General features: G+C 40.3%; 20 protein-coding genes and 1 pseudogene across 35 annotated transcripts in view; 9 read left to right on the forward strand and 12 right to left on the reverse strand.

Annotated features, from left to right (window-relative positions):
- LOC148082375 (leukotriene B4 receptor 1-like) overlaps positions 1-5,250 on the reverse strand; it is a 7,773-nt gene extending 2,523 nt beyond the window's left edge. The window contains exons 1-2 of the mRNA XM_087789540.1: positions 5,065-5,250; positions 625-1,179 (exon numbers count right to left, since the gene is read on the reverse strand). Coding sequence (XP_087645666.1) covers positions 625-1,170 — 546 coding nt within the window. The 5' untranslated portion in view covers positions 1,171-1,179; positions 5,065-5,250. The remainder of the gene's footprint in view (positions 1-624; positions 1,180-5,064) is intronic.
- A 1,059-nt stretch (positions 5,251-6,309) lies between these two features.
- LOC148082376 (uncharacterized) lies at positions 6,310-10,839 on the reverse strand. Of its 2 annotated transcripts, XM_087789542.1 has the most exons (8): positions 10,755-10,839; positions 10,568-10,679; positions 9,523-9,644; positions 9,098-9,340; positions 8,655-8,891; positions 8,073-8,297; positions 7,953-8,004; positions 6,310-7,887 (listed from the first exon to the last, which is right to left on the reverse strand). In XM_087789542.1, the coding sequence occupies exons 2-8, from the start codon at positions 10,608-10,610 to the stop codon at positions 6,899-6,901; spliced, it is 1,911 nt and encodes a 636-aa protein (XP_087645668.1). In that variant the 5' UTR covers positions 10,611-10,679; positions 10,755-10,839; the 3' UTR covers positions 6,310-6,898. The 2 variants fall into 2 exon arrangements, with proteins under 2 accessions (XP_087645668.1, XP_087645667.1); XM_087789541.1 differs by having other exon boundaries at positions 10,568-10,808.
- A 96-nt stretch (positions 10,840-10,935) lies between these two features.
- On the reverse strand, positions 10,936-22,032 carry LOC148082377 (leukotriene B4 receptor 1-like). Its single transcript, XM_087790205.1, has 3 exons — positions 21,966-22,032; positions 16,066-16,620; positions 10,936-11,139 (listed from the first exon to the last, which is right to left on the reverse strand). Exons 2-3 carry the CDS (start codon positions 16,609-16,611, stop codon positions 10,936-10,938), a joined length of 750 nt encoding a protein of 249 aa, XP_087646331.1. The 5' UTR covers positions 16,612-16,620; positions 21,966-22,032.
- Positions 22,033-22,641: 609 nt separating this feature from the next.
- Positions 22,642-27,580, reverse strand: LOC148082378 (uncharacterized). Its single transcript, XM_087789543.1, has 7 exons — positions 27,325-27,580; positions 25,738-25,847; positions 25,448-25,543; positions 25,005-25,241; positions 24,383-24,607; positions 24,264-24,315; positions 22,642-24,198 (listed from the first exon to the last, which is right to left on the reverse strand). Exons 1-7 carry the CDS (start codon positions 27,503-27,505, stop codon positions 23,219-23,221), a joined length of 1,881 nt encoding a protein of 626 aa, XP_087645669.1. The 5' UTR covers positions 27,506-27,580; the 3' UTR covers positions 22,642-23,218.
- A 651-nt stretch (positions 27,581-28,231) lies between these two features.
- myadma (myeloid associated differentiation marker a) lies at positions 28,232-30,468 on the reverse strand. The gene is made up of 2 exons (XM_087789544.1): positions 30,327-30,468; positions 28,232-29,347 (listed from the first exon to the last, which is right to left on the reverse strand). Exon 2 carries the CDS (start codon positions 29,254-29,256, stop codon positions 28,408-28,410), a length of 849 nt encoding a protein of 282 aa, XP_087645670.1. The 5' UTR covers positions 29,257-29,347; positions 30,327-30,468; the 3' UTR covers positions 28,232-28,407.
- A 1,344-nt stretch (positions 30,469-31,812) lies between these two features.
- Positions 31,813-52,153, forward strand: arhgef11 (Rho guanine nucleotide exchange factor 11). Of its 6 annotated transcripts, XM_087789545.1 has the most exons (42): positions 31,814-33,252; positions 34,464-34,478; positions 35,540-35,631; positions 36,288-36,392; positions 36,529-36,578; positions 36,743-36,800; positions 37,178-37,374; positions 37,469-37,540; positions 37,679-37,786; positions 37,993-38,041; positions 38,301-38,338; positions 38,459-38,551; positions 38,801-38,869; positions 39,107-39,211; positions 39,409-39,507; positions 39,632-39,674; positions 39,791-39,887; positions 40,304-40,426; positions 41,162-41,185; positions 41,313-41,439; positions 41,531-41,624; positions 41,772-41,801; positions 41,937-42,066; positions 42,149-42,355; positions 42,486-42,533; positions 42,677-42,825; positions 42,987-43,127; positions 43,498-43,574; positions 44,189-44,314; positions 44,403-44,520; positions 44,591-44,739; positions 45,591-45,666; positions 45,736-45,918; positions 45,991-46,072; positions 46,204-46,284; positions 46,389-46,444; positions 46,981-47,124; positions 47,623-47,850; positions 48,030-48,134; positions 48,243-48,532; positions 49,554-49,686; positions 49,757-52,153. In XM_087789545.1, exons 1-42 carry the CDS (start codon positions 33,218-33,220, stop codon positions 49,804-49,806), a joined length of 4,296 nt encoding a protein of 1,431 aa, XP_087645671.1. In that variant the 5' UTR covers positions 31,814-33,217; the 3' UTR covers positions 49,807-52,153. The 6 variants fall into 6 exon arrangements, with proteins under 6 accessions (XP_087645675.1, XP_087645674.1, XP_087645671.1 ...); XM_087789549.1 differs by lacking the exon at positions 42,486-42,533 and having other exon boundaries at positions 31,813-33,252; XM_087789548.1 differs by lacking the exon at positions 41,772-41,801 and having other exon boundaries at positions 31,813-33,252.
- An 815-nt stretch (positions 52,154-52,968) lies between these two features.
- On the forward strand, positions 52,969-60,075 carry vangl2 (VANGL planar cell polarity protein 2). The gene is made up of 8 exons (XM_087788180.1): positions 52,969-53,257; positions 55,768-56,009; positions 56,784-56,907; positions 56,984-57,591; positions 58,952-59,088; positions 59,241-59,376; positions 59,443-59,692; positions 59,760-60,075. Exons 2-8 carry the CDS (start codon positions 55,939-55,941, stop codon positions 60,015-60,017), a joined length of 1,584 nt encoding a protein of 527 aa, XP_087644306.1. The 5' UTR covers positions 52,969-53,257; positions 55,768-55,938; the 3' UTR covers positions 60,018-60,075.
- Positions 60,076-61,174: 1,099 nt separating this feature from the next.
- Positions 61,175-63,351, forward strand: LOC148082382 (CD48 antigen). Of its 4 annotated transcripts, XM_087789555.1 has the most exons (6): positions 61,175-61,275; positions 61,789-61,992; positions 62,159-62,269; positions 62,537-62,812; positions 62,920-63,033; positions 63,120-63,351. In XM_087789555.1, exons 1-6 carry the CDS (start codon positions 61,245-61,247, stop codon positions 63,290-63,292), a joined length of 909 nt encoding a protein of 302 aa, XP_087645681.1. In that variant the 5' UTR covers positions 61,175-61,244; the 3' UTR covers positions 63,293-63,351. The 4 variants fall into 4 exon arrangements, with proteins under 4 accessions (XP_087645681.1, XP_087645680.1, XP_087645684.1 ...); XM_087789554.1 differs by lacking the exon at positions 61,175-61,275 and having other exon boundaries at positions 61,400-61,992; XM_087789558.1 differs by lacking the exon at positions 61,175-61,275 and having other exon boundaries at positions 61,400-61,992; positions 63,116-63,261.
- A 982-nt stretch (positions 63,352-64,333) lies between these two features.
- Positions 64,334-70,165, reverse strand: LOC148082383 (SLAM family member 5). 2 transcript variants are annotated; one of them, XM_087789553.1, is made up of 7 exons: positions 69,988-70,162; positions 68,003-68,302; positions 66,714-66,992; positions 65,375-65,479; positions 65,213-65,271; positions 65,063-65,137; positions 64,334-64,526 (listed from the first exon to the last, which is right to left on the reverse strand). In XM_087789553.1, exons 1-7 carry the CDS (start codon positions 70,040-70,042, stop codon positions 64,446-64,448), a joined length of 954 nt encoding a protein of 317 aa, XP_087645679.1. In that variant the 5' UTR covers positions 70,043-70,162; the 3' UTR covers positions 64,334-64,445. The 2 variants fall into 2 exon arrangements, with proteins under 2 accessions (XP_087645679.1, XP_087645678.1); XM_087789552.1 differs by having other exon boundaries at positions 64,334-65,137; positions 69,988-70,165.
- Positions 70,166-70,611: 446 nt separating this feature from the next.
- Positions 70,612-87,205, reverse strand: kcnj10a (potassium inwardly rectifying channel subfamily J member 10a). Of its 3 annotated transcripts, none has more exons than XM_087789561.1 (6): positions 86,287-87,205; positions 78,708-79,091; positions 77,645-77,856; positions 77,354-77,485; positions 77,069-77,246; positions 70,612-73,365 (listed from the first exon to the last, which is right to left on the reverse strand). In XM_087789561.1, exons 2-6 carry the CDS (start codon positions 79,081-79,083, stop codon positions 72,968-72,970), a joined length of 1,296 nt encoding a protein of 431 aa, XP_087645687.1. In that variant the 5' UTR covers positions 79,084-79,091; positions 86,287-87,205; the 3' UTR covers positions 70,612-72,967. The 3 variants fall into 3 exon arrangements, with proteins under 3 accessions (XP_087645687.1, XP_087645686.1, XP_087645685.1); XM_087789560.1 differs by lacking the exon at positions 86,287-87,205 and adding an exon at positions 83,910-84,434; XM_087789559.1 differs by lacking the exon at positions 86,287-87,205 and having other exon boundaries at positions 78,708-79,632.
- An 11,059-nt stretch (positions 87,206-98,264) lies between these two features.
- On the forward strand, positions 98,265-100,547 carry pnp5a (purine nucleoside phosphorylase 5a). Its single transcript, XM_087789563.1, has 6 exons — positions 98,265-98,445; positions 99,070-99,239; positions 99,314-99,417; positions 99,503-99,678; positions 99,747-99,937; positions 100,009-100,547. Exons 1-6 carry the CDS (start codon positions 98,423-98,425, stop codon positions 100,215-100,217), a joined length of 873 nt encoding a protein of 290 aa, XP_087645689.1. The 5' UTR covers positions 98,265-98,422; the 3' UTR covers positions 100,218-100,547.
- A 1,455-nt stretch (positions 100,548-102,002) lies between these two features.
- On the reverse strand, positions 102,003-126,438 carry capn1 (calpain 1). Its single transcript, XM_087789562.1, is given in 22 exon segments — positions 102,003-103,895; positions 103,958-104,016; positions 104,838-104,954; positions 106,068-106,146; positions 106,263-106,331; positions 106,412-106,476; positions 106,544-106,601; positions 106,674-106,750; positions 106,753-106,856; positions 107,514-107,725; positions 107,830-107,841; positions 107,911-108,071; positions 108,857-109,017; positions 109,248-109,322; positions 109,512-109,597; positions 111,377-111,460; positions 112,349-112,517; positions 114,125-114,258; positions 117,524-117,642; positions 119,671-119,740; positions 122,189-122,770; positions 126,280-126,438. Coding segments are annotated over 21 exon segments (2,193 nt in total). The 5' UTR covers positions 122,444-122,770; positions 126,280-126,438; the 3' UTR covers positions 102,003-103,868.
- Positions 109,307-109,475, reverse strand: LOC148082387 (U2 spliceosomal RNA; annotated as a pseudogene).
- A 454-nt stretch (positions 126,439-126,892) lies between the features above and the next one.
- On the forward strand, positions 126,893-132,876 carry sf3b2 (splicing factor 3b, subunit 2). 2 transcript variants are annotated; one of them, XM_087789564.1, is made up of 22 exons: positions 126,893-127,083; positions 127,432-127,478; positions 127,556-127,588; positions 127,867-128,052; positions 128,322-128,366; positions 128,451-128,526; positions 128,643-128,737; positions 128,814-128,922; positions 129,007-129,098; positions 129,204-129,425; positions 129,509-129,631; positions 129,719-129,799; positions 129,867-130,094; positions 130,402-130,551; positions 130,653-130,742; positions 131,216-131,323; positions 131,392-131,499; positions 131,719-131,861; positions 131,968-132,069; positions 132,166-132,265; positions 132,350-132,541; positions 132,635-132,876. In XM_087789564.1, the coding sequence occupies exons 1-22, from the start codon at positions 126,957-126,959 to the stop codon at positions 132,704-132,706; spliced, it is 2,529 nt and encodes an 842-aa protein (XP_087645690.1). In that variant the 5' UTR covers positions 126,893-126,956; the 3' UTR covers positions 132,707-132,876. The 2 variants fall into 2 exon arrangements, with proteins under 2 accessions (XP_087645690.1, XP_087645691.1); XM_087789565.1 differs by having other exon boundaries at positions 129,010-129,098.
- A 4,146-nt stretch (positions 132,877-137,022) lies between these two features.
- pacs1b (phosphofurin acidic cluster sorting protein 1b) lies at positions 137,023-178,961 on the forward strand. Of its 2 annotated transcripts, XM_087789567.1 has the most exons (24): positions 137,023-137,514; positions 160,995-161,082; positions 162,074-162,163; positions 162,581-162,706; positions 164,620-164,764; positions 165,287-165,378; positions 166,399-166,476; positions 167,708-167,767; positions 169,025-169,185; positions 169,862-169,955; positions 170,947-171,030; positions 171,103-171,224; positions 171,368-171,503; positions 171,870-171,974; positions 172,049-172,155; positions 173,386-173,540; positions 173,753-173,863; positions 174,011-174,113; positions 174,175-174,217; positions 174,287-174,329; positions 174,389-174,530; positions 175,448-175,686; positions 175,749-175,868; positions 175,946-178,961. In XM_087789567.1, exons 1-24 carry the CDS (start codon positions 137,360-137,362, stop codon positions 176,062-176,064), a joined length of 2,718 nt encoding a protein of 905 aa, XP_087645693.1. In that variant the 5' UTR covers positions 137,023-137,359; the 3' UTR covers positions 176,065-178,961. The 2 variants fall into 2 exon arrangements, with proteins under 2 accessions (XP_087645693.1, XP_087645692.1); XM_087789566.1 differs by having other exon boundaries at positions 174,175-174,329.
- A 783-nt stretch (positions 178,962-179,744) lies between these two features.
- klc2 (kinesin light chain 2) lies at positions 179,745-191,061 on the forward strand. Its single transcript, XM_087789568.1, has 14 exons — positions 179,745-179,805; positions 182,035-182,280; positions 182,345-182,681; positions 183,506-183,722; positions 183,788-183,977; positions 184,046-184,219; positions 184,317-184,416; positions 185,600-185,649; positions 185,722-185,789; positions 188,345-188,453; positions 188,570-188,707; positions 188,961-189,085; positions 189,173-189,230; positions 189,312-191,061. Exons 2-14 carry the CDS (start codon positions 182,053-182,055, stop codon positions 189,393-189,395), a joined length of 1,878 nt encoding a protein of 625 aa, XP_087645694.1. The 5' UTR covers positions 179,745-179,805; positions 182,035-182,052; the 3' UTR covers positions 189,396-191,061.
- A 28-nt stretch (positions 191,062-191,089) lies between these two features.
- On the forward strand, positions 191,090-200,407 carry prkd4 (protein kinase D4). The gene is made up of 18 exons (XM_087789569.1): positions 191,090-191,196; positions 191,275-191,432; positions 192,604-192,742; positions 194,446-194,577; positions 194,636-194,790; positions 194,852-195,029; positions 196,180-196,263; positions 196,349-196,505; positions 196,589-196,712; positions 196,798-196,875; positions 197,940-198,245; positions 198,316-198,388; positions 198,484-198,590; positions 198,655-198,816; positions 198,957-199,055; positions 199,130-199,397; positions 200,056-200,141; positions 200,210-200,407. The coding sequence occupies exons 2-18, from the start codon at positions 191,280-191,282 to the stop codon at positions 200,354-200,356; spliced, it is 2,448 nt and encodes an 815-aa protein (XP_087645695.1). The 5' UTR covers positions 191,090-191,196; positions 191,275-191,279; the 3' UTR covers positions 200,357-200,407.
- A 431-nt stretch (positions 200,408-200,838) lies between these two features.
- Positions 200,839-221,421, reverse strand: actn3b (actinin alpha 3b). Its single transcript, XM_087789570.1, has 20 exons — positions 221,047-221,421; positions 209,664-209,778; positions 209,341-209,460; positions 209,110-209,196; positions 208,499-208,586; positions 208,254-208,332; positions 208,045-208,126; positions 207,406-207,491; positions 207,236-207,328; positions 206,917-207,147; positions 206,659-206,806; positions 206,446-206,596; positions 206,054-206,162; positions 205,791-205,931; positions 205,531-205,713; positions 205,322-205,456; positions 204,932-205,258; positions 204,805-204,870; positions 204,576-204,734; positions 200,839-201,281 (listed from the first exon to the last, which is right to left on the reverse strand). Exons 1-20 carry the CDS (start codon positions 221,182-221,184, stop codon positions 201,123-201,125), a joined length of 2,697 nt encoding a protein of 898 aa, XP_087645696.1. The 5' UTR covers positions 221,185-221,421; the 3' UTR covers positions 200,839-201,122.
- Positions 221,422-227,341: 5,920 nt separating this feature from the next.
- On the reverse strand, positions 227,342-233,600 carry rbm14b (RNA binding motif protein 14b). Of its 2 annotated transcripts, none has more exons than XM_087789572.1 (4): positions 233,518-233,600; positions 231,651-232,003; positions 230,449-231,490; positions 227,342-230,048 (listed from the first exon to the last, which is right to left on the reverse strand). In XM_087789572.1, exons 2-4 carry the CDS (start codon positions 231,997-231,999, stop codon positions 229,736-229,738), a joined length of 1,704 nt encoding a protein of 567 aa, XP_087645698.1. In that variant the 5' UTR covers positions 232,000-232,003; positions 233,518-233,600; the 3' UTR covers positions 227,342-229,735. The 2 variants fall into 2 exon arrangements, with proteins under 2 accessions (XP_087645698.1, XP_087645697.1); XM_087789571.1 differs by having other exon boundaries at positions 230,449-231,511.
- Positions 233,601-235,811: 2,211 nt separating this feature from the next.
- Positions 235,812-240,963, reverse strand: ccs (copper chaperone for superoxide dismutase). Its single transcript, XM_087788181.1, has 8 exons — positions 240,844-240,963; positions 240,601-240,673; positions 239,788-239,925; positions 239,538-239,712; positions 237,547-237,607; positions 237,174-237,251; positions 237,011-237,114; positions 235,812-236,229 (listed from the first exon to the last, which is right to left on the reverse strand). Exons 1-8 carry the CDS (start codon positions 240,865-240,867, stop codon positions 236,070-236,072), a joined length of 813 nt encoding a protein of 270 aa, XP_087644307.1. The 5' UTR covers positions 240,868-240,963; the 3' UTR covers positions 235,812-236,069.
- A 6,380-nt stretch (positions 240,964-247,343) lies between these two features.
- On the forward strand, positions 247,344-267,532 carry gal3st3 (galactose-3-O-sulfotransferase 3). Its single transcript, XM_087789573.1, has 3 exons — positions 247,344-247,560; positions 263,756-263,857; positions 263,933-267,532. The coding sequence occupies exons 2-3, from the start codon at positions 263,775-263,777 to the stop codon at positions 265,245-265,247; spliced, it is 1,398 nt and encodes a 465-aa protein (XP_087645699.1). The 5' UTR covers positions 247,344-247,560; positions 263,756-263,774; the 3' UTR covers positions 265,248-267,532.
- The last annotated feature ends 17,853 nt before the right edge of the window (positions 267,533-285,385 follow it).

The raw sequence follows: 285,385 nt of genomic DNA on the forward strand, positions 1-285,385 counted from the left end.
ACATTGAATAGTATTGAATAGTAGATTAAAAAAAATCCAATTTTCTAAATTGTTTGTGGATCATAATAAATGAAAATTCATGTGGTTTTCCTATATATTAATAAATGGTTTTAAGGGTTTATAAAATGTTGAATGATGATAGTATTGAAAGGATTGTATGTCGCTATGTTTTATTATTAGATGTTGAATTATAGCAAACAATGATTTGTTTTCTCTCTATAATTATTTGGCAGCTATTTAGTACACAGCAAGTTTATGATGTGAACCCCAGTAGAAATGCAATTTGCCGCCTTAGCCATAGTCACATGGCACTTCAGACGAATTCCATTCCAGACTCCACTGATTCACTCTGTTATGAGTTAAAGTTTGTGCATTTATGCAAAATTGTCTGAACAGTGTAATCAATCATATACTTGTTCTCTTATCATCTGTTTAATAACGGTCACTATGCACTGCCTGACCCTTTTTTCCCATCATTGCCTTTGTCGTTTGGTGCTTCGGGAATATTCTTTAAATCAGACATCATCTGATATGAAAGTTAAAGACCTGGATGACTTTTTCGAAGACTTTCAACAGCCACACACCTGCAGACACAATACACTTTGGAGCCGAAGAGCCACTTACTTCACTGTTAAAATCATGGAAGGAATCGCACACTTTGCTTGGACCTCTGACCCTCATTTCTCTGAATATCATTGCCGGAACAGAAGCAATCATGACCAGCACCCACACCACCGCCAGCAGCCGCATCACGCTCCTCTGGCCGGTGATGGAGCTGACTCGCTGGGGCCACAGCACCGCCACCAGCCTGTGGAGGCTCATCAGCATGATGAGATAGATGGAGGCGTACATGTTGAGCAGACACAAGTAGAAGAGGATTTTGCACATCACGTTGCCAAACACCCAAGTCTTCATGACCAGGTAGATGATGAAGAACGGGGTAAGAGCCATCAGGGACCCATCAGCAATAGCCAGGTTGAGGATAAGAAGCGTGGTGATTGACTGTCTTCGTGCTCGTGCCAAGATACTCCAGATGATGAAGGCATTCCCAGGAACGCCCAGTAAGAAGACCAGACTGAGGATGAGGGCGCCCATTGCTGTTGCCACTGTGTTACCCACAATTGAGCCATTGCTAATATTGGCAGGTGCTGCTGTATAACTACTCGCCATTTGGAACACCTGGAGAGGAGAAAATAGAACATTTGTAAGGATTCATTTTATCACCGAGAATGAATTAATCACTTGACATTCCATCGTTAATTATGAACAAGGTTACATGAAAATTAAAACATTTGTAGTTCTATAAAAGCCTTTTACGTTTATGTGTCTGGTCCATTTTAAGGGCTCTCGAAAATGTAAAAAAAAATCAACCCCAATATTTATTGGTCTAAAAACAAACAAAAGTATTACATCAAGTGTATACATCTTTAACCAAGAACACAGACAATTTCTCCATCTTCACACAGTTCCATTTAGAATTTGAACCTAACGGTTGAACATAGTTGTGTCATTTATTTTTTTTCATTAAATAAAATTTCATTTTTCCAATTGATCTCATTGATACTGTACTAGGTATTTTTCTTATAAAAGCAGAATTAATAATATAAGTACACCCCACAGTTTTTGACTAGCACCTTGTCGTGCTTCAGTGGTTTCACCTTAAACCTTGAATTATGACTGGATGCAGGAGCTACGGTCTCAAAAAAAAAGATACCTGATCAGTAGAGCTTCAGCAACTTACTTTTGAAAGTATTCTTTCCATTTATTTCTTCTCCTTTTTTCGTTTGAATGTTGAATACAACTACTATGTTTGCCCAACATTTTCAATTAAACATTACGATTGGAAGTGCTATAGTGAAGCAAGTAAGTAAGTAAGTAATAGTTATTTGTAGAGTGCCTTTCTAGACCAGGGTCACAGAGCGCTTTAACATTTTAAAATCAATACACCGTTATAATACATGCTTTAAAAGATCAAGACACATAAGAAAAACACAGGTGTTCAATCCAAATCAGGGAAAAGCCTGAACAAATAAAAATGTCTTCAGATGTTTCTTGAAGGAGTCAGTAGATCCATCAAACACAGAGGGAGAGGAAGATCGTTCCAAAGCTTAGGAGCAACAGTCTGGAAGGATTTCTCTCCTCTGGTCCTGAACCGTGTGCGAGGAAACATCAGTAGATTCTGATCCACAGACCTCAGAGCCCGAGCTGGGGTGTAAGGCTGGATCAGATCAGTGATTTAAGGAGGAGCCTGACCATGAATAGATATGAAAGTAAGAACCAGAATTTTAAAGTTGATCCTGAAAGAAACTGGAAGCCAGTGAATAGTTTTAAGGATCGGAGAAATGTGAGTTCTTCTACTTGAGCCGGTCAGAAATCTTGCTGCAGAGTTTTGTATTAACTGCAGGCGAGACAGCTTCTACTTGTTTATACATGAAAACAAACTGTTACAATAGTCTAAACGAGAAGAAACAAACGCATGGATTACAAGCTCCAGATCGGGTTGTGACATCATTTTCCTAAATTAGAGATTTCTCTCAGTTGAAGGAAACAGTTTTTGGTCAGTTTTCTGCAGTGTTGAACTAGAGACATGTCTTTGTCAAATACAACACCCAGGTTTCTCAGGCTCAGTTTGACAGACTGACCTAAGTCACCCAAGTACTGACTCAATCCTGGAACCTTATCATATATTTTATATAGTATATTGACAAGACAAGTGAAGAAGAAAACCTAAATAGATAATGGAATACTGATTTTGCTGTAGGGCCTCACGTTTGACATGTTATATATTCATTTTTCAATTTTAGTATTATCTTGATCTTTAAAGTATATACTTTTTTGAGTATTGTTTTGATTGTTTAAGCGCTTTGTGACCCTGGTCTGGAAAAGCGCTATATAAATAAATATTACTTACTTACTTACTTACTTACATATGACAAGGATTGCATAGATGTAGTTTCACAAGTGAGAGATTAATGATTTAACTGATCTAACTTGACACTCTCTAAATGCCGCCTGTTTTATCTAGTAGATCGGCATTTGTATAGAAATAGAGTTGTCCATTCAGCAAGTTCCAACGGCTTTTTAATTCTTGAGCAACAAGATTAGACTTGAATTAGATGTCAGTGACCAAATCTATCTATGATTTCGGTTTAAAACTTTTTAGGCGACAAAGATATTTAAGTATAAAACCAAATATTTTGCAAAATAGTTTTGTTGATGAGTCTATCAGCAGTTATAGTTGTTGTCAATATGTATGGTTTATTTCTAATAGATACAGGCAACCATCACTTAAAAAGTATGACGACATCCAGGAATTATTCTGTTTTTGTTTTTTACTTTAATTTGCCCTCAGGAGGATCAGTTTCCTTTGCACTTACGTAGCTAATATTTAACCTCTGTGAGTAAGATCTCTGTGCCCCTCTCTGCTCTAGCAATGTAGCATATTTCTGAAAAATTGACAGCAAGTCAAAACTTGCTTAACATTTCTCTGCTATTAGTATACAACTACGCCCTTGACACAGGGTGAACTGATATTGTGTCAATACTTTTAATGTACAATCACTCCTGCAGACAAATATGAGACTTGACTGGCTCACAAATTGATTGATCATCGGGAAATTAAAATAAAAGTGAACCAATTTAAACATGTTCATTTTTTGGTTTGCATTTTGAAGATCATTTTGCCACGGAGGTGGATGAAATACCAGAAGGTGTGGTGAAGATCAACTAGTGGAGAATCCGTCTTTTTGGAAGGACTACAACATTTTTCTGTCAAACAATATTTCCAGTGGGTGGAGTGATTCATCTCAATCAGCAAATCAACAATTATATGTAAAAACCTCCTCCTAGTTTAAAATGTTTGTACACAATATCCTCTGAAAATCAAATGTGGGTTTTAAAGGTTCTTGTCATGTCATAGTCGACATGATCATTTTACAAAGGTTTATTTTATTCTTCTCAAATTAAAAAAACCCACAAATTACATGACTTTATCATGGCATCTTAGTTATTACCAAACATATGTGTTCCTCTTTCATTTTGGGTTTGAGATTTAACCACAATTAAGGCTGGAAAAAAGAAATTTTCTTTTCTTTCCAATACAATTAACTATATTCTTTTTTAAAATTACATAAATAATAATTCATATATAATATATATAATATATTAAATAATATATCTTTGGGGCGCACGGTGGCACTGTCTGGTTCTCCCCATGTTGCATGGGTTTGCTTCGGGCCCACAGTCCAAAAACATCCAGAGGTTGATGGAAGCTGTATGAGAGTGTGTGTGAATGGTTGTCTGTCTTTGTGTGCCGTGCGACAGGGTGGCGTTCTGTCCAGGGTGTCCCCTGCCTCTCGCCCTATGATACTGGGATAGGCTCCAGTCTCCCCGCGACCCCAAAAGGGAGAAATCAGTAGACAATGAATGAGTGGATGAATTTAAGTGGAATAAGAGGGTGTAAACAGTAAATCTACTAATCAAGGTGCATTTAGGTTACCTAGGTTAAATCTGAGGACAGCCACCTGCGTGTTTACATAGTTAGGATAGGTTGGAACACAACTAACAAACACTGACTTGATTCCCTCTATTGTCGAATATACAGTTAGTTCTTATGATCAAGAAAAGGTTAATAACGCATTATCGCTTTATTTAATCACATATTGTTTTTTGTTTTTCTGAAGATCTTAATGCTAACTTGAATTTCAAATATCATGATGGTTTTAATTTCATACAAAACTTGCTCCATTAGTTTATCACAGAGGGAACTAAGAACCGAACAGATTACTGCTTCGCACAGTTAAATATTTCACAGAAATCAGTTCAGGCCACAAAACATTATTGTAAACTGGCGTAACCAAGGTGTGTTTGTGTGTTCTGTGACTCACGCACATGCTCTAAAACACACCTTCTAGTAAAGAAAAGAACATGAAACGCATAAATAGAGACATGAAAATGTTAAGGGAAAAAAAACGTTCTAATGTAGCACAACAACAGCAACTAGAGCTTTAGCAGTTTACCTGTACAGTCACTGACAGCTGCTTCAAGAACATGAAGTAGACTCACCTGGTGGAATGTGGATCCCAAGACGAAGAGCAGAAAGAGTAACGTGTTAAATCATCTTAATCTTCTTGTTTTTACCACTTCTTACACCCACGTCTTGTCATGGTCTCCCACCCTCTCACTCTGCTCTGGTCTTTCAAAGTCATTTGTCAAGCTTGCTGGAACATGACTTGAAGAACGACATGAGACAAGTGAAGGTGTGTCTCTCGTCCTATCCTGCCTCTGCTCTGGCATGCACTCAACTTCGCAGCGTGAGTTCATTACATTTCTTACAGACTTTTCCTTATGACAATCACTCACATAAAAAATATTCAAATAAAAGTCATTCAATGCAGGACAAAAGTCGGTTGGCCAACAAGTGGAGATACCTGCTGAGTTTTCTTCTACGTTGTATTGCAAGTGACAACATTGATAATAACAAAACCTTGTTTTTAGATCAAATGTAAGCATGGTACTGCTTTAAAGGTCTTAAAAGAAAAAATCAATATTAATCACTCACGGATATATTTTTCCTCAATCTCATTTTAACTACTTCAGGGTAACATTCAATGTATCATTAAAAGGGATGAACCTTGAACAGCCTATGGGAGGAGTTTCCATTACCGGTTAGTCAGCTGGATCAGGGAACGACAGCTTTCATGACGACACATAGGATTCTTTATGCATTGTTTTTTCTTTTCAATGTACTCTCATTCAACCAACTCAGGACAACCGAGGTCTTACCCCCTAGAAATGTTGGACAAAATAAGCAAATCTTGTTCAGTTGCAATTTTCAAAATAAAACAATGTACACATTACACATACAATAACGTTCCCTCGATCACTTTCTCCAACCAGGGAACGACTCCACTGCCACCTTGGATGTGGCACTAACTGGAAAAACTATTATCTTAGGTGTAGAATAATAACAGCACTGACATACTAGGATTTATTCATTTTTGTTTTGTTTTTTTCGGGTTTCAGTAGAGGTTACTATACTATACATTGTTCACTATTTTTGTAAAGTATGTCATGTGTGTTTTGATAATTACATTTTTCGCAACTTTTTTTTGTATAACTTCTCTTGTGGAAGTACATTTTTATCATCAGCTATTGAACAGTTTCCATTAAGATTTTTAATTGGGAAGTTAAAATATTCAACAAAGTAAAAATGTATATAAAACGTCTATGTCTATTCAATATTTATAAATGGGCTCAATAAACCCGACTTATATCAAATACTTGAAAATAAATCACGCATCACAAATATAGAGGTATGATCGTTTTGAATCAAAATAAAAAGAGTTTATTCAAAATATTCCAAATCGAACGCTGCGCTCACAGACACCATCACAATACAAGTTCTGGAATTAAGCAAATGGAAGATACAGTTTCAAGAGACTTGATATCCTGGAAACAAGCAGCAGCTTATGAGAGCTGATGGTGGGTCTGATCCTCTGCACCGATACACATTCCAACCTCCAAGAAGGTACAAAAGACGGCGAGAGAAAACAGGAAACACAAACACATGATTTAGAAAATCCTCAAAATTACCTTTTTAAGACTCTCTTTTGTTTTCTAATTGTATTCCATCGATGTATTGAGTACTCTGCGGTCAAGTCCATACATTTTTAGAATAAACGGATGAACAAATCATCATCATAGGTCATACACCTATCGATCAGTTGTAGTACTGATAGAACTACTGATTGCAGCCACAGATAGAACGATTCTTGAGGGACTTATTAACCAATTTATCTTTCCCTATAATTTCCCTCTCAGCTTTTGAGATATATTTATTTTTAATTTACATCGAGGAAACTCAATTCCTAAATAGGTCAGGAACCTTGTTGATACCTCAAGGCCCCTTTAAGCTACGCCCTTTGTTCAGACAAGCATCAAGAACCACCTGTGCTGCCTCCGTTGGTGATTCTGCATCTTGACAGGCCTTATACCCCTCAAAGCCTCCTCTCACTGCACCCTCGACAAGCAGCATTGCTACACCTATGGCACCTCCAGCGCCTCTTGTTAATAAAGCCATCAATGACCGTGATGTCACTGCCCCTAAAAAAGCTCCCAGCAAAGCTCCTGTTGCTATACCTCCTAGCAAGGTCAGAAACTTTTTAGAAACATTTTTTTGGGCCATTTTTCTTATATCTTCCTGCGGTAGATTTTTTCCTGAGTGTGTCAAGAGACTGACCTCAGTCTGTATCTCTTTCTCCACCTGTTCAAACATTGCGTTGCTGTGATGAGCTCCGCCGTTCTTGTCCACCATGTCGACAACTGTGTTAAGTATTTCCGACACTTGAAAGCTGTTGCTCCTGTACTGTTTTTTTGGCTTGGTGGCCCAGTATTTACTGTCTACCACATGACAACGGTTGTCGCACCTCTTCACCAGCGCAGACAACTGTCTGCTGGGACCAACAAACTCCTCAATGCTCACGCCTTCTGGAAGCTGGTTGCCATGAGTAAATACGATTACCGTATATTTTAAGACCTCTTCAGTGAAGTACTGCAGTATTTTATCAACGACATCCATTTCTTGCACAGTGAACTTCTCAACTTTAAGCACAATGAAAATGGCGTGAGGTCCTGGAGAGCACTCTGTGATCATCCTCATTATCTCTGGTTTCATATCTTCCTCTGACTTTTCGGTATCAAAGAAACCCGGAGTGTCCACTAAAGTTACTCTCTTATCTTGGACTAAGCGAGTCTCGGCGTGGCATCTCTTGGTTTCCGAGAGTGGCGTGTGGTCTGTGTTGAAAAGTTCTTCTCCAAATATGGTGTTAGCAAGGCTGCTTTTCCCAACTCCAGTCTTTCCAAGCAAAGCGATTCTCAGAGGAGGTTCTAAAAAGACATTGTTTTAACTTCACTTGCAAAATAAAAGGCAACAACAATTGAGCTTTACACACTGTGCGTTGGTCGTGGTTTTGGATTTGAAGACTCATTTTCCTGAAAAGCATCCTGGATGGACAGAGAAACAATCAACGTTAAAGTATGAGCTTACTTGGAAGTATGATTCTTGGAATTACCCTGCTGGACTTCCCGTCCTCTGAATGGGTGAGAAAACGAACCAAAAACGGTGTCTCATAAGTATTGGGCCATTCATAACTATGCACCGTTTCTAACAGAACCGTGGATGCCACTTCTTCAGGGAAACGCAGAGCTGCACCAACACCGAGTAGAGGAAGAGCAACAGACTGAAATCCTCTGCTTTGACACACATCCAAAATATTATTCATTGCCAATTTCAGAACCTGGAATTGATAAAAAATGCAAAGATTCAGGAAAAATCACACTTTTACATTAGGTTATAAAAGACAAAAAAAAATCTAATACAAGCTAATAATAACTTTATAAACCTCATACACTGCTTATACATACATGAGTAGTTTATTAATGATAAATATTCCTTCATTCAATAATTTCCTATGCGTCTTAACCCCTTATGGGGGTTGCGGTTGCTATACCAGTTTCTTCAGGCGAGAGGCAGGGGACACCCTGGACAGGATACCAGTCTGTCATTAGGCATACAAATACTCATACCTACGGACAATTTCCCCTAGTTTCAAATCAACCTGGACTATGGGAGTTCACGGAGTAAAAGATCTTACTTCCACTGCTGCTCCTTGTTCGTCGTTGTCCCATGGTACTAGATGGACGAACAGCACTGCCCTAGATGGAAGGGCAGCTAAACCTTCAACCAAAACGGGGTCACCTGGATATGTTTGCTCTTTTGCTTCTTTGTGAAACTTTCTGGACAGTTCAGAGCCTTCCAAGTCGAAAAGTTTGTTCCCAATACGAGTGGAGTTGGGATCGTGGCCAACCATCGGGCACACTACAACATCCAACTATTAACAATACAGACAAAGGAGCAAGATTATGAAAAGTTTGTTTATTTTTAAATATGACATACTTAACATTCCAACACAAATAAATGTCGTTTCATCAAGCTTTCATACGTTTCTTTGATAAACATATAAAAACAACAATATTCTGACAAACATTGGGTTAATTAAGATAAAGAATTAATTAACAAGACTTAAAAATGACTCACCTGCTGATTCTCAATGGTATCATGAACACTTTCCACATGGAAACTCATATCTGCTCTGGCAGTGGCTCCTCTTGCCTCATGGAGAATTTCATCAATTTCTTCGATTTCTTCGCTTTCTTCACTACTAATGTCTGAGTTTAACTCTTCAATTAGCTTCTCAACCTCTTTTGAGCTTTGTGTCTCATTGTTGGAGGGTTGGTGAGCTCCCTCTGCTGGCAATGAGGAGGGAATGGAACCACCAGGCTGTTAAAAAGAGAAATCTTGATAACAATAAGAAACGAACTTAAGATGATATAAACTGTAAATATATAATATAAGTTGACACTATTCAATTCATGCTATGTATACAGTAAACAACACAGATCTTTGATTAAAACAGATCTGAAAATGTACCAAACACAGATATAATATATAAACCACTGTACCTCCACATGTAAAGCATACTCTTCTATCGGAGATGCACTCTCCTCTTCAAGGCTCTCTCGGACTGTCAACTCCAAACCCATCTTCACCACATGTCGGGACTTTTGAAGAACAGCTTCCTGATCTGGGATGAGGGAAAAAATAAGACCATTCAATTTTATCATGGCGAACAGTGAGTAAGTAAGTAACTTGTATATATAGTGCTTTTCCAGACCAGGGTCACAAAGCGCTTAAACAATCAAAACAATACTCACTAAAATATATACTTTAAAGTTCAAGATAATACTGAGAACAACACAGGAGTTCCAGAATATCAAGGACAATGAGTCCCAGTCTGTCTTGTCTGTTTATTTTTGGACGAACCTGTTTCTAAAAAATGTAACAAATGCATGATTCATTGGTGGCATTTGAGTGTTTATTTTTAGTCATTATGTTTCTCATGCTGGTGTTTTCATTTTGGTTGAAATATATTTTTAATATATTATTATTAATTATAACCAGAAGGCAGTTTTTCTAAAGATTTAGTTACACACAAAAAGCTTTTTTTGCCCAGATTATTTTTCCTGAATTTAACGAGGATCTTTCCCCCACATTTACCTTTTTGCCTTGCACATCAGCAATTTAAATAATAGTCCATTTATGTCGTAAACGTTGCAGTTAGACATGAGCATAAAGAATCGACGTTATCTCGACTTTGTGTAAATGTTTAACCAAATGGCCAATTAAACTATCAGCGACCATTTATGTCATAATAAGTAACTAAGTATTAACTAAGTAACTACTTAGGCTATGTCGTATTTTTCAATATAACAGTACATACAATAATGCGATTCAATACAAAGAACGTATTTTCGTATTATCTTCACTCATTGCCAATTATTTCGTTTCGAAAACCTAAGAAATAAGATATATTCCAATATATATATTTTTACTTGTTTCGTTTCGCTTCCCAGGAAAACGAAACTAAACGAAGGGCGTATCTAACAAGCAACTGGCTTAGAGAAAACAAACTTCTTTAAAAAGTATCAACATTGACAAAGCACCTACCTTCTCGCTGTTTGAAAGATAATCTGTAGACATTGTCTTTCATTTTCTTCAGATTCCCACATTCTCCTCCACCGGACTTTCGTCGGACTAGGAAATAGTTCACTATTTCCCTCTTCTCGTCGGAAGCGAAACAGAAATCGTCACTCTTTAAAAATACGTGATGTTTCATTTCGTTACTCATTGTTACCTTTTCAAATTTGACAGCCTCATTTGCTCAAATCTGATGTTATTGTGACAACTGTCTCAAAGTGGAAAACAGTCCTGGATCCTCCCACCTGTGCACGCGTCATCGGACCGCCCCGAACTGACGACGATTCAATTCAATATTATTATTATTATTATTATTATTATTAAATACATCGATGAATTTATTCAATATTCTGATTGAAAATATACATATTATTTCTCATATATATCCTATATCCTATTATGAGGATCAGCTTCTCGCTACGAATGCGACGTTGGAACTTGGTCTGTCTGATCTTTCGCAGGATGCAGATGTAGCTGATAACAATGACGCTATAGGGGATTAAAAATCCCAAAACAAGCTCCAGCATGTACTGAATGACTACCTGTGCAGAGGAGAACATTCGTGTCAACATAACAGTTGTATAACCAATCAAAAATCAATGATTCAATGAAAGATTCAGGACATTTTGAGAATCATTCAAGTAAGACAGGAATACAAAATGTTGCAGATAACCACAGAAATACGTTTTAAGTAGCCTAGGCACGAGGTAAAACAACTTTTCTTTGCCTACAGTCTCTTGTGCTAGCAAATGTAATGTTACTGCCACCTGCTGTCCCAACGATCTCATTGCTATTAAAAAAAAAAATTAAACTTCCTCGTAGCTTGTACCAGTTCATCAGGATACAGACGAAGTTAATGTAGGTCAATAAAAGCGCAGTAAAAGCGTAATGTTTGTGGAAATGAGTGGCTTGGCTGATAATATATTTTATTTATTCACTTCTTTTCTTCATATTTTCTATCAATCAAATATATTAGTGTACGTATTTCCTTATTTGTATTGTCATACATTGAATAGTAGATTAAAAAAAATCCAATTTTCTAAATTGTTTGTGGATCATAAATGAAAATTCATGTGGTTTTCCTATATATTAATAAATGGTTTTAAGGGTTTATAAAATGTTGAATGATGATAGTATTGAAAGGATTGTATGTCGCTATGTTTTATTATTAGATGTTGAATAATAGCAAACAATGATTTGTTTTCTCTATAATTATTTGGCAGCTATTTAGTACACAGCAAGTTTATGATGTGAACCCCAGTAGAAATGCAATTTGCCGCCTTAGCCATAGTCACATGGCACTGAGGTTGGAATCCTGAAGACAGGCTGACAGAGGCTCCAAGTGCTCGGCAGAAAGCCTTCCAAACTTGGGAGATGAATTGGGGGCCACGGTCGGAGACGAGGTCAGTGGGAATCCCGTGGAGGCGGACGACATGCTGCACAAGCAGCCGGGCAGTCTCTGTGGCAGTGGGGAGCTTGGGGAGGGCAATGAAGTGAACTGCCTTTGAAAATCTGTCCACCACCGTGAGTATCACAGTGTGGCCCCTAGAGGGAGGAAGACCGGTCACAAAGTCCAGGCCGATGTGAGACCAGGGCTGACCAGGAACGGGAAGGGGACGTAGCAGACCAGCAGGAGCTTGATGGGAGGACTTGGCCCGAGCACAAACCGTGCAGGCGAGCACGAATGCCCGAGTGTCAGCGTCCATCGCTGGCCACCAAAAGTACCTCTTCAGGAGGGACAGGGTGCGGACCACGCCAGGGTGACAGGCAAAGCGCGATGTGTGGACCCACACCAAAACTTGGGAGCGAACCGCACTGGGGACGAAGAGACGGTTAGGAGGACCGTTACCCGGATCCGGTTCGGTGACTTGGGCCTCCCGGATGAGAGACTCGATCCCCCAGGTGACGGCAGCGATCCTGAGGCAAGAAGGGGATAGGATAGTGTCAGGGGAAGCCGGTGCGTCCACAGGGTTGAACTGACGAGAGAGGGCGTCAGGCTTGACGTCACGGGAACCCGGACGGTAAGTGAGGGTGAAATTGAAACGCCAAAAAAACAGGGACCATCGGGCTTGGCGGGAATTAAGGCGCTTCGCTGCCTGGATGTAGGACAAGTTCTTGTGGTTAGTCCAAACCACGAACGGTTGTTCAGCCCCCTCAAGCCAGTGGCGCCATTCCTCCAACGCCAATTTTACAGCCAACAACTCTTTGTTACCCACATCATAGTTGCGCTCAGCAGGTGCCAGCCGCCGAGAGAAAAACGCGCAGGGGTGAATCTTCTCGTCAGAGGCAGAGCGCTGGGACAGGACCGCCCCCACCCCGTGTCAGACGCATCGACCTCCACGATGAATTGCCTGGAGGGGTCAGGTTGGATGAGAATGGGGGCAGACGAGAAAAGTCTTTTTAGCTCTGAGAAGGCAGTCTCCGCCTCGGGTGACCAGGCAAATGGGAGGGCAGGAGAGGTGAGACGAGTGAGAGGGGCTGCAACCCTGCTGTAGTTCCGGATGAACCTCCAGTAGAAGTTTGCAAACCCCAGAAACTGCTGCAGTTTCTTGCGGGAATTGGGGATGGGCCAGTCTGTCACCGCACTGACCTTCTCGGGGCAGGTTCTCACTTGTCCGCTCGCTATGATGAACCCAAGGAAGAATACAGAGGTGACACTGAACTCGCACTTCTCGGCCTTTACATATAGTTTGTTCTCCAACAGCCGCTGAAGAACTTGTCGGCAGTGCTCCTCCTCGTTCCGAGAAAAAATAAGTATGTCGTCCAGATAGACAAAAACAGAGCGGTTGAGAAAGTCCTGGAGGACATCATTTACGAGGTTCTGGAACACTGCAGGGGCATTAGTGAGACCGAAGGGCATGACCAGGTATTCAAAATGGCCGAGGGGGGTGTTAAAAGCAGTCTTCCACTCATCCCCTTCACGGATGCGCACCAGGTGGTAGGCATTGCGTAGGTCCAATTTCGAGAAGACTGTAGCGCCCTGCAGTGGCTCAATGCGGAACTGATGAGGGGCAGGGCATACTTGTTCTTGATCGTTATGTTGTTGAGACCCCTGAAGTCGATACAAGGACGAAGAGACTTGTCCTTTTTGGAGACGAAAAAGACGCCAGCACCAACAGGGGAGGAGGAGGGTCTTATGAGGCCAGCCGAAAGAGAATCTTTGATATACTTCTCCATGGCCTCCCTCTCAGGCCGGGACAAGTTATACAGGCGACTACTGGGCAAGGGGGCGCCAGGGAGGAGATCAATGGGACAGTCATAGGGGCGATGAGGGGGCAGGGTGAGCGCACGACACTTGCTAAACACCTCCCCTAGGTCATGATAGGCTGGGGGAACCAAGGAGAGGTCGGGGGGTACTTGGGGCGAGGGAACACCTCCCTCTGCTGGAGGCAGTGCAGATTGAAGGCATGTAGAATGACAGAAGGTGCTCCAACTCACCACCTTGCCAGACGACCAGTCGAAATGGGGGTTGTGCCGCTTGAGCCAGGGGTAACCCAGGACCAGAGGGGTACGAGGAGAATGGATGACGTGAAACTGAAGTTTCTCATGGTGATTACCAGAAACAATTAATTCAAGGGGCTTGGTACGATGAGTAATAAGGGCCAGGGGGCGAGGGTAATTGTTCAAAAGTAATGCCAACCTAAGAAGCGAACTTGGCATCAATGAAGTTCTCGTCCGCTCCTGAGTCCACCAGGGCGGGTACCGGCAAGGGACGTCCGAGGAACAGAAGAGTGGCATCCAGGAGAGAGCGTGAACCGAGAGGAACGGGGACGGAAGGAGGGTGGCTCAGCAGGGCCCCCCGAGTCTCACTGCTGGGCCTTGTCTTTTGGCAGTGACGAACAGGTGGAGATGAGATGTCCGGGTTGTGCACAGTACAAACACACCCCGGTCTTTAAACGATGGGACCGCTCAGCTTCGGTGAGACGAGTGCGCCCCAGCTGCATGGGTTCCTCTTCGGGCACAGCACATCTCACGGGGGCAGAGGGGGTAGCTCTCGGGAAGTGTGAGGAATAGGAAGTAGAGAGTGCTGGGGGTACGGAACTCCCTGTCTTCTCCCTACGCCGCTCACGTAGGCAGTTATCCAGCCCGATGGAAACGGAGATAATTTCGTCCAGAGTCTCAGCCACCTCCCTCGTAGCCAGCTCATCCTTGATGGACTCACTGAGACTGGAAAGAAAAAGCCCACGTAGAGACTTATCGTTCCAGCCCGATCTTGCTGCATAGGTCCTGAACTCTACGGAGAACTCACCTACACTGCGGGAGCCCTGGCGTAAGGAAATAAGGCGTTTGGCGGCGTCCCCTCCCTCCACGGGGTGATCAAAAACCTTCCTCATTTCCGCAACAAAAAGATCAAAATTATCCCTGACTGGAGAATCACTGTCCCATACTGCTGAGGCCCATGCTAAGGCATTACCCTTAAGTGACCCCATAATTTAAGCTATTTTAGCCTTCTCAGTGGGGTAGGTGAGGGGTTGTTGACTGAAAACTAGGGAACACTGAATCAAAAAGGACCTGCACGTACCCATGTCCCCAGCATAGCGTTCGGGCGCAGGAATGAGAGGTTCTCGGGCTCGTGGCAGGTGTGTTGGGGAAGTGGGAGCAGGCGGAGGAGTCGTAGGCAGTGGGGGTTCCGGTGTGTGGGGAACCAATGCGTCCAGTTGTGCGGCCATCAGAGTGACTCGGGTGGCGATGTTTTTGAAGGCTTCCATAGCGTCCCGGAGGGCTTGGCTGTGCTCGGCAATCTCAGTGCCTTGGGCGGCGAGAGCTCCGTGGACTTTGGCCCTGTCCGCTGGGTCCATCTTGGCCAGATCGTTCTGTTATGTTCTTCGAGGCTGAACCCAAGAGCAGACAGAGGCGATGTTCCAGAGAGTACAAAAAGGGGTTTATTGAATGAAGGGGAAGCAGGTAGTTGAAGGGGAAGCCGGAGGGAGAGCGAGATCGGCGAGCTGGAGTGAGGGATCCGAGTTACTGCAGGCAGAGGAACAAAAGTTAGATGAGGTCCACAAAAACAACAAGAGACTTGAGTACGAGAGCGAGGTTGCAAATACACTGAGCCAGTCACGTATATTTACCACGGTAGAGTGAAGTACGATCTGGCGCCGACCACGGGGAATCCAAGTGTAGATGAAGGGGGTTGATTGGGGATCAGGAACAGGTGAGTGTGATTGATGATGAGGACCAGGTGTGAGGTGAGACGACAGGAGGAGTGGCAGACCAGGGGGAGGGGAACACAGCAGGCTGCTGTGACCACAACAACTTGTTCTCTTATCATCTGTTCAATAACGGTCACTATGCACTGCCTGAGCCTTTCTTCCCATCATTGCCTTTGTCGTTTGGTGCTTCGGGAATATTCTTTAAATCAGACATCATCTGATATGAAAGTTAAAGACCTGGATGACTTTTTCGAAGACTTTCAACAGCCACACACCTGCAGACACAATACACTTTGGAGCCGAAGAGCCACTTACTTCACTGTTAAAATCATGGAAGGAATCGCACACTTTGCTTGGACCTTTGACCCTCATTTCTCTGAATATCATTGCCGGAACAGAAGCAATCATGACCAGCACCCACACCACCGCCAGCAGCCGCATCACGCTCCTCTGGCCGGTGATGGAGCTGACTCGCTGGGGCCACAGCACCGCCACCAGCCTGTGGAGGCTCATCAGCATGATGAGATAGATGGAGGCGTACATGTTGAGCAGACACAAGTAGAAGAGGATTTTGCACATCACGTTGCCAAACACCCAAGTCTTCATGACCAGGTAGATGATGAAGAACGGGGTAAGAGCCATCAGGGACCCATCAGCAATAGCCAGGTTGAGGATAAGAAGCGCGGTGATTGACTGTCTTCGTGCTCGTGCCAAGATACTCCAGATGATGAAGGCATTCCCAGGAACGCCCAGTAAGAAGACCAGACTGAGGATGAGGGCGCCCATTGCTGTTGCCACTGTGTTACCCACAATTGAGCCATTGCTAATATTGGCAGGTGCTGCTGTATAACTACTCGCCATTTGGAACACCTGGAGAGGAGAAAATAGAACATTTGTAAGGATTCATTTTATCACCGAGAATGAATTAATCACTTGACATTCCATCGTTAATTATGAACAAGGTTACATGAAAATTAAAACATTTGTAGTTCTATAAAAGCCTTTTACGTGTATGTGTCTGGTCCATTTTAAGGGCTCTCGAAAATGTAAAAACAAATCAACCCCAATATTTATTGGTCTAAAAACAAACAAAAGTATTACATCAAGTGTATACATCTTTTACCAAGAACACAGACAATTTCTCCATCTTCACACAGTTCCATTTAGAATTTGAACCTAACAGTTGAACATAGTTGTGCCATTTATTTTTTTTCATTAAATAAAATTTCATTTTTCCAATTGATCTCATTGATACTGTACTAGGTATTTTTCTTATAAAAGCAGAATTAATAATATAAGTACACCCCACAGTTTTTGACTAGCACCTTGTCGTGCTTCAGTGGTTTCACCTTAAACCTTGAATTATGTCTGGATGCAGGAGCTACGGTCTCAAAAGAAAAAGATACCTGATCAGTAGAGCTTCAGCAACTTACTTTTGAAAGTATTCTTTCCATTTATTTCTTCTCCTTTTTTCGTTTGAATGTTGAATACAACTACTATGTTTGCCCAACATTTTCAATTAAACATTACGATTGGAAGTGCTATAGTGAAGCAAGTAAGTAAGTAAGTAATAGTTATTTGTAGAGTGCCTTTCTAGACCAGGGTCACAGAGCGCTTTAACATTTAAAAATCAATACACCGTTATAATACATGCTTTAAAAGATCAAGACACATAAGAAAAACACAGGTGTTCAATCCAAATCAGGGAAAAGCCTGAACAAATAAAAATGTCTTCAGATGTTTCTTGAAGGAGTCAGTAGATCCATCAAACACAGAGGGAGAGGAAGATCGTTCCAAAGCTTAGGAGCAACAGTCTGGAAGGATTTCTCTCCTCTGGTCCTGAACCGTGTGCGAGGAAACATCAGTAGATTCTGATCCACAGACCTCAGAGCCCGAGCTGGGGTGTAAGGCTGGGAAGCACCCGCCGCACTTTCTCCAACTGAAAACTCAGCGAGAAGGGCGGCCGCTGGGCGACGAGGTTGGAGGGCTTCGCACCAACTCGTAGAACCTGAGGTTATGATAGATAACTCAGGGGTTCTACGTCATTGGTGCTCCGCCCTCCAACGGCTTCGCTATGGGTTTACCCAAAAGGCGAAGCCTGACGGGATAAATGTACCCCCAGCTGGACGCCGCTCCTGGAGCAGCATCACTAGGGCCCCGCCGGCCCAGGGTCCAAACCCACTTGAGCCGTGGGCCCTGAGGGGGGCACAACAGCGCTCAAAACAGTATGAGCTACTGATCCCGCCGTTACGTCGAGGAGATAGGCCTTAGCGAAGGTAGACGTGGACGCCCAAGAGGCAGCAGAGCAGATATCCCCCTGCTGCCACACCCCGCAAAAGAGCCACTGAGGCTGCCACGCCACGGGTGGAATGTGCCCTCAGACCGCTAGGAGCGGATCCACCCGCTGCTCGGTAGGCCCGGATAATGGCCGATCTCACCCAATGAGAGAACCTCTGGGGGGAGACCGCCTCTCCCCGCCGGCATCTACCGTGGCAGACAAAAAGGGCATCAGAGCGCCTAAACTCGGCCACCCGCCGCAAGTAACAGGCCAACGCCCTCACTGGACACAACAGGTGGAGACGTTCCTGACCCGGGTCCGAGTGAGGCGGCGGGTGAAAGGCCCGCAGCGTGAAGGTCGTCGCCCGGAACAAGGAACTCAGAATCTTCGGGCGGAACGCTGGGTAAGGACGCAAAGACACCGAAGACTCCTCGACGCCAAAGGAAAGACACTCAGGGCTAATGGAGAGGGCACAAAGCTCACTTGCTCTCTTCGTGGTTGTTAGTGCCAGAAGGAGCGATACCTTGAAAGACAAGATATCCAGTGGGACTTGGTCAAGAGGCTCGAAGGTCGGGCCTGTGAGAGAGTCCAGTACCAACTGGAGATCCCACTGAGGGCTGGAAGGCCTTGCAGGAGGTCGAAGCCTGCAGGCACCCTGCAGGAAACGCGCCACCAAGGGGTGGGCGCGAACCGAAGCACCCTCAAAACCGACATGCCTCGTCGCTATGGCTGATGCGAACACTCTCAGTGTCGCCACAGTCCGCCCGTTATCCAGCAAATGTTGCAGGAAAGACAGGATAGCGGAGACCAAACAAGAGCTGGGGTCCAAGGACCTGTCTGAACACCAGCGGGAGAATATCCCCCACTTTGAGGCATAAAGCCTACGTGTTGATGGGGCCCGGGCGTTCTCCGCTGTCAGAGTCCCCCCCGCCTGACACAGGGCAGCGGGGCCCCAAGGGATGGCCCACCTGGCCCCGACCGCCATGCGCACCAGCTCTGGGAACCAGAGCGCCCCCGGGGAGTCTGGTGCCACTAGAATTAACCTCAGCCCCCCCCCGCCTCGTCCTCCGAATCAAGGGGAGAAGGAGCCGCGGAGGAGGGAAGGCGAACAGCAGACCGACCGGCCACCTCGAATGGGCTAAAGCGTCCACGCCTAGTGGGGGGCAATCCGAAGCCCTGAGGGAGAACCAAAGAGGGCATTTGAAGTTCTCCTTGCTGGCGAAGAGGTCTACAACCGGGTGACCGAATCGAGACCAGATCTCGCTTGCCACTGCCTCGGACAGACCCCATTCGTCCTGGACGGCCCCCCTCGACAGTCTGTCCGCTACTGCATTCAGCTCGCCCGGGACGTGCTGGGCTCTGAGCGAAAGCAGGTGACAGTCCGCCCACAGCCAAATCTTCCTTGCCACACACAGAAGGGCTGGGGATCTGACTCCACCTTGGCGATTTACGTACGCCACGGCGGTGGAGCTGTCTGAAAATACTAGGACGTTGGACCGTGACAGTTGGGGAGAGAGGTGAAGCAGGACATTGTGAATCGCCTTCAGCTCTAGCCAGTTTATGTGTCTGAGCACCGGACTGCTCCAGACCCCACTGGCGTAGGCCTGACCCGAGGTGCCTCCCCAACCTGTCAGGGAAGCGTCTGTAAACACTTGAGTGTAACGAAGGACGCAACCCAATGGAACTCTCCGCCTGAGGTTGGCGTGAGAGTTCCAAAACTGGATGTCCTGCAAAACCCGAGCGGGAAGGCGCACTTTCCGACCTCTTTCCCGCTTGAGGTCTAGCTTGAGACGACCAAACCATCTCTGAAGCTCCCTCATGTGCAGCAAGCCCAGCCGAACAACCGTGTGGGCTGCCGCCATGAGCCCCAGGAGGGACATAACAGTGCCTGCTGTTGTCACGTGACACCGAGCTTCCAGCAACTGTGTTGTCAGTCGGAGAATGGGCTGGATACGCACGTCCGGGAGGCGCGCGCGTTATTGCAGTCTCGGTATGACCCGGACGAAGGGGTTTAAAACCTCCTTCGGACTGTGTTATGAGAGGAAAATCACGCCGTCTATGACCGGCGGAGCATGTTAGCTTAGCATTAGCGGCGAAAGTTTCTAATGACGCCTGTGAATACGTCACACTCACAGGCGGAAACACATGCACGCTACCAACATCTCTCTCAGAACGAACCACATAAACATCATACGTTCTTTTGTTTTTATTTACATAGAGCCCTTTGAAAGAGTAGGGGGGAGGAGGGCTCCCCCGAGACGAAGCCTCGACGCCCCTGCGTCCTCGCCGCTGTGGGTCCCTCCTCCGCTGGCTCCGCTGCGGCTGCTGGCTCCGCTGCGGCTGCTGGCTCCGCTGCTGGCTCCCCGGCTCCTGCTGCGGAACCCGGCGACGCTCGCTCGTCGCCCGCCGCGGCTGTTGCCGTTGCTGCTGGTGCTGCTGGGGCGGCTGGCTCTGGTGACACTTCTTCTTCGTCCTCACGCCCATGCAGGTTGATGGCGGAGCTGCGCCGACTCCTGCTGCGCTGCCTCCTGCCGGGCCACGACGTTCCGGAGCTCCGGACCGAACAGGGAGTCCTCCGTTATTGGTCCGTCCAGGAGGAGCCTCCGGTCTCTCTCCGGCAGCGCTGTGGCCAGGTCTAGCCACAGGTGCCGGTGGCCCAGCTGTCCAGCGTCGCGTAGTCCCCCTCCCAGGATCGCGTACGCCTGCGACATCCGGAGGAGCGCAGCCACCGAGTCCTTGACTTCCTCCAACTCCGAAGGTCCAAGGTCGTCTCGGTCCACGGTGAGCCTGTCGAGCGCACCGCACAGGAGAGCCATGTTGTTCGCGAGGGAGACCACCTGCGTCCCCCCCTTGTAGGATCGGTTGAACAACATTGCCGTCAACCTGTCTTCAGCTCTGGGCAGAGCTACAGGGCGGCCTGGCCACAGTCGAGCCCCCGGGTCGAGGGCGGCACGTACCGTATCCGAGGGCTCCGGGACACCGCGCCGCCAGTCCACCCCGTCCACACGGCAATAGGGTCCGTAGGATCCTACGGGAGGCCCTGAAGCCATGGGAGAGGCAGACCCTCGCCGCGCGTAGCCCCAGATCTCGTCCAGCTTAGGACAAATAACCCCCGGAACAGCAGGCCTGCGCGCTTCGTTCCGCCCGACCTTCACTCCGCATGTAAACGGTGGTGGCGCGAGTGGAGGTACGGGGGGGAGCTCGACCTCCATGCGGTTCGCCGCGGCGGTGAATATGTGCGGCAGGACGTCAAGCGGGTAGCGAGGAACCGGCCCGGCTCCCCCGACCGCTTCGACGTCCCCCGTCTCGGAACCGAACAGGGTGCTCGGATCCGCCTCATAACACCGCCGGTCGTCCTCCTCGTCGTAGTCGGCCCACGACCTGGCTGGAGGACGCGGCGTACGCCGACGGGCCTCGTACGTCCCCGTCTCTTCCGGACCTCCTCGGGAAGCATACGGCAGGCCCCACAATCCGCAAACGCGTGATCTGGGCCTAGACAGACGAAGCAGAGAGCGTGTGTGTCCCCCCTCCCCAGGGGGGTGTCACACGTTAAGCACAAAGACACATCTACTTCCACGTTCATGCTCACGTCCGCCATGCTGTATCCAGGAGCTTTCTCGCTGAGTTGAAAATGGAGAAAGTGCGGCGGGTGCTTCCCGCCTTTATAGGAAGGTACTGCCCCCTGCTGGGTGGCGAGTTCATTAAGCTTTCTCAGAGACGAGGCGGTGCCTCGGGGTAAACCCATAGCGAAGCCGTTGGAGGGCGGAGCACCAATGACGTAGAACAAAACCTTGTTTTTAGATCAAATGTAAGCATGGTACTGCTTTAAAGGTCTTAAAAGAAAAAATCAATATTAATCACTCACGGATATATTTTTCCTCAATCTCATCTTAACTACTTCAGGGTAACATTCAATGTATCATTAAAAGGGATGTACCTTGAACAGCCTATGGGAGGAGTTTCCATTTCCGGTTAGTCAGCTGGATCAGGGAACGACAGCTTTCATGACGACTCATAGGATTCTTTATGCATTGGTTTTTCTTTTCAATGTACTCTCATTCAACCAACTCAGGACAACCGAGGTCTTACCCCCTAGAAATGTTGGACAAAATAAGCAAATCTTGTTCAGTTGCAATTTTCAAAATAAAACAATGTACACATTACACATACAATAACGTTCCCTCGATCACTTTCTCCAACCAGGGAACGACTCCACTGCCACCTTGGATGTGGCACTAACTGGAAAAACTATTATCTTAGGTGTAGAATAATAACAGCACTGACATACTAGGATTTATTCATTTTTGTTTTGTTTTTTTCGGGTTTCACTAGAGGTTACTATACTATACATTGTTCACTATTTTTGTAAAGTATGTCATGTGTGTTTTGATAATTACATTTTTCGCAACTTTTTTTGTATAACTTCTCTTGTGGATGTACATTTTTATCATCAGCTATTGAACAGTTTCCATTAAGATTTTTAATTGGGAAGTTAAAATATTCAACAAAGTAAAAATTTATATAAAACGTCTATGTCTATTCAATATTTATAAATGGGCTCAATAAACCCGACTTATATCAAATACTTGAAAATAAATCACGCATCACAAATATAGAGGTATGATCGTTTTGAATCAAAATAAAAAGAGTTTATTCAAAATATTCCAAATAGAAGGCTGCGCTCACAGACACCATCACAATACAAGTTCTGGAATTAAGCAAATGGAAGATACAGTTTCAAGAGACTTGATATCCTGGAAACAAGCTGCAGCTTATGAGAGCTGATGGTGGGTCTGATCCTCTGCACCGATACACATTCCAACCTCCAAGAAGGTACAAAAGACGGCGAGAGAAAACAGGAAACACAAACACATGATTTAGAAAATCCTCAAAATTACCTTTTTAAGACTCTCTTTTGTTTTCTAATTGTATTCCATCGATGTATTGAGTACTCTGCGGTCAAGTCCATACATTTTTAGAATAAACGGATGAACAAATCATCATCATAGGTCATACACCTATCGATCAGTTGTAGTACCAGTTGCAGCCACAGATAGAACGATTCTTGAGGGACTTATTAACCAATTTATCTTTCCCTATAATTTCCCTCTCAGCTTTTGAGATATATTTATTTTTAATTTACATCGAGGAAACTAAATTCCTAAATAGGTCAGGAACCTTGTTGATACCTCAAGGCCCCAATAAGCTACGCCCTTTGTTCACATAAGCATCAAGAACCACCTGTGCTGCCTCCGTTGGTGATTCTGCATCTTGACAGGCCTTATACCCCTCAAAGCCTCCTCTCACTGCACCCTTGACAAGCAGCATAGCTACACCTCCAGTGCCTATTGTTAATAAAGCCATCAATGACTGTGATGTCACTGCCTCTAAAAAAGCTCCCAGCAAAGCTCCTGTTGCTATACCTGCTAGCAAGGTCAGAAACTTTTTAGAAACTTTTTTTTGGGCCATTTTTCTTATATCTTCCTGCGGTAGATTTTTTCCTGAGTGTGTCAAGAGACTGACCTCAGTCTGTATCTCTTTCTCCACCTGTTCAAACATTGCGTTGCTGTGATGAGCTCCGCTGTTCTTGTCCACCATGTCGACAACTGTGTTAAGTATTTCCGACACTTGAAAGCTGTTGCTCCTGTACTTGTTTTTTGGCTTGGTGGCCCAGTATTTACTGTCTACCACATGACAACGGTTGTCGCACCTCTTCACCAGCGCAGACAACTGTCTGCTGGGACCAACAAACTCCTCAATGCTCACGCCTTCTGGAAGCTGGTTGCCATGAGTAAATACGATCACCGTATATTTGAAGACCTCTTCAGTGAAGTACTGCAGTATTTTATCAACGACATCCATTTCTTGCACAGTGAACTTCTCAACTTTAAGCACAATGAAAATGGCGTGAGGTCCTGGAGAGCACTCTGTGATCATCCTCATTATCTCTGGTTTTATATCTTTCTCTGACTTTTCGGTATCAAAGAAACCCGGAGTGTCCACTAAAGTTACTCTCTTATTTTGGACTAAGCGAGTCTCGGCGTGGCATCTCTTGGTTTCCGAGAGTGGCGTGTGGTCTGTGTTGAAAAGTTCTTCTCCAAATATGGTGTTAGCAAGGCTGCTTTTCCCAACTCCAGTCTTTCCAAGCAAAGCGATTCTCAGAGGAGGTTCTAAAAAGACATTGTTTTAACTTCACTTGCAAAATAAAAGGCAACAACAATTGAGCTTTACACACTGTGCGTTGGTCGTGGTTTTGGATTTGAAGACTCATTTTGCTGAAAAGCATCCTGGATGGACAGAGAAACAATCAACGTTAAATATGAGCTTACTTGGAAGTATGATTCTTGGAATTACCCTGCTGGACTTCCCACCCTTCAGGTGGGTGACAAAACGAACCAAAAACGGTGTCTCATAAGTATTGGGCCATTCATAACTATACACCGTTTCTAATAGAACCGTGGATGCCACTTCTTTGGGGAAACGCAGAGCTGCACCAACACCGAGTAGAGGAAGAGCAACAGACTGAAATCCTCTCCTTTTACACACGTCCAAAATATTATTCATCGCCAATTTCAGAACCTGGAATTGATAAAAAAAATGCAAAGATTCAGGAAAAATCACACTTTTACATTAGGTTATAAAAGACAAAAAAATCTAATACAAGCTAATAATAACTTTATAAACCTCATACACTGCTTATACATACATGAGTAATTTATTAATGATAAATATTCCTTCATTCGTTCATTCATTCATTCATTAATTTCCTATGCCTCTTAACCCCTTATGGGGGTTGCGGTTGCTATACCAGTTTCTTCAGGCGAGAGGCAGGGGACACCCTGGACAGGATACCAGTCTGTCATTAGGCACACAAAGACCCAAAACCATTCACACACACACACTCATACCTACGGACAATTTCCCCTAGTTTCAAATCAACCTGGACTATGGGAGTTCACGGAGTAAAAGATCTTACTTCCACTGCTGTTCCTTGTTCGTCGTTGTCCCATGGTACTAGATGGACGAACAGCACTGCCCTAGATGGAAGGGCAGCTAAACCTTCAACCAAAACGGGGTCACCTGGATATGTTTGCTCTTTTGCTTCTTTGTGAAACTTTCTGGACAGTTCAGAGCCTTCCAAGTCGAAAAGTTTGTTCCCAATACGAGTGGAGTTGGGATCGTGGCCAACCATCGGGCACACTACAACATCCAACTATTAACAATACAGACAAAGGAGCAAAATTATGAAAAGGTTTTTTTTTTTTAAATATGACATACTTAACATTCCAACACAAATAAATGTAGTTTCATCAAGCTTTCATACGTTCCTTTGATAAACATATAAAAACAACAATATTCTGACAAACATTGGGTTAATTAAGATAAAGAATGAATTAACAAGACTTAAAAATGACTCACCTGCTGATTCTCAATGGTATCATGAACACTTTCCACATGGAAATTTACATCGGCTCTGGCAGTGGCTGGCAATGAGGAGGGAATGGAACCACCAGGCTGTTAAAAAGAGAAATCTTGATAACAATAAGAAACGAACTTAAGATGATATATACTGTAAATATACAATATAAGTTGACACTATTCAATTCATGCTATGTATACAGAAAACAACCCAGATCTTTGATTAAAACAGATCTGAAAATGTGTGGTTTGTCTTACCAAACACAGATATAATATATAAACCACTGTACCTCAACATGTAAAGCATACTCTGCACTCTCCTCTTCAAGGCTCTCTCGGACTGTCAACTCCAAACCCATCTTCACCACATGTCGGGACTTTTGAAGAACAGCTTCCTGATCTGGGATGAGGGAAAAAATAAGACCATTCAATTTTATCATGGCGAACAGTCAGTAAGTAAGTAACTTGTATTTCTATAGTGCTTTTCCAGACCAGGGTCACAAAGCGCTTAAACAATCAAAAAAATACTCACTAAAATATATACTTTAAAGTTCAAGATAATACTGAGAACAACACAGGAGTTCCAGAATATCAAGGACAATGAGTCCCAGTCTGTCTTGTCTGTTTATTTTTGGACGAACCTGTTTCGATAAAATGTAACAAATGCATGATTCATTCTAGGCATTTGAATGTTTATTTTTATGTTTCTCATGCTGGTGTTTTCATTTTGGTTGAAATATATATTTTTAATATATAATTATTACTTATAACCAGAAGGCAGTTTTTCTAAAAATTTAGTTACACACAAAAAGCCTTTTTTGCCCAGATTATTTTTCCTGAATTTAACGAGGATCTTTCCTCCACATTTACCTTTTTGCCTTGCACATCAGCAATTTAAATAATTGTCCATTTATGTCGTAAACGTTGCAGTTAGACATGAGCATAAATCATCGAAGTTATCTCGACTTTGTGTAAATGTTTAACCAAATGGCCAATTAAACTATCAGCGACCATTTATGTCCTAATACTTAGGATAAGTAACTACTTAGGCCATATGTGTCAAAGAGAAGGTCCGGGGGCCAAAAAGTGGCCCGCCATGTGATTTTATGTGGCCCGCCTGCCTTACCTTGACCAACGAGCAAAAAAAATAAAATAAACAAATCACTTGGTGTGAACTGAGACTTTCTTTCTTGTTGGGACATATCTCAAGACTCACCAATCTGATTTTCCTCCGATTGATTTATTTTTTCTCTGCTTGAGATGACAAGTGTGATGACACATGTGCATCAACATTCAGTTGCAACTTATTAGTCTTGAGCTGTAAGTATTGACTTATTTTTATGTGTAGCCATGTATTTAGTACCACATGCAAGGCTGTGTGCAGCCATTTTTATTTTATTGTAAAATGCTACATCACACATGTTGTTAGCAGCTCACAATTGTTGGTTTTACAGTAGTTATGCCCCCTCTCAAGTAACACATTCAAAGTCATTTAACATTAAGGAGTAGTTACATTTAGTTACATTTGTAAGCTACATCTGGCCCTTTGAGGGCAGCCATTATGATGATGTGGCCCCTGGTGAAAACCAGTTTGACACCCCTGACTTAGGCTATGTCGTATTTTTCAATATAACAGTACATACAATAATGCGATTCCATACAAAGAACGTATTTTCGCATTATCTTCACACATTGCAAATTATTTAGTTTCGAAAACATAAGAAATAAGATATATCCCAAAAATGGATTTTACTTGTTTCGTTTAGCTTCCTACGAAAACGAAACTAAACGAAGGGCGTATCTAACAAACAACTGGCTTAGAGAAAACAAACTTCTTTAAAAAAAACATAAAATATAGACATTGACAAAGCACCTACCTTCTCGTTGTTTGAAAGTTAATCTGTAGACATTGTCTTTCATTTTCTTCAGATTCCCACATTCTCCTCCACCGGACTTTCGTCGGACTAGGAAATAGTTCACTATTTCCCTCTTCTCGTCGAAATCGAAACAGAAATCGCTACTCTCTAAAAATACGTGATGTTTCATTTCGTTACTCATTGTTACCTTTTCAAATTTGACAGCGTCACTTGCTCAAATCTGATGTTATTGTGACAACTGTCTCAAAATGGAAAACAGTCCTGGATCCTCCCACCTCTGCCCGCGTCATCGGACCACCCCCTACTGACGACGGTTCAATTCAATATTATTATTATTAATGTTAAATACATCGATGAATATATTCAATATTCTGATTGAAAATATACATATTATTTTATTTTCACTGAGAACGAACGAAACAAGAGAAAAACATTATAAAGCACATGTTTAAATATATTTGCTTTTAAATCGTTAAAGTTAAATGAAATAAATAATAAAATAAAATGCTGTTAATTAACCATTGCTATTGCTATAAAGTTTCTATTTTAATATTTATAAAAGAAAGTCCAATTGTAGTTTTAAAACAAACATACTTAAACAAAACCAACTGGAGGTTTAACATTTGATCTGTTCTTCTCCTGTACAGATCGCCCTAAAAGATCAACAAATCAATATATAAATATCTTTATTTTTGTGTTCTTTTGAAAAGCTGTGAGTATCACAGTAATTGTTATGAAAAGAGTAACAATAAGCCTGTGTCTAAACAAAAATAAACCGAAAAATGCACCTAACAAAGACACTTTCTACACAAATGCATTAAAAGACACACAGAACAAAAAGTAAGTAAGTAAAGGTTATGCATATTCAGTGTTACTGACTAATGCCAAAAAAACATTCACATTTAGATCTTTTTTTTTGTTATACAGGATTATTTATTTACATAAACCTCTGTATGTGTACAGATAGTCACACGAACTATAAAAAAGCAAAAATGTGGTGAATTGAAAAGAAGAGTGGAGATGTTTAACATTAAGATCATTTTTGTCTTTTGTCCAATTGAGTGAATCCACATGACGAGGCTTTCAAGAGCTAACAAACACAAGTCTGGCGGTGTAGGCCAGGTCAGCCAGGTAGAGCAGGAGGTTGAGAGCTGTGAGCACAGATGCTGTGATGAGGTTTGAAGTCGCTTGGCCTTTCCCGTGGTTCTTGTCAAACTGGAAGATGGGCCAGAGTATTGTAGCCGTCAGGTACATGATCACAGCGAGGAGTCCGTATCCTGACAGGAACTTGGAGAAGGGGATCGGGAGGAGGCTGGTCCACTCCCCCACACACAGCACAACCACCGCCATGGAGAGAATGAAGCAGATGCAGTACACGGACATGCACCACTTCAGTGCCGGGTGCTGGTTATAGGACACGGGATCGCTGACCAGGATGAAGATCACACAGGCCACAAACGTTTGACACACCTTCAACAGTCCTGGAGCTGTAGCCATGTAGCCGGCCAGCTCTCCTGGTCTGGCTTTGGTCAGGCTCACCTCACCCATGTACGCCACGGTGGCCAAGCAGGAGAAGACGGTGGAGACGATGCGATAATCCCGCATCTCTCCACGGTTTCTCAAGTCCTTGAGGAAGAACAAGGGGAAGATGACGGAGGCGGAGAGGCAGAGGAGGGTAGCGTAGGAAGCGACGGTAATGGGGAAGTTGGACCAGGACACGGGGGCTCTGGATTGGAGGCCAAACTGCTCCACCAGCAGGACGAGAAGAGTGCAGGCGAAACTGAAGGCCCAGCAGAAGATGCACCAATCGGCCATCCCGCCGCTCGGGAGAATTGGCCCATGTGCTGCGACACTGAAGGCCACACAGGTGAAGATGAGGGCGGCGACACGCACCCAGAGCACCCGGGAGGTGGGAAACACCAGCAGAGGCATCGTCGATGTCGACCCGTGACAGGACTGAATGACCTTTTAAGAGTGTCGAAAAGAACCCTAAACCCAGTGGAAGATCTGATGGTCACATACTCTGAAAAACACAAAAGGAAACGTCAGTGTCGACTGTATAAAGGGAGATATTGTATATGTAAAGACGGTGAGGATTTAAACTAACTTTATGAACTTACTTAGATTTTACTTTTTTCACAGTGTGTCCATGTTTCTTAAACATGTTCTTATCATTGTCTTTAAACAGGTAGTGCGATATGAACAAGTTGTTCAATCCTGTTCAATTCAAGGTAAGAAATGCTTCCCTCTAGTGTGCGAACAGCAGCTCTTGACAAACGTCATTACTAAAGATTAGAACATACAGTCCGTTACATCCGCCAAGGGGGTTGTGTTTTTTGTCTGAAATAAACTGTCACGAAATTGAGTTCAAATTTGGATTTTGTTCAGTAGTTTCATTTTGAAAATGAAGTGAAAAATGTTTAAGGAAAACACTTTTATGAGTGTTTTCTGATGGTGAGCTGGTGAATGTCCTCTACAGATAAGTCTTGTTAAATGTGTTGATCTTGTATCATCATTTGCATTGTGTTACTGGCTTCAATAATAAATCACTTTTTTTCTTTTTTTTAATCATTGACTTTAATTATGTATTGGCCATTAACTCCACCAACAGACTTCCTGTTCTGTGCAGAAGTCTCAGAGGAAACCACAGTGACTGTACAGGAAAGGGTGTTTGAGAATAGCACCCTGCTTATGAAGCAAACTTAGTCTAGAAACTTAGATAAACCACATTTTTTGTTACTTTATACCAGCAAAACTGAGAAAATATAATCTAAATGATTTACTGTACTACTTGTAAAACTCCCACGTGATTCCAAAAACAACTTCGGGTCGGAAATGTGACTTTAAACTATAAAACCAATAGTCATTTCAATAGTGATAAAGGTGGACTGACGCCCGTTAAGAATAGCGGACATACCGCACCCATGGCTGCGTGTCAAATACAGAACCACACCAAACACTGAAGATACTGTCCGAATGAAAACAAGTTCCATGTAGCTTACCTTTTTAATCGTTTGGTGGGTTTTAGTTAGGGATTTTTTTTAAAGTTCCAGGCGCAAAGCACACAAAGGTCCAGCCTCTCATCCAGCAGCACATCAGGAGCAGCCCATTTTTGGTAACGTGCAGAAGTAAGTAACTCTGCGTCACTGTAATACCAGCCACTCCCCCGCCTGTCAGTGGGACTGGATGCTTTTCTTTGAAAAAATCTCGAAGCTTGACTGAGAAATCAGACTCTTTTTTTCTTTTTTTTTTCTTTACCTTCTGTTATGACAACACCCGACCACTATGAGGGGCTTTAATACAATTTTTCCTTTTTATTTAATAAATATTTGGGTGATGGACAAATATATATTTGTATTTTATGACGGTCTAGATGGGATTTTTTGATGGTATTTATTTGTTTTATCTTGTATGGCAATAGATATGTGCCACCAGATTATGTTGCATTCAACATTTCGAATGTTGACGTCTAAATTTAAAATTATCTCTTTCTTGAAGCAAATTAATTTCTTTATTTTAATTATTTTCTGGGTTCTTGTTTGCGTGGGTTTTCTCCGGGCACTATGGTTTTCTATTAAAGTCCAAAAACCAAACTATGTGATTTAGAACTTTATAATAACTCTAGGTGTGAGTAAGTGTGAGTTAGTGAGAAAAAACAAGAGGTCATATATGTGTATGTTTGGATAGCCCATTCTTCTAAATGATTTCATAATGATTATGGCTAATAAGAAAATATTGATTAAATAATTTATTTATAGTGATGACAGTAGTGAATAAAAATAATAAAATAAATATACTCTTGATAAATAAGATGAATCAAATAAATAATTATAAAATAAGATACAGTATTTAGCAAATGCCTTTACCAAATAAATAAAGAAGGTACAAATCTCTAAAATAACCACCTAAAAATGTTATTTCTGGAAGAGGATTTAAATTGATACATTAAATAATTGTAGTAGTTGGGGGTTACACATTAGAATTTAATGGCAGGTTTTAGCATTTCGAGACCAAGAATGAATTATTGTTCCACCATTTTATGTCTGGGGCCCCGTAAAAAAAAGGGCCAATAAGGCAGTGTCTAATCTATCTTATTTGTTGTTGTGCCGATGCTTATAACAACACCACCATTTAGTGTCTTTTATTTAAAACGCTAGGGAATTTCTGAAACTCGGTTTCATTTGCAGATTTTGAATGTGTGTAATTGCTTATTTACAAACGCAAATATAATTTCAGAACTCTCAGGTTTGGAAAATGTATTTTTATTTTGCAAATCAAATTATATATTTTAAAATGCAACTGTATGTGTGAAGACAAAAATACAAATATGAAATTTTAGATTAGGGTTATTTTAGATGGATGGATGGATAGATATATAGATAGATACAATTTTATTCACACAGATCACCAACTGTGCATTTACAAATCTTAATTGCTGAGGTGCTTCTTGTTCCCCTGGCATGACTGTGGAGGCTGGGATGTCCCTGCAGTAACAGTATCGCTGCAGATGCGGGCGCCGGTGTGCTGTGTTTTGTTTGTGTGGATCTCAGGGGACATGATGGTGGATCCACAGCAGGATAACAACACTGCAGAGAGAACATTAAGGACGGCGACCGAGTGAGGAGCCATATATGAAGTGACAGAGACATATATTTTTGATGTACTTTCCACTGTGACGGACCATGAAACGCCCTGGACGGAACATTTGTCTTGGACTTAGGAGCTAAGGTGGAGTTCTGCTTGGACTTGGGCGAAAACTGGACCGTGCTACTCACTAGAGCTGGATACTTTAAATTTTTCTCGAAAGCACGATATTGACGGATTTTCTTTTTTTTTTTTTACTTTTTTTTCTCTACGGAACCTTTAATCGGCTCAGAGCCGATCACAGTGTGCTGGCCGGCGGCTTGAATCCTAACGCCATGCCGCGGCTCGACCTCGGCCCTAAGCTAATGTCAGCGAGCTAGCGCTAGCGAGACGGCTTTTCGGATGGCCCTGGTCCCTTAATATGACACAAAGGTTTAGGGCCACGAATCGAACATAGAGAGAACATTCGGATTTACTTGAAAGCACCTTTCGTTTGTATCAACCCAATGACATAACGTGTTTTAATTGTCGGCTGACCTGCCAACTAGCTAGCTAATTCGTTAGCCACCGTTGCACACCCAGTGGTAGTCTTAGGGGTTTTGTTTACACTGACAACTATGTAAGTTTGTATGGATGCGAGCAGTAGTGTAGACACGGATAGCAAACCTGCTCCCAGGTTACTTAAAGAGTTGGTTTATTCCATTAAAAGCTAATTGGTATTTGCAACCACTTTCACACGAACACTGCTGTTATCAATCCAGTTTGAGCCTTTTTTTTTTCTTTAGTGTTTCAACGAATCTATGCACGAATACGAAGCGAGCCTTTTGTTTAAAGTAGTACCTATATAGTGTTCTGGGATTATGGTACGTTCTTGCACAAATCTTACGCACGGGTTTAAAGTAGATGTAAATGCACAATCCACACACCAGTGTAGTTGTTGATCTCCCGCAGCAGAGCTAGACATATCAGCCGTTCATTTATCATTTATGATCGTCGCGAAAACAGACACTGAACATCGCCCTGGATCCTCGCATGTCCACACCAACCACTGGAACAGTCGTGTGTTGAGCTCTAACATTATTGCAGCACTTTACCAGCCATTTACTGTTGTCTTAACTGGATCAATGGTGTGAAGGATGGAGCTTTCTTTATGATCCCAACCCAGCCCACTACCTGATGCTCACTGGTCTCTAGCATTGTGTGGACTTCCTAAGATGAAAAGCGAGAAGATGGGGAGACCCGCCGCCCAGTGACAAGAGTTTATTCTACACCAGAGGAAGCAGAGGAGAGTCAAGTCTTGGCTGCAGACATGAGTCTTCGCCAACCGACCTCCACGCTTGACAGGTATGTACCTTCTGCTCCACCGAGAGTTTCGGTTGCTTTTTGCCTAAACACAATGTAGCCCTCCCAGATGGAATGATCATATGTTTCATCTGACTGAGGTCAGGTCTTGAAAAACTAGTCAAACAGGCTGTTTACAGTCACAGAGAGGTGAGAAGTGAAAAAGGCTCCTGCCCCAGCCTTCTCTTTAACATCCATACTCCACATAAAGAAAGAGAAACAGTTGAATGAAATGCTCTCGCAACGGTTTGTTGTCACTATAAATTCCATTCTACCGAAACCCTTCAAACCCATCTAATCTCATGTTATTAACCAGCGGTGTCGTCCTCCGTTACTGACCATCTGTGTGACTCTTCTGTCTTCATAATACCCTTTCCCATCTACATCTGTGTTTGTGTTCATGCTGTGTCCTGTACTTTCTGTGTCATGGCATCAGGGCAGTCATTAAGAAAAAGGTTCACCTGCTCAGGTAGGACAACTGGCCGGTCAGGCCTTGTATCAATAGCTGAAGCGAAAACAATGATTGTTATTATTCTTCCATTGTAGTGCATATTTCCATGATGTGTAACACTTAATAACTTGAAGGACCTGAATTTCTTTTTGAAGTCAAAGAGAAGTTGTCACATCAGTATTGTCTGCTTGATTTAATGCATTCAAATATTGCCAGTGTGGCAAATGTTGGATACAATTAGTGTAGATGGAGGTAATAAGGACATTTCTTTTTGGCTGCTTTTTTTTCCTTGTGACTTGTTGTGATGTAGTTCAAACATTAGCGTGTACAATGTGAAAAAATGTTTTAAATTGAAAAAATTCTATTGTGTTTTCAAAGTCATAGAAAATTAGCAAAATAAAGTTAAATTATTAATCAATTACAGAGTGTTATTTATAAATAATTGTGATTTCACATTGTAGTGTTTATTTATTTACGATTACTATTCAGAAATAAATACCAATTTTATATATAGTGCAGCAATTGTATAGATCAGCCCGTGGACTGAACTTTATAATTGTTGTTTATTTTTTTTTGAAGAGATATTTATACACTAAGATTGTAAAGAAGAATGTAAAGTGTTGTCATTGTTACATAAACAATATTTGAAACTTAAATATGATATGATCTTTGAAAATATTATTTTGCTGAAGGCAGCTTATTATATTAATTTTCTAACTTGGTTTCACAATAATTGCTTTTTTTCTGTCTACCTTGCTTTCAGCCCTTTTGCCGCTTGGTGAGTTTTCCTGTCTGTCTTGTCTTTTCCAAATATATACTGCAAGGCTCGACCTTAAAATCTCCTTTTTTGAATTTCTAGAGAAGAATATATAACCATACAGTAAAAGATTGAACACAATGGACTGGTATTTTAAGTTTGACAATAATGCACTGTGTCTATTACTAACAATACTAATAACAGTGTTTAATCCACTTTTCTTATAAATGTATATCAGAAATACCTGCTCACTCAAGATCTTTGAACTTTGATAAAATATTAACATGTTTGGTCACAGCTATAATTTGGCTTGTTTCTTATGTTTACCACATATGTTCAACAATTTTAATTACATTTTAAATCAAGGGTTTTTCATGTTAAACAAAATAGACTATTCCATGTAACATATTTTCAGAAGTACTGGATCACACTCATATTTTGGACCCAATATTGACTATCTTCCTTGTCTACACAGTTGACGGTAAACCTTTATTTGCAACATTTTAATAGCACTTACATTTAATGTGTTGCAATAATTGGAGGCATAATAAATACATCTGCCGTGATAATTTCAAAGACACACCATGGAGTCGTTCACTCCAAATGTGTTGGCTTCCATAAATACATATGTGTCACTGTGTCTCTAACAACAATGCACTGATTTGTACATCAAAACTCCAAACCAGAGTCATTGCCCTGAAATAGGAAGAATCTTAAGAGATTGTTTGGTAAATTTTCCCTTATAATGTTCCAGAGCACAGACAAGCATTTAGCCAATAATTCTATTTTTGGATGTTTCTGCTGATTTCTTTACAATTGTTTCCCACAAATTGCATGTGTTTTTATTGATGTGATGTGTTTCCACTGCTGGCATGCCAGCATGATTTTCAACAGTTGTGTTAGCCGGTAACACAAGTTGACTATTATTGGATTGCCTGTTGGATCTGATTCAAGACTCTACATATGTGTGAAACAATTTTAAATTTGCTTCCTCCGCCATGTTTGAAATTATGATTTAGTCTTGTTTTAAAATACTGTTGGTATTCTGTTGACTTTTCCCCTATACTTTCTGTACAAATCAGGCTGAGCAGTCTAACCATAGGAGACTCCGATCGTAAACTGTCTGCCCCACAACAGAAGGAACTTCTGACAGACATAAGTTCTGAGAGCTCAGGTAATTATTTTCTTTTGTATTATTCTCCGGGTGTTCTCTGCGACCATAGGACAGAAGTACAAATTTTACACACACACTTGTTTCATGAAAAAAATACACAATACACCTTGGTGTAAGAGAAATTACAATTTTTTTCCAAATTAACCACAAATTTCATAAAATACATTCAGATTGAAAGTAGTTAACCCCAGTGGTGAACGACCTTCATCACTGCATATGTATATATTGAAGCCAACACATTTGTTTTCAGGCCTTTGGGTCACCTTGACCCTGAGATAACGCTTAAGGGTTAAGAGTAAGGCCCTACTGTGTAAGATATATGACTTAATATTTAGTAAATTCCTTATTTAATTTAATTTAATTTTTTTTTTTTTTTAATGAAAAATTGCTCTATTTGCTGTGGCTAATTGGAAAAAAAAAACAACTTTCAATAAAGAAAATAACTTCAATAAAGTTCTACCTAACCTAATCTAAATTAATATTGTTATGAACACCTTAACACTACAACAAAGACACATATTAACAAATCTGATTATTTGTCTACATATTCAAGTTCCCTCTGGTTGCCTTCTGTTCCTTTTTCTCTCCCAGTGATTTTCTTCAATCAGTGTTGATTAGTAGAGATAAAAAATATGTATTATTTGTTTCATTTTCAGGTACTGGCCTTGTGCAGAGATGTGTGGTCGTACAGAAGGACCAGCTTGGTTTTGGGTTCACAGTATGTGGAGAGCGAGTGAAGTTAGTGCAGAATGTGCGACCCGGTAAGTGACAAACCATTGTCGATTCAGTAACAGATAAGAAGAACATTATATTATCAAAATTGCAAATATGACATGAGTCCTGCTCATGACAATAGTTCCAAATGTCTGTGATTTCATGATGGGATCTTTCTTCCAGGGGGCGCAGCAGTAAAAGCTGGGGTGCAAGAAGGGGATCGCATCATCAAGGTGGGTTTTATAACCAAAAGCAACTCTTCAGTCAGTCAGCGTTCTGGCCAATGGAATATGTTATGTGTGTGTAGTTTATTCTTTACCAAATAATGGTTATTTTACTAATTGGTACATATAGTCTCATAATTCCAGTCATTCTAATGATGTTCTTGTGTTCTCAGGTGAATGGTTCTCTCGTGTCTTCCATGTCCCACCAGGAGGTTGTGAAGCTGATCAAATGTAAGTCCAACCTTTAAAAGCGAACCTTTATCTGAATGTTGTTAATTTTTTTAATACGTTCTATATATATATGTTAATGTTTGCTTCTTTTAGCTAAAATAGTTTATTTTTTTCAAACCTGCATTTGAATGCTTTTGTAGCTGATTTAACTGTGAAACTGTTTCATCTACAAATATAAATCACTTACTTGCTAAATCTTTAATTATCAAGTGGGATTTTGGCGACTTCCTGTTTCGATTTCTGATCCATTTCAGTTTTTACACTTCTCCGCCAAAAGTAAAGTGATGGTTCCTTGTTGTAAAAAGTGAGCTATAAAAATATGCAAGGTGCTGAGAGTGCTAGACACTTGATTTAAAAAAATGTTTCTTTTCTCACAGCTGGACCGTATGTTGCCTTGACACTGCAAGGCCCCCCACCCTCCTCTTCATCCTTGCCCCTGGAGCCCCTCCTAACTGACCTCTCACCTAATCAAAAGACTTTGGGTGGAGAGACTCCATCCCCACCCCCTCCCCCGTCTCTTTCTGGACTCACTAGCACCCCCTCCCAAAGAATCACTGGACCCAAACCACTACAGGTGAACCTCATCTTTCACTGAACAGACATATTAGGGTCACCCCTAAACATTGTTTGGTGGAACCTTCTTATTTTCTATTTCAAATGTCTTTCAGGACCCAGAGGTACAAAAACACGCCACTCAGATACTCAGGAAAATGCTGGAGCAAGAAGAATCTGAATTGCAGGTTAGTAAAAACATATTTTTATTAAATGCTTGATTCATTTATTTAATAGAAGTCATATCCTCCTTTTTTCTGTGTTTCTATTTCTGCCTTATTGCAATGTGTGTCATGGATGACTTACGATCTGGGTTCTATTTAAAGGACTTGATGGAAGAGCAGTTGAGAAACCCGTCAACTTCTCTGGAGGAGCGGATTGAAAGTGCCAAAAGAAGAGCTCACCAAGTCAGGGTTAAAATCCAGCAGGATGTGGTAAGAAAATCCCAACAATTGTATGTTTTTTTTATTTGGTAAGATATTAAAATTCACTTTGGTCCAAACTAAAAACCTAACACAAACACAAGAGTTATTACATGTGAACAAGGAATAGACAGATTATTAATTACTTGCTTGTAATGATAATAAAGATTTTTTTAAAGGTTGCTAATGTGATCATTTACATCTGGTTTTCCCCCCAGGAAGGAACAAGGTGTGAATCTATCACGAATTATGTCAACGCAGGAGAAGGTATGTATCCTTTCAGATTAACTATAAACCTAATCTGGAATACTGACGATTAACATGTCCTTGCTAACACTCTCTATGGGTTGTTCATTTATGAACTGTAAGAACTAGCAGCAGACACAAATCATGCATCATTGATCCTGTTCTTGCCATTTGATTAAAATTTGATTGGTTAATATATGGTCAATTAAGTAAAATTTAGTACACTCGAATCAACAGACTCTAGTACTTATATTTACTTCATTTAATTTCCCCCTCACAGGTCGATTATCAATGGACTCGAGTGAAGGAGACATTGAAGTGAGTTTCATTATCAATCTTTTATTGTCTGATGCATGTTCGTGAGAGTGCCACTCATCCTGCCCAACTCGCACCTTCCTGCACACCCTCCCTCCCCTCCTGCACCCTCCTCCTTCCCAGGCCTTTGAGAGCCCCCACTCTTCCCCTTCGCCCTCCTTCCAGTCTCCCAATTTCCAACGGCAGAGCTCAGGCAAACACACCGTCTCTGATTCGGTGAGATGGACGGCACGTGTATATATTTGTGTATCTAGTTTATCATTTTGATAGATTGTAATCCTCAAGCATGTTTTTTTTAAACGTTGCACCGCATCTTCTCTTTTAACTCGAACTTTCAAGCTGCATCACTCTAAGATGACTTTAATTACATGTTTTATTGTGGATGTTATTATGTATGCTCACACAAATGACAACATCTGTCTTTTGGCTAATGATTAATTTATCCATCTGTGTTTCTGTTCAAAGGTTGGGAGACCTCAGATCATTGGTCCAGAGGAAGAGGATGAAGATGATGATTGTTATGCCTTTAATGAGGTGAGTGATTGAATATATTTGAACGGACAAAAGTTACTTCAGCAAGGTCTGACTGAAGGACCTTTACTTGACTGCTTGTCTTCTTTAGCTTGTTTATGATGAATGTTCTCAAAGAAACACTCGCTTTTTATGAGAAATTGTTTACCAATGATGGATATTAATGGTTTGATCATGCTTTCTAGTTAAGTTAATTATTATCTAAAGTCTTGCATCACTTTGTTTTCTCTTTTTTTTCAGATGGATGGTCCGTTCCAAGACATTGAGCTGCTGAAGCTACGCCCGGCACACATGACAGTCTTCATGAGATATGTGTTCACGCAGCTTCTGGACCCTAATCCTCTGGTAATGCTCCTTAAAATAAAAACTGATGTTAGATTAGGGGTTTGATCCGTTTCAAAGGAAATGCTTGATATTATGTGTTTTTGTTTCCCAATGTAATCCTTTTAAACTTTAAATATTTGAGTAGTATTTTCAGACTGTGTTTAAGATGTTTGCACTTTTCATTTAACCCCTCCCACCCCCTCTCTTTCATTATCAAGCTGTTCTACCTGTCAGTGGAAGCGTACCTCGGTGCAAGTCCTAAAGATGCCCGTTCACTAGCACCTCAGATCTGCTCACATTTTCTGGACCCAGACGCCGTATGTACTGACTTTTACCACAGCCTTAATGCAGCAATTATATAATAATTGTTTTCTCATTCTTGCATTTAATCCATTTATAATGCATAAAAATATAATACAATACATTTGTTTTTCCCTTCAGCCTCTGAAAATCAAGGTCAGAGAGGAGTACCTGACAGATATTGGTATGTCCAGATTCATCCCCACATTTAAGATCCGTCTGTGTGTTAAATTTGTAAACAAAGGTCTCATTGCCCTAAAATATCTGACAAATTGATCTTGTAAAATCTTGTGTGTGCAGAAGGTCGACTGCATGCACAGGAAGACATCAGAGGTCCCTTATCAGAGCTGCAGCAGCAGGTGCTGCCAGATATCCACGACCAAATACAGGACTACAGGTTGTGCACACGTTTCATTCATTGCATGTTTTAATTCTATACCTCAGTCATGGACCAACAAAAATGAATTCTACAAACATTTTTTTTTTATTTCAGGATTTTTTTTTCACGTTGACCTCCTTCGGTTATTTTTCAGATTTTAAATCCTTAATTTAAGCTCATCACGAGGTCTGACCAAACGTTGCTCAGCCCATCCTTAATTAAACCACATATTTATAGTATAAAACAATATTTAATTTAAATAGAAATTTGGAAAATTTCGGTGATATGGGTGACGTTTATTTATCATACTGGGTCTCAAAAATATTTCCTGTCAGACGATTTCAACAGTTACTGACTGTATGTGAATCATGTAAAAAAAACAAAACATGTGTTTTTGGGTAATCGATGTTTCAAAGACCAACCTCTTACAACAGGAGCAAGCAGATGATGGGCCTCGGCTCCCTGTTCGGAGAAGGTGACCTGCAGCATTTAGACGGCGACCCACTCAAGGAGAAGCAAGTGGTGGACAAACAGGTCACAGCCCTGTGGGAAATTCTGTGAGTGTTTCAAAAATTCTGTGTTCAAGACACTTCTATATTAGATGACTGATTTGTGGCACCCCATCACTCTTTGTAAACAAAAATCAAATCCGTCCTATTTATTCATCGTATGAATCTGAACATCTTTGCATTGTAAATGCAGTCAATTATGAACTCTATAATAAAGTGTTTGATGCCGCCTTCTGGAAAAAAAAACAACATAAACTGGATTGTTGTTTTTTTTAAGTTAAAGTATTGTCTCACATCGCATACTCTGATACACACTAGTGTATTTCCTTTGGGATGGATTTCAGTTTATCAAGGATTTGATTATTACATGAAAAGTTACATTGAATGCATTAAATTATTGAATTGAAATATAACATTTTGTCTGTTACCTTTGTAACGGAAATCTTCAACCTACGTATACTTACATAACACAAGCCCGGTACCATTTTTCTCCTCTGGGGTCACGAGTCAGGCTTAACAGACTTGAGTTGATGCTATCATAAAAGGAGATAACAAAGCAACAGAAGACGTCTGATAACAAAGGTCGTTAGGACAGTAGCCCATCCTGGAAAGCACATGACATTTATTTGATTCAGTCCATGCACATTGGCTGTTTTTGTCACATGACTGCTGCGCTGAATTCTCATGCTGGAATATTCTGCTGAAGTGATTTGTGTTACACTCGTCACATTTTATATCCTTGTCGACGAGACTTAATTATGTGCTTTTTCTTTCCCAATCTAGATCCAAGCACGAAGAGGATAGAAGGTAAATAATGACTTTTGCTAGCTTTTCTTTTTTACTTTTTTAACTTAGAAGGATATATTTGTTTGTTTTTTGACACACTTTGTTCCTTTTCTATGTTGCTCTTTGCCTTGTTGGACCTCACAATCAGTTCTCGTCTGGCGTCGGTTGTGCATCTCTATCTTCGTCACTCGGGTATCAAACTAAGAGACTCTAAGGTTTTTCCGGGTCTCAGCACAGAGAAGGAAAAGTGGCTCGCTTTCCTGAAGACAAAAAAGGTCAGCTAAGCTCTGAATTGAATAGTAGTCTACCTATAGTTAATCAACCATTTTCCTTCAAGCTATTGCTAAGTCACTTCTCTGTTCACAGCTGAGTGGCACAAAAAAAGAGAAGGACGGCGAAGAGAAAAAGAGGAATCCTATTCTGAAATACATCGGGAAACCCCGGTCCACAACTCAGTCCAGTAAATACAAGCGCACATGCTGACACCATCGCATTGTCATGTCAATTGTTGTCCATCTGTTGTTAAAGTTGCTGATGATTTGATTTGTATCATGATTTGATTTCATCCCCTTTCTTTTTATTCATGTTTGATTTATTTGTTTTTTAGCATTCCATATCCCGTTGTCCCCCACTGAAGGTATATTTATTTTTGTTGGTTAGAATTGTGTTGCAACACCCCAACTACATCCCATTTTCTGCAGTTTGATTTTACTAACACCAAACATTCGCTTCAACGTGTGTTAAGCTTCTTTTTAATCTTCCTCATGTGCAGTGCGTTCTGGAAATGTAAGGAACATCATCCAGCATTTTGAGAACAACACAGATACTGAAGAAGGTGGTGAGACTGTTGACCCCCAGAGGCTGTCCACGAGCAGCAGCTTAGGAGAAGACAGCATGGACAGGTGAGGGTTCAACTTATCCTACTTTTGTTTAACGAATGTTGGTTTAAAATTAAGCATTTAAAATTTAACTTTCGCTTTTCAGCCCTACTGTCCTGGTACGATTGGCACGCAGTGAGTCTCTGAAAGCTCAAGGCGAAGGCCGACGTCGGGGCATGGGGTCGGGGAACGAGTCGGTCCCACGGTCTCGCAGTGACGTCGACATGGAGGACAGCGGAGAAGAGAGGGAGGGTCCTAGCCTCAGGCCGCTGCAGCACAGTGGCTCGTCGTCTGCATCCAGCAGCTCTGCTCGGTACAAGATGGATTCCTTAAAAAATGTCCCTGAACTATTAATATCATTTGGTAGATTCTTGACATCCATGACAAAACTGGCCTCATACATGATAGATTTTACAACTCTCTCTCCACTGTCTTAAACGTAGGTCTCTAGAGAACCCTACACCCCCATACACACCTCGGTCTCGACGAAGGTGAGTCATCACATTATCCCCAAAAGTTACTGAGTGGTTATCCTGGCTTTTCTAACCACTAAACACGAGAATGTAGAATTTTAGTCCATTTAGAAAATGTGCCATCGCTCCATTTCACAAATGTACTCCAAAACTGTGTACAGGAGTATGGAGTCGCCTCTGGCTCTGCTGCCCGACACCGTCGCTCTGGAAGAGGATTTAGGTGATGGTCACAACTGGCAGCAGACGGTTCCTCCTCAGTTGCTCGCCACGCTCAGCCCAAAAGAGGTGGACAGACAAGCAGTCATTTACGGTAATGTGGAAGCATACATTTTGATATAGATGCATTTAAGAACAACCCGTTTTTTGTAGTCGGTCGGTTGATTATTAATTAAATCGCGGCTTTACAATTAAATATACAGAATGCCTTTCATGTTGTCATTGAGACTGACCTGTTGCCCTTCCTTGCCTCAGAGTTATTCACCACTGAGGCTTCTCACCTCCGCACGCTACGGGTCCTGGACCAGGTCTTCTTCCAGAAGATGCGCTCGGTGTTAAACTCAGACGAGTTGGCCTGCATCTTTCCTAACCTCCCCCAGGTCTATGAACTCCATGGTAAGTTTCTTGTTTCATACCTGTGTTCAGTCTGAGCCGTTCTGAGTGAGGATAGTAAAGCTAAGCCTGTGACATTCATGATATAAATGTAAGCGTTTCGTAACAACGTTAGGTTTCTTGTCATGGTGCTTCATTTGAACATTTGTGATTTTGCTTCTTCGTTTGTTTGTTATCGTAGTAAATTTAGTGTTGGGTCAACATGTACCCAAGACGCTACGTCACTATGTAAACATTAATTATTGTTGAACCAGGTCTCATTTTACAGTGTCAATGTTTGCTCTAGGGGTTAATTTTGAACTTGATACATGTTTGTTAACATCTAGGTGAATGTTTTTTTAACAAATGCAATATGAACTCTGTTTTTACGCAGAAAGTCTGTGTGAAGCGATGAAGAAGAGGAGAGAATCTCTCATTGTTCAGGACATTGGGGATGTTATGTTGGCAAGAGTAAGTGTATTGAGCTCTAAGCATGCACATCCACCTACTAGTCACGTCTCACTTAGCTTTAGTGATATTGCACTGATGCAAACACGGTAAACTGAAGACAAGCTCCACCAAAATCCACATCAGTCGTACCTTCTTTACACTGAAATAGAGACAGATTAAACAAGTTGTATGCTACCACATGCAACCACTCCATTGCAATGCTGTCTCACACAAAATGCGAATAATCATCCCTTGCTAAGACAATGCTTGGCTGCCTTCCCACTTTCACTCTTAACTGTAGAATGTGCACATACAGCTGGTCATAAAATACGTACATGCAAATTAAATTATATTCTTGGAGGTTTCTGTCATACATTTTTGTTTGCACTATAATCATTTCAAAAAGTAACTGTCACTGAATACATGTGTGTTTGGTTTTAGCCACATATTAATATCTGTCTGAAAGTTTGTCAGCATGTGAGGCAGCAGCTCAACTCCAGCTGATGGGTCAAAATGTTTCATCTCACCTAGACAGACGCACAGATCCCTTTACCAGCTAAATAAATCTGAAGATGTTTCTTGCAGACGGATCATAATCACTATGGGAGCTTCATTCTCATGCTTTGTCTTTTCAGTTCGAAGGTGCATCAGGAGAGGAGTTCCAGGAACAGGTGTCACAGCTCTGCAGCCAGCAGTCGCAAGCTTTAGAGCTCATCAAGAACAAAAAAAGAAAAGACACTCGGTTCGCTCACATCATTCAGGTACTACTCGACCCGTAGAAATAATACACCTTTAACTGTGTGATTAATATGAACTTGTCTCAGATGATAATAATTTATGTTCACTCAGGAATGCGAGGCAAGCCCTCACTGTCGGAGGCTGCAGCTCAAAGACTTGTTGGTGTCAGAGATGCAGAGACTTACAAAGTATCCTCTGCTGCTCTACAATATCATTAAACACACGGAGGGTAAGAAATGTGCACAGATGTTCAACAATGATGACTACAAAGTGCTTAACCACTTGACTCCTTTCTGCAGCTGGATCAGCCGATCTACCAAAACTCCAGCGAGCCCAGACTTGTTGTCGAGGCATCCTGCAGGCTGTCAACGAGGTCGTCAGGGAAACGGAACACAGACAACGCCTCAGCCAATACCAGCGCAGACTGGATGCTGCTCCTCAGTTCAAGGTAGCTGAAATTGTTGTGTGTGTGTGTTTATGACAAAATAGATTTTAACTTAATTATGAGAAAATATACATTTGTGTATTTATTGATAAATATCAAATTCAGATCGATTCATTCGCGCAGTGTCACACGTAAATCATGTTGTTATGTTAAGAATATAAATTAAAGCATTATACTAGAGATCAGAACTAGCTAAACACGAATGTGACATTCAATCCCATATATATTTTAAAAAGAAACTGACTGCGTCAATCAGACCAACGTCATGTCTGGTCTCTAGAGGGAGGTGAGAGACGCATCGTCATTCTTAGAAACTTTAATGAACACAGTCTTAATTTAAAACTGCATCTACAAAATTATAAAACAAAGGGCTTTAGATAATAAACAATGACGACGACAACAGCAATGAAGAGCATGGTAGTAATACAAAACGTAAAGAAGAACGTCAATGACAACAACATTATCAACAACTACAATAACATAGTACAATGACATCATGATGGATTACAACATCAGCACCAACTAAAAAGTAAATCATTCTGAAACCATATCGAGTAAGATCTGTTCATCTGAATTAATATAATATTTTCGGTAGTTGATTGTGTATGTTTCGTTTTATCAATTAAATTCTAATCTATTACTGATGTCGACTAAGGTGAGATAGGATGTGATTTTATAAAAATCAACCAAGAATCTTTTAGCCCAGAAGTCACCAACACATTTCTTTGCTAATCTGGAAAAAGTAGTCCCCTCATAATACTCCAGTATACAGTATACAGTATACTACTGATTTCCCAATTTAATTTATGTGCTTTTGAGACTTTTCCCTTGAAATAAAATTGTGTTTCTTCCAGAATTTGGATTTGAGCGCAAAGAAAATGATCCACGAAGGACCCCTCATCTGGAAAGTCAGCAAAGATAAGCAGATAGGTCAGTAGCTCCTGGTGGAGTGTGGTCGACTGCTGATGTTCCGCTCACGTTTCTTTTTCCTTTGATCAGAGATCCAAGCGCTGCTGCTCTCCGACTGCCTTGTGCTGCTGCAAAGAGGCCTAGACGAGCGCCTGCAGCTCCGGTATCCATCCCGCTGGCTCGGTGGTGGAGGAGGAGTGAGCGGAGACAGCAAGATCTCTTTTAGCCCTTTGGTGAAACTGGAGTCATTACTAGTTCGTTCAGTAGCGACAGGTAAGGTTGATACCTGCACAGGTTAAAAGCCCGTATTTGTACAGCATCTCATTTTGTGTCTTGTTTGGACAGATAACAAGGCTCTCTACGTCATCAGCACTAATGAGAGCCAAATTTATGAGCTGGTGGCTGGAACATCATCTGAAAAAAACACGTGAGCGTCACAGTTTTATCTACATGTAGTAGAATTATATGAGAATTTAACTTTCCTCATTTTGTGTGTGTGTGTGTTTTGGATTCCACTTGTTATAACTGCAGGTTTATTTTTACTTTTCTCTCACGCAGATGGAAAGATTTACTTGAAAAAACAATCGCATCAGCGGGTGGTTCGTCACGTATGACCAATCACAGTGCCATGCCAATATCGTGAGTTAATCCACACTCTTACTAGTCCGTTCAACCTTTTACTTTTTGAAACCATTCACTTTATCTCATTAAGCATTGGTCTTATGTCATGATTTCTTTTTCAGTTCCCCCAGTCTTGGCAGCGTACCCTGTGCCTCAACTGACAACAGCGTGTATGAAGGTAAAACTTCATACCATCTATTTTCTTTTCATTTGTATGTGGCTTCACAGATGTTAACGAAGAGATGTGAATGCAGAAAACACTATGGTATAGTGTACTGTATGTGTGGTTCAAAAACAATATAAAAGTAGTGCTGCTATTCTCCTCTGCTCTACTCTCAGAAATCATCCAACAATAGTTATGTTCCTCTCTTTTCCCCTAACTTAGTGTTAAACTCATGGCTCAGGGGCCAAATCTAGAACGCTTAGTCATCAGATTGTTGGCTAAAAATCAAAGCAGATGTTCATTTTGCAGTGGTGACCTATGAAGATGCCAGAGTTTAAGATAAGATGGGGGAAAGGAGCACAAACACGGAAATAACTGTAATGGATTGAGCCTCAAAGACTCAAAGAACAATATGGAAATCAGACGCCTGCTTTCTGTTCTGTAAATATACATTCAGTTCAACCTGTGACTTGGACTGCTTAAAGGCGTTGGGCCCTTGTGTGATTGAGTGTGACAGCCCTGACTTAAATAATCCTGGTGTTCCCCTTCAGACCCCTCTCTGACAGAGCAGTCAGATTCCATAACCACTCATTCATCAGACGACATCTCTGCCGACACGTCGACGGATCAACAAGGATCTTTCATTGATGTTGAACGACAAACTACTGGTGTCGCAGAAGCAGCTTTACAAGACGGTAATATTTTTCTAATAACACGACTTCAATAAAAACATGTAACATGATCCATCCATGACTTGTATAAATTGTTAAATGTTTTCAGCCTTAGGTGTCAATTAAAAAAAGTAATAATTAAAAAAACAACATATAAGACTTAACACAGATTTGTCCCAAATATAAATTATGCCAATGATCCATATCATATAAGCAGTTTTTCTGCAAAAATTATGTCATATTTGAATTAATGTAACAATGCACAGCTGTACATTTCTCCAGCAAAGTCCTTTTTAACTTTGATGTGTGTCTCATTGATTCATATTATATTTGTATTATATTCTTACGGCAATTTAAGGTGAAAATCTGAAAACATTTCGGAAGCTACAGTTTTAAAAAGCATATTTTAATGTAAACGTGTTTCAACTCATTTGGAGATATACTACCCCCTCGTGGCAGATCGATGTGCTACATTTAGTGCCGCACCACTCTGACATGATTGTTCACTTTATGCCGTCACAGTTGAAACGTTGCGGCAGCTGATCCTGCGAGATTTCGACGAGGATGGTTGGAGCCATGACTCGGACGACACTCCCACCAACGACACATCCAATGAGAGAAGCTCGCTGACGGGAAAGAAGCGTCCGGCCTCTGCCGACACCGTCCTCAGCTCCAGCACCTCCGAGTGGGAGTCTGAGGAGATCACTGCCTCAGACACGGACAATAACGGTGTTCATGTTGTACGAAAAGGTAGAAAACAAATCACTTAAAGATTTATTTTTTTTCAGGGTTATTTAAAAATAATCTGCACTGCATGTTTTCTCTGAATACTTGGCGCACTCTGCTGCATGGTCCACTTGCTGCAGTTTCTACTCTCCTTACTCTCATGTGAACTCACTCTCCTCTTCATCACACTGTCCTCTGCATAGCTATGGTTGCGGGTTCTTCTTCTTCCTCTGTCAATGATGGCATCACTGATGATGTCAACGACCTCTTGCAACAATCATCCAAATCCGGCGAGGCCAGAGTTCAGGGTAATGTCATCCACTGATGCACTCTTTTTTTTGGTTTTTCAAGCGCAAATGAGGTTTTTAAAAAGTGATTTTATTCATAACCGACGGCGTCTTCATCATGTGCTGCAGGCAACATGTTCTACTTAGTCATGCCGGCAGAGCAGGGCGAGACCGCCACTGATGACCTCGACGACCCCGCCACACCCACGGCCAACAGCTTCCCTCAGAGTTTGGAGGAAATGACATCATCGTACGCGGAGGATGAAGCACCACAGATCCACCAGTCTGAGACCATGCATCTGGACCTGGAGGAGGAAATGGATGATTTGCAAACCGGGCAGCAGAGTCATGTGATCAAAAACGTAGATGAGGTTTTTCACACCATCGAGGGCCTGATGAGCAAGTTACGAAAACTGAAGGTGGGTTATACTTCATGCTAGACACTGCAGGTCTTATAGAGCCAACCTATTTCTTTTTTATTTATGTATTTATTTTCAGGAAAAGTTGTTCTAAAGCAGGTAGTACTTCAACTCCTTCAATTCAAATGATTATTAATTTTATTGAGATGATTCCATCAAAGAATTTGCTGACGTCCCATAGAAATGTAATCATCATTATCTCAGTCTGCTCCGTTTATGTTCTCCTCGCCCTGATCCTCTTTTGTGATTGGTTAAAGCAAGCTTGAGTCCTGCAGAGATATAACCGTAATGGACAATTAAAACTAATTTCATAATTAATCAGCTGTAAACAATTACATTCACACTTGTGTCCCTGAAGGCAGCACAGTGTTGCATTTTAACTCATTTTGTTTTCATATTGTAATGTGAAGATTAGTTTCATTTTCTCCAGCATTAATCACAGTACAACTTTGAAGCGTTCATACGATGCTCTTCACACGAGCACTGACTGACTTCTTAACAGACAAACATGTACCACGGCAGGTATTTTTAGTAACATATCATTGATTTTCACCCAAACAGGATCTGTCTGAGCTACATAAAGGAGAAGTAGTTCACATGTCATCAAGACTTCATTTCAATAAAGGCCATATATAACCTGGTCACATGGACCATATAATAATGTGACACGATATTTTAAAAGCAATAACCGCACGTCAGCCAATCGTAAACAGGAAGTGAAACACATTAATAGAAGTTTACAAAATAATCACATTAACAAGGTTTTCCTTTTTCTTCATATCAATGTTTCATGTCCCTTTAAACCAGGTGTGCAAAGTGCAGGATGTGATGTCATTGTTTTCCATACTTGCCTATATTATAGTTGCAATGTGTATCTGTTGTACAAAAATATTTCTGAAATTATTACTTAATCATTATTTAAACGGCACCATCACCTTGAGACAAACAGATTCAGCTTTTCACCATCAGCTGCCAGGACAGTATTCAGATTGTAACCACTTGTGTTGTTGTTGTTGGACAGGAAATAGAAAAAGCTCATCACAAACTCTTACAAACCCTCCGAGAGCCGTCTCTAAGCCAGGAGTCTCTAGAAGGACCGAGTCACTCTGCGTCGGTCTCCAGGACGCCCTCTCTGGACAGAGGATCCGTAGACGGTGAGTGGAAACATAAGCCAAACCTCGTACAGAAAACCAAACCTGACTTTATACGTGTTCATCCCTCCAGGTAAAGAGACGAGTCCCGCTGAGCCCAAGATACAGTCGACAGGATTCTAGCTTGAGTGCAGTGAGTGGAGCTCACACAGAACTCTCTGGTGGGATCGACGCTCCGACTCCGACCTCTAGATTTCGCCTCCCCGCCCTCTGCATGCACCAGCCATGAGTTGAAAAACCTGGCGCCGCCGTTTACATTTCTGTTGTCTCAGTCGTGGCAGGATCAGAACGCGAGCAGAAGATGAAGGATATAGAGGAAAGCACCTTGGAGAAGGACCAGGAGCAGCGGTGGGAAAATAATGCAAGTGTGAAGAGAATCATGAGTCGTACGTGACGGACTGAAGCAGAGTTCATTCGAGAGGGACACATCACCCTAGCACTTTACCCATAATGCTTCTCTGCGTCATGCGAGTCCTGGCGGAGGCGTGCAGGGCACCAGCCAGGAACACTTGGGCTTCCCCCGTTGACCCCCACTGTTTGACCTGCAACAGCAGAAAGGACTTGTTGATATCAGGTTTTGTGCGAGCGAAGTCAGTAGAGCTGTGAGAAGAGAGTTACTGCGACAACATCTACTGCACTGTTTCCCCGCGGATGGTTTTCAGTGCCTCTCAGAGATCAAACTACCAACTCAGCGAACTAACACCAGACATATTCAAAATGGATTCTGCAGGAAACACACTAAAAACTTGAATTGTCAGTCACTCAACCCAAAACTGCTGCTGTCATCAACAAGCCCTGGACTGAACAGCAAGTGTGAACCAGCAACTTTCTTTTAGCCTCCAGCCAACACTAGGGCAGGTGCTCACACCCCAAAACACCAAGTCAGCGTTTTTTTTTTTACCTTTTCCAAGTATCAGCCCAGAGGAACACTTTTATTTCAGCCTCCGATTTAGAAACTCAGTCTAACAAATGTTTTGAACTTCATTTATATCAGGCTTAACCAATGAAAGCGTTTGCTACATTTACACAAACATGCTTCGACACGAGTGTTCAATTTCCTTTTATTGCATAACATATCTGGCTCCATTGTTTCTAAAATGGACTTTAAATAAGTAAATGAAGATTGAATTGATTTCTGTTTAACAGAGGGTTAGCTGGTCGTCACTATGATCCTCAATAGATCATTAAAGATTCAGCCAATCAGACGTGGCTTGACCCGTTTCGTTAATCATTTTAAAACAAATCACATTAAAACCATGTGGAAAAATATATAGTTCTCCAAAACATGAGGATATGTTCTTGTGTTGAGCCGATATCGCCTCTGTCTGTGAAAATGTAGCAAATCACCTGTTACAGTGTTTTTAGTGTCTGATGAGCATCGATATTTACTGTGAAATGCAGCACAGTAACAGCAAAGTACAAAATTCATCAGACTTTAAATGATGATGTTCAATTGAACATCATAATGAGTGAATACTACGAACATAAACTGCATCTTTGTACTCTAAGAGAAGCTGCAGGTTGAAGATGAACCAAGTGGACAGACCTCTGGCTACATTTGTTATTTATGCTGATGCTGCTCTACTGAATATCAAGAACAAGTTCATGGCAATTTTTTTTTTTTCATTTCTTAAGTTTGACATGTCATCCAGCGACCATTGTATAGAAAGAAAAAAGGTTTTGAGGAATGTAACAATTATTTAAGTTTCCTTAGCCTCCACGCGGGATGGAATCAACCAGTAGCCGTCAAACTGACACGTCATTCGTTTGCTGACTGTTTAGACGGAGCCAAGAGAGTGTTTGATGCATTTCTTGGCTCTATATGTTTAGTTTTTATAAAAAATTCCAAGGTACTAAAATGAAGAAAAGTTCTATGAAGGGATCGCTGAGCGAGACAAGAGCTCATTATCAGACCATGAATCTTTTTTTGTAGGTTAAATAAAAACCAGATCACGAATGCATCACTTGGTCTGAGCTGTCCAAGACTTAAATTAGTATCTTTCTTCCATCTTAAATTTCTACCTCTTCACTTGAGTTTCCTTGCACTCTTGTTTCACACTTTTGTCTCGTACATTCACATCAGCATTGAGGCTCCTAACTGAAGCTAAATCTGATTCCTTTTTTCTTGTTGAATTATTTGAGTTGCACACGATGAGCCTCTCTGCACAGTGCAAACTACTGTACACACACAACATTAACTTTTGTCTCGTCGTCTCTGTGTCTTTTAAAAGCAAACCTTGTTCACTGATGTAATATAGAAAGAGGTCAGATCCACTTGTTTTATATGTTTTTTTCTGTAAAGCCTTAGTCCTGGTATTTGATTTTATTTTTGTAGATATTACCGGAAAAAAAAGGATGTATAAATTATTTTCTTCTCCCTCGTTTTGACAAATGGTGAGATGGTTTAGCTGCACAGAAGGAAAAAGTTTGTTGGTGTTTGTCAGATTAAAAAATAAACTGGAAAAAGAAACGCTGTCTTTTCTGTGTTTTGCTTTGTATGTTGAATTAAAACTGTGGCTGTGTGAGAAGAGATGGTAATGGTTGTTTCTTTCTCTCATTAATTATTAAAAGACAATTTAACGTTTATTGCTTACTAAGTGAGCGGTCAGCTGTTTTTCCTCTGCGTCTATTCTTCAACTTTATGTCAGTCTTTAGGTTTCTTGTAGACCTTTGATTCAAATTGGGGGTTTTTTTCTGATTTGTTAACGTAAGAATGCATTGTACTGTGTTAAACAGTAATCTGGTCCTTTTAAAATGAAATAAACTAAGTTATTCAATTAAGCTTTTTTTTAAAGATCCCATAAGCTGTGACCAAAGCATCCGCTGGAGTCCATCATACATAACATGACGGCAGCATTAAGCTGAAACCACATTAAAGCATATCCACAAATAAATCTCAAACTATGACATAAGCTTCTGTTGTTTCATGCTGCCTTACATCCATAAATCGCCCTCAGGCATGAGACGATGGATGTTTTTCCTCCAAAATGACAAGATCAGAAAATGGCCCCCGTTGCTCAAATTTAAGGAGCTTTTGGATCTTTACCTTGCATTCACTGTAAAGTTTGGACGGGCCACTAAATTGTATTCTGAGGGCTACAAAAAGCCCACTGGCTGCAGGTTGGAGAGAGTAAGAGAAAGAGCAGTTTTATTATTTTTATTTGAGTATTTTTGTCCGGATCTCTCCAGTTAAACGAGTACTTGCATGCATCACCAGAGGCAGCAACAGAGGGCAGCTTTGAAACGCAAACCTGATCTGCTGTCAGAAATCATTGGGGGAGAAGTTGTTCGCCGAGAGAGCGTGGATGAAGCCGCGCAGCAGGAGACCAGACGCGGATCCCAGTCCTGCGTCCCTTCCCAGTCTCCCCGTCCCGTGTTGGAGGAAACTACAAGGAGAATACATTTAAGGGGAACTGGCTTTTGTTTTATGTGTCTGGGAATGACATCAGAGGTGGAGGCTCGCTGACGCTCGGTGTAGTCATCGCAGGACTTGTGCGGGACTCACGTCTCTCAATCGGTTCTTTGTGCGGGTCCGGACCGTTAGTGGTGCCACTCTTTCCTGCCGTGGAAACAGGTAAGAAACATGTCTGCAGTCGTGGATCAAAGCAAACTTTTGTTTTGGAAAAATATGAGTTAACCAGACAGACTATCTAAAATATATTCACATTATTGTTGTCATTTTGAATTGCGTTTCTTCATCATGGGTGTTTTTTATTGTGTTTCTTCTTCATGTTTTCTCCTCATTCATGTCAAACCCTTGTCGAGCATCATGTCTCTTTTCTTGATGTTCAAACATCACCAGCTCCATCACTCAGGGGCACAGATTCTCAAGTTACAAACAAAGTGTGCGTGTTAAGTCCAAAAAAAAGTGTCTGTTTCAGTATCAGGATCCCAGACTTGTTTTCGTCCCAGAGTCCTCTGATCCTTAAGGTACAACTGAGGGATTCCCAGTTAATTCAAGAAACAGCAAGTCCTGGATCTGCCCCGGGGCTTCCTCTTAGTTTAACATGAACACCTCTCTGGAGAAACAAGATGTATGAGGCTGCTACACGAGCAGTTCTACTCTGAGTCTCTCCCAGATGGCCAAGCTTCTCATGATAATGCAGAGCTAAGGGTGAACATGTTTGAGCTGAAAGATGTCATTCTCTCTTGTGTTGTGGTTTAGTGGTTCAGATGAGATCGAGAAGGACAGCCGAGCCACCAAAGCACGTTTAAAATCTGTGACCTCATGCATCCTGGGATGTGTTGTGTTGAGAGACACATGACAACAATAGCTCAGGAGCAGATCGATGGCAGCTGGATTGTTCAGAGTGAGAGCAGCTGGTGCGAGAGATCAATAATATTGACAGATATTGGGTGAGGAGAGCTGTTGCTGTTGGACACAATGGAAGTGAAACACAATTTAATTCACGGCTGATGATGAAATGTTTTTATAATCATGTTTGTCCCGAAGAGTCAGTTTCTGTTTCAGGATGCGAGAGCTGCACAATAACTCCGTAAACTGTAAATCAACAGTGTAAATATTTAAGATTTAGGGGTCAACGTTGCCATGTTTCTTAAGATTTTTTTTCAAAGAAACAACTGAAACCCTTTTTTTTCAGTGAAAGAAGCTAAACTAGTCTTCTTTATTGTTATGACATAATTGTTTTCACCAAAAGACGTAACTAAATAATATTATTAAATATCCGTTACATTGTCGTGACAGAACCTGTTGGAAGGAAGGATATTTGAAAGAAAATGTCTATTGTTAACATACATTCAATTTTAAATGAAAGTTATAAGAGAAATATGGACCAAATATGTATAATAAAGGCATTTTATTTTAAAGTCTCTCAAAAGAAAAACAAGAAAATATTAAGTTCTATAAACAAAAATGATGAATTAAACTAGTGTTGAATAAAAAAAGTAGATCGATACGAAGTTGTGAGTCTGATCTCACGAGGGCAACATAAATTCAGCTTCTGGTCCATCTACCTGTCGTAGCTGCTTCACTTCCAACCAAACGTTTGCTGCAGATCTTAACACAGTTCTCGGAGAAAGGCCCAGAGACGTCTATTTTTATCACCACGTGAGACGCCGCTGTGTGCAGATTTAATTTGCGAGGCCTCTGGAGGACATGCATTCGACATTAACACATTTGCAACTTCCTGCCGTCTCAATGTATTCGATCGGTGCTCGTGTACAAGGCCGTCCATTCACCACCGTCGTTTTACAAACCGCTTATCAAACCCTGAATGAAAACATGTCATTTTACCATGACATTGTAATCTTTACTGCAGGAACAATGTGGACATTATTACTAACTCCTCAAATTCTTTATTTTCTGCTGCTTATTCACTATCTGGAGTTCCAAGTCTGGTCTGTCCCAGCTGCATAGGGCAGGAGGCAGCAGACACACTGGACAGTCCTTCCCTAAAAGAATATAGCAGAGTGTGTTTGATGTGTGTTTTGAGTCCATGTGAGGATCACGGTGAAGTCATTACAGGAAAATGAAGAGCGCGAGGTGATGTTTGTGATTCAAAGTTCTGAGGAAAATCATCCGAACATGAGAGATGAATTACTCCTGAGGTGCGTGTTTGGGTGAGACGTTAAAGAAAAGGGGCGCAGGGTTGATGTTCGGGTTACCGTAGTAACGGGCACCCCCCCTTATCTTTTCTTATTCCCAGCCACCCATTCATTCCTATTGTCGTCGCTAAGCTCCGTTGCCCTTGGAGACCACAGGGGACAGTTGGGGAATGTGGCGGGTTTGTGTCAAACATTGACCCAAGTGAGACCTCGTTGCAGAGAATCCTCCTCCTGACAGTAAACTTCATGGGTAGAGTTTGAGCTCTTTGGTTTGAGGACGTCTGCGACTTGAAGTGTTTCTGTTTGGCCCCGGAAACAAAGGTGGGTCACAGACACTGGAGGCTCAAGAACCGGAGGAATGAGCTGGCGTCCGTCCCGTGTAATGGAGCTCATGCACATTCTCACACATCCTGCCCAGACAACGCTCCATTCACATGCTTCAGACCCACAGTACTTCTGATATTTACATGAAAACATGGATATTTGTCTTCAACTCTCTCCCATCCATTCCACCTCCAGACCACCAAGATAGATTCCCTCAGGAGCAAAGTGGACTTTCTGCGCCTCCCTCTGGCCCTCTCTTCTAAATCGGTCGGCCTCCACAAGACTCAGCTGGGTGTGGTCTGGGAAAAGGGGGGCAGCTTCGGGACAGGGGGGGCTCCGAGACCCCGCCCACTGCCAGCCTCCGACATGGACAACGAGTCTTTGTACTCGGCGTACTCGTACAAGTCATCCCAGTCCAGGACGTCCAGAAAACACAGGTAGAATCCAGAAAAACATCATTCAGTTTTGGACCTTATTGAGCTAAAATATGAATTAAAAATGAAGGGATGAAAACTATGTATAATTCACTCCCTTCAATAGTAATTGTTATTAATTCTTTAATTAATTAAATGTTTTCTAAATCATTTAAAAATATGTTTGTGTTTCTGTATACACTTGTGTCTATCTCTGTTTTATTAAAATCATTGCGTTTTTCTAATAATAATGTAATAATGGTAACAATATTTAGATGGTTTTTGGCGCGGTTTATCTTTGTCTGATATTTCTTTATCCTAAACTAAATCAAAGCTTTTGAAAGAATATGACAAAATGATGAAAATTCATTTCAGAAAATTAAAAATGTCCAGAAAAAGGTCAATATTCAGAGGAAAAACCCAGTGTATTTTATGAAAAATATCATTTAAAATAACTTTAAAAGTTACTAATAATAAAATCATCAAGAAGATTCAAATATAAAGAAATTGTAATGTATTATAGTAAATATGAATTTGTAGAAATTCAATGATAAATATATATATATATTTTTTATATTTATATTTTGACATTATGCTAATAGAAACAATAGATTGGTTCTAGTGGGACACAAGTCGTGGGGACAAAATAACCAGTCGATTTTTTTCACATACTTCTCGTTTGCTCTTCTCTCGTGGTCACTGGTTTACTCCGGGTACTCCGAGGCATCATTAAGAGCGTTGAGTGCTTCAGCTGTGATCTCAGCTGTGACACTCAGTCTTCACCTTCCATGTCTCCAGGGAGCGGCGGGACAGGCAGCGCTCCAAGAGTCGAGACGGCAGCCTCCCAGGAGACAAGTCCGTCACTCTCCAGGCTCCGGGACAACCCATGCTGGATGCGGAGTCGACCAGAGAAGAAGACCGGGTCAGCATCATTCCAAACATAAGATATGTTCTGACGTAAAACCTTCATCCTGTTGATCTTTCCCTTCTTGTCTCAGGACGACAACTGGGCCGAGACCGCCACCGTGGTGACCGGCACCTCCGTGGACAGTGTCTCCAACGAAGACCTGACGCGACTCTCCAAGGAAGTGGACGAGTCTTCTCCCTTCGACTGGCGACGGTTCCTGGGCCCGGTTCTGAGTGCGGTTCTGGGCCTGTTCGCCTTCGTCACTCCGGTGGCGTTCCTGGCCCTTCCTCAGCTCCTGTGGCGCGACACGCTCGACCCCTGTGGCACCCCGTGCGAGGGTCTCTACATTTCCTTGGCCTTCAAGCTCCTGATCCTCCTCATCTCCACCTGGGCGCTGTTCCTGCGTCCTCCCCGGGCCAGCCTGCCCAGCTTCTTCATCTTCCGCTGCCTGCTGCTGGCTCTGGTCTTCCTCTTCGTGGCGTCCTACTGGCTCTTCTACGGCGTGCGGGTGCTGGAGCCCAAGGAGACCGACTACCGGGGGATCGTGGGGTACGCCGCTTCTTTGGTGGATGCCCTGCTTTTCATTCAGTACCTGGCGTTGGTTCTGCTGGAGGTCCGGCACCTGCAGCCGGCCTTCTGTCTGAAGGTGGTGAGGAGCACCGATGGATGGAGCCACTTCTACAACGTGGGACACCTCAGGTTTGTGCGCCTCGTCTTTGGGTCTCAGGCCAAACAAGATTTAATCGAGAACAACGATCATCCACAAACTCAGCATTCTCTCACAAGTTTGTGTCGAAAGGCCTGGTTCGTATTTAGCCAACATTGAAGTTTAGTTTTTGATTATAATGAATGAATGAGTCTCTGAAGTCTGAAGACTTTGGTTCCTTTAACTGACATCACCTGTTGACCAAACACTGTGTCTATGAAAGATGGAATTAACTTAAATTAAATTTAAATTCATTCAAGAGATGTTGAAGACAGTGAAATATTCTCTTTTTTAACTGCACAATTTCTGATTTTATATTTCTAGTATAAGGCAAAGATGAAAAAGAATGGTTTTCTGTTAAATTTTTAAAAGCTTTTTTATTTTTAAAGTATTTTTTGGATTTAAAGGGCAACTAGTGTGAAGATTAGGAATCTAAATTACTATTTTACTTACTTAAACAATGAAAAGAAATCAGATCTCAGTTTGAAGACGCTCAGTTTCTATCTGTCTGTTAATGATGTCACTCCTAACTCAATTGTATTATCCTCAGAGGTCAGAGGTGGTTCACTCTTCAGTCCAGTTCCTGGCATGGAGATCTTAATTCTCTCACATGCAGGGAATTATAATAATGTTAATGTGGTTAAGTTAACTTCATAAACATACTTTAGTTCAAAACTTTCCCATCAAACTCCAACTCTCCTGACTCATTCTCATGTTTCAAACGTAGTCTTTCTCTCCAAGATGCAGTAAGTCTCTTATCATGATGACGTTATTACTTTATTAAGTTCTACACCGTCTGAAATCTCAGCGAACGAGAGGTTACAAGTCCATTATGATGTAATAATGGCCTCACTCCTCCTCCAATCAGCTGTAATCGCGCCCGCTTTGTTTATACAATGAGTCCCTTGGAGGTGGAGAATTCGTTGATTGATGACGCATGGTGACGAACCTCCATGCTTGACCAATCACAGAAGAGTGGGTGTGGTTATGGTAAACTCAGATTTAATCTCTAATGAAAAGATAGTTTTGTACAAACAAACACATACGGATGTTACAATAGAGTCCAACATCTATTTAAGACACACTTAAATCAACACATTAGTCGCCCTGTAGAGAAGCCAAACTTAATTAAAATAATACAATTAGCAAACATTTTAGTAAAATATTCAGTCAAAGATGAACAGATTTGTCTAAAATTTAAATTTAGTTTGAAATAAAGTTTCGTTCTTTGTCTCATTATCAACATTTCCTGAAAGTTTCATGTAAGCTTTAACTCTTAAGTCTGAGCAAGTCGATGCAAAATATCATCTCTGGATAGTATTTTTTAAATTGGACTGATTTTGTTTTTTCTAGTATTCAGCGAGCAGCTGTTTGGGTTCTGGACCAGTACTACTGTGACTTCCCCATCCATAACCCCGCCCTGCTGAACCTGCCCAAGTCCATCCTCTCCAAAAAGCTGTCGGCCTTCAAGGTTTACAACCTGGGTGAAGGTGAGAGGATCTTTTTTTTACTCTTTTAATCTGAGTACACACTTATTACGGAAACATTATATATACAAATGTATTTCTTTTCATCTTTAATAAAGGAAAGACGCAACATTCCATGTTGTGTAGACTTTGACATCTGATGGTTTTCTTGACAGAGAACGGCACCAACAACTCCACCAGTCAGTCCAGGGCGATGATCGCAGCCTCGGCTCGGAAGAGAGACTCGTCCCACAACGAGTTCTACTACGAGGAGGCGGAGGTGGAGCGACGGGTCCGCAAACGTAGAGCCCGGTAAACCAGAAGTCCACCCCGAACCCAAAGGCGCCGCTGCCTCGCTCACCTGGTGTTTCCCCGCAGACTGGTGGTCGCCGTCGAGGAAGCCTTCACCCACATCCGGCGCCACCAGGAGGCGGAGGAGGCCTCCTCGTCCACCCCGAAACACCCTCGCGAGGTGATGGACCCCAGGGAGGCGGCCCAGGCCATCTTCGCGCCCATGGCCCGAGCCATGCAGAAGTACCTGAGGGCCACGCGGCAGCAGTCGTACCACAGCATGGAGAGCATCATCAACCACCTGCAGTTCTGCGTCACTCACAACATGACCCCCAAGGTAGACCCTGTCATCTGCTCAGGAGCTTGTTTTTGACTCTTTCATCTCCAACATCCTCTCTCCACAGGCGTTCCTGGAGCGTTACCTGACCACGGGTCCCACCCTGCAGTACGTGGAGACCAGCAGGGGGCGCCAGTGGACGCTGGTGAGCGACGAACCCGTGACGTCGTCCCTGCGTCAGCGACAAGTCTTCTCTCTGAGGCGCCCCGACTTCTCCCTGGTCGTCACGGTGACGCCCCTCCCCTTCCTGCATCTCGGCGAGGAGTTTGTTGACCCCAAAAGTCACAAGTTCGTCATGAAACTGCAGTCGGAGACGTCGGTGTAGAGGGAAGTGAAAGAGGCGTTCTCCCTGTCGTGGCCTTAAAATAAAAATGTATCGATGACTCCTTCTCTCGTCATCCTCTTCCATGTCCCTTTTCTGACGAATCCATTATTCCGTTTGTTCAAGTGTCTTTTTTATACTTTCGTGTTTCAAATTTCAGTTTTGCAATGACATATTCTCTGTTCCATGTTAAGTGTAATCTAAGATCTTTCAGTGACGTTTAGATGATTTATATTTTGGTCATTCTGGTGGATTCATTCTTAGACTTGCTGCTCCATTAAATAGAGAAAATTAAAATTGAAACCAACAGCAGGAGCTTCGACTCATTTGGCAAATTAGGAATAATCCAACTTCTCTGTTTTCACTTCTACTTCACTGTAATCTGGTCTTTAAAATACACACATGTCGCATGTCAAGTCTGGATCACTTCACTGAATTTGAATCAGGACATGACGCATCATGACAACTGTTCATAGTTAAATATCAACCCATGTTGTTTATGTTAGAAAAATACAGTTTTTATGTTGTTTTTCCTGCATTCACTAATTGAATGATTTTGTTTATATAAAACTTTTGTCTGTTTACTTCATTTTTTTAAATTTTTTGACCACACAAATGACAATTGTGTTCATTGTGAATAACCTAGATGTTGTTGGAGTGTAATTGAAAGCAAGAAAACCCCATAAATCTGGATGAAACAGCAGAATGTGATGAAGTGAAGCTGCTACGTTAGCATGTCAGTTAGCATGTAAGCTAATGCTACTGTAAACAAAGCACTTGCAAAACAAAAGAGAAGAAACTTTGCCACATGAATAACACTTTCTTTTTTGGAGACGAAATGTAGAATGTCCGTATTTTAGACAGTATTTGGGGTTTATATATCATAATTTGAGAATATAATTTGATAAACTCTTTAAATATTTTTATTACTTTTGTAAGACATCGCCTCGGCCTCCGGGCTCAGATGATGACATCATAGCAAATTGAATCTAATTTACGAAGACTTTTACATTTTAAACTCTTCATTAAAACAATTTTTGTGTGTGAAGAATTTTACAATGAATGTTTTTTCTGGTTAATGTAGAATAAATCAAATGTTTTCTAAAATGTAAGAAAGGTTCTTCATTTTAATTAAAAGAAGTTGACTTACAATGGTGGGTGTGACAACCCACAAAGTACTAGGAAGAGGAAGCCGGGTTGACGTCGAAGCGGCACCACGACAGCGTTACAATGAGATTCTTCTTGATATTCTTCTTCGAGGGTAGGTCTTAAATCATACTAACTATTTTCAAGGATTCATTGTAGTTTATTGTTGTTTCAAGCTTGTTTTGATCACTGTTGGTAAGAATACTCTTCTGTATTCGTTTTTCGATAGTATTGTTAATACTTGCAATAATAGTTAACATTATTAGTCACATGTTGGTTGTGAGTTGAAAGTTATGGCATTAGATTTGTCCTCAACAGCATCATTTTCTATGTGATATTTCCTTTTTTAACTTTTTTACTTAAACAATAAAGTCAATTTTAAGTTGTGGAGTAAAACAATTTTCAAAATGTTGATGATTAAACTTCTTAATGTTAAACATCCTTCTTTTTTTTTCTCTTAAAATAATTCTATTAAACAGTCACTTTCTGATGAGTACAACAGATCAATTTAAGAGACACATTAGTTCACCTCTAAGCCTTTGAATTTGGCAGAACACAGAATATAGAAAAATGAATGTTAGTGAATATCAAAACTATTCTGTGTTGGTTAATAACTATAATGTCACAGTGGTTCAGTGTCAGGTGGAAGTCGGCGGCTACATTGGAGGTTCGGTCACGCTCCCGGCATCTGTGGATCCATCATGGCGCCTCTTCTCAACCAAGTGGTCCATCTACACCAACGACACGCTGATCACCAAATGTCGCAACGGGACCACCAACTCCGATCGTTTCTACCTCTTCAGAGGCAGACTCCGGCTGGACTGCACCACAGGTGAAGTATAGTGGCACCGTCCACTCGGATTCAAACCCACAACTGAACTCTCTAGCTGTGAGGCCGCGCCACACTGTCTGAAAACAGACCAGTGGAAGGGCAGCCTCGGGTCACATGCTTGCCTGACGTTCCAACACCTTAATGATGGACGTACGTTTTCTTACAGGTGATTTGAAAATCTTCAATTTGTCCACAAATGATGCTCTGCTATACACAGTGGAGCTGACCAATACAGAGAGGCTGAGTGTAGACCACAAGATCAAGCTTAACCTCAAACGTATGTATACAAAACATAGCAAAACAGAACAGAATTAAACTGTATGTGTTTGTTTATTTAAATAGAAATATATCGAAGTTCGTCTTAATCTTTTATTACAGTTTCTGATCAGTTATGGTTTATTATTTATTTAAATACCCTCTTTTAATCTTAAAATCTTATGAATCTATTATAAATCTTATTTAATCTAAATAAATTGTTGATAAGTTGTTGTTTAATATATTTTTTAGTTCATTTCTGAAAAGCATTACGGCTTCCTTTCAACAGAGCGTCTGAGGAAACCGACCACGAAGACTCTGTTCAGCGTCCCCACAGATGGAGGCTTTTGGACTGGACTCAGTTGTGAATCCCAGGATGCAGGAGTGGACCTCCTGTGGAACGTGAACCCGGAACACCGCATTTCATTCCCCCAACAGCATCCTGACAGAAACCAAAGTGTCATTTTCACGTTTTTGAACGACACCCAGAACGGCGTTGAGTTCACCTGCACCTCCAGCCGGGATGGACAGCGCACCGATGACGTCGTCGTTTGGAGATGTCCTGGTAAGATGACGTGCCTTATAGTGTCGTGGTGTTGCACTTGTGTGGTTCATGACATACCCGACACAACCTTGACAACTGCAGCTTGATGCTGACTTGTCCATTTTCAGTCGCAGGCAACAGCACAACACAGATACAAGAGGGCAGAGGTCGATTTGGGCTCATTTTAGCGGCTGCATTTTTCGCCGGACCCACGCTTCTTTTTTTCATAAAATATTTCATCGGTGAGTTTTATTCATTTTTGCAGATACATTCGATTTGTCAGTGAAAAATCTGCGCTGGTTGATTCATGAATACTTTCTACAGAAAGACATCAGACTTCACGGCGATGACGAGATGTCATGGAGTACTCAGAGCTACCTGTTACAGCTGAAAATATTCATTAATGTGACAATTTCATTTCATCTTTTTCAATTAGTTTTTAACTCACTGTGTTTCTTTGACGATCACTGGAGACTTACTCTTTTCCATTTTTTGTTTTAACATTATTCACTCGAAACTGGAAATGTTACTTTTAGATATTTTCACTGGAGCATCATAAATATCTTTTCTTTTTTCTTTCTTTTTTTTAAACTAATTTTCATGATCAAACAAAACAACTCACATACAGAAACAGTACAAAAAAACAAGCAAAAAAACAACAACAATCAACATAAATAGTAGTAAGAAAAAAATAAATAAATAAAACAAAATATGGAATGGGTTAGATTTATATTTCCTTCAAAGAATCAACTCAGTCAAACAGAATTCAAATTAGTCATTCAGTCTTTCTTTTTCGTACAAATGTAAATACTCGTCCACTTTCCCCACTTCTTATAAAATTGTTCCTCCTGTTTTTATCCTGTCGGTAAGTAATTCCATTTTGTAAATTCCCAAAATAATATTTCTACATTCTTTTATTGTGGGTTTTTCCTCCTCGTACCACTTCTTGGTAATGGTTTTCTTGGATGCCACCAATACGATTTTAAGAAGATACATGTCCTCTTTCAAAACAGCATTGGGCCATAATGACAAAAGATACACGTTATTAAAAGTACATGGAAAATTACAGCCAAGCATTTCAACAATTTCTGAGTTTACCTTCTCCCAGAATGCAGTCACCTTTGCCCAGGCTCTCTCCAGGTTGTAGTTGTTTGCTGGGCTTTGCATACATTTCTCTATTCATTTTCAGTCATGTTTGTAACCATTTCACTCTCTCATTTTGCTTTAATGTTCAGTGTCTTTATCCCTTTCTGTTCCATCAGTACGAGTTTGATATTGTCTGTATCTATTTATATCTTCACTGACCCTGATCATGGCCCCCAGTACTCACTCTTCTATTAAATCAGCTTATTGGCTGCTTCTTCCTTAAAGAATATATATTCTTTAAAGAAGAAGCAGAAAGAATATATATTCTTTAAGGAATATGATAAAAATATTTTCTATCTTCTATCTTTAAGTTTATTATTAACTCATTCATTAAATTAACATGTGATTTAAAACTTGAAAGTTTCAATAGACGTCTCACGATAAAAGCTTATGAAACATGATATCGAGCATTTATTTGACAAAGATTTTTTTGAGAGAAAAACAAAAAGATCCCGAGATACTTAAACGCAGTGAGTTAGTCTGTTTTTTTTCTTCATCCAACTTTTCTTCAAGGGCCAGCAGTCTGATAGGGTGATGTGGAGTCAACCATTATCCGACTTTTCTGGATCTCGTCGTACACTGTTTGAGGCTGCAATACAATTCTAATCAATAATTGTAACAATAAGAATCATCTACAGTCAACATTTCATTTGTAATGTCAAGGTTTAGACACTCGTTATACACGTAGAGACATTGATATTAATGTGTTTTACGTTAAAGAGCAACTAATGTGTTGATTTAAGTGTCTCTTAAATAGCTCTTGGAGCTCTATTGTCATCAATCCTGGAAGTCTCCACCTCCAAGGGACTTGTTGTATAAACAAAGCGGGGCATGACTACAATTGACTGGAGGAGTGAAGCCATTATTACATCATAATGGACTTTCTCTGCTCTCGTAACCTCTCGTTTGCTGAGATTTCAGACGGGGGAGAACTTTATAAAGTAATAAGTTCAAAACATGGTCATGATGAGAGACTTACTGCATCTTGGAGAGAAAGACTTCAACATTTGAAACATGAGAGTGATTTAGGATTAAGTTGGTTTTACACATGAGTTGCTCTATAAAAGTGATCTTTGTAAAGTCTGTTTTTAGTACCAAAAAGTGCCACTGTAGGGCGCCACTCACCACAGTCTGAACTGAGTTATTTATATTATTAATGCTTTCATAAAACACCATTCCGTCCTCTTCCGCTGGTTTTACCTACACGTCGAACAAGAACATGGTCACAGACTGAAGATTGAAAGAATTGACAAGCATTTCTTGCTTTCTACTCACATCCGGAGTTCTGACGTCATCGATGACCGCATATATCGTCTGCTCGTCCTGGTCACCTTCTAGGATCAGAATTGAACAAACTAATGGAGCTTTGTAAAGTTCAGCAGAAGTGTAAGTCAAGAACCAGAAGTTGAGGAAGATATAGAAAGAGAGGATGATCACCTGCGCTCTTTCTTTTACAACAGTAGACGCTGACGCTTAGCACCACCATGAGGATGATCAGTGAACTACAAGCCGCGATCACAGGCGTCAGAATGTTGACTGGATCTGTAATGATGACATAGATATGTTTAGATTATTATTTAAATGTAATATATATTTAATCAATAGTATTAAAGCATGACACAAGTAACAACAGTCTCGCTCCTTTTCTCGTGGTGGTGTTGGTTGAAGTTTGCATGTGTTACGGATAATTTGATGTATATCATCGTTTTTGTTTTGTTGGTATTTACTTTGGTAGTTTTAGTGTATAAAGCATTGAAAAATAATTCTTCATTTCTTGGTTAACAACAAACCAATCCTATCAATAGTTATATTCTAGAAATCTTCCATTGAAATAAAATTATAAATACGTTATAAATTAAAATGAAATACATTTATAACAGAATAAGATTGTATGTCATAATACATTTAAACCACAATACAATGTGTGTCATCAAGCTGCGGTTCATGAAAGTATAAGACTATCAGAATTCTGTAAACGTAATTTTTTCTATTTAAATTATATATCATTGATATAGATTTTAAAGCAGAGAACGCCATCTAGTGGCTTTTTAATATCACTGTTTTACGATACAACTGCTGCTGTATCATGAACCCTCTTCAACCCATTTGTATTTATTTGTAATTACATTATAATAACTTGTTTTTGTCAACATTATTTATTTATTTATTCAAAGAGTAGATTTAATGTAATTCAAAAGTAAAGTGTTTTTTTTACAATTGAACTTAACTGCTATAGTGGTTAATTTGAGTGTCATTATTTCTTTGATTCATTTTTAAATACCTACATTCAGTTTTGTCTCATCAGTTAACTGCTGGTTCAAATTAAAAACGTCGTCTCAAGGAGATTTCAAGCAGTAAACCTCTAATAAAAGTGCTAAACTTAGTGACATTTGCGATAAGGTTGGACGACCTAAGAGCCAGATGATACTGGTCGAGTGTTACCGTCTGCTACAGAGTTACGTGCTGCACCGACCACACTACGATGGATCAGGTGTCTGCTGACAAAATATAATCCTGGAGGTGAGAGATTGAGACCCGCGACCTCAGTCAACATTAAACATTAATCCAATATACTTTTCAAGTTGCATCGTTTTCCTTTGGTTTTATTCAAGAGAGGGTTTTTTTTAACAACTTATGACTGTTATAATTTCTCACTTGGTGACACAAATTAAGACTTTTTGGAATTATAATGTTAGTTATTATGTTGGTTATTAACTTATGTTGGTCTTTTTGACTTCTCACGCTGTTGCAGGTACATTTGTTTACACGTGCACACCTGTTCCGGGCCGACTTGATGTGGTGTCTTTGGTGCACCTGACAGATTCAGACGCTGACTTCTCACTGACAGGATTGAAAGCGGTGCAGGTGAACATCACGTCTCCGTTCTCCGGCCGGATCACTCGCTGCAGTCGCCTGCCCGCCTGAGTGACGCCCCCGACGGTCCAGTTGAAGGAGGCGCTGGAGTGCGAGCTGCAGTCCAGCTGAACGGTGCAGGAGCTGTTCACCGCATGCCAGGTGATGTTGTTGCTCAGCAGGAGCTCCTCACTTATGGTCTCTGGTGCAGAGAAGCAGGTGAAAGGTCAACATGTTGATATGATGTGACCCTCACAAGATGTCAACAAACAACAAAAATGTTTATACATCATTAAAGATATTCTCCAGTTGAGAACCTTTTTATAGTTCTAAAATATATGAACATAAACATAAAGCTAGTATGGCCATCCAAAAGACATTTACTTTTAAACATAATGTCCTGATTGAAACCTTTTGATTATTAATTCTTTGGCAGAAAAAATTCTACCAAAAATTGATTATTTTCATCGTAGTATTCGAGAGATAATGAGGAGAATATTTTGATCACATTTCTCCTAAATCGATTTTTTAATCTGAAGGTTGTATAGTAAATCGTAAAAAGGAAAAGCTGTCGAAGAAAACTACTTCTTCTTTTCAAAGAAGTTATTTGTAAACATGTGGACAGGAACACAACAGTTATTCAGGAGTTCCTGCTAAAAACCTGATTCATCATTAGTTGGTTTCAATCAACACAATTGTTTTTGACATTTAACTCCAAATCCTCTCAACATATTTAAATGATGACATTATATTTGCAATTCACTCTTTTTGGGTGTGGTATGAACTTGAATGTGTCTATGTCCCGGAAGGGTTGAGAAGTTTGACTTTATAATGTGTGTGTGATGTAATGTTCCTTCAACATTGCTTAAAGATGTAGAGTTATGAAGATATGTCACGGGTGGTGAGCTTCATATATTTCTCGTGTATTCATTTTTCATTTATGGATGTTGGTTCATTCTTTATAATAAAGCTGTTTTTTTTACCTTACCTTTACTGCTGTGTTTTTATAAATCATGTGAAATAAAGGCATTTGGCAGTGGTATGTGTGTCCTAAGTGCTTTTTCTAATTAACAAATTGTATGATAAGAGATTATAAGTCATAGTTTTTGACATTATCTGTTTGAGTTTGAAACAATAAACCTCAAACCAGACTTTGTCTATGATTTCCATCTTGAACTACAACGTGTTTAAAAATAAAAAGACAAATCTTACCGTGAACCACCAGGTGGACTTCAATAGTGGGCCATTGTTTGATGCCACCATATGAGATAAAAGTGAAAACACCTCTATCCTGAAGTCCTGCATTTTTTACAGTCAAACTCAGGTTTTGGTTGAGTTCAATTCGATCTTTGAATTGAAGTGGAACACTCCATGTCTTTTCCATGTTAATAACTTTAGTATAGTTCCATTTCCATCCGGCCTCCGAAACTTGCTTATGGTGGCAGGACTGCAACAGGACGGTGTCTCCAGCCTTCGTCTGGACATCTGGACATCTTTTGGCAAACGCCACATCTGACAGAAGAACACATGATACGTCTATCAATGTCAGCGAGAGTTCAAACCAATCATACGTTGGTATATTTTGAAAACGTGTAATAAGTGATGAGTGTGCAGAAAAACCGTCAGCCAGTTTCGCCACTTCAGTTTAGCAGTGTCAAGCCCATAACTGCTGACTCGGACAGAAGAAAGAGCGACTCAGGAAACACAGAGTTGTTTCTGCTTTTTTGAAACGATGGAAGATGGAGAGTGAAATGCTTGTTTTGGTTGTATGTTTGACTTGTGGACACGTGAAGCGTATTCATTTAATCATAATGGAATAAAAACGCTTGATACAAACATGGAGAATCAGGTCTTTTTGACACACTTGTACAGCTAGTTGCTGGAGGTTTCTGCTGCTGCTTACATGACTGTAAGAGGAGCAACAATGGGCTTTCTGCATTGACTGACATGCCATGAAAGTCATAACTGGTGCCAACAAGCAAGTTATGAATGAGTAACAACCACAGCGAAACCAGCATACAATGGACCTGAAACAACTTGGTGGGAAATTGGTGAGGAAGTGTCCCAGGTCTGGGTAGTTTTGCGTACCTTAATATTTTTGTACTAAAATAACTTGTGATGACACATCTAAAATAACTAGTTGAATAACTCATATATAGCGTGAATTGATTTGTTTTCTTTGATTTTTATTTTCACTGTAAAAGTTTGTGGGGATGGTGTGAACATGCTCAGATCGCGCTGGTTGTGGTGGGAGGGGGGGGGGGGGGGATTACGGTGTAAAAACTAAATTAAAGTTATGTTATTAATGAAGCCGTCATAACGCATCATATTTCATTGTCCAGAATCTGATTCATTCCCTCATCGGTATATATCCTTCATTCAGACAATGAAAGTCTGGAAACAGAATATTCGTTCACAGAGCGATGCATAGTGTTCCAGTAAATAATGTCTAACCCTTTACATTAAAAGAAAAGGTTGATTTAAAAAAAAAGAGCCACATTGAATAGTATGAAACAGAAAATGAGTCAGTGGTTTAAAGTGAAGGAAAACTTAATTTGAAATTAAATTACGGCAAAGAAAGAAATTATTATTTGTCTGTTATACAGGACTTACAATTCCTAACTACTCCTAAACATGATGGCGATTAGTCAAGAGTCAGACTAGGTTGATGAGTACATGGATTGGATCTTATTACAGGACTTTGTGTTACACCTTTTATGCTTAAAAATATAAAGGGTAAAACATTATTTTCAAGGAGTCTCGCCAGCCTCTCCTGGTTGTCACTTTTTACACCAAGTGCTAACTTTACTTGACTTCTATTTTCCTGACCAGAACCAGGACGCTCACATATTGACCAGATAGAACGTCTCATCGTTGCTGCAGGAAATGATTAGACATATTCCAACACAAGCTAGTTTATAAATAAATCAACCACAACAAGCTAAATATTCTCTTCCTTTTCTTTCTGCATCAACTTGAATAATATCAACTGGTTTAAATAAATAAACTGAAACTGAAATCTAGTAAATACCCAGAAGATTCTCCTGATAAAATCCAACAAATGACTGTAAATGATTTGAACTACTGCCTTCTCCTGTTTTGAAAAACGCATCTCTACGTCATACTGCTCTCTTTACCCTGGTTTAATACATCCACTTCATGTAAGCAGAAATAACGCAGATGGAAGGTCAACATACCATAGAAGCTACTCCAAAACACCAGGAGCAAGAACGGTTGCCGAGACGGAAACATTGTCGTCTGCAAAAGAGCTTCATCTGTTTCCTCCTCAGAGATGCGTGAACTGAAAAGGCAACTGGGTGAAAGTAAAGGAAGTTATTGGTCAACTGTTAATGGACTATATTTACATTAATAACAAAAAAAAACAATGTAGCTTTATTATATTGTCAAGTTACAAATAAGACTAAGATTGTTTAATAGATTTTTTTTCTATTTTTTCTTTTCTTTTACTTTAGGCTGTGTTTTTTTTCCAAACAGCCTCTGTTATATCTGTTTTTCAGCCACAGAATGTAAAAAAAAACTTTCAAATGTCGCACTGTACAAACATTTTCTTTTTGTTCACACGTAGACAGGCTTCTGAGGAAATAGAAGTCAAATTCTCAGCATTGGTGTGGGTTCTCTGCAAACAACTGCGGTAACAGGAACCTGAAGCTCACCACAATCAGTTGATATCATACAAAACAAAGCTGACTTTTAAAGGTTGAAGTCCTAAATAAAAACCTTTGATGAGCCGTGAACATATTGGAACAGTCAAGTAATTATGATTTTTGGTCATGGATGATAAAATAAATACAGTCCATCACTAGTTGTAAATGTTTGTTTTTATTAAAAGAGGCACCTGGCAATGTTAGCAAATACAAACAGATTCCAGTAGCACAGTGTTTAAACATCACAATCAGTGTACAAGTTATGAATCAGCATTGAAAAGGCACTAAATTCAATACATTCTACTGGCAAAGCATCATGTTCAATTACCAAAAAAAAAAGTTAAAAATGATATAAGCCCTTGATCCTCGTCCCATTTGGCTTTTAAATACACTTTAAAAAGTCTTAAAGAGGAGAAGACAAAAAGAGGTTGAGGATGACTTTTGCTTCTTAAAGAGGCACTTTCCTGCACAATTGAACGTATTTGAATGATGACCGGACCACTGAAGTACATTGCTCAACAACTTCAAGTTCCTTTTTCTCTTAGTTTTATAATGACTTGATTCTATTTGACCCACCACACCTGGTCTGCTGCCAGTGGTCAACGGCTGCGTGAAGGTCTGAAAGGAATCAACGCATATCCATACACACACACACATACACACACACACACACACACACAAACACACACACACATGCATATACTAGGTAAGTTGTTACCTCACAAATGCACTCAGTTTTCCCACACCAACATTCAACAGAGTGACAGTTCAACCTGGCGTGATGTAGAGCAGCATTTAAAAAGATTTCCTAAAGTCAGAAACGTTAGAAAAGCAGGACAGGATAATGTATTAACATGCAAAGTCAACTCTGTGAAGTCTGCAGAATCTCACACCTGTTACCATAAAACGTGACTTTTATGCAGCATAAGATTTTTGTCTGGTTGACTTTCTTGCAAAGATCTATCATCGATTCTGATTCTGTTTTATTTCATCTCTACACTGAACCAAACGAAGATGTGTTTGGGATTAAAGCACTTGTATTAATTCATATTTTTATTAAGTGTAATCTTTTGTATAATTATTCATGAAAAAGCTTTAAAAAAAATCATTTTCAATGTTCCACAAAATTCGGCTTATGTAAGATTGACCATATTTACATTAAAAAAAACGTAAAAACACATTTGTTAACATGCTTGTCGTCCCTTTGACTGGCTGACCGTCACACTAATCATCCTCCCACTCAGTAAGATGGTCAAATAAACCAGTGAACAATGTGGTTATTAAACTGAAGCTACAAAAGGTTGTTTTTTTATAATATTTGCAATAAATTACAGGCTTTTTTATCGCAGATAAGTTGTGTCACAAATGCCCTGGATTTCTTTTCTGTCATTGGAAGAAAAAAAATGTTCATGAAAGTACTTAAATCTGCCAGTTAAATATAGAAAAAACATTAAAAAGAAATCTGCTTCAATAAAATGTTAATAAAATGTCTACACAAGATCTGTCTAACACAAACTTTATTTTAGGAAATACAAAACCACTTATGATTTTGCATATTTGAACAAATCATTTGTATGTAAGCTGCCACGACTTCACTAATGATTTTCTAATTATTATGTTTTATACATATATTTTATGTTTCTCTTTGAGTCACTTCCAGGTCGGGAGCCTTGGAACTTGTGACCTTTCTGTGTGGAGTTTGTATGTTCCCCCTGTGTTGCGTGGGTTTACTCCGGGCACTCTAGTTTCCTCCCACAGTCCAAAAACATACAAAGGTTGATTGGCAATTGGGAAAATTGTTCATTGGTATGAGTGTGTGTGAATGGTTGTGTGTCTTTGTGTGCACTGCGACAGACTGGCATCCTGTCCAGGGTGTCCACTGCATCTCACTTGCATGTGTTTCAAAATATCTTTTAGGACTTTGTAAATTTAATCTAGAAAATGTTTTAAATGTTATCTTAGAGTTAGTCAGTTTTGTACTTCACAGTTACTGCATATGTTGTGTCTGAAACATTTTTCATAGTATTTACCAAATAATTGTACAATGTTGTGTTTCTGTAACGTCAGTAAACAAAACTAAGGTCATCACTTAAGAGTAGAAGACAAGAATACAAGAACACAGTGCATTAATGACAGTTAGTTCAGTCGTAACCTCTGTGAGGCTCCGTTTAAAGGCGAGTTAAAGTGCTTTAGTAAACAAACTAAAATTGAAAAGACAACTTTTTCATCAAACCAACCATGGTGCTGTTAGGAAGGATTTGGTAGATCAAATAAAATACATTCTCTTCACGTAAAATGGAATATGTTGAATATTGATAAAGAAAAGTTTACAACTCATATTGGACATCATTTTGAAAGGAAGTGAGGGTTAGAATCGTGTGCTCGGGGTCAAAGTGCTGTAAAGGTTGTGCTTGTGACGGGTTCCATCGAGCTTATAGTCCATAGAGGGATTCTATACTCGACGACGGTTGTGGGATGAGAATGTTCCGATTCCTTGAAGCAGCTCGTCTGGTCACACGTTACTTATCCGCACACTCAACGGGCTCGCATCCCTCAGCCTCCCCCTGTCCCGGCCCCTCTCCTCGCCCCGGTAGCTCTCCTCCAGACGCACCTTCTCAGGGTCTGACACTTTGCTGCCATGGTTTCGCAACATGGGCGGAGTCGGAGGGAGGCCTTGCTTGAAGGAAGGCAGGCTTTTGGTTTTCGCCACTTTGTCGAAGAAAGCGAAGTCGGCTACGTATTTTCCGGTCGGGGAAAGAGAGACGACGGGAGGAAACTCGTAGCCCCAGAGGATCTCCTCGGGGAGGTATGATGTCCGGACTTGGCAGGTGGCAGAGGTTGGTTCCACGGTGGCACTCAGGATGACCAGCAGCTCAAAGTCGGCCAGATCAGGGTCGGTCCAGCCACCGCCTGCAGAGGAGAGGACAACCGACACACAACACACTTTAATAAATCATCTTCAACAAAATCTTTTTTTTCTTCTTCCGCTCACACATCTCACGACTGCGAGCACTTGTACAACATGTGACGTGTCATTCATGGACGCACAAGTCCTACAACGCCGACATGTCCACTCCAACAAGCCCACACCTGCGTCAACAGGCCTCGCTCTCATCTGTCCAAACAGTCCTCTTGTTCACCCGGATCCAGAAGCACCGAGACCAAAACACTCTTTCGCAACCCCTCGACAACTCAATACGTGGTTGGGATGTTTCAGGGGGTCGGCACACTTTGAAAAAGGTCCGTGGAGAGGACGGAGAGGAAATCACACCAGAGCACAGAGAACAAAAGCTCATGAAGGGATCTTGGCTGGATCATTCTACGACGCCGGAGCCTTTGATGTCCGGCCCACCTCATGACCCTTAAAGTGTATTAATTGATAGATAGATAAACTCTATTGATCCCTCTGGAGGTCTCCTTCGGGAAATTGTTTCAGTTAGTAGTAATGTTATTATTAAATTCATTTCAATTCTTTATACTCCCCTGACTTTACATTCTTGATATAGACACGTCCTGTAGTTTTATATTCCGCCCCATAGCATGTGCACCAGTTAGTAGGGATGTGTATTGGCAAGAATCTGGCGATACGATACATATCATGAACGATACAAGATATTGCTGTATATTTAGATACAGTAGGAACGAGGATATATATTTTGTAATATAGTCAGAGGACTTGACTCTAGTTTGGCAGAATTTACAGACACATGACTCTTGAAAACGTCGTTACTTCTTTTGTTTGAAATAAAAATATATATTCAAATATCAACTTTAAAGCTGCTCAAGTTCTCTATATTTTTTCGTCCTCAGTCATCGCAGGAATTTATTTTTCCTTTAGCTCCAGAGGACTTAATGACTACTGCCATCTAGCAGTGGGAAGTTTAACTGCAACAAAAAAATTAACAAGTGTACTTTTTTTTTCTTTTTTTTTTTTAACAACCAACAAACTTTTCTGTGTATAGCAAACTATAAAATAACCTTTATTAAAAATATAAACTGTGATCTGAAAGGGGGGAAAATCAATACACTGCTTTCAAATATTGATACAGTATTGTGGATCGTATCATAAATTCTCACCAGTCTGTCGCTATTTCTGGCTGAACCATATAAACCTTTTCTTTAGGTGACATCACTGACAGCAGATGACATCACTTATAACCTTCCATGAGCCAGGGTCTGAAGCAGTTTAGATTGATTATGATTTATTTGATATTAGTAAGTCAGAGTCCACAAAGCATGATAGGTATAAAACTGATATAAATGTGTGTTTTAGTTTTTTCAACTGTAACTTTAAGTCAAGTGAATGGTGTACCTGCTAGCTTAGAGCATTTTGTTGATAACAGGTGTAGCTGCAGTCATTTTAGCGTTAGAATTTAAATTCCAAACACTATGATTGGGGAAAAAAAGCTTTATTTATCTAATGAGACGTATCGTGCCCATCACAGGGGGGTGAAGATAATAAATATACTATAATTAGGCAGTTACAGCATAGATGCAAATACTGCACATAAAGAAAATTATCTTGTCTTTTTTAGATGCTATGTATGTCAAGGTGGCGCCTATTTGGTAGAATGAGCCACAACTATTGAAATGAACTGACATGCTGTGAACTGTAGGCTCCAGCATCCTGTTAGAAAACTACTGAACTAATGAAATTGTTTTCAAAATGTTTCACTGTCTTTAGGTAAAGCAGAGCTCAGTCAGTGGACAGAAACACTGTATGTATGGTGTTCACACACTGGTCTGCTCACTGGTCTGGACATCCATGACGTCTTTTCTTTCAAATGTGTCTGGAGGTTCCTGCTGTTACACCATGTTAAGAAAGGTCACGCTTTGCTGATCTGGAAACTCAATGTGTCAAAAAATGTGTGAAACCAAACCTACAAGTTGCTCTGAGAAAATTGCTTTCTAACGTTCTCCATGATTTGCATTTTGTTCAGAAAGAAATGAAAAACTGAAAAAGTTTTTCAAAGTAGTTTTGTTTGGTTTTCATTGTCATATTGTATCATTATTTCTTAACAATACAACAAAAAAACATAGCAAGAGTGAATGTTTTGCCGACTTAAATAGCAACTTACATATAAACTGTGCATATTTATCAGGGAAAATTGTACTCCAACTAAAATATGACGCTAAAACCTTTGGTCTGTTAACTAAAGTCTATGACAAAACCTGTTCCATTATGGGCTTTATGGGAGATATTGTATCCAACCATCATGCTTACATCTAAAGACTCTGCCAGTCACAAGTAAAAATCTGGAATATTCATGACTAAATGCAACACCGGCAATAACTAACGTGTGTGTTGTTGCCATGACCAACTAGTGCCACAAATTGTTGTTTTTGTCATCATGTTAGCGCAAAAAAAAGTGGCAAACATTGTGGCCGTGGACGGCGTTGTGTTGGTGTAAAATGACTTGGATCACTTGGAAACAGGATCTGTGTAGTCTTCCTCTCAGCACCTCAGACTGTACAGCATTGTGCTCTAATGAGGGGAGTCTCTGGTGACCTCTCTCACTTGCATTCCAGCCAGACAAACCAGCTCCTCCAGTGCTGGAGCGCTGCAACCCTGGACAGTCAGAGGTCGCCGCACGCAGCACATGACTGTGGATGCCGGCACACCTACAGACACATCGAACCTACATAGAGAGCGCAGAGGCTCTTTGGATTTATTCTTCGGCTTCATCAACATTTTGGATTGACTGTAGACTGTGCATTATACATGTTTAAAAATAAATAGTAAAAGTCAACTCAACAGATCATGTCAGATCAATTCATTTCATTTTTTATATATTACTTTTTAATGGCCTCAATATGGAAGATGATGGATAAATCTTACCAAAGACAACTTGGCAAAGCCGCAGGGCAAACGTTTAAGGGGAGGAAAATAGAGGACCAAGCAGAGAACCTTGGGGGACACCGTGATACTGTGGACTTTATGAGGGGGTCACTCTAGGAAGTGTGTATAATACAAGCATTCAGTGCGTTAATTTAAAGATGGACTTAATGTCAAAACATATCAGAATAAGGACGACACAGTTTGTTGAGTCACTTCCGGTTTAAACAGTCACACGTCGTAGACAATGTCAGAGCCTCAAATCTTTTTACTTTTACGTCATATTTTAAAGAAATGAACCCTGCAAGCCAATTCCGCTTTTTTTCTTTTCCGTCTTATTAGCTTCAGCCATTTTCTCTGTCTTTGTCTTTTGCAGGAAAACAAAGGAAGTTGGAAGAACATGTCATGCTTTGTTCAGGCTTATTGAAGACAGAACAGCTCGGATGCTGAAAATGTTGTACGCGTCACATTTTTTACTCACAGTTTTCCAAATATAATATGCAAACAACCATTAAAAAAAGGATTTGTACTTGTATCAACTGGGATATGAATCTGCAGGTTGAGTTTCTTCACATTTTGACTTCTTTATAACATGTGCAAGAAACTTTTTTTTGTTGTGTCTTATTGGTAACACACAGTGGGGTTGTGTTTTGGATTAGTTTATATTCTCTTGACATGATTTATTTGTTTTATAAATCTCAACTTTGGGATGAAAACAACTATATCTGCTTTCACTCATTGAAAGGTAGAGGTTGAGTAGTTGAGTTGACATGCTACCTTTGGCGGCCCAGGCTCTCAGCGGGCTGGTGTCGTCGATGACATGGTAGAAGGTCAGGGGGATGATCAGGAAGGGGCTGTCGGTGGACGTGTCCACCTGAAAAGGGACGTTCCGCTGGTCCAGACGCACCGTCTCACCCTCTTTGGTGAGCGATGTCTGGAGCAACTTTCCAGTCACCTGCGGATCAACACGATGAACCAAGTGAAATTTGAAGTGCTTCACCATTTTAGCTGCTTCTTTTTTAACCAGTTTACATTTTAAAATAAAGTGCTTATTTAACAAACCTGGCAACCCAGCAGCAGACTTTTGCGCATGTTGGCCACTCGGATCATTAGACATGGTTGCCCTTCATGATTTGACACGACAGCATGTTGACTGAATTTAACCGTCTCCCCTCTCTTTTTCGGACGAGCGACCTGTTGAACAGATTCTTATTGTTCTCCGTAAACATCCACATGATGACACTAAGCTAGCTTACGACTTAGCTAGCAAACCAGATCCGGTCGGGTGAGAAATGGGTTTTAACTCTGGAAGAACTAACTGACGAAAGCAGGATTTTGAGGCGTTGAACTCACCTTAGCCAGGAAAGTGCCAGTGATGAAGATCTCCATCACCATGGTGATGACCAGCTGAAAGATGAGCAGGATGATGGCCAACGGACATTCTTCAGTGATGCAGCGGAAACCGTAACCGATGGTGGTCTGGGACTCCAGAGAGAAGAGGAAGGCTCCCGTCAGTGTCTTCACCTCCATCACGCAGGGGGTGTGGTTGGACGGAGGGTCAAATTCTGTCGCAAAAAGAGGGGAAAAGAGAAAATTAACTTTCCTCTGTTCTGTGAAATAGTGAAGCAGAAAGAAAGGTCAGTTGGTTTCGTGAGACTGTTGTTACTGGAAGTAAAGTCAGTAAGACATGAGGTTAAAACGTAAAAAAAAAAAAAAGAATATGGACAGATGTAATACAAAAATGTAAAATGTAAAAGTGTGAAAATGTAATATATATTTTTTCATTGTCATAAGGGGTTATTTGTTCAAAACATATAATGTAATTAATCAAAAAATGTTAACGTTAGGAATGCATGCACACAAAAAGTCATATCTTATATGTGTAGTGGCTGTTTTAATGCCTGTTATTGTCTGTTTTATATTAAAACGGCTGAGTTCCTATCAGCACAACAAATCTAGCACCTAGTATAGATAAGGAAACGAGGGCTGAACTTTGAGAGATTGTCTAAGAATCAAATAGACTGAAGCAGGGGCCACATTTCGAACAGTGCTTGTTGTAAGGAGCCATCAGGCCAAAATAAAGAGTATAAATAAATGAATACATTTTATTGTATTTTAATATAAATGAAAAAATCTCATAAATATGTTTTTTTATATTTACTTTCTTTTTGCGGGGTGCGGTAAATATCACTTAAAAACGGCCAAAGTGGAGATCAAAAGTCCAAAAACATATATTTATACTTGGAGACTAGTTATGAATTTAAATAGTTATAAAAATAAATGAATACAAGATAAAACTGTTGGTTTAATTATCTTTGACCTCATAAGAGCCTTATAAATAAACTAATGGAGCCCCCAGGCTGCACTTCTAAAGAATGAAAAAACTAGTGGAGTCCAATGTTATATTGAGTCTTACCAAGTAGGTCGCCGTGCACTAACGCCACCAAGTACCAAAGCACTCCGAACACAAACCAAGTCCCAGCGAACGTGGCGGCGAAGAGAAAGAACTTGTATCTCCACTGCATGTCCAGAAACGTGGTCCACAGGTCGCGGAGGTACAGCGCCCCTCTGCCGCTGACGTGCTCCAGCCGCACGTTGCTGCGGCCATCTTTGGACAGCACTCGCCGTCTCAGCCGCAGGGTCGTGGCCCCCGCGGCCCCCGGCGCCGCACCTGTGCCCGCCGCGCCCAGAGAGGATCCCAGCAGGGGCTTGGTGACGTCCGTCTGAGTCTGGGAGTGGCAGACCTTCTGAGGCGAGGGGCCCTCAGAGGAGGTAGGGGAGGCTGAGGTCATCTCGGACACTGCCGGACACAGGAAATAAAAGCAGGTACGCATGAGAGGAGACGTCCCAAACGCAGCAGGTGAGTGCATCCAAAAAGCTCTTTTCAGACTCCAACTCCACATGAATGAGGTTAATGACAGAGCAAGACTTTTGGAAGGAGGCGATTCAAAGAGAAGATTGGGACTGAGATGGACCGTGTTGCTGCTGTCCATGGTGGTCCACTTCAGCTCTGCTCTCTTTTCACTGGACGCAGCTGGGCCTGTCAGAATAAAAGCCTCCTTTACGCACGAGGGCTCTGCTTTCTATGTTAAAGAAATGATGGAAATACCACGTGTTTTTACATATGGACGTCACTGGATCAAGAGAGTTCAGTTACAGTCGAGTGTAAAGCTACCAGGATGAGAATCAACTGGAAAATCAAGACCATGATTCCCGCTTGGAATATTGCGAAATGGCCACTTGTGTTGACTGGATTTTCGAGAAAGTTGAGTTTTATTCATCAAGATACAGTTTTAAGTACAACTAATGTGAAAACCCAACTCTCCGGACTCACTCACATGTTTCAAGTCTTTCATTATGACCATGTTTCGAACTTATTACTCCCCCGTCTGAAATCTCAGCGAACGAGAGGTTACAAGAGCCTAGTCTATTATAACATAATAATGGATTCACTCCTCCTCCAGCCAGCTGTAATCACACCCTGCTTTGTTTATACGAGTCCCCTGGAGGTGGAGACATCCTGGATTGATAACACGCGGTAACAAACCTCCATGCTTGATCAATCACAGCAGAGTGGGTGTGGTTATGGTAAACAAGATTTCAGTTCCACAAAAAGTGTATTCAGTGGCTTAAGCATATTTTCTAATGTAGATATTTAATTTAAAAAGAGTTTTGTACAAACAGACACATACTGATGATACAATAGAGTCCAACATCTATTTAAGACACACTTAAATCAATACAATAAAGGATGTGGGAAATCTGTCTTGGTGCAAAAACAGGCTTATTGAGGGTATTTAAATATGTTTGTGCGCTTCTATTTGAAGGTGCTGCGTAGTTCGGGTCAGTGTAACTAGTGAGAGGAAAATGAATAAGAATAGCAAAACAATTGAGGTAGCTGGTAATGATGGAAAGAAATATTCTATTTAACTTGAAGATATCATAGATCCACAATTCCTCATCCTGTCTATACTTGGCTGTCAACTGTAGTCAGAGATAGAATCAGAAACTTCGATTTTATTGTATTTATTGTAAACACAACATAGAGAACTCAAACTCACAAACATTATAGTATGACTTTACATTATACAAATATATTTTCTAAAGATTATTTGTATATTTCTGTAAATTAATTGGTCAGATTGTTGACATTATTCATTCCATTTTCCTTATTTTTTGTTACATTCAGTATCAGTCAATGGGGAACCAATTTCTTTTCGCCACTGAAAAACTGAAGTGGTATTTCTTGATAACTACAGGTGAAATCTACGGCTTTATAGAGATACGTATGTCTTTATTAATAGTTTTTATTGTCTTTGAATGCTTGTCTTCCCTTGACTGGTGGTCACCTCTGTATCCGTCCTCACATCACTGTACCGACTGGATTCTCTCTCCAGTTACCACACAGTCCCTTTCACCTCTCGCACTGTTGTCTTAATGGCTCATTTGTCTCAATCTGTACTTTCTATCCGGAGCAAAAACTGACCCCGAAAAACAAACAAAAGACCCTGAACTTTGATACGTTCCATCCCTCCTCGCCCTTCCTGACCCTTCTCTCTCCGCTCTCCCTGCCGCAGCTCACGCTGAGTCTATGAATGGAGATCTGTGTTGATGTCTGTGCTTTGAATACTAAGATGAGGAGAGAGATGGGGGGTATGGGGGGGCGGCGGGGGGCTGTGATTGGTCCAGTTCATCTGTAGTTGAACTCTGCAACAGTCCCACCTACTTTGAGAAGCTCACATCCTCTCGCAGCAGCCAAAGTTAATAACCCTCGCAAGCTAATGTTTACTCTTCTAATTCATATCAGTTGCTGTTCGTGGACATCGTTGTCAATAAAGTTTTGATATTGTACTGTCGCTGTTTCATCCGTTCTCTGTAACAAAAGGTATTTCATTTGCGCTACAAATCATGTGGATCTAAACATCTGCTTCGGCAGTTATGGCCACTCTTAGGCTCTATCTGAAAATATACGATAAAATAATATTCTTATGTGACAACACAATGGCCTCAACAACATGTGATGTCAAATATGTGATGTTGTCGAATGAATTAAACAGTTAAAACAGAGGTTTTGAACATAATGGATGATAATATCAATATATTTGGTTGCATCATTTTCCCTCTGTATTTGTTTGCTATTGTATTTGTTTTGACCAGTATATAAATGAAAACCAACGACCAAAAGTTGGATGAAAAGGTGGTAAAAAGGAAATAAAAAAGGCATATGAAAGTTGAAGGCGACTCATATTATCTCTGTCTGCATGTTGTATTGCACTACAATACAAATGTACATCCAGGACAGTAACAACATTATCGTTTGTAAATCCAAACACTTCTGATTCTTTCGGCCACTATCAAAGCATTTGTGTGACATTTTGGACAACCGGAGAGAATGTCAGCAACTCTTCCTCTGTTTCAATCTGCATCGCTCCTTCTCTCTGTCCTGTCTGCACAAGAATCCTTTGTTTTCGGGGAGATGAAAGAGACAAAAGGCACCATTGAAAAATAAGACTGGGTGAACGAGTGAATGAAAGCAGGAGCAAGTTAGACGGGCAGAGGAGAGCCGGTCCAAGTGTGTGTTGGTGTGTGATCGTGTGTGAGTACGCTCGACACTGCGAGGGCGGGAGAAGAGAGGGAATAATTGGTTTTACGGAAGAACAGAGAGAGAATCGAGCATCTGCTGACAAAAGAGGAGTAAATGGATGGCGAGGGGAAAAGGTAGAGAAAAAAAAAACATGGCTGACAAAAGAGATTCATTAGTATTCCAGAGGAAAATAATCCTTCCAGATCCTCTGTGCGAGTCCACACCAGCGAACAACTGCCGTCAGTCCTGCCCTGAAAGGACTGAATGCTGCACAACCGCGACAAACGTCCACAGACGGACAGTTGGCGCTTGAAAGAACTGCCTAAACATTTACACAAGTCGAGCCAAGACGAGCCTGCCAGCTCAAGACAACTGAACGCACTTGTTGGAGTGACCACACAAGAGCCGCCTCACCAAAGAGTCAATAAAACACAGTCAATACACATTCTGACGTCATATTCTGGACATTTTACCGCTTCTTTATTATGTAATTTAACCTTAAATCTATGTACGAGCTTCAACCCGACCACTTAAAAATGTCAGTCACGTTGAAAGAAATGTTGAGGAGCTTAACAGTTTTTTTTCATATTGTATATCAAGTCTATTTACTACTGCTGAACTTTTCGTTTTTATTTGTGCAAGTAACAAAATGTTGTTTTAGCATTTCTTGTAAACAAAAAAAATATCCTTGTGATTTTATACACTGAAAAATAAATAGATTGTGTGGATTATGGTATAATCAATCACATTCTATACAATAAATATTGACATAAACATTGCTGTTATTTCTTAAAATAAAATAAAAATAACTATATAAAGACGTTTTTTAGCTTGTGGCTCAGAAGTTGTGGGTTCAATCCCATTTTTGAAGTGAATTGTGTTGTTGTGTCAATGAAGAATTCATACAAATTGTTAATTTAAGTGAGCAAGACTCTTGATTGCTCCTGCTGGTGAGCTGGTGCGCTGCGTCGCGGCCTACTCCCATCAGAGTGGGACTGTGTGTTGGGGGACTTTGAGTGCTGAACAAGCAGAGGAAACACTATGTAAGTAAGAACAGTTTTACCATATTTATACAAACAAATGACAAAAAAATAACCATATGAAAGCAAGACCTGATTATTTCCACTTCTATTTTAAAATCTCTATAACACGATATCTTCTGTTGCTGCTTCAATCAGATTCAAATGGGATCAATCCAAGAGAAACCAAGAAAGAAAGTCAGAAGTTACTTTGCAAACATTACCTCCTTGGCAGGGGTGATAACAGTGGCAGCAGGGAGATGTGCAGGATATGTGCAGCTCTGAAATATTAACATGAAATGACTGTTTTCGTCCCACAGATGAAGCAAGATCAACGTCCGTCCCCACATATTCGTGGAAATAGTGTCAACTGGAGCCAACATCCTCACACAGACCCGTGTAATTTCACCCCATTCACCGTTTCGGACTAATTGATTTCACTGCCAAAAGCCACGGTTGCCACGGCAACTACTCTAAAGTTCCAAAGTGGCAGAACGCAGGAGCAGTTCCACTTCTCCAGTGAACGTCTCACTTCCTCTGCCCAGAGTTACGACACCGAACCAAACCAAACAAGCACAGCAGATGTGGCCACGAGGTGGTTTTAGACTGTTGGTCTTTTATTTAGCCGGTCGTAAAGAGCGTCGCACTGAACCACTTTCTATGATGTCATAGCGGATCACAACAAATACTGTTGACTTTGTCCTGATGCAAAACTCAAATTGAATAATTCAAACAGTTACACGGAACCAAGCGTCTGTTGTTCTGGCATGTAAGCAAAACCACAAACAATATCATGATTGAGAAAATCACACACATTAAAAAGATAATGAATGACACAGATTATTACTTTTATAAATACTTCAACTTCTATGTGAATAAACTTCTAAAACAAGTGTGGAGAAAGAAAATACACTTATTTAATCAACATTTTTAACAAGTCGTTCTCGTTTCCACCTGTTTAAAGGCATCCCTGACATCGCTGACTTGCTCTGGTCGAGTAAAAAGAGTGTCTTACCTCTCAGGGCTCTCAGCAGACGATGGGGTCTAGAGGACGAGAGCCGGACAAGTAGCACCAGAAACGATTCACTCTCAATCAAACCTCTTCTCCTGACGCTAGACGCACATGACAACCATTTCTTTCTGTCACATCAGGGAGTTCGTCTACGTCCATGTCATCTCCCCATAAAAACAACAAGAGACAAGTGGAGCAGCAGTAAAAGTCTCTCGCTGGTACTGGTGGTACCGGTTCCAGCTCACAGTAGCACGGCCATTATGTAATCAGATGAGCATCTGAACCCATCGGGGACAGAACTTTCTTCTCCGAACCCTCCTGTCAGCCTCTCTATTTAAACCGGGAGTTGTTTCCCGACATTTTTAATTCATTAATTCAGCTCTCCTCCCAGCTTCTCCTCCCACCCTGCGCCCCGTGTCTCTCCCCAACTGTACGCTATAAAAGGGCCCCATTGTTGCCGGGCCTCCTCCACCGCTGCAGCCTTTGTCAACTTTCTCGAGTAAACGTTTGATTCCTCCACGATAAAACACTGGAAGTTGTTTTGCTGAAAACGGTGTCATTTACTGACAACAAAAAAAAAAAGAAGAATAACAGTGTTTGGGGTTTTTTTCACTGGCTGGCGTGGAATCTCTGTGAAGCCGATCCACGTCCGCCTGCACTTTGCTGCTGAGAGGGCGAGGACACGTGCTCCTGCTGTCAATAGACTCTTCATTCAGCAACTTACTGCAGCAGCTGTCACTGGTGAGAACCTTCACAGCCAGGCCTCAGAGTCAAGGTTCGTTCAGACCTGACTGGGATGCTGCTGGGACAACAGCCATAGAAAATGGACCAGATAGATGATGATAGCATGAGGTTGAGTTAATACTTTCTATCTAAAGAACGAGCCGAGCAATGTAAACATAAAATAAAGAAGGGAAATTAAAATGTGTTTATAGTTGAAGAGGGACTCTTTTGGATGCAAAAATGACTAGGTTTAGGAAAATTGAACATATGATTTTCGTGTCCTTTCCATTGTTCATCAGAAAAAGCTTCAACTTGCTTTAACTTTATAATTTTTTATAAAATAAAGCTGAAATGTGTGAACTTCATGAAACTATTTTTAAATCAAATCTGACTTAAAATATGCGTAAGTAAAATAAAGATTTAAAGATCGACTGATGTGTTGATTTAAGTGTGTCTTAAATAGATGTTGGACTCTATTGTATCATCAGTATGTGTCTGTTTGTACAAAACTCTCTTTTCATTGAAATATTTACATTAGAAAATGATATTAAATAAAGTCCCGCCCACTGAATAGAGATTAAATCTGAGTTTACTATAACCACACCCACTCTTCTGTGATTGGTCAAGTATCGAGGTTCGTCACCATGTGCCATCAATCAAGGAATTCTCCACCTCCAAGGGACTCATTGTATAAACAAAGCGGGCGTGATTACAGCTGGCTGGAGGAGGAGTGAGGCCATTATTACATCATAATGGATCCGCTCTCGTAACCTCTCGTTCGCTCAGATTTCAGACGGTGGAGAACTTAATAAAGTAATAACGTCATCATGATGAGAGACTTACGGCATCTTGGAGAGAAAGACTTCAACGTTTGAAACACGTGAAGTAATAGCAAAATGTGTTTAAGCCCCGCCCACTTAAAAGTCACTGCACGTCATCAATCCAGGAAGTCTCCACCTCCAAGGGACTTGTTGTATGAACAGATAGAGGCGGGATTACAACTTGCACAAAGAACCTTAATTACGTCAAAATGGACTCCGCTCATGTAACCTCTCGTTCGCTGAGATTTCAGACGGAGGAGAACTTTATAAAGTAATAAGTTCAAAACATGGTCATGATGAGAGACTTACTGCATGAAAGACTTCAACATTTGAAACATGTGAGTGATTCAAGAGAGTTGGGTTTTCACATTAGTTGTTCTGTAAAAACTACATTTCAAGAATCAATTACACAAAAGTACTAATCAGTCACAGAAATGTGAGTCAATTTAATTTCCAACTCTCATATGAGAAACCTCTTATTTGCTTATTACCTCTGCCAAGGAGGTTATGTGATGGTCAGGTTGTCGGCCAAAAATATAAAAAAAATATATATTATAAAGAATGATGAATAAATCTTGAAATGTGTTCAAGGGAACCGGTGGTTACATTTTGGTGGATTTCTGTATTTACATCTGGGTTTTAACATTTTTGAATTAATCAACTTTTAAAGAGGAAAAAGAGGTTAATGGGTAACAGTCTGAGGCACGACCGTGTCAAGCAACTTATATATTTCTAAATTCTTTTTTGCTGTGAGTGAACGTAAATCTTAAATCATTAAGACATAAATTACATTTTACTGGCAAAACAGTGTCTCCTATGAATCCGTGTTAGCAAACCTTTAATTCCACAGCAGTAAACTGGGGGCTCCTGTCAGCACACGAACAAGACTCTTCTTTCAGCCGGGCTGGAGTGTCCCCTGGTTGGTTTAGGAACATGAATCTGCGGCAGAGACACGTCAAACAAAGCGTCCAGGGCCGCACCATGTTTTAGCCGACTGGTTTCACATGCGCATCAATCTGCCGGGCCCCTCGAGCTGCCAGCATGTGTTGTTTCCTCTTAACGCTCCGTCCTTTCCTGCCGAGTTTAGGCTCTTCTCTATTCACAGTAATGGGGCCCTGAATCCATAGGGGCCCGGCTTGTGCGAACGTGTTTACTTCCTCGTGGAGGATTTGGTCCCTCGGGGGTCGGGGTCAACCCGAGTTGTCACCTGAACTCATGAGGCTGTTGATGAGTCAGGTGAGCAGGATCAACAAATCATTGAAGAGGCTGCAGGATGAAGCAACAGACGCAGACGCAGCTGCAGCAAAACACAAACTTGCTCAAGAACTTGGAGATTCATGGAGAGCTCGACCTTCTCCTCAGAACCTCCAGATAACGTTACCTTCCATCGTCTATGGTGAACGTCCACATTGAAGTTCCTCTGACTGTTGCCGGGCAACCATGGATGTGTTTCTGGAGTTTGCAGCAACAGCCTGTTGTCGTCGTCTTCTTCTGTGAAACTATATTATGACAGAATGTGACCTTCAGGAAACACTTGATGTTATGGAAAACTGTGTCAAAGCTCAACCGTCACGGCCAGAAAGTCATGGGAGGTCATTGGATGAGCAGGAACGTCAACAAGAGGTCACAAGGTCACAAAGCCACCCTCAAGTCTTGTTAGCTACCCCTGTTTGTTCTTTTCTTTGTAATCACTTTTATGGATCAAATTCTACTTCTACTACTACTTCTACTACTTCTACTTCTACTACTACTACTTCTACTACTACTACTTCTACTACTACTACTTCTACTACTACTACTTCTACTACTACTTATTCTGCTTCTACTTCTACTACCACTACTTATTCTGCTACTACTTCTACTACTACTTATTCTGCTATTATTTCTACTACTACTACTTATACTACTACTTATACTAGTAATAATTCTACTACTACTACTTATAATACTACTTATTCTGCTACTACTTATACTACTATGACTAATACTTATACTACTACTTATTCTGCTATTACTTGTACTACTACTACTTGTACTACTACTTATACTAGAACTAATTCTACTACTACTACTTATAATACTACTTATTCTGCTACTACTTCTACTACTACTACTACTGCTACGACTACTACTTATACTACTACTTATTCTGCTATTATTCTACTACTACGACTACTTATACTACTACTTATACTAGAACTAATTCTACTACTACTACTTATAATACTACTTATTCTGCTATTATTCTACTAGTACGACTACTTATACTACTACTTATACTAGAACTAATTCTACTACTACTACTTATAATACTACTTATTCTGCTACTACTTCTACAACTAATTATTCTGCTACTACTACTACTATTTATATATCTACTACTTCTACTTATAATACTACTTAAAATGCTACTACTTCTACTACTTCACCTTGTACTACTATTTTCACTACTACTTCAAATTTGTTCTCCTTTTCCTCTCTTTCTTCTGCTTCTCTTTATTCTTCTTTTTCTTCAACTCCTTCTTTTTCTTCTTATTATTTCTTCTCAACTTTTAACAGTTTATTTCAAGGTTTTCACACCAGTATTTAACCTTAATGCCATCATTTTAACTTTTTCCACTCATTTTTACTTTGTAAACTAATAAAATACTTTGCATTTTACTTAAGCATTTCAGTTTACAAGACTAACATATTCAGCTTTCATGGTGCATTTTCTTCTGGATATGCAATTCTTGCAGTTACAACTTGCAACACTTTTGTTTAGTTTTGCTGCAGATGACAAATTTTCTCTTTCATTATATTTGATACAAATAATTTGAAAGTCTTTATAATACAACCTGATGTATTATAGTGAATTTAGCCGTGTAATAAGAGTGTAACCAGTAATGTTCTTCCAAATAGACATGTTTTCAAGATAATTGTTAGAATTGTAAAATATCTTTGAGCATTAAGTGTTCCAGGACTCACAATAGACAAAGTGGCAGTGAAGTGGCGTTATTGGCTAATAGAGGTATATAAAGTACATTATCATACAATAAAAATGTAGTAATACACATTTAGATTCAATTAACTTGTTTATTAATTTTAATGTTTTATGTATGGATCAAACTAAACATTCATACAATCGGTGATGCTAGAAAAGGAAATTGTCTCCGGGTCAAAGTTGTACCGGTAGTTCCCCTTCCCTTCCTTTATTCCACCAACTGTTTGGACTCACTCACTGTTAGTCAATCACATATCGCACATGTTGCCTTTATTCTCGCACCCGTTACCGGCCTCCTTCCTTCCAGACGTCTCCTTTCAGGCCTACATTTGGCTGTATATGAATCAAATGCCCAGGACTGATGCCACATGATCGCTCCGGAGCCAAAACTACTAGTGTGGGCAATATTTAGAGTTGAAGTCATGTGATTGTTGTTTGTGTTGCTTTCAAGGGTTTTTATTATTTGGTTTTTCTTTTTTAAATAATTGAATCTTGGGATGAGACTTGATCCATTTACACCACAACTCTTTGCTCACACCGAAGCCAAACTATAGTGACTTCAGGCAGATTTGGGGGCCAACAATACATCTAAAGTTTGAATGAAGTTGATCATTAAAAGTTGTGTATTTAAAAGGCAAAACTAATTAAATAACAGAAACATACTTACCTATTAAACCTCCAAGGACAGGTCTACTAAAGCAGGGGTTCCAAAATCTCACCGAGCCAAGGCCCCTGAAACACCAGCCCATGTCCGTGGAGCCCCTCTCAAAACTCAGGAAATACTGCTAAATATGTAAAGAAACTTTAGGAAAGTACTTCATACCTTTTAATCACATTTCAATATATATTTCTGTTAAGCATTTCAGGCCATTTTCTGTATGTCTGTAAAGTTATACTTGATTTTGCACAACCAGGTGGACACACACGTCATCACAACTGGTGTGGTGTGTAGTTAGCAGGTACAATATGTAAGTTTAGAATCAGAAGATGAAGGAAGTTTGTCTGTTGTATATTCATGGAAAATAGTTACAAATATTTGATTTTTTATTATATTCCTTTATATTAAATTCTTAACCAAAAAATGTATTTTCAGGAATCGACATGAACACAATGAGAATAATCGGTGGTGTCATTTACTTTTACATTTGTGTCTGTAAGCGTGTGTGTGGTAATTGGAAGGAAAACAAAGTTTGATTCAGGCAATTCTTTAATAGTCAAAGTGTAAGATTCTTTAAAATAATTTAGCTGTAAAAACTGAACAATACTTATATTGAATAAATAAATGCCAACTAGAACTTGTATTTGTGTGCAGGAGATCAACTCTTCAGATTCTAAATAAATAAAATGTGTTAGGAAAATACAAAGAAACAATCAAAGTCTACATGCTCATCTACTTTTTTACATACATGCTTTTGGAAATTACACTATATAATTATAATATCAATTCTACATGAAGTGAATTTATGATGCAAGTACAACTAAATCTGTCCACTAATCATCTCAAGAAGGATGTTGGTTTTAACCCTACCCTGGTTACCTTTATGGAAGCCAGGGAGATTGTTCACCTTGACCCAGAGACAACACAAGGGATACCAAAAAAACACATTTGTTTTCAGGCCTCCGGGTCACCTTGACCCTGAGGTAACAGAAGGGTTAAGGAAGGGCATCAGAGTGTAAGACCAGTCCAGTCCGACAGGCAAGTGATTTATTTTTAGTAGTAAAGTAAGAAGTGAACTGAAACTTAAACGGATGAAACAGTGATGATTTTTGTTCTGCAATCTTGTGGTATTTTTTAAGGTCAGGTTTGTTTCTGCCTGGAACGTTAGTTTCAAGGAAGACTCGAAGCACTTACGCCACCTGCTGGTAAATTGTTGCACGTACAGAAAATAACGCGCGGCAGAGCGACTTGTTCAGAAATAATAATGATAATAATAATGATAATGATCATATGAGTATGTTTATATCTTTCGTTGCTTATTACGTTTAAAATAAAATAATTTCCTATTTCTATTTCTATGTTCACGTGTGTAAGGTACGCCAGTCGCCTCAGGGGGTCACTGCTGTAGAACTGAAGAAAGATGAAGATAACATTTGTAGTGTCTGCACCTCAGAGTGTCGACTGTAAGAGAGAAACATTTCTACTGTACTTGTTTACAACAACTGCCATGGGAAATGTCAAATGCACACAGTCCTTAAAACTATTTAGAAATCATAAAATGCACTGATGCATTCAAATAATAATAATAATAATAATAATGTACAATACATTCTTGGAGAGAGTTTTACACACAATATATATATTGTAAATGATATCTAAAGCACCCTTCAGCTGGTCATTTGTATTATTATTATCTTAGAATGAGTTATATCATGTATTATCTTCCCCCTTTCAGGGTTGATGACTTCACGTGAGGACTGATAGTTATTTCCTTATAGCCTCATAATAAAGTAATCACATCCGTCACGAGACAGTAAACTGGAATACACAACCATAATTCAAACATGTGTGTGAAGTTTAGTGTGTCAACACTCACCACATGTCTTTATAATGTGTTTTATCAGATGACTTTGACACTGAACAAATGTGGCTTATTCAGATTTGGTTGATTTGTTTTTATCTGTCAGTCTCATAAAGTGACGTTGAAAATAAATCAACTAACAGGAACCTTTTATTACACACCTTATCAAACACTTAGTACTACTCAGACCCCCTTTTTTTAAAATATATTTGAAGGTATTGAATAAATAATATAAAGCTTCTTTCTCCAGCCATAAAAACATTATCTTTGATGAAGATGATGAAGAGTGAACGTGTCTGTCAGATAGAACACAGAAAGAATGGTGATAAATATTAGTTTGTGATTTGACAGGAGGTCACATGTACAGCGGCGCTCACTGTTTTAAGGAACATGATAAGAATAAAAAGGAAAATTCCACTATTGTAGGTGTGTGCCAGGTGTGTGTTGACTTACATGATGAAGAAATATAACATTCACATTTGTCAATAATTGATCGAAATCATGCTTTTGTCTGCTTAGGTTTGCCCCGGGGACAATCTGGTTTCCTCCCACATTTCAAGAGCATAACAAGGCTGATTAAATACTCTGAATAAACTAGAGTGTTGAAATACAGACTTCCACCACAGCATAATACCAACAAGACATTCACCCGACCATCACGTCAAACACAGGATGAAACAAACACTTTATGCACGTCAGAGGTCAGCACTCCAAAGTACCACTCCTACTACCTCATCCAGGGCCAACTCAACAAAACAACACTTTATATGTATGTAAAAGTAGTACAATTAGTGAGCTCGGGCTGGTGCTCACCTAGCTTTCTTTTGCTTTTTCATCCTAAACCCACATTTGGCACATACTTCAAAAGACAAACACATCAAATGGGTCACAGGTTACATAATTGTGACTGAACAAACTGACCGTTCCCACTGTTGAGCCAGACTGATGTTGCACCAGTCACTCTGACACGGGAATTCCAGGCAGTTATACAGTTGCCAGAGTATTTAAAAGTCTTTTGAACATTTATAATGGGTTTGGTAAGCATGATGAAGTAATGCTTAGTGTTGCTGCTTCACGGTGAAAAAGTAGTAAATGTAAAAAGTACTAAACTTGCATAACATATGTATTGTTTTTTGTCTTTTAACTGTACTTGAGTTTGAGTCAGACCGTGTCCTGTCTGTCTGGGCCAGAGGGCCACCCTTTGTAGCTGGGATCGTCTCTCGTAAAAGTAAACAGGTGATCGACCATATGTTTTTGTGTATTCTACTACTATTTCTAAGACACTTAGATTTAAGATACAAGAATATGCTAAAATAATGGAACTTTCGCTCTTGGTGGTTTTTTGGTAGTTTGATAGTCGCCAGATTAAGTGAACTTTTGTCCATTCCAAGGCCATCAAGCAGATTCAACAGCATGACAGTGAGTCACGAGATTCAAAATATTTTTTGATCTTTTCAAGGAGTTCTTTTAATCTTCTAAAACAGTTTTCATGCTTTTACATGGCAATTCAGTTAGTGGAAAACTCTCTAAATGTGGAACACAGTTGTGAATTTTCTCAGCGGATTGTTGACAAGAGTCCGAATCTCATATTATGTAATAAACTGCAAACACTCAACTTTCAAACAAACCACCATGTTGGTGCAGAGGGCTTGTTCTTTTCCTCCCTCCTACAAAGTATAGCATGATTTATTTGGATGCAAAAACTCTGTTAAAGAGTAAAATTGGGGAAAAAAATCTGAAATTGCATTGCATCATATTGGAAGAACAGAGATCTCTTCAGAAATAGTTGAGTCATAACATACAGAGTGCTTAGTCCTGTCATAAACCTTCCTTTACCCTGTACACCTTACATTTAACAGAGGGCTTATTGGCATAAAAAGAATGTGCACAGTCAACTTTGGGTTTATTGCCAAGGTTATCAGAGTTTAAAGCCAAAGATGAAAAGTTTACAGTTTTTGTCTCATTCCAATCAAAAACATGTATTAACAAATTAAAACATCTTTGATGCCATTAAATCTCCATGTTTTATATAGAGACAAAGGATGAAAGAGTTTTAGTTTTCATGAGTCCCACAAGAACTACATGTGGAATATATATTTAGTTTTGACCCACTCATCGACATCAATATTAATTGAACCTGTATATGACTCTTGTGTGTTATTAAATACCATCAGGTCATTGTTAGAATGATCCCAGTACTATTACTTTATTATATTAGGAGAGATAAATCCTATGGATCTATTGCTGTAGTTACTCTCCTCAGATGATAATTACGTCCGTGTGGAGTTAAAAGCAATTATGATAAGGACCTGGAAGCTTTTCTTCAAGACAAATACAATGATTTAACCATGTATTTTAAGAAGCTTTTCCAGATGTATTCAAACTGTGTGTCCACATAGGAACTCATGTATTAACCCATAGACACAGTAGGACTTTAGGCAATTTCTCTCTAAACTGTATAACTCTATATACACTCAACATGTCATCATAGTGTTCACAGTCACAGATCATCCATTAACTTCATGTGAATCCATCACATTACATAAACACAACAGTGTGATGACAAGTGAGGTGGAAATGCAGCTACAATACTCAGAAACAGTCAAACTTTATGTAATGAGCTTTAAAGCATTGTTAATAATTAACTGGTTTATTTTAACTTCTCAGTTGCTTTCATGGCTTCTCAAGTGTGTTGAGAAGCTGCTGCTGATGTGTTCTGTCTAGACTTTTTCCTTTAACAAGTCAATGACGTCTTACAGGCGTCAATAAACCTGATGCATTATGTCTTTGGGAAGTATCTGAGGCCGAATGAAACTTCACGGTGTCAGCTGATAATCTGCCTCCTGAACCGGAGAAAATCAACTGAACCCAAGCAGTGGTTTAAAAAAAAAAAAAATCCATTCTCAACAGCATCTGTCCTCACTTGAACTCTCACCAAGCTGTCATGTCTAATATGAAGGTGTAGCTAGTTGTAGTTTGCTCCAGGTATTCTAGCGGTTGAAGGAAGAATAGATACTTGTTACTGATCATCAATGCTTTAACCTCGTTCATTTCACAGATGACTTTACAAAAAAACTGTTTCACTCTTATGTCACCAAACACTCGTCATGGTTTTCATTGGATTCCTCAGTTCTATCAACATTGTCTTTTGTCTGTTGTGTGACCATGTGATTGCATGTGATTGTTTGTTCTAACTTGTATAACAAGATAATCCAGCGAGCCTGTTTAAGACGTAAAATGCCATAATTTAAAAAAAAGAATCCATATAGATACAGTATCTGTGAACAACATGCATAACGGTGTTACACAAACTAGAGCACAAAAAGCGGGAATAACACGTTATTTAAGACCCATCCAAGCCCTTGTCTTATCAACAGGCGAGATAGCCCAAAACATTCAAAGGTTCACCCTGGGTTAGTCTTTATCGGCTGGTTTACGGGGGATCAACAACACCTGGAGTGAGTGCTGTGTCCAGGCATTTGTTTTCACTTTAAATAAAGATTTTCCAACATTAACGTCTTACTATAATGTTTCGTGAATAAAATGTTGATTTGATAAGCTACTAAAATGTGAGGCAAATATCATATTTTAAGTTCCCTTATCACAGTTTTGGGGGCTGGAGCCCAGCCCAGCTGCTTAGGACCAGAGGTGGGGGACACCCTGAACAGTTGGTCAGCATGTCACAGGGCTCACAAACAGACTACAACTGCTACTGGACAGACAGATAGAAGATAGGTTAGGTTAGGTAAAACTTTATTTATTTTAGATGAAGGAGAAGCAAGTTTAACATTTGTTGGTGCAACTGTACTTGTGTTGTTCAGACTGCTGAGTCATTGTCAAGTTTGGATACAGTCAATAACGTTTGACTTCATGAGGAGAAAATTTTGGCTCCTGGGAAACAACAGTGAGATGTTTTTTGTTTTTTTAACAGAACCTTTTGCAGTTGCCATGGGAGATTTCTCAGGTTTCGACAGTTTAGTGTCTCCTTTGGCGTACCACAGGAGTATGTCTTAGGTATGATTTTATTTTCTATTCATATGCTTCACCTTGTTTAGATTTTACCTTGTCATAATGTCTGATATCATTTTGATGCAGACGACACACAGATATGGTTTCCATCCTCCTAATTCCACTTCTATAAACCTAACCACCCGTGAATTTACAGAAACCTCGGTGTCTTACTCGACTCATCCCTTTCATTGGACCTCCACATAAAATGAAAACTGGTCAGTCTTGATTTCAACAACCTAAAATAATCTAAAAAATCAAACCTATGCTCGATAAACCCGACCTGTATTTTCATCTTTTAACTCTTCATTGGATTCATTAATAGGTTTTACTTTTAATCATATTGTTGCATTTGACTCCAACATGCTATCTTATCACTTACAGAATCACCTTATATTTTATTATATTGTTATTACTATTGTGCTTATCTTAATTTACTGTGTCACCTTTGCATTTATTATCTGAAATGTGCTATATAAATACCATTATTATTATTATTATTATTATTATTATTATTATTATTATTATTATTATTATTATTATTATTATTATTACTACATTTTTATTCTGTTTTCCAAGTAGTTGTGAGGGTTTTTCTTTTGGTAACGTTGATTTGCTGATGGATGCTCCCTTTTTTCCTTTTTTTGCCATGACCCAGTACAATTCTTTGGTTTTATTAAACAATGTTTTGTGAAAAAGACTTGTGCAGAGGAATCCAATGTCTCAGTGTTTTTCGAGTTTCTTTATTTGTCCATTTAAATCAGTATTTGTGACGACAATCTCTCCTCACGTCCCCCGTCATTGTGTCCACAAACCCTGGCGTTAACTCAAACATCCTGAGCAATAAACATCGGAGCCAGGGACGTTTTTGGACGTCGCCTTCTGACGCCAGAAGTCAACAAAATAAACAAGCCACTGTGAAACATGCTGCCGCTGTTTTTCATTGGTTGAGCCAAAGGCGTGTTAGATATGACACCGGAAGTCTGGTGATGCTTGACAGGTCAAAGGCTGCGTTATCAGAAACTGTTTACAACCAACCATGAAAGGATGAGGAAATACAGTAGAGGCCAAAAACATCCTTTAATAATGGAAACAGCCTGGACCTCACCTCAGACCTCGTTTGACTATCACTTGTTTTGATCTTCACTGTGTTGCGCAATCAACATGTTAACATAGTAAACATTTTTGTACCCTCACTTTCTCTGACTTTTTATGAACTGTTTTCGAAATGTGGAATATTTCACTAATTAACTGAATTGGATAATTAGCAATATACTATAATAATATAATATATGCCTCTGCATGGATCTTATGTGAATACTATGTACCACGAAGAAGGTGGTAAATTTCCATTTCCTCCTGAGTCAGAATGTGCTAATACAGTAGTTGCCCAACAGAATGGACCCGTGGCACGTGGTGTTTTTTTTAAATTTTATTGTGATTGATCATTGGGTACCCAGGACGTCTGCAAGAGGCATAAATAATGTACTAATCACCACGATAATGTCACATGATCGATGATTGATGTGGGAATTTCAGCAAAAAACAAACACATCAAGAAGATTATCTTGGTTTGAAAATATCTTACATTTCAATAAAAAACAACTTCAAAAAGATGATAATGTTACTGAATAACTATGCCCTTGTTAATTGCTTTAGACGCCACTGTAAAGATTAAATATGTACACATGACACATGTCATATGTCGTTATAACATGACAACGTATGCTTATCAGCCTTTGCTGAAAAACCTCCTTCATATTTAATCTGATCCTTTTTTGGATGTCTATAGATATTATTAGAGTCACCATCTGTGCAACACATCAATGCAATATGTGGTTGAAAGCTTTCAACATGGGACCAGAAGCTTCTTCGCTACCCTCACATGGTCTATTCGGACCTTCTACCTCTCCTCAGATAGGTTCAATTCTAAAGTCAGTCACTCATGGTTTCCCAGGTCTGCAGTGTTCGTCGTGACATATTAGTTCACAGAAGGTTAAAATCTCCTCGTGGTACGGTTGAGCTTTCTTGTGCAGAGAATTTGTTCCACTGAGTCTCTTTCACGAATGTCCTCGTGACTTTGTTCCTTCTAGACTCTTACATTTCTACTTGTTCTGTTGGTGATCCGAAGACAACATATATTTAGAAAACGGTTTCCTTCAGCACTCCTCCAACCTTCCTTTTTTATTGACAGTCTCTGTTTAATTGTTGACATCATTAACCACTGTTCTTAATCTTATCTTCATGTTTATAGGTCACCATATCAACAGGAACATTAATCTACTTTGACCATTTAGACAACTATCCATCTGGCTCCAGAGCATTAGATGGCAGGCCCCTAGTTTAAATCTTGACGATGATCTATGACCTTCTAGTCCAGAGGTCCCCAAACTTTTTCCTGTGAGGGCCACATTGCTTTCCTCAGTTTTTAATAGAAAACTTTGGCTATTGTGACCCTGGTCTGGAAAAGCGCTATACAAATAAAAATTACTTACTTACTTACTTACTTAAAAAACGTAATAAACGTAAAAAATTTATTGTTTTCCAGAAAGCTGGACATAATTAAACAACCCTTTCCGGGTCCCTCACAGAAAAAAAGAATAACACTATTTACGAAATAAATAATAATCAATAATCCTCTCTGGGTTATTCACAAAAAAAAGTAAATAGATTAACTTTCTGTGCAATTTTAGGCCCTTAAATCATGCCCTTTTATTTAACTACTCAAAAAAATAATTTAGCCCCCCCCCGCACTGTATATATATATATATATATATATATATATATATATAAATATCAAAATGTGTATCTGGTACTATTTATCCTCATCAGTCATCCTCACTGTAACAGTGACATTTAAACAAATATATTTAATTGTTTGTATGTGTATTTAATCAACACTATCTTTACTATATTTTTAAATCATCATTACAATCCTAGCTGTGATCATCTTGATTGATTTAACGCGTCACTGTTAGGTTAGGTTAGGTAGAACTTTATTGATCACTCAGGCACGAGGTTCATCAACGTTCACTAGATAAACCTCTTTGTTTTGAAAACGATCCCTTTAACTTCGTCCCCTATGATGACGACTCAGGAGGAATGATTGACATTTACGGGAGTGGCGTTACAAAAAAAACAAAAAAAAATAAAGTTTCCTGTAAGTGACGCTTTCTGCTGTAAGAGCGGGCGGCAAAGATGAAGGTGTGTTCGCTCAGCCAATCAGCGCGCGGAGGAGGAGCGGCGCGCCTGCGCTCTTATTAAAGCGCACATCTCCACGAGAGTCACTCACAGGGATCAGAAACCACCAGAGACTTTTATTTTTAACATTATCTGAAACACTTGTTTGAGTTCAACTTTTATCTAGAGCTTTGATTTATCAAATCATTTTGTCTTGATATTCTTAGAGTTTATTAAGATTTTATTTCCTCAGCGACAATAATATTTAAGTGACTCTCAGCGATGTATCCGGACGCAAATAAAGGGTAAGTTTACTTTTATTATTCCATTCATTATTATTAATTTAAAGTCGTTTTGGGACGCACGTGGTCACAGTGATACTGTAACCGGGGCGGACATCTATGCGCATGCGCTACAGTCAGACGCGTCAGTTTAATGTTGAGGAAATGGTTTTAAATAGTTATAAACACGATTTAAAATAGATGTCCTGTTTTTCTTTATTCAAGATTAGTAAATGCAAAGCATATACGGTATTTTTACTGCGTCTAAAGTGTTATGTAAGCAGACTGATGAAAGTCTAAATATAGAAAAGAGAAATGATCCTGAAGCTGGATAGAAGTGAGACAGCTTTCATCTTAGAGTTGAATACATTCAAATACACATAGATGCTGCTTAATAATAATTGTAATATTTCATTTTAAAGTGTCTTTCTGGACACTCAGAGTCGCTTCCCAAAGTGAACAATAAAATAACACAATAAAAAGTAAAATCACATAACAAACCAGAAGGAATAAAGAGTGACAGTCGGAAGATATTCTTGTCATCTTAACTCTTTATTAGGAAATGATCAACCCAAAGGGGTTTAGCTGACACAGACTTTGACGGGAGCCATCCTCACCTCTGAACTTTTCTCTTCGCCATGTGTCCAGCTATAGCTACGAGGACTGCAAGGCCACTGCTGATTGGCTGCTGGCTCAGACGGATGTCCGACCCTTAGTTGGGATCGTGTGCGGCTCGGGGCTCGGAGGACTGGCCGACATGCTCAAGGACCAGGTGGCCTTCAATTACAAGGACATTCCCAACTTCCCTCAAAGTACTGGTGAGTGGAACGCCTCCTTTACTGCGTATGGTCACATCTGTTGAACGTTTCTAACCAGCTGGTGTGCTCCGTAGTTCACGGACATGCTGGACGACTGGTGTTCGGGACTCTGAAGGGAAGAGCGTGTGTGTGCATGCAGGGGCGCTTCCATCTGTACGAGGGCTACCCCATCCAGAAGGTGAGTCGCTCTTAGGGTCCATTCAAACTTGTTTAATTTGTCCTAATACTAACTTCATGTGTTTTTGACATCATTTCCTCTTTAGATAACGCTGCCCATGCGCGTCTTCAAGCTGCTGGGAGTGGAGACGGTGTTGCTGACCAATGCGGCCGGTGGTCTCAACCAGGACTTCAAAGTGGGGGACATCATGATCATCAAAGACCACCTGAACATGCCGGGCTTGGCTGGAACCAACCCGCTGACCGGACCCAACGATGAGAGGTAGGTTTCCATGAGGGAGTTTAATAGTTTCTTGCCAAACGGTCCGCTGACCTGTGGACTCGCTGCAGGTTCGGAGTTCGATTCCCCTGCATGTCCGACGCGTACGACCGAGAGCTGCAGCAGCTGGCGATGGACGTCGGACAGGAGCTGGGTTACGGCGACTTCCTGAAGGAGGGAGTCTACTGCGTGCTCGGAGGACCCTCGTTCGAGACCATCGCCGAGTGTCGGATGCTGCACATACTGGGAGCCGATGCCGTCGGTGGGTGTTGTTTTGGAGTCGGCCTTCAGATGAAACACGTTCCAAAGGTTGACTTGTTGTCTTCTTTGTAGGCATGAGCACGGTGCCGGAGGTGATCGTGGCACGTCACTGTGGAATGCGAGTGTTTGGGCTGTCATTGATCACCAATCAAGCGGTGACCGACTACGAGAGCGAGGAGAAGGCCAACCACGAGGAAGTGCTGCAGACGGGGAAGCACAGAGCGGAGCAGCTGGAACGACTGGTCTCCACCATGGTTACCAAGATCAGCCACAACCACTGAGCGGCCATGAGTTTAATTTAGTCGAGCAGTTGATCTGCTCCGATGTCAAATGAGGTGATAACCCGAAGAATCTGTCGAATCCATATTGATCGAACAGTGCAAAGGTGGAGCAACCTTTACTTTGTCTGCTCTGTTTCACATTCCTCTTTGAGATGTCAACACTTCTTTTGCATTGTTGAACCGTGTGTTGTAACTTAATATTTGATCTGCTTTGTAAATGTCTTTAACTTAACAATGGGCAAGAAAAATCTTCTGTAAATGTCTTAATGTTATTTTGCTTCACTTGTGTTTTTTTATTTTAAGTATTATTATTAAAGATACTATTTATTACATGCATGTGTTTCTTGTTTCAATGGTATAACCTACAACAAAGGTCATTCACAGAAGCTACTTCAGCTGTTGATTAGATACCAAGGGTTATATAGTCCGGGCTCGGTTCCAGACAAAGTCAGCCCTGTGGGAGAACGATCAGTCTTACATAAGTTAGACAACGTTTGCTTAAGCCGTGCACCTGCCAGGATCGGTCGCACTCGCCCCTTTCACCTACTGACAGTCCAAACATCAGAGGTTAAACTGGGTCCACAGAACCTTCTACAAAATGTGTAGAAACTTCTGGCTGAGTGAAAACACTTTGCAGCTAAATGTGGACAGAACTGAAACTCTGGTTAGTGCGCCTGATGATAAAGTTTCAAGGTTGAGTCATTACTAGGGTGACTTAGGTCGGTCTGTCAAACCGAGCCTGAGAAACCTGGGTGTTGTATTTGACAAAGACATGTCTCTAGTTCAACCCTGCAGGAAACTGACCAGAAACTGATCTGGAGCTTATAATCTATGCGTATGTGTCTTTTCGTTTAGACTATTGTAATTATTATTATTTTGGTGTTTTAACAAGAAGGAACTGTCTCGCCTGCAGTTCATACAAATCTCTGCAGTGAGAATTCTGACCTGCTCTAGTAGAAGAACTCACATTTCTCCGATCCTTAAACCGTTCTAATCCTTCGACCCGTGAATCATCCTTACCTCCCGGTAAGAAGCAAGTGTTCCTGACCCAAAAGACTTTCTCTCAGCGAAGTGAGCATTCCAGGCGTTTAGCGCTGTTCACTCAAGGTGTCTACCTTGTTTAATATGCAAGTAGTCCAGTAAGATTTCATACACGATCCTTTTCCCTTTTTCATTTTATTCTCGGTTAAGAAACTCACCATTACATACTCATTTTTGTCATTCATCATTCATTCCTTTTAAATAAATTCATAAAACGTTACGTCGTTGTTCGCGTCTATCTTGGTGTGATTAACGGTCAATTTAAGAGCCTCTTACTCAGTAAAGAACAGATAATCACGACAACAAGTAGTAACTTCAGTTAAATGAGATTGATTAAAACTAGTGTTTCATAGTTAATTAATAAGGTCAATTAATTAATTATTATCCACGTAATTTAAAAGTTAAATCTACCAGAACTTAGATGTTCTGAATACAAACCTTTTTATAAGGAATATAAAACTACTACACTCATATTTTCATATGTTGTTCACCCTCTCGTTGCTTAGCAACATTGGTTTGCATTAGATGAGTCGGTTTTCATTACGAGAATAACTTTCCCCTGAATTGAAACTTGACTTATAGTGAGATAATAGTTCCACAGAAAACATGATACTGTGTATGCACTTGTTTTTCCACACAGTTGATGTGTGATTTTAAACTATTTAAAAATATTAGTGGGGGACATTTATAGAGTTGCTGTTGTCAATGTATGAATTTAAATGTCGCTCTATTTAGACACAGAGATTTGTGTGAACAGATCAGCAACTTTTAATTCTCATGATACAGAAAACAATGAACAATTTCTTTCCACAATGACCCAGATTGTAAATGTAGTAAACATTAGCTAGCATACACCGCTTGGCACCTAAACACAAAAACACAAAGTCCCTTTTGGCGTTAGTATAAGACAAGCTTTTCCGGAGTGAGTATGTTTTTCTTCCCTATTATATGCTGTAGGCCTTTATTATGAACAAACATTATGACTATCAGATAAGAGCTTTGGCAGGCAGAAACAATACCACGGCACATGCACACAACAGTTTTTGCTACTTTGCATTCCTATGAAGATGCTTTTGTTCCCTTTAACGCGACAAACACCTCTTAAAACAAATTGTTGAAAAGAACACCTGCACCTTCTTTTAAAAGAAAGATGGGCATGCATAGAGAAGATGTGATGCTGACAGTGCCAAAGATTAGACAAAACATTCTTTATAATATGGCACCTTTGTCCGTGTTCATCTGGTACATACGCGTCATAAAAAGTTGGCTTCAGCGACTGAGGCACGGTAGAAATACACACGGTTTATATGTCAATATGTCTGAGCACACAACACACATCCATGTATCCACTTCACACTTGGCTGCTTACGGCAGACATGCTGATGGAACCACGATATATTATCGTGGTTCCAGAAATTAAACTATTAAGGGCGGAACTTGTCCGTCTATGACATCATTTACAGTTTGCCTAGTGAGCAGAAGCACAAGTGTCGAGTACTTGCTCACTCTTATTTTTAAAACCTTAAAAAAGATTAAATAGTAAAATCATGACGTAGATATTTTAGAAGCTAATATTGTACAGGGGAGTTATTTGTACTTTTAAGACTATTTTCCAACATCTTTATAAAAAACTTTTAAATACTTTATTATTTCTATTTGTCCTTCTTTTTGCAATAATAAAGTGTCTTTAGATCTACAAACAAACAATTTGTTTTTAAATAATATGTTCTATAGTTATATGGTCATAGGCAGCAATAAAGAAAAACATTAGCTAAAAGTGTCTCTTCAATGGTGACAGTTAATGCTTTTGTCCTGACTGTCCTGGTACTGGATGAAAATACAGGTGAATGTTTCATTTATAGTGATGGTGCTGCATGTTTTTGTATGTGACGGTAAGTTCTAGTGTCGAGTCCAAAAACAAACTGTTCTAGTGCCAGACAAACCATGATAAAGAGTCATAAATCAAATGCAGAACACCATCACAAACTGAACTAAACAGATCAGGCAGAATTCAATTGTGCGAGTGCATTTGGCATAAAAACATTCTGAAAAGTAAGCGAAAATGTGAAGATAGTCGAGTCAGAAGATAAGAAATAATGTAATTTAGTGAATGTGCTCTATAATATTTGTCTGCGGTAGATGAATATATGATTTATTTTGACTGCAACACTTTCATAATCTTAGCATTAATATCATCTTTTGCAAAAACGTTCTTATTGTGGCCTGAATACAATTCATTGTTTACTTCATCCAAAGTTAATATTTCAATGTCCGAGCTACAGGATTATTTGGCAAGTTTAATTTAGTATTTATTAAAAATATATGCATCGGTAAATAGACCATTTATTATAATTCCATAACCATTTCTCTACACTAACTTTATAAAATCCGTCACAGTAAATTCACCTGGAGAACCAGTCTCAGCTGCTACATCAGCATCTTTGCATCCGTAGACTACATCCAAGACATGGTCGCAGAGACATCGTTGAGAGTAATGCACTGTACTTGACATCAGACACTGGACGTGCAGACCAGCTCGCAGGAGAGAAGGCACTTCTGACACAAGCACATGATGCAGGGGGGGGCAGTTCAGAGAGCGTCCCAGGGTCTTTAGGCAAACATGGTCAGCGAGATCCACTGTGGAGCGTTGGCAGCATGTTAGTCATGAGCAAGTACGACCTCACAGGAAGTGGTCATACCTGGAAGAAGTCGAGCGTGATTTCACCGTCCCGGTCCGTGTCCATGGTCTTGAATGTTTCTGGAAAACAAAGACAACTTTACATACATAGCTTTACAGAGTCACAAACTCAGGTGACATACATTTTAAAATACAAACAAATTCAAAAGCACCACCTGTATTGAAACTGGAACAAGGGTCAGGGTCGTCAGTGACCTTGGCTTCTCCGATTACAACAAAGGTCAAAATATTGTAGGAGGTCAGACTACTGGGATTCTAAAGATTCCATATTGCTCACCTCTGACTTTATCCGTGTTTTTAAATCCTATGTTGGGTCTTTGGAATTTTAAATAATGTTAAGAATTAAAGAGAATAAATATAGAATATTTGCACTTATATTTTAAATATTTTTAAAGATCTTTCTAGACCAGGGTCACAACGCGCTTTAACAATCAAAACTAATATACAGTCAAAATATCTACTTTAAAAGATCAAGACACATAAGACACATAAGACTCAGGAGTCCCAGAAAAGCAGGGAAAAGCACAAATAAAAATGCCTTAAGATGTTTCTTGAAGGAGTCAGAAATCTTATTTGGGATTTGGGAAGTTCAATCGGCCGTCTAACTTCAGTCAAAACTATCTGGTTTCGTACACAAGTTAATAGGTCATTTATCTTTGATATATTTCACTGTGGGTATGATTCAAAGGACATACATCTTGACGATCAAACTAAAGTTCATTATATAGACTCAGGCACCGACACAGTGTAGGCAACACCTCCAACAATGTGAGTCGTTGTAACATGAGGCATGCATCCACATTGTCGTGACTGGTTTCGGTTTTAAGACTTTTTTAAATATCTACACATCTGGTGAAGCGGCACAAGTGTTCTGGACTCACTGAACATGGTCTCCAGTCTGACCAGACACGTTACGAAGTTGTCAAAGTCCACCGCCATGTCGGCCTCGGTGTAGCGCAGGATGATCAGTTGGAACAGCTGGTTGGTCAGCTTGAAGCCTGCAGGCGGCAGAGACGGAACGAGGCCATCAGAAAACACAGACTCAACATACACATCCATATTGTTGTCATTAGAAATATATATATATAATATTGAGGATTTGAAGAGGCAAACAAGCAAAGACCAGTTATCATGTTCAAATCCTATGACGCATAATTCCCAGATGTTCTGTTAATGTTCCTTTGTGTTACACATTGAAGTTCTGTTTTCTTTCAACAGTCTTGACATTGCAACACTGACGTACAGAAACACTCAGTGCTGCTGATCAACACGTCATATGATACTATGACCGTTTGATTGTGTCACATAAAATCCGTTATTTTAACCACTTTTCCACTCTCTTAGTAACGGGAATGACTGAAACTCTACAAGGACATTAATCGCACATGTTAACAGCAAGACAGAGGACTAGCTGCTGTACTCCAAATCTCCAGGGGGTGTTTTTTTAAACAACTTGACAGAGAAAGTGGGTCAAGCTTGCACTAAAGATTAAATGATGATTTGACCATATGAGAATAAAAGAACATTTGTGTTTCACACAGACGTTATTTTCATCCACACACAATTTTCTCATAGGTTATTAATGTAAAACCATCTCAATGTTTTCAAAAAAAGAACTCTGTCCTTTTGATTTATTACATGACTTGATTAATATTGATTAATGTTAATGATTAATGTTAATGATTAATGCCTGGGTCAAAATATGTTTTCCTTTTTAAGACTATATCTGGGTTTGTTTTTAGATCAATCTATTGTTGAGGGGAAATTAAAGTTATGCCAAAATGAAGCACAATATTTTGGTAGCTTTTTTCGGCTGGTTACAATTGTGGACATCAGAACTGATGCCAAACTAATATCCTTAAGAAAATATAATAAAATGATAGATACATAAAGAATCAGTTGCTGCAGGCGATTCCTCAAACATACGTGGATGCAAGTACAAGTAAATACATTTTAGTGTTATTTGTCAAGATCTTTGTAGTCGTGACAAGTGTAGGTGAGGTTAGATAATCTTCACTAGTTGAAAGAGGTGAGGTAAGAAAAAGTTGGAGAAGCAATTTTCTCTCTCATTTCCCTATCTTGCTTGTATTTATATTCAGGGGGAACGTTACCTGCAGATTCAAGAGCCATCCTCATCTCATAGGAGCTCATGGTGCCCGACTTGTCCAAGTCAAAGTTTCTGAATATCGTCTAGAGGAAGGAGAGATTAGCCGGACAATAAATAATCTGGAACCCAACAGGCTGGTGATCCGACAGGCTGGCTCCATGTCAAGAATGAAGCTTCATCATCTGATAGAAACTCTCACCAGATATCGCTTGATCTTCTCCCAGAGCACGTGGAACTCTGTCAGGCCGAGCTTCCCGCTGCCGTCAGTCTGTGCCGGGAGGTTAAAGGAACATCAGGCTAGTTTGAATGAGACAGGAGGAGCTGCCGTGTTTTTTTGTCCAAGGATACATCCATTAAGTTGATCATACTGCGACAGGCTTCTTTGGTGAATCCGTCTGTTTTCAAGTCTTTGTCTGTGAGCACAAGAATCATTTTAGAAGAGAGATTAACGCTAAAAGTTGATTGTTTTTAGTTACTGACGTTTACTGATGATCCTGTTCAATATGGTCTGGAGTTCAGTCAGACTTATTTCCATGTCCTGTTGACAATACGGTTTGAAGAGTTACTCGCTGTCATTTTAACCTCAATATTGACTTCATATGAGACTCACTGGACCAGCCAACTGGCGGAACAGACTCTTGAAACCAGAGTCGATCTGGCTCTCTTCAAGTTGGGGCTGAAAAACAGAAGCAAATATTCAGCCGGTGGCTCGCATGATTTTGAATTGAAAGACAAGTCGTCTCTTGATCTCACCTCTTCCGGGATCTCCGCTTCTACATGGTCATCCAGCTCCCTGAAACAACATTCATCAAATCAACTACAAATATGAAGCAAAGTATGATGAAAATTGTTGATTCCTTTGAGTAATATTTGGACAAAAGATTGTTAGAAAGATATTTACTAGTATTTACTTTATACCACGTATGTCACTTCTCTCACCTACAGTTAATGCAAAACTCTGCAGTGAGAATTCTGACCGGCTCTAGTAGAAGAACTCACATTTCTCCGATCCTTAAAACTCTTCACTGGCTGCCAGTTTCGTTCAGGATCAATTTTAAAATTCAGGTTCTTACTTTTAGATCTATTCATGGTCAGGCTCCTCCTAACATCAGTGATCTGATCCAGAGTTACACCCCAGCTCGGGCTCTGAGGTCTGTGGATCAGAATCTTTTTCTTAACTTTCTTGGGTTTTTCTTATGTTGTCTTGAACTTCTAAAGTTTTAAAATGTGTGTGTATTTGCATATGCATTGGTTTGTGGCCTTTTAAAGTATATTTTTAACAGTGTATTGTTATGATTGTTAAAGCCTTTTGAGACCCTGGTCTGAGAAAGGCGCTTTACAAATAACTATTACTTACTTACTAATATTGTTTGGATTTTTAATGATTTTATTCAGTGATCAATTAAACACTATGGAACAATCTGTAGTCATCATGGATCACTGAACTCACTCAGAGTTGGCAGGCTTCTCGGAGAAAACTCTCAAACAAAAGTCGGCCTCCTTGTGAGGTTCAAAGGTGGAGGGCACGATGATGTACTCCCCTGCTGGGAGCTTCAAGCGAGAGCTGACCTCCCTCAGGTTAATGAAGAGCTCTGAGCGAGCGCTGGAGGCGTGGGTCAGGAAGAAGTCTCGCTTCAGGTGGACGCCCGACTTTCCTGCTGACTGCAGTTGTCGAAAACAGTAAAAAAAGCAAAGTTAAAGACTCAAAATCATGTGTAACAAATTTAGTTTTTCCAGAGAAATAAAGATTAGAATTGAGCTCGTACCGCTTGAGGCACCTGCAGGATGAAAGAAAGACACACAGGTTAATGACTTACAATTCAAAGATTCATTACAATTTATTTGACCTCATAGACGGCAAATCCGATAGTCTCCATATCTTTTCCCTCTCGTCGCTTCTTTCTGCGATCCTTCTGCATCAGCGCCACTAAGAAGCTGCAATCTGGTTGGCCGGGAGAGTCGGGGTGCTGCAACAAGATCTTGAACTGAGGGTTCAGCCAGAAGGTTGCTGGAGACAAAAACAGGGGTTACCAGAGATCAGATAGAGTTAGACAAAGTTGTACCTTGACGTACCATGCTTTTTTTTCATTTTAGAAAATGTTGTTTAAATGTAAATTAAATAATACATCAAGTAATAAGGGGTAAGGCTAAAATAAGGTAATAAAGGAGCATATATTGTGATTTACTTAAGTAAAAACAAATGTAATTCAGATACACACATATAAGCACACAGTTTCAAAATTACAATACTAGCTATTCATATGCACAACTTTATAGACAAGTCAGTGTTTAGTAGCTTCATTAAAACTTCATTTGATCTTGTACGAAATACTACTTTGTGCCACTGAATAAACTTTTTCAGCTGAAAATGAATGTCAACATCTTTATGTTTCAGTATTTTCTCTTCATAGTTTTTAATGCCTTCAGATGTTATAGATGTGTAAGAGACAAATGTTGTGACACTATAGGAAAACCACTGTTGCGTCTTTAAAGCCTAAATGTTGAGTAACGGAATTTCTAATTTTTATGATGACACAACAGTTTTGCCATTTGGATCAACAATTGAGTGTTCATTTATAATTCATATGAAACTAATAGAGGGAAATACAAATTAATATAACAGTATGTGCAGAAGATATGAAACAAATAAACATTTGTTTTTGGTATAAAGGTAACATTGTTTTAGTCTTTCAGAATGCGTCTCTACCTTTTACTCTATTGCAAGTTGGGAAATTACACAAGAAGTTTCTGATCATAAGACTTATTTTCCCTGCTCTCTTCGTCAGATTTTACCGGGAAAGTTCCTGCAGCCGCCGGCGGTGCTGCCTCTCCTCCACTCTCCCTGGTACAATGAGGAGCTCCATTTCTTCATCTGGGTGTTCTGTAAGGCGTCGGCTGTCAAGTTGCATATCTCCAGGCGGCTGAACTCGCGCAGGAAGTCGTTGAACGACATCCTGGTAGGAGGGAGAAGGCAGAGGATTCACAATGACTTTAGGAAATGAAGCTATTGAATGGACGACTAAAAGGGAGATCAACCGTGTTTCCATGATGTCAGACTTTTGAAAAACATTTTTATACATTAAAAAATATAAACTATATATATATCACACATAAGAAAGAAACCTAATTATTTCATAAACTCACAGTTCTGACCAGACAAAATACAAGAGTGAGACAGACTCACCAGAACTCCCCGTCCTCACTGCGGTTCTGCAGACGACCTCTGACAGAACGATCCACGCTTTCCCACTCTCTGGAGCTGAAGGTTTCACCACAGAGAGGTCAATGCATAGTCAAGCTCTGACACATCTTTGTACTCGTGTTTGTTTTTTTAATCAGAGGAACAAACACACTATTAAACTGATAAGAACAGATGCTACACTTGATCTTAGCCAAAAGGCCGAGAAGTGATAACAAACCCATTATTTAGTCAGAAGTCAAGACGTACTTGTCACTCCACGCTCCAGTCCACTCGATCTCTCCCCACGGGTTTCTGATACGGACCAGTTTGGTCATGTTTCCACGGTATACGACCTAACAGAAACAAAAACAATGGTGTTGAAAAACCGATGTTGATCCAGTAAACCAGGGCTGACAAACCCAATCACACAAAGGGCCAACATTTTTTAACAGTCAAGAGCTAAACAATAATCTTTAAACTAACTGGTAATATAAGGCTCCGTTCCATTAATATCTTAATCTATTCATCTTCAAGCTTATCCCTCAAGTTCAAAATCTGGGCTCCCGCGATGAGTGAGGACTGTCCTAGTACTCAAAACTGAGTAATGAGGAACACGTGTAAGGGCCAGAGCTCCCTAGGTTTTAAGATTCTTAGGGCCCTCCCTTGGCAGAAAGTGTTATCCCAGAATGCCTTTGGGCATCAAGACTGAAATCAATGGCAGTGAAAACGAGAAAAAAAAACGAGCTTGAAGTGTAAACATTTTTACTTTTCATTCTTAGAGGCTGAATGCATCTTAAGTATCTCTTATGTGTTTGTTTCTCCTCTAACAAACACTACCATCATTCATTTGACATAATTTTTTATCGAAGGGGAGTATCAACAATCACACCAGAGGCCAGATTGTAAAACTAGAATTTGTGAGCTTGAACTAAACCATTTTCTCTGTCACAAGACACATTGATCACACACTGTTCTCACTTTGCCTCTCGCCATGGTGAAATGACCTTTCAACGATTGATTTGATTTTATTAAATGCTCTGGAACGTCACGTTCCATTCCGTCTCATTCTCCCAAACTGGTGCTTCATAGAATTAGCACCAGACACATCCATTACAAATACTAATTTTTCAACCAAATACAATAAATCTATAGGGTTTCTTCACATTACATCTCAGACAGGAGATCACAAAAACCCTCTCAAGAGCCAAGGTCTTGCAGAGAAGTACCCACCATCACTTTACATGATTTGTATGCACTACATGGGGGTCATGTCTTGTTAAACTTAATCTTAATAGTCCCCAACTCATAAGATAAACTGTTGAATTAAGTTGTCATTTATTTTCAACCTTAAAAAAAAAAGATAACGTCAAAGTGATGTGTATACGTGAATCCTTCTATATAATGAAGATTATAATCGAATCGAATCTAATTCTGCGAATCTCGAATAAAATAACAATCATACATAAAAGGTTGAATGTTAAGAAATAAATGTTTGTTTGTACACGGTGTCTTGGGCGTGGTAAAAATTAATCTACATGAAAAAAAGACATCTGAGTTACATTAGTTATTAATTAATTAACTAATGAACGTAAGTAAATAGTAATAAAATGTTTGTAGGTCAAAGTATGAATGATGATGATTTATTTGTTTGTGAAGTAGGAGTGGTTTCTTATAATGTCCCTGCAAGATTACAGTGGACGTTATTTTCTCTCTAAACCTTGTAATTTTTAAAAGAACATTAAAAATATAATAGTTATCAACGGTTCAGGGGCCAGATGAAGATATATGCAGGTTAACAGGCTATAGAACAACAAGCTTTGCTTAAAAATGTCAAGAATTAATTTCAAAATTACTCAAAAGTAGAAGAAGAGCATTTCATGTAAGATGGGAAATCAAGTACTGTATATTGGTGCTTCTGTGTCGTTGGTTAAGAACATAAAATGTACATTTTGAGAGCAGAAACATCGTCTTCCAGGAGAATTACTAAAACTCATTTTTAATTCTCTCTCATATTACACTATCTTGTGTTGATTACACAGTTGGAACAACAGCGAGGAGTGGACTCTAAATATCTGGTAAACTTCCGCACAAAAACTTGTGCTTGTGTTTGGTGAAAACTGAGCTGCACTCACTTCATCCACCGCAGTGACAGAGTAGGCGTGTCCCTTCACCAGCTTCTTGAACGTGACTGCCTCCATGTCTTTGGTGTTGGTGATCTGAGGACAAAAAGAGTGAAAGAGTGACGCCACCACACATGATACACATCACACGCAGGAGAGAGGAAGTGAGTGGAGGCGACGCCTGCAGTCAGACAGTGACGGCAAGGTTTAATCGCTCATACCGTCTGACGTCAAATGGAAGTTTACTTGTTTTGAAGTGACGGTTTTTAATGTTTTCCTCACATTACTGACGTGACTGGCCAGACAGTGGACAACTAACAACAAACGTGTGACTTCCTCACACATGGTTCTCGTTCAGGCTAATCAAATTCTTTGAATCATGAAATGTCTGCATGTGACCTGAATGATCGAGTCACGCTTCCATTGATCAGATCTCTCTGCTCGCTCTTGGTGTCGTCTCATGTCAGTCACTCGAAATATTTCTCTGTAACTCTTTCTCATTTCCTCACCAGACATGTATACAGTAGCTTCTTCATATTACAAGTATTTAATTCTGAATGAAAAACGTATAAATATAGTTTATGGCATCAGTGTCAGAAACAGTCAAGCTTTCTTAAAAGTCTCTTTTTTAAAAAGTATGTTAAAGTGCATTTAAGTATCTTACTTGTCAGTCGAGGCGTATAATACTTCATTATATTATTATTTTTATCATCATGCATATTTTCACCATTAAAGGTGCATCCAGTCATGACAGAGATTTTAATATATTTTCAAATCTTCTGCTTGCTGTGATCATTTCATTTCTCTTTATAGAAGTTATACATGTTTATTCTCCTCCACCAGGTTTATCAGATTTTGTTTGTGTAACATTCAGATAACTGGGAAACAAGATGTTAAGGGTAAAAAACATTGGTTGGATCAGTGAAAACCTGTTTGTCTTTATCAGTTATCACATGAATCACGTTCATCTTCTGCCATACTGACATCGATGGAGCAGCCCAGCAGCGAGCCTCGCTCGATGGCTCTGCTGATGACGCTGTAGAGGTCAGATGGAGCTTTATCCAGATCGTACATCTCCGTCACTCCACCAGTGAAGTCTTCGAACCCTTCCGAGGTGCTGCCGCCTGACAGAGCCTCATAGCATCCATTCAGCCTGACACGAGGATGACAAGAAACGACGCAGCATGAGTAACATATACATGTACGGAGGGTGTTAGATTCTCTCCTTCATACAGCAGAGAGTCAACAGTTCAGACACTACAGCTGCAGCCTGGCTCTCATGTTTCCTTCCAATTCCCCTTCCGTTCTCACACGAAGACAACAGCTGTACTCTGCAACAGCTGCAGCTAAAGCCTCCGCATAACTCGTATCCGCATAACATTTTTTAGTTAGGGTTGGAATGACGGCGATAAAAGTAATATATTGAGCACGGGTGAGTTAATATTTTAATTAAGACTTTATTAGGTTTTATTTTGTGCCGCTTGTATTTCAGTTCACGGTAACTTGTGTATGTACAGTCAATATAAAAGCTTTAAATCAGCAGTAAAGCTCTTAATCTTTCAAATAGTTTTTATTTCTGTGTGTTGGGAGCTCTGCACAACATGAAGCTCAAACCACTGATCAGCCTCAGGAATTAAAAAACATCAATCTTGCTTTCATCAGTAAACAAAATGTTTCTCAATTTCTCTCTGGGCCATTCGTGTTTTCTTTTGCAAGTTGTACTCTATTATTTTGCAGGGGCTTATATCCGATATATTGACGTATCAAAGGCGTCTTCTAATTGTCACATTGAAGGTCAGTCTTCGATCTTCCTGGATCTGATCATCTGGCTCTTCTTTGATCCACACAAATGGATACGTTTTCTTCCATGTGTGTCTTGTTTTGCTGTCCATTTTAATTCATCATTTTGGCCAAGCAGACGATTGTTTTTTTTAACTTCTTGTTGACTTCCCTTTTTTGATCAACTTTTAATTCAAGCATGCTGTCCTGAACGATGTATGGAACGACTCATTTTTCTCAGGTGTTTAAAGAGAAATACATGGCTTCATCTTTAACTCCCGTCATCAGTGACCCCTCATTGACACCAGTTTCCTCAGAGATCAATCATTTTACTAATCCAAGTCAACACTGTTTATTGCATATCACCAATGTTGAGTCTATTGGTTTCTATGACTTTACTACACCTACTGGTTAATTAGTGATTGTTCTGATTATCCTTGTCGGATTACTTTGGACACAACTGCATTAACAAGTTAGAACTTTTGAGACATAGACCACTGCTGTCTCCCTGTGGCCAAACAGAAGATGTACAGCTTGCGATCATCATAAATCGTATGTCTTACACAAGTTATTCTACAATTTAACAAGTTGTTCATTAATCTGTGGATATAACATGGATTCATGATTGTTTTTATTATTTGCGATAAAAAAGACCATTGCCATTATTAAGTTTTTAGTTTTTTTCATATCCAAATTCAAAAAAGAGTGTCTAACAGTTTATTTTTCAGTAATTATTGACTATAAACAAATTCACAAAGCTATGATTTCCCACTAGAAACTCAAACAAAACTGGTCTTATACTGATAGTTTTTTTGTTAAATTTCATTATAAAACTCTTTCATTTATAATTGTGTGTATAGCGTTTGAGGGAAGATTAACGATGACTTGGGATTTACTCACGCTGTCCACCAGAGGGCACAGTTTAGCATAAGGTGAGCGTCAGGAAATGACTTTCTTAAATACAACTCCTGTGGGACTCACTTGGCGTAGGCTTTCTCCAGCAGTGCACTCCAGAACTCAGTCCCCTCGGCCGAGTGAACAAACAGCAGTTTCCCATCTTTCACTGGCAGGCGGTCGTCGATAACAACCTCCACCCATTCACCAAACTGCCAGAACTGCAGGAAAGAAAACACATTTTCTTTTATAAGAATGACGATCAAACAATATATAACTTCTGCTAGAGCATATTTGACCTGCACCAGAGGTGAACAGGAGGTGATGTCATTAGTGGTGAAGTCAGTAGAGAGCAGTGCAGGTCGGGGGCAACGACGAGGGTGAAATGAGGTCACACCTGAACATCTCTTCCCGGTGAACAATATCATACAGTGTTCAGTCATGCAGATGTGTCTACACTCTTCATGGTCGAGTAATTAAGGATTGAGCAAGTAGATGCTGGAACTCCAGGGAAAGACTGCAGCATTAAATGAACCAACACCACAGTAATAGTTCCACAAATCTCCTGTTACAGGCATTTGAAAATAGGTTTCACTCCGGCTCCCGAATGAATGCTTGGCACTCTCGGCACGCACACACACACACACACACACATCATGACCTTGGGGCAAGACTATGTACGGGTCACGCAACAGGACTTCTAACAAACCCGCTGAACAACTGCTTTAAGTCTTCACCACTATGATGGTGACGGTGAGAAAACAACTTCACAACGTGTCCGGTTGGGGCACTTCCCCTGTGTAATCATGCAAGACTCACAAAGTACTGCAACATTTGAAGGTCCTGTGACAGTCACAAAAGGTCAAAGGTTACGGTCAAAAATGGTATTATTATCACCTTTAGCAAATACTGATGTTGTTTAACATGTATTGCCCAGAAATAAGTTTGTTTTCTTTGGATTAAAGGATAGATAGATAGATGGATAGATTTGATGAGGACTGTATGGATGGATAAATAGTCAGGCAGATGGATGGATGCATAATTGAATCAATCTATCATTGGATGGAAAGATAGTTGGATGGATGGATGGATGGGCAGCTTGATGTTTCGATTGATGAAAGACAGACTGACATTTGAATGAAAAGACAGATTGACTGATGGACAAAAAGCAATATGACAGTCTGACGGATGGATGAAGAGACAGCGATGGATAGATGGAGAAAAAGAAGGGCGGTTGGATGAAGGGACAGACTGATGGGTGTGGAGCTTCACATATCGATTGATAAAAAGACGGAAAGATGAAAAGACAGATGAATTGAAAGATACATAAATAGACTAACTGACCAACGGACAAACGGACAAGTGGATGAATAGACAGCTGGATGGATGCAATGATTGACAGCTGGGGGGAAAGCCTAAATGTGTGTGGATGAACAGATTAAGGCCCTTCAGGAAATGTTCGATCATTGGAGAGAAGAGACATTTCCTTCACTCCCACTCGTGTGTTGGCAGCTGCAGAAGCTGCAGAAGATTCTCTCTGCAGCCACGGAGGCTCGCGTGTAAGAAATACTAGTGACTATGAACATACCAGGAAGAATTCTGCTCTATTTAACATGTGCCTCCCTCTGCGACCGGCTGAGATTGCCTTGTATATAATTCATTCTTCCACCTCTTGTCTTCCCGCCTCGCTCTCTCCCTCTCCTCCCTGCACCATTTATGATTCCCCGACGCCTGGATTTATAATTTCATTTTGGGATGACTCACCCTGGTCTGTGTAATTCATCCAGAAGCTCAGAGGAACCAAGCGTACACCGAGGGAATCCCTGAACAAACCAGGAGCCCACATGCTTCACAACAGTGACGGTGGATCATAGTACCACACGTAAGCTGTCAGTCATAAGTGTTCCACTTACTGCACACACAAAAATTATGTAACACTGGAGAGGAATGAAAACAGAGAGATTGGGTTCAAATCTTAAATAGGTCAAATCTTTTCTTTCAGACGACGGCGTCTATAAGAGGGAGTCCTCAGCAGGTTTGTGCCAACGCTGTTGTTTCTGTCGAGGTTGTTTGGTAGAGTTGCAGGAATGAATCCCTGAACCGAGCTGCATGCATGTGTGCGCTTGGCAGCATCATGTTTGCTACGTTGCTCCAGGTCTCATCAGTCAGCCGTTGCCCGCGGCCCATTGACATATGTGTGTCTGAGCTTCATCATGGTTCGCCTCACATGTATGTGTGGCTTCAAGACGACCCCCACACTCTCTCTCATGCAGCCTCCGCCCCGTTTCTCACATGAGTCTCTCCCTCATGTCACCACTGGGGCATCTGACAGTCCAGTTGGCACAGAGTTCCACTGAGTCGACCAGACAGTCTGAGTCAGCAGAAAGTGGAAAAGCAACTTTAGACGCTTGTGTGGAGCAGGAAGGCTTTTGTTCTTACAGTAAAACATGTTACAACTCTGTAAACACAATCACTAGCTGGCTCTAAATTTATGTCGGTCTGAATACTACACGTTGAACATTAGCCGGAACACAATCACAATTTCCAGTCATCTTTTCCTCCTCTCATCCATGACCATGGACCAGGGCTGGACTTGGACATTTCCTAGTAGCCTTGAATCCTCACCATGCACTCATTTGAGAGCCAAAAAGGTACTTGTGTCAAACATTTACACCAATAATTGACTGCTGTAGGGTTTTAACCACAACAGTCAGGATGCTGTCAGGTAAACAAGTGTTGCAAAGAACATTCAAAAATATATAAAATGAAAAGACTCTTACATATCACAGTCCCCTGTAAACTAATAAATAATAATATTTTACTGAAACTATTGTTTAGTCTTTGTTGAACAAATAATGATAACAGTCACAATAATAATACAAATAATTATAATAGTAATCCTCATCAAAATACCAGTTGACGGAAAGAAAACTGTATTTAGCAGTTATAATACAAACCATCTTCACTTCCTTTCCATTTATAATGTACGACATCTGAAGGTGAGTTTGTATGTAATGTAAACAACAAAGGATTGAAGTAAACCTTTCAACTTCTACCAACAGTCCAACTGAATGACTTGGTGCTTGGTTCTGTTTTTCTATTGCTTATTTTATGTTGCATCTAATTTTATTCTCTTAGTCTGTACCGACACCACTATGTTGTGTTTACAACACTGACAATACAAGTTTCTGATTCTGACAGTAGACTTAAACTTATAACACAGTGTTTACATTTGATCCATTTATTGCACAACTAGAGCTTATCAAGTGTACTTTGCTTTGTAGATAATACAAATGACCCAAACCCACGAATAAACCTGTACATACAACTGATTGACCAAAAGATAAATAAAATAAACTTACACAATGTTGATAGAAACAAATTTGAAGCGAATTACTTTCTTTTTAATTGGCAACCAAATTGGATTCTGCTCCACTTTAAATCAGAGAATCAATATCTTAGTGTGTTTGCAATGGTTGTCTTTACCTGGAAGTGAAATATTCCGGCATATCCTTGTGCAAAACTCTGTCCATGAGGAACCACTCTGTGCAGGACGTTGTCGTTGAGGGTGAGTGAAGCTATCGCTGCCAACAGCCAGCAGTCACCTGGAAACACATCAAATCATCAATCTCTGATGTGAAAACAATTGAAGGATGAACTACAACAGACACGCATGTTCAAAATTATGATCACGCTTTATCTACTGTTCTTTTACTCTCCAGCTCTTCATTATTCGACGCTGCTAACCTTAATACGAGACGTCTGAACAGACTCATCATCACAGACAGTGTTCGCAGAGCTCAAGTCCAAGAGCTTCTATAGAAGAGCGTCTCTTGTAAGTCACAGTGTGGATGATGGTGGTTTCTTTTCTTTGTTCTGCTGATCATTTTGTCACAGTGACCTCTGCCTCATCGATTGATTTGCCGTCGTCTGAGGGAGACGTTTCTCTGTAACCTGAGCTGTTACGAGGTCTGCTCTTTCAATTTTGAAGGGACACACAGTACTGCTTCAATTTAGAAAGGAGAGAACGGCATAAAAATCACCTTTTTCCTTCAAAGCTGATTGTCAAAAGTTGAAGAACTTGTCACACTCTGAACTTACTTCTCAGACTATCTTGCTCTGATCTGTTGAAACTGTATTTTAGAACACTCTAGCCAAGTGGTCCAGTTAAACTAAAAAAGCACAGAGACAGCACACATGTTATTTTCAAACAACCATTTAAGAAGACAACCCAATAATGAATAAAAAGATTTGTATTTGCTCAGGGGATGGGAACCTTTTTTCACCATAGTCACATTAAGTTTGTTTGCTGTATCTTATAAAAGCAACTTTCAGGGCTGCTGTAGTTCTTACCAGCAGCAGTGCATAGAATAATACTATTGAACACCACCTTAACCTTCGCTGGAGAGGTCATGATTCAACTTCAAGGTTTTTTATTTTGAAATTTGCTCCAGTTTTTAAAATACTTCACACTTTATCTTACCCCTTGTATAGAAAATAATTCGGGCCGCTTTTAAGAATGTAAAATATAAGTGGAAGGGAAATTCTGAAATATGTATTTCTTTTCCTGTCCTTATATATATCTTCAACTGGTCCAACACATGATTATGAGTTATTGGTATGCTGTCACCGTTTTAAAAGTTTTAAAAAAGTTGAAGTTATCACCTTCTACCAGGTGTAAAAATCTGTATATACATAAGGTAAAGCTTAATACAAATAAATAACAAATTGTGTTTGACTGTGATTTGAACTGCTCCAAATTAAATGTACAGTCGCTCAGCATTTATTGAAAATTACTCACTTTGGGGCCTTATTTCCTGATTGACTTGGTTATATTGGAACAAAGACTCAGGGGTCGCACTGCTGATAACCCCATCATAGTAATAAAGACTAGTCTGTTGCAGAAGCACATCTTATCTGCACCTGGTCTGTGTGTTCTCAAGGTTTAAATATAGGAGGTGATTTTACTGACTAGCTCAACCTTGTTTGCAGATGTGACGGAGACAAACAAAAGAAGTTGAATTATTGATGGACATTTGTGTCAGGAATAGAAAATACCAGACAATATGAAGTCAGTGCTTCGTATTTGCATCAGTATAATGAATAAGGCTTAGTTTCGATCCAAAAGCTTTGATACCGGTACTTATAATGTTTCTATGCCTATTTTAAAAATCAATTCTAAAAAGAAAGAAAATTATATCACACATAGTTGAGTTACAATTTTCAGCTTTGGTAGATTTTCACCCCAAGCTGTTTTCTTATTTTTCTTTTTATTTCATGTGTTAAAAAACATCTACACAATATCAAGTTTTGATCACTCGTTGGTATCGAAACTTGGCAGCAGAAGATGTTTCGATAAATTTCAATTCCATTTAGTGTCGGTGATGACTTTTATGTGTGTTTAGCTCAAGGGTTCTTTGTCTCGCTTGAGGAAATGTAGTCTGTGGCAGCTCTACCTTTACTTATTTATTTTTTACATTTACTTAAGCCAAGACGAAGAACAACCCTTAGAGTCCCTTAGCGTGGAGTAAATACACTTCCTTCTGTTTGAATCAAGGTCGTCGCCCTCCTTTCTTCTCTCATCGTGAAACATGAAGTAGTAAAACATTTCGGATCGTTCCGGGGAGACTCACCAAGCGCTCCCTGACAGATGTCTGTGCGAGTCGCTCCATCCACGATGAATTCAGGTCGCTTGCAGAACTCCTGTCAGGTACAACACAACGTACAATACACACACACACACACACACACACACAGGGAAGAAGAGAAACCAAGTTCAGGACAATATTGTGCTTATTTCGACAAACTATTTGTGGAGTTTTGGGAAGAGTTCTGAAAGCCAACTGTCAAATCAAGACAATAAAATAATGTTTTTGAATGATTGTGTTTGCTCAGAGCAAAAACATTGTCTCGGTGAGTCTTTACCACTAGTTTACCACTAGTGGAATGAACTACAATGGCAAGTTTTTTACATTAAAGTCCCATCGAAGTTCATTTATTTTAATGATTCAATCAAATATGCTTTTGGTATGTTTGTTTTTGACCGGGGTACTTGAGCAACAGCTGCTACAAGCCCTAAAAGTGAGGGACTATTCCTTCAAAATCTTCTTAAATCCAGATGGAACTTCAGAACACCACCATATAAAACAAATGTGATCCCAAAAACTAAACATTACTTTAAGTCAAGGAATGTGTTTTTCTTTATTTTGCTTACTTTGTGGTCAGTAAGTTAATTCTTTAGCTATTGATCTAATTTTAAGCCTCTGAGTCAAGGCGGTCTGTGGAACTCTAGTAAAAGCCTGTTTACATTTTTAAACTGCTGAGCCAAGCAAAGCTAGGTAGTTTTGAGATTCCGATGATTGGCAGGTTTAAGAGGCTGGAAAATACCAACTTAACTTTGTTTACGCTAATGCTAGCAGGACTCAACACAATATCCTTCTTCACAAGTCCTTTTCTATTACAGCTTTTGAAAGAAGTATTCAATCAGTACTGACACAATTGAATCAGAAGATTTATATTGTGTCGAATTTGTCTACTCTACTAAAAATCATTTATTCACCAAATCCCAAATCAGTGGTATTTTTCTATTGAATGCTCAGTATTAATAATTAATACTGCTTCTTCAAGAAGAACTGCAGAAAAGAAGTAAGTCTCTGGAATTCAAATTCAGAATTGATGCAAACTGAATTTGAACCTGCAACTTTCTTGCATAGCGCCCTACCATAACCATGCTTAGATAAAGACATTTGTCAATAATGATTTGAAGCGATTCATTGACATTTGAAGCCGACAATTTACAGCATTGAAAACTGAAATTCTCTGTCACAGCAGTGTGTCAAAAAGAAACAGCTTTTATGATTCTTGAAAAGTGTCTTCGTGTTATTCCGTCATGTTTTCTTATTGCCAGTTTCTCTTACTCAGCATGTTGAATGCGCAGCATGAGAAATCCCACATGAGGCTATAAAAAGAACTCCTGTGTTTGGCAGTCACGCCATACATTGTAACTATAAATGGTTGAGTCTCTCACAAGTCTTTCCTTTAAAAGGTTCTATCTATAATCGGAACACTTTAACCTCTGTATTCTAAAATATCGCTGCAAGAGAACAACATGAATTATAGAACATTAGAAAGTTTGTTTTAAATATACTTATTTAAAAAATAAACTGAATATCCAAAACTTATGTTTGGCCTCAATCTCTGCTCAGTCTATATAACTAGTGCCAAATCCACCAAAATCATCCCGGACACATCATTTTAAAGGTACTCACATGAAGGTTTACTTCACTGTACACAAGTTAGCATTTACTGACAAGCTCAACTCTCATGTAAATTGTGTGGAATGTTGCCTGCTTGAGACCTTGGCTTCTGCAGGCCTTGAGTGATGCTATCTGATCTATCGGATGCCACTTAAAGAAACTTTTGTAACAATGATATTCGTGAAAATTTGAATCTTTAAAAGTAAAATGCAAGTAGCTAATTCTACGTGGGACTTTCTGTCGATGAAGAAACTGTAAGAGTTGTTAGTAATAATACTTTGAAACTGAAAACCCTTTTTTTTCTGGAGATTAAATCTTGTTTACCATAACCAAGCCCACTCTGCTGTAATTGGTCAGGCAAGGGACTTGTTGTATAAACAAAGCGGGGCGTGATTGTAGCTGGCTGGAGAAGGAGTGAAGCCCGATATTACGTCTTAATACAGGGCTGTCAAACTGGTCCAGAAAAAGGCAGAGACGGTGCAGGTTTTTGTTCCAACCAGTCAAGCACACATGAGTTAACGAATCAGGTCTCGGCTTAAACAAGCAACACCTGACTGACAATCAATTGATTACTGTCTTCAGACGCCTGATTGGTTCTACTATATGTGCTTTACTGGTTGGATCTAAAACCTGCACTGTCTCGGCCCTTTTCTGGACCAGTTTGACACCTGTGTCTTAATAGGATCCGCTATCTTAACCTCTCATTCTACATGATTTCAGACGGGGGAGAACTTCATAAAGTAATAACTTCAAACAATGATGAGGGACTAACTGGGTCTTGGAGAGAAATAACTTTTGAAACTTAAGTCTTTGTTTGGTTCACAGTAGTTGCCCTTATGTTCGTTTCTCGACTAGGGAGCATATGTTCAACAACAATAAAACAGTCATGTCTTACCGGAGGCCTCATCCAGCGGACTCCAGATGTCTTGGCAGATCTTGGGCCAAGCTCATTAAAGCCCAAAGATGAACTGGCACACGGGAACAAGGAATCCTCAAACAGTCGCCCGCCGCGAACGGACTGCGCCTTCAGCGACTCAAAGTCCTGACCCAGGAACTTGACTGCATTGTGGTTCTGCCCCAGACCATCATCCCGGTCCCACTGGCTTCTCAGCCGGTATGCAATACCCGTGGCGTAAATGGGCTCTTCCATGGTGATCTTCTGGGATTCACAAGAGTTGCTCAGACGTCAATGCGTGTTTAACTTGTATGATCTAGTAATGAATAGGGCCGTCAGGACCGAATGCAGCCGAAGATGTAACTAAAAACGTGCCAGTGAAGAGCTTGGGTGCAGTTACATCTCAACATTAAACCTCAGTATCCATTAGGAAGCTATCAAATATTAAAACAGGCTTCGGTGCATCTGCAGCTAGAGGACTCGGATGAACTAGATGTGACTTCAAAAATCCCGTCAAAGATCCTCCGTCCTTCCTTCAGATCCCGATCCTCTCTTGAACAATCACTGCTTTTTCTCGCAGACCTGAAGAAGAGAGTGACACCATTAGAGGGGTTACCTGTAAACACATCGCAGACAAAAGACGCATGTCTACACACCCTCTGTATACACAATGAGGGTTTTAACGGTATAGCAGCCCTCCCTGTTCCTCTGCACTCGACCGTGTACATACATGCTCGGGGATTAGTCACGCTGGACGTATCAGTACCACTTTTACCGTTCAGGTCAGAGAGTGTGTTTCAGTGTCAGCCGAAGAACTTATTTAAGTCAATGTTTAATCAGACATGGCTGTGACTGTGTTGGTGGAGCTTTTATGAAGCGGAGCGCTGTTGGAGGGCGAGGTTTCACTGGAATCTTCATGAACAATGAAGGCAGAACAAGACCATGAACATGCAAAAGCTCTCTCTGTAATTAAGCTGATCCAGGAACTGTCGCTAGTGACACCAACGATCTGACAGAACGAGAACTTTCAGTCTGCCTTGGATGCTATTTTTGTCAAGCCCACAAAGGAACACGTGAAAAAAGGGTTTATTTTTAACATCGAAAATGTCTACATACAACTAATCTGTTAACAGAACCAAAACTTTTTTTTTCCCGGTCCAGTACTTAAGTGTTGAATCAAAGGATACAGGTCTATGAATCATCATTTTCCACTGAAGTCCACACCCTGTATGCTTGGCCCGGTTTACTCTTTGACCTTTGACCATAACATTAATATCAAGTGATAAGGACTAATAACAACAGTACTATTGAAGTTTAATCTGATATATAGTTTTTAACTCGGTCTACTAGATGTTTTAATAACCACACTTAAGCTACAATATTTCACAAACATCATTTCCTCATGTATTTTAGCCTTTTATCAGTTGTACAGGAAGCATAAGCCTGTCATTCTACAAGCCCTGGTGGCCCTGAAGTGGGGTCTAGTCCAGTGAATGTAGCTCACCCGTTTAAATCATAAAGATGTTAATTCACATCTATTCTAAACATTTCATGAGTAAGATGTTGGTTACAAGTACAATTGACTTCCCTAAAAGAAGAGTTTAACTTTTTCAAGCAGCCTAGATTTAGACTCAAACAGACCTGCTTTGTATTTAATTTATTTTCTATTGGGGATTAATTTCTCCTTCTCCGAGGCACGTTCTGTTTATAAATAATTGTTTTAATGCAAAAAAATGTATTCTGATGTAAGTCCCTTTTTCACCTAAAATGATTTTTATCTCTGTGTTGTTTATTCCACTCTGTGACTGTTGGTGTACACTTTGAAATAACTAACAAAGTCCAATACACATACCAGGAATACTGTGAAATCCCAACAGACGGACACAGGGGAGGGGGTTATAAAAGCACAATCAAGGTGAGATGAAGACACAAGTGACACAAATCGGGGATGTCTGGTGAAGAGCACGAGAGGGAGTCGACATGACAGAAGCAAAGTGGCATCAGGGCTTCACAAGAAAATCAGGAAGGGAGACAAGAGGGCATGAAAATGACAGGACATGACAGTTGGTACGTTCTACCAGTGTCTGCGTTGACTTCCTTTATGCACTCTCGTCCAATGCATAGAGAGGTTCATTGACGGCACTAGATTCTCTGTAGGCGTGAGGATATGTGTGAGTGGTTGTCTTGTCATGATGTACACGGTGATAGAGTGGTCTGTCCAGGAGGTCCCCCAACACTTGCCCGAGTAGCTGGGAATACAACCCTTTATAACGATAGAAAGCGAACGCATTAAATATATTTTTAAATATGTCAGCAGAATTGTCATGTCTATGTGACAAAGTTTCCCCTAGAGAGACATGTGGCACTTGCACGAGAAAATACTCCCTATTCTAAAGTCTGAACAACAGTCTCACTGTGGCACAATTCAATAATTCCTCTGGAAATTCTGACAAAAAAAATGTGAAAAGTTTGAAGTCGTCAGCATTTTACTCTTAAAGGTTTCTCACAATAATCCCATAACACGACGGTTCCCATGTAAGCCAGACACTGAGAAGTGAATGAAGAAGTGCACAGATGTGGTTTCACTTCTTTCACATCATCAGTCAGAATAGATTCGCTTTCTCTTCCCGACACCAACTACTCTCCTCTTGTTCTACAGCATCAGGGCCGGTTAGTGGTTTGCGTGTTATTGGGGCGCTCTCAACCCAACGTGAGCTCAATCTGCTTTGGATAAATATTTCATCCCGACTTGTACGCGAAATACACTTGCATTTCCCACACTCAAACACACACTCAAACACACACTCAAGCGCACACACACGTTCTCCACATCAGTGCAGGTAGCGACAGTGATGGGATTTGACAACAAGAGGACTACAAGTCGTGACACATGAGGATAAGCCTCCAGGTTTCTGTTCCCAGGTTTCTGTTCTGGCTGTTACAGTCAAAATGTAAATTTAAAAAAAAAAGGGTTATTTAAGTGCTGTAGTTCTACGTATGATCAGTTCCGACCACATTATCATAACTTTGACTGTTGATATTAGAAGAAATGATGTTGCCGTTTTTGACTATATCTCAAATTACAATTTTTTTTATAGTTGCTTCCGTTTTCAATGTCCTGTATTCCAAAATATAGATAGATAAACTTTATTAATCCCTCTGGAGATCTCCTTCGGGAATTTGTTAGAATAGTACTAAAGAATAGGTAAGAGCATCCACTGAAAACAGAAAATAAATAGATAAAACTTTCTTCATCAGCTTAGACAACAGTTTATACTATCATACAACATCACAAACTGACATTAATAAATATGAGAATAGTCTCTTCAGAGTAAAGCATTACACAAATACATAAAGGGCCACGTTTACACTGTAAACATAAGTCTCATTTGCTAAACATAGCGTAAACACACGGTGATCATAGTGAACTGCCATGAACTAGGAAGTATATTATGGGCTGGAGTATTTGTGCCAAATGTGATATCGTGCCTTCATCTCTGCTTGCAGTCTTTGAACGCAGAACCATACAGCGACACTTGAAATAAACTTGAAACCTGATACACAAAGTGACTACTGTGAAAAAAAAATGCTGACTATTTTAGATGCTTAACTTCAAGGAAGTTTCAGAAAAACGATACGCTATGTTTGTTAGTTTTAAAAGAGGACGAACTACACACATAGGTTACTGTTAACTTGGCATTTATTTAGAGGAAGTGCAATAAAATACTTTCTAGAAGAGCTCTTTGCAAACAGAACTTTTCATGCACGAATGCCTGCCATGCAGGAGATAATCGTGTGGTTGCAGACAGTAGGTGTGGTCGAGGAAAGGAGTAACATTGTTCAGCTGTCAAGTAACATTTCTCAACTTCTTTATCAAGTTGAGCAGCAAGAACAGCTGAATAACCATTGTTACTCCAAGCATGAGAAGTACCGTCGAGTTAGGAATATTAAAGATGTTTACGTTGAACTAATCCACTAGCAGCTTTGGCTGTGGAAGAAAAAGTTAAAACAAGGTTGTAATGAAAAAACAAAAGCAGGTCTGAAGCGTGAAACACTCAAAAGCAAGAGCAGAGAGAAAGATTTATATTTACCTTTCTGGGTGTTTAGAAACATGGGTTTTAATACACGCGGGTTTCTACTTGACTTCCCTTGGTTCCTGCCATGTTGAGTACAGCTTGGTCAAACCTTATTTCTGTCGAGGACTACTTAGTATTTTAGAAACGCCCTGCTGCTGCTTCTAGTCTGCTCCAGTGGTTTGGACTGAATGCGGTCCTCCGCACGGCGCATGCGCAATGCTTTGTCTGAGAAATGTGGTTTGTTTACATTGTTTTGTCTAACGTTTGATCCATGTGAGATGATCGTTACAAATGTATCGATTTTTGTTTTGCAAAGGGGAAATACTAAAGCGTGCCCTACAAATTTAAAAAAATGTTAATATAGTTTAAATCTTTCATAGCCAGATTTATGAGCTAATAAAAATACAGCACTGACAGGCAAACCAGTTTAAGCTAAATTATAACATTTGGTGATATGGAAAAATTATACTTTTTTGGTTAAAACGTATTTTTGTACTTCGACTGTTTTTCCTCGTAATATTATTTTTGTCGTTTTGTTTCCCCAAAGTGCCCTCTAGAGGCGCGACTGGGTCATTTCTTACATTTGACTACATTTCCCATCAGCCACCACAACGTTCAGTACCCGTCGTGCAGTGCAGTTAGCCGCTCGCGTGTCGTAGGCTAACGCTGTTGTTTCGGCGAAAGAGTTCAACATGGCGTCAGAAATGCCTATTCCGGACGTTATCCCAACCGATTTGGGGACAGCTATAGCCGCTTTAGAAGCATGGACGCACCGCGAGCTTCAGGTCCAGCTGGCCAAGCTCGGGGCCCCGGTGATGGGTAAGACAGATCCGTGTACTCGGGGAAGTTGTTTAGCTAGCCGCCAAAATGCTAAGTTGCTGCTAATGCTAACGGCTCTCACGCAACATTCTTGTTCAAACTACAACATGTTTCTCAATTTGCCTTAACCAGAAACGTTTTCAAAACATTGTGTACCTATTGTACGTTTGTTATTTGTCTTTTTTACTGTACGAGAGAGACGCAACATGTTGTGGTGTCCGCATAATAACAAACATTGAACCACGGAATGAATGAATGAACACCTCAAATGTATAAGTAATACATTTTATTGCAATTTGTTTTACTGCACTAAAACATCACTGATCGCATTAACTCATCTCATTCTAGGACCAAGAGACGAGTTGGTTGACAGGTTAAGAAACTACATGATCCAGGTAACGGCCTTAAACACGAAATGGTCGTTTTAACACTGTAAAGCTATATCCTTATAAATCTGTTGTGTATTTTTCAGACTGGAATCCTTGTCACAAAAAATGACAAACAGGTAATTTGTCTTTTTGCTTTTCTTCTCACAAAATGTCTACTTATTTGAAATCTAAACCCATGGGGTTGATCTCTAAATCCATATGTCTACATTACTCTTGCTGATGTATCTGGACACAAATGTATACTTGCGAATTGTGTGTCAACTTAGCCGTTTTCAATTTTTTAATGCATCCTTGACTGTTTTTTTTCTTTAAATTCCATCATGCTTTTAAGATGAAACCTCAACTTGGATATAAAACCTGACTGAATACTCAAATGAATTCTTCTTTAAATTAGGTTTCATTGCCTCCAATGCCCTCGGGTATGGGCATGATGCAGTCCTTGGCAATGATGCCAGGCCCACCACCTCCAACTGGAATGCAAAATATGGATCCTCCTGGAATGACACCAGAAGAGCAGCTCCAATTTGTTCAACAGAGAGCTGCCATGGTGCTTAAGCAACAAGAAGATAGGGCCAACCAGGTGAAGGAGATTAGTTATGCCTTTAAAATAGTATTTGACATTTTCCTTTATATTTTTCCCTTTTATTTGATCTGTTTAAATATTGGATATGAAAATGATTTCTTTACATTTAATAGCCCACATAGCTGTTAATAAAAACTTGATTAAAATATGTACAATTAAATAAAACTATTGAATAACCAAAGTTAAATGTTGTTTTAGTAAATTAAATGAGCAATGTATTTAATGAACAGATTAATTATTAACCTTTTGTTTTCTGTCAAATCTAGGCTGAAGGCATGGATGAACAGGATCTTTTGGAGCAACAACAAAGGGTAAGATAATCTAAAACAATGATAGATGGACAGATCCTAAGTTTAAACATTTATTAAAATACTTTTGCTTTTTTTTTCACACAGGCGGCAGTGATGCTGGAGCAGGAGCGTCAGCAGGAGATGGTCATGCACCAGATTCCAGTGGCCCAGGCCATGAGAAGTAATACAGTTTTTAATTGCTCCCTATATTTGCATTATGTTTTCCACAATCGTCTCTTGTGTATTCTTAAATCCTTAAATATATAATTTTTATTCTCAAATTTTTTTTGATCATAGTGATGGATCCGCATGTCATGCTGCCTCCTGGGGTCACTATGTTGCCCCCTCAGAAGCACAGAGTACCCCCGCCTCCTGGAGAGGACAGCAGAGAGGTAATTTTATATTTTTATATGACTGGTGCTTTGAGTTAAAATGGCTGAAGAGAGAAATGACTTTATACAATTACAGCTCTGGGCAAGTGAGGAGATCAGTGTTGGTGGTCCAAAGATCCCACAGGCTTTGGAAAAGATTCTTCAACTTAAGGAGATCAGGCAGGAACAACAGACGGAACCAACAGGTCGATAATAGTCGCCTCTCTGATTTATTACTGATAAATGATTCCTAGGAGCTCATTGTTTATTTATTTTAATTATTATTCCAGCAGATGACGACGGGGGCCGAGGTGGAGATACCGATCGCTCTGGACTCGGGACGTCAGACACGGAAGATGATGATCAGTTGTCAAAGAAAGATGTAAGTCTCTTCTACAATCGTAGGCACCATAAACGGACTCGGAATTTGATAGTTTCTAAAATATTTCGTCTGTTTCATCACTGGTTTTGACTCGTGGACCAACAGAAAAACCGAAGACGCCGAAATCGCAAGAAGAAGAGCAAGAAAAAGCGAGCCTTGGAGAAGAAGGAGCAGGCTGAGCAGCAGAAAGAGGTCGTTGGCAAAGGCAAGGAGAAGGAGAAGGAAAAGGAGAAAGAGCCTGAAGTTGAAATTGAGTACGTCACTGAGGAGCCACACATCTATGATCCAAACTTCATCTTCTTCAAGAGAGTATTTGATGCATTCAAGGTAACAATTCTGACCATTTTACACAACTTTAATAATAAGGTGTTGAAATTTGATTGTCATCATTTTTGTTTGTTTCTTCTTAGTTAACTGATGATTTAAAGAAAGAAAAGGAGAAGGAGGCGGAGAGGCCAGAGAAGCTGGAGACACTGGTGTACCGAAAGAAAGGCCTGGAAGAGGACAAGAAGGACAGTGATGACAGCGATGATGTATGGCTAATTTTCGGATTAGACGGGAGAAAAATAAACTTTAAAATCAAATATTTATGTGTAATTAAACTTTTATTTCTCTTTCAGGACAATCGTCTAGATGTACCAAAGTTGTCTAAGAAGAAGTTAAGGAGGATGAACAGGTTGACTGTAGCAGAACTCAAGCAGGTACATTTCACTTTATGCACTCTTAGTACTTGTTTTTTCTCACGGATTATTGATTCTTCGTCTGCAGCTCGTGGCTCGTCCAGATGTTGTGGAGATGCATGATGTGACAGCCCAGGAACCAAAGTTGTTGGTACATCTCAAGGCAACCAGAAACACAGTTCCCGTCCCTCGCCACTGGTGCTTCAAAAGAAAGTACCTTCAGGGAAAGAGGGGTATAGAGAAGCCCCCCTTTGAGCTGCCGGAGTTCATCAGGAGGACAGGAATCCAGGAGATGAGGGAAGCCCTGCAGGAGAAGGTCAGATATAATTTTGACTCTAAAGATATGAAAGTAACTTCAGAAAAGACTACAAGCTGAGAATAATGGTTGATAGGTGATGGGTTGTTCTTCAGAAAAACAAGATCAACAAGTTTATTTTGACAAGCATCTTGCTTTCTTATCTCTCTGAGGAACCTGCTTTTTCCCAATTGCCCACTTCCTCTTTTGAACTTATCATTTTTTTGTATACTTCCTGCCTCTCAAAGAGCAGAAAATATTTATAGATGTTCTTACAAATGTCAGTTCATATGCTTTATTAATTTGTTCTTGTGTTGTTTTCTCACAGGAGGATGCTAAAACAATGAAAACCAAAATGAGGGAGAAGGTTCGCCCCAAGATGGGAAAGATCGATATCGACTACCAGAAGCTCCACGATGCCTTCTTCAAATGGCAGATCAAACCCAAACTCACCATCCATGGAGATCTTTACTATGAGGTGTGTTGACTATTCACTCTCCCTGTAACCAGACTAATGATGATTCTTCTTGTATTAGTGTGTATCGACACATGTTCACCAATGACTCTCTCTCTCTGCAGGGTAAAGAGTTTGAAACCAGACTAAAAGAGAAGAAACCAGGTGACCTCTCGGAAGAGCTGCGCATCGCTCTTGGCATGCCGGTCGGACCTGTGAGTTTCACCTTTTTTTCAGTTCGGCCTCTCTTTAATTTGAACTTCAGTTTAGGTCGAAATAGGCAACATATTTTCAATAAATGAGAGAAAATTTAAGTGGACATCAAATATGTATCGCAGTCCCTTAAAAATCCAATATTGTCCCCGAATGGCACTTTTTGAATATTATATTAAAAACCATCTTCTCTGGTTAAATGATTATGTCCTTATTTTCCTATTGTTGGTTAGTTTGTTCACTGCTTTCCTTTAAAAATGTAGTTTGGGAACTACAAACACTCGTACATGACCCATGTGTTTCAAATTCAACACAAAAACGATTGACAAAAGCTCCCATGATGACCTTTAGAAATATTGTAGAAGCAACTCCTTAAATATTAATTTAAAAAACACTCACTTGCTATTTAACCAGCATCTGATGTTTTTGTAATCTTTTTTTGTCTGACTTGTGTTGTGTTGCATTCTTTCCACAGAATTCCCACAAGGTTCCTCCTCCATGGTTGATTGCCATGCAGCGATATGGACCTCCTCCTTCCTATCCTAACCTCAAGATCCCAGGACTGAATGCCCCCATCCCAGATGTAACGTCACAATTATCATTGCCTAATCAGCTGTGTCAGTTTATTAACTTCCTGTTGTCTCCGTTCAGAACTGCACCTTCGGCTACCACGCCGGCGGCTGGGGAAAGCCACCTGTTGATGAAATGGGCAAACCTCTTTACGGCGATGTGTTTGGAACCAATTCTGGTGATTTCATGGTAGGAAATGCATTTTTATTAACCATGTGTTTGCCTGCATGTTGCACGATCAAAATTCCCCTTCTTCCTCTGTTTTGCAAAACTGAAATATGGATGCTTCTGAGCTGTAAAAGTCAAATATCAGCCACACAAGTTTTAGACTCTTTTGTTTTCCGACCATTTTCTCTGTGGAGCTGTACAGACTCAGAGATTCAGGATGCTCAAATCTTTGCTCTGCAGGCTAAAGCGGATGACGAGGAGCTGGACCACGCACCCTGGGGTGAGCTGGAGCCTTCTGACGAGGAGTCTTCAGAGGAGGAGGAAGAGGAAGAAAGTGATGAGGAGAAACCGGACGAGACTGGATTCTTTACACCAGCAGACAGGTACGTGATGACGGATTACATATTTAACTAGTAGTTCCAGGTCTTTTCATCGTTTTAAAAATGTAATTTGCTCTGATTCAAGCTCACACTTGTGTTTATCTTTCAGTGGACTGATCACGCCTGGAGGCTTCTCATCAGTACCAGCCGGCATGGAGACCCCAGAGCTGATTGAGCTGAGAAAGAAGAAGATCGAGGAGGCCATGGATGGGTGAGACTGTTATTACTGCACTTTGTCAGAAGTAGTTATTGGTCTGAATATGTGCATGTGTTTTCGTTTTTGTTAAACATTTGCATGCCTTACCAGAAACGAGACCCCGAAACTTTTCACCGTCCTCCCGGAGAGGATGACGGGCCCCGTGGGTGCAGCCATGATGGCGTCCACACACATCTACGACATGTCAGCGGTGAGAACAGTTTTTCATCTGCCATAGAATGAACGCGTTGAAGGATCATCGTCTTCTGAACGCTGTTTCTTCTCTCCTCTGCAGGCCATGGCTGCACGTAAAACGAGCGGTGTGCAGGAGCCACTGGGTGTGGAGGTGGCCCTGGCTCCTGAGGAGCTGGAGTTGGACCCCATGGCCATGACGCAGAAGTACGAAGAGCATGTCCGCGAGCAACAGGGACACTTGCAGAAGGAGGACTTCAGCGACATGGTGGCTGAACATGCTGCCAAACAGAAGGTAAGGAGGGGCAGCTCACTCTTCTAAAACTCTAGTGATATATCTTCTCAATACTGGCTGACATATATTTAAACTGACCTTTTGAATTTGCAGCAAAAGAAGAGGAAAGCTCAGCCACAAGACACACGAGGTGGTGCCAAGAAGTACAAGGAGTTCAAGTTTTAGATCCAGCAGTGGAGCCGTCAACACATGCAGCTTCAGTCAATTGTCTTTTTTTAAACCTCTGTTTAATCGATTGTTCGGTTCCTTATTATGAAACGGCAAAACAAGATTCGTCTAGATTTTATGTCCCAATAATGTTTTCTGTTTTTGTAAATAAATTGTGTGAAACTCTTTTTATGAAATATCTTTGTTCGATACAAAATGGTTCAATAAATACAACACACTTTGGGACATAATTTCTGAAAGTCTATTCCAGGGAATGTCTTGTCCATCATTTTTGATGTAGTTCTACTCTTGTGCACGACAGCTGCTCTACAAGTAAATAGTGGATCTGGTTGAACAAGAGGTCATGATACTCATCACATGGATGTTTGCTTAGTTCGCTATCACCAACTTCTTCCATGATCCAATCCTTAAACATCTCTCCGAGTGCTCGAGTGACGCGGTAGATGCCGAGGTATTCATAACTGTGTTCAAAGGCCAGTTGGTTTTGCGGTAAAGAATCATTTCAATTAACCTAGTTTAACATTTTATTTCCACCACTAAATGCAACACTTTATTTTCCCACGAGAGGGCAGCACCTTCCTTATGTCTTTAAGCCATTTTTGTAGATTTATTTCAAACCAAGTATTTGTATTTGGAAGGCTTTACTATCCTTTCTAATTGAATGTTATGCATCCACTATTGAGTCATCGGTTCGGATTATGCAACAACAGACTGCGTGGGTATTATGTGTCAAAGTGACGCACGCGCGATGCATCCCTATTCAAAGTTGGTTTCTTGGGTCAAATAACAGCGTGACGTCATAACCAAGTGAAAGAAGCGGATTTAGTCCAACATCGTGCCTGTTTTTGACACGTGTGTTGAATAAAAAATGTAGATTTAATTTTTAAAAAACCCATTGTTTCACAAATAATGTAGACAATACACAAACGTATAACTGGCGCCCAAACCACACTTAAATTGTGATTTATTTGACAATAATAATAATGCATGTCCTCAGGATGTCTACTGGTCCTGCTAGCATGCAGCTAGTGTGACTCAATCCTTGTACAAACATGTTCCCCCATCACTGATCTGAGTTCAGCAGAATAGTCGGGCCTGCATGCTCATGTTTTGGTGGATTTGAAGTGAACGTGAAGGACCTGGCAGATTCAGGACGCAGTACATAAAGTGTAACCGGGGATTATCCCATGTCATGTTTAAATCTGCTTGATTCTAATCTCTTTATCAATGACAGGCTGGTGAGGGAAGCGCGTTAAAGAGAGCCGGGAGGTCACACTGCTGCTCAAGTCACGATTATCCCGAGCAAGCGACTGGGTACGAGAGGCATCACAGGGACTCTCATTTCCACCCTCGTAAAATGATCTAACACACTTTTATGATCCCCTCAGCTCGACTCTGAACTATGTCAATGAGCTGACGTCATGTGTTCTTCTAACGCACGAGAAATGAAATACAATGTATGAATGTATCACACTCTTAAACAAGTGTATTGTGACTTGTTGACAGATCTATTCACGAGTCTCAGCTACGTCTGTACACAGTAAGTTTGTGTCCTCAGTGCACATCAAGTGAGTTCACATTCAGGGTTCGATTTTGCCAGGGTTGTGTCGAGTCACCAGTTGAAGTTGGAATTATGGGCGGAATGTAAACACACGGTGAGCCCTGTATACAACACGACCCTTTAGAAGATTTGGTGGAGAGTTAAAGTGGTTCAGGGCAGCGCACGTTGAGCCCACGCTTTCTATTCTATTTAAGTGTTGCTGCAAAATGGGTAAACAAGGAAAAAATGTGTGGCCCAAGGACGGAGCCCTGGAGCAACCCAGTAGGGCTGAGTCACAAAGTTGTCAAAGAAAACCTGAAGATAGTTTTATTTTCCTACATAATCAAATATTTACATGTGAATGACTTAACAACGTATCTGTCATTTCCGTGCCTGTTAGCCTGAGTTTTCATTTTTCTGGAAGATCTTTTCAAAAAGCAAACCTCCTTCTTATGTTCTTGAATATCCATTTAGAAATTAAAAGCATAACAAACTGCTCTCTGAATGAAATACATTATACAAATTATTACAAATCAAAAGGTTTGTGTGAAAGGATTTTTTTTTCTTTCTAATGAGATATATCAAATAATTTAACATACATATCATAATTACTTTATTTACTTTATCATTTTACTTTAGAAACTATGATTCTTTAATACATAACAAAATAAACTAATACCGGTTTGACAACTTTGTGCAGGTGCTTGAACATTGAGGACAGACGCATGCACGTGTGTGACAGTGTTTATATGAAATGTCTAATGGTTTCTACCACATGCGTGTGAGTTGTAAATTAAGCATGTTTATCTCCTCGAGCTCTGAAGGCAATTGACCATTTTATGTGTGCTAAAAAGTAAGTGCATAAAAATGAAATAATGGTTTGTGCTCTGAGAATTCACCATTTATTTATTTTGTTGGATTATGTACGATTGAGATACAGATCTAAAGTAAAGATACCTGTCGGTATAACTTTAAATCAGTCAACACTGCTGAAATGATGCACACGTTTGGCTTCTGTGGTCAGAAATAACATTTAAAAAATCACCAAATTATTTCCTTACAGAAAGATATGTATTATTATTGCAGTTATTTACCACATGATATCCCATTTACTCATGCTTTGGTCACATGTATCATACTTCTTCTTCATGACTCAGCATCTACCGTCACTGGTATTCATTCGTATGATGCTCACATGCTTGTATTTAATCCATGTTCATGAAAAAAAAAGTCCATTACACTAAATATATTGAGCATCTATATATTCAACCACATTATTAGAAACTTTCACATGTATTCGTCCAGGTTGCTGCCGGGGCGATGGCCCTGATTTATCTCGCAGAAGCAGCAGCGGGGATGAATCACTGCTGCTTTTATGGTTGGAGGTCATCTCATTAGACTGAAGACACAATTTACTGTATTCACTCATGGGTGTCTTCCTGGTAAGAGCTGACACACAGCCTCCTGAGATGGTCTCCCTTAGTTCGCTGCATGAAAATAATAATCACTGTCTAATAGACATGGACATTAAAGTATCATCACAATCCAAGCCTAGCAAACGAGTAAGAGATGACAAAGTGCAAAGACAAAGAGCATAGATCAAAGGTAATAACACAAAGACCTCAACGGATACAGAATAACATAATACATTCACTCCACTCCTGCCCCCAAACTCAGAATTAAACAATCTAATAGCACGAGGAATGAATGAGTCCCTGAGTCTATTAGTGTTGCATCATGGGAGGAGCATTCGTGCTCCATCTGCTTCTCTGCTGACTGATGACAGTGTTCAGAGGATGATGTCATCATCCGTGATGGACAGTAGTTTGTCCAGTGATCTCCTCTCAGCAACTGTCACCAGTGAGTCCAGCTTCAGCCACAGAGACAGCCCTCCTGTCCAACCGGTTGACACTACACCCCAACACACCACATCATAAAACACTGGCCACCACAGGCCGAGGAGGAGCTTCCTGCAGATGTTAAATGATCGGAGCCAATACTCCTGTTGTGTTATCAGTGTTATCTCGCCCTATGAAGTATATACTTTATTGAATATTGTTTTGATTGTTTAAGCGCTTTGTGACCCTGGTCTGGAAAAGCGCTATACAAATAAAAATGACTTAATTACTTACTTAAATAGTCAACAACTCCATGACAAAAAATACTAAAAAAAAAAAAAAAGTGTAAAAAATTATATTTACAATGAAAGATTAATAACGAACAGGTTTAATTAATACTAACTATTTTAAATATTTTTCATTTCATTTTTGAAGGCTCATGGAATGGTTTTGGTTGAATGACCCATGTGACTTACCCATAATGCACAGCCAGAGTCAAAGCTCTTTTTATATTAAGCAATAACTAATATTATTATTATAATATATTAATATTCTTCTTTATAAATTGCGTTCCCTTTATAAAGTCCATCCCAGCGTAAAAGGTAGAAAGAAATAAACAATAAAAAGGAAGAAAAGAATAGTAAAAGTTGTTTTTTTCTTCAAGTTTTAAGGTCACATTTGTACTTGAAACTCTTACATTAAACGTCCAGACAGTGAAGAATGCACAGAGTAAACAGGAGGAACACGAGTGAGAATATTGGCGGTGGATTGTGGGAGTCTCTCTCTCTCTCTCTCCCTCTCTCTCTCTCTCTCCCTCCCTCTCTCTCTCTCTCTCCCTCTCCCTCCCTCTCGCTCTCTCTCTCTCTCTCTCTCGCTCTAGTCCAGCCCCCGGACTCTCTCTCTCTCTCTCTCTCCTGACGTCGCTGAGGCGTCGCTGCTGCTGAAACGACGACAGAGAAATTTCCGCTTCCTGCGCAGACAAATACTGGCCGCACACCCCGAGCCAGGAGCGGCAGGAGCGGGTAACAAAGAGGGTAACAAAGAGGGTAACACGGACACTGACCCCCGAGCTACCATGTTTCCCCGGCGGGGCGGCGAGTAGCAGCAGCGGCAGGAGGAACAACTTTGCACCAGGACGGGTTTCCGCGTTTGCATCAGCCCTGGTTCCTACAAACAGACTTGAGTTCCAGAAGGATATAAAACCCGGTGAAGAGGTTTTTTTTCTTGCTTCGAGCCTCGCTTCGAACCCTGAAGTGACCGAGCCCCTCCAGCATGTCGGAGCGAGGAGGGCTTCCGCGGACTGGGGGGGTCCCTTCCCCGCACATGCAGCCCTCCAAGCCGGTCAGCATCACCTCCAACCGGCCGGTCCACATGAACCTGTACGCCACCTGGGAGGTGGACCGGTCCTCGCCCAGCTGTGTTCCGAGGTGAGTGGAGGAGACACATGGTTCTGGAGGATGAGAAGGAAGGATCCAGATGTGGTGGTTCCTCGTGTAAACATCATGATATCAGCACATGGGACTGGTGTTGTTGACGAGGCTGGGGTGGTCGTCCAGTGGTGCCCAAGACACACACACACACACACACACACACACATGCACAGAGACACACACACTCACACATGCACAGACACAGACACACATACATATACATATACACATACACATACACACTCACACACACGGTTGGACACGATGGTGTGTCATGTCAGACTGGGGTGTGTGTGTGTGTGTGTGTGTGTGTGGTCACTGCATCAAGGTCAAAGAAGTGGAGACTCTCGTCATTCACCTGCAGACACATGTTTTTCCTACTATAATAGATGTGTTACTTTATGAATCTGTGGTCATGACTTGGACATGGGGTCAAAGGTTAAGACACGAACCCATCGCAACAGTAGACAAGTGATGGCTATCAAATACTTGGACTAAAAAATATACTCAAATATTATTTTTGGTTTAATAGAAGACAAGTGATGTTTGTCCATGTTTGATTCCTATCTAAAGTTACACATTATTAGTGATGATGTGGTACTTTGGGTCGGTACACAATCTGCACTATACGTGAACGCATGTGCGTACATGCACAATATCCTGTTCCGGTTTCCCATGTTCTTACGGTGACCCCTGGTCTGGAAAAGCGCTATACAAATAAAAATTACTTACTTACTTACTTACATATACGGGCCAAAAACAGAATATGTTTTTAGTTGTCAGTACACACAATCTCGGAAATCGGTGATCTACTTTCGGATGTCACTTTCAATATCACCACTTTATTTATATAGACGATAATGTAATATCTCTTTCTGTTTCGAAACATCCATTTTTGGCCAAATATAGTTGCCAAAAAAACATCAAGATGTCATTTGACATCCACGGATCGCGCAGATTTCCCAGACCGTGTAGCGACAGACTTGGAAAGATGACCTTCCTTGTCAATAATAGCTGAAGTTTAAGAAATATGTAAACAAGACCAGGAGCCGAACATCATTATTGTACAGCGATACTGTATATCTTGTACCTTTTTTGGATGCGTGTATCTTTAAAGGACACTTTGGTCACAGGTTGTCAAACCTCATATGAAATTTTAAACCAACCTAGTGTCACATAAAATAACTCTCCTGACATAATGCTTTCATGGAACCGTTGTGACCTTTGAATAGTTTTTGTAGTTGCTGTAGATGCTAAGCTAGCAGGTAGATTTTGCGTCCATCTTTGTCTATCCTTCTTGAAAAATACTTACTTATCGGACTCGGAGTCCTTTTCCTTGACCGGTCCAGCTCAGTCATTCCAGAAGCCTGTGATGCTAAACCATAAACACCTGACCAGCTCAGATTTCAGCATTAGCGTGACCATTTAATCCTCCAGTCAGTGCACATTATTCTCCATTTAAAACATACTATCATGTTTATTAAGCTGGTAATATTGGACCTCTCTGGTTAGGCAGGCTGAAACCTGTGTTTGGATGGTTTTAACTCAAAATAACAAGACCTTTTAAGTGCTGGTGAGTCTCCACTGATCTGTTGCCATAGTCCTGTTGTGTGTATTCTCACTTATCCGACAACATTGACTCTCTGGTGTATTTGTTTGCCGTGGAACATGTTGCTGCACGTATCAAGAGTGACCCATTTCTATATTCCAGGCCCGCTTCAACGCTGCCTTCCCAACTCATGATTTCAGTCATACGGAGGATTAGCTCTCCCCACAGAATGTTTCAGAGTCTGCTATGTGTGTTTTTTTTCCTCCCCTCCTGTAGCCGTCACGGTCCATCAAGTAGCTTCGATTCCACTGCAGTCGCAGCAACAGAATAGCGGCGGGGGAGAAGTGTAGGATGAGGCGGGAGGATGGGAGGCTGTAGCACTGACAACTTCATTTCAATATAATTCCTCAGAAACAGTGACAGAAAAATCTGTCTCCAGGCGTGTGTTGCATTTTAAAATGGACTGAAAAAAGGGAAACTTTTAATGTTGTGAGCCTGAGTTTGGCCTTTTTCCTGTTAATGACAAGGCTGTTGCTTAATCGTTGTTGCTGTAATAAGGGCTGTAAACCTTCCGCCCCCCCCCCCACGCTCAAACCTTTTCCTGTCTTCTCAAAAACACTGTGCTGCAAAACCCTGTAGAGAAAAGTGTGTCAAAACAACAGCCAGTCTATACTCGGCTGTTTCATCAATTCATGTTACGATGTTGACCAAGACGCATATTGTGGACGAGAAACAGTTCATAATGGCTCAAATAAAAGACGGATTTCTGATAGAAAATACAGAATCTTAGTTGACGGTCCAAGGTTCAAATCCTGTTGGAAGAAACTCTGAAAATTTGATACCAACATGTCAACAAACGCAGGTTATTGATAGTCTGTTATAATTCAGGGTCAGAAATGTATTTCTCTTCTCTGTAATTTATATTCATAGAACATATTATATATGTGTGTATATATATATATACATATATTTAAAAACATGATCAGAAGAGGACTTTTGTAAATTTCATATATTAGGGTCTGGAAATTGTTTTATTTCAGGTAATAATTGGTTGATTCCGGTTCAAAATGTTTGGTTGTAGTTGTAAATTCATACATATAATGTATACAAAGTAAAATGATTGTATATAATAGACAAATCAATGTAATTATGTTCTTATTATAAACTTTAAAGGACAAGGTGAGATTGAAATTGAAATAAATAATTTTATAAGAATAGCTCAGGTTGCACACGTGTTGTTAAACCTCAAATTATATATATGTTAGTGAATAGAAAAGAGCTCAAGAATGTCGACATCTGCCAAGTGGCTCGTTCACAGTCACATCAAATATAAACAAACATGTTTTTCAATAGTCATAGCGTTTAAATAAAATGAGCAAGACGGTACCTCAGATGGCAGCAGCCTCCCGGGAACTGACCTGCACAGCACACTGCACAAGAGAGCACGAACAACTAGTTCTGCACCACAGAGAGTAACAAATCATCAAATCGTAAGATGGAAGTCACAAATGTTATCGTCTGTTTCTTGACTCATTATCAACATTTATCTCAATTTCATTGAGGTGCGTTTTTGAGTTATTTTGTAGACGGATGGATAAAGGCCAACAAAATATGACCTCCTTGTGAAGGTAAAAAAACATAGTTTGGCTGCTGATGAATTCTTCTCAAGACATTATATTCATTTCAAACAAGCACAGAGAAGCTAAGCTTGTATGAAACTGTATCGTTTTACCTTCCATTAACTGATTTTTAGATCACTTGTTGTTTGTTCACTTGTAATGTTCAACATGCCAAGAGTCCCATGAGAGGATTGAATAAACATGTTTGAGTAGACAAAAGTCGTACAGTTAGAGAAGTTTGGCATTTCATGTGTGCATGAGCTGCTGCTGGCATGTGAATCGTCCAGGAGCCTCCTCGTACTCTCGGTCGAAAACGAGGTCCCAGTATCCAGTAGATCCTTGTGCTGCCTGACTGCATCAGGTATTCCAGGAATGAGCCCTGTGACCAAGCTTGCATTATTAAAGAGGGATGTTTTGCTGAGCTGTGGGGAAAATCCCACTTCAACCACAAGCCTACACTCCAGACCAAGAGGGACTCTGGACTCTGAGTAGTTTGTCGGAGATTGAAGTTTTGTGGACTCACTATAAAAAGTTTTAATGATGTTGAAATAGCGTAAAATGTAGTGGAAGCATGTTTATTATTGTACGTTACAGACTATTATGTTTGTTTGGGTCTGTGTTTTATGAGCTGTGTATACTTTGGACGAAATCTTCTCAGTTTCTTTTGAGGAATACTTAAAGTCCGGCCTTCAGCTGAATTTGTACGAGACGGTTCCAAATCAAACTCTCGATGCTGGCGGTATGTTAATAGCACTTGTTGCAAAAGAGGCTCTTATTAGTCTTGTGATGTTTTCAAAGACCAATCGTAAAAACTTTGTTTGCTCTGACAATAATTCATGTGATGCACGTTTACTTTGATTAACTGGTTCAGTTGTATTTAGTGCGAAATATTCAGAATTTATAACACATGTTTCTTTGGCAATGATCTGTTGTGTATTCATTGACTAACTATTTACACATGTTGAAAGCTGTGAAGCCCAGCTGTGCCGTCTATCTATCTTTTATTAGAAATACAATTGAGATATTAAACCAAAGTTTGAGATTCTCTCCAAGGAAATGCAAACCAAGGGGCCGGAATTATTGCTAAACTGTTCAGTCTATTGGTTACATAGGTGTTTTCGCATACAACTGTTGACTAGATTTTGTAGAGGGATACAATCGTAATTGTGTCCATTCAAAAGCTGCTTGATGGCTGCTTTGGTGCTTGTTTTGTTTTTTTAGATTGATTACTTTTGACTCATATTTCATTATTTTATTCTGTACTGACGCCACATAAAAAATCATGTGTTCTGTTTAAAAGACTTGGTATGAAATATTCTGATCCCGATGATGTGCCATTTACACGACATGTTGATCATATTGATAATGACGGTAAGGAATGCAATCAATAGGATGTTTTAAAATGTATTTGTAGACTAATTAGGAAAAAAGTACTGTAATAAAAGAGGAAACTTTAAGTCAATAATCAGTTTTTCATATTAAATATTCTACATTTATTATTAGAACTTGAATGCAACTATACCAACGGTTTGGGTGGACGTGGAGCTAAATTATGTATTTAATTCTTTCTTTTGTGTCAGCATTAAACTCTAAGTTTTTTATTTCAATAAAGAGTTGACACAAACTTTGCTATTACTGATCCAAACATGGAAGCGACGAGGATGACGTACTTACGTCAATGGCAATCCACACCAGCGTCCCCGCACACTGCAACCCTAACCCCTCATTGACTCTCAGTTTACGCTCTAAAAAAGGGTCACTGCCTAAACCGCCGTCACAGTCGTGTAAAAATAAACCCATAAATAAGTAAAAGCGGCCGTCTGCATTAAAAATAAATGCTCATCTACAACCAGCCTGATAGGATCTGCGTTCATCACCTGTTCTGAATTATACATCCTGCATTTGTTCGACTGGTTTGCTTCAATTGCCCTGCAACACAATCGTGGGTTGACACTCGACTTTTCCTCAAGTATCCTCGTTACATTATCCAAGCCGCTCCTCTCCAAGCCCACGGCTGAGCGTGCACGAACGTGCACACTTCTCTGCTCATGGAAGCAGCACAGACCTGGCAGCAGTGTTCATTAAGAAGCTCGGCCCCCTCCGTGAGAGCTCGTGGGTGAGGGGTCTGGAGGTTCGTCCCTGCTTGGGTCTAGGAGACAAAGTGACAGGACATGTTAAGAAGGAGTCGCCCCCAATCACGACTGTCAGTGCTCACTGGTTATCTTGGCTTCAAACCTTATTAGCTCAACACTTTTCTTTTCGGGGAGACGGTCGGAACTAGAATCTGCATGTGAGTTATGGTATCTGTGATATTCACTTTAACTTTAGTCATGAAAGAAGCTTGACAAACTCTGGACCGAGGGCCACAAGCTATACTTTATGTGGGCCTTAAGAGGCTTTTATTTCTAAATGTTTCTTATCCTTTAAAACGTGAAAAAAATATACAGTGGGGCGAACAAGTATTTGATACACTGTCTGTAATTTGTATCAAAGGTACTCTTCAACTGTTAGGGACAGAATCTCAAATGGAAATGCAGAACATCACAGTGGATGATTTTTAAATAATTAACTTCCATTTTATTGCATGACATAAAATATAAACACAAGTATTTGATCGACTATCAACCAGTAAGAATTTAGGTTCCCACAGACCTGTTAGTTCTTCTTCAAGAAGCTGTTCTCCACTCATTACCTGTATTAACTGCACCTGTTTGAACTTGTTACCTGTATAAAACACACCTGTCCACACACTAAAACAAACTCCAACCTCTCCACAATGGCCAAGACCAGAGAGCTGTGCAAGGCTGGGATGGGCTACAGGACAATAGACGAGCATCTTGGTGAGAAGAACAACTGTTGGTGCAATTATAAGAAAATTGAAGAAGTTCAAGACGACGCTCAATCTCCCTCGGTCTGGAGCACCATGCATGATCTCTCCTCGTGGGGCATCAATGATCATGAGGACAGTGAGGGATGAGCTCAACTCCACTCGCCGTGTTTGGAGAAAGAAGAATGACGAGTACAAGCCCAAGAACATCATCGCACCTGTGAAGCATGGAGGTGGAAATGTCATTCTTTGGGGATGCTTTTCTGCACGGGGGACAGGACGACTGCACCCTATTGAGGGGAGGATGGATGGGACCATGAATCGTGAGATCTTGGCCAACAAAATCTCCTTCCCTCAGTATGAGCATTGAAGATGTGTCATGGCTAGGTCTTCCAGCACGACCACTCGAAACACAGCCAGGGCAACTAAGGAGTGGCTCCATAGGAAGCATCTAAAGATCCTGATGGGGCCTAGCCAGTCTCCAGACCTGAATCCAATTGAAAATCTTTAGAGAGAGCTAAACCCTGTGTTGCCCAGCGACAGCCCCGAAACCTGAACGCTCTGGAGAAGATGGAGGAGTGGACCAAAATTCCTGCTGCAGTGTGTGCAAACCTGGTGAAGAACTACAGAAGACGTCTGATCTCTGTGATAGCAAACAAAGGTTTCTGTACCAAATATTGAGTTCTGTTTGTCTAATGTATCAAAAACTGTCTTGCAATACAATGGAAATTAATAATTTAAAAATCATCCACTGTGATTGTCTGCATTGTCGTTTTAGATTCTTTCCCTCACAGTTGAAGAGTACCTTTGATACAAATGACTAAGCATGTAGAGATCACATGCTTTGTGGGTGGAAAAACTTCAAAAAATCAGCATTGTATCAAATACTTGTTCTCCCCACTGTATACATGTCATCAATAGTGTTTTAATGATTTATATTATAATAAAATGTATTTAAAACTCAATAGTTCTTCAATTTTCGGCAGTACATTTTTCTGTTAAAGTCTCCAGAAATAATTACACTTATGACATATCGTTGTTTGCAAAATCTGACCTTTTTTGTTTTTTATACTTTGAAATGGTAGTTTTAGAAAAAGGTAATTTTTTTTCATGGTTCCTTCTTTTTATTTTACAACTCTCACAGTTTAAGTGGCCCCTTAAGAACTGTTATGTAAGGTAAAACAAATAATTACCAAAGATTAAATGTTGTAGGCTATAAATGTTATATACAACTTGCAAGTATTTTTTATTTGTAGGCGCAAGACATTCTAGTATATATCAATACTAAAATAACAAATGAAAATACACTAAATATTTAAGAAATTTACCAAATTATATTTCCCATGAGGGCCACAGAATTAGTTAAAGTCTGCATGTGGCCCCTGAGTCACGCTACCCTCTAGAAAAGCGGAAGTGTCTGGAAGGATGGATGGATGGATGGATGGATGTAGATTGTGTAGTTTGAGAAAGAGAAGAAATGCCACAAGATTTTATATACATTTCCTGCTTCTAGCTGTAGCTCTGCAGCCGCACTTCTTACATCTGCCATAAGCGCATCTTCGGCGCACACAGTAACTTTTCACACACAATGTCATTGAGTTATGTTTTGTTTTCTTTAAACATGTAATAATCAAAGACACACTGAGATAAAGTTACACAAACGGAGAAGAAGACACATGTAGAAAGGTGACAACAGAAGTGTGATCCTCACACATCCACACACAAGACACACAGACACTAAAATTCACTCATTCCATTGAACAGAAGATTGTTTCCACAGTTATCTAGAAAAGATTTAGTTGCGACTCCTTGTGGAGTTATAGATCAGAACATTGTCATTGTAATGGATCTGTCGAATCAGGAAATAACAGTTGAGGACAGATCTTTTGTATTTAGTTGAGCAAGCGCCAAACATTCACATAATTTAAATATGTTATGGAGTTTAATAATGTTTGTTTCACAGTTCTATGTTCTTATTTGTACGTCAGGATTCATGTTAACATTTTCTGTTGTCTTACAAGTGAGAAATGTTTTCTTGATAAAAGAAAAAGGTTTTATTTTATAGCCATTGTCTCTTGTAAGGTTGACTTGGTTACATTAGACAAGATTGGTTGTTTATATGATTTTTATCAGCCTTAGCTTGGATGTTTGTGTAAGAAGTAGACTATATGGACAGCTGACACGTTGTACATCTTGTGAATCTTTAAGTATGTTTCCAAATACTCCTATGTACACCACATGTAAGCCTTGTTTCCTCTTCCTAGAGTCACCTGGGGCCTCATGTACTAAGAGTTTGTGCACACAAAAGGTGCAGACTTTTCCACACTAAAGTTCATATACATCAAGAATGCAAAGGGTGTGAAAACGTGTGGGCTTTACCGTTGGGTTTAGATTTCACGTACAAACATTTTCATCAGAGACGCACAATCATTGAATGGACATCAACACTCGCTCATGTGTTTGCAGTGACATGAGTGGATATTAAAGTATACACAAACGTATAAAGTTTCTCATTGTGATCTTTGTTTATTATGAACACATTATTATGGTATACCGCATGTTTTAATCAGCTGTTACATGCAATTCAGAAAAAAAATGTGCAAGAATTTCTTGTTTTTTATAATAATATATAAAACAAACTGATCGCCTTAACTCAACTCTACGAAGACGTGGCAGACGTTTTGAGCACAACCAGGACATCCAAGGACAAACTGCAGTTGTATGAAACAACATAGACCGCGGGTCCGCCAGTTATAATAAACTGTAGTTAAAGAGTTTCAAAGTAAAGCAGCAAGAACCTGCATCATCAAATGTTGAAATTGTGTACATGAACATGAAACACTTTTATTCAATGCAGTACTATTACATGTGTGTGTTACGCATGTTTACCCCAAATTATATCCCATCTTCACATCGTCATAAATACTCGTCACTTCAAGTTACTGATTTGCAGTTATATTCTTTTAAAACCTCTTTAAAATGTTTCTAACAACCCTAATTTTCATTTTTAATAATGTATTAAATCAACTAAAAGAAACTGTTAATCCAGTTTAAATTCATGTTTTCATTTGTTTCTTTCAGGTTAGACTTTATATTTAGATGAAGGCGTGGAAAGGGATGAACACGTCTGCCATGAATTCCGCGTTGATTTCATTTTGCACACGCACAGATTCATACATCTGAATATTCTTGGAGGAAATGACACGCAACTCTTGATACACGAGGCCCCTGGTGTATCGCCGATGCAACAAATTAAATTGGACAACAATCCATTTGAATTAGGCTTCATTTGATCTAATAAAGGTCTAGAGTAATGTGTTGTTTCCAAAGGAAACTTGTGCGTTGGTGTTCACACTTGTGTTGTGCGGCCAGCACACCAGTATCAGTCAGAGCGCGTCACTCTCACTTTCATTCTGCCAGCGTGTTGTGATAGCTGTGTTGAGACGGGCGGCGCTCCGATTGGACGAGCTTCCTGCTCGCTGGCGTTGGATCGGCGGCGGTGCTGGGTGGCAGACAGCGAAGTTCGATGTCATCATTGCCCCCATCTCGTGCTAAACTGGATTAGGCGGGTACTCTGCTCATTAATCTGTAATCGCTTTAACAAGAGGTCAATGGTAACGCTGTGCACGCCCGCCAGTGTTTGTGCTGGAGTCCTGAAATCACACGACTTATCCTTGTTTTGTTTACAAACATCCCGCGGCTACATTTCACCTCGAGACTCAGCACTTTCTTATCTGGACCCGCCAACAGATACTGAGGATGATCAGGCGAACAATATGCATCGCCGTCAAAATGATTCATGACAAAAGTAAAACGTGTAATTATGATGCTTTATAAGTGAATTATTTACTAGCTTTCCATCTGAAGTACACAGAAAGCAGTCATTCAAGTTTATTTTGTTTTGTAAGTTATTCTTGGAGTGTAACACAATGTAGCTGCATCTTTCTTGACACATTTTGAAACTTCATCCAAACCTTGCCTGTCAGCAAATCGTTGCTTGTACTGAAACTTGCCCTCGAAAGCCAAATAATTGTGTTGCTCATACTCATGTTGTGGGTGTTGGCAACACTTTCAGCAGCCTGTGTGTGTGGGTTGAAAGTGTCAATCTGTGTGTGTACTTTATTGCATTACCCTCGGTCCGTTTTTTGAAATGATGTGTGTATTTAAACGTTTGTATTTTAGCTGTTTAAATGTATTTGTTGTTTGATCACTCACTAATGAGACGTTGAATCATTTTGTAACGGTGTTGGCTCATGCTTTCAATGAAAATAGCTGTTAAACGTAGACATATTCACGTTAAATGAAAGTAAACAATTTTTTTTTTGTATCCAGTATTCATTCAACTTAATCTCCTTTATAAGTGCAAACTAATTGAAATGCTTCAGTTCTGGTTCATTCTGGGATTTCAGGGTTAGGGTTTTGTATAAGAATGTATCCTGCGACAGTTTCAGTCATCTTTCTTTGATAAGCTTGAGAGGTTGTGTGATAACATAGTTTTACAATTCTTCCCAACTTTCTCTCAAGTACTTCATCACCTCTGACATCCACAGTATCCCTATTCACAAATCATAGAATCAGCGGCCAGTATACTCATTGATGGACCTGTTGGAAGCCGTGTTGCTTCACAAATATTAATATTTAAAATACAAATATACAAACAAATTCACTTTGGTATTTGCTACTTGGAATGGCAGTTACTCCATCTCACGTTTGTGCTGACATGAATATTCTATTGTTTAAAAATAATTGGCTGTATCTTCTACTACATTTAAGTTAGTAAATATGGAGCTTGGAGTGTTGTAAGTGTGTGTCTCCGGGCCTCAGGCGAAGTGTCCACTGGTGTCAGCAGGGCGACTGTTGCTCCTGGACTAAAGGACAGGAAGAAAAAAGTGGTCTTGAGGGAATACGAGCAGAAATGAGGAATAAGTACAGGGTGATGTTGTCCTCTTGTACTTCTGAAATGTCATCCCTTTCTTAGATTTGTTGGACACGAGTGAAGAACTGGAGTTGCCTTATAATGGTAGGATAAAAACGTCAGACATTTATGGCTTTTAAAAAAAACCTGTCAACTCTGCGATTGGTCACTTGAGGACTTGACAAAAGGATGCATGACTTTTACATTTGTTTCCAACAGAGCTTAAACATGAACTTCTGAGACCACATGTTCCTGACATGCTGATTGATTGTTGTCTAGTGAGTGTTGGATTATAGGATAGTTAAAACAAAATAAACGACCAAAACAGGTTACGTTGTGGCTTAACACAGGATTAAAGCCAAGGGTTTTTTTTTCCACAACATACAGACTTTGATGATCGGCGAGTGGAAAGACTGATGTTTTGAAAGAGGGGGTGCATGAAGTGGAGAGATGTGAGCAGAGGAGGGAAGGGATTAAGGAGGGATACCACGCCGAAGGTGAGGAAGAGGAGGAGAGATGTGAGCAGAGGGTTTATCGGGCGAGAGCGACATCAAAGAGCAGTTGATTTGTTGAATGAGAACGAAGCAGCTGTGGCGAGGGCTGCAGATACAGCAGAGGGACGTGAGCGGAGGCTTGATATCAACTCGTCCTTCCCTGCCTTCGCCTCCGCCTTCTGCCTCGGAACACTGACCAGGTGTCTGTTGCTCTGTCCACCGTCAGGACGTTTGCTTCTGAACACTATCAATACAGTGAGGTTTGCAACATAACAGTTTTTAATATAGATTCACATTTGCTCTCGTCTCATACAGAAGTGTGAATTGTATTTTACTTACAGTCAACACCCTCATTTCTATCCCTTGTTTAAGTCTGTTATTATTTCTATTATAATTTCTAGTATAATAAGTGATGATTTTATCAAAACATAAATAAAAAGTACACTTTTATAAATTAAGTCAGGGGAAGAAAATAATAAGAATACAATGTATGTACCATCTATTGTGAGGGGCTTGTTTAAAGTGTGGGAAATGATACGAAAATACTTTATTTTCCGCACTATTGGGCGCACCGGATTATAAGGCGCACCTTCAATGAATGGCCTATTATGTCTTGGCGTGTATGACGGCTAGAGTGCACGTGTATGACATGTTGAACGCACGTGTATGACTGGTTGAGTGCGCACCAGAGTGATTTTGAGTGTACAACAACCAAGACACTCTCGCTCAAACCGGTGGCAGTAATATCACACCATAGACGTCCGCCATGTTGTCATGAAAGTGATACTAAACCCACCAGTTAATGTTCATATATAAGGCGCTCAGGATTATAAGGCGCATTGTCATTTAAAGGCTTTTAAGTGCGGCTTTTAAGTGCGGCTTTTAAGTGCGGCTTATAGTGCGGAAAATAAGGTACTCTTATTGAAAAAAATTGACGAAACAAGTAACTAGATATGTATTATTAAGAAAACATATATGTGGTGAAAAAAGGATTTAGAATTGATATGTCATTAGAGGTGATGATTAATAAACATATGAAGTATTAGTTAAGCACAGATGAAAACTTGTTTTTCTCAGAATATCATATACATTAAATAAAAACTTGGATGTAAAATGTTCGAATACAATTGAAAAGATGGTTGTGGTTTTTTATGAAATTGTACATGTCGGTGAAGACATGCATTCTTTAATCTCTTAAAAATGCATGTTATATTCCAAGTTTTTGTTAATTGTATTATGGGATAATATTATGAATTGAGAGGAATCCTGAATCATGTTTGTGTACAAACCCTCTTTCCTTCTTTATGGTCTGTGTGTGTCATCCACAAACATAGCAACACCTCTGGGAGATACCGTACGACTCATGTCGCCCTGCTCTAAAATCCAATGTTGCACATATGGAATGAAGGCCAGAGGCAGCTATTTGTCAACAGCCATGTACGTTGGTAAGACATTTGTTGCATAACAAACTATAAAGTGAATTCTACTCGGTGTCATACGAAGCCACGTGGACTATAATCAGGAGGCCTTGAATAGTTCCCTTGTCGTGACTTGCGATGAACAAGTGGTGTACAGATGGTAACCTGTAGGGGAAATGTACATCTAATTATATTTTGCAACATGAATGACTTCATTACTTTCTTTTCTCTCTCTAACACATTATTATGCTTATTTCTTTGACATTATAGAGATAAGAACATTGTTTATTAAAGTAAATCTGCCTTTTTAATTTATTATTAAAGGACTGTCCCTGGAAAAAAAATGCCACTTTACCAGAAACTAGAACCACTTTACTAAACTAGCTTTAAACGGCTAATTTCACTGCTAGGTCCTAAAATATGTAAAATTGTGATCCTTAATTAGAATTAGATTTTTTTAAATGCATCCTAAAGAAATAATGAGAGAGTTAGAGATGTTTCTGTAAATTGTTAAAATGTTCACATTGGAATTGGCACCAACAAAAACAAAGACGACATTCTGCAGATGTGTCCAACAGGACAATATTTTAGCTCAAGTTACTATATTTATATAAGTCTGAAACAAGCATTTTTTAGTCCAAAAGAACTACTCACTTTTGAGGATAAATTCAACCAAAGTGCATATAGTCGGTATAAAGATTCAACGGATGTTTGTTATTCTCCTTGAAGGCAAAAAATATACCTGCTTTTATAAATATACCATCCGCTTATTGAGACCTTTTCATCTTCATATTTTTATGAACATAATCTCACGACATTTCTTATATATATTTGCTAGCAAAATAGGCTGTCAAATGGCAACACTAAAACCTGACCTTTCTGTATCACAATATCAACGTTCACTGCAGGTTATCAAGCTTTTGCTGCCTTTAAATGAATACTAAAATAAGACCAACTATATGTTTGTGAATCTCTCATATGCTACATTCAAATATTTGGCTGTATTTGGCATGGTACCAAAGCATTATGTTTTTAGTGTTAACTGAGATCTCTTAACCCTGAGCATCACTTAATTCTTCTTACTTGGTCTTCTTAATATTTTTCTTTGCAGAGATAAGCTTTTGACTAAAACCTCTTAACACCTCAATATAAAACAATCTAACTAATTTCACAGGATCTTAATGTCCATTCTGTATTTTCATTGCTTGTAGGAGTTATTTTTGATTGTTTAATTTACAACGTGGCAACATTATTTTTGTGTAGGTAGACTTGACTTTGCAAATGCGCTGAGGCACGAGCAGACTCACTGTAGAAGTACACTACAAGTCCGCAGCCACCCACATACCAATACACATCCTCGTCGGTGTTTCTGTGGTTAAAATGCAAAAACTCAAGTGCCCGCCTGCCAACACTCAGTCACATGTTCTCGGCTGCTGAGGGCAAAAGTGAAGTAGACGCTCGCACACGTGCGTTAATACAGCCTTGGTTTTAGTTGTTATGGAAGAATCACTTCTGCTCTCGGCTTCTCTGTTATGAGTCAGAGCGCAGAAAGAAAACCCCTGATAACAACTAGAACTTGTTCCTACACACTCAGCAGTGCATAGACTGCAAATGGAGATAATGGCCGCATACATACTTCAACGCATAATGGAGGATAATGTTCACGTATTCATGAAAGTCATGTATTTATGCAAACTTGCACCCTGGAGCATAAAGTCAAAACGACATTTTTAACGTTTCTAAATAATGGCCCTAACAGCGTGAGAGGATTTAAAATTCGGATTAGAATCTGCTGAAATCCTTTTTGAGATTTTAACAAATTTAGAAAATCTAACTGCATCGTTTAAGGGAAGAGAACCCACTACCCTTCACTTCTACCTGAACAGACCAGAATCTTTTGAGAATTACACAGGCTTCTAAGCAATTGGTGTAATTAAATATCAATATTTTCTAAAGGGAAGTTTCACTGAAAGCAAGCAAAACGGTTACAGTTTCATTTTAATTTCACAAACCGTTTCAACTCCAACCACACATGCTACCAATGTGGACGTTTAACTGATCAGATGGCAGCGAAACTGAAACGTATGGACAGAAGTAAATGTTATTGTTATCAATTTAAAAGGGCTAATTTCATCATCTAAATGTGCTTATTCATGCAACTTGAATTATTCTGTGTTGTGTTATTGTGTGTTATTGCCCAATCAAAAACACACAATAAAACTAGATCAACTAATTCTAGTTGTAAAAGAATACAATGTTTAAAGGTGCAAATACCAAAAATGCTGTTGGCATGTATTTTTTGTATCAAAATTTCTACTTAAATGATCACATGAAGGTTAAATCGTGGAAGTGGCAGAAGTTCATTTACACAAGTTTCCTGAAGCAAATTTGTCTTTCTATCTTGTACAACCACAACACAGCACTTATCGCGGTCATCTTTGTACAGGTCAAATGCTCACCATGGCGACAAGACTGAGTCGCTGTTGCTTGTTACGACACTAGAGTTCTGGCGTCAGCTGATCTGTGCTGCTGATGGTTGTCGGTTGCATAGTAATCCCTGTTATCACATGACCCAGAGGTCACGCAGCTACCTCGGGTCAAGTGGTCCTTGACAGACGATGGGGCTTGCGTGTCATGATGTGTGATGTTTGACTATATATGAATTTATTATGGGTTACATTCTAGGACAGAAAGGTGGAGGTCAAGAGTTCAGAAGGTTCTGATTCAGTCCATGACTTCCTTCAGTTTCTCAATAGTTATTTTGAAATTTGGCCTTTTAGCTCATTATTAATTGAATCACTTATACATGCAACAAATGATTTTTAGAATTTGTTTTCTTATGGATAAACTAGATACTACTTTACACTGTCTTTTATAGAAAATAGGTATTTTTTTTGTACTAAGGTAAGGTAAAAAAAACTTTATTGATCCCTCAGGAGGTCTCCTTTGGGAAATTGTTTTTTTTACAATAGCCAGCAAAACTGTGTACTGTGTACATATAAAATATGTTCATAAATGGGAGCTACTGGCATAGGTTTCCAACAGAGGAGGATAAAAACACAAACCAAGGCGAGGGGATGGAATGCAGCAGAGGTACTATCAGTCGACACAGATGGGAGGATTTTGGATGGGATTTAAATAAACGCCTAGAGGGGAGAGAACCGAGCAAGATGAGAGACCGTCTGAGTAGATGGTCTTCTGCTGGACAGCTGGTGAAAGGAGAGACGATGTTGCTTAACTTTGATAGCATCTTGCTGTGTCATACTTCCACTGCAGAAAACAAAAAAAAGAGGAACAGCAACTTGCAGCGTTGACAGGCTTCTTCATTAGAAAATGCCTGAGACATACGGCCACTTATCTATAGACATAGCTTTGAAGCTGAGCTAAAAACGGAAAGACTGAAGTCCAGTGTCTCCAGAAAATCCATCAGCTGATGACGGCTCTGTTGTTTCTGCCTCACTCCAGTTTTTGATCTATTACTGGCTCGCTTTTAAAATTTCAACAGAAAGAGAAGAAGACACTGGAGGGACAGTTTTAAATGGTTTATTTTCAGCAGTGAACTTTGGATGCTGATGCATTTGGGAACACATCCGTGTCTAACAGTCAAGACACGATAACTAAAAAGCAGAAGTATCACTTGAGCTGTATGGCAAACAATACAATCACTGCTTTTTTACTCACATGTCATCCCAGGAGAACAATTGTTCTAATGGTGCTGTAGCTCTGCTACCACATAAAAATAGAATTACAACAGATATGTAACTGATGATGTACAGGTAGTTGATTTGTGAATGTTAGATGAGCAACATCTAATCTTTCTATGTCGCCTTAAGTCTTCCTTTATCAAGGAACTTTGAATTTTGAAGTTCCATTCAAGTCGTATTGATACTACAAGCCGGGTTTACCACCAAACTCTTATTTCTTCAGTTTCCGCTTTCCATTTTTGACCTGATTCAATTATAACACGAGGTATAAGTAAAAACGGATTTCAATTAATGTATTTTTGCTTTCTCACTTGTTATCTATAACGTGCACTTCCATTACTCTAAGAAATATCTGACACGCTTAAAAGGCAACAACTTCTCAATGTAGGATTTTTTGTTGGTTTAACCTGAAGGAAAATTGGTAAATAAAACACTTCTGATCCATTAATAACCCAACAAACCAAACAAACAAAACCAGAGCAGTACATGTTGGTAAATAATGCCTACTAACTGGTACTGTATTTCTTCTCTTCGTGTTTCTTTTGGTTGTTTCCCTGCAAAATACTACGTCATTAAACCGAAAGCTAAATGATGGAGCAGGTCATGCACACAATACAATACCATGGCATTAAATGGTGCTGCTGACACAAAGACACGTTCACATTGTCACCAAATGTGACCTCGATTATCTTCAATTGATAGTTGTGTCTGTGAGTCACAATCAATAAATAAGGAGCTTCCGCTACAGTTCAGAGCTGTATATCTCCGGGACTACGACAAGAAACATTAATCAACTAATTGTACGTCTGTAATGAATTGATATCCACGTTTTTCAATGTCAGCCTTGTTCTTGAACATGCTTGAATTAAAGGACGGTCACCAGTGCTGCACCCACAAAAAGGAAGGTGACTGGGAGGATCTCAAATAAATCCCAGGCAATGCATCATTTTATGCTTTGTTTCTTGCAGTTTTATCCAATATCTTTTTGTGTCAGGGTGGAAATCGATTTGTTTGTTTTTTTAAAGATAGAAAATTAAATTAACTAGAAGTCCAGTTTAGAGTTTCATCTGTAGTACTGGGGAATAGTTCGCCTCGCTGGAGTTTAGACGTCGATGTGACCAGCAAGCTAATCATGAGATAGCTTTAGGGGTCTCCTATATATACCAGAACATATTCTGTTCTGCTCCCGGCTGATTTCAAGACTTGACACCGTTTCTGTGATTGATGTCCCCCGCCATTTCTGCATGTTGGCTTCAATAGGTTAGAATAGCTTTATGACTCATTCTGCTTTCTTGGCAGGTAAACTGCACAGCAAAACATCAGATGCTCCGCTTCTGACTTCGCCGCTATCTTGTTGTCCTCTGGAGAGAATCCTCGACCAAAAATTGGGTTAAATAGTTCTGAAATTCTTTTCAGCCTCAATCTCTGCAAGGACAAGTGAAACAGTTTCTGTAGGATAGCAGTTACGCAACATTCGAAATGTGAGAACCTGAATCCCGATGTTGTGAGCTGGGAGCGTTTAGTATTGAATCTGGCTGTCGATCTTATTGAATTTATAACAGCATTTAAGTGTCTGGACTTATTGGATAATACAAAATTGAATTCATTCTTTATAAGCTTAAAATACTATTTATTAGTATAAAAATGTTTCTTTTTTTCTTTGCATTTTCATGTTTGGTTGAGAACAGGTGCTGGCAATTAAATTTCCATTAAATACTCTCAATGTTGTGAGGATCAAAACCGGGGTTCAAAAGAAGGGACAACGAAAAAAGGGCTTTAATATATTCGGGAATCCAAAAAAAATTATAGTTGTCATTTGATTGTATGTTTCTTTTTATTTTGACAGAAAAGGAAAAATACTAAAACAAAGTACTTCAATGTGAAACTAGTAATAAATGGTATAAAAAGATGTTATAGTTTTATGGGCTGCAAAAACACACAAGGTCCGCATGTGGCCCTGGGCCGCACTTTTCAAGGCGGTTCTTTCAAAGTTTTGAGTCTGAAGAAAAGGGACTTTAAGAAATATTGTAATCTGGAATAGGTTATTTATGGGTACGTTGGTTATGGAGTCGTGGAGGGGAATTGTTGAAGAACATTTGTAGGTCTGGAGATAATAAAGAGGTTTATTAAGAGCTTATTAGACGAGGACTATGAGGAATAAAGGAGAAACCATTTAGAAAAAGAGCAGCATCATGAACAAACACGATCTTTTTATCCTTCTGTTTGTTCTTCTATTATATATATTCATATATCTGAAGAAATGATATCGCACCAAAGTGCCCTGAAACAAAAATCTTATATTCATATATATATATATACATTTTTAGAATCGACACTTGTGTTTGGATGTACCCTTCATGACATGTTCTGTCAAACTCTTTTACATTCCGAACAGAGGCTGTTGTGTTGAAGGAGGACGAGCTTGACTGCGTGCAGACTAATCAATGTGATGAGATGTTAATGAGTTTTGGAGGAAGGCAGAAAAAGGTAACAGCCTTTTCTGTCAGCAACACAAGCAGCCATTGATCTCCATTACTGAGATGGTGAGCTTGTTTAATGGAGGAGATGCTTTTAGGAACGGGTTCAGGTCTTCCACACACTCAGCGGGCTGCGCCTGCGAAGGTTTATTAAAGCAATTTATCGAGGTTGAGATTATTGAACGAGCACAGGTGGGGGGTCTGTCTGTGGGCTTTGACATGTCAAGTGGGAATGACATGTCAAGGTCACACCTCATGAAGAGCTGTTGTCAAGGAAACCGTAGGCACCATCCCTTAAGCCCACCCTTTCTCTGTCGGCGAGAATAATGAACACCGCAGAACCGTTAAAAGGGGTGTTGATGTTGTAGACCATGATTGTTGGGTAAGGTGTCGTCATGGAGGTTTTTTTAATGCCTCAATTTGAGTTGTGATGTCACAATTCCCAGTTTGACCTTCATATAGATACATAGACAAATAGTTTAGAAAGCGGACAACATGCTAGTTAATCAAGAAATAGACAATTATGTCTTCTGATGGCCTTTATAAACCCATTTGTGGCCAAATCCCAAAAACTGTCAATGTGATACAGACTTATTTTGTGTTTGGCCCAACTGTATTCTGAGAGGCACAGCTATCATAACGTGAGTCACTGGTTAGATCAGGCTGTTGAGGCTAAATGAGGATTCTGACACCCCTGAACAAAAACAACCACATCACGGTCCAGAAAATCAGTTGATTTAAGAGCGGCTGAGGAGGTCTGGCATCTTAAAGAGACTCTAATCCTACACCGGGCCATACTTGTTGCAGGAGTGGCTAACAAATTATTGTCAACAAATCTATTGTTAGATGCCTGGACGTTTATCAATCACACTTGAAGAGTACATAAAGTACTGCAACAATTAAAGCGCTTATATTAACCTCTTTTACACGGATGACCAGATGTCAAAGTGTGCCTGGAATAGCCACAAATGTTCTTTTTGTGAAGGCTGTAGACGCTCACGGATTATGAATCCACTTGTCAGAACATATGGAGCAATTATGTGTCTCCTTGTGTACCGACATGTGGTGCTGTGTGTGTCACATTTGACAGATGAGTTGTCATGTCTCCGGAGACTGACCTTTACTGAATGTCACAGGTCAGTCTTCCCACGGACATTATTGAGCCACTCTCCATCCGCTCCCGCGTTCGATCGACCCGTCACTTCTTCTCTAAACAAACAAATGAATAAAAGGGCGAGAAAAGGCTGAGGAAACTTTTCTTAGCTTAGCGTGTGCGTTTATTATTTAGTTAGAGGTGAGCCGTGAAAGACAAACACATCAATGTATCGCGATGATTTCCAGAGTAAAATGATCTCAAAGCCTACCTGCATTTCTAGGAACCGTTCTGTATTTCTTGTAGAGCGATTTCGACATTGGTGCTGGTTCTCTGTTGAGTTGTTTATGTTCTCCTTGTGTTGCGTCCTCTGGTTTCCTCCCACAGTCAAACATACGGCGGTTAATCGAGCACTTTAATTGTCCGTAGGTGTGAGCGAGCGCTTGTTCGTCTCCGTGTGCCCACCACCTCTGGACCCGAGCCGCTTTGGAAAGGCTCCAATCCTGTCCGAGGGAATCCAATTTAATGAATGAATGAATATATTATGTGATATGATGTACAATCAAATTACAACTTTAGCTTTACAGTGTCCTTTTCTCAAGATGTCCCATCATATTAAGTCACCTTTCTGTCGTCACTCCTTTTGTTGGCACACACAACATTGGCCTGTTAGGAGGATTTTAGGTTTTGAACAGGCTTTGAACGTCGTGTTAACCTGACCCACTGTTGAGTTATATCTTTCCCATGAAAGAATTCAACAACATCTTATAAATGAAACAAATGGAAGTATCAGTCCTGAAGTTTTAAAAACAAGTGTAAATGTAGCTGGTTGAACTACTAATCTCCACACACTGGAGCTCGAGGTCCACTTATAGCTGGTTTGTCATGTTCCCTCTAAATTATATATGGCATTTACTCTAGTCAACATTTCCACTGATGGCTCCCCTGGAAATCTTTTTCACTTACTTGCCAATCAGGATCAATGTAATGATGTCGAGAAGAAAAAAGTGGGAAAAGAAAAAATTTGAGCTACTTGGTCGTTGTGTTATTTAATAGTTTTACTCACACTTTGAGTCCTGGTGCTTGTTAAGTCCACTTGCAGTTGAGGGTCTATCATGGACCATAGAAAAGAATTTCTCAGTTAAGTTCAGTCCTGCCAATGCTCCTGATCTTTACGCAGCTATTGGTGGCTCTAAAGATTCTAGAGGTTCTAAACACTGGAGAAGAAAAATAAATCTTCAAGTAACATTTAATTAAATCACAATATTTAAGACAGATCTTTAATACAAACATCATGATTTGACTACTTTCAATAGATGAAATGAACAAAACAACAACAAAGATGGCATCTTGTTTTAACATAATTTTACAGTAAACGGATGATTGTTTTAATGTGTAATTTACTTTGACACATGAAAGCACTCAAAACATTAGTAACAAAAACCAGCTCGCATTCACCCACTTTTAACACCAAGCATTCCAATTTCAAACAACCAAAGACAAATTGGTTTGTTGTTCTGCTCATATTTGTGTGGATTTGAAACCCCCGCTCGTATAATTATATGGCTTCAATCTGAGCGAGCAAGGTTTGTAATTATGTCTGCCTGCATCTGCAGTTCACCACACAGCTGAATTCATGTTGTTGTTTTTCTATAATTATTCCTCGTCGTGTCTTTTGTGGCACTCGATCACGGTGTGTGGCAGAGAAGAGACAAACTGCAGTATATGTTTGTTTTACAGCTCTGGCCTTTGCCCTCTGATTCCATGCACTCACAAAAGCACGACACAGTTCCTGCAGGAGTTTTTCAAATTTGATTCTAGGATTCTGATTTTATATAAGAAGAATGCAGACTTAATCTGGTTAGGTGTGTATTCTCAGCACCAACATGATTATGGTTCAACTCTCCCTGGTACCTGCTTCTTGCTCACGACACCCGCCTAGCTATTTGCTGTAATGAGGGGAAATTTAAAGTAAGCACATGAGGAAATAAGTTTTCCAGGGAGATACGATCTTTACTTCACCCAATCGAAAACATTTTCAGGAAGAGCTGCTACTTTAAAACGAGTTTACAGATAACAGGATTGGTGCATCTCTACAGCTTAACTTGATCAGTAGCTCAGACTACTTGAGAATGTTTATCAAACAATGTTTTTATTACAGCGGCCTTGCTTTAAAATGTTCTACACCTCCATATCAGTTTGATCCGGTAGTCTGAGTCTTGTCACTGTGATCCAGCAGGTGTAAGCACAAACTGCACTCAGCTGCTCCTTCTATCAGAGCACGAATTGATTTGATTTTGTTCCCGGGATCAGCTTTTCCGGCAGCCCTTTGATCACGATCAGAAAGACTGTGGATGGAGAGCAGACTTCAGTGCTATGAGCAGACCTTAGTCTTTCTAGGAGGCAGCACTATTGTCGGTGGATTTATACCATAAAAGGTTGTTCTGGTAAAAAAAATCGTCATCTTCTTAAAATCATTTGCCTCAGATTTCCTCATTCGGTCTATAATTCTAGAGGTTATCTGTGAACGTGTATTGGGATGAATTTCCATCTCTTTCCAGTTGTGTTAAGCCTAAGACTAAGACTCCCTTCCCACGACGGTGGTAAAATACTGGTGGTTTCCTGCTCTTCGGACATGCCTAATGAGCTCGAGGTCCACTTATAGCTGGTTTGTCATGTTCCCACTAAATTATATATGCCATTTACTCCAGTCAACATTTCCACAGATCACTCCCCTGGAAATCTTTTTCACTTACTTGCCAATCAGGATCAATGTAATGAGGTCGAGAAGAAAAAAGTGGGATAAGACAATTTCGAGCTACTTGGTCGTTGTGTTATTTAATAGTTTTAATTACATCAATATTTCTTGACGGCTTTTTCTACATTATTCCGAGCCAGTCGCTTTCCCGCTGAATTCCATCTGCCAGCATCATCTCTGTCCCCTCATCACAGTTTCATCTTCTGTCCCTACCGTCTTCCCCCCTTTCCTGCTCATTTTCAATTGATCTCCTTCATTTTTTATACCAACAAACCTCTTTGTGTGTTCGGTTGTTGCTCCGCCTGCTCTCCTCCAGACCCCACTCCGCCCCCCCGCCATGCCTATTTTAGTGGTTTACGTTTTTCTTCTAAAGGAATACAGATGAATTATTGAGCAGATTGACCCCCAAGTGGTACAGAGTAGATGCTGTCGGTTCCCAGTGTGAAGCTTTACTAAATACTCCAGGGGCACTTGAAGTGGGTCTCATTGTTCCTACTATTGAGGGCCAGTCTTGTGTCTTCCCTGAAGTTTGCTGCCAGCTGGTAGTCATTCTTTTACTTCTTTTTTCACCTCGAAACTAATTCCGCAGCAAACCAACATGGCCGTTCTTCTTTCTTCTGCAGGTTATTCAACCTGACTCTGAAGAAGCTGATCATGCTGAAGGAGCTGGATAAAGACCTCACCTCTGTGGTCATCGCTGTCAAACTGCAGGTACTTGCTGTTCATACTTTTACATCTCATTAAAACAAGGATTCACCACATTTTATTTATGTTACGACCCACTACATTGAAGACTCTGTCATTAATGACTATTTTAAGTTGTAGCTTCTTGGCGAATGTTACAACTGCATAACAATATGGTACAAAAAGAAAAAAATGTTTTAAGGTCCATCTTAAACTAATAAATTGTTTATTTTTTAAGCATATCAATTTTTTTATTAACATTTGAATATATATATTTAAAAAATCAATGGCGAAAATGATAATCATCAAATATTTTTCTTCCTTTTTAAGATTAAAGCAATACTAGAGATTGAAAACATGTGTTTATGGCCCCCTCCCCTGTTAGAACAGTGTAATTGCATTGTAATGAAACAGGAAACTGCTCAATCCACACTGTCGCTTTCCTTAAGTGTATTTGTTGACAAAATGAGAGAGAACCTATTTTTGTGTTGGTTTTCTCCTCCTGGAAAGTACTCTCGCCATCATCATGGAAATGAACGGTGTAAACCAGTTTTAGGGGCACTTTGTGTTCAGGTGAAAGTTGTGTAGTTTATATAGATTTCAGCTACAGGAGCCATGACAAGATAAAACCAATCCTTGTAGAAGATATAAAGAAAAAACATTCAAATGTTGTGCGACTAGCTAAACCTTACATTTTGGTGTGATTTAACAACTACCATCGTCATTGTGTATGTTGAACACCGATCTTTGTTATATGCAACAACCTTTCTCTTCTTCTATGTCTTCATCTTGACAATGCTTTTCGTCTCCAAGATCTCGTCAAACACACCCTTTTGTTCACCAGCTTCTTTCTCTCACACTTATCTCCCTGCATGTGGCTGATGAAAGCTCATTGTTTCCATCCTTCACTCCGGCTGGCTCATTATATTCCTATAATAGTCACACAATCAGCTTTATTCTTATGATATTATTGTTTTTTTCTCTCTCTCTCTCTCTCCTCGTGCTATTGTCTCCTCAGGGCTCCAAGCGGATCTTACGCTCCAACGAAATTCTTCTGTCATCCGCTGGTCTGACAGAGACCGACCTACAGCTCACCTTTTCCCTGCAGGTAAACACGTCAGCAAGAATTGAATCAGCCAACATTTACAAACTGTCGCGTGTGAATAAAATACATAACTCTCAGACGGTTCATAAAATTCATAGTCATCCTTTCTCTATCTTAAATCATTCTTTACGACTTCCATGTTTCTGAATTGCGTTCAGTGGATCTCCCTGAGTCCAGCGCGCTGAGCGAGACATTATGTATTCAACTTTGAACAGTGAGGATGGAGCTGCAGAGAAAACCATTGTTGCTGCAGTCACTTCAGATTCCTTGCTAAAGAGCAAAGGGCTGCGTCATGGTTCACATTTGAATGTGATGCATTAGGGCGGGTGAGAGGGACCAGTGGGTTACAGCAACCAAGGAAGTTTAGCCTGTTAATTGTTGGAGGTCATCCTTCACATCATGGTGTCTCTGTTATTACAGTATCCCCACTTTCTCAAGAGGGACGCCAACAAACTACAGATTATGCTGCAGAGGAGAAAACGATACAAGAATCGCACAATCCTGGGCTACAAGACGCTGGCGTTAGGACTTATCAACATGGCAGAGGTGAGATCTTGATGTGTTTCTATCTGTTATATTTTTGTTTTGATCTTTTAATTGAATATTTAGTGTCTTCTATGAAAAGTGCTAGAATACATTTTGTTTTTTTTATTCATAAATATAAACAATCTTGCTCTCACTTATTCACCCACTATATCTCCCCACTTCTTATTACTTCTCTTGTTAAACATCAGCATCTTTGCCTCCACTTCTCAACTGCCGGCTCCTAATCTCAGGAACATGTAGTGACGGCAGAGGACAGGAATTTAGCATATTGTGTGAGAGGGAGACTTGGTCCTTCTCAAAAAAACAAATGAATAAATGGTTTCCATCTCTGTATTTTTCAGGGTATATCATTTTATGTATTCATCCTACTGCCTTATGACCACTAGTGCTAAGAGGAGGCAGGGATGAAATTTAGTATTAAAATGATCCTTGATAAACAATGTAATTGTATTTTTTGTATTTTCACCCTGCCCTTAAAATGCTTATTTCAGAGTCTACTTTTCTTTGACTGTCCCAGCCTTTTATTTTCACGCAAGAACATAAATCAAAACATTAATTCATGCGGCCCCTTATCTCTTTCCTTTGTAAAGGATCCATGGAAATAGATTATGAATATAGACTGTCAATTCTAAATAATTATTTCTCACAACATTTTGAAGAACATCTACCCCACCTTTATATCAAATGTAAACAATTATTTCTGTTGGCTAAAACTTTGTAACATAATTTCATATAAGTTTAGGTGTGATAAGATGATGCTTCCTCTCTCTGTGAGGCACATCTCATTGAAGTAATGTGTCAGTTTGTACTTAAAAATGTAAAAAATGTCTTGACATTAGGAGATTAAATGTAAATGAAGGTTTGGAAACGATCTGTTACGCTTCATGAATTGAGCTGGTACTTCAGAGGATGTGGGTTAAGAACCTGGACGAATGAGAGTCCGGGAGGAGATCTGGGCTCCAGCAGAAGGATTAAGTTGATGTCATGCCCGTTATTGTCTCCAACAAAGACTGAGGAAAATAATTAGAGCTGGTGGGTGTTAATGTGAAGCTGTTTCACATAGTGTTTCCTTTCTAATCTGGTGTCTGGAGTGAGAACCTCAGTCAACGGGTTTGAAAATATTAAACTGTTTATTAGATTAGCTTCTGCTTATCTAGCTAATATGAACTTCATCATTCTGCTCTATTCTGGATATTGACTTATATAACATTGACCATATAACAGGGTGTTATGATTGAAGGCTGTATTTGTGTTGTAAAGAAACATTAATCGGACCGGACTTCAACCAGGCGGTGACACATCCACCAATGAGGGCGCGAGCCAGTCAGAGCCAGTCAGAGCATCACTCTCTCCAGGCATTAGTCTCTTTTAAGCATTAGATCTATTACAACATCCTGCATATTTTCTTCCCCCTAAAACCTCTATTGGGTGCTGTTGCTGTGCTGGGTCTCACCCCCCACCAGCAACGTGTCCCTGAGTGGTCATCTGCTCTTCATTGGAAGTGACAGTGACCTTGGTCCAAACTCAATCAGGCAAGTGCACTTGAGAATCAAATGTAGATTTTGATCTCTGGCCTGGCGTTCTCTATCGGTCGCAGTAAATGTTCAGTAAATCATACATTCAATCTAATGCCCTCTCGTTTCTGAATCTCCTCACGTTTCACTGCTGTTCAAGTATATAAAGCTGTAATGAAAAGAACCAGGACTGGGAATGAACTTTTTCATCATTCCTGACATCCTGTCGAAATGATCAGATACTCATCGTCTTGACATGTGATTTATCATCTGGAATCTGGAATCTCAATTAATTGACTGTATAATTAACGGGGCAGAACATTAAGGTCATTTAAAATATCGGTAATAAAATGATAGTTGATGTCGACGTAATGAATCCACGACCCTGCACCCCTCCAGGTGATGCAGCACCCCAGCGAGGGAGCGCAGGTTCTTGGGCTCCACAGCCAGCTGAAGGACGCTTCTGTGCCTGTGGCGGAGATCAGAGTGTACTCTCTGTCCAGCCAGCCCATCGACCACGAGGGACCCAAAGCCAAGATGTCTGGTGAGAGAGAGATTTATTTTTAGATAAAGTTACCAAACATGCACTTATTAACACTTTTAGGACTCGTTTGTTTAGGTTTTATAGATCTATGTTTACAACGTGTTTATTAGATTTTTGTTCCCATTACGGTTACATACTTGATATCAATGTGTTGTATCTTTTAAACTTTACTGTGAGTTTTGTGTAATAACATTTTTTTGTAATCTTAGAACTGTTTAATATACTTACAGTAATACACTCTTCCTAGCCAATCTGTTGTTTTTTAGTCTGTGTGGTATGACTGAGCAATCTGGGCGTTCTTACTCTAACTAGCCTATTGAATTAAATAAAATCTCTCTTTTACTTATATTCTAACTAAATAAAAACTTTCCTACTTCTCACTCCCTCTCAGTGAATGCATTGCAGAAATGACTAAGTTGTTTGTTCATAGCTCTGATCGAGTTGTTTGTCATTAAAAAAATACCTTTGCAGGTTTTCAAGTAGCCATTGTAAGAAGTATAATAAAAGTTTTTTTTCCATCAGATCGGTCTCCGGACATCGACAACTACTCTGAAGAGGAGGAAGAAAGCTACTCCTCGGAACAAGAGGGCAGCGACGACCCCATCCACGGACAGGTATGCTGAGACGGTTGTGGCACAACCTCCTCTAGGTAACAAATGGTCGTATGATTTGATCGTTCTGGTTCATGTTCAGCACTGACAGAAGGCAGTGATGATGATGATGGACAGATGGCTCCTCAGACTGCCAAATAGGCCTCACCGATTTTTTGGCAAACGCCATGTAAGATTGTGAAAGTGTTTTCAGTCCTAACCCCACACTTTATAATAAGAAGTTTACAAATAACTCCTTTAAAGCTTGCAGCTACTCGACCACTAGTTTACAGGCAAGTTGCGTGTACACATCGGCTTGTGTCTTTTCATCATGTCACCCACTCTTCTGAGCGAGAGAGCGGGTGGCTGCACGCCGGGGATGCGAGAGTAATCGGCGCCCAACCGTGCGAGAGATTGGAGCAGAAGGTGAAGGGAGCAGGCAGACAGTTGGGAGAAATAAGACACGGCCCTTTTGGAGTCTGCATTGAGGCGAGTGGAAGGAGAGGGCGGTTGTTGGAAGAGGAGGAAGAGGAGGAAGAGGAGTGGGAGATGTGTATCGTGAAAATGGCAGGAATCGTAAAGTCCTCTTAGGCGCTGTGGTGCTGTCAAATAGACCAACAGTGACAAGTAGAGGTACACCGTTCTAAAATAGGCCATTCATTTAAGGTGCACCTTATTATCCGGTGCGCTTAATAGTGCAGAAAATACGGTAGTTTTGAACATATTGACATGGCCAGAGGGTTTCAAAATCTATCGAGGAGAAGTGTTGGAATCCAAAAGGTTTGATTTGAAGGTGGAATAGAAATCACACCCTTCTTATTTGAAGCATCTCTTTATTGGTTCAGATTGATTTTGTCTCAAAATGTTCTGTCTTGTCTCACGCTCTGCTTCAGCTTTTTAAATGAAGGACATTCTGAGGTCTTACGAGATTGAACTGTGCTAAAAATAAATGGTCGGGTTGACGATCAATGATGCCTCTTTTTAATAAATCTCTTCAGATAACAGACACCGTAGAATCACAATAACTCTTGTTTGTTCTTGAAGTACCTCTTCGACGAGGAGGACGAGGTGAGGAAGAAGAAGCCGAGACGGAAGCTTCCTTCCAACGCAGCCATTACCAGGGTAAGAAGCTGTGCCAGTCATCCCAAACAAGACCTGTCATGTCTGCCACAGAAGCAAACTGCCTTCATGAATAATTTATTTCAGGTTTAAATATCTACTCGCTGTAGGTTATTTTCCCTCGTACAACACGAGTGGAAGTCAATGTCATCTTCTCTGCGAGGACGGAAATATCGCACTTCAAATCTGCGTTTGTGTGAGAAGTGGCGCAGCAGGTGTTTGTCTCAGCAGGTGACTAATGAAGACCTGTTGAGCTCTCCATGAGGCGGCTCGCCGTCACCCAAACACATCACCTGCTGTCTCTGACACACAGGTTAAAGAAGCCGCATACACCGCGACACGATTGGAACTATTTCACTTTTACCCGGATGATTTTCATCCCATCATTGCTCCTCCCATCTTGATCAGCTAAATATAGAATTTAACAGTTTATTAAATGTACTGTTGTCTACACCAAATACAATATAAAAGAACATAATGTACCAAATTGAAAGGAAACACACTGAAGATGAAGGTTAAAATTTAAAGTTCCCTCATTATCGTTTTACTACTTGTTGAAGGAATCAAGTTCATTAAGGTTTTTTTTTAAAATGGACCAAATCATTCGCTCTATATTGCTAATGCCAAACCACTAGCTTAGCTAGTTGATAACAATGCTAGCTGGAGTCATTCTTACGTGGAATTTACTACTCTCTAAACGTTTTTTTTTATATATTTTAAAGACTATAATTAAATTTATGTGAATTCTTTAAAAAATATATATATTTTATTCCTTATATCAAATTTAGGGGATATTTATTTTTTTCATGTACTTAACATCATGTCTTAAATTGAGTACATTTTATCCACTACTGGGTGTTTTAAAAAAACAAACTTCAATCTTTTGTCTTATATACAGTAAATTTCCAAAAAGAGGTTGTCCATGATGATTAAAAAAACCCAATTAAAGTGAAAATAGAAATGAGTTTGTAAAAATGATGCATCTATTCCAAACTATCAGCAAAGTGATTACGATGTGACTCTGACACTCCTGTCTCCCCACAGAAGTCATTAGAGAGAACTCGCATCCCTGGTGTGAAAATGCTCAGTTTTTATTAACCGCTGTTGTTCAGAGCCATCAGGCGTGAAACGCGAAAACACTTTTCACATCCGTCTTCATCCGGCAACGCCGAGGCACACAATATAATCATCAATCAGCCCAGAACCTCACACTGTCACTTTTCTGTCTCCCCAGCAACCCAACATCAAGCAGAAGTTTGTCGCCTTGCTCAAGAGGTTTAAAGTCACGGATGAGGTAGGAGACTTGTATTTCTCCAGTGTGTCAACAAAGATGCATCTGGTTCTTAAAAATACCCGGTCATTGCTGATGAAAAGAAGAATTGTGTTAACTCTGCTCCGACTTAAACACCTCGTCATTATCTTGTTTTTTTTCTGTCAAATATTGTTTTCAAATATCATGTGCACGGTCTGAGATATTATCCTCACAGTCACGTCTTCAGGGAGATAAGTCAGGAAATATGATTTTGGTTACTTTCAAATTAGCCCAGGAAGTTCCATAATTATATCTTGCAGCTCACATGATGCCTATAATGTATGAATGCATGAAAAGATAACAAACATAATTAAATTAACTGTGATATGATTTGTGAAAAAAACAGGTAGGAAGTTTATTAAGGGGTATTGTGGCCTAAAAGCTAAAAGGATCCAGAAAAAACTGCAGGTACATTTTTAGTCTGGTGTTTACAGGAAAACAATTTCATCCATGTACTTGTTGAATAGATTAATCATTTTCTATGTTTGATTTTGTTGAATTATTTATATCTAAGAACAAAAAAGATTTTAAGGAATATATATATGATATATGATTCAAATGGAGAAAATTACAATAGTTTCTCATTATTATATCTCGGAGAATAAAATGCATTCAAATAGCAAGATAACTTAAGCAAATAATAAAGACCTTCCTTCTTATTTAACCCCCTAAAAAACAAAACAGTATTATATTTAACGATAAAGAAAAATACACAAAGCGTGAAGAGTTTGTCATTTTGTTTAGACATTGTGGTCTTCACCGCAGTAGATGAAGCTCCACAGCCACTTCTTTGGTAACGTCTTACTCCGGTCTTGATTCATCAACCTCAAAGTCCAAGATGATTATTCTGTTCAGGAAGCCATGATGGCAGATAATGACGGCCCCCATCGGTGTCATAAACAGTTACAGGCCATCATCGTGATTGATCTCTCTGTAGGAGGAAGAAGCTGCCAGGAGGTTCAGATAACGGAGGAGATGAACTGCTGAACTAGATTAAACTTCAGTCGGTTAATTTTGTGTCACATTAAATCAAAGTGACAGATGGGAATTAGTTTATTGTGATACTTTTTATATTTCCGACTAGAATCTCTCACAAAACTCTAAATACATTTTATTTATAGGTTCCCATCATTTTTTCTTCTGCTTTACTGAAATGGTTTTAAACCGTGTTCATAGCTTCTTTTAAGCTGAGCTGAGTTGTAGCTGGGATCTTATGTTTCCTCTCTGCCTTGCTCAAAGGTGGGCTTCGGTCTGGAGCATGTGTCCAGGGAGCAGATCCAGGAAGTGGAGGAAGACTTGGACGAGCTGTATGACAGCCTGGAGATGTACAACCCCAGTGATAGTGGGCCTGAGATGGAAGAGACCGACAGCATCCTGAGCACACCAAAGCCTAAACTGAGGTGACAAGACACTCCTGAATGAACACACTGAACCTGGGACCATGACATAAAGATGGGAATTAAAGTCCTGATTATCCAATGACATATTAATTAAGTGTTTTTATTAGCCAACTAATTATGAAAAGTATTAACAAATTAGAGACTTTAACTGCCGAGCAAACCACTGAGCACAGACTGATGCCTGCTTTTCTACTGAGTTGGCTCCCGAGAGTGTTCTGACAAACAGCTGAATAAAGCAAGTGATGAAAATGTAATGTATCGAGTTCAGGAAGGGAAAGTCTCGTCTTGTGCATGCACTTGCTTGGATATTCCAGATTATTCTGCCACTGAAATGCAAATACAACACACTCCTGCAAACACACAAACACACAGTAGACATGGAGCCAAGTCCAAATAACAACATATACAAACAAGAAGTGACAATGCGTGTCAAAAATGTGAGCAAGTGAACCTTTATATCCCATTTTATACTATATATTAATCCTGATTGACAAGCTTTTATGTGTCAATGTAACTCAACAGAGCTGCAGCTGGACCGAAAATAGCTTTTGTTTTAAAATGTCTTTGTGAAATATTTCTGTCATTCTATTCATCTCTGTAAGTTAATGTTGCTTGTTTCCATCACTCGCCAGCAGTGATTACAGGTGATAATAAATCGTGTTGTCCATGTGTTCAGGCCTTTCTTTGAGGGAATGTCGCAGTCCAGTTCACAGACCGAGATCGGCAGTCTGAACAGCAAAGGCAGTTTGGGCCGGGACACGTTCAGCCCTGTGAGTAACTTTTGAATGAAGCCTCAGCTGCAACATCTACTGTTTAAAGAATATTTTTCTTTGTGGATTGTATTTGTGAGACTGGCTGCTTAACTCTTTTAGATGCGTATGATTGAGAAAGTCATTTTTTCAGGGAGCAAAACATTTCAATAAGTGAATCATTTATACATGTAAAATTGTGATCTTGATATGTAAACATGTCAGTGCAACTATACACTAAACACTGCAACTCAACATTTAGCTTTTTAGTATAAAAATGACCGTCCTTGATACTGAAGAACAAGAAGCAGATGTAGAACCTTTTGTTTGACATCATTTGCAGGACTTGTTAAAAAGAACAAGATTTTAAAAGAAAAGCACTTGGATAACTTAGACCTTTGTATGGCCACTTTATGTATTTTTGTCATCTGACACGTTATTCATAACATTTTCATAACATTATTTAATATATGACAATATTAATACATTGACCAATCCTGCAAAGGGCTTGCTGGATCCGGATGGTAATTTAAAACAACACAAAATGTATCAATCCAAACTTATCAACACTGTTGATCCATTTTTCTGTTATTTTGATGACAAAAAGATAAACAGAGACAAATCACTTTCTTGGCAGCAGTTAGTATTGAACGAGGAGCATTAAAATTGTGGCTACAAAGTAAAACTCCACTCAGAATTTCGATTCATTAAATTTAGGTCAAATACTGCTGGAATGTCTTGAACACCAAATCATTTGGACTTTTTAAAGAGTTTCTCTTTGATCACATCATCTCCTGGAGAGTAAAAAGTTGTGGAAATGTATCTATAGTTAACATTGAAACATTTTTAAAACTAAAAGAGAAAATGCCTTCATCAGAAAATCTCCTCTCTTGAATATGCCTCCCTAGAAACAGTATTAATACACAAAATAAGAATAGAAACATGCAACCAACCACCATAGAAGGCGTCTTGAATCAAGATTTGTGAAACTGAAAGAATCCCTTCTGTCCAGCATGGAGAGCAACCAACACTGGAGAAGATGAAACCTTCTCGCAGTCGCAACCTGGACGAGGCCTTGTCTGAAACGGACACCCTGGTATGAGTCAGCGGCTGCTGGAGAAAGAGCTGTTTTAAGGGTTTTAAAGTTATTGACGACCTTTGTGTTCAGGAGCTGACAGACCAGGAGCTGTTTGCTGAGGTCGGACCCTGCATCACCGTCTCCGTGGCAGAGAAGCCCAGAACTCCCATGAAGAGCAGTAAAAGTGAAGCCCAGCCAATGTCGTCTCCAAGGTAGAAATGATGGTTTGAACGAAATTAAATACAAATGTTGATGTTATTTTGTTGTCGAGCAGTCCATGTGTTTATTTCTTGGTTTTTAGCCTCACCAGCTAAAAAGAGTTTGTGTCACGAAGGATCTTAACTTGTGCTTCCAGGTTAGACGGTGGTCACACGCCGAGACTGAAGCGCAGCAGCACCCCCATGAAGGAGCGACAACTGTCCAAACCTCTGAGTGAACGGACCAACAGCTCTGACTCTGAGAGATCGCCTGAGCTGGGCCACAGCACACCGGTACCAGCGCGCCGCTATTTAGCATTTTAAAGAACATGTTTCCATTCTCGACGCCATATTGTTAGCCCAGGCGCCGCTTTGTCTCGGCAAACAGAAAGTAATCAGCTTGTTGCAACATTGCACAGGGGGATTAATGTTTAAAAAAAACATGCTGTTGTCCGTCTTACACACACACACACACACACGCGCACGCACACGCACACGCACACGCACACACACACACACACGCATGCATACAAACAGACACGGGCTTCCTAATCCGAGTCGCCTGGAGCGCAGAAATGAATAATGTATGTCCCGCTGAGTCACCTGAAGAGTTACTCAATTGCTGTCGGCTGATTTTGTTCTTTGTGTGTGTGTGTGTAGGTCCTGAGGAAAGCGGTGTACGACCAGCTGAACCAGATCTTGCTGTCAGACTCGGCCCTGCCCGAGAGTCTCATTCTGGTCAACGGCACAGACTGGCAGGGGCAGGTAATTCTACCTGTCAATTAGGCGCGAGCACGAGTATAATACGATGCCACAGCAGATGTGTGTGTGTGTTGCAGTATGTGGTGGAGCAGCTGCAGGTACAGCGACACCCAGTGGTCTGTACGTGCTCGCAGGCTGAAATCCAGGCGGTTCTGTCTGCCGTGCTCACTCGGATACAGAAGTTGTGAGTTTTTTTTTGTTGTTTTTTTTTGTTGAAACACGTGCACCGCACACATGCACATCTCCAAACGCCACATGCTTCTGTGTTGTGACTCATATTCTTCCTCACTCAGCCTTAAGCTTTGCATTCTCTCCATTTATTTCCTACCCTTGACCTTTGTATTCAGTGGCTGCAGATGTCAGGCCTTTTTGTATAAATCTTATATTTTATTTCCAAGCACAACATCTCTGCTCTGATCACCACTGTGTCCTTCACGTTGATGAAAGGAGGATTTTAATAATGCATAACTCACAAATGTTACACAGCATCATTTGATCATTGGATACATTTGGACTTCTAGTTTAATGTGTAGTTTTATTATGTCTTTATTTACTTCGTGTATATGTCACTGTATGTCACTGTGTTCTATCTTTTGTATGAATTTATCAATCACTACATGAATAATTTGATTATATTCAAAGTTATACATCTTTTAGATTTTTGAGTCATGATTGTCACATTCATACAACATGATGTTTAACGTTTAGTGGTTTCATGTCATGCTGGACCAGAGAAGGAAAGTAGCAAGAACAGAACAAGCAGATTAAAAAATGTGTTAAATGTTAATTAAAACGTACAGCTGAACAAACTACAGTTTGTTTAACATGCCATCATCCAATCATTCTCAACAGGTTATTAAAAAAGATTTGGTTACTTAAAAGTTTTCATGGTACTGTATGTGCCTCAGGTGACCAAAATGTTAGATTGTTTGTTTAGAACATGGGATAAGAAAATGGTCTTTCTGTCGACGAAGGGAATATTAGTTAATATATTGCAAAGTGTTTTGTTTATAAACAGTTTGTTTTAGTTTAATGTCTGTTAACATTGTGTAGCTTTTCTTCTTGAATGCTGCTTACAACATACACACAGACTTCATGTTCTCTGTGCAGCTGTGGGTTTACTTTGGATTTACTCGTTTTATAGACAAAAAACATAGATTGGTGACCTTTTTGGAGTGTTTCCTTCATGTTGCCGCATGAATAAGTTCAGTTCCGTGTTACTCTACTCATGTTGTTCTATCTGATCTTTTTCTGAAGTTTAGCTTTTTTAATCAACACCTATAATCTCCAGCCATCTTTTTTATCCTGCTGTCTCGTCACTTTCTCATTTCCACTCTGTTCTCAATCCACCACTTTTCTTGCGGTTCATTCTGCTGAAGAATTGAACTGACTGTTGTTCCTTCACCGCTCGCAGCTGCAACTGCAACTCCTCCATGCCCAAGCCAGTCAAAGTGGCCGCCGTGGGCAGCCAGAGTTACCTCGGAGCCATCCTGCAGTTCTTCGTCAACCAGCTGGCCAACAAGACGTCCGACTGGCTCAACCACATGCGCTTCCTGGTCATACCGCTCGGTGAGTTGAACTTTAGTGTCATTTTTGCTACTTCTGAGCTCAAGTTGATCTTAGTCTCTAGCATGGTTCGGATCATGGAGTACCTTGAGTACCTCACAGTCTGTCAGCAGGTAACACCTGCTGTGTTTCTGCCGCGTTAATATTTGATCGTGTTGATGATCTCATCTGTCCAGCCAGCACCTGGTCATGACCTCCTGTGTCTCCACCATCAGGTTCACACCCGGTTGCTAAGCACCTGGGTGCTCTTGACAACCGCTACAGCTCCTCCTTCCTGGACAGCACGTGGAGAGACCTGTTCAGCCGCACAGAGCCGCCCCAGTCAGGTACCGACCGCACACACACACACACACTTGTAGTAGGAACAACCAAATGCACACACAGACAAATGTACATAAATAAAGATGCAGTCACACACACAAACACACACTGGTGTTGCGTGAATGAAATACTGAGCTTGTCGTCGTCTTCAGACCAGTTGGATGTCGCAGGCAGGATCTCTCAGTACATCAGCGGGGCCACGCTCACTCACCAGCTGCCCATTGCAGAGGCCATGCTCACCTGCAAGCACAGGATGTGAGTGGATCTGCGTGACACTCTCCCTCACCCTAACTAATCCTGGTTATTCCCCCTCCAGGCGAGATGAAGACTCCTACCAGAAGTTCATCCCCTTCATCGGGGTAAGAAGTCACTCGGATAAGTCTGAAGAAATGCTGGAAGATTCATATCGACTCCTGTGTTTGTTTCAGGTGGTGAAAGTAGGTCTGATCGAGTCGGGTCAGTCTCCCACCGGTGAGTGTGTGCTTGTGCTGTGTGTGATGCCAGTCGCACTCATGTGGGCTGTTTCTCAGGGGATGTTGAAGAAGGCGTGGCTCTAAGTCTGGCCGTGCCCTCCACATCACCGCCCTCACATGGCTCCCCGACTGGAGTGATGAAGGAAGCAGCCACTCCACCCTCCTCGCCCTCTACTGGCAGTGTTCTGACAGTGCAGGGGTAGGTTTTTACATGTCATCCACACTGGACTCACTCATCAATTAACAGAATGTGGGATTAAAAGGGCAAACAATACTGATAAGGGGGCTTTAAATAATAATTATTATATATAGCATATTATTTTGTTTAGGGCGCATTGATTATAAGGCACAGTAAGCGACACTGATCCTTGAGTAGCCTTGAGTGTTTGAAGCGCTTACTGAAGTCCTGAAACATTTTTACATAATTTTAGCTCTGTGTACTATGTAAAATGGGTTCTAGGTCAGTAGGTACAAACATGAATAAATATGTAAAGTGCACTGGATTCAATGGCGCACTCTAGTTTTAAAGAACAAGGGATTTTAAGTGACTTTACTAGTCCGGGAAATACTGTATATACTGTATATATACAGTGTTTATTTTTGTATTGTTATTGTTTTCCCAAAAACTATTAAAAAAAAGAGATTTTCAGTTAATAATAATCAGTATAAATCGATGGATGTTTGAAAATCAAATGTGTATGTGAAAAAATAAATATAGGAACAAATATAAAATAATATTCATTATTTAATATGGAATTAGGATTTTCATATATAAAAAATATATATATAAATGAACAAATATAAGGGAGAATGAATTATTTTTTAAAAGGACTATAGAGTGTAGAATTTAAAAGCAATTAAGTATTTCAACGATTCCAATAAAATTTAAAATACAAAATGGAAAAAAGAGAGTTTTTTTTAAAATAAAAGCTAAATAAATATAAAACGCTGATGATTATTAAATGCTCCCCTATAATAAATCATATGAAGTAGAATGTATTCACTGCTAGACTGTTTTAATGTGACAAAAAGAACAGTGAAGCTCAAGTCTTTCCACGTGTCAACACTGTTGGATGTTTGGTGGTCCGCGGTGCTGACGGACGCTCATGTGTGCAGGAGTCCCAGCATGTCACACGGCGTGGACGCCATCGGCCTGCAGGTGGACTACTGGCTTGCCTCCCTGGCCGAGAAGCGGCGCGAGGGCGAGCGGCGCGACACCGGCTGCAAGAACACACTGAAGAGCGCCTTCCGTTCCCTGCAGGTCAGCAGGCTGCCAGGTGGGGGCAGCAACGATCCCCAGACGCAGGTCAGCACCATGGCCATGACTGTAGTCACCAAAGAAAAGAACAAGAAAGGTGAGAGAAGTGACTAGAATTCGATGATTCTCACTATTGATTGAACGTCCTCGTCTTCTCAGTGCCCACCATCTTTCTGGGGAAGAAGCCAAAAGAAAAGGACGTGGACTCAAAGAGTCAGGTCATCGAAGGCATCAGTCGACTCATCTGCTCAGCCAAGCAACAGCAGACTTTCCTAAAAGGTTAGACTGGTCTGAGGTTTGACTCACTAATGCTTGTTCTTCCTCTACATACTTCAAACTCGTCTCTCGCTCCCCAGTGTCCATCGACGGAGTGGAGTGGAACGACGTCAAGTTCTTCCAGCTGGCCGCCCAGTGGCCCACACATGTCAAGTACCTTCCTGTTGGACTTTTCGGCTACACTAAACCCGCCTCCTAGTGCTGGCTGTCCAATGGTAGGAGCGGGAGAGCAGATGGACCCCATCGTTCACTGCTTCTCACGACTTATTTCACTTGAGGAAGTCGGCCGACGTGTGCGTCCGAGGCCCTCTGACGAGTCACTTTAATACCCCTTCTGGTGTGTTGTTGTGTGTGCGTGTGTGTGTGTGTGGTGTGTGTGTGTGTGTGCATGCACACGTGAATGTATTGTGTGTGACGAAGGGGATAACAGCACAAATAGCTTACTGCCATTTATGTTTCCGTTTTATGGAATGCAGCAGCATGCGCCAATTCTCCCTGAACCGACCATTGCATAAAAAAAGACCTGTGATCCAGCAGCGCATGCTCCAGTCAGAACCAAACTCCTCTCACGTGCCAGAAGATAAAATAAACGTACCAGGCAGCAGCTTTGGTGGAAACTCAATGCTCTCACAAATGCAGTAGCAAACACTTCATCCTCACCCCAAACATTCCTACTCTTCCAAACATCCATTTTAATCTCTGTTCTCATATTCAAAACATTCCTTTTTTCTCCTTTTTAATAGATTTTCAATTTTAGCAATAAAAGAAAACAATATTAAGTGACATCTTGATGAGTTAAGTTTGGATTATGTTTGAAGAATATTATGGAAAATGTTTTGGAGCAAAGATCTGGACAACTTTAATTCTCAGTCAGAATTTAGACAGAAATTCTTTCAAAGAATGAGTTAAAGTTTTACAATGAAGAATGAAGGTTTATATCTGATCATGACAGTGAATTCACAAAGGATTGAAACCTCATGAAAGGTACCTTTTCTTCTAAACGTTTAAACTCATGGATGCTAATATTATCTGTCGTTCGTTAAAGAGTGAAAAATAATTTCTTTGTCATCAATTGTAAAAAAAAAAAAAATCTTATCAAAACTGTGCAAATTGTATTTATTGTCATCATTTGGTTATTTGAATTCCTAAAATAATTCAAGCAGAAGTCAAACGAAGCTGGCACCTCTAACCAGAGTTCAGATGTTCTGGTGGCAGCTCCAACCTCAGATGTCGTGCGGTGATAAGTGGTGTAACAAGTGTGTGTCTGTGGTGATATACAGTTGTCAGAAAACTACAAATGAAATCTCCAAGTATAAATATATATAAAAATACTTTTCCAACCTTCACAGAGGACATGTTGGTGTTTGTAACTATGTGTGGTCGACGGTGTCGTTCTAGGACTGCAGAGATTACAGTGACCATGTTGTTTACTTCGTAGCCTTTTATAAGACAAAACTATCGAAGATCATTTGAATTGAAAACTTTAGAATGTACTTCAAAAATGGAAGCTTCTGGCCGCGCTGCTCCTCCTTATTCTGTGAAGTATTAGGATTCTTTTTTTTCATCTTTACTTGATGCACTTGTCTTAATGTTGTCATCATTTTTGTAATACTTTTAATGTAAAGACAGTGTTAAAGTGACGTCGGCAGCAACGAGTGCCTCCATTTATCCTCAAGAGTTTCCTGCTGTTGTGAAGACGTCATTCAGCTGAACAACACTTGATAGAAGGCAGGACACTGTGGTTTTATCAACACGTTCATTATGGGCTATTTGTTTAACCTCAGTCAGCAGTTTGCTCCTAAATAGCCAACAAATCACAAGCCTTGTTGCTCTTGAATGTTTTGTTTAGTTGCTGTTGACAATCAAGGGCTTTACTAACAAAACAACAACTTATGTCACTAAAGGTCAAAAGGTTAAAGGAAGAGATTACCTCCAAACTTACTGTGAAAGATTTTATCTAAATAAAATGGTTACTACTTTAATATCACTGTTACAATAATGGCTTAATTAACCCTGCAAAGTTGCCTCAGCAAATAGAAAAACTGTCTGATATTTCGCAATGTTAGCTTGACCTTAAATCAAAAGTATAGTTAAAAAAACAACATCTTTAAAATGAAATGGTAAAAGAAAATTGTACAAAATAGACAGAAAATATTTGTTATGTATTTCTTTCTAAATGTATTATTAATGTACTTAAAAGAATATTAATGTTGCAATTATCAGGCATATTTGTTTTGACTTCCTGTTGTGAGGATTAATGGCCTCATTTTCAAAGGATCCGCTTAATACAAACCATGTGAATTTCGATGCGGATTGCAGTAGGAAGTCGAGGTCAGCTGAATACTTTGTAACTTTACACGTTGTGATCACTTAACAAAAACATTTAAAAAGGCGTCTGGAGTTTGTTGTGCATCTAAAGGTTGAGGAAATATATCTTGGTGCTGATGATGGAGAAACCTTTTTTTCTTCATTTCAAAGATTTAACAATCGTCATGACAGCCAAAAATCTTTTGTCTCCTTCAATGCATTTTCATTTATATCTGCAGTCTGTCTGAAAACTCTTGTTGTGCTCCACGTTTTAGTAGTTCCTGTGTATCTACCTGTACCTCTGTACCTGTGTCCGATTGTGTTTGTGAGAGGGTAACAATCTCTCCGAGACCAAAACCTGTCTGGTTCATCTGTGATCTGTGTCAGCAGTGTACTAGAATTATGAGCCCTGCTCTCTCCCACATGCTTCCTTCTTTCAACAGTTCTGGCAAAATATTTACCCACACGGCTTGTAACGTAACCATCCGTCTCCATGGGAACAGGAGGAAAAAACTCCAGCTTTTGCTCACATCCTGAGCTTGTGCACCTGCGGGGGAAACATGTTTTGCACATCACATTGTTTGGGTGTATTTGCCTTTTTGCCTATAACAACAGTAAACTATCATGCTTGTACATACCAAATAGTACTTATTCTATTGTATCAAAATGTTTTCATTTGAAATGTTTTGTAGTACTGCTTTTTCATGATGACATTTGTCAGTCAGATGTGGGATGAATGTGCAAGTGTTCACTGTTTCATTTTTTAAATAAAGATATCCTTGATTTATACATGTGTATGGTTGTTATTTAACTCTTTGCATAATATTACAGAGATGAATAAAGAATAACTAACTTGAATCAAATCCCTTTTAATATTATATTTTTTTCCTGGTGTCTTTTTTCTGTCTTCATGGTATGCAAAACTGATCAGACTTGATCCTAAATTTATCGATTATTTATTCTAAACATGCAAATTGTCATACCATTTTGAATTGTAATTATTAGTACGTATTTCCTAACGTGGAAAAATATGTATTAAAAAATAGTTTGAATGTATTCCTGCAGTCTTTATTTACTTATTTATTTGTTTATTTGTTGCCCGGTCTTTCTTTTTAATCCTTTAAAATGAATTAAAATATGTACAATTTTAAAAAGTTTTAGATTTTAATTTTGATATATTCTATATCAACGGTCATAATCGCTTTATACATTTTTCTAGATTTGTTACTTTTATTAACTTCCAGGGTGGATTTTATTGGCCATGATTAAATGAATGAAGAGGATATAATTACTTGATGGAGGCAAGTGTACAAGTGTACAAGGATACAACACACTACCGTCATCGGGATTTCAAAATAAACATATTTGAAAACGTCAATGCGCGATTCAGATAAGATAATGTACTCTTATCCTGACTAGGGTCTATATTATGTCTGACAGTTTTAAACATTTTACAAGTATTCGTTTAAAATGTCGAATTATTTACTTCAAATCGATCATTTATCTTATATATTTTTTAACTGAAACCGGAAGTTAATTTCACTCATGCGCACTTGACGTACATTCGCTTGGATCACAACAGTGTCGCTGCGTTGATCGAGGCACAAAAGCATCGCATTCTTCTTAGATGAAGGTAAAATATTCTAAAATCTTGAATGTTCTTTGCTTTTTATTCGGTGTTTTGTGCGACTAACATGGATAATATCGATCTCCTCCGTGCAAATGTTACGTTGTCTCTATAGCATCGCCGGGTAAAGGTGAGAAACTGTCTCGCATTGTTATGCAATATTAACTTACAATAAATCGACATGCTTTTTTTTCCAGACAGTATAACCAGTGATTTTCACCGTTTTGAGGTTTATTTTGTGGGTCACCTTCATTGAGTACAGTGAGTAACTGTCTCCAGGCCTCGGCCGTGCCTCTCTTTTTACACCTTAACCATCATAACAAATCTACAAAATGGCGTCTCAGAAATGTATCTGTCGGTCAACATCGTATTGTTTCGTCGCATGTGGTTGTTGACAGCGGGCGGTGGTGCATTGCAGCAGCAGGGCGATGGGAGGATGGGTGAGGGAGACGGGAGGATGGGTGAGGGAGACGGGAGAACAGGTGCATCTCCATCATCAAAGCAGGAAGAGTCACGATGTTGCATTAATGGATGCAGCGCTGGTCAATAAGTCCAGTGCGCATGCTCACCACCAGATGTTTACTGCCATTGTATTGCAGCTGGAGATTAAAACCCACTGAACTGAACATACTAGATCAACATCTGTCAAAACAAAAACAAAAATGTTTATAAAATGCTGTGAGGGAGCACCATGGAGAATTCTGTTTTACTTTAAAGAAAAGTGAAAGTCAAAAACCCACACAAGAATCCACGATGAAGGGCTACTGTGTCCATTCTTAATCCTAGTAACTGTTATAGTCTAAACAGAAAGATAATTCACGTCCATTGTTTTAGTTTTTATGTGTCTATATGTTAATCTTTGTCTAAATTCTAGAAATGGCTACTCTATTATGCAGTGGCATCTCATTTTAATTGGCTTTATTGGTCACTGGCAGTAAGGGAAAATCCTCTTCTGAGATCTTAAAGGGGTTTAGCTATACATATACATGGGTGCACACACGCCTCAGGCAGCTTATCTCCCAGCTTGTCAAAGACAACCCCCCCTCTGAAATGGGTTATGCAATGAAACGTATGGTTTCTTTCCAATAAACCAAGAGCCGTAAATGAAAATAATTTCTATGTTGTACTGGATTTATTATACCCCTTTTTACTTATGAAACATTTTTTGTCTCTACACCTGTAGTCAAGGCTTGTAACCGTTGAGTAACTGGTTACACACAGTTAGACACCATTAGAGTAGGGGTCACCAACGTGCTTCCCACGGACACCATGTAGCCCGCAGACATCGAAGGATGGGCCTGTTATAAAAAATGTTTTTCATACAATAACAATCTGATTATGTATGATTTTGTTTTTTCTTTTCTTGTTGCTCCATTGGTAATTCTTTAAGAATCATAAATCGTGTATTAAAGTAATATAATTGATCCTCCATAATAATATATATCAAGTTATTTCAGAAGTGTGCACCAAACGAATGTGTTCTTAAGCTGTTCATAGTTGCAAAAAGGTCTGTGAGCCCTGCATTAGAGATTAATGTCTCCATTCAAATGCATGCTCCCATTACAGCAAGGCTCTTTTGGTAGTTTTCACCCTTATTTTATTATTTTAAACCCACTTTAAATAGGTTCCAAATAACAGCCAATATATATGATAATTAACATTACTTAATTTACCGTAATCCTCTAATATTCTCAAAAATCAACGGTAGGCCCTCTAGCTATATTTGTTCCTCTGCAAGACTCCATAGTACTACATAATAATTCTACAGCTACTTGCACTATATTTATTTTGTAATTTACGAACATTTGAAACCCTGTGTTAAAGTTCCTTAAGAACGTATGAATGAATGAATGCATACATACTTGTCCTACCCTTTATTTTACCTATATTTCCTTATAAAAGCTTGTGTGTACTGGTTGTTAAGTTGTTGTAAATTTATACCTCAGTCTCCTGTCTGTCAGTCCCACATCACATGACCAAAACACACACCTCACTGGCCGACAGCAGCTGCACATGACTTGCAAGCTTGTATATATTGGTGAGAAATGAACGCGGAGGAGGTGGACCGTGTAACCGTTTACACTTGACTGTCAATGACATTAATGATTGTTTTGTTTATACCAGTCTTAGAGTGAAATCCTTACAACATTAGACTCAAGTGAAAGTGTGTGGGATGCTTAGAGGGAGAAGAAACACTGTTTTAAACCTTTTTCAATCTTTTCTGTCCTCATGTAGTGTGTATGAAGTCAAGCAATGTCCACCATGGTTTATCCTCGTGAAGAAGCCCTGGAGCGCCTCAGCCAGGATGAGATTGTCCTCAACACCAAAGCCGTCATCCAGGGCCTGGAGACACTGCGTGGAGAACACGCCCAGATCCTCAACTCACTCATCGACTGCACACAGCCTCTGGCTGCACAGGAAAAGTCTGGTTTGCTCCGCAAGAGCATGGAGGACATCGAGCTTGGCCTCGGAGAAGCTCAGGTGAATAAACTTTTCTTGTGATTTCCATATGAGAAATCTGGCTAAAAATGTTGCCCGTTTAAAGGTGATCATTGCGCTGTCGAGCCACTTGAGCGCCGTGGAGTCGGAGAAGCAGAAGTTGCGTGCTCAGGTGCGTCGACTCTGTCAGGAGAACCAGTGGCTGAGGGACGAGCTGGCAGGAACTCAGCACAAGCTGCAGCGCAGTGAGCAGAGTGTTGCTCAGCTGGAGGAGGAGAAGAAGCACCTGGAGTTTATGAATCAGATCAAAAAGTTCGACGACGATGTCTCGCCATCGGAGGAGAAGAACCAGAACTCCAGCAGTGGGTCAGGTGGTGCTGGTGGGGAGAAGGAGAAGGACAGTCTGGATGACTTGTTTCCTAATGATGATGACCAGAGTCCAGGTATGATATCACCTGTGTGCATCTCTGTACAGATGTTGATTTTCATTTGTCAGGAGGATTTTTTTCAAGATTTTGATACATGAATCAGTTTATTTCCGGTAATGTAAACACAACAAAGTATTTTTGTTTTGGTGATGACAGTTAAGAACAAAAAGAATATATATTATAATTAATATATAAATTAATAAAATTAGAAGAATAAAATACAATAAAACATTACATTACAGTGGCATATTAAATATCATGATGTATTTATTTTAATTTAATTAAATTAGAAGAAGTTAGGAGCGTATAGACTAGTTCGGGGGCAGAATACATTTTATATGGACTTAAATAACTGTCAGGTTAGGAATCTGACATAACACTGTGAACTTAACGAAAAGAGATCATAATTGGTTTAAAGTCACAACAATTTTACTTGCAAGGAGAGTAATACAGAACCTTCTCATGGAATGTCCAATTATACACTGAAGTAAGAACTGTTTCGGTCTCATCTTTATACTCTATGATATGTTGATTATTCGTTAGAAAAGTTAAAAGTTAAAATCCGGAAAAACAGTCTAGAATTAATTATAGCTGGGAGTGTTCTTCCTGAAGACTAATCTGATTGAACCTGTCATGTGTCCTTTTTATAAATTCCAACACATTTAATTCCAAACTCAAACCAAGCAAGGGTTGAGCAAATCTGATAAAACTAGACACACTAATTTAATAATATTCCATAAATAATATGTTATTAATATGATAACGTAATAATAATTTTAAAGACATAAACATCCAAAAAGACAACATTTTTAATATATTGGTGAATCTTTTTTTCACAGCCCAGCCCAGTGGAGAGGTAGCAGCCCAGCAGGGGGGCTACGAGATCCCAGCCCGTCTCAGGACCCTTCACAACCTGGTGATCCAATATGCCTCACAGGGACGCTACGAGGTTGCTGTGCCTCTTTGCAAACAAGCCCTGGAGGACCTAGAGAAGACCTCTGGACACGACCACCCGGACGTGGCCACGATGCTCAACATCCTGGCACTGGTGTACAGGTGCGTAGGTCGAGGTGACACTGAGAAGGACTTTAATGATGAACAACTCGTACCTTATTTTACAGGGACCAGAACAAGTACAAAGAAGCTGCTCATCTGTTGAATGATGCTCTAGCCATCAGAGAGAAGACCCTGGGGAAGGACCACCCTGCTGTGGCCGCCACCCTCAACAACCTGGCAGTCTTGTACGGCAAGCGGGGGAAGTACAAGGAGGCAGAACCCTTGTGCAAGCGTGCGCTTGAGATCAGAGAGACGGTAAGAAACCTCTATTTATTTTTCCATTAAACCGGGAGATTGAACTGGGGTGTCACTGCTGCCTGCAGGTTTTAGGAAAGTATCACCCTGACGTGGCCAAGCAGCTCAACAACTTGGCCCTGCTGTGTCAGAACCAGGGCAAGTATGATGAAGTGGAGTACTACTACAGAAGAGCTCTGGAGATCTACGAGTCCAAACTAGGGGCTGATGACCCGAATGTTGCAAAGACCAAAAATAATCTGGTGGGTCACATGGTGTATGAAAAAAATATACATTTAGTATGATTAAAGGAAACAATGTGTTTATCAAGTGTGTTAACAGAAAGGTGTTGCTTCTCAGGCCACTTGCTACTTGAAACAGGGGAAGTTCAAAGACGCTGAGGCTCTTTACAAAGAGATTCTGACCCGCGCACACGAGAAGGAGTTCGGCTCCGTCAACAGTAAGTACGGACAAGCCAGGAAGAATAAATGTTTTTATAAAGAAAGTCTGAAAGTGCTGGCAGCCACAATTCCTCATAAAATATCTGAGATTAAAGAGTGTTGACTTTTTAATGAAATACAATTTAAATGAATGTATTATTTTATCTGTTTACATACACAAAAAAGGGGAGAAGATTGGATAATTTTGCTTTTATCTTTTGAGCTATAGCACATTTTGGCAGTTATAATTGCCGGGGTAAAAATCTGGCCTGCCAAGTAATTTATGTGGTTCGCCGTGTGGTTGTCTCAAAATCAGTAGATTAATGTTAATGTTGATGTTGTGATGTATAAAGATGGCACTGTTTAAGATAAGATAAAGGACAGCGAGCATGGATGTCGACAATGAGAGCAAAAATAGAGTTGAAGGAAATTAATGATGAGTCTTTGATGATTAAGGACAAGAAAAGTATAAAATCCTACTTCCTGCTAGTTAAATAAACATTTTGTTTGGACCCCAACTTAGAATGGGCAAAGACTTTGGACCCTTGTGTGATTGAGTTTGAAACCCCTGAGTAACCCCTACAGTAGAAAGCATAGAAAACTATCAAGAAACTGTTTCCTTCAACTGAGAAAAATCTCTAAACTTAGGAAAATGATGTCACAACACGATCTGGAGCTTGTAATCCATGCGTTTGTGTCTTTTTTTTTAAGACTATTGTAACAGTTTAATTTGGCATCTAAAGAAGAAGTTGTCAAGCCTGCTGTTAATAAAAAACTCTGCAGCAAGAATTCTGATGCGCTCTAGTAGAAGAACTCACTTTTCTCCGATCCTTAAAACTCTTCATTGGCTATCACATTTATTTCATTACTGGTGTCATTCGGACCACCTTTTAAATGCCGCAGATACCTTTATCAAGCGAGCATCTCTAGCCTAGATCTGTTAATCATCTGTGGCAGATATTCTGTTCATTCCAACAATATCCACCAATCAATATCTATCAGCAGCTCCATCTATTAATTCAAGTTTTTGAAGCCTGTGAAACTGCTTATTGTGAACGTTTATCTCCAGTACTAAGCCTATCAAACGCTTATTGGCTCACATGCCTGGCAGAGCGAAGCTTGGCTGACCACTGGGTTGGCTGGAGGGTGATGATGACCATGTGTTTCCAACAGAGGTCTGAAGACTTTTTTTTACTCTTCCAGATGACAATAAACCGATCTGGATGCATGCAGAGGAGCGAGAGGAGAGCAAGGTCAGATTTAATGAAATTTCATCTTTTTGAATTTAATTAAAATGTTGTAACCTTTTCATTTACTCCACCCAGGGTTCGCGCAAAGACTCTGGCTTACATGTGGAGTATGGAAGCTGGTATAAAACCTGCAAGGTGGACAGGTAAGAAAGCTTCTGCCATTTGTCAAGAAACCAAGATGAACTGTCCTGAACTTCCTTATGCTTATGATTATGATTATTTATTCTTACTGTATATTGCTGTCATCTTTGGGCTGTGAAACTACATTTACTTTAATCTTAGTCACTCAGTGACATACAATTAATTGAATCCTTTAATAAAAAATGTGGTGCAAATGCTGATGCAAATCATGACGGATCATCTGTTCCAGCAGATTGTTGGCAGGCTTTGAATATCATCTCAATTTATGTATAACCAGATGAAGAGTCGTATGTCAGCACATTCATGCAACATAATATATACAGGAATCTTAATGGGAGCTGAACCCATGTATTAATTCCTCTTAAAGTTTTATGAAATCAGCAAAAATGCTTAAATTCGTCGTATCTGTGCAGCATAATTTTACACCATTTTTACTAAAATATGAAATGAAAGCATGAATGATCCCGTCCTTCAAATCAGGGATGCCAAACCTTTCTTTTCCAATGGACCGGTTTTAATGTCTAGTATATTCAAGGTTTTTGTTTCAATCATTTTCACTAATGTACAGGTTTATTTTTTGAGTAAATTTGTCTGGATGTGGCAAGAGTCTGCAGCATTGGTGGGCAATTACATTTTCTTCAGGGGCCACTTTTAATACAGTGGCTGTTGTGAGGGGTCACACAAAAAATAAAGGAGGGAAAAGTATCAAATCATGTAATAAAACGAAGCTAGATATAAGTTAATAACTTTTTCATTGTATTTTGTATAATTTTAAATCTGATATAAAAGCACTTTATTTTGTAATTTTTTTTAATGGACAATAATTAATCACAAAAGGACCACAATATTTTTGCCCTCATAAATGCAGTCAAAGATACGCATGTAGCCCCGACCGCAAGATTAGGCTACAGATTACTTCAGAAAACAAATATTTTTTCAAACAAAACACATTTTCGACGGTAATAATCAATAATCAACTTTCTTCTAAATTATTCCCATGTTTTTTTTATAAAACGCCACTTCACATTTTATGATTCGTACACCCAGAAAATAAATCCAAGCAATTTTCCTTTGTTTATTCAACGTGAAATTCAGCGAAGTCATGTTCATCCATTTCCACACCTTCCTTTTAATATTCATTCATTCATTCATTTTCTACCGCTTTATCCCTTACCCTTATCCCTTACTTTCTCACCTGCACTACACACACATGCATATTTTTGTTATATATATAAACTAAAAGTGTTTTGTTTACATATAGTCATCCTACAGTGGTGCATTTCTAGAACTGTGATATAGCTTCGATTACGTGATCACATGAGGGAAACCATCTTGAGTTGCTTTCATGTGAACCTGCAGCTAACTGAGGTGATGTTGTTTCACAAGGACGTCTGTGAATCTCATAGAGAAGACTTAAAACGATCAGAATTTTGTTTACTTTGTTCATTATATTATGAAAACAAGCCATAACACGTGCAATGAACTAGCTGCTAAAACATTTCATATAAATCTATCATATTGTCATAATAAATAAAGATAATTAATTCGGGGAATGAGAACTATATTAATAAGTTTGCGAACTATTTAATATACCCTCATTTAATGCATGTATCTGAGCAGTAGATATGTCCGACACCTTGAAACCTGTCGGGAAGTTCACACGTTTTCATACTCTTTTCATTCTGGACACATATGAACGTTGACGTGTAAACTATGCCGAATGATCTCTTGGTACATGAGGCGAAAGTTCATTAACTGACTGAGCTAAACAGACGTTGTGGGCGGGGCTTCAACAAACTGTCTTATAGAGAAGGATCTGACCGTCAGAGTAAAACATCGTTCCTGTTTAAGTCCTTTGTCATCAGAAATTACTGATGGATCGTAAGTTATAGTGTAAGATGTTTAAACTCCAGACGTTAAAACAAAGTTGACACTTTAAAATGAAAATATCTAAACTGATGCGGCAGTGCTTCGATGTCGTCACCTGATCGTTTAAGCATGATTGGCTGAAAGTACGATCAAGTAGCTCGGTACTCGTTTGGTTTTGTCTGGTGCCACTGTAAGACCTGCATTTATGTTGAATTTGCAAGGCTTCAAAAAAAATGTATATTGAGTTTAAAAGGGTTAAATTATTTTTTATATTGAATTCAAAAGGGTTAAATTCTTTTTATATTGAATTCAAAAGGGTTAAAAAAAATTATATTTAATTTAAAAGGCTATGAATTAAAAAAGATTGAATCTAGAAAATGGTTTTTGAAAAATTGAAATTGAAATACAAACTGAATGTGTGAAAATATTCAAACAACTGATTTCAATTATTCAAAATCTTACAATATTTGTAATGTTAAATTCAACCATTCAATATTATCTATATATATATATATATATATATATATATATATTCTGATGACACTGATGTGCAGTACTTCCGTATACTTAATTCATATAATTCTAAAGGGAAAATCCCAAGTTCAAAATGAAAGCTGAAAATAAGGAATGAAGAATTTTTTATGTGAGGAGACATTGAGGACGTTCACACTTTTGTTTGTATTTTCAGTCCCACTGTGAACACAACCCTCAAAAGCCTGGGAGCCTTGTACCGTCGTCAGGGCAAACTGGAGGCAGCAGAGACCCTGGAGGAGTGCGCCAGCAAGTCCCGAAAACAGGTGGGCACTCACCTCAGGAGGGCGACTTATGGCTGCTATATTAGCTCCCACTTCCCAGATGGACTTTACTCGTCTGCATTTCCTAAGTGTTTTTTTTTTTTCGTTTCTGTTTAAAGGGTATCGATGCCATAAACCAGAGCAAAGTGGTGGAGCTGCTGAAGGACGGAGGCGAGCGGCGGCAGAGCAGGGAGGGACTGAACGGCTCAGGAGGCCGAGGAGAGAGCGAGGGCGATGACTCAGCAGAGTGGAATGGGGTCAGATGATGCTACTTGATCTTGTTCGATAAACATGACTCAGGAGTTGGAGAACAAAAACAGCAACTTGTCCACCATGAATATAATCAAATAAAAGAGCATAGCATCACCTTTTGTGGGATTATATGCTGCATCATTTAACGCCAACATCTTATATTAGTATCAATCCTGATTTACTTATTTACTGTTAGAATCTTAATCTAAGAAATGTAATCTTGTTGTTTTTCAATTTGTTCTCTTCCATCCCTCCCAGGATGGGAATGGGTCTCTGCGTCGCAGTGGCTCCTTCGGGAAGATTCGGGATGCTCTGAGGAGAAGCAGTGAGATGCTGGTGAAGAAGCTTCAGGGCAGTGGACCTCAAGAACCTCGCAACGCTGGGTAGGTGGCCCTCCACATGAGAAGTGGTCTGGTAATAACATGATGTGTATTTCACTTAACAATAATTCAATCCTGGAACTGTTTCAGAATGAAGAGGGCGAGCTCACTTAACTTCCTCAACAAAAGCACAGAGGAGACAGCGCAGGTGTGTGATCTACTGTCTGCAGAATATTAAATGGTATCTTAGAAGCAGTGAATGTACTGAAAGTAAATGTTCTTTTTGCAGAACGACAACTCTGGTCTGTCAGACTGTCGAGGACTCAGTGCCAGTAACGTGGACCTAACCAGACGCAGCTCTCTGATTGGCTAGATGGACGCGGAAGGCAGGACTGAGTCTGGAGTGGCCTGTGTTTGTAGCTCGCTTTGATCAAATATACTCTTGAATTACAAACCCTTGCAGAATATTTTATGAACACATTGAAAATGGCATCCAAACATTCTGTTCGCTGCTGTTTTCCTTGTACAAATAGCCTCAGTTCACTCCTCGAGAGGATGTTTAGAAACACATTAACCAGCATGCTGCTTTAAGTGGAATGTTGCACTCGGACGCCTCGTGTGTTTCTCGCTCCAAGCACTGTTATCCAAAGATGCACAGGCATCCACATCATGGCAGCCTCCGTCTGGTTCTGGCATGAGTCTCAGTTGTGGTTGTGAGAAGCGTCACGCCGTATATATTCTCACCAGTAGCTCAGAGGATAAGCTAGAACCTTTAGCACTGAATATAAGGCAGAAAAATCAATCAAATATGATTTTTAGCAAACACTACTAACCATCTTAACCTCACTTTCTGCCTTTTTGTTTTTTTATGTGAAGTTTAAATTATTACTTTTCCCTGTATCGCTTATAAAAATGTGTTTTGTTGAATTGTTTGCACTGTGTCTGGTAACATAGTGTAGAGAGCTCCGCCTACTGGAGAACACTAGAATTACGTCGATGACGAAAAATATGAATAATGCCACAAGCATCGAATATTTAATCTTATGATTCTTATTGTGCTTATAATCATTGCAGCTTCTCTGATATCATCGACAGTCCATGAACAAAATGCATGGGTGGTTTTTATGCTGGACATAACAAGATTGTGGTGTCAACACACCAGAGGAAAAGAATCATCCAGTTATTCGATTTTAAGTCCAAATGTTCTTTGGTGTGACTATAATATTGATTGTGTATTGTAATATTATTTCACACTATTATTTTCCTGGAGTTTAGGGCAGCAAAACCTCCAGTTCAAATTTAGATTTTGAGTTTACCACTGTTTTTGTGACTATAATGGTGCAATATTAATCCTTGGAGATGAGGCAACAATCAGATTTTCAATTTTCTTCTTCTTCTTTTATCCTAACATGCTATAAGACACTCGTTTTCAATCGGCTGCTGTTTTAAAATAAAAATAAATGGTTATAAAAAATGTGGAATTCACTCTGCAAACTGAGTCCATTATCAGGTCAAAAGCTGCTGAAAGTTTTCATTGTTTTAATGTTTACAATCGTTTTATTTCTGTTGTGTTTTGTGTTCAACATTCCTCTCCTGCTGATATTTCCTGGATATTTATCTCTATGTTCTTTGTTTTTCTGTCCGACTAGAACTCAACACGCACAATCAGACTGTTACACCACAAACTTTGAATGTTTGAAAGATTATTTTGTTGCATCTTCTCTTGACGACTCACTCAGATGAGGTGTGGAATGTGAGCCGGTGAATGTCTAAACTGACTGAATGTGTGACGTGGATGAAGACAGTCGGTGAGAAACTAAAGGAGGCTTTGAGAAGTGTCTGTAAATATGTCAGGAAGAGACGAGCTTTAAGTTGTTGGGGTGTAAAGATGTCTTCTGCTCACTCAATCGGGGTTCAATCCGCTGCCATGTGTCTCTCAACAATCTGTAGATGATTGACTACGTTCCCATGTTTGATTTGATCTTGGTGTCAACAGGCGCGGCTGAATGTTTCAAAGTTCAATAAAAAACAAAAATACACTTTTCAAACTGTCACATTGTCTTGTGCTGTGGGTGTTTGACGCTGCTTCCTGCCTGTTCTGTAACCACTCAAGTTGAGTGCTGCAGCTGTGCTGCAGAGAGCATCAGCAGAAGAAGACGCTCTCAAGGAACAAAGTAAGATACAAGCTACTCTGCACCTCATCATTCACACTCTTAACGTCTTTAACATCTTTGTATCCTTCCTTCTCACAGCCTCCATGTCTCTAGCAGCTCCCTCCTCTCCCCCAGCGCTCCCCTCAGCAGTGCTGCAGTTTCAGCTGGGCTTGTCCAGGGAGGTCGTTCGAGTCCCTGCCGCGAACCTGAGCTACAATCATGCCAGAACACTCGCTGCCGAGATCATTAAACGGAAGGTAAATGTTGAGGGTTTCCTCGTTCAAGTGAAATCAATGTCATACACATTGTATTAATGTGTTGCAATCAACATGTTATTATACTTTTTAAGTCAAATATATATTATGCAGAACTTTACTGACCTCAGGACAGAGTCTTCACAGTCCTTAAGTGTTAATCTTAATAACTAAATACATTTATTTCTGTCTGTCCTGGCAAGAGATTTCCAATTACGTGTCGTTCAAATACGTTCATAGAAATTTATGTTTGGGACTTCTGAATAACATTAACCTCTCTGTGACCCTTCAGAAATGAAAGGCGGAGATTTAATCTTTTTTTTTTTTAATGAGTTTTTATGGGTATTTAAATGTCACTTATAATTTAAAATATGTTCTATAAATATTGTCGGTGTTGAACCGAAGCAGCAACGTTTCTCTCTGAAGGTCAACAAGAGCTGAGCAAATTTTCCGACCACAACCTCCACGTATATTTCACAAACCTAGATGAACAAGTGCTCTGAAGAAGTTGTGTTCCGGACGGAGGCTTGTGAGAGAAGCTTGTGGTCTGATCGGAGAAAAGTCTAATGATGTAGAGCCTCCTTGTGGTTTATGTTCAGTAAAGATGTACTTTATGTGCGACTTCATAGTCGAGAGTTTCTTTTTAGTATAAATGAAATGTAGAATTCCTAATTTTAAACTCCATTTTAGTCATTCCTTCAATCCTAAATGGGTCAACTAAGAGCAGAATGCTGAAATACATTTGCACTCATTTGAGGAACATATAACACGTGCTTTAAGATTATATCAAGTTTATTCTAAAAATACATTTTTGGCAGCATTTAAAACAGTGTTATATGATTTGATCTGATGATTCATCATTAGATTAAGTATTTTATTGTCATTGCACAGAAAAACTCCACAGTGAAATTTCGTTGCTTGGCAACTGTTATAAAACACATCATAGAATGAATGTATATAAAAAAAAGTATAAATATGAATAAGTTAAAAATAGTGCAATATAGTATAAATACAATAAATAATGTTTTAAGTATTGCATAGCTGGTGTTATATTGCATTTAGCAGTCTGATGGCCAAATAAATAAAGTTTAAACAATTGTTGTTATCTGTAGCTATTGTGGCATAAAGAGGTCGTCGGTTTTGACCTCAGACTCAAGTTTCAATTTGTGTTGAGGCGCCGGAGTGCAGTGTGGTGGGTGCAGGCGAGAGGATCCTGCTGTTCAAACACCAGACGTCCTCTGAGCCTCTGCTGAGACACCTGACCCTCCAGGACGAGCTGCAGGACGGAGATCTGATCGAGGTCGTGATCGCAGGTGAGACGGAGACACTAGCTCAACATTGTCTCCTCACACATTTTGTCGTCGTCCACATTAAACAATCTGTGTGTTCATGGTTTCATAAAAGACTGTTGCTCACATAAATATCACTATGGATCTCTTAGTTCCTTATTAATAGGAATATTTACATTTTATACTTCTATTCATTTCAATTCTCTATTTGCCCTACTTTTAGTTCAACCTTATGTACTCATAGTTATAGAAAAACAGAAACTGCATTGTTATTTATGGAATATAACTCAATGGAGGTAATAAAAAGTAGAAAATAACACAAGAAATGAGTTTAAGAATATTAAAACTGAGCACAGATACATACAGTGTATTACAAAAGTGAGTACACCCCTCACGTTTGTGGAGATATTTAAGTATATCTTATCATGAGACAACACTGACAAAACAAACTTTGACGCAAGGAAAGTAGTCTGTGTAAAGTTTATATAACGGTGTACATTTATGTTCCCTGAGACTACACCCCTTAATGTCCAAATTGAGCACTGCTTGTCATTTTCCCTCCAAAATCTCATGTGACTTACTAGGTCTCAGGTGTGCTTAAGGAGCAGGTCTGTCATACTGGTCACTGAAAGTTCCAATATGGCACCCCATGGTAAAGAACTCTCTGAGGATCTTAATAATGGAATTGTTGTGCTACATTAAGATGGTCAAGGCTATAAGAAGATTGCCAACACCCTGAAATTGAGCTGCAGCACAGTGAGTGTACTTGCTCAGCGTCACATCCAAATGCTGTCTTTGAAAGATAGGAGTTCTGTCAGCATTGCTGCAGAGCCTGAAGAGTCTGTCAGTACTACTCAATACTGTATTGTTATTTAACAGTTTTATTTTTTTAATGATATCCAATTTAATTTTATCATAGTTCTTTTATGGTATATATTTCAATAGCATGTAAATAAGTAATTATTTTTAAAGCGTCTCCCCAGGGCCACAAAACGCTTGAAAAAAACGAAACACAAATAGACAAGATAACATGGAGACAAACCCAGCAGCCCAAGAAATTCAAGAAAAAGCTTGCACAAATAAAAAGTTCTTAAGAGGATTCTTAAATGTCCATGTGTGTAAAATAAAATACTTTTTTTTCTACAGCATTTGTTCATTTTTGTGTTCCAATTTACCTTTGGGCAGCGATCATTATGTCCTCCGCAGCTAAAGAAACAATGAAATCCTGCGAGATCCCAGCGATGACTGAGGATGAGAGGATACAGTTGACTCCAGCAGCTGTTAAAGCTGATGCTAGAAGATGTTTTGTTTGAAAAATAATGAAAGCCGTTGATTTAAAGAGTCATGTCGACTGTAAATTATGCAGCGCCAGAATGAACGGTAACAGAAATGTATTCTATCGTTTTCCCTGTATTGTTATACGTATTGCGTCTCCAGATTCTTGCCAATACACACCCTTACTGTCACAGTCAGCTGACTCTTCACGACTCTTCAACTACCGTTGCCTCATTCAAAAAATGTCTGTTATGTCCGAACCTGATTGAGGCCACATGGACATCAAACTGTTTACCAACAATGAAAATGTGTCGCGTCTCCCGTTACTGCCATCTTTGAAACATGTTGCCATAGAAACTCAAAACCTGGACGGTCTGTGTTTCTCGTGTTGTCTGTTGAACATGTGTTGACAAAGATGCACTGGGTTGTGTTTTTTTGTTCCACCGATTCAGGATCTGCGTCAGTCTGTGAGATGAAGATCTACCCTCACAATCTCATGGTCCACTCGTACCGGACGCCCACCTTCTGTCATCTGTGCGGGGAGATGCTGTGGGGTCTGGTGCGCCAGGGGCTGAAGTGCGACGGTGAGAGACCCCACATGTCCAGAGGTATCTGAGAGAACTAGAACTCTGCTGTGTCCAGGTTGTGGACTGGACTTCCACAAACGCTGTGCATTTCGATTGGCCAATGACTGCAGCCGGGTGCGTCGCCAGGTGGGCGCCAGCGTGTCTCTGTTCCACCCCAGACACGCCCCCTATCACCCGCTGTCCAACCAGGCGGGAGGCAGTCTGGAGGAGGTGAGCCAGGCATCCTCGTTTTTAACAGAATCACACCCACCTTTCTCCCTCTGACCCTCAGATCAGCCTGTCCAAGCCCTCGTCCAGACCCCCGTCCTGGACCGAGCCCCCGGAGTGGCTCCGTGTGGAGGCTCAGGTCCCTCACACCTTCCACGTGCACAGCTACACCAAACCCACCGTCTGCCAGCACTGCCAGCGCCTGCTGAAGGGTCTGTTCCGTCAGGGCCTGCAGTGTTCAGGTGAGGAGGCTGCACTCGTCACATGATGGAGACGGGCTCAGGTTTATGTGTCATGGGAGGAAACAGTCTCGTCCACATGAAGCTACAGTGTTTAACAACCACCTCACACGTGCATAAAACTAACAGAAATGGACTCTCTTTCTTCACTATTTATTATTTCAGGTCTAAATATTACTTAAATAAATACATGAATATTACAGAAAAAAACATGTGTTTCCATAGTTACTTTATCATTATATCGTTATATTAAATATAATTTATTTTGTCCTTGTTATTATTTTATTATATTATTATTTTATTATTATCATGTTAAAAAAATGTTTGGGGGGGTGATCTTATGACTTGATGGCCTCTGATTAGGAAATGTAATATTCCATCTCTGCTCTGTTGCCAACTAAATCAAAACATTAAAACAGAGAGAGCGCTCACTCCGCCATGTTTCTTATTCACACCCACATTTGACAGTTTTGCGCCATGTTTACTTTTTCTGCACTGAACTTTGTATTTGTTAACTAATCAATAGCCGTCCCTCTTTCTCCTCTTGAAAAAGACCAATGGATGTGATATAATTTAAAATTAAAATAGTTTCTTTCCTCATTTTCTCATGTTCATGGTCCTGTAATTTCTCTCATATGTTTTTTTTTTAATCTTTTGATCATGAAGCCAGAAAACATTTTAAAAACAGTTAATTTTAAGCAAACATTTTTTTTTATGATAAAGGTCTTGCAGGCTTCATTTGACCCACATGGGTTGACACACGTGGTATGGTTTGATAGCGCTCCGAAGATTGCAATGAGCTCATTGTGAAAGCAGGATGAAGTAGCGCCAAACAATGCGAGGGGAAAAGTTCAGATTCAAACCTGTGATGTGCACATTAGAGACATGAACGCTCAACATAAAAATGAACACAACCCACGTGTCTGCAATTACACAAGTGGATGTCAAAGAGTTTTCGATTTTTATATGTGTGTGTGTGTGTGCGTGTGTGTGTGTGTGGTGTGTGTGGTGTGTGTGGTGTGTGTGTGTGTGTGTGTGTGTGTGTGTGTGTGTGTGTGTGTGTGTGTGTGTGTGTGTGTGTGTGTGTGTGTGTGTGTGTGTGTGTGTGTGTGTGTGTGTGTGTGTGTGTGTGTGTGTGTGTGTGTGTCTACAGACTGTAGGTTCAACTGCCACCGTCGCTGTGAGCATCTGGTTCCCAGAGACTGTCCGGGCGAGCGCAGGGACTCCACCCGGGAAGGTTTGAAAACTGCACACGAGTCTACGTTCACTTTCATCCTCGCTCTCTGGAAACATCTTCTTGCACTGACCTCACATCTCTGTAGCCGGGGAGAGAAGTCCAGCAGAGCCGGAGACGGGGGAGGACGGGGAGGAGGAGAGGGAGGATGAGTCACGGCTCCAGATCACAGCCTCCGTCGAGGTCTGTGATGAAGGAATGTCGGACGAGTTGCGGGAAGCGCTGCCGCCTCCGCAGCCCATGAGGTCAGATGATGAGTCCGTGAGGCTGATGTCACCTGAACTCACTTCTGAGTCATCGTTGCTTCAACTCACCGTCTCTGCCTCAGTGCGTGTTTCAGCAGCAACATCCCGCTGATGCGACTGGTGCAGTCGGTGCATCACAGCAAGAGGAGGGTGACCAGCGTGCTGAAGGAGGGCTGGCTGCTGCACCACACTGAGGCCGACACTCTGGTGACGCTTAAACTCACAAGAAACTCATTCACTAGAAACCTACGCGTAAAATATATTTCGTTTGGAACCTCTTCTTGTCCACCAGAGGAGGCGCCATTACTGGATTCTGGACCCCAAGAGTATCACCATGTACCAGAGTGAGAGCAGCACCAAGTACTACAAGGTGACGGTTTCTAACTGAAAATGGAAAAACATTTTTTTTTGTCCCACATGAAGAACGTTTTAGTAGAAAGGGAAAAAAGAAAAAGAAGACAAACTTACATTTAATTTAGGCCCTCCTTAAAAAGTTGATTTTGATTATTATACATTATTATACATTTTGATTATACACAGAAATATACATTTTAATTTCTGAAAATAAATACCAATTGATAAATTAATTTAAGGCTTCATTTCTTTCAGTTCCCAACATTTCTTTAAAAGCCATATTTTCTGGTCATAACTACCAACAACTTCGTAATCTTGCAATGGTTTGATGCCAAAATACCATTTTCATCCTCGGTAAAACAAACAATCTTTGGGAACAAAAGTAGTTGCGATCTTGAACCCAACAATGGGAAATTCTACTTTTTTGGTAAATTTATTTTTAATGTAAGTTAATATATTCTCTGAAGTAATAGAGTTGGAAAGGTCAAAGAGAAACAGCTATGTATATTGTCAGAGATGATTTATTTAGGCACTCAAATAAAAAAATAAATGTAAGTTTTACTGTTATTTTTCCACTTATATAACTTTAATTCCACTTTCGTTTTGATCCTTTCTATGAATTATTAATTTGTTGACAGCTTGAACCCAGTACTAATAGTCGGAGAAAGGTCACAGATCTACAGCAAGGATTTTTTTCTCACATAAATCAAAATAAAAACAATGTTTTTATCCCCTTCTTGCCATAAAACACATTCATCAAATAATATATATATATTTAATTCTAATTAAATTAACTTAGTCAATAGAGTTTTAGATCAATTTAAAGTCTTTTGGCATATTCACATAAATACACATACATATTAAAGACTAATAAATACAAGATGTACAAACATGACGAGCAAAACACTTGACTGTCTAAACTAGGATTAAAGGAGACGGTTGTGAGTCGATCTATGATCTATTCAATTCTATCACTTCTTAAATGTTAATGATGTGACTATACAACAAGGTCATCACAAGTCGGTTCTAGTGGTTCAGTATCGTCCTCGTGAGGCTTCAACAGCGTCTCTTCCTCACCAGGAGATCTCCATGTCTGAGGTGCTGCAGATCCGAGGTCCCTCTCAGCTGAGCGCGCTTTCGTTGCCAGGCAACCGGACACACTCTTTTGAGGTTGTCACTCTATCGCTGGTCTACTGTGTGTCTGCGGGCACCGATGGACCGGCGTGGGAGAACTGCCTTCGCCAGGCTATGATGCCCATGAGGATCCAGGGTTCACCTGGTCTGGACCACCAGAGTGAGTCTGACGTGCAGAATAAGATGTTTTTGCATTTTTTCAAATGTTCTTCTTCTCTGGCAGCAGCTGTGGACTCTAATGAACACTCTGAGGTGAGACTGTGAGTCTAAATTTCTGTTTCTCTTTATTATTTTAATATTTTTTACTATTTATTTCCTTCAGGACGTCAGCTCGCTGTATCAGATCTCCACTGATGAGGTTCTGGGCTCTGGACAGTTCGGAGTGGTCTACAAGGGTGAGACGCTCGTGCACGTGTGAGACGCTCATGCACGTGAGAGGTGGTTGTTGACAGTGACACAGAGAACGTGTGTGTGTGTGTGTGTGTGTTAGGCACTCACAGGATGACGGGTCGGTCGGTGGCCATCAAAGTCATCGACAAAACTCGTTTCCCCAGCAGTCAGGAGCAGCAGCTGAGGAACGAGGCGGCCATCGTGCAGGTGCCGTCAGTGACCTCGCGGTCATCGTCTTCTCGGACTCATGTTCTCGCTCCCGCCCCTTCAGAAACTGTCCCACCCGGGCGTGGTGCTGCTGGAGGGGATGTTCGAGTCCCCCTCGCTCGTCTTCGTAGTCATGGAGAAGCTGCACGGAGACATGCTGGAGATGATCCTGTCCAGCGAGAACGGTCGACTCCCTGAGCGCCTCACGCGCTTCCTGGTCCTGCAGGTTCCACTTCCTGTTACTTCTCTGATGCGAAGATTAGATTTTTTGTTTCGACCCTTTAGTTTTTGTTTACATAACTACATATAAATACAGCTGTGAAGAATGTTTCGATGTCGTACTTGAAAATAAATGTTGTTGTTCAGATCCTGGAGGCTCTGCGGTACCTTCACTTAAAACACATCGCTCACTGTGACCTGAAGCCTGAGAATGTCCTGCTGGCCTCTGCTGACCCCTTCCCTCAGGTCGGAGTTCATCATCACGTCCCTTAGAAAACGATTCACTCCACTTCAAAAATGAAATTCCAGCTTCGTTGCAGGTGAAACTCTGTGACTTCGGCTTCTCCCGGATCATCGGCGAGCGCTCCTTCCGGCGCTCTCTGGTGGGCACGCCGGCCTACTTGGCGCCGGAGGTCATCAGCTGCTGCGGCTACAACTGGTCTCTGGACATGTGGTCGGTGGGGGTCATCATGTACGTGAGCCTGAGCGGATCTTTCCCCTTCAACGAGGAGGAAGACATCCGGCAGCAGATCACCAACGCCGCCTTCATGTTCCCCAGACAACACTGGGCCTCCGTCTCTCTGGAGGGTGAGCTGAAGACCGACGTCCTCTTGGTTTGAAAGAACGTCTATTTCATCGTATTACTGATTACACATTTTTAAACATTACCAATAATGGGATTTAATTGTGGGAGCAGAACTAGTTGCTAGTGGGAACCAGAACCGGTGACTTTAAGATTTGAATGGTCAACATCTGTTTGTATTTTAAAATGACGTTTAATCTATTTGTATCTTCATAAAAACCTCTTGATTTACACTTTTATTTAGTTCTTTACACAACTTGCCCTGTTGAAATATGCTAATTAGAAACTCACTGCTTTAAGTAGATTTTTTTTTACTTAAGTAGATATTCTCATAGTCATGGTAGTACTTTTAGTGAAGAAGAATCTGTATTTATCCAAACCTTTGACTCTATTCATGTGGCCATTATTTAGCATGTTTGATTACTTTTAACTATGATTGTAGGGTTTTTGTTTAAATCTTTTTTGTGCTTTTATATTAAATATTGAAAAAAAAAGTCGTATAAAATGCTGCATTAGTGCTTAAAGCTCCCTCACAAAGGCCAGTGTATAAATAATGTGTCCCCTGACGAAATTGTCCTCCACTGAGCTCCAGCTTCGAAGAGTGTCGTGACCAGCAGGGGGCGCTGGCAGCTCAGACATTGACGCTCTGTTGTGTGTCTCCAGCCGTGAGTCTCATCAACAACCTGCTGCAGGTGTCTGTCAGACGCAGGTTCAGCGTGGGTCGCGCCCTGGGACACCTCTGGCTGCAGGTCAGTCTGGTCCTCCTCCATGTTGTCCTCCGTGTGGCTCAGACCCTCAGAGAGTCTTCCTGCTGCAGGACTTCCAGCTGTGGTGCGACCTGCGGGATCTGGAGCAGCGGCTGGGCTGCAGGTATCTCACCCACCTGAGCGACGAGGAGCGCTGGAGACGCTACGCCAGCGAGTCGGGTCTGACCTTCCCCTCCTGCTGCGATCCTGACATGTGAGTCTAGGGGGCGCCAGTGAGCTGTTCAATAATAAAAGACAAGCAGCAGTAACAGAGGTTTTCCTTTTTTATTTCCACTTGTGTTCTGAGTGTGTGACAGTGGAGCTGAAGTCTAACATGCACGGGGAGGCTTTCTTTGACGCTTCAGAGGAACCCAACCTTCAGTGGCTCCACATTCTGTTTCTCTTCCTTGACTTCCCTGTCGCTCAGTTGTCTCACCCTTTCTCGGTCTCGCCACATCAACGTGGGATCCATCCTTATTTTATTAACTGTTCCTGAGTCAGCGTCTTTGCCTACCCACAGTGCTTTGCTCCTTCCCTCTCTGAGCTTCTCTGAGCTTCAACATGTGGTTTAACTGGCTTCATGATGGCACTTTTTTACTTTAGGTTGAGGGAGTCTGAGACTCACAGGAACGACATTTCTCAAGTTCAACATTGCATGCAGCTGCACAAATACACAACCAACCAAGCCAACCAACTTTTTTTTTTAGATCACGTTTTCTTCTTTAATCACCCTTCTACAAAAATATGTCATCTGAGAGGCGTCCGGGGCGGGAGGCGTCGCTCGGAATCTGCCTTCACACCTGAGAGAGGATTCCGAGCCACGTCTCCCGCCCCGGACGCCTCTGGGCTCGAGGGGGATGGAGAGAAGGTGGAGATTAGAAAGAGGAAAAAATGATGAGAACAAAGCGTGTGGACGGGTTTCACTCGCTCTCTCCGCGGGGGAGAAATTGGGGAAGGAGGGACGAAGAGGGGGAGGGGAGGGGTTTATAAGTCGCTCTCTCCATAGAGGGCGCTGGAGAAGGAGATGTAGTCCAGGGCTCCGGAGGGTCCGTCGGATCCGATGTACCGGGTCATGCGGCTGATGCAGTACTCGGCCTGCTCTGGGGGCAGCTCTCTGCGCAGCTCGTCCATTGTGATGTAGTTCTGAGGACAAGGAGAGGGGTCAGAGGTCAATCCCGGGGCGTGGCAGTTTAGGACCAGGACTGTAAAAGTGTCATCAGAAATTTTGTTGAAATTTCTTGTTTTTTCTTTAGCATTTTTTTATTGGAATAATTGAATTCAATCATTTTTATATTAAAATGTTGAATTATTAAGTGAATTAAAATATTTAATCTTTTCAAAACTTTTGAGTTTAATATTCTCATTCTAATAAATCAAAAACACATTTTATAATCCAATTTTTTTCTTCATTTGTAGCCCTTTAAATTGAATATAAAATAAAAGTGGCCCCTGATCGTTTGCTTCTACGTCATTAGATCATCTGCACGGCGCATGATTGGCTGAAATGTTTAATATCACATATTGAAAATGTATTCTAAAGTTACTGGAACTAGAATATAGTTACATTTTTCGATTTGACAACAGATTCAAACTTTATACAAAAAAAAAATCAGTCTAAAAGTTTTGATTTCTGTAATTCAAACATGACATTTTCTGAAGGCAGTGATTCACACGATGTGGGTTCAACAAAATCATGTTTTTGAAGTCAAATCAACCATTTGTGACAAAAAAAAAAATCTGCTTTGTGTTTAAAGTTATCAGCAATGACTCCAGGATCGACCCTTGTGGTTCTCCATTTTTGACTAATGCCTTCATAGATGTCATAGATGGTGTGTCATTAACACGGAGATAAAAGAAATCACATTTCTGTAACTTCAGATTTGTTGCATGTTTGTTTTTGTGTTGTTACAGGTGTTTTTGTGTTGTTGCATGTATGTTTTTGTGTTGTTACAGGTGTTTTTGTGTTGTTGCATGTATGTTTTTGTGTTGTTACAGGTGTTTTTGTGTTGTTGCATGTATGTTTTTGTGTTGTTACAGGTGTTTTTGTGTTGTTTCATGTATGTTTTTGTGTTGTTACAGGTGTTTTTGTGTTGTTGCATGTATGTTTTTGTGTTGTTACAGGTGCTTTTGTGTTGTTGCATGTATGTTTTTGTGTCGTTACAGGTGTCTTTTGTGTTGTTGCATGTATGTTTTTGTGTCGTTACAGGTGTTTTTGTGTTGTTGCATGTATGTTTTTGTGTTGTTACAGGTGCTTTTGTGTTGTTGCATGTATGTTTTTGTGTTGTTACAGGTGTTTGTGTGTTGTTGTATGTATGTTTTTGTGTTGTAACAGGTGTTTTTGTGTTGTTGCATGTATGTTTTTGTGTTGTTACAGGTGCTTTTGTGTTGTTGCATGTATGTTTTTGTGTTGTTACAGGTGTCTTTTGTGTTGTTGCATGTATGTTTTTGTGTCGTTACAGGTGTTTTTGTGTTGTTGCATGTATGTTTTTGTGTTGTTACAGGTGCTTTTGTGTTGTTGCATGTATGTTTTTGTGTTGTTACAGGTGTTTTTGTGTTGTTGCATGTATGTTTTTGTGTTGTTACAGGTGTTTTTGTGTTGTTGCATGTATGTTTTTGTGTTGTTACAGGTGTTTTTGTGTTGTTGCATGTATGTTTTTGTGTTGTTACAGGTGTTTTTGTGTTGTTTCATGTATGTTTTTGTGTTGTTACAGGTGTTTTTGTGTTGTTGCATGTATGTTTTTGTGTTGTTACAGGTGCTTTTGTGTTGTTGCATGTATGTTTTTGTGTTGTTACAGGTGTCTTTTGTGTTGTTGCATGTATGTTTTTGTGTCGTTACAGGTGTTTTTGTGTTGTTGCATGTATGTTTTTGTGTTGTTACAGGTGCTTTTGTGTTGTTGCATGTATGTTTTTGTGTTGTTACAGGTGTTTGTGTGTTGTTGTATGTATGTTTTTGTGTTGTAACAGGTGTTTTTGTGTTGTTGCATGTATGTTTTTGTGTTGTTACAGGTGCTTTTGTGTTGTTGCATGTATGTTTTTGTGTTGTTACAGGTGTCTTTTGTGTTGTTGCATGTATGTTTTTGTGTCGTTACAGGTGTTTTTGTGTTGTTGCATGTATGTTTTTGTGTTGTTACAGGTGCTTTTGTGTTGTTGCATGTATGTTTTTGTGTTGTTACAGGTGTTTTTGTGTTGTTGCATGTATGTTTTTGTGTTGTTACAGGTGTTTTTGTGTTGTTGCATGTATGTTTTTGTGTTGTTACAGGTGTTTTTGTGTTGTTGCATGTTTGTTTTTGTGTTGTTACAGGTGTTTTTGTGTTGTTGCATGTATGTTTTTGTGTTGTTACAGGTGTTTTTTGTGTTGGGTACATGTATGTTTTTGTGTCGTTACAGGTGTTTTTTGTGTTGTTGCATGTATGTTTTTGTGTCGTTACAGGTGTTTTTTGTGTTGTTGCATGTATGTTTTTGTGTTGTTACAGGTGTTTTTTGTGTTGTTGCATGTATGTTTTTGTGTTGTTACAGGTGTTTTTTGTGTTGTTGCATGTATGTTTTTGTGTCGTTACAGGTGTTTTTTTGTGTTGTTGCATGTATGTTTTTGTGTTGTTACAGGTGTTTTTTGTGTTGTTGCATGTATGTTTTTGTGTCGTTACAGGTGTCTTTTGTGTTGTTGCATGTATGTTTTTGTGTTGTTACAGGTGTTTTTTGTGTTGTTGCATGTATGTTTTTGTGTCGTTACAGGTGTTTTTTGTGTTGTTGCATGTATGTTTTTGTGTCGTTACAGGTGTTTTTTGTGTTGTTGCATGTATGTTTTTGTGTTGTTACAGGTGTTTTTTGTGTTGTTGCATGTATGTTTTTGTGTTGTTACAGGTGTTTTTTGTGTTGTTGCATGTATGTTTTTGTGTTGTTACAGGTGTTTTTTTGTGTTGTTGCATGTATGTTTTTGTGTTGTTACAGGTGTTTTTTTGTGTTGTTGCATGTATGTTTTTGTGTCGTTACAGGTGTCTTTTGTGTTGTTGCATGTATGTTTTTGTGTTGTTACAGGTGTTTTTTGTGTTGTTGCATGTATGTTTTTGTGTTGATACAGGTGTTCTTTGTGTTGTTGCATGTATGTTTTTGTGTTGATACAGGTGTTCTTTGTGTTGTTGCATGTATGTTTTTGTGTTGATACAGGTGTTCTTTGTGTTGTTGCATGTATGTTTTTGTGTTGATACAGGTGTTCTTTGTGTTGTTGCATGTATGTTTTTGTGTTGATACAGGTGTTCTTTGTGTTGTTGCATGTATGTTTTTGTGTTGATACAGGTGTTCTTTGTGTTGTTGCATGTATGTTTTTGTGTTGATACAGGTGTTCTTTGTGTTGTTGCATGCAAGTTTTTGTGTCGCTGCAGGTGTGTTTTGTTGCAGGCGTGTGTTGTCGTGTTGATGTTGTGCGAGTGCTTCACGCACCTTGTCTGAGGCCAGGATCTTGAAGGAGGCCATGACCTGTTCGGCCGTGTCCGTCTCGGCGGTCTCGCGGGTCATGAAGTCGATGAATGCCTGGAAGGTGACTACGCTGGTGTTGTTGGGATCCACCAAGGTCATGATGCGGGCGAACTCCACCTCACCCTGTCGACACAAGAAAGAAGGTCAAATGTGAGCCCGTTTTTCCCTGTGGAGCCTGCTGCCCTGAACGCACCAGATCGTAGCCCATGGAGATGAGGCAGGCGCGGAAGTCGTCGGGGTCCATCATGCCGTTCCTCTTCTGCAGAGTCACCGTATGTTAACACACTCAGAGGCTCATGTGCGAGCGAGCGACGCCTCACCCTGTCGAAGTGGTTGAAGGACGCCCGGAACTCGTTGAGCTGCTCCTGGCTGATGCCCTTGGCGTCGCGGGTCAGGATCTGGTTCTCCACCTCGTTGATGGTTCTGGCGATGGTGGTCAGCAGCTGCTCCCAGCCCACACGGATGTGCTCCATGGTGTAGTTGGTGTGCTTGTTGTCGAAGATCAGCGACTCCTGGCTCAGCTGGTGGTCGCCCTCCAGCTTGTCGATGTTGGACTTGTAGTTGATGATGTTCTGCTCGTACTGCTTCAGGCTGTTCATCTGTTCCTCCAGAGAGCCGGCGATGTCCACCGACACGTGGCTGATCTCCTGCAGCAGATTTTAAAAAAACGTCAAACTCACTCTTCAACGCTGACGTCTCGGGTCACGGACCTCCATCTTGGTTTGAATCCAGGGTCCAATGATGTTGGCCTGGGCGGCAAACTGGCGCCGGAGCCTCTCGTTGGCCTGCTGCCTGGCGACCTCCTCCTGCAGCATTTGGTCTCTGAGGGGCACCAGGTGCTTCACCTGCACACACACAATATCCCATAATACTCTGTAGTACTGTTTGAAGGGGACGGGGGAAGAGGCGAGACACTCACAGTGTCCCACTTGTTGCTGACGTCCTGCGAGGTGAGGTTGGTGTAGGGGTTGATTCCGGAGAGCTTAATGCCGTAGGTCTGAGCGATCTTCAGGATTTCGTTGTGGATTCCGAGCGTCGCCATTCGCTCCTTGTCTGCTTCGGGCAGAGTGGCCTTGAACTGGTCGTGAGCGGTGATCAGACTCTGCAGGGAGAAGAGGAGGAGAATCATCCTTCAGGTTCTCGTCATCGAGTCAAGTGCTTCAGGTCCGCGAGTCCCACCTGGATCTCCTCGATGCTGTGAACGATGAACATGTCCTGCAGGTCCTCCATGGCTCCGTCCATCCAGTTGTTGAACGGTGCGGCTCTCTTGGCGAACTCCAGATACAGCTGGTCGATGGTCTCCCACAGCTTCTCCACACGCTGGAACCATTCACACAGTTATTGACCTCTTGACACGTGCACCTCTGTCCTCTAAAAAAACCCTCTCAAATATGAAGCCATGCTTTAAAGAGGTCTGTCCACTCTTGAGGTCGGGGATGTACCTCCAGGGCGTCCCTCCTCTTCTGGGTCAGGGTGCCCAGGTTGTCCCACTGGTCACAGATGCCCTGGCAGCGGCTGTTGATGGTGACGGCGTCGTGGTAGTCCAGCTCGCTGCGGCCAACAAACATGACAGGTTAACCAAGTGGTTCTGATCCTCACACACGCAGGTGGAGCGCGAGAGCTCCCCCGAGGGGTCGGGAGGTGCAGGTGGTCCGCATCATTATGAAGATCTCACGTCTTAAAGCATGTGTAACATCAGAGAGACGGGATCTGAACAATCCCCGGCAAAAAGCCCACTGGAGACTCCACTCGTCTCTTTCATCTGCTCATCAATATTCTCCTCCTCGCGCTCCTTTGTCTTCGTCAAACTTAACCGTCCTGGAGAGAAACTTACTTCAGCTCCTGGGCGATGGCGGCGATCTGCTCCACTCTGTCCTGGTGAGCAGCCAGGTCGCTCTCGAACGCCTCGTGCTTCCTCATCAGGGCCCGGATCTCCATCAGAGAGGCCGACTCGTAGTCCTTCTGGGCCAGCAGCTCCTCCTTGCCTGGAACATGTGCACCTTGAGTCCCTCAGACCCCGAGGCGCTCCACTGAAGGTGGGGCTCACCTGAGGTCCAGGTTTCGTGCATGTGGCACTTCTGCTTGAACTTCTCGGCCAGGTGGTCCAGTCTCTCCAGGCGGCGGATCTCGGTCAGCAGCCACTCCTCGTAGCCCTTCTCCACCTGCTCCAGACCTTTCCACGCATTGGCGATGTCCTGGTGGATCATGAGGATAAAGAGCTTGCTCACATGATCTTCAACACAGTTTTTGGACTTCAGACGCATCAGGACACAGTTTAAAGTCCACGCGGTCGTGATCTTCTCACCGAGACCATCTTGCCCTCGGAGGGCATGAAGGCGGGTCTGTTGCTGAGCCTGAGCTTGGTCTGCAGGGTGTTGAAGTTGATCTCCAGCTGGCACTTCTCCTGGACACGGGGCGGCTTGTGGACGCGACGGTAGTCACGGAAGTCCTCCAGCTTCTGCTGCATGGCCCTCATGGTCTGCTCGGACACGCGGTTCTCCAGCCAGGGGATGGTGCGGCGGATCCACTCCAGCAGCTGCACACCAACGTCGGTTCATTTTTAATTTCAACAAGACACTCGCGTGATCATGGGAGCTGCAGACTGGATCAAACTGGATCCGTACCTCACTGGCCAGCTTCTCGTACTCCTCCATCAGCTTCTCGTTCTCCTGGTTGACGGCCAGAACTTTGCAGATCCGGTTGGCAGCCGTCTCGGCCTGCGGGAGGAAGAGCGAGTCAAACACGGCGACGGCTGACGTTTGACGGATGCGTCCCCCCAGGATGATTGACGGACCTGCTCTGCTCCGGCGAAGGCGTGGTAGAAGCAGGACACGTAGGTCATGATGGCCTTCTCGTCAGGTTTGGGTGTGTTGACAATATCTGGAGGAGCATTGACACCATCAACGGCTGCAGGAATCCTTTTCAATCATTTAATACGTGTGGAATCACATCTTTTTAATATGATGAATGAAAAGAATACAATTATTTTATGTCTTTAAATGTATTTGTTTTAAGTTATTCATTTTCACAACAAAACGCATTAAAACACATGTTTTGAGAAAGATTCATAGTTATAGTTAGAATAACTTTTAAACTAAATCTTTTGTGTTTTTTGGGGTTTACTGTTAAAACCAAAAACACATCACGTGATTAAGTTATATTTTATTATCAAATCATGCTGGTCCAGAAAAAAAGAATGTATCAACTGAACATCTCAAGCATGAACTTGAAAGAAAGTATTCCAAACAATTACCTTTTTTACCGTATATATTTTTAAAATAATATTTGAATATTAGTATGTATTTAATTAGTATTTGTATTTATTTATTACATGTAAGACAGTGACAAACCTGTTTAAATGGTTCTAGTAAGTGGTTAAGATTAAAAATAAAAACAAAAATAGTGTGTTTTTAATTCAACGCTGCAGCTTCACCTTCAGCATCAAGCATTTTTGGGATGTCCAGGAACTTCTCAGCAACTTCGAAGGCGGTGTTCAGGTTACCGATGGGGTCGTCCTGCAGACAAAATGTTAACGTCTTGAACTTCCACTCTTTCTACTTCCATCATGACTCGGGGAGAGAAAACATGGAAAGGCAGATTGAGGTTCAGAAGAAGAAGAAGAAGGAGGAGAAGAAGAAGCACCTTTCTCAGTTTGGAGTAGTCGATCAGGTCGGGTCTGTGTCTGTGGATGAGGGCGCACAGAGCCAGGCCGTCCTTCCAACTGAGGAGGATGAAGATGGAGAGAATGATGGTGAAGAGTGAAGGTGAGGAGTAAGATAAACGTAAGAAAGGCAGCAGGTGTTGAGATCCTGACACATAAAATGACTCACAAAATGCTGCTTAAGAAACACACAGTTGTGATGACATGTGTCGAAGTTGAAGCTCACCTGATGTGGAAGTTCTGCACGTTGACGTTCCTGTAGGGGGCAGTCTTCCTCTGGCACCACAGCAGCAGACCCTCCTTGGCAGAAGTCTCTGTAGCACAGTTACAAGAGTCAAACTAAAGAACACAACAGTAAACCTGGAATATTTACTGGAGAAAATATTTGCAGAATTTGCTCTGTAATAAAATCCCTCTTTTTTCCAATATATCAAATATATATTATGTTCCTATGTTACTTTCTACTGTTTCAATTTCGTAAATACACTCACCAAAGAAAGTTGTATTAATTTAAATGACATTAAAATGAACTAGTAACTGGATAGCAAACATTTATAGACCGTACAAGAGAAAGTATTTTTTAGATTAAGGAATTAATTTATTAAACAGAGAAAAATGTGCCTTTTATCCTTCAACCATGTTTTATTTTGGTTCATAACCTCTAAAAAAAACGTAAAGATTACGCGAGTATTTTGTTTTAATTGCTACTAAAACCAGTTATGATAGGCTCTAAACACAAGTGACCGTTTCAATACATTGGATTAAGAACTAATAAATCAACAGTTAAAAGAGACACATTTAACACATTGTCATCCTGTCAATCACACAAACACACACCTTCCACAGAGATGTCCTGGATGGCGAAACGCAGGATGATGGTCCAGATCATACCCAGAGTCATTTTCACATTACCGTCAACAATCTCTGGAAAACAAATATAAGGGAAGCTTGTCATGATGTGTTTATACTTAAATGGCTCCGAAGCTGATCAAGTGACTGAATGAACGTCCACATGATTTAAAACGATGGACAGTGAGAACCAGAAGACGGTGGTCGTCGGTGCCTCACCCTCAGCACCGATGGACACCAGCTTCACTCCTTTGCTGCAGATGAAATCCAGGGCTTTGTTCACGTTGGCGATCTTGTGGAAACGCATCTTGCCCTTGTCGGGCTTGGGCAGCCTCTCGCCTGCAGCAGGGAGGCAAGACTTTAGCATCCAGATACATAAGAGTGAAACTTAAAAGCATCAAATAAAGTGTGTTTTATATTTGAAACTGTGGCTGATGGAGAGACTTCACCACATGAATAATTGTGAAGTGGATGTGTGAAGGATGGAGTGTGAGTCAGGCAGAAAGCGGATGCAAGCGTGTGTGTGGGACGATGAGAGGCACCTGAGATGACCTCCAGCAGCAGCATGAGTTTGAGGCCATTTCTGAAATCCTCTTCGATGTTCTCGATCTGTGTGCCGGCCTTCCTCAAGTGGGAGTTACACCAGGCTGTGAAGGTCTGAGTGGAGGAGAGAAGAGAAACACAGCGAGAGGTCAGACTGGCGGGTAGACGTGACGCAACCGTGGATTACACAACACAAGCAGACGCACAACCTGTGGGGACGCAATACCTGAGGGTGGGTCTAGATTGAACCTGGAATGGTTAAGAATCATAATGTGTAACTGCTATAGAAGTAATACAAACTAAACACTTTTAATAACTTATTTCCATTTATCCGAGGTGAGGCTGGGTGCAGATGGTCTGGGGTAAAGGTGATCTGACTAACCAGTACACAATCGCACAATAATACACATTATGGGTCAAAAATCTTTGACTCCGGTCAACAGATTATTGCAGCGACAAATTAGATTTCCACATGTGGTTATTTATAGGGCTCTTAGTATTTAAGAATGTGATGAAACGTATCATGATACAGGGGCAACGATATATACCGAATGTATTGCAATATATATTGTTATACCATAGGAATAAGGATATATCTGTAGTACTATCTGAGTACTTGACTTTGGCGTTTCAGAATTGTGAATTTGTTTTTAATCCAAAATATGTCCCAACATTAACTTTAAAAGCTGCTGGAATCGGGGAATCGATTGTATCCTCTTGTCCTCAGTCGTCGCCCAGATTTTGCGGGATTTCATTGATGTTGTATTGAGTTCAATTTCAACACTAAAATGACAACCAAGTGATTATTTGAATTTAAAGTGTACATTTTAAAAAGTTACAGACATTATATTGAAAAATAAACCATGAAAGAACGTTGATAGAAACAGACTTTGATTTAAAAGCTCTGATAAAATGTGAATCGATCCAGTGCTGTTGAATATCGCAACACTATTTCTAAAAGAATCATTGCGATATATATATATCGTAACTATATTTCCTCAAACTCCTTGCTACTCATGATCTTAATAAAAGCTGGAGCAAGGTGTTCGAATCCAATACTTGTCGTCAGAGTTTAAGCTCCTCTGCTAAAGCAGGTGCATCTTGCTCGGGTGTTGCTGCCGAACGTGTGCTGCTCTCCAACTGAACAATTGCCAGCCAGCATGAGTTAAACACACCGAGGACATTTTGTACAGGTCGCCCAGGTCATCCAATCAATCACAGAACAGAGCTCCGAGGGGCTCTTGGTGTGTGTGTGTGTGTGTGTGTGTATGTGGTAGCGCCACAGCAGACAGAATGGGACGAGAGGGTCCTGTGGTGGTGGGAGTGCGAGCAGGACGAGTGCATGAGCTGAATATCTGGCTGCTGCGTGGGCGGAGCGAGGAACACAAAGACGTATGAATTAGCAATAACAAGGTTGGAGCCGAGCGAGAGGTCGTACATTTTCCATCACGGATCTATGAGCTTCCACAGAATACACAAGTGTGTATTTACACACCGGTGGCCACGAGTTACCTACACAATATTTGCTTCTTTCCTGCATTGCTGTTTCACTTTGTAAAGATCTTTTTGCTCATATTTCAATTCCCTCACTTTGTAAGTAACATGATGTATGTAACGTCCGTGTAAATATAGAAACTGTCACATAATAATTAGCTTTATATATATATATCCACTACTTGATTTGAGGCAAAAACCTCATTGATTTGTTCATTTTTCAACCAATATTACGATTAAGAATGTGATTTATTTTCGTTAGTCGTACTATACAAGTCATTGTGTAGTATTTTCAACTCAACATTTGATAGAATCAACATAAAACACTCACTGAAGGTCAGGCCTCGAAGAATAGATTTACCTTCGAAGAGTAAAACTTTTTATTTTATAACACAGCACCTGGTAAAATATATAAAACATATTATATATATATATATATACAAATACAACAGCAACAATAAATATAACAGAGAATTATAATTAATATTAAATAAAAGTACAAAAATGTGATGCAATTTTATTTTAATTTAATTTTCTTGAATAAGAAAAAAAGGAAAATAAAACAAAAACTTCGTCTCTATCCGATTTTGTTTCTGCCGCCACCTACTGTAAAATTAGTGTAAGTGTTTGCAATTTGAAAATGTCATTCTATTAAATTGTCGATTTGTATTTTAAATGAAATATTTAAAATCCTAATTTACTGTCTGTAAATGTAGCTACTGACTCACTAGAGTTAGTTAAAGTTAATTGAAGTTTCAATGCAACATAGAATTCATTTTTTATGTTATGAAAATTAAGTAAGTCAAGTTTAGCTTATAAAGACATAGAAACCATGTTTAAGGAGCTGAAGTGCTCAGTTAAAATGATATTTATTTCCAAAGTAATGACAAAAACACCATCTAAGAAGTCTTTATTTTACCTGCGCTACATTAGTGTGGAGCCAGAGAGGCAGTGACAGGAATGCCCAGGCCCGGGTGTAATTTGAGGTCTTAAGAGCAGGACTCCATTCTACCAGCCAGGGTCCCAAGCAGGTGCTGCCATCCTTTAACATGCATGACCAAATTTAGAAAGTCTCCCAATCCAGCTCTGCCGGGCCAGAGAGCAGGAGCTGCTGGAGGAGCTGGACGTCGCAGGAGGAGGGGATGCAAAGGGGCTAAATCGGGTCGCTATTGGACACCAGTGGACAGCTGAGAGGGCAAGATTCCTGAGGTGAACAGTAAGAGTCCAAGAGTGAGCGGCAGCAGGAGGAAGGAATGGATCGAAGAAATGACTTTAAAAAAATCAAGGCTTGCATTACATCAGGAACGTGACCTGAGCTGTTCAGCCGGAGGTCGAGGTGCAGAGAAGCGATAACCATTAGCATCATAGCTCTGTTAGCTCCTCTGCTTCTGTTAAGCTCCATTAACTCACACCCCGGATCAGTTTGAATGATTGTGGTGGTCTTTAAAATCCCCCGAGCATGAAGTCACCCCCACATCTGCCTCTCCACCGTCACACCCACACCTGTCAGTCTGGCCCGGTCTTTTCCTGGGTCCTTCTTGTAAATGAGGTCACAGTCGCCCCGCTGAATGCCTGTCATAACTGCCCCCCCCCCTCCCAAGGGCAACCAGGGCTGCTGACCCTCCATACAGCTGACACTCATGGACGCTCCTGCCGGACCAGCAGCTCATTCAGAGCTCAGAGGGGAAGTGGTGTCACAGAGAGGAGATGGTTCTGTATCAACACTGATCTTTAGATCACGTATATAGAGAAGCCACAGGCAGGAGAGTCACGCCCACCTTCCACAGGAGGGAAGGATAATGGCATTTCAAAAAAGCAATATTGAAAAATGATATTTTGTTGCAAGTCATATCCGAACAGGATTAGATTTCCCTCCAGGATTGTAAATAATCACAAACCGCTAACAAAACAAATCAGAAGGAACATGAAGAACAACACTGACTAATGTTTGCTGAGCTACAGACAATCCATATATCAGTGTCGAGTGTGTGTGTGTGTATATGTGTGTGTGTGTGTGTGTGTGTGTGTGTGTGTTGATGAGAATCACCTAAGAAATGTAGTTTTTTTTTAAATAATATTTTAAGTCAATTACAATGTTAATTACGCACATTTTTGTTTATATAAATTCAATATTTAAACCCTACCACTACAAATAAAAACAACAATAATAATACTTCTCACAAACTTTAAAATGTTATACTGAAAACAACATTTATATAATGTAAGCTCAATTGCACTGTACTATTATTTTTTTTGAAATGTTAAACTTATTTTATGTTCATAATTTATCTTCTATGGATTATATTTCAATAAAGTGTGTGGAAAATAAAATAATTATAACATACAACTAACATGCAAATTTTCATTGTGTGGATTTTTGTGTTGCCATTCAACTCCCGGTCATTAGATGGCAGCAGACACTACATCCTCCAAAGCTAAAGGATATGAAATCCTGTTGACTGAGGATGAGAGGATACAGTCGACTCCAGCAGCTTTTAAAATCGCTGTTCGGACATATTTTGGTTTTTAAAGAAATGAAAGCGGTTAAGACTTCTTCGTCCTACATTATCGGAATCTATCACCCACGTATCGTGATATGTATCGTAACTCAAGATTCTTGCCAATATTTAAACACAGAATTAGAACAGTATCAATTCTTCTCAGTGTGAACTCTTTCACACTCTATTATTGAGTTATTTCGGTCACTGCTGGTCTACACCTGTCGTCCACCTCAGCTCCCTCACCGCACACCTGTCTGACCGCCGTTACACAACCCAGTGTCTCACTAAACACACATGTACACGCATCAAAACAAACAACAGCCCTCTCACATGTTGCGCTCTTAAAAATAGCCGCACATAAATACACTGTGGGGTATTCTACCGCACATACATACACACTGCTATGAGCTCACCCCATCATCTGTCCAGATGACACTTCCAAAGAATATAAAACACCCCTCAAAAGAAGGGGATCAGTTGAGCTAAAATAAAGATGAATGATGAAGACAAGGTAGTATGTCATGAATACACGTCTGTCTGCTGAACCTATGCTGTCCTTCTCACGTTACATCCCAGAGGAGCGACTGGATCTGGTGGTTGTAGGTCCAGCACAGAGTCAAGTCAAGTGATCGAACCAACAAAACACCTCTGAACCACTACATAGTTGTATTTTTCAGCTATAAACTATTTTTAGCCTGTTGACTGCTGCTCTCTCTCTACCTTCATTAATAGCTGTATGTAAGTTTAATAGCTGGAAATTTAATAAAGCTTCTTTGAATGTGTGAATAAACCTAAATACATTGTTGATGTGTATAAAGGTGTGTTTATCACAACACAGTAGTTCAATGTTGGTGAAAATTAAAGTGTAGTTTTGCTTAAGTATCTAATATTATTCTTTGAATTATGCTAGATACCCGAGCTCAATACTATCATGTTTAACTATCAATGAACTACAGTATTACGTGCAGCTTTCCGGGCCGACCAGACACTTTCAAACGGACCATATTATTGTGATGTACTTGTACACCAACCTGACTCTACAATATACATTACACTTTGATTTAAAAAATCTGGCACATCAAAATAATTGATTATTAATTGATTTAAAAAAAACAACATGATATTTGACATAATTATTTAAAAAAATAAAAAAGGTAAACTTTAATGATGATGAATAAATAAATGATGAATAAATTAAATAAATGAATCAATCTAAATCAAACAGAGTAAATTTAATACATAAAATTTGAACTGATCAGGTAGTTTGTTCCCACTAACAGTCCGTAACTCTTACAAATCAAAAATATTGACTTTCCATCTCTATATTCAGCTGGTGCATGATTTCAAGTCACAAACATCAGATTGCAAGTGCTTCTTAATACTGTGAGGCCTCACTCGCTGTTGCCCCCTGCAGGAACGGAGGAAGTACTGCACAGTCAAACATCCTCTACAATGGGAAGCACATTAAGGTCATAACCTCCGATATATTTAATTAAACATGTTTGAGCCATTATCTGAACGCAGCATTATCAACACTTAGAAGAATAAAAACTTACAAAAAATAAATACACTACATATTCAATGAAACGTCTTGTATGTCAAAAGCTAATCAAGTGACAGCACCTCGAAAAGAAAGAGAGGACAGTTACAACATCCAGCAGGTGTGGGTGACATTTATGACCCCCCCCTGGGGTCCATCCAGAACCTCCTTCTCTTTCCCACCAACACCGTCTCTTCTTCCTTTTCCTGCCAGTGTCGTCTTTAAATATCCCCGCAGTACATTCAGATAAAGGTTTGAACTTGGGTTCCGTCAGGACAAATCAGGACAATGACATGAATCACAGACGTCCGTTTCTAAACTTGCACCAACTTTTCACCCGAGCCGCTGGTTCTGGACCAGCCTGGCTGTTCATGTTGATCATTTGGCTACATTAGCGAGTACATTCATTTGTATACTGGCAGTAAAACATGTAGAAAAAACTATTTTGAGACGAGAGGAGTTCTTCTTGAATTGAGAAATGTTAAAAACTATGAGGAGTCAAGTATATTTTATATATAATTTAAATATTTGTGTGGTTATTAAATAATACTATTGGAGCCAAATATCCACAAAACTTCCTGTTTCAAATAAAATAATGGGATATTGTGGAAAAACTAGCGAACACAAATCTATTTAGATTTAAAAAAAATCGACACTTGTGTTACTTGTGTTTATCGTCGTTCTAAATTCATGTCCAATTATAAACAAAATGTATTTATTTATTTCAACTCAATGAGGCAACAAACAATTTATTTATAACTACTAGATAGTGTAGCTGAAAACAATGCTATTTTCTGACTCATCAAAGTGTCAACATCATTTTCTAAGCTTTTCTTTTCACTTCTCCAATATAAAGGATTAACTGCAGTTATATCAGCCACAACAGAGCCACCATCAGCCTATGATGGAGGGCCAGAAGCCAAACCCACAGATTCATTTCGGTATTTAAAGGATAAAAGGCCTTAGACACTGTGTGTGTGTGTGTCTGTGTGTCTGTCTGTCTCTGTGTGTGTTTGTGTGTCAGTTTGTGAGCCCATGCCAGATGTCAGAGAGTTATCTGGGCCATCAAAGATCACTATTGTAATAGAAGCAGGTGTAGCAGGTGACTGGAGTGACAGACGTACCAACTTCCTCATTATTCAATAGCTCCTGTGTCTAATTCTGTCTTTATTTGCTTTTTATTTAATCATAATTATCATCCAAATCATATGCATAGAAGCAATTTTGAGTTATAATGTTATAATGAAATATAGGAAAACTATAAAGACTATATCTACCAGACGACTTCATTTCATGTTATTATTTTTAATCATAAATGTATTAAAAAAAACATTTTTTGTCTTCGGTTATTTTATGACTAATATAAAAAATGTTTACACAATTATAAACATTCAAATAACACATTATACTACATTTTCTAATTGAGGAATAATTACATTTTTACATGTATATTTTTATAGTTTTGCCTACTTTTTTTATTCTATGTTTTGCTTGTTGCTCAGGTGGCATCAGCAGCTACGTCCTACAGTAGGCCTTAGAAATAAATTGAATTAAAGAAAATGTTCTCCTGAAACGATGCCAGAACCATCTCAACCGCCTGCTCCAGCGCAGACGGATCTCTGCTCCACGAACAGCCTCACCTGAGCTGGTGATTAATGTTACGTCCGTGTGATCGATGGCTGAGAATAAAGGTGAGTGTGCAGGAATACGGGGCGCAGCGGCTCACAGCCGGTCTTCGTGTTGCTTAATAAGAGCCGGACTAGAAGGCTGGAGATTAGACGAGTAGTTCAGGATTTATGAGGTTGTGGTCAACCTGCCCTGAGGCGCTGTTTGGACCTGTTCGGACTCTAATTGAAGTAACCGAGAACTTTCTAACATAAAAATCAATTTAAAGTTAGTTTGAAATGAGGTTTTGTAACCATGATTAAAGCATAAACGGTGAATTTCTATCCGCTGTAATTGTGGATGCGATGCAACAAATGTTTTGATGCAGGCACCAGAGACATCTCCATCATCTCATCAGAGTGCCAGCAGATGACTTTACCTCCTGCATTCCTATAAATACCCCTGCATGTATTCAGCATTACCAGCTCGGCTGCTTCTCTCGGAGCCTCATTAGAGCGCGACCATTAGTGAGTGAGCGGACGTTTGGTTTGGACGGCACTGCTGTGTGACATGAGCGGACAAGGTCACTAAATTGGCTGCTGGTGCCTTTGTAGCTCCAACAAATCAAAGCTTTACGGCTATGAATAAACACCTCAAGTGACCCGATCAGATCCAAATGCCCGCTCATCACTCATGAGCTGTCAATCGTGGTGGGTTCCTTTAATGTTCATTCCTTACGCCGACTCATGTTTAAAACCAGTTTAAGAGAAACAAAAAAACATATTTCTGCTTTGAAAACATGGAATCTAGGAAACCCAACTCAAGACCACACTCTTGGTTCTCAGCCCTTCTCCTGGCCTCCCCGGGCTTCTGCAGGAACGCAATTTTAGAAGCCTCCCTACAAGGACACAGCTTCTGGAATAGCAACTGCTATTTGATATGAACTCAAGCTCTCTCACCTCTCCACTTATGCTTAACCTCATCCACGTATTCTCCACCAGACCAGACAACAGAGACGCAGGAAAAACACAATCTGGACAGATAACTTGAATTCTGACAATGCGGTGGGATCTTCCGTGGAGCCGAGGAGTTTTTAGAAACTGACGTGTATCCAGAGGATACGTCTCTTAATGACATCATCAGTCCATCCTGTTGCCCTGATGGAAGCGGTACCAGCCTCCAGAACTAAGAGGTTTCAGGTCAACTTCCTTTATTTTTAAAGCAACCCCATTGAATGAATTGCTGCAGAAATTAAATAAATAAATAAATGATGTATTTGCATATTAACGTGCAAGGTCAGGGAGGTGGGCAGATCGATGACCCGGCTCCGGCACATCAGGCTGACTTGTTAAATGGCAAAAAGAGATTAGTAGGGAACAGATTTGATTACGCAGAGGATGGCTTCTCGCCCGCGCACTGGGACAGAACACTGCGGTGAGCGGATGGATATCGCATCTCAGATCCTTTATAGAAGCTGAATGTGATGATAAAGACGTTTGATGGTTCAACTTTTTCTCTTAAGGAGCGACCGTGTTTCCAATGACTCCGGGATAGATCGGCTCGGAAGTGTACATGGTGAAAAGATCGGTACTGTCTCTTAAAAATATCATTTTTCCAATCACACTAGTTGAACTGATGTCATGGTTTATGTTTTATAAATTTGATTTGTTTCTTTTACCGACAAACCACCTTGAGTTTGTTGAGTTTAACCACCGTCATGGTATTGAATCAGCAGTATAAGTATGAACAAGTGGCTCACTTAAGACCAATATTTTAATCCCACATTTAAGAATGACAGCAAAGAGTCCTTTATATATTAGAAATTAAGAATTTGTTTATTATATAATGTTTGCAATTAGCAATTTCATATCAGCAGATGACACCGGTACGTTTGAGTTAAGGTTATTCCACTAAGTAAGTAAGTAAGTAAGTAATATTTATTTATATAGTGCTTTTCGAGACCAGGGTCACAAAGCGCTTAAACAATCAAAACAATACTCAAAAAAGTACATACTTTAAAGTGAAGCTTAAATTCTGAATGTACACATTTTCATATAGAAATATAATTAGATTCAAATGTAAAGTAAACATCTAGAAGTGTCCCTTATTTGTCATCCAAGAATATCAATGTCCTTGAGTCTTTCAACAGCCAGCTTGGAGGTCAGAGGGTGGACCAGTGGCCTGGTGGACCCTTGCCTGGGAGCTGTCCTATGAAAGATCTCTTGGATCTAACTAACTAGAGCCTTAAGAAAATACATTTTAATGCTATTATTTGGTTTCTTTCTGAAAAACTAGATGTTTGACATCAATTAAACATAAACAAATATCAACTAAAACATCTTTAACGACTATATTAGTCAAGAATTACAAAGGAAAAGCAGAAAACTTGCTTTGATCTTTAATTATTTGGTTCTACACACAAGAGTATTACCAACGCATTGAGCTGAGAAAGTAATATAGCTGCAGCTATCGAAATAAAGCTAGTTTAACTTTACAATGAAGCAGGTATGGCAGTGGATAATGGGCTGCAAATATCTGTCTCAACCTTAACTTAAGGTCGTCTCCGAGAACACCAGCAGGGTGAACTCTATCTGCAGATCCTGACCTGCAACTTAAAGCTCTTGGAGAATATGTGCTGACACGATTTCACTTTGGTCTTGTAATCTACGACACCATTCGCTGGACACAATATCAAAAGCGATCACTTTTCTTGCTCCTATTAAATAAAACAGCTGCTCCAAGCCAAGCCGTGAATCAGTAAGATAGCAATCTCAAGAGATGCTTTACAGTAAGTATACACCGTCGTCCAGAATAAAACTCGGTGATTCAAGAGTCTAATATGGGAGCCGGCATCATTATGTGTTGACAAACACTTGCATCACAGAGTGAGCCGCTTTTTCCACTGAAATTTTAAGGACAGAAGAGAGAACAGCTGGGATTTCCTTTCACACTTATTACATGGCTTCAGGATGCTCTGGCTATATTTGTGGACTGATATCAACTTCTTAAGCTTCATTCTACATGCCGAGAAGACCAATGGAGTATGTTGACCCTCACCCCTGGGAGAGCGGGGGAAGACTGTTGTATGAGGTTATTTACAGTCAAGACATGAAGGCATCGACGGCTCTTTTTAGAAGAAAAAAATTGAGGTGGTCTTGATAAGATAAGAGCTTCACGGACTCGTCGAATGTTGGGTGAAGAGAAGCAACAGAGCGAAGCAAGGCTGACCAAGATGACAAGTATTTATAGGAAGATGTTTATTTGTAGGTCTGTGAAACTAACCCGGGGTGTAAAACTACCAGCCTTGCCTTCTCGCTCTCTCTCCACACTACCATCTGTCGGGGTCTCTCAGCCTGTCAGCCTGACAGCAGACTCCGTCGTGGGGTTATATTAGTGAAGGGGGGGTCGGCGGGGGGGTTGTCACTTTTAGCATTTCCTCAGCTTTTCTGCTAAATCATCCGAGCACATAGTCATATTTCCCTGTGACACAGATGCAGTGTTACTGTAGGAACATGTTTCACACACAGAACACAGTATCCGGCACTGACGGAACCATTGGCCTGAACCCGGGAAGAAACTAAAAGATTTAATAATAATACAATAATATAATATAAATATATAATAATATAAAATACAAATAGACACTATAATGTATGTTAAGTGTTTTGTCTCTTTTCAAACACTCACCCAAAATGGCGCTCATTCCAGACCTGGCTTGCCTACGTCATCAGTCAGATGACTCATTAAACGCACCTGTCAACTTCGCTTCCCTGACAACGCTATTAAAGCGATACATTATTGAAAATAATATTCCTCCCAAATAACTCTTTTATAACTCAAAACATAGTATTTTTCTAAAAAAAATAAAAAAAATAAAAGAAATTGTGAAAAATAAAAATAATTGACCTATTGTAGACTGAATCTGTTTAATTACATTTTTGTTATTGGGTTAAACGTTTACTAAAGTCACTTTAGAGATCCGAGAGGCGGATATTATATTTAGACGCTCTTTGCAAGGCAATCGGGGGGGAACTGAAAGACAACACTAAGAAAGTTCCTCCTAAAATATCTGCCCACGCAGCTTCCAGGAGAATTGTAGCACCAGGTGCGAGCAGACCTCCAACACACATGTCTTGTTTTCCCCCGCACGGAATAACAGTGTATATATAATAGAATATACTACAATATTGGTTGTACAAAGTCGGTGCGTAATTACGCAGGGCGCCCCTCGTCCACACCTACCTTCCTCTGCTGCTTCTCCCAGGCAGGATCCAGCAGCAGGTCCCGGTCCCAGGAATCCTCCTGGGTCATGTAGGCCTCTTCCTGGAGGATCGTGTACGAGTTGCTGCTGTACGTTATTTGGGTCTCGACAGCTGTCATCTTGCCGCCTCTGTGTGGACTTCTTACGTCCCCCTCAGCTTATGAGAAAAAAGTAAGTCAGCCGAACGACGCCGGTGCCGTGATGGCAAGAACCTCCTTGAGATGAGGGGTCTTGCTTTGAAGGAGGGGGGGTCGTTGGGGGGCTGCAGAGAGCAGACTCCACTGATGCGAGGTGACTGTGCGGAGGTGGTGCTTCCACTACCAGAAGACCCTGCCGGCCGCTGCTCCTTTTCCTGGTCAAAAGTATCGCACGTGACCGCACCCCAATAAATATGGGAAGCCACAGCGTGGGTATCGGGTTCTGACCCTAAAAAGGTGTCGGGGGCGGAGTGTCGCGGGGAGAGTGGTCACAGGGGGGTCTGAGAGTGGCCTGAGGGGCTGTCAGTCAACGCCCTCCAGCACAGGAGGTTTTTATGGCCTGAGAGATGCACCTGTTGCTGTTAGTGAACCTCTGCAGGACTTCTACCTTTGCTTCAACACACGCTTATATGTGTGATATGACACTTGTCTATCCAGAAAAATCAGCATATAAAGCTATAGTAACATTCTGTGACATTTCAATTCATAATAAAAATATAATGGAGGTTCATTTTCTCCTCCTTCAGTGGCAACCAGCTTTACTGGAAATATATTTTGTTTGATGAGTCAGATATGTCAGGAGAAAGAAGGTTCCCATGACATTAGTGAGTTTATTATTATTGTTTTTTTCCCCCAAAAATGAATGTAATATTATTATTATTATTATTATACAGAAGAACGTGTCAAACTATGTACAGTAAGTATATTTAATCACCCTAAACTTTTAATTATCTCAACCAACATTTTAATCGAACTTAAATAAATTTATTGAACTGTCGATATATTTCTAGTAAACTTTTATCTTGAAAAGTGTATTATTTGTCAAAAAACTAAATATAACTTAGTCATTAAAAATGTGTCTTCACCATGAATTTGATTTGAATTATTTAACTGTATTTATCCTTTATTTAACCGGGTGAGTCCCATTGAGGTTTACATTCATTTTTTCTACCGTCACCACAAACAATTCCTACTTTAAGTTTACAACACTGGCAGTAAAACTTTCTGATCTCTTTTACAAGACAGCTCTGGCTAAGAAGGTAGCAAAGACATAGTTACAACATTGACGTAAACACAATACTATGGGTTTTAATGATACATTTAAAAACTATGGAAAACAGGGACAGGCTTCAGTTTTTTGGCGATCATTACAAATGTTTAAATACAGTTAAACAAGGTCAGGGAATTTCAACCATTCCTACAGTTGGTGCCAGGATCAGAGAACATAATGGTTAACTGAGGTCTTTCCAAATTCAGTCTGAGCTCCAGGTACCAAAAACAACAACAAAACATTACATGAACAGAGACTATATCTACTTGTTGACCGACTGAGGAGGAGTTTAAATGGCCAATTAAATTAATTAAACTGTAGCTATACTTATATAGTCATCTCCGATATGGATGTGATGTCAACCCCTACTGTTTATTCAATAAACGGTGAGATATAAAGCATTCAGTATAAAACACAGGGCACCATGATAGACTGTCTTTAGCTTTCAGGGATGCAGCATAGACATGCGTAAAGGACATCACCACAACCAATCATGGGATAGAAAGTAGTCAGTACAAACTCTGTCTTTTTTACAAGAACATCATCATGATGAGAAAGAGCAAATTTGGTATCAAGCCTGACTCAGTATATATATATATATATATATATATATTTATATAGGAAGTGGATTGGTGGAAATGAAAGGAGCAGGAGGCTGGGAATGAGTTTGAGACCAGTTGCTCAAAGGCGCAAGACAGGGAGAAGCACAAGAATAGACAATTGTGTCCTATGTCCTTACTTAATTATTAACTAATTAACAGAATATCAACAAAGTTAACAAAGTTAAGGCACAGGTAGTGCGAGCGGAGGAGGGAGTCGAGTCTCCTGACAGCCTGGTGGAAGAAGCTGTCCTTTAACCTGCTGGGGTTCTGAAGACTGCTCAGTCTCCTCCTTGACGGCAGCAGGTAGAAGAGGCTGTGGGACGGGTGAGTGGGGTCATTAGTAATCCTGATGGCCTTGCTGCTGATGCAGGTGTTATAAATGTCCAGGAGGGGGGGTGAGAGACACCAATGATCCTCTAAGCTGTTCTTACGATGCGCTGCAGAGTCTTGCGGCAGAACACGGTGCAGGCGCCGTACCACACGGTGATGCAGCTTGACAGGATGCTCTCGATGGTGCCTCTGTAGAAGGTGAGCATCATGGGTGGTGGGGCTCTTGCTCTTCTCAGTCTGCGGAGGAGGAACAGGTGCTGGTGGGCTTTGTTGGCCAGTGATGCTGTATTGTGGCTCCAGGACAGACCCTCAGAGATCAGGAACTTGGTGCTGCTCACCCTCTCCACTGCAGCTCTGTCGATGGTTAGTGGTAGATGCTGGGTGTGCCCTCTCCTGAAGTCCACAATGACCTCCTTCGTCTTCTCTAAGTTCAGGTGTAGATTGCTGTCTTTGCACCACGTGGTCAGTGTTGACCTCTCACCTGTAGACTGTCTCATCGCTCTTGTTGATGAGACCCACCACAGTTGTGTCGTCCGCAAACTTGGTGAAGAGGTTAGAGCTGGATGATGGGGTGCAGTCATGGGTCAGCAACGTGAAGAGGAGGGGGCTCAGCACACATCATTGCGGGGGCCCCTGCGTTCAGTGTGATGGTGCTGGAGGTGTTACTGCCGACCCGGACTGGGTCTGTGGTCTCTCCACAGGGAGGTGTTGAGTCACAACTGGTCCAGTTTGTGGATGAGCTGCTGGGGGGTGATGGTGTTGAATGCTGAGCTGAAGTGGATGAACAGAATTCTGACATCTGAGTCTCTAGGTGGGTGAGGGCTGAGTGGAGGGCAGTGGAGATGGCATCATCAGTCAAGTAAGACTGATATGCAAACTGGAAGGGGTCCAGGGCGGGGGGGAGATCAGACTTGATGTGTTGCAGGACTAGCCGCTCGAAGCACTTGAGGATGGGAGTGAGTGGCCACATTATGTCATATTATGGAGCCTATTTATTAGGAATAATTAATAATTAAATGATAAATACAAACTTAATGGACAACTTGACAAATGTTCATGATATTAGTTCTTAGGACATAAAAAAAAAGAGCCAGACATTGTGTATGATAAATGATCAATTTATTGAAACCAGCATGCAGAATAAAATACAGATTGGTAGCCATTAATATGCAGACACACAATCTTACAGCAGTTCTGGTTATGATTTGTCAGTTACAGTAAACATTGAACATTAATCCACTCGACAACTTTGTGCTAGAAAAGGTTTGCGATGCAGTCTACGATCCTCCAGAGCTATTGTGTCCTTCAGTCTCTTTGGAAATGAGTGGATGTGTTAATTAACCAGCCACGCTAATGTAACTACACTCTGGCTGACCTGTTAACCCACTTTTGAAAAAAAGCAGTGGTTATATAATATGATCGCTCGTGTGAGCGAATAACAGCTGTGATCCGAGGCCGATACTCCATTAGTTACATGTTTGAAAACAAAGTGGACCAACAGAAAACAAGATGGACAACAAAGACCTTCAAATGAACTTCAAGTCAGCATTCTATCACCACTTTGAAGAGGATTTTACATTTATTCTGGAGCGATGAAAGCAGCTTTCGACGAGGTAATATTATGTAAAGATGCTCCTACATTGTCCAATCGTGAATAAGAAATAAGGGATTTGTGATTCACATCTGTGCTCGGGACTGTAAACGTCCACTTGCTGCAGGAGAAGCAAGTGTAACCTGCAGAGGTCTGACACCCACGTGTGCGTCAACAGTGTCTGGATGCTCGAGTGTTCACAGCACAGGAAGCAAAGAGAATGGATGAGAAAGCTGGAGATGGACGAGGGCAGCAGTGGGATTTGGCTGGCAGTGTGAGCAACTGTCAGTTAAGAGACGCATGAGTGCATTCACAAGAACACAGTAACACAGATCCTCAGTGTGGGGGACAGATGAATTCAGGATTCACCGTGGATGTGTGTTGCCCTTTAAAAAAGTGGTATCGACGTACTTTCAAATCAAGTAATGTTACATCAGAGGATCTAATGTTGCCGCTTTAGAGTCTTCACCGAGTGTATGTTTATTCAACTTTTCTTCAAATAGACGCTACAAGAAGAGTCTAAATTCCCAGTGTATCAAAGGGTTTGCATTTCTTATATTTTAGACATTAAAAGTTGAGAACTCAAAGCAGCTACGATCCATAATGATTTATTGTGCATGACTTTTAGAGGCGCGATAGCTTTCCAGCCACTGGCCTTTAAACCATGTACAACAACAGTAAAACGGTTAACTTTAAACTCTGCTGTGTCGATAAAAAAGCTGCGTTTATTGAACACTAAAGCAAAAGGGTGTGTGTTGGTCCACTGTAGAGTAAATGATCATGTTGTTGCTTCATTACTTCACAGGCTCCACTATTGTGCTTGTACATCATAAGTTAAGGCCTCTTCGCTGTGTCCAGACCAACTAAAGCAGCCTTTGAAGCAAATCTCTGCCACTTCCCCATGCTTGATGACATGTCATTATGTGCGTCGTTCAACCCCGCGTCTAAAGCAGGTAAGAACATGTACAGGTCAAACCATGCTGATCCCAGGATTACACCTTCAGCTGCTTAAACACAGAAGCGTCTAACCGGAGGTCATTAATGGACACATACTGCAGTTCAGCTTCCAGACACCCCGGCTGCAAACAAGACGGTGGGATTCCAGAACAAATGAGCACAATCTCAGTGGGGATGCCGAGGTGGAAGACCACCAACACACTGTCGACGAGCACACCAAGGCCTCTGAGGCGACACAGACGAAGGGTAGGTTCGGGGACAGGTGAGTGATTCTGGGACATCTGAGCCCACATATCCACTGTGGCAACGACGGTGACGGCGGAGAACGCATTGTGTGTAGATGGCAAAGTAGAGCAAAAAGGGACGACAAGGCAGGGATGACAAGAAGGAGAGGAAGAGAGGGAAGGGGAGGGCGGCGAATACGACGGTGGAGAGGAGTCGGACTAGCAGGCCGAGCGTGGGAGGGTTCCCACTGTGCCAAGCTTAAACGGTTGATCAATCGAAATCCCAAACACTTGCATCTTTCTTCACACGCCGTTTTTTTTTCTTCTCAAAAGCTCACACTAAACACACGCACATCGAACACCAGCAGGACACAAGGAGCCTTGCGAACGGGACGACCCAGCACAGCCCCGTGTGCCACCCCCCATCCAGAAGCCCACGGTGGAGCGCTGCTGCCGCAGGAAGTAGGAGTTACAGAGTGGGGAGGGAAGGAAGGGTGATGGCGGAGGAGAAGTGTTTGGGCAAGGCACAAAAAGACGGACGGCAGGTGGGAGGAGGAGGAGAGGGCAGTGTTTCGGGACTTGGATTTCATTTACCTTGGTGGTGCAGCGAGACAGAACAAGTATCCACTTGGGTGACGTCGTGCTAAAAGTCATCCGCATGGCTCACGTCGCCATAATCACACACTGGCCGCTCCAGGTGACCTAATTCAGTTGAGATAGTTAGTTGAGAAGCTGGAGCGTCGCTCAATATTGACAGACTACAACACATGCAGGTTCCGAGAGTTGAACACAAAAGACACACGGATGGGGGAGAAGTTGGTGCAGCAGGAGGAGACTAGACCAGACGCACACCCATCAAGCTCAGAGACAGGACTGCTCCACAGATCAAAATGCACCAGGCCATTCTATCTGTGACTCTCTCCAACTCCAGGATAAGCACTGCAAACGGGCTTTGGCCCGACCTTCATTGGCAGAATTTATATTGGAATCCATTTGGCACAAAAGGCAAAAATACCACCAAATAATAGTATTTGAGAAGCTGGAGAGAGAGAGAGAAGGGAGCACCAACCCACACTTACCCTGACCAAAGAGAGCAAAGCTGGGGCAGCATCTACACTTGACTCCCCCTGGATCCCCAGTCAAAAGGTCTGGTGGCCATTTTATAGATAATGGAAGAAAAACAGATAGTGAAGAAACATAAACAAGAATAGGAAACGTCCAAACCCTTAGCTTGCTTTTACCAGAGTAGTCAGCCAAACATTCTTTATTATGATAAAGCTTATAGTGTACATCATCTCAATAAAAAGCATGCTGGTTTCTATAGTTTTTAAATTTACCTAAAAAATGAAGTACGACTCTAAAAATATGGTCTCGGACATGGTAAACAAGACAATTTGCAAACTGGATACTTCTACAAAGGATGCATCTTGTATGCGTTTATATATGACACAGAAATATTACACTGAGATGCACTTTACCACTAGAACCACAGAGGGAGAGGGGACGGTGGGACGGTGGGAGGGACAGCAAGGCAGTCAGGTCTTATCAAAGGGGAGGTCTGTGTGTGCATCAGGCAGCTGTCGGATAGTATTTGCAAAGCATACGATTTTTTAAAAAAGTCAAATCTGTTTGTTGTACGGATCAAAGGGAATTCCACCCAGGGATCGTATAGAACAACCAGATTGAGCAGCACTGAAGGGGACCCTGACAAACACTCCGCCTGGGCCTGCCCTATAAAATAAACAACCTTGAAATGAGGTAGAATAAGAAAATACATTTTTGGCAGCACAGAAATAAAAACGAGGAATACAAATAGATCCTTCAACACACCTATACTGGCTTCAACTTAAAACTGTTAAGGCGAAAGGTTGCTAGGCGGGTCTGTCGTGTTCTTGTCGGTTTGCTCACTCTTTCACTGACCTTTGCTAAACAAATTCAGAACAGCAGTAGGGTTTGTTTTCACGCCTTGTTCTACTTCCATTAGCATACTATTTACCCAAGAGTTGAGTTTGTGTGCAGGAATTGTGCGATCAAAAAGTGTCCGCACACTACCGTTGAACTCCTGGAGAACACTACACAAGTGAACACTTGGTGTGTGTTGCTAGCCACTGAACGCTTAAGGGAAGGGAACTCAGCAGTGCTGCTTTAAAATAATCATATTTTTGCAATTACAATCCAAAGCGTAGGAAGAGGAAACGGCAACCACCGAAAGACACTGCCACACGCTCACTGCAACGGTGCTATCACAGTCTACTGAATATCTTCCGCTAACACCAGAGTGTGAGGTGAAGTTTGTGACTTTTTTAAAGACCCTGTGAATTAAAACTTCTTCTGATATAATCGAGAAAGCTTCCTCCCTTCTCGCTGTCTGGATATGAAGCGTCAAGGGCCAAACTTGTTGATTAAAAGTGACCCTTAACCAGCAATTATAGGAAATCCTTCTACGTTATGCACTTTACTCGAGCGCATATAGGCACATTCTTTGTAAACACTTATATAAAAGTCACACGTGTACAATTATTGCACCTCAGCTTCACTTGTACGACCATGTAAACAAGACGTAACACTACTTTTTAAAAGATAGAAGTAAAGTAAACCGGCCTGGCCGCACTTGTATACCATCCATGTACCTATAAAGGGATGGAAAAAGGGAAGAGAAAACTATCTGCAATGAAATGTACTGTCAGAGGTAGGCGGCTGTAGAGAGGTCAGGGAGGTGTAGCAGTGTCTTTCAGTGGAACCAAGTAAAGGATAGGAAAGGTACAGTAGGAGAACATCCATTACAATATCATGTATGTGTGCTTTGTGTGTTTTATGCAAGGTGCAGTCTTAGCTGCTATGTTTGTGCGCTGCAAGGTCAGGAGCCTGCACTCGTCTCTCTTCACTCGTCCAGAACATCCACACCACATTCAACAAAGTCCACCGAACGCGTCAACATTGATTCTGTTGGGCACAATGCAGCCTTGAAATCTCATCTGATCCCCATTATAAAACTCTATAACATAAGGCAAAGGGTTTGGAAATAGCTGCCCTAATGCGTCGCCCAAGGAGTACCAATGGCATTCACGATGGTTTGGCCTTAGAAAACAATTACTGGGCTGCGGAAATAAAGGCATATGAAATGGCTGACTGAGTCAGTCAGATACTGGCACAAGGTGTGATACTGGCACGATAAAAAAGTAAAACTGAATCAAGAAGGAATGCCCTTACGACGAGGCAGGTCATCAGGCAGTGACACACTATTTGAAGAAGCTCTACACTCAAGAAACTCCTGAAGAAATATTCAATAAGGGCCAATCGTCTAAAACTTTTTTTTAGGAGAGGACAAACTAGTGGACACTGTGGTTGCTGAAACCCGACTTTGGTCCTTCTGCAGATCACTAATAGAGCTCCACCAACTCTGGCGGAGAAAGAAAGGAGTTTGTCGTTTAAAAATGAGTTTAAATACATTAAATAAAAGTTTAAAATGTTAAAAAAGGAATGCCCTTACAACAGATGCCTCCTCCCTCCCTTTATATACCTGCAGTGTGTTGGCCAACAGAAACAAGGTTATCAGATCCCATGTAAAGCTGGTTAATATCAACTCACAAGCTTCATTGTTCCACCCATCACAGTCACATCCACACACACACATACAGCTGCTGGACGATTTAGGGGTGCAAGAGGTTTAGGGATGGGGGTTGAGGGCAGAGAGGGAAGGCGAAAAAGTGGTGTGCGACTATCGGAAGGGGGGCTCAGGCGTGTGAAGGGAGAGTTCGGGGCGGCGGAGGATGGCCTCCTTGCGCGTGGGCGGCGGCAACGGCGGCTCATACACCCTGGGAACCCCCATGGCGGCGGCAACTGCTGCCGCGCTGGGGACCACTGGCCTGAGTGCGTCCAGTGTGGCCACCGGTTGTGCAGTCATAGCAGGTACAGTAGGGACGGCCTGCACTCCGGGCAAGCCTTGGAGGGCTGCCACTGCGCCGTGAGATGGGTAGGCGTACTGGAACTGAGGGTACTGCTGCAGCTGCTGGTAGTACTCCGCATAGTACCTAAGAGAGGTGCGTTGGATGAGGAATAAGAGCGAACAAATTACTGGATGGAATTGGAGGTTTAAGATTTAAGTTGTGCAGAATAATATTTTACTGTACACTGTAGTGGATCATTCTACTCTGTCCATTTTGTGTTGTAAATGAGTTTTTCAAAGCAGTTTTTGAAATTTATTTTAAAATATACAATTAGGACAATCTGATTGAACTATACGCTTTTAAAAAATACATGAAAGTATAATTGAATATATTGAAATTATGATTATTGTTAATTGTGTTATAAATATATTTCTCAGGTTAGGTTAGCCACTGCTAAAACATGACTTAAATAAATTAATTCAGCTCTTAATTCTAATTTAGTTTGATATGGTCTAGAATATTAATTAAAAGAAGGCTTTCCTACCGAGCCATCGGGTCCTCTGCCACCTCCACAGCTTCCTCTGCAGCTCTGCCAGCCGGGGTTGGCAGCAGCGGGCGTCTGGGCTTGGCTCGCTTGTAGATAAATGGCTTCATAACCGGGTCCGGCAGAAGAGGAGTGGCTCTCCGAAGGGGGCTGCGATCCCTCTCCCCGGACTTGGCCACAGCTGCCGCTGTCGCGACGGCCACTGAATGCTGCTCTGCCACCACCTTCTGGCCTTGAGCGAAGTAGTGAGCCTGCCTGGCGGCCTCGAAGAGGGCGGTGGTGGGGTCTGCTGCACTCATGGCACTTATGTGAGCATAGGCTGGTGTGGCAGCGCCGTAAATTCCCGGAGCCATGGAATATTGTTGGTTGACGGCAGCCGCTGCGGTCTGCATGTCTAGTCCATGAGCGTGAGTCAGATAGACGGGGTTGGCCATGGTCGGCGCGTACACCGGCGTGGAGTAGGCGGCGGCGGCAGCGGCGGCTGCGGCCGCCACCGGATTGGTAGCGACCTGGCCGTAGATGTTGTGAGCCATGGAGCTGTACACTTGTGTGGCTCCAGTTGTAAGAGTCGCCTGGTTGGCCACGGATCCGTAGAGCTGGTTAGCGACGTTAGCACCGTACACCTGGGTGGCGAGAGCACCGTACACAGCAGGGTTCACCGGGTTTCCGTCCGAGCGCGTGCCCGTGGAAATGCCGGTGAGGGCCGCGTACGTCGGGTCGAACGTGGACGTGTTGTAGACGGAGTTGTGGACACTTTGCTGGACTTGTAACGGGAGACCGGCGGCGGCCGCCGCCGCAGCCGCCAGCACGGCAGCTTGACTCTGGTACTGCTCCAGGGAGGGCTTCCCGACCGGACACTCTCCCGCATAGTGGCCTTGCTTTCCGCAGTTCACACAAGGGATTTTACCTGTAGGGGTCTGTTTGCTCGGCTGGACCTTAGACAGCTCTACTGATAGTGGCCTTCCTTTGAAAGAGGTTCCGTGAAGGGCTTCGATGGCTTGCAGCGCGTCTTCTTTGTTCTCCATGTGCACAAAGGCATAGCCTGCAGAGGAGGAAAGCCTGGCTGTCATTGACGGCAGGTATTATATATAAGGTTAGGAGAGTTCAGGAATATTTAACCATACAATCAACTATTCTCAACCCGAATGATCAGACAAACGTGTCGAGCATCTAAATGCAGATTGAATATTCTCTTGGCTCACCTTTGACTTTGTCACATTCAAGGACTTTCCCGAACGTCTGGAATAGCTGCTGGAGGTCTTCAGTCGTGCACATGCCGCTCAGGTTGCCCACGAAGACTTTGGTGGAGTGCAAGGGGCGCCCCCTAGATTCCTCCACCACCAGATTCCGGCCACGAAATTCCCGTCCATTGAGTTCCCTGATGGCGCGCTCGGCGGCGCCCTCGCCCTGCAGATGAACGAAAGCAAACTGCCGCAGCACACTGCAGCTGACCACTTGGCCGTAGGGTTCAAAGATGGCCGACAGCTCCTCCTGGGTGGTGTCAAGCGCCAAGTTGCCCACGAACAGCTTAACCGTGTTGACTTTGTTCATGGCGCTGTAATAACACAAGATGGTATTACATTTTTTTAAAGACAATACTGATTTATTTTTGTTGTTGCTTCAATTGGTTTTACGTATCGTTTTAATCAAGGTTATTGGACACTAACCATCTACTATATCATCTCCATTGAGCTCGCCAATTGTAAGATGATCAACATGACCGAAAGTAAATATCGTGATCAATACTCATTGATAGCTCGAGGTTTCTGCCTTCTAAAAGGAAGTTTTTCCTCGCCATAGCTCACTGTACAGTGAGCTGTACAGTGTTTCGCTTCTTGCCCTTTGTTGAATTGCTGGGATCTTTTTTTCCTTAATCAACTGTAGTCTTACTTCAACTGTAAAGTGTCTTGAGATAAATTTGTTATGATAAGACACTTTAAATAAAATTGAATTGATAGAGAAAACACAGATCTGCCTTATTATTCTTTCATGGATCATCATCCATGTAGGGGTGCCCTAAAAACAGACCAAAGGAAAACATGCAGAAAACCCCCTTACATAAGTAACTCTTTTTTAACGTCACATGTAAGTTAGTAAGCAATTTATATTTATAGGGAGGTTTTGCAGACCAGGGTCACAAAGTGCCTAAACAATCAAAACACTACTCAATAAAATATATACTAAAAAGGTCAGGATAACACCGAGAACAACGCAGGAGTTCCAGAAAATCAAGGAAAAGCCTGCACGAATAAAAATGTCGTAAGAGGTTTCTTGAAGGAGTCAGTGGACTCTCATCTTTATCTGCTGATCCTCACAGATCCAGAATAACCAGAATATAAGATCTGCAGTTTCTACCTTAAAATTTGGACCAAAAGAATATTTAAAAAAAATGTCATTTTGACAAGTACATGGTGGTGTTCCTCCACTCGTAACAAGCTCTATGCTCGCCTGTAAATCAAAGTGTGGAACAGGACACCCCAGGATGACACTTCTATTTTTTCATGGGAGCTGCAGCTGCTCCTCAATGAACTCCTGCCTCCTCCTCGGACAAAGGTGTGTGTGTGTGTGTGTGTGTCACGCGTGTAGCTGCACTAACACCCTGGTTCTCTGCGGCTGGAGCTGGATTCTGATGACGCAGCACAACGTCGAGTCAACACATTGTTTTCCCTCGATTTCCTACGAAAAAAAAACGGCACAAAAAAAAGGGGATCTACACTATTGTGTGACCCCGAGACCACTGTGGGCGAGGATCGGCTGGGAAATAAAGTGTGGACCCTCGAGAGAGAGAAGCACGAGCGACCACGCGGACTTTAGCGAGTGTGATAATAGAAATATGTAGTCGGCTCGTGCACACACACTCTCACACACACACACTCTCACACACACACCAACAACCGCATTTCCCCCGCAGCAGAGAATCCAGTGAACCAACAACAGCTTTTGTCGCGATCGCGACACACACTCGCCGGAACCGAAGCGAAAAGCGACACCATCGGACCCGCGTGTCGTTAAAGTCACAACAATAGATCGGAAAATAAGTTGTTTAAGTTGAATAATCTACCATCTTACCTAGACTGTGCTCTGTTTCAAAATGGTAGCGCCTGCTTCCGCCTAGAATGACGGGCATACTGCTGGAGACGGTGGAGGGAGGGGGAGGATGCTGCTCACACACACACACTTTCACAGACACACACACACTCACACACACACACACACACACTTTCACAGACACACACTCTCCCAGACACAAACTCTCACACACACACACGTTAACGCAAAAATGATCAAATAAATCGGAGAACACGGTGTTTCCTCATCAGCACGTTACACGTTATTTATTTCATATATATATATATACTTATTTAAATACGTTTTAAATCCAAGCAATACACACTCTGGCGGCAGAAGTCGCCAAATACCTTATATTGATTTACTAAAAAAAAAAAAAAAAGTAAATACATATGCTATAGAATCAGAAACTTTCATTACAACATGGATGTTTAAGGTTTAAAGTAGCACGAACACAGACACGCACATTTAACTTAATTTAATTTAACAAAAGCTTTCTTATTGTCATCGCTTGTCAACACACAGACTAAAATAACTTTTTACTCATAGTAAATGCCTAAAATGCTAAAAGAAACACAGTGTGAACTAGAGGCGAAAGAAACTATCAATACGCATTTTTTTCACTATATTTTTATCATTGTTCTTTTATTGTTATATTTCAATAAAGTCTGTATAAAACCTTCTTTTTTTTACATTTTCACATAATATTCAGTGTTCATTTTCTTGTTGCAATAAACTTCTGGCCACTAGATGGGAGCAGTGAAATATAAACAATAGAAAAACCTGCGAGATCTTCCGACATGACTGAGGACGAGAGGATACAGTCGACTCCAGCATCTTTTAAAACTTATGGTTGCACATATTTTGGTTTAAAAACAAATGAAAGCAGTAACAACAGCATCCAGTCTCATGTGCTCTGTAAATACTGCAAGACCAGAGTCAAGTACTCGGACAATACTACAAAATGTATTGTATCGTTTGCCATATACTTTTGTATCATATAGCTTAAATATTTATTCAAATGATGTGCTGATCTTTATTCCTTTATCACCGAGATTAAGTCCTTGTTCAACCCCTACTAATAAACTCTTATGACACAGAATATCATCTCAAAGGCCCTAAGACCTCTGCTAGAAAACCAAAATAACAGTAACTCAGATAAAACAAAAAATGTTAAGCAATCCATAATCCAGACCAAACAGATACAAGGTAAATATTATAATATTAACATTTTATTATGATCGTTTTAAACATACTATTGAATGGAATGAAATACTTTCTACAATGATATATCCATTAAAAGTCAACTTTTATTACAATTATTTATCAGCTTTTATTTTAAAGCCTAATAATATTTGAGCATTTTCAACCTCCTCGCTGCTCTTTCTGTCTCCTGTTCAACAGGAGGAGTAAAGAATTTCACCCAATAATGGAAAATAATTCCCTAGAGAAATCTGAGCCGCACTTCAATAAGATTTTTCATGCGTAACCTGTAAAACACAGAAGTTCAATTTCAGAAAGCCAATACTAATTTTGCAGCACACACACAGACACACACACACACACACCACCACCACCATTATGGTTAATGTACAGAAGTACAGAGGTTTTCTCAAGGGAACATTTGTGATTTGTTATGACTGATAAGCAACTTCAGGAGATCTCTTCAATTTCAAGATGTTCCTCCTACCGCTAAATCAGGACCGAAATGTCCTGAAGTTGTAAATATAGATCAGCAACACAACTTAAGGTTGTTTTGATATCTTCAAATGACTCACATGTCTTGATATTTGAGGGTCAACTAATGTGAAACCCCAACTCTCCTGACTCACTCACATGTTTCAAACATTGAAGTCTTCCACTCCAAGATGCAGTAAGTCTCTCATCATGACCATGTTTTCAACTTATTACTTTATAAAGTTCTCCCCTTCTGAAATCTCGGCCAACGAGAGGTTACGAAAGCAGAGTCCATTGAGATGTAATAATGGTCTTAACTCCTCCTCCAGCCGGCTTTAATCACGCCCGCTTTGTTTATACAACGAGTCCCTTGAAGATGGTGACTTGCAGGGATCAATGATGCACAGTGACAAAACATCCATGTTTGACCAATCACAGCAAAGTGGCTGTGGTTATGATAAACAAGATTTATTCTCCAGAAAAACGAAGTGTTTTCAGTGGGCAGGGCTTAAGATCATTTTCTAATGTAAATATTTCAATGAAAAGAGAGTTTTGTACAAACAGACACATACTGATGATACAATAGAGGTCGAAGATGAACTTAAGGGACAATTAAATCAACACATTAATTACTCTTTAATGTCATTAATAATACATGAAACAAACATGTTTACATACATTAAATTCCTTCGATAAATTAGGAAATACATCTCAAACTCCTCTCTGTCTGAAACTCAATATTGAATCATAACTGTCTGCTAGTGCAAAAATGTAATCTTATAAACAAATAAGGCATATCGGGTCAATTTAATCAACCTTCCTTTGATCTTATTTTACATGATTGATTTCATTTACACCACAAATCATCAAGTCAGTCAGAGGTGAGCCGCGGGCGTCTCCATGTTGCTTTTGCTTCTTCCTTTGCCGGCGATGGGCCGGTCTCTCTCCTCCCACAAGGTCAGCCCATCACACGCACAGATCTGCTTCGGGTTCTCAAAGAGTCCTGCCGATCTTGCGATTATTCCACATGCCAGCCTGCAGGGAGGGAGGAAAAGTAAGTCTGTTCCTTCCATCAAATCCACTTATGAAAAGGTTTGATGAGCAGAGACAGTTATTTATGAAGAACATTAGAGTTAACCAACAGTTAGCTAAGAAGTTAGCTTGAATAGTTAGTGACAGCGCATGTTGTCAACTTAAATCCATGTTCTTATACTTTGTTTAAACCTTTTTCTAGCAAGAGAGTATCTTCAATCTTAGATAACACACTTCAGCAGAATTCATTGATAAATTTGTCTTTCCCCGACTTGAAAGATGGAACTAATGCAAATCCCCCAGAGGTTTTTCGTAAGTTCTGATGTCAATTCATCTGACTCGCAACAGATGTCAGTTGGATAGTTTATGCTTCCGGTAAATTTACAAAATACAACTGTATTTGTTAATTTATTTTTATTTCAAACATTAGTTCATAACCAGTCCAGTGCACCTTGACATCTCTCCACGATGACAGTCTCGCTTCACATCCTCACAACATTTAGTTAGTTTGATCCAGCGATCTTTAACGCTGGCAGATTCAATTTCATCATTTTCTTACTTGTTGGGGGGGCTAATAACCTCACTAACATTTCTTCTGTGAGTGTGTAGTGTCAATAAAGTTTTAGGTGTACTTACAATAACAAAAATCAAAGGACAAAAATGACAGATTTATCTAGAATAATTAAGATTGATATATGAATACATCTCTATTTTTCAGTTTAACACAATTGCGCTCTAGGAGTATCACAGGAAAACATTGAAAATACTGCATCTATCAACTCACCTTTCACCGGAGTTTCCTGTTAATTTGGAGAGAGGGTGAGCGCCCCGACCCAGATCGTCCTCGCCCGCATCCACCACCAACGATCGACCAATCACCTCCCACACCTGCGGTATCAACCTCATTAATGAGCCGAACGAAGCTCAAAAACAAGCATGTTCGTCACCTTCAGCTGATCTTCTTCTAGTCGGAATGAAGCTCTTCCATCTGCTCCCGCGACAATATTCCCCAGATCACCGACATGCTGTGGAGCATCACGACTGGTAAGCATCACTCGTGACACAAAGTATAATGACACAAGTCTCCATTGATAATTACAGAAGTGTGTGAGGAACCTGAGCGGCGGAGTGACAAATGGCTGCTGCAGAGCTAATGTGACGGATGAGTCTAGGAGATTTGATGTCACAGGAGAAAATGCTACGATGATACATGACTGCTGCCTTTTCTATCCCATTGTAAGCGCGTGCAGGCAGCGATCGCTCACAGGAACGATTTCAATGTTCATGGTTTGAAAGTAAAAGAGTTTATGGAGAAGATACCCTGTCCGAGTCTCCGGGGCCGCCGTGCCGGTTTCCAAAAGGGTTGTAGTGATCCCCACAGCTGTAGAAGAGAGCAGACATTTAAGAAAAGTCACTCAATACACTTGTTTGTAATATTTATTTTGACATATTCTCATCAATATTTTAAGTTGCTGTGTTGCAAAGTTTTAAATTTAAACTGTGCATCTGTACAGTTTTAGATTGGGTTAAATATTTATAATGGGTCATACTAAAAGGGAAAGATGGATTCTGAAATTGGATTAGATCATTCTCCAACCCCTACAAACTTTTAGTTTAAGTTGTTAAGGATCTGAATAATTTAATGTTAAATGTTTTACTTGATATGTTTAACCTGTACCTGTGGGAAAGTAGACACAGTTTACAAATTAAGCCTTCCAGTGTAGTCAATTTATTATATAGTAAAATTAAATTAAAACGATCTTGTATCCATGTAATAAACATAGAGAGTTCAATAACAAACAAGGATAATGATATTCAATTTTTCTGTCCTTAATCACTGTATATTGATAAAACAAAACAGTTTGAGATATTATTTTTAATCCTGAACATTCATTATTTTGCCAACTATTAGACATTCCGCCTTTTTAATTTTAAATGTGTTTTTTATTAAGACTTTTTCAAATTATACACAATGCATTTGTTAATTCCCATTAGTTATTTGTCGTTTCTCAGAAATATTATAAAGTAGTTGATGTTTGTTTTGTGTGTTTTTAAAAAAAACAACAACAATAAAAGCAATAAGCATTTTTTTCACTTTATTTTTATCTTTGTTCTTTTATTTTTTATATTTCAATAAAGTATCAATACATTTTTATTTTTTTTAATTTTTTTACATACTAATATTCACAGTGTTCATTACCTAGTTTCAATAAACTTCTGGCCACTAGATACAGCAGTGAACTATAAACAATAGAAAAACCAAGATCTCCATTGCTCCATTTAGAGCCCTTGAAAACCTGTATTTGAATGAGGGTGATCTGATTCAATGTTGCTTTGAAAAACTGACATAAAGGGAAGACAGAGAATTTCTGATAACACACTATGAGTTTTCCAAATCCCGATCCTTTTGATCCAGATTACATTTTTCTAACAACTTGCCCAAAAAGATGATGAGATCAGGAAGAGTCATTTCTTACATTTCCCAACCACATATGCTCAAGTTTTTTCTATTGAAATACTACTTTAAAAGTACAAGATTATGAGCTGAAACATCTTTCTCTGGCAGATCCAGAATGAATTTCTGATCAGATCTCTCTGGCGGGATGATTCCAACAGATACCAGCGAGTGTGACTGCTGCTCTCTTTCCAACACTCTGACAGGAACTATTCACATAACTGCTGCACACTTTAATACTAACAGTGTTTAAAATATATCTTCACGAATGGAATGAATAATTAGGCATTTACTTTCTGCAGCTCATCTGGAAATACCATCGCTCAACTAGAGCTTTTAATCACATTATATATTTAATATTTATGAAGATATTCAAACACTTCGGCGTTCTTTTACAGGCATGCATGAGTGTGGTAAATATCTTTATTATCATTATCATAACATTGTTTCCTTGACCTTTTTTGTATTCAGATAATCTTACTATTGCCTTTTTTTAAATAAGAAACTCTGGTTCACTTTATGCAACATATATATACTGCATACAGTATATGTTTTTATATTTGCCTTCACGTTAGATTACCAAGCAGTAGCATAAGTGAAGGAATATAATGTTTGAGGTATTTACTTTTCTACTTGAAGGTTAATCAACATTTAGACTAAATAAGGATAATTGTTTAGTTAAAGAAGCAAATTAAAAGCTATGACAAGGCAGTTTTGAGGTTATAAGGACGTGTTTTATTAGTAAAACTCACTTTTGGGTTGTTTTTGAAATGGTAAAACAATTGATCATTTCTTAATACAAAAAAAAGACATTTAAACCCTCTTTAATAAACGTGTTAAAATACAGAAGACGTACCTGAGGCAGTCTTTCGTGAGGTCGCCTAATGTGTGAACATGGAGTCCATGTGGTCCAGGCTTCAAGCCATCGACAGTCCCGTCTATTAGACATCGCTCTCCAGAGAGCTGGAGGAATCGTACCACACCCTGGACCCTTCCCGCTCCTGCCAGCATCGCAACCGCTGCTCCCAGGTCTGTTGTCAAGGATCAATATTAGCACACAGAATTAATGTTCACGCACCACTGAGCAGAAACCAGAATCTGCTCACCTGGCTCCGAACCTCCAATGCCCTTGAGCACAGCCCTGCGCTCTGTACTTTCGATGAGATCCTGAACCTCTGCAGTGGTCAGGGTCGACTCCACCAGAACCTTTTCTTTGGCGACATCTACGGTGACTGACTGGACCCCTGACAGAGCACAGAGTCAGTTAAGATAGACTGTCAGACATATTATGTATATTAAACTGTGAAAAAAAGTTCATGGGTTCCGAGTTTTGAATCTTTAACTTCAGCAAGAAACTTTTAAACTTTTAAACTTAAATTTGTCCTCCAGTAGCCAGCATCAATCTCGTTTTAAAATAACATATCTGTTTAAAAATAACTATGTATGATTTAAAATCATTTATTATTATGTGAAGAAGTACACACTCTCTAGTTTTTTAATACGTAAAGACAATAGCTGAACAAAAACCTCTCCTCAAGAATTAATAAAAATAAGATGAAATGCAAATCTGTTCCTCTTTTAATCTAAAATAGAGGCTCCCTATATTTACTTAATCTACTCTTAAATTAAGATTAAGAATAGGCTTTGACTTATTAATGATGCATTATCTTAACAGTCAGTAAGTGCAACTGATCATGCATGGATCATGGATGGATTTCATACATACATATTCTGCTGAGTCATGTTCAGTTAGAAGTCTATGATCCTACTGTTTCATGTTGCATGTGCACAGGGAATATTATCACAAAATAGATGAAAACATCAAAATGAGTTAATGTTTGCTATTATAAGCAGTTGCTACATGTATCGAATACAAGCAAAGAAAGAAGTTGTAAATAAAAGCAACAAGACTTCTTCACCTGGTTTACCCTCCAGAGCAGCTCGAACTTTGTTGGCACAACTGTCACATGTCATCTGAACAGCGAACTCCAGCTGAAAGGTTGACAAAATAAAAACATGTGGGGAAAACAAAACCTTGAGATAACAGAGACAGATAACGAGCTGCGCAGCTACTATTCAAACCAGGCGAGATCCATACCGCTTAAAACCACTATGTCAGACCACTAATTCGTCATTTAGGTTAAAAATTAAATTTTGAAAACCTTTGTTGGTCTTTCTGTCTCCATAGTTGTGTCCCTGCAAGTCGCAGTCCGCGCCACACTCAGTGCTGAACTGTCAGCACCCACTTCCTGATGCGACGAACGTCCTCCGCCATCTTTGTGAGGTCAATAAGACTGGCGTACATTACTGCCTCTCAGTGTTGAACATATGTAACTGCAACCTCCAGCGTGAATACGTATGTAAGTAAGTAAGGTTTATTTGTAAAGCATCTTTCCTTCAGAATGTTTAAGGAACAAAATAATGCGTCTATCGCAATTCACAAACTAAATAAAAAGAAAATATCGTCTATCAAATTATATTTTCAGACAATTGTTCCACAGCTATGGATATGTACATGTACTATCTGGCTGACTTTCATTGATAATGATTTAAATGATGAGCCATATGTTGATACATACATGCGACATTATAATATTTTTCTTCAAAATATCCTTAATGCAGCAAATCATTGTTATTTTCAGAGAAAGACCACGAGTATAATGCGTCTGGATTAGTTTCAGGACTGGAATGAGAGGTCAGTTACAGAACGCTTGTACGTGCGAACAGGCACAGCTAAGAGAGACAGCAGTTGATCCAGTGGTCAAACCGGAGGCGGGAAGGTCACCTGAACACAGACTAATATCTTACCAGGATAAATTCCCAACACCGTGAATAGCATTTGCAATATTTCTGATTGCCTCATATGGTGGGTGATGTTCTCCAAACCAATTTCCTAATGTATATAGATTGATAGTTGTCAGTGGATCTACAGATTAATGTTGCTATAGGAGACCAACGCTAAGCTGCCCTGGTCCTGATGATCCTGGAGACTCCGATGAAGCTTTATGCCTCTGAAGGTATAGACGCAGGATTAGTTTACACTTGAAATATATTCTTAAAAGTTCCTGTTCAGTGAATGAATGCAGTTTATTTGCGGGAGATTAAAAATGTTTTCCACAATTATGACAGATATGTAAAAGCTAGGATGAATCCCGTCAACAATAACAGCAGTGTTGCTCACTGATAAAGGATGAGTCATGGCTTCTTCGGACAAGACACTTCTGTGCGTAGTCGCTAACTGGCTGCGACCTCTGACCTCGTTCTTAGTAATAGGACCACAGGCTCTCAGTTGGCTGGGGACGTCTTCACCGAGCAACAAAAACGCATAAGCACTGGAGGACATTTCCTTTAGCCTTTCCACCCTCACGCTGTTGACTAGTTTATTCAAAATAAGGAATCTCAGCGGAAGCCGTTTGCCCTCGTCTTGATCCAGAGTTCTGAGCGTTCTAGTCAACAGAGTTGATAAAGATGGAGGATTTCAAGCACTTTCACACAGATGTCAGACTTGTTGCATGTTGTCCAGCAGATTCAGGAAGAGAGAAGAGCATGTGGAGAAAGTTTGGAGAAGAAGAAGAAGCAGGTATATTAATGGCCTTGTTAAAAGAAAAAGGGAAAAGGCTTCGTCTCAAATAATGAGCTTCTCTTGCGTCGCTCTCCTCTGCCCCCATTAATGCTGGAGTCTCTTACATCAGCGCACTGACAAGAAGGAGCACATTGTTTCGCCGTGACACATTTGAAAAGGCTACAAATCAAATGTCCCACACAGGGAAGTCAACAGTGCGCTCTAAAAATAGCCGGATATAATTCAAGAGAATATCAACACCAAAGACAATTCATTGTTCTAGTCGGGCCTCGAGGCCAACAGGGGTGGAAAATATGTGCTAATAAAGTTGATGCAGGTATAGAAGTTTTTATCTAAAATCAAACTGTGATGCTTTATTCCATTAGACGTTGAGTCTTGTGTGGTCAAATATCCGTGATACGAGGAATCTCATTATTTGACTCTGTGTTTATTAGCTGACCTTATGCAATACATGTTTACGATCATTATGGGATATGCAATCATCGACATGTGGAATCGTTGAGAAACTCAATGGTGTTTTCTGGCGAAATGAAACTCATCGATCATGTTGGCGTTTTTGTTTTATTGATTCATTGCGCAATCTGTTTTGATCTGCTGTTGCTCGTCTGAATCAGAACAGCAATAAGTATTTTATTCAAAACGCATACAAATAAAATAAAGGATGAAGCAACAGAAAGAGAGTAAAGGTGAGGGAATGAAAAACCAGCCTACGTGCAGCTTTAGAAGTCCTGGATGCGTCTCTGGAGCTCTTTCATTCTGCTAAAGGTTCATGCATTTGATGGCCTTGTGCTACCATCCCACTTCTGACGCCAATTCTTCAAATATATCTGTTACAAACATTACTGTGTAAAGTTCCGAATAGTACACTACTGTATGTAGCCTTGTGAGAAGGTTTGAGGAGTATAACATTTGTAATATATTCTATAGCTATTTGATCACATTTTAATCAGGGGAGATTTATACATTTGTTTTCAGGAAAGATTTAACGTTGAATCTAAAGTTTTACAGATTATATCTGTACTTTGGAAGTAAAGGCCGACGATATCGTGAGGAGAAAAAAGGATTAGGTTAGGAGGCAGAAAACTTGACATAAACCAGACTCAAATAATTCCCATTAGCCTTGAATATATTGTCATATAGTTTATACATTCAAGTAAGTATGTGAGTTTTATTTATACAGACCAGGGTCTCAAGGCGCTTAAACAACAAAAAGATACACAGTTGAAAATACATACAAATTAAAAAACTTTAAACGAAAGACAACACAGTGACAAACATAGCAGCCCCAAGATACGCACAAATCTTATATCAGTGTTCAGGGTTATGAAGTTATTGGAATACAATTTTCAGAATGCTCATTTTTCTTGCTTTTGTTTACCGGAGTGTGTTTTCATGTTGCCAAGATCTGACCACTAGTCCCTGATGGTGCAGACTTCACAATTCTCAAGACTTGGGAGTTTGTTAATACAATTAAGTCAAATGAGCTTGTTGGCAGCGGTAGTTTTCTGCCTCTGTGTCCTTCCTGTGATTAATTCAATTCTAGCCTCTCAAATAAATAAGAGAAAAAAGCCAGGAACAAGGAGTGTTGCAGTAATTCATCTTGGTCTCTGGTTCCCTCCGTCTCTCTACGGTTTCAGGCTTCAACTGCGGCTGAAGAAAAATGGACTGTGTTTTTCTCTGCTCCTATTATGACACAAACCCACTCCATGAAGATGTGAAACTTCAATCTGATGCTAATGTTCTACAACTCAAGCACGTCATTGAGTGCACCATGTTAGTGCTATTAAGATGTTTCAGTATTTTCAGGGTCCCGATGGACGAGCGATCCTGGTCGTGCGAGGGAGGGGGGTCAGGGGGGGGGGCCTCGCGTTTGAAAGGATGCCTGTCCATTTAATGACCGACACACACTGATACAATCCACTATTCAGAGCCAGACAAACGATCTTTATTCAACCTCTGAGCTAATAACCATCGGTGGCAGGAAAACAAATGCGTTTGTACAGATGAATCAAAAATAGGATCATTTTAATGTGATACAAACGTGTCATTAATTTGTCGAGGTTGGATAAAAAAAAACAACATAATATAGCCACTGAGAGACGACTGAACTTGACTGTGAAGGAGGAGGGAAAGTGTGGTGTGTGTGTGTGTGTGTGTGTGTGTGTGCGCGGGTGTGTTTCAGGGAGCCCACAAAGGTCAGAGTCATGTCGCCGGCCTGCCTCCGTGCTCTATATGTCAGCTGATTGCGGCCTGACAGCTCGATTGGAAAACTAAATGAAGCGTGTCGTGGAGACGGCGTCTCTCGCTGCAGACTCCTCACCTTCGCAGGAGCTGCGAGTTTTCAACATGAAGTGTCTGGAGCTGCCTGAGCCAGAACCGATGTCTCGATTTCAGTCAAAGAAATACAATAAAAAACGATCTGTCGACGATAACACGAGGTAATAAGCTTCGGGGAGGATCATAAAACAGGATGCCTTCAAGATAAAAAGAAGCGAGGATGTACAAATAGCCAGATTGTATTGAGCGACACAACAGAGCCAATAGTTCTTATTATCGGGGGAGAAAAGAGCAAGACACTCGGAGAGTGATGCATTTTTATTTGATCCAAAACATCCTTCACATCAATCAGCAAAATGTTGTAATGGAACCCTGTAGATCGTCTGAGTTTGAAGGATGCACGTGTTCATGTGTGGAACACAGAGGCGTCATCAACTCCATCAATGTCTCTTCTTAACGCTCCAGAAGAGACAATAAGCTGCTGCGTGGGCACCAAACTCTCCTTTTTCATTTAATCATTAGTCCCACACGTCTACATCGTTGCTCATACAGCATCAGACAGGTCTTAAATAAATATAGAAATTAACATTTCAGATGTACAAGTGTCTTCTCATGCATACCTCTCTGTAGTCTTAACTTCTTGAACATGTGGCACCTACATTTACCGTCCTTTGAACTTATATATTCATGCATCAGAAGCTCAGTGTAGAGACAAGCAAGAGATTTTCTCCCATTTCTGCATTTTTTGGGGGGGGGAAAGAATTCCATCTCATGAAGGAATGTTTCCCTAAAACTGCATGTCCATCCATGAGCGTGAAAGAATGAGGCGATTGTGTGCACCGGAAGATGAGAAGGACACTCTAGCGCTGGTCATTCTTCCTCTGCAGCAACATCCCTTTTGTTTCCATTCGATGAAGTCAATAACAAACAATAACACACATCCACGTTGAATCAGGTGGGATTCAAAGGTCTGACGTACGGACCTATTTATAGGTGTCAGGTGCAATTTGATTCACAAATATTTACATAAACTACAGCACTAGAAAACATGTACTTGTATTATGATCTGTATTTATTATTGATATATTTACTAACTTACTTACAGTACATTTTGTAGGAAGTTTTCTAATTTGTAATTCATTTTACATCAGATCTGCATGTAAAAAACTATGTTAAAAATAAAAAAGTAAGTAAGTAAGTAAATCATGTTTTACGCACTGAAAGATTTAAAAAGTCCTGTTTGACATAGTTGTATATTGTTCTAGTATTTGATTTAATTATGTTTTTTAACTTTCAATTAAATTTAGAATTATCCCTGCACTAAGCAGAAAAGTCAAAAACACCTACTGTTACTTACTGTTACGGTAACTTAGTACATTCTATACGATAAATACAGGAAAATACAAGTAATGTATTAATATTTATAATATGAAATGATCAAAGAAATACAATAAATATAGTCTAAAACATTAACACACAAGCACATATATCTGGCCACACTTTGATTGAAGACGGCTAACAATACATTTTAAGGAGGTTAAGGAATATAGAACTTAAATATACTAACATTTCTCAACAACTTTTTGACTATTTATACATACAGTTCAGCCTCATATGAGAAGTTTCAAAGATACAAATGAATAATGTTGTTCTAAAAGCAGAGTTATGCGTGGGTGTACTATTCAAGTAGCCAGGAAGCCTTTGTCTAAGTACCTCCACATTTCCTAGGTCACATCGTTGTAATTCATGGTCTAAAATGACCTCTTCCTCCTCCTGCTATGACTCCCACTCAGGCTTCTTCCTATTTTTATTTTAGTGCTCATGACTGACGTGTCTTTTAATCACGTGTTCAGATAAAATATGTAGATTATAACCAAACAACAATCAATGGTTAACGGTGAGTCAATAACAGCACACACACATATGAATAAATATCTAATTCACTAGGGCACAAGAATGACAAATACCAGGCGTACAACCTATTTATTATTGTATTAACTATATATATACCATATATTTCACAGTTTTACAGAAATAACAGCATTAAAAACAACTTTATAAGTAAGTAAGTCATTTTTATTTGTATAGCGCTTTTCCAGACCAGGGTCACAAAGCGCTTAAACCATCAAAACAATATTCAATAAAGTATACATTTTAAAGGTCAAGATAAAACTGATAACACAACAGGAGTTCCAGAAAATCAAGGAAAAGCCTGAACAAATAAAAACGTCTTAAGATGTTTCTTGAAGGACTCAGTAGATCCATAAATGAATGAAACCTAATAGAATAATCTAAACAAAATACAATTAACTGACTGAACAGCATGGACAACAACCTGGTTACCAAGTCAGTTAATTGTTGTAGAATTACAGAAAATATATATTCAATTGAGTGTAAGTATAAATCACACCAGAAGACAAATCGGCTTTATTTTGGACTTCATTGTCTTTGGATCATTAATGTATGGAGTGCTATTGTTCATTCACATTTCAACCATGACACACTGAGAAGTTTGCTGTGACCCCAGTGACCCCAGGTTAGGTTTAATAACTGGAGGTCACGTGAACAATGGTATGTTATGAATAAACGTCTTTAAAAATAAAATAAAAAGAAAAAGGTATGTGAGGTCAATCTGACAAAAAACGAATTTAGTAGGCAGGACAAAGACGAGTGGGGGAGGCAGGATGACATGAATGATGTTATTGGTCGAGAGAGGTGGAGGGGGGGAGTGAAAGAGAGAGAGAGAGGGAGAGAGAGAGAGGGATGAGGGGGAGAGAAAGAGGGAGCGTTACATGAGGAGCAGCTCGTAGAGCTGAGACAGACAGCAGCACCTCGGCTGCTTCACTGAACAACAATCACAACACAGCAGAACACAAGACACATGCAGGCGAGGAGCAGGAGACGGAGGGAGGCTGCGGGCGTCATTTGAAGCACAGAAGAAGAAGAAGAAGAAGAAGAAGAGAACACAGGGAGGCTGACCGGGATCTGACCACCACCGCCGTCTATGGGATGACCAAAGGTGCGTTCGCTTTGTGTTTTTCTTCCATCCTCGGCGACGCGTTCAGGGTCCGGGGCGGGTGCGTGTTTTTATGGGAGATCCATGATGGGGAACAATAACGGTCCTGTGGCGCGCGGGCGAGCGGGGGTGACACGCTCTCCTTTCGCGTGCGTGGACGACACACCACCGGCGTGTGCGCGGCGCGACCCCCTTAGAATCTAATGGGGTCTGTGGGCGCATCTCACCCGGGGGGTGATCTCTGACCAGAGGCGGCTGCGAGACGTGGATGAGGAGAAGAAGAAGGAGAAGAAGAATAAGAAGGAGAAGAAGGGGTGTGTGTCGTCTCGTGAAGGCTGTCCGGGTGATGGATTCCTCGGGTCACTCGGTGTGAGTGTGTGGACACAGTCGCTGGTGAATGAATGAAAGTGGATGAAGAAGATGAAGTGAAGGATTAATACTCGCTCAGCTGCGACTCACACAAGGCTCTCATTCAACTGGATCTTCTCATTCAACTGGATCTTCTCATCCTTGCTTTGTCACTCTCGGGTTTGGGAAAAACAGACGACAAGCAGCAGAATGGAAAACGAAAGTTGAAAATGAAAATCAAGTGGAAAACAATGAGGTCAAGTCACATAAGTCACATTTTCTATTTCTATAATTTCTATAAATTGTTAAAATACAACTGACATCTATCTCTTGATATGAGGTGATATATCTGGATCAAATAAAATCTAAATCTAAAGTTAGGATTTACATTATAACAGTTGGAATTCAAGTGGTGAGGTGAACATTGTGTGATGAGCTATATTTAAAACAAACCCAACAATCTTAAGACAGTGTTATTTTCCTCGAAGCCTTGGAAAGCAAGAAACAAGTCATATATTGTTTGTACAAAATTGAACTTGTTCATATCCAGAGGGTACAAGATTGTTGTCAGCGACTTGGAGTTGTTATTTTCAGCAAATACAGATGACCCCGTCCTAGGTCATCGTTCGCCGTGAAGATTGTGATATTAATGTATTTGCCACCGATTTGAAGAAAGTCATTTGAGGATGGCTATGCTAACGTCATTGGGATGAGCCGGATGAGTGACCTCCTGCATTCTTAACCCTATTCTGATGGAAAGTGACAAACAACAGCTTCTTTTAAGATCCGTTTTGACCTCAATTGGAAGAAAACCGTGAAAACAGCTCATCCAGAAAGTCACAGAATAAAAGTGTTTTAAGGATATTGTTAAAAGCAGCAATAAAAGTAAAAGAAACCAAATTAAATATTTAAAATAAATGTACATTACTTTAATAAGAGTCAAAACACAAATACTAAATAAATCATTTAGGGAACACAAAACAATACAATGCAACAATACACAGCTTACATTTATTCAGTTTTCCTTAGTGATTAAATCAACAAAGTTGAAATAAATGATTTATGGTGTTAACTGGCTGAGGATGTTAATATTGTCGCCACCCCGACGTGCACAGACAGAGTTGAAAAAATGAATGATCTGTTGCGGTGTGTGTCATGTGTTCAGTTCCAGCGTGTCATCTGTGTGTGTGGCTCTGAGATTGTCCCTCGTCGGGCGTCTCAGAGACTTAATAAAACCTTTTGCCGCAGGTCGTTTACAAGCTCGGGCTGAAAAGCTTCTCGGTCTCTGGCACGTCCTCAAGAAAGACCAGGACTGAGTGATGAATGTGTTCTGTTTGGAGAATAGCAATGCAGCGAATTACAATAGAGGCGACTGGGGAGAGGAACACACACTTGTAAATCACACACACACACACACGGGTGACAAAGACAAAAGGATAGTAGTCAATAGTCAATATGGTTAAATGTGATGCGTTGGTTCAGATTCCCTGTTTTGGTCATCACAGGAGTGTTCTTTATGGCTGTCGCTTTAGGAGAAGAGTCTATTTATGTAATTGTTCTCTGGTGATATACAACTGGGGCTGCTGTCCCCGAAGATGGTAATCCTTCAGACCCAGAGCCAAGAAATGTCTGTTTACATTTCCTCGGGAAGCAGAAATACTTAGACACAAGTTTGGATAATGCAGCGCTGACTTAGGAATCCACTGTACTTCATGTGCGTCACATTTAAGTCTTATTTATACATGCTTTTTATATTATATAAGAGACTCCTTTTGTGTGTGGGAAAGTAAAGTGAACATGAACTCGTTAATATGAGATCAGACTCATTTTGAACGTTGTTAATCAACTGAGGAAAATATTTCTCTATTCTTGTCACTTCAGAGAAAGTCTTTATATGAATGTTGTAGCTATGATTCCAAAGCAAACAGTGGCCAGCTTCTGCCGGAGATGAAAGGAAACGAAGCGCAGCAAGTGTTTTTCTAGCTTGTCAGGGATAAATCTTTTCCACAGTAATGATTCTCCATTAGACACACTTCTAAGTTGGGGGTTCATAGACAAATGAAATGTCATGAAGATTCTATAGGTTCCTGTGTTTAAAAGAAAATATGATTTGCACAGAGTCAAAGCAACAAAACCATATGATTGAAACAATTCTTGATATTTAGCCGCCTGCTTGTTATATCACACTATGTCTTATCACTAACATAGTGTTTTAAAGCCTTTTTTTTTTATTTTTTACTTATAATGGAATATTTAAACAACATCAAAAAGATAGTTACTGTGGTAGGGGTTTAACTTCTGGACCTGTGATGATCCTAATTCAGCAAATAAAACAAAATCAGACTCATTGATTTAACAAAAAAAAAAAATCTTGAATAGAAAATAATAATCCGCCTGTCTTGACAATTTTTTTCTTTGTGATGTACGTTTGCCAGGAGCTAAATGAATAATCAATCATATGAATATAATATAAAGGCTCAACATATGTTTGTTAAAATAGATGTTGTTAAAAAAAAAGCATGATGTTTTTTATCAACAAGAGGCAGCAGGATGAACACATTTAAGTAAGATTAAAAAAAAATATTTCTGGTTCACCCCAGAGTCAGAAAAGTTGAAGTGCAATATCATAAAATTAGCAGATTTCTTACAACATGGTAAGAAAGGATCTTGTGTCAGATTCTGGTTTCATCTTCCCAACAACCTAAACTCTCTTAGTACTGATGGTTTGATGGTCACATGGACACTAACAGACTCACCATTGGGTCGTCAAGAATATGGGAGTCATGACTTATCACTACTAAACCAACCATTAAAGGGTATATTAAAAGGAAAATAGAAGCTCAAGAGATGGTTCTGGAGATACCCTACATGTCCAAGCTAGAATTTCAACCTTGTCGTTTCACTTTTAGTGGCATACTTGTGTAGTCCAGTCGACATGGTCATGTGCAGTCTCCAGCACTCTACGACAACGTGGACATTTGGAGGTAATACAAGAGCAACCAAGCGAAAATGATTACGATGATGTATTATTGATGTGCGGCCTTGAATAAATCATCAGTAGATTTGATTGCTAAAGGCAGAAATCAAACGAAGAAGGGTCTTATGTGAGAGTGTTTTTCTGTCACTTGGAGGTTTGTGAGTATCCGAGCGAGGATCAGGGGATCTTCCAAATGGGCATTAGTGACGGTCTTGAGTGGTGTTTAAGATGAGCTGATTAGAGTGCTTGTGATTAAAAATTTACTTGTGGGCTTTACTTCTCACCACATAGAACACAACGTGCCTGTGTGTGCGCAGACCTCTTTATATTTAGATGTATATTTGTGTGTCTGTGTGACCGCAGCGTTCCTTGTTAACCAACACATCGCTGTGACCGTTGAAATATACATTCACTCAAAAAATCCCCTCCGAACAAAGTAGAAAGCTATTTTTTGTGCGACCAAAGCTGCTGAGAAAAACACGCTGAGCTAAACAAATACACTTTGATGCATTAGCGACCGCTGCTCATTGTGTAATAAGAGCAATGCAGACGGACGCCAGGGCGCTTCGATTCATCAGATAATGCAGGTTAAAGCCGATTTTCCACATTTGAACGTCAGCGGTGAGTTAGCGGACTTACCATTGTTGGCCGACAATGTCAACGGAGTGTAAGGGTCTCTGAGATCTTTTGAGAGGATAAAAAACAGAAGAGCGTTTGAGCTCAACCTGGAAAATGGCTGTTAGTCGGCTGGCATGTCAGCCATGCTTGTGACAGATGGACGAGGATTTTTGTCGGGCTTTGGGCCCTCGTCCACCGAGCTGGCGCGAATATTTCATCTGTGTACCAGTGGATGTCAGGCGGCCAGATTTCCGCGGACCCCGGATTAACGTCGGCCCTGCAGGACGATTACGAGAGCAAAATCTCCGGTTGGCCTTTCTGTTCCAACAAGATGAATAATTAATTAAAGATTTTAAGTGATGGTGCACGTCACCATCATCCCGAATCATCAGGAATATAGAAGCTGAGATCTGGAGAGGATCTAAGCAGGATTAAGATAAATCCAATATAATAAATAGAGTGACAGTTTTGATCTTATAATAAACTTAAATTCATCCGTTTTGTTTTCTCTTATCCAAAAGATGCCTCGTCACTTACTTACTCTGGGAAGATTCTACCGAAAGGTTTTTCTCTGGTGGTTTTGGTCCAATAAGTTGTGTCATGTTTCGAAATACAAGCAACTCTCCACAAGACTCTCCATAGTATTATCGTTCCTAGTACTAATAAAAGTATATTGAATGTGAATCTCAGCCGGAGTACAAAAAAAAAGGTGAAATGAAAAGTAAGCTAATAATACTAATGCTACCACAACTGGCCGGACGTTGAAAGCAACATCTGCGTCCACAAATGTCATCATCAGATTAAAGTATTTCTATGTCACTGTAATAGGATTGCTTGCTTCGATGACGAGTGATGCTAGTCTGGCAGTTATTTCGGTAATTAGAAACTACGCTGAAAATGTTTAATCCGCCATATGTGCTAAAGTATTTCTGACAAATTGTCCGACACACAGTCCTAATGTTCCCGCGGTTCCAGGGAAAACAGAAAGCTCCTTTTCGAAGTTTATCTTTCACAATATACGCCACAACTAAAGCCAACCGTCCCACAGAGCAAGGACACACTGCTATCAACTCACCGTGTAACAACGAGCCCCTGGTTACGTTATCTATAGTATCTGCCTCACGGTATAATCCAGTAACCAGATCCTATTAACTCAATATCACACTTCAGCACCTGCGTCGCAGGAGCTTCTTGGTTAAATGAACAAACTACCCATTGTTTCTCTAGTAGTGATTGCGAAATAAAACATTTACAATTTTGTTGCGTGACATACACTCGTGGGGTTATGAATGCACCTTAAAGGACCACAGGTAAGTAGAGACAATTCAAAAAACTCTTCTGCCTCTTTGAAAATAAGTAAATAATCGTGTCCTGCCTTCACAACTCGCTCTGCTTGCAAACCAAATAAGAATTTCAATTTTATTCTTTCATTACTATTAATTTATTCAACGTGAAAGTCTCCAAAAAAGATGCAAAGGATACGTCAAGCTTGAAAAAGGACACATTTAAGCCCGGAGAAGCTGATGAAGTCTGAGTCCAACTATCACTTTCACTCAGGTGCACTGAGAGTGTGTCCATATTAAAGCTGTGCCTCTGAGCAGTGCAACGGTTCAGAAAGCCCCTCACCTCCGGGGGTTCCACAACGACCCCTTAATTAATCTGTCTTCTGGCTGCTGGCTTCTTATCGGGGTCATTACAGCAACTTTGTTTAATCCAATTGAGGGGGCGACAGGTGCAGATTACAATGGCGAACATGTGAGGACATTTGAGTTATTTGTGGTCAGTACTTTTCATTGCTGGCTGGAACAAATGGCCACAGAGGGCTGCGTCAACAGAGCTGGCCCATATTCACAGTTGTAATATCGTTGGGCACAACATTTTCTTTCCCCAGATCAACTATTTATAAATGTGCTTCTTGCAGTCCAGTGCTGTGTGAATTACCCAAGCATTGGGGAGATGAAATAAATTGTCTAGCAAAGCTGAGCTGCTTCATCTGGACTCAGAGGTGCACGTACACTAAAGTTCTTCACCCACACTCAGAGAACTTAAACTAATGTGTAGATTTAAGTGTGTCTTAAATAGATGTTGGACTCTATTGTACTCATCAGTATGTGTCTGTTTGTACAAAACTCTCTTTTCATTTAAATATTTACATTAGAAAATGTGTTTAAGCCCCGCCCTCTGAAACATAAACATACAATCTTGTTTATCATAACCAAACCCACTCTGCTGTGATTGGTCAAGTATAGAGGTTTGTCACCGCATGTCATCAATCCTGGAAATCTTCACCTCCAAGGGAGTCATTGTATAAACAAAGTGGGCTGGAGAAGGAGTGAAGCCATCATTACATCATAATGGGCTTCGCTCTCGTAACCTCTCGTTTGCTGAGATTTCAGACGGGGGAGAACTTTATAAAGTGATAACTTCAAAATATCATCATGGAGAGGAAGACTTTTTGAAACATGTGAGTGAGTCAGGAAAGTTGGACTTTCACATTAGTTGCCCTTTAAAGCTTTAGCAATTTGACTCATGGAGATGCTCAAGACTGTAGAACCCCATTACGGAGCTTCCTGCAGTTACAGTGAAGGAAAAAAAAAAGCGGCATTTTTCAAATATCAACCAGCAATGTGTAATAAAACTTTTTTAAACCTTAAAAAAATGTTGTGCACGGACACAGATACAAATAGTCGGTTTCTTTTGTAGCTTGTTAATTTTCAGTATGTTGTGAAACTGGACAATAGCCGCTATTAAGGGCCAAATGACTGACTCGTCCCTATGAATCCCGTCTTTAAATTAAAATGATTGGTGGTTATTGTAGTAGTGGTAAGTTTACAAATATACAAATCTAACAGTATTTCTGTGGCATCAAGTAACAAAACGACTGACTCATTAAATCAGTTCTTTTTGATGGATTCTGAGAAGTTACTAGTAGTCAGGGTCAGTCTTTGGTTGTTGGATGTGTTCATCTCTATACAGAGAAATCTTTTGAAATTCTCTGACACAGACTCTTCGAAATTCTAGAGCATCACCTGCAACTGCACCGACGTAACGGCATCAGTGTTGGGCTATGATGCTGTTGTTCTGTTTCCTTCATCAACTTTCCTGAGAGAGACAGAGAAGAATTATGTTTTCATTCTGAATCTAACAGCTGTGAGGAAGTGTTCTGTAGCGCATTCTTTCTTTCTAGATACATCTTGCTCATCGATTTCACCGATTGGTACTTAAGCTTTAAGAGAAGAAATAAATTGCATTTGTTTGCTGCTCCCCAGTAGAGGATTGGAAACGTACAATAAGAATTGACTCTCAAGTTAAGCTCCAACTCTACAGAAAGCCCCTATTCCCTTATTCAATATATGTTTCTATTATTGATATTAGCTGCAGGCGAGCGTGGCCCCTTTATATTTGCCAGATTTAATCAGAGCCAGACCTTCTCGAGCCTTATTTCCTCTCAATAATGAGTCCTCTCTTTCACGCGCGAGGACCTGAATACTTACTTAAATTCTTCAATTACCTCTCAACAATTACCAGGTTAATATTGGTTATTTATTAGCCAGCGTGATCATCAACAAACCAGAGAAGCAATTAAGGCCGTTTGACCCAGAAATAATTAGGTGTGAATGAGGACACCCCCCCCACCCCCCATCTCTCTTTGAAAGGTTTTCAAATTGCCGCAGAGATTTCCACTAACAGAGAGCAGTTATATTGATCTGAACTCCATCGATCGCGCTTATTGGAGCTTGTGCAGAGTGTTTTAGGATCATTAGTGTTTGTCGTATCGGCAAAGCCAGAGACGCCGCCGCGGAGCTAACATGGTTCAGTTCAGGGATCAGCAGGTAAGCAGACAGAGGGGCGTGTAGCAATCGTAAACAAATAAAGATTAGATTAACGCGCTATGGTTACCCCAAGATTGTGAAGGTCAAGTTCACTTCTAACAGTCACAAGGCTCAGGGGCACGGTCTGGGTCATCATGGAAGTTATTGGGGCCCAAAGTATCGTGAAATAGAAAAAATATCATTTTCTGAAGCACACACTTCACAATAATAAAGATGAGTGTGTCAACAGGCGGTTTCACAGCGAGCATTAATCGTAAGCGCTAACTAAATCCAAGACAAAGTTAGAGCAGAGGAATTGACAATAGTTGGAAATTGGATGAATGTTTGTGCCTCCCAGACTTTTCCTAATGGCACAAGATGGAGAAGGACAATAATGTGTTTTGACACGAAACTAAATTGTGCCTCTAGAAATCAGAAGGAAGTCTAATGTCACGTTCTGTTTACAGCCCTGTGCTGCTAAATGAGATCCAGTTAGAGACTGTGAATGAATATGTAACTCTATTTGACGTGAGCTACCATCACTGGTTATTAATGATTAAATTGATGATGATACATTGAGGTGACATGATTAAAAATATTACAACCAATTTGTGTGAAGCAAATTACTCAAATAAACTCCCTCATCTTTTCACCTAATTTACACCTTTCTGAAACAGAAAAAAATCTCCTTTTGCTGTTTCTAAAGCCATTAAGTTGTCGTTGTCAGTGCTTGTATACGATATGTATCAATAGTGTTCCAAGCAAACTAACAGTGAGGCCGGGCTCCTGCCCCTGCTTGGCAAGATTTCTGGAAGTGCCACAATTGTTCATTATGGAAACATCTGATTTGAGATAAAGTGAGTTGCTTTTTATTCCGACAATGGCGACAGGAACATTTCTAGAAAGAAAGTGGAATTTGCACTTGGGTATTTTTGTAAAGCATAACTGGTCACTGCTTTGGATCTCGTGTTCACTGCACTTTGTTGAGATGATTTTACTTTAAAGGGTAAAATAATTTTGGTTTTATATAATCCAAGTGGGATCTTTGGGCAGAAACAAAGGTATTCGAAGAGGCAACTTCTCTAACAAATCCAGATCTACAAGTTCATTTAGTGCAGGAACTAGAACATGTAAAATCCTTGAAAACAAACGTCATGGTTCAGTAAAAAACCTCTGCTGGAATGCAGAATGTGCCCAAAATCAAGAGATACAAGATAAGGATCCGGGAGTGAAACCGTACATGCTTCATTAAAACAGGCAAAGTAGTTGAAAACCAGCTTTTTTAAGAAAGGTTTTTAAAACTGATTTTTTTATATAAATATATATATATATATATTGTTATAAAGTATTTGAATCTGTAAACCCAATAATAGATCAAACTATATACACAATTTTACACATTTCAGCATTTACTTAAGAGCTAAGTCAGAATGTGCAGAACCTCGTGTTGGTTTTTCTTTCCTGGAGGCTTTAAAGAGTGCTGAGCCACGATAGAAATAAATGCAAGTGCCATCTAAGACCCCCTGCTTTGAAGCAGTTGGGTGGTCATGTGGTGAGCGGGCGGGTCGCCCAGGCACATTTACATAGTGAAGACGGAGTGCTGCTTTAAGAATGTATTTATTTATCTGATTTAATTTCCTCTGCCAGATCTGAGGGTGGCAGGAAGACATACTTTGGAACGGTGCATGTTGTGCCACGGACTGTTGGTTTGTTACTGACGGGGATGATGTGCTGCTGCCTAGTTATAGCCCTGGGTTTGTTTTCTGACATGGCTAGAGCTTCCTTATGCCCTGCTCATTATGTGGCATATATGTGTGACTGTAGAGTTGTGTGAACGTCTTCTACATTTCAGATGTTTTATCCCGTGCAAGTCCGAGTGGAAAACAGGATCGTCTCCATGAGAAACACAGGAAAGCAGCTTCAGCTCTGGTTCTTGTATCATATGAAATCAAAACTAGGATGTGTCACTGAACACTGCCACGGCGGATCCTTGGCGTCAACTTTTCTTCCTGCGATTATAACTCAAGTGTCTTGGAGGGAACAAAGCACATCCTCCTTCAGGACTCCAACTGTACAAGTGTGTTTACACCAAAACCCAGGGCAGAGGATGTGCTTGTCGTTTGACTTCGCCAGAGGGAACAATGTGTGGTCCATATATTTTCAGTCTCCATTATCCTGCGGCTCTCGCAAACAAGAAATGATCTAAAAGGATTTCGTCAATGAGCCTAATGTTGGTTCTGTTCACTCGATTAGTCTTAAACCTCCTTTCATAATCCCTCGTCGTCCTCTACGTCTGCTTTTCACTCGCTCTGTTTTACTCTCATCGCCGGTTACGTTTCCTCCCTCTCCTTCTAAACATGCTGCAGACAAGTAATAATCTGAACACGCCTCCCGCCACACAATAAAAACGGGCAACAGGCATGTCGCTGAGGCGTGGCCTCTCGTGTCCAGGAACTTGGTGGACCAGCAGAAACAAAGGGTCACTCCCGGTGGACCGTTGGAGTCGAGGCAGAAGGGCAGAGTGATGGAGGCGTTCCAAGTCACTGAGGTGCAGTTTCAATTGTAGTAATGAGGAGTAGATTGAGGCCGTGGGGGGGCGGATAAAAGAGAAGTTTTTGCATGGTTGAAGTCAGGCCTTGTTTCACAGAGAGGTACACTTTGGTCTGTGCTCTTCTTCTGCATAAAGGCTCTTGCCTCACCTGAGACAATAATAAAAAAATGACATTCTGCCTCATGGGTTTATATTTTGGCTTTAAGTTGATCATTGGAACGATGCTGAAGTCTTGTTGTGGTGAGCATCAGTCGTTCAACAAACCGGTAACCCCTATTTGCTCATATTGATTCAAGAGCGATTGAATTATCAGAACATCTATTATTAAATATATCTGCCTGAAAGTGATTGACACGGAACTATGTCTGTATTTCAGACACCAGACAAAGAACACATGATTTTAAGATCTACGTAACAACTCAAGCAATAATAGTCACCAACAGGTCATAAGCAATGACACAAAATGAAAAGTAAAATTGTGACTAATCTGTCTTGTCGAGACTGAGTGGACTGGCGTTCTCTGTGACAGATGTGTGTGTTCCGTGTGTGTGTGTGTGTGCAGGATTCAGAGAGCACAGTGTGTTCCTGTGTGGAGGACAGATGAGCACAAAACCTTGCAAAGTGAGATTCTTATGAGGTGTCAAACCATAAGTGGTTCAATCTGCACATTAATGTCTTTTTCAACATTAATGTTTCTTTCAGTTGTTTTTTTACTACTGTTGTCATAGAGGAGTTTCCCCCCGAAAAAAACATAAAATAGAAGTTTATTTATTTCTATGATTTCATCTTCTAATGCCTTATGCTTCATTTGGCTTGTTTTTCCACCTACTTGTGTTTTTTATTCTTGGTTTATAATCAATATTCCAAGTGTTTGCATTTCTTTCAATTAATGGGTTCCCTGTGGAAGGTCCCATCGATAATTCTGCTGCGTTATAGAGGTAGAGAATAAATTACAATATAAATAAAACTTCACTAAAAGGTGAATGAAGGACATTAAAAAGAGATAACAGTAATCACGACTAGTCATCTCTGGACCTTGAATCGGTTGAATTGGTTTGAATAGTTTTATCTACGTTGTTACTTAAGTTAAGTGGACACTTGAGGGTTGAGGAGTCACACGAAGAGCAGGAGCAACCAAAAGTATAGGTAGACCACTGCTAAGTCTAGGCAAAGTCCAGCCACTTGTGTCACACCACTGTAGCATTATCCTTATAAAGAAGGCTCCTGTCCTGGAGCAGCAACTGGGTCGCAGCTGTGGGTGATAGAAGCCGAACGAATGTCAGCGTCAGCTGTTTCTGAAACAACTACCAGCTCAGTTGCTGCTTTTTTTTCTTTTTTTTTTTCTTCATCTTCCTCCTTCTCCCCGCACAAACCACAAAGTTCACACCTTGGAAATAAACCAGAGCGACTGAAGATCAAAAACGATAATAAGAAGATCTGATCACTTTGGATCCTCACAGGGCTCAAACCTAACTGGTCAGAGCTCGAGGTCAAGAGTCTGTGATCCCATCTGATGACACACAGCAGGACTTTTACCTACTTTTGTGTCACACTGCAGGAACTGGCTGGAATACAAAGGCGGAATATTAAACATAAAAAAAATACTTATTTAATGGCTTTTGCTACTCGCAATTAAATGTCATCGCAAATGGATTACTTTAGAGACTCTTTCATTTGATTTATATCTATCTATTCAATTCATTTTACTTAACAGCGACAGAGATTTCTACAGTCAAATAAAAATAACATTTATTTAAACTCTTCAGACAGGACTGAACGTGTGGTGTACTTGTTGTGACTGTTTTGAATAGGTCATGTAGTTATTGTGGTTTTTAAATTGTATGTTTCAAGCAGTGGCGCAAGTGATTAAAATCCCAGAGGAGAGGTCAGAGGTCGTCATATGAGCTCAGTACATATGACAGGATCATCAGGAGAAGCAGCTGCTGTTGTCGCCCTAGAGGGTTGAGCGCGAAGCCACCTACATACGCTCATTAGGCCCATAGTGCGAGTGTGTGTGGGGGGTACACAAACATCTGGAGTGTGTATGATGAACATCTGTCTAAATTAAATGGCTTTGTTTGTGTCTAAACTGTTTGTTGTCCTTGTGACAAGTTTTATTATCTCTCTGCGACTGACTTATGGTGGAACGTCACATTGTAAGATTGAACTTAAGGTTAAGCTTGATATCACTTAAAAACATTACAAAAAAATTGATTTTAACATGATTACAGGCCACATTTTTTGATATTTCAAAACATGTGCAACAGAAGAAAAAAAATAGAAGTTTTAAAGTGTTTAATTTTGTATTTTATTATTTACTGTAAAACATATTCATGTTCTCAGAGATTAATTAAGATGTTAATATGAGCAGTTAGCAAGAAATGAAGGAAACAGGACAAGACAATGTTTTAATAAGTAAAGGTTAAACTGTAAGCTAATGATATAATAAGTAAAAGACTACAATGGAAAACATATAAAAAACTAACTGAATTGAATATAGATAGCTTGAACAGAGAGAGTTTTAATGAACTTTGGGGTGATTATTAAGGCAGAGATTATAGCGGAGGTCAATGACAACTTCCCCCGCACCTTTAAACATGAACAAAAACAACATGAAACTGAAGCTGATTGGATATAAATGTTATTGTATAGGAGTAAAACATCGCCTTGTAAGATAATGTATGTTATACGATGGCACAGATGCAACTGCAAACGTACTGGAGAGATTTAGTTTTGTCTGATGTTAATGTCTTGCATCCTCCAGTGAAAGGATAAATAACCATAATCGTTTGTGTTTATATTAAGGCCTTTCATCGATAAATAGATTGAAAGTTTTATCTATCTATCATTGAAAGACCTTTTAGTTCTTCAATTTTAGGAAATCCAAACAAGAATGTTTCCGGTTTATTTATGTTGGAATGTAACACGCCCCACATCTATGGCTCATTTAGTCCCAATCTTTTTCTTATCGCCCACTAATAGCCAGAACCACCCATGCTGTGTTTGCGTTCATTTGTCATATGTAGAGGCATTCACAGTTTACAACAGTGGCAATAAAATATTCAGACTCTGATTTACAGTAACTGCGTCATTTATTTTTTTGTATGAATGATTACAAACGATTGAAGCCGACTGCAATTAAGAAATATGCAGCGTTTCCACTCATGTGAATATTTCAAATTGGCCCCGTGCCATAAATCCCTGCTAAAAAAAAGCTTAAAACATGCAGAGAATAAAAGGATCTATTGTGGTCATGTGATTAAACCACACTCACCAGCTCATTACAATTTGATGTATTGACTGCAGGGGAGTCGACACTGTGGTGAAGTGTGACCACATGATTTGCCGTGAAGGAGCAAACATTTCCCGCAGTCGTTTGATGTCTCCTATCAGAACATCTAGATTTCAATGGCAAGAGCCAACCGAGTTCTCGGTTAAGCTTCTCAGTTATTACAAATCTCACCTCCTGGCTCATTTTCATTTCCACTACACCACAGCAGCATTGATTTCTCTCTCGAGTTATCTCTTGCTCATGAGCACCACTGTGGAGCAGAGAGGGGGATTCATACTCTCCATCCTTGTCAGAGCCCCTTAAATCCCTCCCTTATGAACTCCTAGTGACACCTGATTTTCCATCACACACATAACACAGTCTGACTTCAATGTGGTGACCACGTCTCATTACTGCTGCCCCGTGTTTCGGTTGGAAACTGTCTGTATAATGACCCCAACCTGCAGATAACAAGTGACATTCTCCGAGCAAGAAAGTTCAGGTCAGGTCACCATTTTGCCCTGAGCAGGAAGCAAGTAAGAGCAACCTAAAAAATAAAAACAGTCTGAAAAAATCTGTGTGAATTTCCTCAAATACAACTTGTTTATTTAACAGTTTGATATAGTTTTATTTAAATGTAATTATGTACGTACAAGAACAAATAATACAAAATATATAATATTTAACCTTAAAACTATAGAAATCCTGAATGGCAGACACTCTAAAATTCCTCTTCAAAAAACCCTTTCAAGAGTTGTTCTATGTATGAAGCCAGGCTTATCGCTGGAAGAAGAAATGCAAATGCAGACGACAGAAAAGTATCTCAGCACTGAGAATGTCATAGCATGAATTTTTAATTTCTCTTGCTGTGGGAGTGATTGACTGTAAAGCGACGGTGATGGGAGGCGAGGGATGATACAAACATAACAGTGACTGTGACAGACTCACCATTTTAATGTGATGAATAATCAAAGTGCATGCAAGTTGCTGTGGATTTTAATAGAAGCAAACCGCTCTGACAGTCAGGAGGAAAATTGATTTACTTGTGACAAACATCCACATCCTTATAGACGATCGCAGTAATTAGATGAGGCAGACGCGAGAGGATTTTTCATCACCAATGTTACTACACTTTCTCTCTTCTAAAGACAAGTTCCATTATATGGTTTTCAGGTTTAACTATGTTAGTGACTGGTGTCAAATTTGGGCGTAGTGAGCGCCTGCCTGCTCGTGTGCGTCGACATTCCCGCTGAGTCCAACCACTGAAGTAGCACACTCGCAGCTGCTCAAACGTTTCAGAGCTGCAACGGTAAGCGACATTAATATTGTGCCTACAACTTTATTGTGAGACTCACCGGATTACCGATCATTCCTTCGATTAAAAAGCTTCACAACTTGTTGTGTTGTGCCACTAAATTCTATACTTGTTATTACATTGTTATTGGCAACACGGAGCCGGAAGAATCAAGAGGGTTGAAACAAGCCAACTGGAGATTACGTTACAGGTCAAAGTGACTTGCAAAAATGCGTGAACATTTTGATTTTATTCAGGCGTCAGTTAGATTTGTGGGTCCGAAGATGGCCGACCAAAACTGGCTAGCACAGTAGCTAAAAGCTAAAAACAACAGCTAATATATAGCTGTGGGTCTGAAGTATACAGTATATTAAAGGACCACTCACAGATTTTGTTAATAGTTAACCTCATATTTTCACGGTTTATTTTCTCTCTGGGTGTCATGAACACTGTTCCTAACTATATTGTCCCAGACCCCTTGTTAACAAAAGGGTCTGCATCATGTGGTTTGAACTGACGTTAATCGGTAAAATTGATTTGTATGTGGTTTCTATGATGGAGTTGCTGCGCCTCCTTCCCTGCCCTTCAGTCGACTTGTCAACACAATTCAATGTCGGTCACCTAATGAGCGCCGGGATAAGCGACATTCACCCATCCACCTTGTCAGGATGGGAATAAATGGTAGTCATTAAAAAACAAGGTAACAAGGTCTCCGATGTGTGCAACGTGTGATGGCCCTATTCCAAGAGATGAGCTCTGTGCAGATGGTAAGAAGACAGTGATCAAGGAGAGCCATATTGCCATTGTAATGCAAAGCCAGATGCCACACTAGTTTGGATTCTTTCCCGGGTTTGAAAGGGTTCGGGTGACACTGAGAGTTGCTGTCAGGGAGGGCTTGTGCTAAGAGGGGCTCAAGGTGCCTCTTGTGTCACCACTTGCACTCCTAATGGACATCTGTGCAGGGTCACGTGACAGATATTGTGTCACCTTGGTGGCGACTGTTAGAGCTGCAGGAGGTAATAAGGGAATTGTTCTTTATGTGCCAATGTCAGGCTAATGTGGAACAAATTTTAGACCTGAAGCGAACGTCCTTTTTTTAAACTTACATTTGTCCTTCTGTATCTCCGCTCATTCCTGCTTCCTCATCACCCTCTTCAGCGTCTCATTCTGATCTCTTCTTCCGTAATTCCCTGTCGCCCATTTTCCCAGTCGTTCCGTGCTCGTCATCCACAGTGTTGCTGTCTCATTACACCTGCCCTCATTCTCACACTCCTCTGTGCCGTTTGTGCCAGAAGTAGCTCACACTTCTTCTCTCTGCCTTCCTCAGTGTCCGTGAACGTCTCAACATGTGGCAGAAGAAGATATTCCTAATCTTTGTTGCCGTCAGTACCGTCAGTCTTCTGTTACATCATGGGGGCCACTTCAGCTGGTGAGTTGTTGTTACTCCGTAGTTAAGTTCTAAATAACTTTAATTAATCCACCCTTTTTCTGGTTCTCTCCTCAGGACTATGGAGGCCTTTTACCCAAGATGCTGTGGCCTCCGCTCCCACGCCTCTTCAATCCCAAAACCCAAGCACACCAACGTGGCCTTCCTTAAGACACACAAGACGGCCAGCACCACCATGCAGAACTTGTTGTTTCGATTCGCAGAACGCAACAACCTGACTGTGGCTCTTCCGGTTCCAGCCTGCGGCCACCAGTTCTGCTATCCTCTCACCTTCAGCTCACACTACGTCCACCCGCACACTCTGCCGCCAAATATCGTCGCCAGCCACATGCGCTTTTACAAGCCGGACCTGCAGCGTCTCATGTCTAATGATACCATATACGTGACGATCTTAAGAGAACCCGCGTCCATGTTCGAGTCTTTGTTCAGCTACTACAACCAGTACTGCCAGAGCTTTAAGCGAGTTCCAAACGGCTCCTTGGAGGCGTTTTTGGAGGAGCCGTGGCGCTACTATCGACCAGAGGAGAAAGACTCAATGTATGCACGCAATACCTTAACCTTTGACCTAGGTGGAGACAAGGATCGTCCTGCGGCAGATGTAGAGTACGCAAAGAATTTTGTCGCAGAAGTGGATCATGTCTTTTCACTGGTTATGATCGCTGAGTACTTTGATGAGTCGTTGGTTCTGCTCCGCCATCTTCTCTCCTGGGACCTGGATGACATCTTGTATGTAAAGCTAAACATGCGGATGCCAAACTCAAAGAAAAACCTGACTCCTGGCCTACCCGGTAAAATCAGAGCTTGGAATTCCTTAGACGCACGACTCTATGACCACTTTAACGCCTCGCTGTGGAAACAGTTAACGGCTCTTGGTCTCGGTTATGTTGCCAAGGAGGTCCGGCATCTCAGACAGTCTCAGGAGAGGCTGATGAAGAGCTGCTTTGGTGGGCGGTTGCCACTGCTCCGTTCGGCTGCACAGATAAAAAACAAAGACCTCCGTCCCTGGCAGCCCAGTGGTAAAGTGGACATTCTAGGCTACGAGCTCCCGGCAAATCTCAGCCATGGCTTCTCAGCTATTGCCCAAGAACTCTGCCTAAAACTTATAATGCCAGAGGTACAGTACACACGGGTCCTTCTACGCTCCCAATCAATACGCTATAGACAATTTCATCAAATGCGACTACTGCAGTCACATCCCCCACAGCAGCTAATACGCACAGGCCTACCCCGGCACCCACCCATGCACCGGAGCCAGTCTCCCTCCACTTCCTCCGGTCCCATGTACGGGACAAAACCCTCCGCCACCTCAATGAATGTTTCTGGAAATAGGTCGACAAAGTTCAGCCAGAGATTACAACAGTCCCTGACCTAGAGAATCAGCCTTCACCGTCTAATGAGTGCCCATTGCTGCATTGTTCTGCTGGTCCTGAGCCTACAGACTTAAGCGTTTATCTGTGACTGGATCAAGGGAGGCCTTTCTGCCGACAAAGATTGGGTTGTTCTGGAGTCAGTGCTTTGGGGTAGAAATACAGGCCTGTGAGCACCTGGACATGAACTTGAATCTCCTGCCCCTCTGGTGATACCGTGCTGGGCCTGACTGACACTAGAGTAGGAGAACTCTACACTGGATCTTAAGGTGCACCTTTGCACACCAAACTGCTGTGGTTGGAGGACTTGTATGGAAACTTTGAAGCAGATCTGTTCGTGATGACTCAATGCGATGTGGTGCCTATTGTGAGGCACAGAGTGCGCTTTGTGTGCGCCACAGTGGCATGTTATCACGTTACTGACTTTCATCGGTTCCTCTCTTGCTCTGCCCCCTTACTCGTGAACAAATGTTACCTAAATTCGAGCAACTTGGACATGGTTTGATCAACTATGAGAAACGACTTCAGCAGCACAGTCCAGCGTTCCTTTCCAGGTCCTAACTCAGGCGGCCTTGTACAATCTCCTCCTCTTTTTGCCTCTGGATCTTATCTGACATCCACCACCTCCTGCTTTCTGAGTCTCAAATGGACTTGAAGTCGGGGGAATATTAAGCATCCGTCTAACTTCGTGTGAAGATTTGTGAAAGTCGAGTTAGTTGCAATAATTTCTGTGTGATGTTTGGTGTTCAAAAAAAGAGCAGCTTACCAGCAACTTTTCAAACAAAGACAAAGAGGATGACGCTTTGTTTCTGCCAGGTTGATGTGAAGCTAAAAGCAGACGCACTGAAGGGTCAGCGGGCTGGCTGGGATCCTAAAATGTCTCCACTTGTCTCAGCTCTGACACAGACCCCAGTATTTAATGTGTCATTTAGGTTTTTAATCTCCCAGCGGGGGCCCTGCGAACTCAGAGGGGCCGTTTGATTTGGATGTCTCCTGGTTCAATTTGCAGCCGCGTTGTCATGGCAACCACAGCAGATATATGTCTGTGAGATTTATTAAGCTATGTATTATTTATTATTGAGACTTGAAAAGTCTTGCTACTGTATTTTTCCTGATCTCTGAACTAATCACTGGATAGCGCGGCGCGTCCTCGTCGCATCCCATACATCTTCCTCTCTGAGCTTTACCGAAGGCAGCACAGATGGAGCGAGACATGTGACGACGGCGTTAATTATTCATCCCATACATAGTTTACATAATGCAAGACACAGCCACCGTTTCTCAATCCCACACTGAAACAAGTGTAGCTGCTTTAAAATGGATGTTCAGCCGGAGTGTGCTTAAGTGTTTCCAGCACAGAACCATTTTGTGGTTGACGCACAGTCAGCCACAATAATGAAAAGCACTTAAACTCCTGCCACCTGTCAAAACAACTAATAGGAAAATAGAAAAGCAGCTGCCTGGAGGTTTGAGCTGAGAATTCACATTTTTGAATAATTGGCTTTTCTTTTAAATTGGCCCTGCAGCTTTTTTTTTCTTGAAGCACTTCTTGCTGGGAACTTTCACAAAATCGAAGGTAACAAATGTGAGAAAGTCTGTTTTTCTATCCAAATTAACATCCTGGTAATTTGAAAAGCGACAGGGTGTGAACTCAAGGCAAAAACAATATGAAAATCTGCAGTACAATTTTTCCTGTTCTTCTTCAACACGGTTTGTCCTGAAATAGCCAACCGATGGAGTGATTATCATGGAATCAATGACATCTCAAATAATTCTCATTTTAAGTGTTTGTCATTCTGGAAGTAAACAATTTATCAAAAGTAGTAAATAATATGTTCTTAAATTCCAAATTTGTGGTTCAATTATTTCCTTCCCCTTTTATCTATTTATTTGTTATTATTATTTATTTGAAAATAAATGTAAGAAACCAGATGCCTTTTCTAAATTATTTTTATTTTATTTAATTTCTGAGGACAATACATCTTCATTGCTTGTTGGAATACATTGTTTTATCACTGGAATCACTTTCTCCGAGTAGAATATTTACCTGCTCTGTTTCTTCTGTGGCATCAGATGTTTCAAGAGTTCAAGCTTCATAAATATTTGACAATATTTCCCTCCAAAGTCACTGCTTTTATCCATGTTTTTTTTATTCTAGTGTTTTTTATGGACTGAAGTGTATTCTTCTGCTGTCGGGGTGAAAAAGCGGCTGATGTGGCTCTGAACAATTAGCTAGCGACAATCAGAGCTAGGGGCCCAAATCTTTGTAATCATGGAGACGAAGGTGGCAAATAAAAGTTTGAAAAATTTCCATGAATCTGTGAGTTTTCTTCCGTGTCCTTTATGTTTTCAATGCAAATGTGTTCAAATGTGATCAATAACAGTTATTTAAAGGCAAAGACAACCGGCATCTCTTTCTTTGTCCTTTATATGGTTGGACTAAACTTTGTTTTAATATATATATATATATATACATTAAAGTATTACAGTAAGTAAGTAAGTAAGTAATATATATTTATATAGCGCTTTTCGAGACCAGGGTCACAAAGCGCTTTAACAATCAAAACAATACTCAAAACAGTACATACTTCAAAGATCAAGACAACACCGAGAACAACACAGGAGTTCGAGAAATTCAAGGAAAAGCCTGCACAAATAGAAACGTCTTAAGATGTTTCTTAAAGGAGTCAGTAGACTCCATCAAGCGCAAAGAGAGAGGAAGATTGTTCCAAAGCTTAGGAGCAACAGCCTGAAAAGATTTCTCTCCTCTGGTCCTGAGCCGTGTGCGAGGAACCATAAGTAGATTCTGATGCACAGACCTCAGAGACCGAGCTGGGGTGTAAGGCTGGATCAGATCAGTGATGTAAGGAGGAGCCTGACCATGAATAGCTCTGAAAGTAAGAACCAGAATTTTAAAGTTGATCCTGAAAGAAACTGGAAGCCAGTGAAGAGAGCCAGTTACAGGACTAAGAGGGAATTTTATTAATCGTAATGATGCAAGAATAAAATAATTGCATCCTTTGATTCCATTATATTTCAAATTAGTATAAAAAAAATGCAGTGTCTTTGCTATACCTTTCAGTGCGCAATCCATCACAAACTGTGTTGATAAATACAATTGACGTACGCCAGTTACCATATCTCTGAATGTCACCAATATAATGCTCACAGATTAAAGTTTAAGTTTAATGTTTGTAAGGGTCTTATATTTCACCGCAGTGTAAAGGCAAAGTTTGAGGAACACGCTACTTCCACAAACTTAGTCACATCTCCATTGAGGCGGAGAGACTTTTAAAACTAAAGGGAATAACGTGGACTTTTACAACAAAGTAAGGTTTGTGTGGCGAAGGAAAGGCGCATAGACTTTATCTACAGATAAGAGATAAGACTAAGAAAAATACAATAGTAGATTTAAAAACTACATTTTCACAAAGATTAAACAATCAAAACATACTCAATAAAACATATACTAAAAAGATCAAGATAACACTGTATATAACACAGGAGTCTTAGGAAAATCAAGGAAAAGCCTGCACGAATAAAAATGTCTTCAGATGTTTCTGAGTCAGTAGATCCATCAAGTCAGTAGATCCATCAAGTCAGTAGATCCATCAAGCTCAGAGAGAGAAGAAGATTGTTTTAATGTTTAGGAGCTACAGCCTGGAAGGATTTCTCTCCTCTGGTCCTGAACCGTGTGCGAGGAACCATCAGTAGATTTTGATCCTCAGACCTCAGAGCCCGAGCTGGAGTGTAAGGCTGGATCAGATCACTGATGTAAGGAGGAGCCTGACCATGAATAGCTCTGAACTTAGGAACCAGAATCTTAAAGTTTATCCTGAAAGAAAATGGCAGCCAGTGAAGAGATTTAAGTATCGGAGAAATGTGAGTTCTTCTGCTAGAGCAGGTCAGAATTATAGCTGCAGAGTTCTGTATCAATTGCAGGAAATACAGCTCCTTTTTGTTAATACATGAAAACAAACTGTTACAATAATCCAGACCAGAAGACACAAATGCATGGATTATAAGATGCAGATCATGCTGTGACATCGTTTTCCTTAGTTTAGAGATTCAGCGGATTCAGACCTCATTTGATTGGCAGATAGACTGAAACTGCGCCCAGAAACCATTTTGGTAACCAAGGGCACAATTACATCAAACACTTTGATAAAGAACCTACAAGGAAGGAGGTCGGACGAGCAAGAGGAGGGTTTCATCTTGCTCACCAGAGCCAAAATATCACCAAGAGATACAGCATTGAAGGAAGACCAAGAGGAGGCTCAGTGACAGCAGGGTTTCCACATAACGGGAGAGAGATTTTCTCTTTGATCAATTTCATTTTGTCAATGAAAAATCTCAACAATGCATTGCTGTCAGCTTCACAGAATACAGGTGTGATTTGTGGAGCAGGAGACACAAGAGCATTGATCATATCAGACAACACAAAATTTTATTTATTTACTGCTACCAGTTTCCTGATCTAACAGTTTCCACCATCTCATCGTATGAAGACATCAGATCCCTGAGGTGTAGTCTGTGCACCTCAAGTTTAGTGGACTTCCAGAGACACTCAGTCTTTCCACAAAGTTTTTTCAGACCCAGGAGATCTTCATTTGTCCAAGAGCACCATTTCCGGAATTGTCAAGTTGGATTTAACAGGTGCCACTTGATCTAATATTTCAACACAATGATTAGTGAAACAGTGAATCAAATTGTCCACGTTGAGGCAGTCATTGAAGGAAAGAGTGTCAATCATAGCAGAAAAACTGTCTTCAGTATCGGCTGAGATGACACGTTGTAGATCCAACCAAGATCATCCCAGACTCAAGAGAAGTGAATTCCTGTGTCTGCTCTGCTTTCAAATAAAAAGCATTAAATCAGTTGTGTCTTCCTTGTAACCCTTTACTATCACAGTCATACTCTATACTGTTTAAATCCATGTTTACTAATCCTTTTTAAATTATTTATTAGTTCATTCATCTTTTTCTATATCCATTAATTTAAAACTAATTTATATTTTCAGCCAATTGAAAGGTCTCAGATCATAAATATTGCGGTTTAAAGATTTTGAATACATAACTTTAAATAAATTGATAATTAAAACATAATAATTCAGCTATGACTCTTATGTCAATGTCAAAGACATCAGGTTTATGAATATATAAATCAATATTTATCCACAATCGATGACTGCCATAGATCTAGAGGATTTAGACTAATATCGCACAACATATCAATACTATTCAATATAGACTTGTTGAGAAATTATTAATTTTATCATATATTTTTCAAACTTCATATGTGTGTGAAGAATACTGTTGAGACATGAAATAACCGCAGTAGCCAATTGAATAAGCTTCCATTTTGGGTTTATATACTTGTAAACTTGTACACTAAAGGAGTCACCAACCATGAACCTGACCGTACGTCAGTGATTTATAAATATATTCACACTGTGTCTTTATCCTATTATGTATTTACATCCATATTTTTCTATTTCAGTTTCTTCCGTAAACTTGCTGCTTTTTCACCACTGTGTTCAGCATAAAAGGGAAATTAAAAGTCTCTCACTAACACTCTTAGAAGTATTTTCATGAAACTATATTCCCACATTTGATCCAATAATCACACTTGATCTTTAAAGTATGTACTTTTTTGAGTATTGTTTTGATTGTCTAAGCGCTTTGTGACCCTGGTCTCGAAAAGCGCTATATAAATAAATATTACTTACTTACTTACTTACTTACATTTCTGTGCTTTTTGTGATTTATATATGGATCCAACTGCAGCACACAGAAGATTTCTATCCTGACTTGGGGGGTTAAGATCCAGAGAAGTGGTTGTAAAGTTTAGGTCTCCACTCCAATATGAAGCAGTTTAAGTGCTAAGAGCTTTTGAACAGACAACTATACTATCACAGGACGTACAGGAATACACAACCACTCAAACACACAACTATGGTCAAATCAACGTCTTTAATCAACAAAGGAATGATAAGGGACTGTGGGAGGGAACCTGAGCAAACTCTTGCAATGGTGAGCAGAATGTACACTCAGAAACAAGTTCATCGTCACATATTCATTTTTGTCCTTTAAAACTGAAGAGCTGTAAATGAAAATCCGACATATACAACACAATGCTATTCTGGGTCGAGTTTTTTTTTTCCACAGTTGATTATTTGTTTTTGCCTACTCTTTGTTTGCTCTAAGCCTTGAGTTAAAAGGCTGCTTATGTGGTCAAATAATCTGTGCGTCCTCTTGATTGCACTTGTATAATTGGATGCTGTGGTCAGTTAGCATCTTGTGAAGGGAACGAGTGGTTTTTAATCTCACACTTCTCCCACTAGAAGAATGGAAGAGTTGATGAGCAGCATGGGTGAAAGCTCTCTGGACAAGGGAATAAGTCTGGTACGGTAAAAGCAGTGGACCTATACACACTTTTATAAATATCATTCTCATGCACATAAAAGTGAATAAGTACATCATATTACTTTGAAATTCATCAAGGTACTCTGAAACGAAAATATACTTTAATTATTATTATTTTTTTTACAAAGTATTAAAACATCTATACAAACCTTAACCCTTGTGTTAGCTCAGGGTAAATAGGCCCGAAAACAAATGTCTTTGAGGTAACCCTTGTTGTCTCAAGGTCAAGGTGATATGCAGTGGGGACCCAGAGACAACACAAGGGTTACTACAAACACACATTTGTTTTCAGGCCTTCGGGTCACCTTGACCCAGAGACAACAACGGTTACCACAAACACACATTTGTTTTCAGGCCTTCGGGTCACCATGACCCAGAGACAATTCAAGGATTACCACAAACACACATTTGTTTTCAGGCCTTCGGGTCACCATGACCCAGAGACAACACAAGGATTACCACAAACACACATTTGTTTTCAGGCCTTCGGGTCACCTTGACCCAGAGACAACACAAGGGTCAAAACAAAACTTTAATTTCCTGAAACAAATCTATTCCATTAACCAACACATTTTAGAAAAGCTGGCACCCATATAAAAACCTTTTCTTAGACAGACTTACAACATTTTGCAACAAATTTCCATCTGTGAAACAAATGTAAAAAATGTTGAAAACAATTTATAAACCTAATTTCAATGTCCCGAAACAAATTAAAAACATTTAAAGAGAAGTTAAAAAAACAAAACAAACATCTTTAATTTGAGGCACAAATGTATAATATCTTGAAACAAACATTAAAGGTTAAAATAGAACTACAATTTCCGGATCCAAGTTTAAGGTTAAAAAGTTTGTGAGTGTATTTCGCAGTTCTCAACAAAAAAGGTGAACGCTATGAGTTCCAAATACAAGTCTAGAATCACTCAATGTGGGAGAAGCCGAGCTGACAGAGGCGATTCAACTCAGTGATTTAGATGTTTGAATTCTAGGTTTTTTATTGTGTGCATTTAAAGATTATTGGGCTCCTTGAGTGCATCACAAAAGTCAATTTCACATCTTCGTTCTGTGATATTTACAACATGAAAGCTGTTTTTAAAGGTTCCTGGGGTGAAAGACTCCTGACGGCTCCCAAAGATCCGTCGATTCGATTGGGTGAAGTTGTTTATAGGTCATCAGCATGTCTGCCCTGTGATGAACTGCCCACTGACAGCAGGCTCCAGAGGAACACGACCTTGGAGAGCCTCCACTAAGTGAAGCAAAGTGGCTGGAGGACCAACAAACAAGATTACGGCTTCAAGCTGAATCGCTGCTAGACAGTTGCTGGTTAGAGCCAACGTCTGGTCCATGATTTCCTTTCAAAATATGCATTTCCCATAGTGCACTGCAACAGCTGAAGCTCTTACGACAAAGTCAGCGACGTCTATGATTGAATTTGTATTCCCTCTTTACACATGGCTTCACGACGTTTGCTCTGATATTGATCCCGAGAGCAAACATCTACACACACTCTGTCAGCTCTTTCACCTGCAAACACGAGGTCACCCCCTCGCTGTCTCTGTCAGGTGATTTTGAATGTCATATGTGTTGAACACATGTTTTAAATGTGGAAAAATGCACTTCGCTGATCTTCTGGATGGATAATAAAACACTGTCTCACAAACTACAAATGTGATATTGGAAAAGTGAGTGTATTACTTATATCCCACTAAATTGTGTTTTTTTTGTTTTCAAGCATATGAGACTTATGGTGGAAATTGTTTTGAGATAAAATAAGATCACATTTACACAACTGACACAGTCAACCTGACTTTAAACCACTTTTAATTCATTTTATTTTCACCCTTCCCTTTTCACATATCGAGTTTTCATTTAAAAAAAACATGTACTCTTTTTTACAATATCTAATTATTTGTATTATTATTGATTGTTTATTTATATGCCATGTTAATGATAATTATTTTTATTTTATTTTCATTTACTGTATTTCATTTAATTAATCATTTTATATTTCTTTAATATTATTTCATTTTATGTTCCACAAATTCAGGTGTTGTGTTTAAAACAGTGGCTATTTTTTTCTGATTCTTATATGTTCAAATTCCCCATTCATATATCTGCTGCTCCTCCTATGGATGAATAATTTGTAAATAAAAAAGGTTGATTTTTCATAATATTTTAATTATTCATTCATTATATAATTCATATAAAGGAATTAAATATTTTCAAAAGGAAATGTGTTTTTTTTACAAATTGAGATTGATATTCTAATTTCAATTATGAATTACATTTTTAAATGCAATGTTTTAACACAATTTAATAGCAGCCTTTCAAGTTCAATATAAAAGTCTTGGTATAATAGAACCACCGGACAATACCAGAAATGTGGAATGATTTAATGCATTTATTAGAAAAATACTGAAATCCTTATGTTTTGTCTCTGGGTCAAGGTGACCCAGAGGCCTGAAAGAAATGTGTTCATGGAAGCCAGGGTCACCCTGACCCAGAGGGTTATAATATGTTCTTGCAGCTAGCATTAGCATTAGCACGTGCCACTCCAATGATGACTTTGATATTGAGGCTAAAGACAAGAGTTCACTGGATGATGCCGCGGTCACCGAGCTGGTGTCTGGGTTGATGGTGAGACTCCAGCAGCTCAGCAGCTCAGGAGGAAGCTGCGAGCCTCCGGGTCTGCTGTGTCGTCACCATGTGTTGGCGGCGGATGTTTCCAGCTGAATGTGGCTAAGCTTTGTGAGTCACAAAGAGCAAGACGCACCAGGCGGCGAGTAAATGTATTTTTTGAGCTTTTGTGAGTCAGAACACTGAGAAACAATGCGGGCGGAGGGCTGGGATGTCGGGGAGCTGCTTATCCCCGATAAACTTGGCTCATCCTCGCTCAGAAGACCTGGAATACACAGACGTCCTACTGCCACTGAATCTTGTTAGTTCTCGCTCACACCTCCCCTCAGGACGGAGGATGATTCTCCACAGACAGAGACGTTACATAAGCTGCCAGGCTACATCTTGACTGGTAACTAGAGTTTTAAAAGTTCACACAAAGAGTTTTGGACTTTTAATTGGCTGTTGAAACTTCCTGGTTCTCAGTTATCAATTGAAAAGAACCATACACTGGAAAATAACCAGAGAATAAAAATAGTTTAGTTAATATGAGTGTGGTTAAATATTCGTTTTGACTTTCATATTAGTTTTGACTTTCCTACAAATTGTTTATTAAACAAACATGGCAGAGATAGTTAAAAAGATTAGTGGGGACCAAGCAGCACAGGGCGCACAATTTCACCCGTACAAATATCAGTAGAGGAAGAAAATATTTATTTCATCATATTTTTAGTTTTTCATTAGTGACAAAGATAATATATATGGATTATAAACATGTGTCAGTTCGGGGGAAATCGAGGAGATTCAGGAACGTCAAGCATGTGTCCTTTAGCTGCACTCACAATTGTATTTTCTGTATTTTTAACCTCTCTGACAGAATTATATTTAAGAAATGTACATTAAATGTTGATTTGAGACAAGTATCTAACTAAACATCTGGATCCAGCAACATTTGAAGATTTCTTCGGCTCTGTGATGCACAACCAGGTGTGTGTAAGTGCTTGAAGTTGCTACTGCCAACATATCTTTGTTATAAAAATCAATTGACATTATTTATACGTATCAAATTACATTGATCCCTTGAATTATATCAATTAAATCATTTCTACTTTTACTAGAATTCCGATAATTCATAGAAATGTGGCGTCACTTTTACACTTAAAACTCAAGTTAAGATTCTGTGTCTGCAACTTTTGTATCAACTGAACAAACATAAATAAATATCTTGTGGAGTAGAAAAATATTTTCCTGACTTTTATCTTTCCTATTCCAGTTGAGAGCCTTAAAGATGGTTGTGCAGCCCAGAAGAACGTGTTCAGTCCAACACAAGAGCGTGACTCAGCGAGAGCAACTGTAATTGCACTAACAACCACACACTTGATAATGTCCGTCAAAATAAAAAAAGAATTAAACATTTCTGTGAAGGAGTGAAAGAGCCTCTGTCTTTGATGCGCACGAACAAGAAGGATGGAAGGAGATCAGCCTCACACATGGACGCTTTGAACAAGAACACAAACAAGAGGACGCTTTGAAGGAAAAGTGTGGCTGACACACCGATTTGCTAAAGCTGCTTTTGGATGACAGATGAAAATGAGGAAACCCTGAGGAAGACACAGTCACTCATTTGTCGTGATACGGTTCGGAATGTTCTTTATAATCTTAGAAAGTTTCTTTTATGGTCTTCGAAGAAGACGAGGAGACTTTATGTTCAGTCCGTCTGTATGTCCATCTTGCTCTATGTGTGATTTTTTTCCAACTAATGTGAAAACCCAACTCTCCTGACTCACTCACATGTTTCAAACATTAAAGTCTTTCTCTCCAAGATGCAGTAAGTCTCTCATCATGACCATGTTTTGAACTTATTACTTTATTAAGTTCTCCCCCGTCTGAAATCTTAGCGAACGAGAGGTTACGAGAGCAGCGTCCATTATGATGTAATAATAGTCTTTACTCCAGCCAGCTGTAATCACTCCCTGCTTTTTTTTATACAACGAGACTCTTGGAGGTGGCGACTTGGGGATAGATGACACACAGTGACAAACCTTGATGCTTGACCGATCACAGATGAGTGGGTGTGGTTATAGTAAACAAGATTTAATCTCAGAAAAAACAGTGTTTTCAGTGGGCGGGGCTTAATTACATTTTCAAATGTAAATATTTAAATGAAAAGAGTTTTGTACAAACAGACACATACAGATGTTACAATAGAGTCCAACATCTATTTAAGACACACTTAAATCAACACATTAGTTTCCCCACATATATTTTTTTGTTTCTTGGGGTCATAGCTCAGACAGTAGAGTAGTTCCTCATGGTCTGTGAGATTGCAGGTTCAATCCCAGCTCCGGGTGGGTTTGTGGTGTTGTGTCCCTGAGCAAGACACTTTACCCTGCTGGCACACTGCGTCTCAGCCTACTCCCATCAGTATGTGAATGGGAGAAAGCATGATCGTTAAAGCACCTTGTGACCCTGGTCTAGAAAGCCGCTCTACAAATACCTTCTTCTTCTTCTTCTTCTTCTTCTTCAGGTTCTAACTTCACTTCCCAACTTTAGTTCCTCCAGTGGTTTGATTCCTGTCCGGCGTCTCTGCTCTCCATCAGACTGTTGTTTACTGATCCTCCGTGTGTTGGGTTGAAAGCTGCCGCATGCATCCCTGCGCAGTGCACCACTCTGACCTCCTGCCCACGCCGGAGCTGCAAACTAAAATAAAACAAGCTCTTTGACCGTCCGTGGAGAGAGAGAGAGAGAGGGAGAAGACAAGCCTCTGGAGGAAAAGGTCTGTGTGTGAATGAGACACATTTCTGTCCTGAAACACAAACTCTGAAGCAGATTTCCTGCATGTGATGTCTCATGTTTTGATCCGACTTGTGTGTGTATAGACACATATATAGAGAGAGATTATTCTCAGAAGTTACTGTATGAATGCAACACATCTTTATTCTGTGCCGAGGTGTGTGTGTGTGTGTGTGTGTGTGTTCACATCAAGAGTGTGTGAGGAGCTGTCAGGCTCCTGCCCTCGTTACCGTCTGACGGCGGAGGCTCCAACATAAACATTCATTAACTCCCAACATCAAGCAGCAGCACAACACAGATGCCAGCGTGTAGGTGGATGACGCTTCAAAGAGCATGCAATATTTATCAACCAAGAATGGGAAAATACTAGTTTCCTTTTTGCCCCAAATTAAACCCACAAACACGTTTCATTTGTTCTGAATCCAGCAAGGGTGTGCGTCGAAGTTAGACTGTGGAAGCTGTGGTGGCAGGAGCTCATGACTTCATCTTCATCAATGACATTTTAAATAAGATCCCTGTGGCATGAACACGAAAGTATATGTTGAAAAAGTGGAATATGATGCTCAGGGTTATTATGTTTTCCTTTTATCATGGTTTTATTTTGGTTTGTTGCTTCCTTTTTTTCTCTCTTTCTCTCCCATTGGACGTAATAAACCACGACTGAAGCTGATCATTTCATCTCTGCAGTATTTCTACCGGACCAAAAAGTTTCCATACCTTGATTCCTTCTTCAGGTCTTTGTTTCCTGTTTGTTCCCTGAATTTGTGGACGTCTTAGTTCCGACATTTTGGACTCTTATTCATGTTTGAGATTTTGGACTATAATTGTGTATATGCGATATTGGACTCTTGTTGTGATTTGTTTATTAAGTTGGACGCTTGTACTTGAGACTCTCACTCCGTTCCATTCAGATCGTAGGAAAGTAGTCACATGACCATAAAATAAAACTTATAAAGGTTGAGAACTATTGCAATGCGTTTCAAGTTCAATTAAATTGCACTGTTAATTTCTAGAACAGTGCATTCCATGCAATTTTATAAAAGACCGATTACAATCGGAAGGATTTCAAAATTTTACTTGACTATAAATGGTAAAAAACATCAAAATGGATTCCCTTTGATGCCTCAACAACAAATTCTGTCATCATAGTCAGATTAAGTTGATTTTATTATTTTTAAGAGAAGCCATACAAGTAAAGGGTGAATCCTTCCAAACCTTCCTTAATTATTTGTTAAAAGTAATTTATCAAAAACGCTGATAACTCTGTTTGAATTACTATACAACTTATACAGCTAAGACTCAGATGTTTTTTTATAGACAAAGGAGACTATATTTAAAAAATGAAACTGAAATGACAGATAAATGAAGTACAAGCTAGCATTAGCATTAGCCATTCTCATGATGACGCAAGAATAATTCAGCATGAACACAAAACACACTTATTTATATTTGAATTTACCACAAGCAGAATCGATTCTCACTGTAATGAGCTGTGGATCAATAAGTACAGATGAATAGAAACGGAAGAGCTTCTCTAGGGTTTGACCAAGAAGATCCTCTAACCCACTTTCAATAATGATCTTCCCACACTTAGCACCATCTTAAGGAGATGTTTGTTTGATATTCCACAATCAGTTACGTCTTTTCTTTCAAGTACAGTCTTTTTGTTTCTTGATGCAAATCATACCACAAAACCAAATATGACAATAATACCAATGACAACACTGACAATTATTTGTAAAATACCTGGACATGTACATACAGTCACTGATATTCTGGTTATAAATGAAGGAGAAAAAAAGCGTCTTAATCCTGCTTAAATCCATCATGACACTCGACACATCCGACTGACACTACACAAAGGTCATTAATGAATTATGCATGATGTGTAATGTTCTTGCATTTTTACTGGTTTATTCTTTGAGCCAATCCCTCCTTAATCTACCTGTTGAAACATACGGACAATTATCCACTAAACACTGATCCCAGAACTCATCTGAGGCTGGAGAGATTCTCTCGTCGACGTCGACTCTTCTATGGCCCTGTTTCAATAATGCATCCATCTATACATCATTCAAAGAACCTGGCCCGCTTCCTCCTGTTTCCTCCTATCAGAGCCTGTTCGATTCACCACATCTTAAATGTCAGGGTATTGTAAAACTTATGAGGGGTCTTATCTTTACCTGATGGTGACATTTTGTTACTAACCAACAACCTGAATTATGAGTAACTTTGGGCTTCAACAAGAAACCAAACCTTAATGATCTCTCAAATGACAACCAACACTATTGTACGCACACTACAGGATTGAACCCAAGAAGAGTTTTTTTTAGGTCATATGTGTTCTTTTATTTTATTTCCTTTAGATTATTCATACAATCAGTGTGTGCTTAAGTCACATTTCTTAATGATGTTGAAATTTCATTTGTAATACCAAATAATTTGCATGTGCTGCTTTGACCCTTGTGTTGTCTCTGGGTCAAGAAATACATTATGCAGTAGTGGAGGTTGTTCGCCTTGACCCAGAGACAACACAAGGGATACGGCAAACACATTTGTTTTCTGACCTTCTGGTCAGCTTGACCCTGAGATAACAAAGGTTAAAACATTTTTACTTTCATTACATCTTCTGCATGTGAGTTTATAAGCTAAGTATGAAGAGCTGGTTAACTAGGGATTGTGAAAATTAACAAAAACCTTTGACTTTACTAGTATTGTAGGTATTAAGTATTGGTATTTTCATGATTGCAATTTCCATCACGGAATAATGTTTAATTTCGTAACAAAACATTTGTAGACAAATATCACAACCTGGGGGTCTGATGCCAAAGGTCATAATCACATCAGCACTGTGTTATGCTTTAAATCTTAATATTCATTGCCTTGAAAGATCATCGATTTGATTGCATGTTGTGTTTTTAAACTGCAGAACACCTACCAAAACTATATCCAAACTTCTGTTGTTCCAATGTTGACTTTAAAATGACGTTAAAATACAGACAGAAACGTTATTTTATCCAGCTCCAGAACCTCAACTAACCTGGTGCTGCCCAACAATATCATTGTGACCAGTGAAATTGTATATAATATATATTTACAAAATTTTAACTCTCAGTTGAGGTGAGATGCTGACTCGGCGCTCCAAATAATCGAAATCAGATTATTCTTGTTAATGATGGTTATATTTTTATACAAAAGATAAAGAAAAAAAAGTTGATGTGACATGTTGACACTTAATGACCTCTAGTAAGCATTTGTCTGTCTAATTCAACTTGTATTCATTGTAAACAGTCCACGGTAGGCTTGTGTATCCACAGTTAATCAACATGAGATTTAATAATGCAGGTGGTGAGATGCAATTGAATCATTTGTATCACTCACTGTCACTCGCATGGTGATCTGATCCCCGTCTCGACGTGGCTTCATCGGCTTGAAGAATCCATCTGATTGAATTGAAGAACGTCCTCTGGAAGTCCAAGACGTTCTTGTCATCTGGTGGCTCGCTCGCTGTAAGTGCTCACGGATGAACGTAACGTCATTTGCTGGAATTGTCATGTGCCGCCCAGCTCTCCAGAGTGACTCGGAGGAAGGCGCACGGAGAAGATTGAAGTGTACCAGATAACACGGCCATTAAGTTGAAAGATTGCACCGGCTAGGGAGACCAAATGTGTTTAGAGCTTCGGAGAGCAGCTGAGGGCTGTTGTGTTACAAGATCTGAGACACTTCCTTCTTTCTGGCACCACCACAAAGTCTTTCCTTTATTTTCTGTTGGGAGGATGGAATGTTTACAAAACCAGTGATGCAAAACATGGATGTTTCCAGATTGAGCCAGAGTGAGTTAGAACAAACCATACATTCATGAATTTTATATGAAAATATAAACGTTTAAAATCCAAGATTTAAGGATGATTTTTTAAAAAAATGGAGCAGCTCAATCATTGTTGGCGGACGTCACAGCTGGAGTCCATCAGACAACCCAAACACACCTGGTCCTTATTTACATTTATATTAGACTATAATGCTCGTGATTGTTCGTCATACGGGAGGCGTTCTAATTTGATTGACCACACGCGTGATTATTTGAGCTTATTACAAGTTGTCTAAATGCAAATCGAGACAATACATGATTACCGTCGCCAAGGAGGAAATGTCTTTGTTTTCCGTTTAGCAATATGACTTGGAAATTAAGCAAGACGTTGTATTAATGGGACAAAAATCAGATATTTATTTGTTAATAAATTAGATGGTTAAAACTAAACTTTTGTTAAATGTGTTAACATGATAAAAGTGAATCCTAGCATGGTCGAGGAAGGTTTCCACGCTTGAGTACGTAGGAAAGTTCTTGTTTCTTCACATTTTCCAAGTCAGCCATTTAACATTTAGTGCCTTTTTCCATCTGATCCTCTTCTCCGTCGTATTCAAAACAGTCCAGACTTGTTGTTATCTGGAGTGAACATTCCGGGCTTCCATATAGCGATGAAATGCTCTCATGAAAAAGAGAGAAAAAAAGACGGCCCAAGATAGTTTAAGTGTAATAAAAAGATAATTATGATTAGTATAGATTTTGCCAAAATTGACCTTGACAGAGTCATTAAAGTGCCTTGAATCTCGTAAAATAAAACCAGTGCAACTTGCAGGTCTTGCAGTGCATCCTGGGACAATATTTGTTAAATTAAATTACATTTTATTTAAAGGGTCTTATCAGTAAAAAGGGATATTAAGACACTTTACAGTTTAATTAAGACTTTATTGGGGAAAAGAAAAACAGATCCCAGTGAATCAACAGCGTGACAGTGAACCATAGTCAATGCATTAGAAGTAAAGCTCAACTGGAGGGAGCAACATCAGCTTCATCATCAGAGCTATTTATGTCAGTCTCCACCCGTGGTAAGGTGAAGACCCAACAAGCGCCATTTACAGTGTAAAGCGTCTCTTAAGCACACCATGACCTGGTCCTAAAGAGACTGACTGTGGGTCTTGAGATCATCAGGAATCCAACCATCTCAATGCCAATGAAAATGACAAACCCAATGAAAACTTTATCATCTTCAAATAAGGACATGAAAACCTCTACATCTAGCCCACCAATTCAGAAAGAGGATGCTTGTAGACATTGACCAGAAGTTACTCTGTTGTTGATTTTTGGACCAGATATATTACTCTGGTCACCTTTCACTGAAAACTACGTACGTCATAGAAGTAGTTCCAAGGGAAAATTCAGGACTATGAGCCAAGAAACTGCAATAAACAGACCTGGCAGAAGACGGAGGACTGTGTGAAGTGAGACAAAGGTCTATCTAGTCAAACTAGCAAGCCAAGAATTTGTCTTTACTTCCACAATCAAGCTCCTGAAAGACCTTGGAAGCCAAGGACAGGTTCGGTGGCAGAACATTAGATCAGTGTCCAAAGCAGCTAAAAGAAGCCCATATGTCTCAAGCAATACTTGTTTGGCTCCAACAACAACAAAGGACCCTTTCGCTAACAACAATCTGGGCATGGAACTCTCTTGTACCTCGCTACCTTTGATCAGGATGTCTAGTGTGAAAGGTCAGGACACACCATGATTCCAAAGGTGCACAACTGACAATCTATACCAAAATGAACATCGTTTCCGCTTGTCAGACTCACTTCATCAAGATCTGCCTCACATGCACAATTACCAACAGCAACAAGAGATATATTAACACCCAGTCTTGTGTTTCATGACGTCCCTTTAGGACTGCAGTCCACTCTTTACAGGACTTTACCTCTGGTGCCCTACTTGGTCGGTTGAGTTTTTGCAGTCGAGATGGTCAACTGGGAATCATGTGGACACGTCATAATGGACGTCAAGCACAGTATCCTACACAGCCTACAGATAGGACTCAACTCAATGCAAAAGTGTAGAACATCTGAGACTAGTATAGGCATATGTTATGGTCAAGGACTATTAATGCTGTAAGCTCGATAAAGGGGGAGATTTGTACTGTGTTTTAGTTTGGTTCTTGTTGTTTGTTCTTTATTTTGTCCTCCCAATGTGCGACTAAATGTATGACATAAGACCTTTGTTCTGTTCTTTTGCTTTCAGACAATTTAAGAAACTCTGAAATGTATCATTTCATTTACATGTTCAATACATTTTTTGTCCATTTCTGGGACATTTTATTGAACCCGTACTCATTACACGTGACATGTTTGTAGGTTTGTCCGGCACACATCAGCCCCTCTCTGTCCACAAAGATTCTCTCTGTGAGTGTTTTTCACTGTCATGTTCCAAATCCCAAAGAGTAGAGAGTGAAACTGGAGCCGCAGATAAAAGCGCTCATTTATTGCCGTATTGAACAGAAGGACGGAGGGGGGTGGGGTCTGGCAAGGGGGGGGGCCTAACTGTCCTCTGTGGCCCCTGAGAGCGGGAGTCATGGATTTAAAAAACAAATGAAGGGTTGCGAAAGGAAAGCGGAGGGGAGTAATCTGACCCCTCCCCGGCTTTGCATTCACATTAAAGAACTACTTGGGCTTCTTCGAACGGCCCCCAGCGACCCCCTCCCCTGAAAGACAGCTCTCAGAATTGGATTACCAGCATTGAATGGGGTCGGTTCCCCTCCTCTGGGTTCCGTCTCCATCCCCTACCGGGACTAGTGCGCACACACACACACACACACACACACACACAGCTTCTTCTTAATTGGTGGGCTGCGTCCTCATTACAAGTCCAAATATATGCATGAGCTGCTATTGTCTCTCTCTCTCTCTCTCTCTCTCTCTTTCATTGATCGCATCACAACGTGTGTGTGTTAGTGGACATGTGTGTGTTAGTGTACATGTGTGTGCTCACGTGTGTGTTTGTGCATCACAGCCACAGCTGCGATCGTGTCCTTGGTGGAAGTGAACTTGAATCTCAATCTGACACTGCTCTTCTCTGGAGGGAATTGGGAGACAAAGCTTTATACTGTCCATGAGGACACCCACAGCACACACACACCCACAGCACACACACACACACACAATTACGTACAGGTGAGCTCACAGGGGGGGCTCTGAAAGCGAGATGGGGTGTCTTGTTATCTGCACTGGACTGTTGCTCTGTTTCCTCCTGATAAATACCTCAGAGTAGTTAACATCAATTATTTATATAAGCGGTAAGTGAAAAGGGAGCGAGCACTACAATTACCTCCCCAGCAAACACAATATTGGAAGTTTGGGGTTGAATTGTTGGTCAAAAAATCCATGCCAGGATATATGGATTAGATCAATACTGTGGAGTGCAGAGCAAATTATACTAAAATATGCAATATATTCCTCAAGAGAAACGTATGATGACAACATTTTGCATACTTTGTCCATCTATGAAAGCACACAGAAGTATTGTTGAATACTTTGACGGGATCAACAGGATTCAGGACTGAACTCTAGTGGCTTCTCTGGTCGTGTGCTCCTGGTCAGAGTCTTACTGAGAGATGAGCCTCGAATCAAAGGTCTGAAGTCAAAGATGCTTTGGAGCAGGTTTTGATCCAGGCTGTCTCCAGACATTAGTCCAACTTTTCCTTTGTCCCGATAACCTGAAAGACGTTTTCTGAAAGACAGTTAGTGGAAACAAATGAGCTTCATTCTGTTTCCTTTGAGTTGTCTGTTGTAAGTTTTGTGCAAAACATGTAAAAAACAAAACAAAAACAAAGAAGGTTCTTTAACATCATGGATTGTTGGCTTTGGATTTTAGAATGTAAAATGTTATGTTGAATTTATTCATGATTATATGAAATATTAGATATTTTTATATCTCTTTATCCCATATAAAAGGTCCACAAAATGATGTCAGCATCTATAAGCACACGGTGTTGAACAGGATTGTTGATTCATGCTTGTAAAAAGACCTTAAAAAAACCTATGACAGGCTTGTTTGTCAGGCTTGTATGGCTGTATTCGCATGTGTTGCAGATGTCAAACTGAAAAATCGTCTTTGAGTCTGTCAACGTTATCATTTCCTCCGAACAACAATGTAAAATACATTCACAATAGTTCAGATCAGCAAATCAGGAGCTGTCACGTCAGGATGGCATGGAATATTTAAACTTTTATCTAGAGTTTAAATGGTTTTATGAGGGAATGATTGGCTGTGGATTATGGAATTAAGTTGCTTAAGTCATTTTTACTAGTACTATTTAAGTAGACATTATGGTGGTTCAAGACAAAAACGTGGGTACTTAACCTGAACATACATGTGTCAGAGTAACTTAAAATACTGAGACCTAGTTCTACTCAAGATGGAATGCTTATGTGTAAACACTGGACAAAAAAAGGTGCCTGGTTCAACCACGTATTGAAAAACACTTGAA

The sequence above is a fragment of the Callionymus lyra genome, chromosome 4, assembly GCF_982586985.1.
Source record: "Callionymus lyra chromosome 4, fCalLyr1.hap1.1, whole genome shotgun sequence".
Taxonomy (NCBI): domain Eukaryota; kingdom Metazoa; phylum Chordata; class Actinopteri; order Syngnathiformes; family Callionymidae; genus Callionymus; species Callionymus lyra.

Excerpts from the sequence above, each read along its gene's own strand:
- LOC148082376 (XM_087789541.1), bottom strand. The coding sequence starts at position 10,748 with ATGAGTAACGAAATGAAACATCACGTATTTTTAAAGAGTGACGATTTC. Across the intron at positions 9,341-9,522 it reads AGTATGCTTTACATGTGGAG|CCTGGTGGTTCCATTCCCTC; the intron begins GTACAGTGGTTT and ends TCTTTTTAACAG. Across the intron at positions 8,892-9,097 it reads ATACCATTGAGAATCAGCAG|TTGGATGTTGTAGTGTGCCC; the intron begins GTGAGTCATTTT and ends TATTGTTAATAG.
- LOC148082377 (XM_087790205.1), bottom strand. The coding sequence starts at position 16,611 with ATGGCGAGTAGTTATACAGCAGCACCTGCCAATATTAGCAATGGCTCA. Across the intron at positions 11,140-16,065 it reads TCCATGATTTTAACAGTGAA|GTAGTCATTCAGTACATGCT; the intron begins GTAAGTGGCTCT and ends TCCTCTGCACAG.
- LOC148082378 (XM_087789543.1), bottom strand. The coding sequence starts at position 27,505 with ATGAGTAACGAAATGAAACATCACGTATTTTTAGAGAGTAGCGATTTC. Across the intron at positions 25,544-25,737 it reads AGTATGCTTTACATGTTGAG|CCTGGTGGTTCCATTCCCTC; the intron begins GTACAGTGGTTT and ends TCTTTTTAACAG. Across the intron at positions 24,608-25,004 it reads AACAAGGAACAGCAGTGGAA|GTTCTGAAATTGGCGATGAA; the intron begins GTAAGATCTTTT and ends TATCAATTCCAG.
- myadma (XM_087789544.1), bottom strand. The coding sequence starts at position 29,256 with ATGCCTCTGCTGGTGTTTCCCACCTCCCGGGTGCTCTGGGTGCGTGTC.
- arhgef11 (XM_087789545.1), top strand. The coding sequence starts at position 33,218 with ATGAGTCTTCGCCAACCGACCTCCACGCTTGACAG. Across the intron at positions 41,186-41,312 it reads AAGCACGAAGAGGATAGAAG|TTCTCGTCTGGCGTCGGTTG; the intron begins GTAAATAATGAC and ends CCTCACAATCAG. Across the intron at positions 46,285-46,388 it reads CACAGTGCCATGCCAATATC|TTCCCCCAGTCTTGGCAGCG; the intron begins GTGAGTTAATCC and ends TTTCTTTTTCAG.
- vangl2 (XM_087788180.1), top strand. The coding sequence starts at position 55,939 with ATGGACAACGAGTCTTTGTACTCGGCGTACTCGTACAAGTCATCCCAG. Across the intron at positions 56,908-56,983 it reads CGACCAGAGAAGAAGACCGG|GACGACAACTGGGCCGAGAC; the intron begins GTCAGCATCATT and ends TTCTTGTCTCAG. Across the intron at positions 57,592-58,951 it reads TACAACGTGGGACACCTCAG|TATTCAGCGAGCAGCTGTTT; the intron begins GTTTGTGCGCCT and ends TGTTTTTTCTAG.
- LOC148082382 (XM_087789554.1), top strand. The coding sequence starts at position 61,731 with ATGAATGTTAGTGAATATCAAAACTATTCTGTGTTGGTTAATAACTAT. Across the intron at positions 62,270-62,536 it reads GATCAAGCTTAACCTCAAAC|AGCGTCTGAGGAAACCGACC; the intron begins GTATGTATACAA and ends TCCTTTCAACAG. Across the intron at positions 62,813-62,919 it reads CGTCGTTTGGAGATGTCCTG|TCGCAGGCAACAGCACAACA; the intron begins GTAAGATGACGT and ends GTCCATTTTCAG.
- LOC148082383 (XM_087789552.1), bottom strand. The coding sequence starts at position 70,042 with ATGTTTCCGTCTCGGCAACCGTTCTTGCTCCTGGTGTTTTGGAGTAGC. Across the intron at positions 65,272-65,374 it reads TTGTAAAAGAAAGAGCGCAG|AAGGTGACCAGGACGAGCAG; the intron begins GTGATCATCCTC and ends TTCTGATCCTAG. Across the intron at positions 65,138-65,212 it reads ATGACGTCAGAACTCCGGAT|GTAAAACCAGCGGAAGAGGA; the intron begins GTGAGTAGAAAG and ends TTCGACGTGTAG.
- kcnj10a (XM_087789559.1), bottom strand. The coding sequence starts at position 79,284 with ATGGACAGCAGCAACACGGTCCATCTCAGTCCCAATCTTCTCTTTGAA. Across the intron at positions 77,857-78,707 it reads AGTGCACGGCGACCTACTTG|AATTTGACCCTCCGTCCAAC; the intron begins GTAAGACTCAAT and ends TTTTTGCGACAG. Across the intron at positions 73,366-77,068 it reads GAGAGCCTGGGCCGCCAAAG|GCGGTGGCTGGACCGACCCT; the intron begins GTAGCATGTCAA and ends TCTCCTCTGCAG.
- pnp5a (XM_087789563.1), top strand. The coding sequence starts at position 98,423 with ATGTATCCGGACGCAAATAAAGG. Across the intron at positions 98,446-99,069 it reads TATCCGGACGCAAATAAAGG|CTATAGCTACGAGGACTGCA; the intron begins GTAAGTTTACTT and ends CCATGTGTCCAG. Across the intron at positions 99,679-99,746 it reads ACCGGACCCAACGATGAGAG|GTTCGGAGTTCGATTCCCCT; the intron begins GTAGGTTTCCAT and ends GACTCGCTGCAG.
- sf3b2 (XM_087789564.1), top strand. The coding sequence starts at position 126,957 with ATGGCGTCAGAAATGCCTATTCCGGACGTTATCCCAACCGATTTGGGG. Across the intron at positions 132,266-132,349 it reads ACATCTACGACATGTCAGCG|GCCATGGCTGCACGTAAAAC; the intron begins GTGAGAACAGTT and ends TCTCCTCTGCAG. Across the intron at positions 132,542-132,634 it reads AACATGCTGCCAAACAGAAG|CAAAAGAAGAGGAAAGCTCA; the intron begins GTAAGGAGGGGC and ends TTGAATTTGCAG.
- pacs1b (XM_087789566.1), top strand. The coding sequence starts at position 137,360 with ATGTCGGAGCGAGGAGGGCTTCCGCGGACTGGGGGGGTCCCTTCCCCG. Across the intron at positions 165,379-166,398 it reads ACGACCCCATCCACGGACAG|TACCTCTTCGACGAGGAGGA; the intron begins GTATGCTGAGAC and ends TTGTTCTTGAAG. Across the intron at positions 172,156-173,385 it reads CTCACTCGGATACAGAAGTT|CTGCAACTGCAACTCCTCCA; the intron begins GTGAGTTTTTTT and ends CACCGCTCGCAG.
- klc2 (XM_087789568.1), top strand. The coding sequence starts at position 182,053 with ATGTCCACCATGGTTTATCCTCGTGAAGAAGCCCTGGAGCGCCTCAGC. Across the intron at positions 189,086-189,172 it reads CAAGAACCTCGCAACGCTGG|AATGAAGAGGGCGAGCTCAC; the intron begins GTAGGTGGCCCT and ends GAACTGTTTCAG. Across the intron at positions 189,231-189,311 it reads GCACAGAGGAGACAGCGCAG|AACGACAACTCTGGTCTGTC; the intron begins GTGTGTGATCTA and ends TTCTTTTTGCAG.
- prkd4 (XM_087789569.1), top strand. The coding sequence starts at position 191,280 with ATGTCTCTAGCAGCTCCCTCCTCTCCCCCAGCGCTCCCCTCAGCAGTG. Across the intron at positions 196,264-196,348 it reads CAGGGACTCCACCCGGGAAG|CCGGGGAGAGAAGTCCAGCA; the intron begins GTTTGAAAACTG and ends ACATCTCTGTAG. Across the intron at positions 198,817-198,956 it reads CGCGCTTCCTGGTCCTGCAG|ATCCTGGAGGCTCTGCGGTA; the intron begins GTTCCACTTCCT and ends GTTGTTGTTCAG.
- actn3b (XM_087789570.1), bottom strand. The coding sequence starts at position 221,184 with ATGACAGCTGTCGAGACCCAAATAACGTACAGCAGCAACTCGTACACG. Across the intron at positions 209,197-209,340 it reads GGTGTCCATCGGTGCTGAGG|AGATTGTTGACGGTAATGTG; the intron begins GTGAGGCACCGA and ends TTTGTTTTCCAG. Across the intron at positions 208,333-208,498 it reads GTGCAGAACTTCCACATCAG|TTGGAAGGACGGCCTGGCTC; the intron begins GTGAGCTTCAAC and ends CATCCTCCTCAG.
- rbm14b (XM_087789571.1), bottom strand. The coding sequence starts at position 231,999 with ATGAACAAAGTCAACACGGTTAAGCTGTTCGTGGGCAACTTGGCGCTT. Across the intron at positions 231,512-231,650 it reads TGAATGTGACAAAGTCAAAG|CCAGGCTTTCCTCCTCTGCA; the intron begins GTGAGCCAAGAG and ends CGTCAATGACAG. Across the intron at positions 230,049-230,448 it reads GCAGAGGACCCGATGGCTCG|GTACTATGCGGAGTACTACC; the intron begins GTAGGAAAGCCT and ends CACCTCTCTTAG.
- ccs (XM_087788181.1), bottom strand. The coding sequence starts at position 240,867 with ATGGAGACAGAAAGACCAACAAAG. Across the intron at positions 237,608-239,537 it reads CTCACGAAAGACTGCCTCAG|CTGTGGGGATCACTACAACC; the intron begins GTACGTCTTCTG and ends TCTCTTCTACAG. Across the intron at positions 237,252-237,546 it reads GCCCCGGAGACTCGGACAGG|CATGTCGGTGATCTGGGGAA; the intron begins GTATCTTCTCCA and ends GATGCTCCACAG.
- gal3st3 (XM_087789573.1), top strand. The coding sequence starts at position 263,775 with ATGTGGCAGAAGAAGATATTCCTAATCTTTGTTGCCGTCAGTACCGTC. Across the intron at positions 263,858-263,932 it reads CATGGGGGCCACTTCAGCTG|GACTATGGAGGCCTTTTACC; the intron begins GTGAGTTGTTGT and ends TTCTCTCCTCAG.